The sequence below is a fragment of the Ostrea edulis genome, chromosome 10, assembly GCF_947568905.1.
Source record: "Ostrea edulis chromosome 10, xbOstEdul1.1, whole genome shotgun sequence".
NCBI classification, from domain to species: domain Eukaryota; kingdom Metazoa; phylum Mollusca; class Bivalvia; order Ostreida; family Ostreidae; genus Ostrea; species Ostrea edulis.
The window spans coordinates 24,844,683-25,047,573 of record NC_079173.1 but is presented as its reverse complement, the minus strand read 5'-3'; the positions used below and the strand labels follow the sequence as shown (position 1 = coordinate 25,047,573).

The following is a 202,891-nucleotide window of genomic DNA, read 5'->3' as shown; positions in this document are numbered from 1 at the left end:
CATTTTTTCTTTAAGTGTACCTATTACAGTCATTTAAGAATCATTTTTGAAAAAGTATTATTATATCAGACCCTCTGTCAACTTTTATCGACACAGATAGTCGGTTAAAAAGCTCTACAGAGCTTGTGTTTGACATGTTGAATGTATATAGTGCCGACTTTAAATAAAATTTACTTTACTTTACTTTACAGAATATAAAGGAATTATGTAACTTGGGTAAATTTATTAAGAATTCCAATACCAAAGTATAAGCACAATTTCTATTCTTTCTTGACCTTTATGTGATTTTTGATTTATTACATTGTACACTATGTCTATAAGCTGTATTTGCTTTTGACTGATAAACAACAACGACAATACTCGAAAAATCTTTAGCTTGTATTCCATTTGAGTTGAGTATAAGAATGATTTTTTAAAGTTTTATAACCTTCACTTTTGATTATGAGTACGATTTAGAGCACGGAGTTTGAGTTTGAGTATGAAAACGTGCTCCAAAAAGGTTTTATAACCTCCAGGCCTGGTCAAGTCGGGTTTGAAGTTTAAAAGATATCATTGTGATTATCTAGTACAGTGTATGCATATTAAATGAGAACTAAACAGGCGTGGATTCTAGTTTTGTTATGGGGGAGGGGAGGGGCAGGAGGGAACTTACAAATTTAACTGAATAATACTCCTCGTTAGAGAAGATTAGGGTTCATAAGAGGAGTCAACAGCTGTATTTTATCGTTCTTGTGTGATTCAAGGTTCAAGGTTGCAGTATTAATCTCTTCATAATTTCAAGGAAATAAAGTTTCGGCATGCATTTTTATCAAATGAAACTGGATGTCAATATAAATTCCAGATTTTATTTAAATTCTTTTTAATTTGTCAAATATAGAGCATGCTACCTGAAAGGAGCATGTGATATTTACATAAAAATCTAAACATTAATGAGGTCAATGACTCAATGTGCACGTGACTGCAGGAAGTCTATTCAAAACAAGACGTACTGTGAGCAATGCTCACTAAGAATACCCCCCGCTAACCTCAATCACCCAAAGGGTGTTGTTATAAATTACCCCTTTCCTGAGTGTAACAAATTAAAGAAGTCATGGCCCTGACACGAATCCATTGTAAAAACCTTTAATTTTGACCTTGAGGTCAAGATCATATGGAGATCATGAAGGTAACCGACACATCGTCTCATGGTGATACACTCATGTGTCAAATATGGTATGCCTATATCAAAGAACAAAGAAGTTATGGACCGGACCCGAATCCATTGTAAAAAAAAAAAAAAAAAAACCCTTTAATTTTGACCTTGAGGTCAAGGGTCAAGGTCATATAGAGGTCATGAAGGTACTCGACACATCGTCTCATGGCGATCCACCTGTGTGCCAAATATGGTATGCCTATGTCAAAGAACAAAGAAGTTATGGCCCGGACACGAATCTGCACCCACATACAGACAGACAGACAGACAGAGTGATTCCTATATACCCCCTGAACTTCGTTCGCGAGGGGTATAAAAATGTAATTAGACCTGTACTGTGTACAATACTCAGACGGACAAATATATTTATCAGGTGCATATGTATTTATCAATATCAAGGTTATATTATCATTAGTGCGACATGAAAAATTGAAATGACCCAAGTTATATAAAAGTTATAAACGTTAGAAATATTAGCAACCCCAATGGGCCCCTAAGAAAGTGGAATATATATCACCGCTGAAAATATTTCAGGCAATCTGTAAATCATGAGGACTCTCGTCGTGTTTCTGTCAGTGGTAAGACTTGCACATTATCGCCAAGCCATCTGATTGGTTCATATTTCATTCTGTTGCATTCATATTTCAAAAGCAGATTACAGTTATAAAATTTATGTAATTGAATTATTCAGATTGAAGATAAATCTGGGAGGGGGGGGGGTAAAGGAGGAGGGGGCTCCGCTTCCATTAGTTGTGTTTTTATTTGATTTTGATTTATTTAAGCAACTTGAAAAAGTGCGGATCATAATTAATATAGATCTGCACAGAAACGACATGTTTTGGTTTGGAAAATGTGTTTTGGACCATCCTTGTTTGATTGGTTTTTTTTGGATGTATTGATATCTTTGTAGGTGGTTTTGGACGATTCTTGTTTGATTGGTTTTTTGGGTTTTTTTGGAAGTATTGATATCCTTGTTTGATTGGTTTTTGGAAGTACATATTGATATCTTTGTTTGATTGGTTTTTGGAAGTACATATTGATATCTTTGTTTGATTGGTGGGAGTATTGATATCCTTGTTTGATTGGTGGAAGTATTGATATCCTTGTTTGATTGGTGGAAGTATTGATAACCTTGTTTGATTGGTGGGAGTATTGATATCTTTGTTTGATTGGTGGACGTATTGATATCTTTGTTTTATTGGTGGGAGTATTGATATCTTTGTTTGATTGGTGGAAGTATTGATATCCTTGTTTGATTGGTGGAAGTATTGATATCTTTGTTTGATCGGTGGGAGTATTGATATCTTTGTTTTATTGGTGGGAGTATTGATATCCTTGATTGATTGGTGGAAGTATTGATATCTTTGTTTGATTGGTGGAAGTATTGATATCTTTGTTTGATTGGCGGAATTATTGATATCTTTGTAGGTAGTTACCTGTGTCGTCGCAGAACAAGTCTTGTATGACTTCAAACACGTAAGTACTGTATATATTCTTACTAGTACTTAAGTACTTTATATATTCTTACTAGTACTTAAGTACTGTATATATTCTTATTAGTACTTAGGTACTGTATATATTGTTACTAGTACTTAAGTACTGTGTATATATTCTTATTAGTACTTAAGTACTGTATATATTCTTACTAGTACTTAAGTACTGTATATATTCTTACTAGTGCTTAAGTACTGCGTATATATTCTTATTAGTACTTAAGTACTGTGTATATATTCTTACTAGTACTTAAGTACTGTATATATTCTTACTAGTACTTAAGTACTGTGTATATATTCTTACTAGTACTTAAGTACTGTATATATTCTTACTAGTACTTAAGTACTGTGTATATATTCTTATTAGTACTTAAGTACTGTATATATTCTTACTAGTACTTAAGCTGATTCCTGTTACAGTTCACTGCATGGTACATTTAAGTGCATACATAGGCTATATGATAATATAAATTGATTGCCAATCAAGGGTCCACAGGGATTGCACTCAGTGTAGAACGAATAGAGAAAGGGATACTGAATGATAAATGCATATATGAGATGTTACTTTGTAATTTAGTTTTTTCTTGGATTTTTATTTTGATATTTTGGTTTGAACTTATGACATTATGATAAAAAAGGAAATCTATTTTGACTGATTGTTTCGGTTAATTTATTTCGACTTGTTTCCTTTTTAATTCTATTCACACCCATCCCTTTCCGCATTTAACATTATATGCCGACGGTGCTACATTTGAGCGCAGCTACCAATCGGAACATCACTCGGCGTATTCCGGAGAATAAACGTTAATTCTCCGGAATAGGCCGAGTGATGTTCCGATTGCGCAGCTACATATATATGACGTAAAGTTCAGGGTTTGATCAGGTTCAATTTAAACAATATTTATTTACCACTGAAATACTCCGTACATGAGTGGGATTGGACAGCAGAGACAGCCTATGTTAACCCTCAAGAGTTCTATGTTAGATCATGAAAAATATTTGAAATGTAATTGAAATTACACGACACATAGGTAATATCAATGATAAATTACAATTGCTTTTTTTTTTTTTTTAGACAAAATCTTGCAAATTATATGAAATTTTAGAAATTGACATTACTCCTAATATGTCCTTTTAAACTCTCAAATTTAATATCATGAATTTTTTCGTATACTAGTATCAAGTGCAAAAAGGTCATTATTTATTTCCATTACTAGTATCAAACTTACATGATTATGTATCTATTCTATGTAATGATTAATTTTTGTTGCTTATGTTGTGTTGACACCAACAGACAAATCAAGTTTAATTGAATAAATCTTGAGTGAATTTTAAGTGCAAAAAGGTCATGCTTAGAACATTGCACATAGCTCACAAGCATTGCAACCCCAGTTTTTCTTTTTGATTTCCTAATTGTCCGTCAATGTAGAAATTAAAAATACACTTCCCCAAAAATTAACATTACTTCAAATCTCAGGTACAAACCTCTGTAATTGACATTACTTCAAATCTCAGGTGCGAACCTCTTTAACTGAAAAAAAGAAGCTCAATTATACATGTACATTGAGATAATTACATGAAAATTTGTAATTAGTTACAAACATCCCTATCCCCTACAGTGCGTCTTCACTGCGGCTTGCTTAATCTTTTAATCGTTGACGACTTGATCTAAACTGTATGCTCTAGACTGCCCCCGCTTTCTTTATTTTCTGTGATCAAAATGCCTCAAAATGTCGTAAGCCTTTCACGTTTGTATAACCGTGTGAACAGCACTGTTTGTGGACTTTTCTAAATAATAGTCATTCCAATACTTTTCAGTTATAAAACATTAGATATACATTCCTGTAGATGAAATATTAATTAGATAAATTGATAAATTCAACTTTATTGCACATACATGGACGGATCCAGAATTTTTTCTCTCTTTTTTTTAGCCCCCCCCCCCCTTTCGTACGCACCTATCTAATTCAAAACTGAAAGATAAACGGGGAATATATTTAGTGTAATGAAAATGACACAATAGGATGATAAAATCTTTCTATCTGATGGTAATTCAGATTAATTCTCTTCAGATCTGAATGTTTATGACATTCGCTCAAGTCTACCTGAATTTTTCTCTTTATGCAGCGATGTTCTGCAAAATATACCTCGTACAGAACAAGATATTTTCGACATTATTTCCATTTTACAGTTAACAATATTAGTCATAAAATGTGAAAGAGTATTACTCAAACAATTGTTAACCCTCCTTGTTTCAGTATATAGGAGATCCTTCAATGATTGTACTTATCCAAACTGACGATAAACTGTTCAGGTTTTCGCATTGCATTTTTAAATTGTCAATAATCATTGATAAGGAGTTACTTTCTTCTTCAAATTAAAGCACATTGCTGTGATCGTGAGACCAGGTGTTGGATGTTATGAATACCATATGAACCACCAAGAAACGAGCGACGCACAGGATGACGCCCTCCGTCCCGGCCTGGAGGTAAGATAGTCTCCCTTGATTGCCCTATTTATTATGTCACAGGAATCTGAAGTTTTATCAATTAAAAATAAAAATAAAAATCCGGGTGGGGGGTGGAATCCAATCCGGAAAAAAATATCCTTAGAAGACGGTGGATATTTTTTGACAAAAACTTCAGACTCCTGTGATGATATACACATTAACAGTTTGTCTTTAATGGGTGTTGGGTAAAAAAAAAAAACCACCGGGACGGAACTTTAATTTAAGAATGTAGCCATGATAAGACCATAAAAAATCGGGTTAATTTGCTTTATTTTGATTGAATTCAAATGATTAGGAATTAGTTTACAAACGGTAAAATAATTCTATTTTAAAATTCTGCTCCATAATTTGATTAAGGTACAATGTAAGTTTAATGTTTGTATAAAAGTTCACAAAGCGTTTTACAAGAAGTTTGCAGTTTTGGCTTTGGCAGATGTGTGAACACCTGTGGGTAGAGAATGTTTATCTGAGTCGTTTAGAGATGTTTTATTAGATATTCATATTATGCATCAAATCACGGCGAAATTTGGACTCTAGAGCATCTTATTTGCAAACAAAGTACCTTTTTTATCATTCCGGGATAAATCACAAAAAATTCATATAAAATACTTGAGAGCTTGTATCACTTTTTCGATGGTGAAATGATACTTCAAAAGTCCCTAGTAGAATACACCACTACAGGGTTCTCATAAGAACTGCAGATTGGCGATTTCTGCCCCTCTACCCTTACTTTGTGCAGAAACGCCACCTACTTTCTATAGCAAATCTCAAAAGAGATCGATTTCCGGTTATGCAATCGATACCCAAATTGCACATGCATAGATGGTAAATTGTCTAAATGCAAGCATTTGTTGAGATTTTAATTAAAATTTAAGAATGTGATTCGATGAGTAATTTTATTTTCTATTGTTTTACACTCATAAAAAGCAAGGGTCATCGATTAGCAACGATTTTTATTCTGAAGCTAGGGTCGGTGGAGTGAAAACGCTGTCAGAAAATCGTATTTACCAACAGGAATTTGTGTTTATTTCATTTTAAACATAGTTGTCAATACTTACCATTAGTTCACAATATTTGCGACCTTTACAGCAAAATTTGGACTAATGACGTCGCCTATGCAAGCGATCCAAAAGTTTTGAGGGAGAATTTAGGTTATGCATGAGAGTAAGAAAAAAAAAGTTTCAAAAGTCATAATTCAAGTTATTTAAAGGTAACTGTTAATGTTTTTATGAACTAACCTACAAGGTTTTTTTAATCAAAGTACAAGAGATTGATATGCGATTTGAATGTGTGAAAAATTGAAAGAAAAAGAAGATTCATCAATTATTGAAGTAATTCCGCTTTTATTGTGTGTACTTTTTCAGTCCATCGGTTCAAAGTATACTGTGAACAATAGAAGCAACATACATGTACTTTATTCATTTACTTCATAAACTGTATTTATGTTTGGTAAAGAACCCTATGAAATTAAATGTGTATTATGTAGACTCGGGCATGGTATGCAGTTAGTCTTAGCCTTTAACCTCTCTGATCATCATTAACGGCCCAGGTAGTATTAGCATGTCAAAGAAAAATAGATCGCGATCACGATGCACATAAAAAGTGAAAAAACTTCGATTATATGATAATCGTTGGTTTTTTTGTTTTTGTTTTTGATTTTGTTTTTTAACCTTTAGTGTTAAGATGTGAATCTACTAATTTATAAGCAATACAAAATCCTTTTGCGGTTTCTACATGTTGGGCTGGGAAGATCAACTCTAAACAATTGTACTGTTAAATTTTGTTACATGAAAAGTTTAGAATTAAAGAAATGTAGACTTTCTATAATAATATAGATTATTATAAAGTTTAAAATTCTTAATTTTAGCAGTATGATTTAGCCCCCCCCCCCCCCCCATCTTAGCACTAGTGTTACAGCTACAAAAGAAACCTGCTTTTTAGGAAATTTAAAATAGTAACACATAAATACTCGTGCCGAAGAAATGAAATGATTTTTCATTGTTCGAGTTTTTTTTTTTTTTCAGAACAGAAAAAAAAGATATGAGAGTCTTTAAAGGGAAACGGAGTCGAGGCTTGAGGTTAGCCTTGTCGAAACGATACTAGAAAAAAGTTATTGCCAAGAGTTAGATAGTCTCGTAGATGTATATGGCATAAAACTTTTTATTTCTTACTCTCATGCATAACCTAAATTCTCCTTCACAACGTTTGGATCACTTGCATAGGCAACGTCATTTACCTCGTATATTTTTTTTTTGCTAAATAATACAGAAATCAAAGTCCAAATTTTGCTGCAAATTCGCAAATATTGTGAACTAATGGTAAGTATTGACAATTATGTTTAAAATGGAATAAACACAAATTTCTGTCGGTAAATACGATTTTCTGACAGCGTTTTCGCTCCACCGACCCTCGCTTCAGAACAAAAATCGTTGCTAATCGATGACCCTTGCTTTTTATAAAAGTGTAAAACAATAGAAAATAGAATTACTCATCGAATCACATTCTTACATTTTAATTAAAATCTCAATAATTGCTTGCATTTAAACAATTTACCATCTATGCTTGTGAAATTTGGGTATCGATTGCATAACCGGAAATCAATCTCTTTTGATTTCCATACATAACCTCTTGTTATGCAATTGATCGATTAGCAGGCGTGATATCGGATTTATTGAATTTGTGACAGTTCATACATTACACATTTTGACACCACCCCTGGAATATTATGCAATGACTCAGTGTTTACATATGATTGGTGAACTTTTTCCTAATCCATATGATTATTAAGGATAAAGGAAAAGTATGAAACTACAAGTAAAAAACCTATCCATTTCTTATTTAATGCCATTTCCCATGAAAACTGGCCAAAAATCGTCCTTTGACATGCTCCCCTGAAAAAGAATTGCCGATGACCCATACTTTTTTCCCTTTTAATTAGTAAGCTTATTGTCTTTTTAAAATCATTCTTTAATTTGGTATAAAACTCTACTGTAGAATTTTTTAAATTTCAACTTTTATATTGCACATTGGAAATTTCCCTATATTTCCTTTACGACTACTTCATAGCCAAACATGTGTAAACATTTGAATAACACCCTTTTAATAATGCTATTGATACAAAATTGAAACTAAATAGAGAGAACAAGGAGCAGGCAGTCCTTTACCAAAATTGTAAATTTCATGATCCTTGGGGGTAAGGGTTTAGTTCTAGGGTTGAGCCAAAATCATTACAGTGATTATAATTTCTTTATCATTTGAAATACATGCACTTCTTAAAGTTTTGCTGATATGGTATAAAAACTAAATGCATATTTAGGAAAAGTAGGAAAGGATGTGCCAAAGTCGTGAATTTTGCACCCCCAGGGTATTGACTTTAGGTTGGGTCCTTGTTGTATTGTGTTAAGGTTACGTCTGTTGCATCATGTAAACCCTTTCATCACTATAGGCACTTTCGAAGGCATTTAAAAGAAAGATGTGATCTTTTAAATCTTTTTCTTATATATAGTATTCAAAACAGGATATTTTTTTTCTAGATTTCATTGTCCTTGCCAGGGACTAGTAATACTTATAACTAATACTCAGGTAACCGATAAGGTCTGTGGTCCTTAATTCAATTCAAACATGAATTCTCTGTTAGCCTTTTAATCATTTCATATATTAAATTAAATCTGTTAATTCCTCTTACTAGGGATACAAACGTTTCACCTTGCTTTATATTACTTCTGTTTCAATCGTGTTTTCGTCCGCTGTATCTCTTCGGGTTCAACTCGCATCCACAGGATACCTGTCAATCTCTCATACAGAGTTGTCGATCCTTACAGTGCTCTGTAAGGATCGACAACTCTGTATGAGAGATTGGATACCTGTATGCCAACTTTCACTTTCACTTTGATTACATCAAATGAGGCAAAGTGGTCATACTAGGTGTAGTTCAAGTTCAATTATTTTAAGAATTTCTAATTCGATTAAAATCAAGTTCAATTTAAAAAGGAGAAAATTGTTGAGAAAAAAGACATTGTATCATGTTTATATCGTGATCCTAAGGGGCTAGGTTTAAGGCCATAATATGGGGTCAAATATTTTCATGGGAGTAAAGATTGCAAAAAAATCTTTTAAAATCACAATAGCCGAACAACAAGTGAGCGATGTGGTCCATAGGCCTCTTGTTCAATGTTCTTTTCGGGGAGATGAGAACCTGTCATTCATTGGAGAGGTTCTTTAAATCGGTTCTTAAGGTAACACCTTTAAATTATAGTTTATTTGTGAAATAACATACTGTCACAATCGTTAGTAGAGGGAGATCTGAAAATGACAAGGACAGGGAAAAAGGGGGCGTGGTACCCAAAGGCGTCTGCTTAATATTTTTCATAGTATGTTATAATAGTTTTAAAATACATAATTATGCCTTAGCATGAAGATTATAAAAAGATGGATGTTTAGGATGACTTCCCGCTCTCTCTATCATTTCTGCTTCCTTGTTCATAATATAAGCCTTTTGATTTTACAATATGCTGACCGCCTCGAATTATTTTCCGTTCCGCGTTTTAGCAATACCCGTCAATAACACACACAATTTCCCCCTCTCCACGTCTAAATCTCATTATTGTTGTGTCGCCTGCGTTACGTAGTGGCGACATATAGGGATCACTATCCGTCGTCTTGCGTCGTCCTGCGTCGTCGTCTGGCGTCGTCGTCGTCACAAAAAATTTCTGTCACAGTTTTCTCAAGAACCACATGGGGCAACTCCCTGATATTTGGCACAGAGCATCAGTGTGGCCAACTGTATTGTGTAAGACATTTTCGAATCTGTCGCTTATCAACTTCCTGTTTGCCGGGACTTAGAATTTTTTACAGCAAAAAATTTTCTGTCACAGTTTTCTCAAGAAGCACATGGGGCAACTCCCTGATATTTGGCACAGAGCATCAGTGTGGCCAACTGTATTGGCCAACTGTATTGTGTAAGACATTTTCGAATCTGTCGCTTATCAACTTCTTCTTTGCCGGGACTTAGAATTTTTTACAGCAAAAAAATTTCTGTCACAGTTTTCTCAAGAACCACATGGGACAACTCCCTGATATTTGGCACAGAGCATCAGTGTGGCCAACTGTATTGTGTAAGACATTTTCGAATCTGTCGCTTATCAACTTCTTCTTTGCCGGGACTTAGAATTTTTTTACAGCAAAAAATTTTTTGCTGAAGATTTTATTTTATGATTAACTGAAGGACAGTATTTTTATGTACAAAAGGACAGTATTTGTAATTCCCATACTGAAGGACAGTATATGTGATTTCAGAACAGCACTAGTTATGATTTTTCTTGAGAAACAGTAAATTGGATATATAAAAAGACAACAAGACTAAGCAGTAAACCCACCAGATAATTACTTATGGTTATTACCATTGTCTTGAAGAGCACAGTAACAGGTTGATACATATTTTCAAACATATGTTTTCATTCAGTCTACATTTAATAAATGTCTTAATTTCAAACAGATTCTCCCACAAATTGCATTGCATAATAATGTCTCATCTTTCAATTTCAATTAAGTTATCGTTAAAGAATGTTTAGTAATTCTCAAAACCTTTAAAAGGAGTATTAAACTGATAAAAACCATTTGAAAAATTTACTTTTTCAACATTATACGTGATATATTACATATAGAATGAACTAGCAGGCGACACATGTCTTCCGGGGAAGACTTAATACTGCGTTATTCAATTTCAGACTAAAATGCTGGCAAAACTGAACTGCAGTTCTACAGTTACCGAGCAGGGTCACCACAGTGTTGACCACTTGTCCTCGGAGATCAGACAAGCCTGCACTGGAATTCCCATTTACGGATTCGAATCCCATCAAGATTGTCTGACTTCCACTTCCGCCACACCATGACGGAAATAAATTTCTACAAAAATTATGTATACTAGTGTTGTGCTCTGTACTACATGTCTCTAGATCCATGTTTAAACTTTATATTTAAAGCAGAGAGAGAGAGAGAGAGAGAGAGAGAGAGAGAGAGAGGGGGGGTAGAGAGAGAGAGTACATGTAAGTGCATATTAAGCTAGACATCTAGGTCTATTGAACGCACTATATATGGATTTTAAGTTAGCCCTACGTAGGGCTAGTCTAGATGTTCAGTCAACTTCGTAATGGTACATAGTTGAATTGAAATAACAATCGCAACTTCTCGGATCTTTCCAGCAAGCTGAAATTCGTACAAAATGTAAGTTTTCAACCACTGTGTAAGTTGAGCACTAATTAGTAATATTATCTAAAACATGTTTTAAACTTATAATATGGAGATCTCTTCGTTTCCAGCAAAAATACAATCGATATCTTGTATTGTCGTATTTTGATTTGATATAAAAATGGAGGTTATCGTAAGGCGTTAGAAGTTGTCTTTCAGTTGGTTGGAAAGGTCCAAGAATCATGCGATTGGAAATACCAACCCCTTTCCAATTAACCATTGATATGACAGGAGAAGATTCACGATTAAAGATTCCATTGTATCGGCAACCAACTGTTATCATGAAAACTGCCGTCTGTCAAGGATCTGAAGCATATCTTTATAGAGTTGGTGTTGTGACAACCAAAGAGCTAACTGGTTCGCCTTTCTCCTGATCGGATATTTGTTCCTCTTGGTAGAAATATTGCCTGGTGAAGGCATGGCAGACGACTATAACGAACAATTATCATCTCGTAACTCTTATATTAAACTGAGGAATACAAAATAAAGAGTCAGGCATGATCTTAATGAAAGCTGAAGATAACGAACAGTGATCAATCTCAAAAAGAATTTTTACATGTAAAAAGAAGAAACAAGGAAAGATTTAAAATAGAAGGTGGGGAGGGGACCAGGCCCTCCCTTACCCCCCTCCCTGTTGTGATGTCCTTGACGAGTATCCGCTGCCGACCCTCCCTTTAGGCCTATATTTATATACCTACATGTATCTAAAGAACTCTCTATAAAGACGACGAAAATGTTACTTAAAGGTTGCTAATTGTTCGGGAAAAAAATTACTTATTTGTTCGAATGAATTTCTATTTCGTCCGAACGAATTATACTAATTTGTCCTAACAATTTGTTAATTCGTCCGAACAAATCGCCAATTCGTCCAAAAGAATTACTAGTTTATCCGAACAATTTGCTAATTCTTCCGAACAAATCGCTCCGAACGAATATTATATATTTTTTTTATTTGGCCTCTCTATGCCACCGTAATCATGGTATAAAAGAAACATTTTTTTTCGCTCTCAAATAAATAAATGGCGAGATCTTTTGGATTTATTGTTACTATTATTGTAAGAACTTATATTATTTTTGAAATATCTGTCATGATCTTAATGAAAGGTGAAGATAACGAACAGTGATCAATCTCGTAACTCCTACACTGAAAGAAATTCGTAGTCAACTTGACAAGGTAAAATTGTCAGGTTGACTGTCCACTCAATAACTATGCAGTGCAGTACTTTCGGGATATGCCGTAACGACCGATTATATTTGACGTTTATACACCACGGTCACGTGATAATAATTAATTGTAGGGCAAAGTTGACATCGATACATATGGTGTTTCGCTAACAGACGGTCCGTAAAGAGCTATGCACAGTCCCACGATGACGATCCAAGTCATTATTGGTGCTTAGTACTTGGGTGTAAATTAGATGGAAGGGAAAAGGCGCATTTAGACGCGTACCATTGGATGCAAGGCGTGAAGTTTTACCGATATCCTCAAGATATTCCCTAGATTTATTTCCCGCGCCGACTCGCATAATATTATCAATTGTTTTATCTTATAAAATGGTTGTAGTGATTGCTTTCTTTCAAAGATAGCATTTAAATGCAGGAAATTGATAGCAATTGAAATATTTCATGTTTGTTTACGTTGTTGTTATTGTAATCCGGAAGTGACATGCCCTACGCGCGATAAAAGTCAGAGTGGATCCGTATCTCGAAAGTCCCGTATTGGACTAGAATTCTTTGTCAATGGTACTGACTGGCTTAATGAAATTGACTTTATCTGATATCAATATATGAACTTTGTATATTGTCAAGTTGACTCTAATAAATAGTAAATTTGATGCACGTCGTCGTTTCAAGGACTAACGATCTTAGTCAAACTTAGTGATTTACTCGTGACATTGACTATTCCAGATTCGTCAAGTGCACTAATGGTATCGTCAATTTGATGTAACACTGTGTTCTTGAGAAGATTTTTAAATGATCCCACCCAATTATTAGATTTTCATGATTATCTCCCCTTTAAAGGCGGCCTGGTCTATTATTTGAGCAGGAATGAAAGCCATTCACCAAAGGATGCGTTGTGTTAAGTTTGGTTGAAATTGAAGAAGTCGTAAATATAAAAAAAAAATAATGGACGGACAGATAGACAGACACTGGACAAAAGTGATCAGAAAAGCTCACTTGAACTTTCAGCTTCATCATAGACACCAACAAAAGGTCAAACTATTCCAATTTTAACAAGATCCTACCATCTGCTATCAATTTATCTATACATACATGTACATGTTGTGAAGTTAGATACTACATGTGTACCTCTAAATAGCTATTTTTCAAGTGAAACCCATACACAATAGATAATGTGTACATTTAACATTTCTCTACAGTTAAAATTCAAAATAATTTTCATTTACTTAAAATAAAGCATAAATCTCCATTTCTAACTTTTCTCTAAAAAGAATGATTGGGGCTCGGGGGGGGGGGGGGGGGGGGGGGGGGTCCTACATTTAAAAAAAAAATCAGTCCAAATTAGGTAAGCTTTTTATATATATATATATATATATATATATATATATATATATATATATGTAAGCGCCCCCCCCCCAATGAACACCCTTGAAGACCATAAGCATCATAATTCTATCAATATACAATCTCAAAAACTGTTTGGATGCAATTTCTTCTCATTAAAATGACAGAGAGTGGTAAAAATAGGACAGTGACATATTTCAAGCCTTATAAGATTTATATAAAATATAGAAGCTTCCGAGGGCTTTCATCCCATGGGACCCCAGACCCCTGTTTCATCAAGTTACACCCTTTACTTTTTACTGGATCCGCCCCCTGGTTACTGGACGTGATACATATTCCGGAAATAAAATCCGATTACGGTTTTAACAATATTCATTCCAAGGGGAAAAAAAACCGAAATCGAGGCTCGTGACTGCGACAGAAGACAGGACTGTGAGGACAGGTAAATATCTTTATTAATGTTTGTAAAAATTGCGATTTTTTTAAACGAAGTGATAAGAGTCATACAACATATCGATGGCATGAAAAAAGAACTTTCCCAACTTTCTTTTAAGTCTGGAAATTACAAACCGGTCCCACAATTCGAATTTCCTCCATCAACATGATTCTTTAAAGAAATCACATCGCATATTGGTTACCTTCAGTATATTTCATTGCTTATTAGAGACATGAAATGGTGTTGTGTATCTGATATAAAGAAAATTCACGTCATGTTGTAATTTATACATTGAGATTTTATGATTTACGTGTATACAGGAAATGGTCCGTTCGAATTTTCTCTCATCTTAATTTTGGCCATTTGGATGTGTTAATAGTTATATCCTTTGTCTTGTGTAAACTTCTAAGTAAGCAAGATGCGACATGGTATCCACATTCTACACAGGCAAAACAGCCTCGAGTCTGTTTTGATTCAAAAAGCTGAAATTCAGAAAGTGTTGCACTTTCTATAATATGAAATGTCTGTCACTTTTTCAAAATTTCTGTTGCAAGTTTTTACAACCCCCCCCCCCCAAAAAAAAAACAAAAAAAACTTACAAAAAGCAGTAAATGCAATTGTCAGTGCAAGCCCTGCTACACCAATGTACAGCAGAGATAGACATTAACTTTTGTCTTAGTCTTAGTTCCCCACTCAAACTTTCACATGTCCGAATGAAAAACTTTGCTGTCCAAAATATTTTTACTCTAATACACCTTTCAACCAATAATTTTGATTATCTCCTTTTATGGGTCAAACCACAATTGGTGAAAAGCCCAGTTTTCTTTCTTTATGCTACCAAATCAGTCTATGCGAAAGACATCGGACAGTCGGACCAGACCGATGTGCAGTGTCTCAGGTCCGATGCATCATTTTTTACACCGGACCGGAATGTCCGATGTCTCAGTGTCCGGTTTTGAGCTTTACTATTTTGATGTGGAGTCATTAAAATGTAAATATTGCACAAATCCAAATACGTAAATGAATGTGATTAAAACCACATGGACTGTCTAAAGTATTATGTGGGAGCGATCCTGGTAAAAGAAATCAATAGTATTACTAATATAATAAATAAAATTTCCTTGATTTTGCATTTTCACGTGTTTCACTTTTTTACATTAGATTTTTCAGTCTGACAAAATTTGATTCGGTCCTGTGTGTTCATCGATTACACAGGACCGACTGTCCTGTGTGGTCCAAAAAACTTTCGCATAAACTGCCAAATGCAAGAGCTGGATAAGCATTTGTGCCCACCGCATGTGGACAAAAATATGTTTTGCGTCTCACTGTGCGCACGACTTTCACATAGGTAAAGAACTATTGGACAACTCTGAAATTGCATATTACAGGAAACTCCTAGTCGTCCGTACAAATCATTATGGAGCTATAGTTCTCGGGCTATTGTGCGAGTTGAAAGTTATGATTAATCAATATCCTTAAAACAAGATGGCTGTACATTGGCTTCCTCTCCTTATCTGTGTAACAGGAAGGAAGAAAATGCAACGGACCAGGACGGGATACGAACCCGGGGCCCTGAATCTCTAGTCAGGTGCTCTACCAACTGAGCTATCTGGCCACCGGCGATCGAACCCGGCTGACCACTACATTTGTATAAACATGATAAATGGATACAAACTCAGATAGTCTCAAGAGTAAATGACCATATGTTTTATATCTAGCTATCAATGTTGAATGATGCTGAAAATAAGTAAAGTATACATGTAGCTGATAAGTGAAAAAATTTATTGTTGTCATACTTGAGATCGATGCAACTATAATGAGAACAATAGTCTAGAATATGCTTCAAATGGACTTCTATCATGCATATATTGTTCTTCGCATTAGATTGGATACTAAGAGATCAATGTAAGGAGACAGGTGTAATGGTTTGACTTTTCGTCTCCTTTTGCAGGTGATGAAGTCGTGGATTTTTTTCTGTTTGTTGTTCTGGTTGTCACCATTAACTGCGAAACAACAGGATGTTGAAAAGGAAGACAACGATTTTGCAGAATTTGAAGATGAAGGTTAGTGATGGAGTGGAAGAAATGTCGATCATAAATTAGTTGTCTTCGTGGAAGAATGGGATTATAAAGGGATATATGGAAGGTCATTTTTGTTTTTTAAAAAATTAAAGAATTAAGAGAAGCTGTCAGTAACCATTGAGAATTTTCTTTAAAAAAGTGGAAAGTGCAAAAATCACAAATCTGAATGAAACTCTCACACTTTTGTGTATGGTGATAATCAATGTTAAAAAAGTGAAAATTACTGGAACCATGCATCGTGTTTCCATGGCAACGGACCATACCCACAGTTAAATCATGAGATGTTGAGTTTTTAATCTTTTCACAAATATTTCTAATAAAACAATTTCCCAGCAATGTACAGTGAATAGAAATTCAAGAAGGCACTTAGATTATTGTACTTCTGATTGAAAAAATGTGTATTTTCTTGCTTATTCTTAAGAATAAGTCATAAATTAAGGTAAAAAAGAGCATTTATGACTTCTTTTCAGACACTATTTTCTCTGAAACGCAGCAGGGCTGACATTAATTCTACATGCCGTTTTTAAGACAGTTATTTTTACTACAAATATAGTAAATAAAAACAGTTAAACAATTTACCCTTTTTTGTAAAACCCCTCAAAACTCTACATTAGGGCCTACTATTTTACACAATTATTACCCCCCTTGATGTGAACTCTCTAGAATTAAAGGAAGAAATGAATGAATATCACTTTGCAGACAACATAACAAATTCTGGATGGTCAGTAAGAAATTCATTTAACAGGAAACTTGAAAGGTGGTGTAGAGATTAGCCTATTTTTCTGTAAATTAAATTTGATATGTTAGTTAATAGCAGAGTTAGAGTCCATTTAATCATTCCAAATTCATACAAACTGTCCCCAATGACAGATAGATCTAGTAAATTAATAGTGAACACCGGTAAATAAGATTCCAAGTATGTCTAGTGTAGAACACTTGTTTCTCATTAAAAAAAACCCAAAGAATATCTAAATCGTGTTCTACACTCAATCAGTATCAATGCTGATGTCACACTTTCACCTCATATTGCGTCATACTCAACATGCATTGTGACGCACTTTTTGTGTATTCAAAGTATTTCCTTCTCACTGAAATAATTTATCTTCTATCAAATGGTTAATGTAATTTCCAGTCTTCACGAAAAACTTTGTGAAGCACAGGCCCTTCGGGCCTCCCAGTATAATAATTTTGCAAGCCCGAACAATATTTTAATGGCCCAAAATGTTTTTTTCTAATTTGATTACTTGTCATTTGCAAGGTGTTGCATGCTGATTCTACACTATAGATACATGTAATATGTATGTTCTGACTGTAGGGAAATACATATCAAGATGATCATAGTTAGAGAACAACTGACATCAAAAGGATTATCTTATTTTATTTTTCAACATATTAATCTCGAAGATATGTACTTCAGTAGCTCATGTTCTACATTGTTTTGTAAACACCACATAGAAAACATTTTGTTTTCTCCAGAATTAAATCTTAGCAAAGGACCACCCTCGGTTCAGTGGGGCATAAATTTTGGATCTGATGGTTGTGATTGCGAAATACGCTTGTGAGGTCTGGAATTTCATGGACACCAGCCCCCTCCCTACACGGACTCTGGAAGTTAATCTAAATATATAGTATGTGTATTTTTTATACATGCACATACTATATATTTACATTAACTTCCAGTGCCCTTGCCTCCCTATATACTTCAGAAAAGGCAGCATGGTTGATCGTTTTTCGATGCGAATCCTGACAAAGTCTGAGTCAATCTCACGCTTTATTTGTAATATATACAAAACATCCAATAAAACATTTAAAGGCCCGCCGGACTCCTGGGTTAAATATTTTTAGAAGCCCGATCCCGATTTTACTGGCCTCGGGCATCGGGCCACCGGTTAACGTCGAAGACTGAATTTCTATTATAATGCAATTCATATTTCAAAATATTGTATACGTAACGATGTGGATTGTTGTTCTGATGAGAAGGGGGAAGGGGGGGGGGGTATTTTGTTGGTAGATCCTCTAACAAATATCCCATCCCTATATCATTACGCTATGGGTATAGCACACACGTTTTCCAATTACAAATTCTGTAATTCATGTACTTTAGACCACATCCATATTTTAAATGTAATAAAACAATACACTTCATAGAGATTTCGATATAGAAATACTTGAGGCCTACTTATTCCAACATCTTACATGTAGCCTATGTATCAAAAAATCAATTTCTCTATTTTCAGTGAGTATTTGTTTTCGATATCATAATCAATGTTTCCTAAATTATACTCTTAAAACCAGGCATGTAGAACCAGGATGGCGGTGGTGAGGGGAAGGTGTCCTATTTTTGATAAGTTAATTTTTTCTTTGTTTTTACCCCCCCCCCCCTAGAATTTGCATTCGAAGTTAGGAAATGATAACACTATTTAGGTTTCAATTCTTATAGCCATGCATTTGGGGTGGGGTTTTTTTTTGGATTGCTTGTCAATAATTATTTGAAATTCCTCTGCGTTTTTTAAATTTCTTTTTATCCCAAACATCCCCTCCAGCTGCCCCCCCCCCTCCCCCTGGAAAATTATAGGCCTAATATGTGTCAGAAACTCTCAAATTTAGACCAATGACTGTAAATGTGTTAATAACTTATTCATCTTCCGAAGACCCCTAATGTCGGCTTCAAATGAATTTATAAAACCGGAAAACGATATAAATCCTACATATCATGTTACGAAGATTGCACAATTTGACTTCAAATCTGCTGCCTAATGTGATATATTTGCATCTGGTAATAATTGTTTAATAAACATGTGAATAGCAAGTGAACTTTTCATATTTGGTTAAATTAACACATCAATTCAGTGTCCGGGGGTCCGTGTTTGACCAACTATCTATTTAATTGCTTACGGGATTTAGGAGAATGATCACTGTTCGATGTTCGTTATCTTCACCTTTCATTTTCCTTTGGGGTACCTCAGTAACTAAGTTATTGTCTCAGAGTTATCTCTCTTGGATTTATAAATAGGATTACCAGACGCACAGATTTTTCATACAGAATCTACTAAACCCAAAAATACTCAAGTTTTTCATGACTGTTTACTAGTCTGTAAATTATGTATAATGAATTATGATGGGGTATAACCTAATAAATTGGGGGATGTATCACAAATCTTCTGTTTAACATCGACTTGACAGTGTAAATATTGCAGCTGAGGCGGATCATGAATTTTTTAGAAAGTGGATTCAACTTTTGTATTGAAAATTATGATTTTTTTTTTTTACCTCAGATTCATTCAGGATTAATTGTTCAAAGAAATAACAATCTTAGATGAACCTTCATGGATTTGCGCTGCTATATCTGCTGTTACCTACATGTTTTACTTTTGCCGGTCCGCTGCCGAAAGAAACTGACGCGGAACATCCAGATTCTTAAATATCGCAAATTCTATAAATATTTTATCCAAACCTGTGTATTGTTTCCAAATTGTCTTTTTGGTTTGGTTTAAAGCGTGCATACTAGCCTAAATCTAACACGTGGTTTTGAATCATGTGCGTGTACATAGGGATATATGCATCTTTACGTATGGCGCTAGGCCTACGTAACATCAAATCTTTGTGACGTTATTTCTTTGTTCTCTTGAATATGCCATAAAGACCTTTTGTCATGGGCGCAATCATATATAAACTATAATATATATAAACCACAGCAATATGTGATTTTAAAAAAAAATACACAGGTTCGTTAGTAGTATACAAGTTTAAATTAAATCCAAATGCAGTTTAGGTCAACTGATTAAATATGAAGGTCATTGGTTAATGTATGTGACCTTGAGATTGTAGGACAAGGTCATTTACAAGGTTCAATAGAATTTAGCATGTCATTAGAAAGTAATTGATGCACCCAGAAGGCAAATGTTCTTGACCTAAATTAGATCATTAGCCTAGTAATTAGATAGATTTTCGAAAATGTAGCTGAACATGAAAAAAAATTGGAGTTTTTGGTAAGGTCAGTAACAAAAAACTAAAAGTTGTTTAACTGATTTTATTTTTTTGAATAAAAATCTAACATTTGTTATTTAATTCTATATGAAAGACCTTGCATGATTGTGTTGCGTTTTTGAAAAAAGTTAGCTCAAAAATCTATTGTTTTATTGAATTTTTGACTGTTTACAATGCAAGGTATGTTGGTTGCCATGGAAACCATTTTTTGCTGAGATATTTAAATTTCTTATTTCAACAAAATTTTATATAAGCCTTTTCCATTTACCTTAAACTAAAAAAAATATGCATATTATTATCTTAATTGTATTTATTTTGGACTTTAAAGAGGTATATTTCACTGTTTTTTTCAAGAACTTTGTCCTTGTTACCATGGTAACAACAAAGTGATCAATAACTCTGTGTTATTTGAGTTTAAGTGACTCACACATGCGTTTTGAATGATTTTATCAATAACGCTGCATAAAATTATAGAATTTTTCAATAATTTTTTTTTTGCACTTTCCAAAAAATTCTCCATGATTACTGACAGCTTCTCTTAAAATTTACTCATACAAGTCATTTCCTGTAAATAATATCAATTTTAATATGCATTCATTTCAAATTTTTAAATCAATTCCTAATATTTTCTTCAAATTACGTCCCTTGAATTTTTGCTGTGTGGACAAAAAATTCAATCTTTTATATAAGTTATCTCCTTTTGACAAACATGCGATCATTTCAAAGTTGATAAATATCATTCATGTGTCCCCAAAAAATCCCCAAAATGAGCTATACTATCTATATAAAGTTATGGAGTATGTGTTGGGAATTATCTCCCCTTTATTCAGGCATTCTTGATACTGACTTGCAACAAATCCCTTAATGCACTCTATGTTACTGACTTATGAACATATATAATGGCTTATAACTTAAAATTATGTAAAACATTTACACAGACGAAAGGTCAAGGTTGCTGTGGGTTGCATCATGCAAGGTCAGGCTCAGATAAACAAAATACATGTAGGTCTAAGCCTGACTTTTACACAAATTGTTACACATTTTGTTCAATGTATATCAAGTGATTAATATATAGACACCAGAGTTATATCAACATTAAGCTATATATGCATTGGGATAAATATTAGTTGACTCATTACCACTATATCACAAATGTACATGTAATATTAAAGAATTCATAATGGAGTGAGCTATTCAAAAAAAAAATTGAATAAAATAAAATTAGAAATTAGTCAACATCTAACGGGGTTTTATTGATGACCAGTCATTGATATAATTACAGTACAGCATTGTAGTAGTAGCTAGATTACGGGGGTTTTGTTTGGTCATCAGTTTGCTTTCTCTAAGATCTAGATCATATTCAGCGTACTGTTTCTTTTCAGAGGAGTTTGTTGTAGAACCCAGTAGTGAGAAATCGAGGTCTGCCGATGGCGATAATGATAAACAGACTAACAAAGAAGGGGCGGAGCCTGTAACGGAAGATGTAGAGGAGGACGAATCTACAGTGGAAGTAAGTTCATCACATTGATCAGCGCTCCTGGTTGCGAGTAAAACAGTCGCATTTGCAATCTGAAAATTGATTTTGCCAATAGAGATTATATTCAAGTCACATTTTTGCAAGTGAAGAAAATTTGGGCATCCAGTTAAAATTTATAATCGGGATTGGAGGTTTGAATAAATGTTTTTTCAGTCTCGGTCAAAACAATGTTTGAAAGCAATCAAGATGGTGGAAAATCAAGGTTTAGCACAAACACGTACATTGTGTATTGGTGCTAATTTTTTTAATGAAAGATATTCAAATTAAAAAAAACAACTTGTAAGTCTTATTTACGATTTCTTTTACCATGGCGAGTAGAAATTTTGTAAATGGCAACTAGAAATTTTGAAATGACGACCAGAAATATTTCTAGGTCTCCATTTAGCGACCTGATAGGAAATGTGACTTGGAGCCCTGATTTATTATTCTCAGTGCTTATATTTATAAGCAAGTGTCTAAGTTTGTGATAACAGCAGAGAGTGGCTGTCTGTGTGTGTAATTGTTGTGGAAGCAATGCTGGAAAGATACTGTATATTGTTTTAATATGATTATAAGTTGTAGAAAATAGCAAATACTATACATGGTAAGCAGAAAAATTGTTTTCATACAGCTTACTCCACTTATATTGAAATTGGTCTGTGTGAAATATAAATAATTGCCCTTTTTCTCTTTGTATCAAGGTATTGCTTAATTTAAGGTCAGGATCAAAGTCTAAATACTGATATTTCAAAAATGGACCCCCCCCCCCCAATTTTTTTTAATTTTTTTTTATCAAACTTCACTTATTTTGAAAACAAGCAGTTGGTGGTAGACCATATTTAATTTGTATTATTAAGCAGAAATAAACATGATGAATATACTTTGTTAAGTTGATACACAGAAAGTACTGTAAAGGTAGTGTTAAATTATTAATCAGAAAGTACTGTAAAGGTAGTGTTAAATTATTAATCAGAAAGTACTGTAAAGGTAGTGTTAAATTATTAATCAGGAAGTACTATAAAGGTAGGTTTAAATTATTAATCAGGGAGTACTGTAAAGGTAGGTTTAAATTATTAATCAGGGAGTACTGTAAAGGTAGAGTTAAATTATTAATCAGGGAGTACTGTAAAGGTAGAGATAAATTATTAATCAGGAAGTACTGTAAAGGTAGGTTTAAATTATTAATCAGGGAGTACTGTAAAGGTAGAGTTAAATTATTAATCAGGAAGTACTGTAAAGGTAGAGTTAAATTATTAATCAGGAAGTACTGTAAAGGTAGGGTTAAATTATTAATCAGGGAGTACTGTAAAGGTAGTATTAAATTAATAAGCAGGAGGTACTGTAAAGGTAGTGTTAAATTATTAATCAGGAAGTACTGTAAAGGTAGGTTTAAATTATTAATCAGGGAGTACTGTAAAGGTAGAGTTAAATTATTAATCAGGAAGTACTGTAAAGGTAGGTTTAAATTATTAATCAGGGAGTACTGTAAAGGTAGAGTTAAATTATTAATTAGGAAGTACTGTAAAGGTAGTATTAAATTAATAAGCAGGAGGTACTGTAAAGGTAGAGTTAAATTATTAATCAGGAGGTACTGTAAAGGTAGGGTTTAATTATTAATCAGGAAGTACTGTAAAGGTAGTGTTCGATTATTAAGCAGTACTGATAAATGTTGCAAACATGTGTATTAGATAATCTGAAAATGCTGTAAACACACAGCATTTAGTTGATAAGCAAGGTGTACTTTGAACATAGTGTTAAATCAGTAAAGAAGACTGTGTTTAGTGGATAAGCTGAAAATGCTGTAAATATAGTGTAGAGTAGGAAATGCTGTAAATATAGTGTTGAGGTGGAAATGTCGAAAATATTTAGATGTTGTATAAGATATATTGTAACTAAAAATGCTGAAGATATTCTGCTTGTAATAAAAACTCAAATATGCAGCCCTAAGTTACAGAAATTAACATGGACGATAAGATATTATATTGACATGTTTTTGTTTGTTTGTTCAATGACCTAAACATTGTATAATTTGATTTATCATTATTAGACAGAAGATGAAGAATTTGAACACTTCATTGATGAAGATGAATTTGAAGGTTTTGAAAAAGAGAAGAGTCAGGCTGCCAAGCCAAAGGATGGCCAGCCAGAACTTAAAATGGCAGATGTAAGTTTGCCTTCAGTCGAGATTGGAGATGTTTAGTCTTACCTAAAGAAAATAGAGAATATGCTTATGTTTTTACATTGTAGGTACCAGTGCACCTGAGAACAAACTGGGACAGTTTCTACGTGGAGATTCTGATGCTGGCTGGGTTAGGGGTGTATTTCTTAAATTTCCTGCAAGGCAAGAGTAAGAACCACAAACTAGCTCAGTCATGGTTGAACGCACATCGTGACATTCTGGAACAGAACTTCAGCATTGTGGGTAGGTATCATCCAAAGAAACTGTTTTATCAAGTGATCTATTGAGAAATATGACATTACTAAGTTAATTACAGACCAGCGCTTAATTCTCATTGACTCTGACATAAAATGATACCATGGATTTGTTTTTCATAACTTTCAATTCATGCTGATTACAACTTTATATGGCAATCAAGTGATGATCATCTTTTGATTTGAAGGAGATGACGGCACTTCTAAAGATGCCGCCTCGGGAACGCTTATGAAGGAGTCGGAGAATGTTTATGCCCTGTGGTGCAGCGGTAGAACTTGTGTGGAGGGTATGCTGGTGGAGCTCAAATTCTTGAAGCGACAAGACCTCATCAGCTCTATTTCCAACATGCTCAAACCTTCTTCAGACCAGATTGTAAGTTTGTGCACAATTTAGTAGTTTTATTTAGGTCACCGGGGCTGAACGAATGTTTTTTTTTATCAAAATGTCTAATAATGTGCAAGAAAGTACTGTAGATTTCTAAAAGTATGCTAGGAATTGATTATTGCATAATTTCGTGAGAGGTATCATTCATGAAATAAAATTACTCACTTTCATATTTCTGATGCTGAAATACATGCAAGGACTCTTAATCAACAGACCACACGTGATTTCATGTTCACGCAATTTGACGTACATGTATATATAAGACTATTATTATACAAAGTTTTTTGTACATTTACCTTAACAAATTGACTGGAATTAAGAACCCAATGATATTGCACAATCTAACAATCCTGTCCTTTGTGATAGTGCAGAACCTAACAATCTAACAATCCTGTCCTTTGTGATAGTGCAGAACCTAACAATCTAACAATCCTGTCCTTTGTGATAGTGCAGAACCTAACAATCTAACAATCCTGTCCTTTGTGGTAGTGCAGAATCTAACAATCTTACAATCCTTTACAGGTAATACAGGTAGACCTGGACCAGAAGGTGATGGATAAATTTGTGTTTGCCATTGTCCAGAAGAAGAGCTGTAGTAAACTCCACAAGGAGCTGCTGGATCTGGTATGTAATGATAGTACACAATAATCCGTAATTATCATACACAATGATCCGTAATTATAATACACAATGATCTGTAATGATAATACACAATGATCGGTAATTATAATACACAATGATCGGTAATTATAATACACAATGATCCGTAATGATAATACACAATGATCTGTAATGATAATACACAATGATCTGTAATTATAATACACAATGATCTGTAATTATAATACACAATGATCTGTAATTATAGTACACAATGATCTGTAATTATAGTACACAATGATCTGTAATTATAATACACAATGATCCGTAATGATAATACACAATGATCTGTAATGATAATACACAATGATCTGTAATTATAATACACAATGATCCGTAATGATAATACACAATGATCCGTAATGATAATACACAATGATCTGTAATGATAATACACAATGATCTGTAATGATAATACACAATGATCCGTAATTATAATACACAATGATCTGTATTGATAGTTCACTGGACATTTGGGGATTAATTTCATCCCAACAAATGAAGTTTGGAATGATGGTTTCACCTCATCTGTTTGTTTGTAGATGCATTTTGTCGGGAGATTTTCTTGGAAGCTGTTCATTTCCTTCTCACCAAACTGGAAATGTTGTTTACAATTCGTTAGAAGTAATATGTTAATCGCTTTAAAATCCTACTTTGATAAAGCTATTTTAATCCCTGCAGAATCAGTTCACGGAGAAAAAGAATGTTGATAAGAAGTTGGATATTCCAGGAAGTTTCCAAGTCCTCAGTGAGATCATGGAAGCCACTACAGCTGTTCTGGACAAAAAGGTCAGAGGTCATTCAGGATAAACTTCAAATCTTACAATTACAAGTACACATGGTACATCAGATCTTCTCTACATTCACCTAAAGATACATGTACAAATTAAAGTTTCTACATTCACCTAAAGATACAAATTAAAGTTTCTACATTCACCTAAAGATACAAATTAAAGTTTCTACATTCACCTAAAGATACAAATTAAAGGGACTGGTTCACGATTTTTGATAAAAATATTTTCCATTTTTGATGTTAAACATTAGAAATATAACTGATTTATTGTTGAAAGCCAAAATTTTGACCTTCTGAATGCAAGAATGAGAGCTATATTTTAGCCTTAATATGTGTTATGTAACAAAGACTCGAGTCTTTTTATGTAAACAAACAAACAATTGAAATATTGATTTTGAAATATAATGCATCTTAATTTTGCATGGTCACAAATTTTGACTTGTAGATGACACATTTCACCCCAAAAATGCTTGAAATGTGAAAGATAAAATAATACTTGGATCGATATCCATTCCTTTTGAAAATTTCGTAAACAATAGCATACCGCAATCTTTGTTTACAAAACAAATAATAATCTCTCTATAATGAGCTTCTGTGATGATGTATAACCTTAATTTTCATGTGAAATCTTTCAAACACATTAGACAGTAGATTTTGATCATTAAAAGGGAAAAACAAAATTTTGGGTAAAATCGTGAATCAGTCCCTTTAAAGTTTCTACATTCACCTAAAGATACAAATTAAAGTTTCTACATTCACCTAAAGATACAAATTAAAGTTTCTACATTCACCTAAAGATACAAATTAAAGTTTCTACATTCACCAACAGATGCAAAACAAATTAAAGTTTCTACTTTCACCAACAGATGCACAACAAATTAAAGTTTATACATTCACCAACAGATGCACAACAAATTAAAGTTTCTACATTCTCTCATTGAGACTGACAGGTGTGTTTTAAATTAAAGTTTCTGTATTCGTCAACAGGTGTGTCAGGTTCTTCAGAAGTATGAGTCCAGTGTGGAGTACATTCACTTCTCGGATCAATACGCAGGGATAAAATCTACAGAGTATGTATCTCTCTAATTCTTTGTTATGAATACATTCACTTCTTGGATCAATACGCAGGGATCAAATTTACAGAGTATATAGCCCTCTAGTTGTTTGTTATGAATACATTCACTTTTCGGATCAATACGCAGGGATCAAATCAACAGAGTATGTAACCCTCTAGTTCTTTATTAGGAGTACAGTCTCCTCCAGATAGCTGTTTATTTTCAGTTTAAGGTTGATCGATCCTCATGTGATGTCATTGGTTTTTGCAAAAATCTTTATTGAATTAAACTTTGCGCATGATAGAAATATATCTTTCAAAGGAATTTTATTCGTTGCATAAAATAAAAAATCTGGTAAACTATTGATACTGAAAAAGTTTATATTTTCCAATTATTTATAATTTTAAAAATGCTGTCAAGGGCAATAACTCCTATGCTGGTATTTCTTCTACTACATGTCTAGTATGCATGATTTCCCCAATATCTACTATCAATTTATACATATTTATGCAAAGTTTCTTCAAATTTCCTTTGAAGTGTCGGACAAAATTTTGTCAGTCCAGAAAAAATGCATCGCTTTTGAGGTTTTTATAAATTTTATTATAATCAGCTAATTGTATTCGATCTCCATCTCAGCTATAAGTTCATCAATTCTTCTTTCACCCTTTCTCATCTTCCTCACACTCTGAATCTTACTTTCACTATCTGAGTCACTTTCTTGCTCTACTTCTCTCTCACCCTCCACTTTTCTCTCTATCCTGTCTATTCCTCTCAACTTCTTTCTCATCTTCCTCTGCAATTGTTGTAACTACTTTCTCTCTCACTTTGGCCTGGGTGTAGTTGTTCTTTCAACTTTGAACAGATGGTGTCACCTAGCAGTAGGTAAAACCGCATCAAACACTCTCCCAGCTTGCCAGGCGGGTTGAAACAATAAGTTTCTTTTCTCCTCGTAGTTCCTCACAACAGATTCCTCACATTTACGTTTCAATGCCTTGCCGGATTTAGCATCGGATTGAAAATTCATGGTCCACATGGCCACCATTTTTCCCACTAAAAAACAGACTTCAATCCCAATCTTTTATCGGCCATCAGGACCGACAATTAAGTAACTTGTGTCGGACATTTACTACTTTTATCGGATAATTGGACATTACCAACACTTTTCAAGAACTCTGTTTATGAATTAGCAGAAACTGTTTTAAGACTGTTGACATTTAAAATTTGTCATTGCAACAAGTTTTGATCTATTTCAATTATTCTGTATAATGAAAATGTGTGATTTTCTGATCTTAACATATATACATGTACAGTACTTCTGTTTTTTTTTTTTATCTCTGACATCTTTAAAAATGTGGCAACATACACATTTTCTTTGGTTATTAATTAAATTTAACTACACATTGAGTGGAAATTAACACAGTTCTTCAACTTTCAACCATTGATATTGATGAGTCACATGAGGATTGACCCACCTTAATAAACCTTAGTGATGATCAATGCGAGATTGTAATTTGGTGTTTTGTTGTTTTGTAGTGACGGTCAGCCTTCCAAGATGCCAGATGTGAAACCTGTGCTGATGTTTGTCTTCAACGGTACAATACCCTAACTCATAAAACAAACCCTAACTCATAAAACAAACCCTAACTCATAAAACAAACCCTAACTCATAGAACAAACCCTAACTCATAAAACAAACCCTAACTCATAAAACAAACCCTAACTCATAGAACAAACCCTAACTCATAGAACAAACTCAAACTCATAAAACAAACCCTAACTCATAAAACAAACTCTAACTCATAAAACAAACCCTAACTCATAAAACAAACCCTAACTCATAAAACAAATTCTAACTCATAAAACAAACCCAAACTCATAAAACAAACCCAAACTCATAGAACAAACCCAAACTCATAAAACAAACCCAAACTCATAAAACAAACCTTGTAACACAAAGTCTTATTTTAATCCAGACACATTCAATTTCTCTAAATACATGAATTTTAAAGAGGCTTGGACACGATTTTTGATCGAAATTGACAGTATTCAGTTATAGAATTAAAGATTGGTTATAAATAAGTGGACTGAAAATATTTTTATATAGGATGTACTTTGTATTTACATAAGATTCTGCCCCCAAAGTTGTGTTTGCCGACACGTTTGTCTTAGCTAGGAAACCACTTGAAAACACCAAGATTTCTTTAAAAAAGTATGTCTAGAGCATTCAACATTTTGACATAAGGTACATTAATTATAAATCGATTTAGGGAGCAAACACAAGGAAGAAAGAACAGAAATTTTTGTTTTAAATTTTATTTTCCTTTTCATAAAATTTAAGCCTCAACTTTGTGATGGAGTTCTGTAATGTTTAACATGAACACCAGCTGGTACCTTGTTTTTGGTGGAGTTCTGTAATGTTTAACATGAACACCAGCTCGTGTCATGTTTTTGGTGGAGTTCTGTAATGTTTAACATGAACACCAGCTCGTGTCATGTTTTTGGTAGAGTTCTGTAATGTTTAACATGAACACCAGCTCGTACCTTGTTTTGTGTTGGAGTCTGTTTAACATGAACACCAGCTCGTACCTTGTTTTTGGTGGAGTTCTGTCATGTTTAACATGAACACCAGCTTGTGTCTTGTTTTTGGTGGAGTTCTGTAATGTTTAACATGAACACCAGCTCGTACCTTGTTTTTGGTGGAGTTCTGTAATGTTTAACATGAACACCAGCTGGTACCTTGTTTTTGGTGGAGTTCTGTAATGTTTAACATGAACACCAGCTCGTGTCTTGTTTTTGGTGGAGTTTTGTAATGTTTAACATGAACACCAGCTCGTGCCTTGTTTTGTGGTGGAGTCTGTTTAACATGAACAGGGCTTGTGCCTTGTTTGTGTTGGGGTTTTGTAATGTTAAACATGAACAGGGCTTGTGCCTTGTTTTGTGTTGGGGTTTTGTAATGTTAAACATGAACAGGGCTTGTGCCTTGTTTTGAAAATGAAAAGTTCTGATGCCTCAAATTTATTCTTGCAACAGTTTTTGAAATTAAGGTTTGTTGCTTTGTTTTACACAAATCAAATAATCACATCATTAAATATCTATTAATGACTTTTTGGGTACAAAAATTGTGTCCATGCCCCTTTAATTGATAATGATTTGTTAGTTTATCCCCCCCACCCCCGCCCCACTAGTAGGTTTTGAATTTTAGATCTGACGTTAAGTATAGAATTAATTTCAGGCTGTGATATGTAGACACATTCTCAATGAAGTTCAGATTGTAATCCATTGACATTCTCCCTGTAATCTCGACACATTCTTAATGAAGTTCAGATTGTAATCCAGTGACATTCTCCCTGTAATCTCGACACATTCTTAATGAAGTTCAGATAGTAATCCAGTGACATTCTCCCTGTAATCTCGACACATTCTTAATGAAGTTCAGATTGTAATCCAGCGACATTCTCCCTGTAATCTCGACACATTCTTAATGAAGTTCAGATTGTAATCCAGCGACATTCTCCCTGTAATCTCGACACATTCTTAATGAAGTTCAGATTGTAATCCATTGACATTCTCCCTGTAATCTCGACACATTCTTAATGAAGTTCAGATTGTAATCCAGCGACATTCTCCCTGTAATCTCGACACATTCTTAATGAAGTTCAGATAGTAATCCAGTGACATTCTCCCTGTAATCTCGACACATTCTTAATGAAGTTCAGATTGTAATCCATTGACATTCTCCCTGTAATCTCGACACATTCTTAATGAAGTTCAGATTGTAATCCAGCGACATTCTCCCTTTAATCTCGACACATTCTTAATGAAGTTCAGATTGTAATCCAGTGACATTCTCCCTGTAATCTCGACACATTCTTAATGAAGTTCAGATTGTAATCCAGCGACATTCTCCCTGTAATCTCGACACATTCTTAATGAAGTTCAGATTGTAATCCATTGACATTCTCCCTGTAATCTCGACACATTCTTAATGAAGTTCAGATTGTAATCCAGCGACATTCTCCCTGTAATCTCGACACATTCTTAATGAAGTTCAGATAGTAATCCAGTGACATTCTCCCTTTAATCTCGACACATTCTTAATGAAGTTCAGATAGTAATCCAGCGACATTCTCCCTTTAATCTCGACACATTCTTAATGAAGTTCAGATAGTAATCCAGTGACATTCTCCCTGTAATCTCGACACATTCTTAATGAAGTTCAGATAGTAATCCAGTGACATTCTCCCTGTAATCTCGACACATTCTTAATGAAGTTCAGATAGTAATCCATTGACATTCTCCCTGTAATCTCGACACATTCTTAATGAAGTTCAGATTGTAATCCAGTGACATTCTCCCTGTAATCTCGACACATTCTTAATGAAGTTCAGATAGTAATCCAGTGACATTCTCCCTGTAATCTCGACACATTCTTAATGAAGTTCAGATTGTAATCCAGTGACATTCTCCCTGTAATCTCGACACATTCTTAATGAAGTTCAGATAGTAATCCAGTGACATTCTCCCTGTAATCTCGACACATTCTTAATGAAGTTCAGATAGTAATCCAGTGACATTCTCCCTGTAATCTCGACACATTCTTAATGAAGTTCAGATTGTAATCCAGTGACATTCTCCCTGTAATCTCGACACATTCTTAATGAAGTTCAGATTGTAATCCAGTGACATTCTCCCTTTAATCTCGACACATTCTTAATGAAGTTCAGATAGTAATCCAGTGACATTCTCCCTGTAATCTCGACACATTTCTACTCATTTGTTCTAGAGTTTATTAATCATAAAGTACTGTATCCAATTGCATTGAAGTTGATTCCAGTTGGGTAGCAGGTTTAAGATATGAAGCTGGATTATTAAATGTGGATGAATTTTCAAATTCAGTTCCTGGGAAGGGGAAGAGTAAGCCCTCCGACATGGATTCCATGAAGCCTCTGCTCCAGATGGTCTTCCACTGCATTGATAAGATCAGCCGTCTCCAGCTGAGCAGAGAGGTCAGTTACTTTTCATGATAATACTTTAAATGCTTTAAATGCCAACATTTCTAAGTCTGGAAAGTATTTTGAGCCAATCAGTTCACAAGATTGCCTATTTTCTTGGTTTTAGTTTCATTAAGACAGAGTCCACTTGATACTGCTGTAAGTGGTTATTTACGTGTGGGGGAAATTTACACTAAGTACGCGGTCACGTAATAAGCACGTAAATTTACCCCATGCGCATAGTTATAAATATTTGATGTACATGTTTAGTGAAATATATATTATATTCAGTTACTGCATATTTTTCCCCTACGTGCAATGTTGGAGGTTGAAAAACGCGGACAGTAATTGATCTGTAAACGCACATTATTACGCGTGGTACTTATTTCCGCCATGTCCGCAGTCACATTAAATCCGAGAAATTTCATATTAGTGGATTTGAGGCATGTAAGCTATTTTTATGCAAGCCATATGCCACTCGGCGGAATTTCATACCCATGGGCAAAATAAAAAGATGGTATTCCGTGAAATAATGAATCGCATCCGTGGAATTAGATACGTCTACAGGAATTCCTTTTTATGTGATACTATATCTTATTTATATGAGTATCACTGATCCTGAGAAACAAAAATTATTGTATCGTTATAGGCCAAGCAGAAAGCAGAAAAGAACCGACAGCGAGCGGAGGAAGAATACGAACGTCTAACACACAGTCAGAGACAAGAGGCAGCTCAACTCCGCAGGGAAGAGAAACGCCGCGCCGAGAAAGAGCGGCTTCTGAATGAGGAGGACCCCGATAAGGCACGAAAGCTGGAGGTAGAGTTTCACAGTTATCATCAATAGTAGTGTAATAGTTACCAATAGTTAACACTTATAATGATAAGACGAGAAGGCACGAAAGCTGGAGGTAGAGTTTCACAGTTATCATGTTGTCCTCAGACCTTGTCTATAACTGATTTTTTTGTACACCTTTAATTTTTATTCAGGTTAGTTTTACAGTGGCAGATTTAGGAGGGTTGGGGGTTGGAACCTCCCCCACCACCCACCCCCGCTCTTCTATTTTTTTTATATAGTGATAATTATGCATTAAAGCACGAAGGAACCAGAATTTCAGTCTGAAATGCATTGATAAAATGAATTATTTTGAATCAATACTGTATAGGGGGAAAATAAATCGCAGTGGAAATTTTTGCTATATTCGTGGTGTAAACAAATCCGCGAATTTAAGAAACCATGAATATTTTTATTTCTATTATTATTTAATACACAATGTGTTTTTAAAAAAAGGGAGGGGGCTTATAGTGATTCGAATCCGCGAATTTAAGAACCTGTGAATGTCTCGAGAATGAAAAAACCATGTAAATTACAACCCTTGAAATTATTCCCCTATCCATTACGTCAAGTTTATTCTTTTTGTTTAAATTCTATAAAGGATGTGGTGACTATAAATGAAAGGAAGAAGGAACAAGAATATCAGTCGAAAATGCATTAAAATGCACCATTTTCAATCAATCTTAGTTTAAAAATTTTCCCGGGGGAGGTGAACTCCTTCCCATGCCCTCCCCCTTCGGGCCTCAACCCACCCTCCCCCAGAGTAAGGTCTAGATCCGCCACTGTTTTACAATATGTGCACATGGTTTGTTGACTTTGAAGTTTTAACAGGACTTTGATTGTGTTGGTCTATTCAGCATTTCTTCAGACTTTCCTGTGAAGTCTTGATATAAACCAAAAATAAAGCATCTAGTATACAATGTATATATGGTATGCCCTGGTTTGGATTAGTTGTAAAAGTATCGTAGAATATGAGATATGAAATACATATTTATTATGCATCTGTAGATCATATAATGTGGACAATTTTTTCAGGAGCGAGAAAATCGCAGGGAATTGAAGCGTAAACAGCCCAAGATGAAGATGATGAAAGTACAAGGCTGAGAGGTGATGTTTTTCCCCCACATGCAGAATAGATCCCCTTCTGGCTGGAAGTCTGTTAAAATGGAAAAATATCCAATATTTCCTATGTCTTAGAAGACACCTCATACACCCTATCACAATCCATAACCTATAAATATACAATCATTGTATATTTTCTTTGTTTTCAGTCTGAAAATGTTTTGTGCAATGAAGAAATACAAATATAGTTAATATACAGAGAAAAACTACAGACATTTTTATTGGAAAGGTTTTAAAAGAGTAAGTGTGCAAGTGAAAGCCCTTTCAGTGACCAAATTTTTGTGAGTGAATGAGAGTGAAACCTTTAATCGAACATGTATTGAGTACATCCAGTGTTTATGTATAAATCTTTCAAGATCAATTGTATTCATCGTTTCTTGTAATTTTTGTATGTATTTTAATAAATCACGTACAAAGAAATGAGAAGTTTGTATTGTTTTTCAATGACCTGTGCAGGACTAGTGTGTGTCAAAAAGTTTTTAATAGTAGCCCAAAGCAGACGATTAGGACAATGTGATGTCGTAAATCACTTTTTACTAGCCTCATAATGTGTACAGCCAACCTCGGCTTTTAGTCTGTAGATTTCAGTTGTTATTCAACATGATACACACACCCCTTGAATTCCACATGTATGAATTAAAGATGCACTTGTAACCCCACTGAGCTTCAATATATGGTTTGTGCTTAGCGATAAAATATGTATCTTGCAAACATATAATAGAGTAGTGTTTTTGTTTTAAGAAGTTAACATCTTTACATATGTATATAGTGTAGCAAGCCCTTGACAGTTCACTGTTGCTATAGTTACATTTTCAGACAACGGCATCTGGGAAAAGATTGTAAAAATAGAACAAGTACGTAATATAAGTAAGTAACCACTTACCAGCATATCATTTAAAACGCACACACTCACACAACAAATACACATACAAAATGAACCATTTAAACAAACACTCGCACAACAAATACACATACAAATGTTCATTTACTTTGTATGGCGACCCCGATCCTATAGATTGTCAGAGTTTATAGTATTCTGATTCCGATTGAATTGTTGCTTCAGTACTACGACCTAAAGTTTATTAAGCTTTCTGCTGTCTGTATCCATGATGTCAAACTTGTGACTAACCCCTCTCTGATCTAACACAAAGATTTTCCTGTTGAAGTGCCAAGCACTCTGGATTCTTGCGTCATTGTTCAGTTCTCTTAAAAGTTGCGACTTCATCTGAGTTAGATGTGTACAGCCAGCCATGGCTTCTAGTCTCCATATTTCAGAATTTGTACAGCCATGGCTTCTAGTCTCTATATTTCAGAATGTGTACATGTACAGACATGACTTCTAATCTCTATATTTCAGAATGTGTACATGTACAGACATGGCTTCTAGTCGCTATATTTCAGAATGTGTACATGTACAGCTATGGCTTCTAGTCTCTATATTACCGAATATGTACATCTGCAGTAATCCGTGTCTCTAGATTTTGGAATAGGTCGTGTACTATATACCAGTAGCAGCCATTAAATTCCTTCGTAGATTTACAACAGTGTACAGTTTGTAACAGTTGCATTTATTTGAATAACATGAGATTTAAGGTAAACAACAACAAAATGACACATACGATATACTCGCCATGATAAATTCAATAATAAATTTGTTAAACATGTCTACAAGTAAAAAAGTTATCTACACTGGTTGAAAACTGCGCTGAAGTGAATTTAATCGTCCAATCAGGATCCACCAGAACATGCCCTACATCCGCACACCTCGGGAACGGTGTACGATTTGGTTCTAGTGGAGCCGTCTGTACACGTGAGATTAGTAGTCCTAGTGACAGTTCGAGTTGGCTGGCAACAGTTGCATTTATTGGTGAACCCTTTCATTACTGTGGTGTATGTGGCCTGCGATTCGCAGTGTCCCGAGCACTGCATGAGATCAAGTATAGGTTCTTTGTTTTGACACTTGACATCACCGTCAGTGAGAGTGAAATATCCAATACTTAATGCGTCATTTCCGAACTGACGAACAGGCTGACAGGTTAAGCAACTGTTGGAATGGACAGCAACTAAGTTTGAACTTGTGGCTGGAAAAAAAAGCAACATAACATCATGTACGAGATCATATTATTTATAAAACATCAAAAGACAGGTGAAAGTCTTTGAGGATAATTTCCATAATCAACAAAATGATTTTATAGGATGATGACAAGGCTATTTAACAGACACACTTAGTGATACATGACTCGTAGTTGCTCCATGACTCGTAGTTGCTCCTTGCATTTAATTTTTCTTACAGATGATTGTGGAGTTGAGTAGAGTAGAAGATTTTTGAAAATTGGTCAATTTTTGACAGTTTTTGCCCCACCCCTAAGGAGTCCCAAAATTTACATCCCCCTTGTCCTAAAGTGCTTTATACCAAATTTGAAAAGAATTGGAATAGTATTTATGAATAAGAAATTGAAAATTTTCAATTGTAAATGCATGACGACAGACATATACCAATAGCGAGTGACTTGGGGTAACCTCAAAATACAAAACTTGTGTTTTAGGAAACAGGTGGATTTTTAAAGTATAAAACTTATTTTTAGAACATATAGGTGAATTTAAAAAAATAAATAAAACTTACGTTTAAGAACACAGGTGGGACAGCATCCTGTCTGGTCATACTCTGTTGTGTTCTGTGTGTAAAAAAAAATAATTAAACTAAAACAAAGTTTTGCATTGTACCAAATACTTCAGCAGCTACATGTATTGAACACACACACACACACACAGATATATACAAATATATATACATGTATATACATACATTTGTATATATCAATCAATATATCAAAAAGATTTTTTTGAGAAACACTATACCTCCGACCACAGCCAGATTCAACTGTGTAAAACTTGACCTTTACTTTGATTCATGACCTCTAATGTTTTCTATCACAAAACTTTGACCTTGACCTCTCAGTTTACCAAGTATGAAGTCTTATCTTGCAGAGTCATTACTGTGGAATCATTTCACTGAGAGAGACTAATTTTTGTGGATTGTTGAAGTTGAACAGTTTGGTTGGGATGCAAGTTTGTAAATTGATGGAGACTAATTTTTGTGGATTGTTGAAGTTGAACAGTTTGGTTGGGATGTAAATTCGTATATACGGTTTCTGTACATTGAAACATTATGTAGGTTGTGTATTACACTGTGGTTTGAAATTCGTGGAGTAAGGTTAACCACAAAATCCACAAAAATTGAGCCCCCCTTGAAATCTAACTCCACAGTACATATGTATGGAGTTGAGGACAAAGAGGACAGACAGAAAAAGAAAATCTACCGCACCCACTGTGGGGTGGGGAGGGGGTGGAGGTACAAAAACACTTTGAAGATTGTTAATACAAGATTTTGAATCCAAAATGGCAATGCCTACCCCTTGGCATGCTGGGAGATTGTCCCTAGAACACTGTATCTGTGTCTCCTTTATAAGGAAGCCAAACGCACTAGCTGAACATGTCTTCGTGTAGCATTTCATGGCTCCAGGAATAGACTCTCCGTCCTACAGAAATACAGACATCACATCAGTGCTATACGATACGTCAACAAAAACTCTTATGATATATGTCAAATGCTTAACTAAGATAATGTTGACAAAGAATGTATGTACATGTATAAAAAAAATTTGATTCATAGTTCATTCTTCTTATTACAGATTTACAATTATAAAATTGATTATTTCTCTAATTTTGTACAAACTAAGCTAGTTTCGCTAGGCATGGAGTGATAGTTGTCTGATACATGTCTCTTCATAAAACAGCCTGACCCTTCCATTTTATGTTACATTAGACAATTATTGACATTTTTGTTTAGGTTAACATTGATCCTTTAGATTCCCTAGTAGTTCAATATTCACAAAGGATGAGGTGAATATTGTACCTAGAGGATAGCTAAAGCATTGTAGTGACCAAGAAAATGTAATTGTTTTATCATATGAATAATTGAAAACATTGAAACTACCTAATACACAAAATAATACATGGTTAGCCCTCTTTGTTTTAGCTTAAGATTGCAAGACTTAGTCCTGTGCGTTTTTGTTTACTAAACGACTGAATACTTAAACCATCGAAACCGGGTACTAGCTATAGCTTAAAAAAATGAGATCTAGTCAGCCATCTTTGTTTATACCTAGAGTGCACTTGGCTTAATATTTGAAAGTGATTAAAAACTCAAGTTTTCAATGGATAGTCAAAAATATCAATTTTGGAATTTCCAATTTAGTTTTGGTACAATGTTGGAAAAATCAAATGTTATATTCACATTAAGGGCACATGAAGTTGAATATAATATATTCTATATTGTCTAGTTTATTGGATCTCAGCCAATCAGAAAGCTTGAAATTGTTCAATCATATAATCTGTCCAATCACTACACAGACCAAACCTTCTCCTGTCTTAGGTTACATTGACTGATCTACTCACCCGATACACATGTCCATTCACTACACAGCCTGTTTCTTTACAAGTTCCACAGCAGCTGTTGGGGTCACTGTGGTCTAATGTTGAACCCTATACAAAGAAATAGAATGACATTGTGTATACAAAGAAATAGAATGACATTGTGTGATATCAAACATGCATGATAAACTGTCAGAATCCAAAATTTGTACCACATTTATCCGTTTTCCCCACCAAAGAGAGCTAGCAAGCTTCACATATTTCTGTGTTTTACACTCGCATTTCCCTCCCTTGTATACCACTTCTTTCATTTCTATACCACTCACCAGGTAGCAGGCTTTTGTTTCTATAAACACTCACCAAGTGGCAGGCCTTTCACTTCTCATTCCATTCAACTCTCATACACGTTTATCTCCCTTGTTTAACACTTACCAAAGGGTAATGGTCCCTCCTATTCCACTCGTACATGTTTATCTTTGTTTAATACTCACCAGAGGGCAGGCTTAATTACACCTCTCAGTGTGACGCACACATTCCATAGTTACTTTCGTTCCACTCTCACACATCTCGCTACTCACCAGAGGGCAGTCTTTACACCTTTAGGAGTGGCACACAGTTTCCACGGTTACTCCCGTTCCACTCTCACACATCTCTCTACTTTAATACTCACCAGAGGGCAGTCTTTACACCTCTCGGTGTGACACACAGTTTCCACGGTTACTTCCGTTCGACTCTCACACATACATGATTTGCAGGCTCCCTCATTCCACGTCTCATTCACCTACAAGTAAAATAGTCAGACCATGCAATGTTTTATATCTACAGTAAGATAATCTCACTATAGCTTTAAAACACATCAATGTCAAAGTTCAAGGTCCATGGGGATCCGGGTTAGAATAGGTCCTTAGTCCCTCTTGCTTGTCGTATTGAAGACAATAAAATGGGGCTCGGTGTCACGATAAAGATCCCCCCTGCTCAAAGGCTGTAAGTGCCGAGCATAGGCCAAAATTTGCAGCTCTTCACCAGCAATGGTGATGTCTTCATATGTCATTGAGTGAAAAATTCTTGAGATGGACGTTAAACAATATTCAATCAATCAACCAATGTTCAAGTGTCTGTTGCATATTGTGAAAAGAAATCAACTTTATAAAATCAAATATCCATGTGTGGTTTAACACTGACCCCTACTATATACTTGTAGCGGTCAGATGGGTTTGATCGCTGGTGGCCAGATAGCTCATTTGGTAGAGCACCTGACTGGAGATTCAGGGTGGCCGGATTTGAATCCTGGCCTGGTTCATTGCATTTTCTCCTTTCCTATGTCACATTTGGTGCTGTTGACCACCCCTGGACATGCAGGTGAAAGTCCTTCCAGGGGCAAAAAGAATCTGGGTTGTGTGTCTTTGAGGGCAAAGAAATTTTAAGAATTGGGAAAGCATATAGCAATCACACGTGTTCGATCGCCTGTGGCCAGTTAGCTCAGTTGGTAGAGCACCTGACTAGATTCAGGGGGCCTGGGTTTGAATCCCAGTCTGGTCCATTGCATTTTCTCCCTTCCTATTACATACTGATCAATTACACGTATATACTTACAGTTACTATGCACAGGTCAAAAGTGACCCCTACTATGTAATGTTCAGTCTTAAATACTATTCGGAGTTTTCATTTTTTACTTCAATCTCCTAGTCTTTCTGACCATTTAACTGTAAATCTCTAAACACACACAAATGGTGTACCTTGAAGGATAGGTTGGTGCCATTCGAATGTCGATACCAGCACTTTGGTGGTCCATAGTCCAAGGTGACACGACTCACTGAAAACAAAAACCACAGGTCAATCCACTAATGATATACAGTCAAACCTCGTTATCCCGAACTCGATAAAGCCGAGAAAATACATGGAGATATCCGAGATATCGAGGGTAAAATACTAATAAAGAATAAATGGTTGGGACTTCCGAATCACTTTGACATATCCATGGTATTCGTGCACCTGTTCAGTGTGGGTTTCAATTTACTTGTCTGATACAGACAGGTTTTAATTACTGTACGCACTGACACACAAACATTTCTTTTGATCTCAACTATGGAGAAAATATGAGCCCCTTAAGTTTGACACATTATCAAAATGAACCAATTCATGGACTTTTCATAATATTGTGAATCAAGATTGTTTCATAGATTGAGGTTGTTGAAATTTCTTGCAATGGAGAACTCACCGCACGTGTAACTTGTACAACTGCAAGTGGTATCCACAGCGACCGCAACTTTCCCCTGAAAATCATTTCAATGTTACTTTTAGAAAGTCCTGATCCAAAGAAGACTCAATGAATTACAATGTACTGATAGATGTATACAGTTATTACAGAGTTTATAGAATTCTGTTTTGTCTGATTTTCTACTAATGATTGTTTGTAATAGTATTTCTAAAAGATTTATGATTATACAAAGTCATGCAGTTGAAACTTGAATGAATAATGGAGAAGAATTACTGAACGAGGTGTAAAACTAAAGTCAAAGCTCTCAAGAATGAAAACTATAGGATGTACATGTATGTAATAAAGTGTTAAGGTGTTCGAAATAGAAATTTTTTCCTTTGTCTAGCAAAAAATTGCAATTCTTGAGCAAAACCAAGAAAAAAATTAAACTACGATACTTGAATGAGCAATCTACAGATTACCAGCCTTACACTTTTATACATTGAGGTAACGGAACAGATGATGAAATTTAAAAGAACAAAGAATACATTTCAGATTTAATTTTTGATGGACTTCTCGCTGTTTTGAAAAATTGAGACAATTTGTTGTAACAGTTATTCTACCCTTTAAGGATGGTAAAACATCCTGAATGTTAAATAACACATCGTCATATTGCCCAATTCCTTTTGACAATTACATTAAAATGTTAAAATAAATATCGACAATATGTTTTCATTCTTTTTAAGTGTCACTGCCTAGCAGATTTATCTGAGTGTGTCACCATGTAAACCTGCTAATCTGTAGATTACGAGCGTGAGTCTGCGCTTTTCATTATTTTCCCGTTTAATTTCTACTAAAATGAAAATTTTTGTCTTGGACTAAATAAAGTCAAATTCTAAAGATTTTTATTTCAAATAATTATCCTCCACTTTCCACTCATCACAATTTTTTCCTGTGTGATATACATATCCTTAATAAACGATTAAACTGGTTCCCTTCTGACTCGGTAAACTTACAGCTTCACATGTTGGTTTCACTGGGGTGGGGCAGACAGCTGGGCATTCTAAAAACCAAAATTATAAATCTTATAAGGCACCATATATGAAATATTGACAATATGAATCTTATAAGACACCGTACATGAAATGTTAACAATATGAATCCAAAACATAAAGCAATTAAAAAAACCCATGGCTCTGCATTAATTACGATAAACAAACCTACATGTGTCTAAAAAACAAAATATGACATATCAGAGGTTGGCAATGTACATCAAAAGAGTGAGTTTTTATGATTTCAGAAAGTTTGTGAAATCTTGAATTTCTTGAGGAATAAATGTATCTAAGTTCAAGGATCATTTGCCAAAATCCCGAAAATTTTTGTCTGAAAAACATATTAATTTATTACTACAAACAAGCATAATAAGTTTATCATTCAACAAAAAGAAAATTGAAGCTGTTTGTGGAAATGCTCTAACTAACTCACCCCCACCCTTCCTCTCACTCACCCCCACCCTCTTTCTCACATCCCCATCTTTCTATTATCTTTGCTCCTTCACACTTCCCATCTTCATTTATCCCTACCATCTCTCTCTCTCTCTCTCTGTCTGACCTGAGAGATACCTACCACATCTGAACGTTGGGCAGCACTCCCCTGGGTTGACATTCTTCATTAGCTGGGGCGGAGTACAGGTGTGAGGCTGAATGGTACACGTCTCAGGTTTACACATCACCTCGTACTTATCGCAGCAGCCATCAGCTGTCTTCACGATGCGGGCAACTTCACCGGGCATCATGGGAGGTTTGACCAATGCCTGACAGTGGACTGAATCACAAGCTATAAATAGAAACATATCCTTATAAAATTTGAAAGCTGAAAACTTAGAACTGAAGAAACCAAGGAGATAAGGGAGAATAATTAGGAAGATGAAAAATGCTCACATTCTCATATATTTTTTTTTTAACGTAAAAATTGGAAAATCTTCAAAAACTACACTGTATCAAGCAGACAGTCCTCATCCACCCATACTGGGGTCACCTGTTCTTGTGACCTTCACCTTTGTGTGCTAAATTTTTAGAGTGTCTTCCTCCAACCATCATTCATTTAAATACTCTGCACATAAAGTATGTACCCATGCATATATAGTTATAAAAAAACTTTGATGGCAATGCATATAAAAAAAAAAAAGTTGAAAGATGGATGGACAAACTGATTACAGTACGAGCAGTACCGGTCCCACATTTAGCACGTGGACCTGAATAAATTTGGATAAAATGAAGTTTTGTTTACTTACAAGGCTGTGGAGCTGCTATTGTGGAGACAGGGGAAACAACTGGTGCATTTGCTGAAAGGAAATCATTTAATCAATGGAAAAATTATTACATCACACCAATATTCTGGTCTGGATTTCTCGAAAGAACTCAAATCGAGAGTTGGACTTAAGTCTGAGATTTCGGCTCAAATTTTGATTGCTCAAATAAAAGAAAACAAAAAACTAAATTTTTTGAGATTTTTTTCTAGCAATCCAAGCCTGATCTTTCATCACTATAAAGAACTCTCCAAGATCTAGAACTATACAAAGAATTTACTAATCAAAACATGGTTCATGTCTATATTGATCGTCCATGGATATACATACCACATGCACAATAATATCGGATCTTATAATCGCCACATGGAATGGGGAAGTTGTCAGAATCGTCACACACGAGGCCTCTCTCTGGAGTACAGGTGAGGATTTCCCCGGAGGACTCGGCAGGAGCGTCCATCGACACGGAGTAACACTCGACTTTTGTGACAGTGCCGCCTCTACAGAAGTGGTTGCTCTTCATGAATTCGGCAGCAGTGGGTTCATGATCTCCGCTGCTTCCTGGATCCCCGGGGTGGTGGGTGTTCATCCAGCCCGACCAACGTGCCTGGCAAGCTAAACAACAGATCAAATTCTTGTAGAGCAGATGTGGAATTTCTTATAATGCCCAAACTGTTTGAAAAAATGCCCCCCCCCCCCCCCCCCCCCCCCCCCCACTCTCCATCCATCCCTAGTCTAAGTATTACTCATCAACACAAAGTATACACAACAATTTTTAAATCAAGTTATTCCAGGATTATATGTATTCCCATTTGGGGCCTGAGCTCATGGGCTAATATGCCATTCACAATCTAATTAAAACCAGATCTTCTCTAACCGTTACATTGGAGAAGGTGTAATGGTTAGAGAAGATCTGATTTTAATTAGATTGATTCACTCCACCTTACTTGAGGAAATCACCACTAGAATTTCATTTTCTTGCTCAACATGCAAAATATCAAACAACACACTAGAAAGTATAGAGAAAGGAAATCCAGTTTGATTTATCACCAGATTGTGACATGGATACCCCTGTATACATTTGTATAAAACTATTGGTTTTCTCCCTAAAGGATTCATGATGCAACTTTCATCTCTACAATGACTCCATGAATCATGTCGTTTAAAGACGTATTCCATCTCCATATTGTTTTACTGTTGATTCCTAAATATACGCGAGGAATTTACTACTGCATAATTTTGCGAAAGACATCATATATTTTCGCGTAATTTGACGGGAGATATCACTCGTGAAATAAAAGTACTTGCCTTTAATTTTTCTGTCATTAAAATACATGTAAGAACTCTTGATTAACAGACCAACACGCAAATTTATGTTCACGTGAATTCATGTTTACGCAATTTGACGTATACGAATCATTTTGCCATAGTACTTACTGATTTACATAAAAGGAATTTGCAGCTTGATGATACTACAGAAAAATGAGAAGTGACTGTTTAAGGATAACAGTTTCACTTACTTGGACTTTTGGTGTGCGTCTGATGGCCGTCGTGATAGGGTGTTGACTGGTGGGCGGGCACAGCATGAGAGCCGGGAACTGGTGAGAGGGTGGGAATAATGGGAGGGGTAAAATGGGGCTTTACCACTGAAACAAGGAAAGTCCACTCTTTTCAGATTGTTTACTTGTTTGACATGTCCGTCACATAAACTCAGAACATTGGTACAAAATAACTTACGGCATCCCACTTCATCCGTGTCACAGTCGATGACCCCATCACACTTAGAGGATGCTGGGAGACATTGTCCATTTCCACATTGGAATTCATTGACACCACAAGATTTGCAGGAACAGCTACAGCTTGTCATGTTGACAACTTTTGTTTCACCCTATACATTAAGAAAATTGTAGAGAGCTCTTGCAATGAGGAAAAAGTTTTTAAAGCCCATCATAACAAAGGCATTACAAATCAAGAATCTCATAGCAAAATGCCCATAACTGATCCCATCTTTTTTGTTGCAAATTTGAATTGAAATTCCAGCATCAGCTTTCATGTATTCTTATCCTCAAAAGCACATACACACAGTGCCCCACTAACACGACTAAAATACCTACCTTCTTAGCAGAGATTAGCAGTATGATAATATATTGATCAGAGCCATCTTGCATGTACATGTATATTTGTCTCCCTTTAATAAAGCCTTGATAAGGATCTCATTTTTTATTCCACGGTGTTAGTTCACCTATCTCGGGAATTATCCGATTTTCTGAACATGTTTTCATACTCACACTGGCACAAGCCGGGCAGCCTTTCGGAACACATCGGAGTTCTCCACTGTAACACTGGCAGGTCTCGCACGTATCCGTGGTAACAATGTCAGATTTCTACAACGACATGACACATCTCAGATTTCTACATGACAAATATTGTTGTTTACCTGTGTGTATTGACAATACCTGTTTACAATGACAAATACATCATGGTGAAATTGAGATTGCCAAAAACTGTACAAACTGTAATTTTTAAGTGAATGTGACTCTGCTGTCATTAAAACACATCAATAATCTTGATAAATTATTTTATTCAGATGATATTTTTCTTACTAAATGCGTACTTCTTCACAATCTGCACTTAAATTAGCTAATGCACTACAGTTAGAGGCAGTTAAACAGGCATTAACAAGTTACAAAGTTACCTACAGTGATGTTATCGTACACTGACAAGTGAGTTTTTGGCTTCTACAGAATTCATTTAGTTATTCTATTGTATTGAGATAGATCTACTACCCTGCCAGTTATTCTGTTGTACTCAGAGACCTACCCTGCCAGTCATTCTATTGTACTGAGAGACCTACCCCAATGATTTTGTTCTTGTACTGACAGGTGCAGTCGGCCTTCCTGACACACTGCATTCCATCACAGTACAGTCCCGCGGAACAGTTAGGACAATGGGAGGTGTCCAGTCCTTCAAAACAGGGAACCACGTGGGGATTCTGGGCAGGTGCCACTGTCTTGTGCAGGTGTGTATCCGGAGTTGGTGGGACTGAAAAAATAATCACCATTATATCCACTTTTTAGAATTTCTAGTCACTATGGAGACACAACATATAGAAAACATTCAATAGAGATGGCATGTTTCACAACATTTAATACATACAATATTAGGGCTGAAACGATATGCCCCCTTCACGATATGATACATATTGCAATACTTCAGCCACGATTCAATACAATTTACAGAAGAAACCAATAATAACATTGAAGAAAAAATTAATTATCAAGATTCAAAATCATAATTTTAAAAGCAAAACTGCCAAACGGTGAGAAGCCTGTTCACTGTAGTTTAAAACTGATAATTAGTTTATTATCATTATTTTCGTCAACCTCAAGGCAAACAACAGTTTGAACATTATTCGACACTATTTTGTCCCTCATGCAGGTTGAAATATGTACAGGCCGAGGCTGATGTATTTTACTGAACCCGTTTGTAATAAATGTATCGAACCGAAAATCGAGGCAATGAATCAAATATTGAATCGAGCGTTTATATTGAACAGTATCGATATTTCGGTGAATCGTTTCAGCCCTATACAATATACATGTATACTTAACTGTGTATACTACTGAAATTGTTGTGATGATTTAGTAAATCTGAAATCAACTATTCTAACTGAATCAATTTATGAAAATCTCCCCTATGAGTTGAGCTTAATTTATACATTACATAACTTAAATAATACATCTGATGTAATCTTAGGTAGTTTACATTAAAATTTGTGTTTAAAATCGTATACCACGTCCCATTGGGAATAGGGTGGGTATGGGGGTGAAGACTTTCTCTCTCTCTGTGTGTGTGTGTGTGTGCATAACTACATACCACATTCTGGGGTCTGTTTCAGACATCCAAGTCGGACCCGGTAGTCCATACAGCCGTTGGAATCAAACTGGTCTGCATTGTTACAGGTCAGCCCCTCCCACAGGTTACAGCTGACAATCTGTGAAGTCTGGTCATAGTCAACTCCCCCTACCGTCTGACACTGGATCCTGAGCGGCCGCTGGCAATGGAGGGACAGTTGCTTGACTTTGTCAATGGGTTCTCTGTCACCTGTGCTTCCCGGTGTGTTGTGCCCAACATTCACCCAGGTGTCGTATTCGATGCACGACTCTCCTGCACAAATTCATAATTACATGTAAATTCAGAATTGACATGTTACTCAACAATCTATAGTTAGCTGCTTTCTATTGATTTGAAATGAAATCTTTTAAAAATGCTTTATTTGACTTTAAATTTTTTGGATTCATCTGATGAAATTGCTCAATTTACAATGCAAAAATAAGACAAGCAGGCTGTTGACTTACTGATGGTTGACGTGACTCCTGGTTTCAGGGCAGGCGTTGCTGCCACTGTTGTAGGCTTGGGTGTCGGGAGTGGGGTGGTAGCTACAAGTTAAAGTCGGTCTTTAAATCTATATGTACTTGAGACTTCTATGACTTGTATTTTGTTGTATTTGGATTTGAATTGCCACTTAAGCATGAAATCCTGAAGCACAAACTGGGAGACTTACTGGGATAAATCATGGGACAACCAATGACTTCAACTCTTAGAGCTATTTTCCCTTGCCATGTCTGTGGAAGGATACGTAAGTATTGAGCGTGAAGAGGACCGGTGAAGTAATATGTCACCGGGGTAGTTGAGTCAAAGTTTCCGCTGAAAATCTTCAATATAAAAGATAGTGTTTTACAAAGACGTAAAACCTTCAATACAAAAGATTATAGTGTTTTACAAAGACGTAGAATTTTTAGCAGATATTTTTGCAATTTCAAGTACCTGACATATTATCTAAAAAAAAAAAGTTTTCCTCCATATATACCAAACCAAAAAAACCCATACAACATATTTATAACAAGTTACCGAAAGTATATGTATACAGTCTTTTAAGAAAGATATAGAGAGAGTTGCAAACAGTCATTATCTATCATAAATAAATTAAACATAATTGAAGGAAAAAAACAAACCACTCAATGAAATAATTGATTCATGTAGTCTGTACAAGACATATGATTTTTAATGATTTCTGGCAAACTTCCATGTTTAGAGGTGAAAGGTGCCTTGCAGTGATTGGAAAGTTCCAGACAAAAGATACCTACCGTGCTGTTTCTTTAAAAATTATACATAGCCAACAAATACATCCATAATAATGAAATTCGATATGGATCCCCCATCAATTACCCCCCTCCCTCACCCCCTTCCCACAACACATTCCCAAAAGTCACCATGTAACGTTCTCCAACTACCTTTTCGGCCCCCGATTCCTGGTACGTGTTCCAATTGATTCCATCTGTGGAAAACTGAAGTTTGTAAGAGGTGACGTAGGTCGGGGCATCTGGACGACCCTGAGTCGTGATTCCTGTCAAGTAGGCCTGCTGGAGGAAGTCAATCTGCAGGTACTCCGACTTCCTGTCCATAGCCGGCATCCAGAATCCATTTGTGTTGAGCCGAGCTTTCTCTGGACTGCTGTTGGCATCTCGGAAACTTGAGGCGGTGATCATTTCATCCCTGATCTGTTTGCCCTCCATTCCCATTGGAACTTTACAGGTGGTGGGGATGTGAGTGGCCGGTTCCTTGGTGGTGGGGGACTGGTTGCCACTTGGAGTGGTTCTCCGGTTTCCGCCTGGCACAGGTGCTCCCGCTATCAAATTTGATTTTACATTGATTCAGAATTTTCTTATCAAGCATTTAGACAATCTGAAGTATATTTACCATACATGTAGATGCACATGAAAATTCTGAAGTCAGAAGTGAGATAATGTTTACTGGGTAATCACAGGGAATTTCACGTACAGCTGAACTTCGGTATTTCAAACATCGATATCTCAAATATCATGGATATGTCGAAGTGATTCGAAAGTCCCAACCACTTATTCTTTAAGTATTTTACCCTCAATAATTATCTCAAATTCTTGGATATCTCGAAAAAATTTCTCGGTCCCACTGAGTTCGAGATAAAGAAGTTTGACTGTATTACTAATTGGCACATATGCTGTATTTCCAATGTGACAAAGCTCTAAGTGAGTTAAACACTTGCGGTGCTAGTTCAGAGTAACAATGACAGTGTCCATTCATAAATTATGACAATCCTTCATCTATAAAATAGATTTAAGCCACACACACAAGATTGTTACAACACAAGTTTTCCTGCTACTATGTAGTGAAGTGGGGGTGGGGGGGGGTGGATAATACTTACGACAGTTGCAATGATAACGGATCTTGTAGTTTTGACAGTCTACTGGGAAGTTATCCGCATTTCTACAAACAAGTCCGCTGTCAGCGTAACATGTCAACATCTCCCCTGAGCTGTACGATGGAATGTCACCATCGACAGTGACACACTCGATTTTGTCCACCCGTCCACCTTATATTCAAAATAAAAAAGAATTGCAAAACGAGATATAAAATGTTTGAGGATTTCACTTGATGAAGAAATATTTTCTAAATATCAAATCTTTTTGCATCACTGTACACATTTCAAAATTCTATATTATTTTGTAAACATTTTGTAATTCTTAAACTTAAGTGAGAAATTGTTATTAAAAATGGCAGGGACACACATGACGAAGAAACACCACTATAATGGTGACCATACCGGGACAGAACTGAAGCTTCTGCACGGCTGTCCAGTGTTCATACTCCATTCCATCGGATGTCGGATTATCTGTATTTATCCAAGATGACCATCGTGTCTGACACTGAGCTGGGGCCGTTGTCATGGGGGCAGCAGTTGTCATGGTGACAGGAGCAGCTGTAGAGCCACCACTACCATTGTCTGTAACACATAATGTCGAGCAAATATTTAAAAAAAAAAATCAGACATCACCCATCCATTCCTAACAATTTCATACATCTCACAAGAGTTTGGACAATAACTTTCAACGCACAAGTAACAAATACAAACACCCGACACTTCATATCATACAATCATTGACTTCTGATTTGATTTGGCTACTGACAGGTCAGGTATTGTTTGACTGAGGCTGTAGGCCGAGTCAAAAGTCAACAACTGCTTTATTTAATGATCAGGAATTTTACAACAGGTTTCACAATATATTTTTTCATTTCTTCAACAAATAAACACATGTGCATCATAACACATTATACAATACTTCAACAGTCAAAGTCTAGAAACTGCAAGAGTAAAAAACTGTATTGATCTTTTAATTCTCTTCATTTACCTAAACCACCATTTACTTGTTTACAAATGACACAAACTTAATGATACATGCTTTAAAAAACACAATTTAATTGGTCGATAAAACTGTTGGCAAATCTACACTTTGTGAGGAGGGAATTCTCGAATAAACCTTCTTTAGTTAATATCGAGGTGAATTCACTCGGTCTGCGTGGTACACGCCAGAAAAGAACTTCTGAACCAATCAGAGAGCATCGAAATTCCTGATCATTAAATAAAGTGTTTTATAAACCTGTTTTATTTCAATCTTGTGACACATTGTTACATCAAGTAATTACTGTCACAGTTCAGTGCCTACCCGAGCATTGGCAGTAGTAGCGGATCCTGTAATCTGTGCATGTGATAGGAACATTGTCAGCATTGTTACAGGTCAGCCCTGTAGCCATGTCGCAGGTTAACACTTCTCCAGAGCTGTACGATGGAATGTCGCCAGTCGCCGCGTAACACTCCACTCGAGTCATTGTTCCTCCCGGACAGCGGTCAGCCTTCTCTGTGTCGGTCAAGGCTTCGTGATCTCCATTACCAGTATACGGGTGATCTCTGTTGATCCAATCAGTGAAGCCTGTCTTACAGACCTTGTGTTGCGGTGGTGGCGTGGGGGTTGTGGATGCCACTGGATGACCACTGGAATCTGTTAGAACAGGGTGGGTGGTGCCTTTATGAAGGGCTGCAGTTCCGGTTGGTTTAACTGTTGTCGCTTTAAATGCAAATTTTCATAATCAGAGACAAACAAGGAGAACTTTACCTTGCAGCTATGACCATAATTATGAACAATGCAAGTCCACCAGGCATAAGAAAATCTGCATGCTTTTTTTCTCCTGTCTATGAAATATTGATATGATTGCATAACAAAAACTATATAATTTATTTAGATATGCTTGTGAAACACTATGCATCTGATGGTGGCCAAAGTCAATTATGGCATATCTAAATTGGATAGTTACTACCCTTATTGGTCATATTGCTTTGACCTTGACCTTTATTCGTCAAAGCTTTGACCTTGACCTAAGTGTGAAGTCTCTAAAGTGTAAATTTTAAAGTCGGGCAAAATCAAGTCAAGATAAGCTTAGTTTTAGAGAGACAAACTAAAATTAAGCCCAATTTATTTTTTTGGGGTCCTAGTTCACGATTATAAGGAAGAGCCCCTTGGATAATAATGCTCATCTAAGTCACTTTCTTTCATGCTATTTTAATTAACTGCAGCATTGTAATTTCTGGAGATCAGTTTGTAAAACTCAATTCATTGCCCTTCACTTCCATCAATCATTCCAACAAACTCAGTCTGGATCTTAAGTTTGTTATTTTTCCTTGACAAGAAGATATTTCCTTTATTTTTCTTGCTCCACAATAAAAAATCATTCAAAAATAAACTTTGATATAGAATTTTACAATATGAGAAGGATTGTCTAATCAGTTTGAAAGTTTTATATTTTACATGTCCTTCTGCAAAAGAATACCCTTTCTATATGATATGCATTCTCAACCCCTGTCCTGTCCCGGTCCCTCTGATCTACCCCAAGTCTTTCTGTCCAATTCTTAACCCGTCCTGCCCTGGTCCCTCTGTTCTAACCCAAGTCTTTCTGTCCAATTCTTAATTCGTCCTGCCTCGGTCCCTCTGCCCTGGTCCTTATATTCTACTTCCAACCTCTGTCCTGTCTCAGTATACCCCCCCCCCCTTCCCTGACTGTGTCCCCCCAGCCTTTGTACCTGGACACTGGCAGTAGAATCTGGCCTTGTAGTCTGAGCACGGTATGGGGAAGTTGTCGGCGTTGTTGCATGAGAAGCCTCTGTCTACCGAACACGTGGCCACTTCTCCGGAGCTGTAGCTCGGGATGTCTCCGTCCACAACGTAACATTCCACTTTTGTGAAGTTGCCTCCAGAACAGAGCTGTAGTTTCTCAGCATTAGTCAACTGTTCATAGTCGCCGGTACCACTAGCTGGGTTGTTGTGGTTGATCCAAGCTGACCAGCCGCCCACGCAGGGTGTAATGGGAGGTGGCATGTTAGTGGTGGAGATTTGGGGGTTGTGACCACTGTCAGGATTGGTGGGAACAAGTTTTGTTGTCCTGCTGATGGGGTCAGTGATGGGAGATGCTGCATTAAAGAAAAGAAATTAAAAACGTGGATCTGATGTTTCTCACACTGAATCTGATGACCAATTTTATCAAAATGAAGGTCGAAATTCACATTTCCAGTTACCATAAAGGTTTTTTATGATCTGATAATTTAATTTGGCTCATTTTAGAAGTTTGGTATCATGCCATAAAATTTTCAATACCTAATTTATCACCCATTGTGTATCTGCACATTTTAGCAAGAAAGATAACTCTGTATAACAGTTGCTTTTAAGTCAAATGGGTGGTATATAAATAAACTGTGTTTTTTATGTTAGTTATTTCTGACGATTACTGATAAGTAATTAATGATACATCGGCCGTTTGTCAAATTTTATGTTTTGGAATTAAATCAGTCAGGAGCATAATGCAAACATGTTATTTGAAAAATAACGCACATATGTTATCTTTACACATGTAGTCACATAGTTTTTTTTTGAAAAATAACCAGTCAATATTTTTCGACCACAAACATTAACATTTAGTGATAGATTCGGATTACTGTTATTCTTCAGGTGAAAAGATCACAGTCACTAAATTTGTACCTGGACACTGGCAGTAGAATCTGGCCTTGTAGTCTGAGCACGGTATGGGGAAGTTGTCAGCGTTGTTACAGGTGAAGCCTCTGTCTAACGAACACGTGGCCACTTCTCCGGAGCTGTAGCTCGGGATGTCTCCGTCCACTACGTGACATTCCACGTTTGTGAAGTTGCCTCCTGAACACAGTTGTAGTTTCTCAGCATCAGTCAGCTGTTCATGGTCGCCGGTACCACTAGCTGGGTTGTTGTGGTTGATCCAAGCTGACCAGCCACTCACGCAGCGTGTTTTGGGAGGTGGGGAGTCAGTGGTGGACTGGACATTGTGACCGCTGTCTGGCTTGGTGGGAACATGGTTTGTTGTTTTGCTGTTGGCATCAGTGACTGGTGCTGCAGGAGTAAAGGAAACAATTTAATTAACATGAAATGGCAATTGGATGGTAAATATACAACTGGCTTTCTTTATATTAGTTATTTCTGACAACCTGAGTCAAATGTTTTACAGATAAATAATTAATGTCAAATTTTATGTTTTGGAATTTCATCAAGTTCATATCTGCTGAACTGCAAAATTTGTACACCCAAGAACTAGAAAATCGCTGAAGTTTACACCCACGGAAAAAAAACATGCACTGTACAGTATGTAATATGCTACTGTTGAAACAAAAGTGAGGAAACATTTTGGACATTATCTGTAATCCGTAATTTTAACCTTGGTGAAACATGAAAATTCAGGGGTTGAAATTTTTTTTCACATGCTCAAGTCTGGGACTTGTGGGGCCAATTTTTGCTAGGCCCCACAGAGAAATATCCAAGTCCAGGTTGAATTTAGAATTTTTTATTTATTGTTTTTATATTACACCATCAAATGGTTAAATAAACACCAGTATCTAAAAATTTTCAATTTTTTCATTCAAATTGGCGTCTTGGGCAATCTATCTCGGTGGGTCGCATGCAAGAAAACAAAAAAATTATTGAATTATGAATTTTAACCTGTGAAGATAGTTTATTCTAAAATGCAGCCCTTTTTATTTTCATTCATCAATTACCTATACAATAAAAGGCAAGTCCCTTGGACTTTCGGCATTTCCAATTACTGAGTATGAATACAGAATTTGCTAGTCCAGGTCTTTGGGCTTAAAGAATTTTTAACCCCTGAAAATCATACTGAAGAGTCATTCCACAAGGCATTTGTTGATCCTGACCATTGCTTCCACATTTCATTGGCAAGTCTTTTTGACCTTTACACTATGACCTTTATTTTAGAACCTAATCAACTTAGCCAGCAGCAGATAATACACTAACTTTTGAAGACAATCCAAACAACGGAAACCATCACACTATTTCCACATATCACTGGTCTGTGACCTTGACTTTAATATTACCTAGATCAAAACCTAGAACACACCCTTCAGCCACAGAAAACACAGAATTTTTCAAACGTTGTGACCTTGGTTCAAGATTAAGACACATCTAAGAATGATATACTAATATGTGCACAGTGCAGCTGGAGTACTATTACAATCTGACTGTCCAAGCGACCTTGACAACATGATCCTAATTAGACCATGAAAAAACCTTGTGCAATGGATGACGATACCACAGATTCATCGCATTCCAATAAACGGAGAAAAGTTCACACCTGACTTGGTTTCTGACATTATACTCCACTGAAAATATTTACACTTCATTAAAATGGTCATCACAAACATTTACATTTAGTGATAGATTACTTAAAGAAACACTTCATTATTATTCTTATCGAATTATCTCATACACGATAAATTTCATCACACTTTTGTACCTGGACACTGGCAGTAGAATCTGGCCTTGTAGTCTGAGCACGGTATGGGGAAGTTGTCAGCGTTGTTACAGGAGAAGCCTCTGTCTACCGAACACGTGGCCACTTCTCCGGAGCTATAGCTTGGGATGTCTCCACCCTCAACGTAGCATTCCACTTTTGTGAAGTTGCCTCCAGAACACAGCTGTAGTTTCTCAGCATCAGTCAGCTGTTCATAGTCGCCGGTACCACTAGCTGGGTTGTTGTGGTTAATCCAAGCTGACCAGCCGCCCACACAGGGTGAGGGTGGTGGGGTGTCAGTGGTGGTGGACTGGACATTGTGACCACTGTCTGGCTTGGTGGGAACATGGTTTGTTGTTTTGCTGTTGGCATCAGTGACTGGTGCTGCAGAATTAAACAAAACAATTTAATTAACATGAAATGGCAATTGGGTAGTAAAAATATACAACTGGCTTTCTTTATGTTAGTTATTTCTGACAACAGTCAAATGTTTTACAAATAAATAATGTCAATTTTTATGTTTTGGAATTTCATAAGTTCATATCTGTTGAAATGCAAAATTTGTATAGAAAATCGCTGAAGTTTACACCCATGGAAAAAAACATGCACTGTACAGTATATTATGCTACTGTTGAAACAAAAGTAAGGACATATTTTGGACATTATCTATAATCCGTAAGTTTGACCTTGGAGAAACATGAAAATTCAGGGGTTGAATTTTTTTTCACATGCTCAAGTCTGGGACTTGTGGGGCCAATTTTTGCCAAGTCCCACAGGGAAATATCCAAGTCCAGGTTGAATTTAGCAATTTTTTATTGTTTTTATATTAAACCATCAAATGGCTAAATAAACACCAGCATCTAAAAATTTTCAATTTTTTTATTCAAATTGGCGTCTTGGGCAATCTATCTCGACAGGTCGCATGCAAGAATTTTTTTTTTATTGAATTATGAATTTTAACTTGTGAAGATAGTTTATTCTGAAATGCAGCCATTTTTATTTTCATTCATCAATTATCTACCCGGTAAACAATAATTAATAGGCAAGTCCCTTGGACTTTCGGCATTTCCAATTGCTGAGTATGAATACAGAATTTGCTAGTCCAGGTCTTTGGGCTTAAAGAATCTTTAACCCCTGAAAATCATACTGAAGAGTCATTCCACAAGGCATTTGTTGATCCTGACCATTGCTTCCACATTTCATTGGCAAGTCTTTTTGACCTTTACACTATGACCTTTATTTTAGAACCTAATCAACTTAGCCAGCAGCAGATAATACACTAACTTTTGAAGACAATCCAAACAACGGAAACCATCACACTATTTCCACATATCACTGGTCTGTGACCTTGACTTTAATATTACCTAGATCAAAACCTAGAACACACCCTTCAGTCACAGAAAATACAGAATTTTTCAAACGTTGTGACCTTGGTTCAAGATTAAGACACATTTAAGAATGATATACTAATATGTGCACAGTGCAGCTGGAGTACTATTACAATCTGACTGTCCAAGCGACCTTGACAACATGATCCTAATTAGACCATGAAAAAACCTTGTGCAATGGATGACGATACCACAGATTCATCGCATTCCAATAAACGGAGAAAAGTTCACACCTGACTTGGTTTCTGACATTATACTCCACTGAAAATATTTACACTTCATTAAAATGGTCATCACAAACATTTACATTTAGTGATAGATTACTTAAAGAAACACTTCATTATTATTCTTATCGAATTATCTCATACACGATAAATTTCATCACACTTTTGTACCTGGACACTGGCAGTAGAATCTGGCCTTGTAGTCCGAGCACGGTATGGGGAAGTTGTCAGCGTTGTTACAGGAGAAGCCTCTGTCTACAGAACACGTGGCCACTTCTCCAGAGCTATAGCTCGGGATGTCTCCACCCTCAACGTAGCATTCCACTTTTGTGAAGTTGCCTCCAGAACACAGCTGTAGTTTCTCAGCATCAGTCAGCTGTTCATGGTCGCCGGTACCACTAGCTGGGTTGTTGTGGTTAATCCAAGCTGACCAGCCGCCCACGCAGGGTGGGGGTGGTGGGGTGTCAGTGGTGGTGGACTGGACATTGTGACCACTGTCTGGCTTGGTGGGAACAGGGTTTGTTGTCTTGCTGTTGGCATCAGTGACTGGTGCTGCAGAATTAAACAAAAGAAGTGAATGAGAAATGTTTCAGAAACATGCATGCCCTCACCATGGTGCCTCCCCATGGTGCAAAATTAAAAAGGGTTATAATACACATGTATCATTTGATTGATTTCATTGTGAGGGAATATTAAATGGTTTACAATGATTTTACATGATAAACAATCCAGATTTAAAAATTCTCCATGTAAATCTCCACAATGCATGCATGTCGAATGCACTATAAAGTCAATTTGCAATTTTAGGGTGTATTTGGCAAACTGCACCTATTGATTAAATTTCAACAAGAGGCCCTTGGACCATATGGCTCACCTGAGTCACCTTGGCCCATATTTAAAAATTTCCCCCATACATTCGCATGTAAAACTTTGATCCCCTATTGTGGCCCCATCCTCTTGAATTTGCACTATGTCAGGAAGCTTCCTTGTAAATTTGAACTTTTCTGGCCTAGTGGTTCTTGAGAAGATGATTTTTAAATGACGTCATTCTATTTTGCATTTTTTGATTATCTCCTCTTTTAAGAGAGCACAGCCATTTATTTAAACAAACTTTAATTCCCTTCAACTAAGGATGATTTGTACTAAGTGTAATTGAAATTGGCCTGCTGGATCTGGAGAGGAAGATTTTTAAGATTTGTCAGTGTATTTTCGCTATTATCTTCCCTTGGAGAAAGGTGTTGTCCCTCATTTGAACAAACTTGAATCCCCTTCACCTAAGAATGATTTGTGCGAAGTTTGGTTGAAATTGGTTAAGTGGTTCTAGAGAAGATGAAAATATGAAAAGTTTACAATAACAACACCGACAGACAACAGAAAGTTTTGATCCAAAAAGTTCACATGTGCCTTCGGCTAAAAAGCAATTTTAAAGCCCCCTGCAAAACTATAAAGTGAAAGTTGCTGGGTATTAACCCACACACCTGGACATCCACAGAAGAACCTAGCCTTGTAGTCGGAGCACACCATGGGGTAGTTATCAGCATTGTTACAAACAAGTCCCTGATCTGGGTAACAGGTTAAAATCTCCCCAGAACTGTAGCTGGGAATGTCTCCACTGACGGCGTGACACTCCACCTTCGTGATGTTTCCACCGGGACAAAACAACGCCTTCTCTGTGTCAGTCATTTTCTCGTAGTCTCCCAGGGCACCCTGTCGGATTGGACTGTTTTTGTTGATCCATGTTGACCACTTCTCCACACACTGTGGAGTTGGAGCATTGGTAGGGGTGACAGCTGGGGTCAAGGTGGACTGGCCTGCCACTGTTGGGGCAGCTGTAAATTACGGAAGTGCAAAAATTTAGTGGTAATATTTTGATTTGATTCGTTACATCGAGACCTTTACTTTATTCTGCACATCGCTTTTAAATGCTGAGCATGCAAGACAAATCAAATTCTCCGTCTTAAAATTTCTAGCTATTAGTAATTGAAAAACAGACATTGAGAAAAATATACCTACAATATCTGATCTTTATTAATCACACATGAAAAATCCAACCCACACATTGCTCAAAAATCAACACATTTGAATATTTCATTTCCAAATGTAAAGAATACGATCTAAATTGTAGTTTTTCCCAGCAAACACAAAATTATTTTTTTTTATTATTGTTATTTTCCCACACAAAAATTATACCTCGACATCCAATCAGCTGCCAGCGTAGGCCAATTCCACCATGCCATCTCTCAGGAACAATTCTCACAAATTTAGCAACGAAAGGATTCACTGTGTGAGTCGAGGTGGTGTCCGAGTCGAAATTCCCAGAAAACACCTGTGACAGGAAGTAGTCAAGGGAGATAAAATTATAAAATCTGTGGCAGGGGAGATAAATATGTAATACCTGTAGTATGACTGTACGAGGGGGATATAAATATATAGCTGTTGCGGGGAAACTATTTAAGATAAATATCCAATATTTGCAACTCAGTTACTTTAATAGCGCATGAACTGAATTATTAATTATATTTTGATGTGAACTTTATTTTTTACATATTGAAAAACAAAGCCCAATTTGACCACTGCTTAATAATTCCACTGTACTTTTCTTTGTCCCTCCTCCTGGTAGTAAGTAAAATTAGTCCCATCCATGGAGTACATCAAGTAGTATGATGACACCCACTTCTGTTCCCCTCTCAAACCTTGCGTAGATACGGCGTAGATTATCTGGGGTTGAGAGAAGGTGCCCATCAGCCACTGATTCTTGTCGTTGGATGATGGGACCCATCCACTGTCACTGTCAAGGTGAGACTTCTGAGGTCCAGATTCTGGGCGGACACTGGATGAGGCTGACAGCTGGTTGTCAGCGATACTGATGGGAAGCTGGGCGGAGTTACCGTTAGCACACACTGCAGAGGGAAGGAAGGCATACAATTAGACAAAACTGCAGACACAGGATGTGCTTCATGTTTATAAACTGTAACTCTCCGAGAAAAATTTGAGAAAGATCAAAAAGCTACAGATCCATCCTTCATTAAAACCTTCCATTTTCAGCACAGTTTTCTTCTGTGCACAGTTGAGGCCTTATATTCTTACATTGTCATCTCAAAATTCTGATATATTGAAAAAAAAACTCCTAACATGTTTTCCCTCTACACTTGTGTCCAAACATATCTTTAAACATTCATTAATTAAGCTCCATGTGAACTAAAAATCATAGCTTCTGATAATTTTGTTTACAATGTACATGTATATAATGATCATTTCCATTGATATAAAGATTTTTTGCATCAATTATGTGAAAAGTTTTGCAAATTTGAGAATTTCATATTTGTCATCAGGCTGTAATAAAAATTAAGGAATAAGAAAGTTCTCTTCACCCATTGGTGAGGTAGGTTTGGGAGTGCCTGTTCCCACGGTGATGGAAGTTGATGGAACTGGAGTCACATTGGAGCCAGGTGTCACAGCAGCTACGGAAATCAAAAACACATGATTAAAAATGGAACACAAGATCTACAAGAGAAGAGTTCCCATTATGAAATTGAAATTGATACTTACAACAGATGTCACAGAAGTATCGTATCTTGTAGTCTGTACAAGGCATTGGGAAATTGTCAGCATCATTACATTCCAGTCCAACAGTGGTGTCACAATTTAAGATTTCACCACTAGAGTAAGACGGGGCATTCATACCGACGCTGTAACACTCCACCTTTGTGATGGAGCCACCACGGCAGAATTCGGTCCTGTCTGTATATTCCTTGGGGGTGAGTTCTTTGTCTCCTGGGAAGGTGCCACCGGGATGGTTGACGTTGGACCAGTTGGACCAGAACGTGGCACAAGTGGTGATTACTGTAGCAATGGTGGAAGTGGTTGGTAAGGTTTCCAATACGGTCACCATCTGTGTATTTCCACTGGTGTCTGTGACAGGTATTCCAAAAGTATCGGTCTTGGGCACAAGAACTGGGTTACCAAATTTGTCTGTTTTGGGTACTGCTGTTGGTGCAGCATGGTTGGGTGGTCCTGGAACTAAAACTGTCACCATTTCTGTGTGACCATTCACATCAGTAACTGGCTGTCCATAGGAATCAGTTTTGGGGACCAGAATTGGGTTTCCTTGTTCATCTGTCTTGGGAACCAGCATGGGGGTATCTGTTCCATGTGGAACAGGTTCCAACACAGTCACCATCTGCGTGTTTCCATTGGCATCTGTCATTGGTTTTCCATAGCTATCAGTCTTGGGTACCAACAGTGGGTTTCCAAATTCATCCGTCTTGGGTCTAGCAGTTGGTACACCTTGTGGCTCTGTGACCGGCTCCAACACGGTGACCATAATAGTGTTCTTGTTTTGGTCAGTAACTGGTTGTCCATAGATATCAGTTTTTGGAACCAGAATTGGGTTTCCTTGTTCATCTGTCTTGGGAACCAGCACGGGGGTACCTGTTCCATGTGGAACGGGTTCCAACACGGTCACCATCTGCGTGTTTCCATTGGCATCTGTCACTGGTTTTCCATAGCTATCAGTCTTGGGTACGAGTAATGGATTTCCGAATTTGTCTGTTTTAGGTACTGCAGTTGGCACACCCTCTGGTTTAGTTACTGGCTCCAACACAGTGACCATAACTGGTTTTCCACTGGTATCTGTGACAGGTATTCCAAAAGCATCGGTCTTGGGCACAAGAACTGGGTTACCAAATTTGTCTGTTTTGGGTACTGCTGTTGGTGCAACATGGCTGGGTGGTCCTGGAACTAAAACTGTCACCATTTCTGTGTGACCATTCACATCAGTAACTGGCTGTCCATAGGAATCAGTTTTGGGGACCAGAATTGGGTTTCCTTGTTCATCTGTCTTGGGAACCAGCATGGGGGTATCTGTTCCATGTGGAATAGGTTCCAACACAGTCACCATCTGTGTATTTCCATTGGCATCTGTCATTGGTTTTCCATAGCTATCAGTCTTGGGTACCAACAGTGGGTTTCCAAATTCATCCGTCTTGGGTCTAGCAGTTGGTACACCTTGTGGCTCTGTCACCGGCTCCAGCACGGTGACCATGACTGGGTTTCCACTAGTGTCTGTGACAGGTATTCCAAAAGCATCAGTCTTGGGCACAAGAACTGGGTTACCAAATTTGTCTGTTTTGGGTACTGCTGTTGGTGCAGCATGGCTGGGTGGTCCTGGAACTAAAACTGTCACCATTTTTGTGTGACCATTCACATCAGTAACTGGTTGTCCATAGGAATCAGTTTTGGGGACCAGAATTGGGTTTCCTTGTTCATCTGTCTTGGGAACCAGCATGGGGGTATCTGTTCCGTGTGGAACGGGTTCCAACACGGTCACCATCTGCGTGTTTCCATTGGCATCTGTCATTGGTTTTCCATAGCTATCAGTCTTGGGTACCAACAGTGGGTTTCCAAATTCATCCGTCTTGGGTCTAGCAGTTGGTACACCTTGTGGCTCTGTCACCGGCTCCAGTACGGTGACCATGACTGGTTTTCCACTAGTGTCTGTGACAGGTATTCCAAAAGCATCGGTCTTGGGCACAAGAACTGGGTTACCAAATTTGTCTGTTTTGGGTACTGCTGTTGGTGCAACATGGCTGGGTGGTCCTGGAACTAAAACTGTCACCATTTCTGTGTGACCATTCACATCAGTAACTGGCTGTCCATAGGAATCAGTTTTGGGGACCAGAATTGGGTTTCCTTGTTCATCTGTCTTGGGAACCAGCATGGGGGTATCTGTTCCGTGTGGAATAGGTTCCAACACGGTCACCATCTGTGTATTTCCATTGGCATCTGTCATTGGTTTTCCATAGCTATCAGTCTTGGGTACCAACAGCGGGTTTCCAAATTCATCCGTCTTGGGTCTAGCAGTTGGTACACCTTGTGGCTCTGTCACCGGCTCCAGCACGGTGACCATGACTGGGTTTCCACTAGTGTCTGTGACAGGTATTCCAAAAGCATCGGTCTTGGGTACAAGAACTGGGTTACCAAATTTGTCTGTTTTGGGTACTGCTGTTGGTGCAGCATGGCTGGGTGGTCCTGGAACTAAAACTGTCACCATTTCTGTGTGACCATTCACATCAGTAACTGGTTGTCCATAGGAATCAGTTTTGGGGACCAGAATTGGGTTTCCTTGTTCATCTGTCTTGGGAACCAGCATGGGGGTATCTGTTCCATGTGGAACAGGTTCCAACACGGTCACCATCTGCGTGTTTCCATTGGCATCTGTCACTGGTTTTCCATAGCTATCAGTCTTGGGTACCAACAGTGGGTTTCCAAATTCATCCGTCTTGGGTCTAGCAGTTGGTACACCTTGTGGCTCTGTCACCGGCTCCAGTACGGTGACCATGACTGGTTTTCCACTAGTGTCTGTGACAGGTATTCCAAAAGCATCGGTCTTGGGCACAAGAACTGGGTTACCAAATTTGTCTGTTTTGGGTACTGCTGTTGGTGCAACATGGCTGGGTGGTCCTGGAACTAAAACTGTCACCATTTCTGTGTGACCATTCACATCAGTAACTGGTTGTCCATAGGAATCAGTTTTGGGGACCAGAATTGGGTTTCCTTGTTCATCTGTCTTGGGAACCAGCATGGGGGTATCTGTTCCGTGTGGAACGGGTTCCAACACGGTCACCATCTGCGTGTTTCCATTGGCATCTGTCACTGGTTTTCCATAGCTATCAGTCTTGGGTACCAACAGCGGGTTTCCAAATTCATCTGTCTTGGGTCTAGCAGTTGGTACACCTTGTGGCTCTGTCACCGGCTCCAACACGGTGACCATGACTGGTTTTCCACTAGTGTCCGTCACTGGTTTACCATATACATCAGTCTTGGGGACTAAAACAGGGTTACCAAACTTGTCAGTTTTTGGCACAGCAGTAGGTACACCCTGCGGTCCTTTTATAGGTTCTAGCACAGTCACCATGACTGTTTTACCACTAGTGTCCGTCACTGGCTTACCATATATATCAGTCTTGGGGACTAAAACTGGGTTACCGAACTTGTCAGTGACCGGGACAGCGGTGGGAGTGCCCTGTGTGGCAGTGACAGGAACCATGACTGTGTGACCGTCCTTGTCTGTCACAGGCTTACCGTAAATGTCAGTCAGAGGTACAAGCATCGGTGTGGCATTAGGTTCGGTGGATGGATTACAAGTGACACCCTTAGGTTCACAAAGCACCCTGATTTCATAATCGTAACACTGTCCACCGTGGGCGGTTTGCTTTGTCGCGTCACATTTCAGACCTCCATGATTCACATCGCAGATGACACCGCTCTGACCAGCATCCATGACCGACAGACCAGTGATGCTGTCACGACATTCTATGGCAGTGATTTCATCCGTGTGGCAGAATTTGTAATCCTTCTCCAGTTCTGACAACATTTCCACCTCACCATGATTATCAGGAGCGTGACCATTCATCCAAGTGGTCCAGCCACAAATGTCCACAGTCTTGGTAGTGCTTCCTTCGAAGTGGCCACCCGGTCTAGTGAGACCAGGAGAGGATGTGGTGACATTGCTGCAGTCACAATAAACCCTTACTTCATAGTCCATGCACTTCTTGTCAGCCTGCAGAGCATTCTTACACCTCAATCCACGGATTCTGTCACAAGACAAGGTTTCATTGGTTCTGTCTGATGGAATATGTCCATTTGCAGTGCGACATTCAATCTTTGTCATCATGTTGTATCCGCAAGTTTGTTCCCGTATGGCAGCAATAGATTCGATGTCACCTGCGAATGGCTTGTTAGGTTTCATGACTGATGGATTGTCCTTGTTTAACCAGCCTGACCAACCACACGTGTTGGACTTCACTGTAGGAGGAGTTGTACTGGCTCCAGTGCTTGGTGTGCCTTATCAAAAATGCAACTTTAAAGTTAATCATCAAGAAATCACTGTATAAAAGTTTTCTACTTTTAAACAAATGCTACCATATGGGAATTTCAATCAAATGACAGAGATCACAATGCATGTACTTTATCAATATTTGCTGCTTTACTCACTAGCACATGGGCAGTAAAAGCGGACTTCGTAGTCACGACAATGACCATCGTTCTCCCAGTTGAGACATTTAAATCCAGAGTTGATGTCGCAAGTCACTCTCTGTCCTCCCTGCTGGGCCGCCATCTTTGTCTCGGCATCTCTGCATTCGATTTGGACAGGAGAGGCACAGAATTTATGGAGGGTACGGATCTTGGATATGGTTTCTAGATCCCCATCTCCACTGAGTGGTGTGTCCATGTTTATCCAATAGGTCCACTCACAATCTGGATGGGTCACAGGGTTGGCTGAATAAACAAAAACAATTGTTATCATTAACTATTACTAGATGGATCATGATGATGCATAAACAGTATTTGGCATGTGTAAACAGAAGGTGGAGATGTATGAATTATCAGGTGTGTGGATAAGGAAGGTGGAGATGTATGATTTATCAGGTGCATGTGGATAAGGAAGGTGGAAATTTATGAATTATCAGGTGTGTGGTGGAGATGTATGAATTATCAGGTGTTTGTGGATAAGGAAGGTGGAGATTTATGAATTATCAGGTGTGGGGTGGAGATGTATGAATTATCAGATGTGTGTGGATAAGGAAGGTGGAGATTTTCAAATTATTGTAATCATATTTGTCTGTGACAGTGTATTCTTTTAAGTGATTTTGGCAGGTGATATACAGTCAAACCTCGTTATCTCGAACTTGATGGGGTCGAGAAAAAACTCCGAGATATCCAAGAATTTGAGATTTTGAGGGTAAAATACTTTAATCAATAAGTGGTTGAGACTTCTGAATCACTTCGACATATCCATGGTATTCGAGATATCGGTGTTCAAGATGCTAAAGTTTAACTGTATAAGGTATTTATACTCAGGTGAGATATTTACCTGGAGTGGGAGGAGGGGTGGTCACGCAGCTTTCATCGCGTGCACAGGTAACTGTATTGTTGAAGCAGTGACAAGTGGAACACTCATCATAAGGATTTGTCCAAGTACTCATAGGCTGCAAGAAATCAAACACCATCAAAATCATTAAACCACTGCTCTACTGCTATAGGGACAGTACCTGGTCTGGATTTCTCAAAATAAATTTAAGTCAAAACTTGGATTTAAGTCTGAGATACTCAAATTTTGACTGCTCAAATATAAGAAAACTTAAGTTTGAGATTTTTTTCGAGAAATCCAAGCCCGGACTCCTGTTTCCTATATATATATATATATAAATATAATAATTATATATATATATATATGGTGCTGCATTCCCTATACATATAAGACTCCATTCATCATATTCAGTTCTATTGCTTGCTATCTAAAAAATTCCACATCATTTTCTAAATGTTCCAATACGTGTACATGTACATAATCATGCATGTCTTTGAATGCACATACTTGTCTCTCAATTATACCTTACACTAGAGATCCTTCTGTCACATGCTTAGTGCACTGTAAACACAGTCACATGCTTAGTGCACTGTAAACACAGTCACATGCTTAGTGCACTGTAAACTTCTGTCACATGCTTAGTGCACTGTAAACTTCTGTCACATGCTTAGTGCACTGTAAACTTCTGTCACATGCTTAGTGCACTGTAAACTTCTGTCACATGCTTAGTGCACTGTAAACTGTATCATACCACTCCTGCTATATTTAAGCATGAAAGAATCAGATATACAATAACACTAGTCTTCTTTGCTCATTAGTGTAACAAGATATAATTTCAACGAGATGTAATTTTCGCACATCTAAGGGGCACTGGGCAACATTTCTCCCAAACATTACTTCCGCTACAGGTGCCAGCATTTAACGAGAAATAAATGTTGCAAATTAGTCCACAAGTTCTGACTCAAGCAAATGTCAATAGCGACTTACACTAGCAATGGTTCCGTTCTGCATGCGACAAGGACACTGGGTCTCAGGTACACAGGTGTTCTTGTCCTTCAGCTTCTCGCCTGGACGACAGGTCAGCCCTGGGGGTTTACAATACGGCACACAGGAATCGGAGGAAGGATCTCCGCAGGCTGATGACTGCTGGGATAGGACATCGCAGAGGTTGCTGCATCTGTATGGGCATGCCTGGTAAACCTCGCCTGGGGCACAGATGGCTGGACAAGGAAATATCATTATAATAAATAGTCATGAGTTAAATACTGTGATAGTCAAATCATTCATTTCAGTGTGGGACCAGGTTTTGTGGATGTTTTCCTATATTTTATGAGAACTTCGTTTAGTGGATCTATCAAATCTGATTATCGTTAATTAGATTTGTCTGAATTCAGACACCAGAGTAATTCATTTCACTGTGAAATCTAACATTAATTTCAATTTCCCTAATTTCCTTCTTTTTTTTTTTTTTACACCATGTAATCCAACAACCAGTCTAATCCAATATTTAAAAAATGGTCTCCAAGAACGTAGTCGAATTAGACACGGTTCACTCTACTGGGAAAGCTTAATTTCCCTTAACATATGTTACATAATAATTTGTTGTTGGGGTGAAAAATTGATGGCACTCTCTAAACACAAAATCAACAAAATTTATGCCTACCAATAAACATGGTTCTAATGGTTATGATAATACATTTAACTATGTAAGTATGGCTACTAGTAGATACCGTGAAAGTGGTTATTTACGCTGGGTGTTAAGTATGCGTTTTCCATGTCCAACATAATGCATGGGGAAAAATACTTGGTAACTGAATATAATATCATTATATCAAATATTTATAACTATAGTTAGGGGACATTTAACCACTTATATGATATCGCATAATAGTGTAAATTTCCCCCACACGTAAATAACCACTTTTATAGTACACCCGAATTTAATAGCAAGTTTGTGTTAGAAATTCATATTGAACATTGACTCCGAGACTCACGTGTGGTAGTATGTACTGCAGTTGTTGTGGACGTTGACAGCAAATCAGGGTTACCTTAGAAACAGAAAACAGAGCTCTAAAGTCAACTTCGTCAATTTGTACATATTGTTTGAAACAGCAAAACAGAGAGAAATAATTCAGGTTAATGTTTGCATTACTAAGTGATACACAAAGTATCTAATTTAGCACGACATGTAAATTCCCTCACAGCATTTAAGTCTACGATTTTTATAAAATACCCCAGAATCAGCACTTACAGTTGTCCACCCAGCAGAGCACGCGGACTTCGTAGTCGTAACAACGGCCAGAGATCTGATCCCGGTTGTAGCACCGGAGTCCATTTCTGATGTCGCATGCCACACTCTCCTGGCCAGCGAGGGCAACTGGTGTGTGGCTTCCAGCAATACGGCACTCAATCTGCCGAATTTCTTTACACAACCCGTACTTGGACTTTAAGTCGTAGATGGACTCGAAATCACCAGAGCTCAAGGAGGCAGAGGGACTGTTGGAGTTAAGCCAGGATGACCAGCCACACTGTTTGAAGACTGGGCCCTCAGTTGGCATGGAGACAGGTGGGGTGAGGGTGGAGACTGGAATTTCATAGTCAGTGTCATTATACAGCATAAAAAATAATCTGTATCGCATTAAAAACCTGGCAAATGGAAACAGATTGTCTGGAATCAATGGAGCAGCATGGATTTTTGAATTACTGGACTTGTTAATAAAACCATCATAATCATGGAAAATTTTCAATAAAATTCCAATACTATTGAAATATAAAGTCACACATTCAATATCTACCCCACATACTTGACAATAAAAATCAATTGCTAAAACTACATAAAACAATGCTTACCTTCTTCACACTGACAGTAGTAGCGGATTTTGTAATCCGCGCAGCGCACCGGATAGTTGTCGGCATTCACACAGGAAAAGCCTTTCTCAAGGTTACAGGTCAATATTTCACCAGAGCTGTAGTGCGGAATTCCATCGTAAGTCATACACTCAATCTGAGTGATATTTCCATCTTTGCAGAATTCACTCAGCTCTTCTGGTGTCATTTTTTCAAAGTCACCAGTTCCCAATTCCGGTTTGTCTCGGTTAAGGTATGGTGACCAGTAACTTGCCGTACATCTCTTAAGAACTGTACTTCCAAAAATGGTTGTTTCTGGTTTCAAAGTGGGAGTGGAGTGAGTCGCTGGTAAGGGCACCATTTGTGTGTGTCCATCTATATCGGTATAGGGATGACCATATTCATCTGTCCGAGGTACCAAGATGGGTCTTCCAAATTTATCTGTCATTGGTGCTGGAGTAGGTGTTCCTTGGTATCCTGGCAGAGGCACCATTTCTGTTCTTCCAAACTTGTCTGTGTATGGTTTTCCGTATTCATCAGTTCTTGGCACAAATATTGGATTACCAAATCGATCTGTCATTGGTGAAGGTGTGGGCTTGTTTTGATCGTATGGAAGTGGTACCAAAACCGTTTGACCATTTTTGTCTGTGTATGGTTGTCCATATTCATCTGTCCTAGGAACCAGTATGGGATTACCAAACTTATCAGTCTGAGGGGAAGGTGTTGGCTGTCGTTGCTCGACTGGCAATGGTACCATGATGGTATGCCCCTGAGCATCCGTCATTGGCTTTCCGTAGGAGTCTGTTTTTGGCACCATGATTGGATTACCATGTTCATCAGTCTGAGGAGCCAGTGTCGGGACTCCCTGTGTCTCACGTAGTGGTACCATAATGGTACTGCCACTCGCATCAGTCATGGGTTTATTGTAAGAGTCTGTCTTTGGCACTAAGACAGTGTTACCTGAGGAATCAGTAACTGGTTTAAGAGTTGGCGTTCCCTGAGTGGGTGGCAGTGGTACCATGATGGTATTACCTTGCTTATCTGTCATAGGTTTACCATAGGAATCTGTCTTAGGCACCATGATTGGATTTCCATGTTCATCTGTCTGTGGCGCTGGGGTGGGACTCCCTTGTACATAAGGGACTGGAACCATGACAGTGTTACCATGTTCATCTGTGTACGGATGTCCATATTCATCGGTCTTGGGAACCAGAATGGGATTACCGTATTTGTCTGTTTTGGGGGCAGGAGTTGGTAGGTCTTGTTTTGCCGGTAGAGGAACCATGATAGTGTGACCGTTTTCATCTGTCATTGGATGGCCATAAGAATCTGTCTTTGGCACCATGATGGGATTTCCATGTTCATCGGTTAATGGAGCAGGTGTTGGCTGAGTCTGGCTGTATGGTTTGGGCACCAGTATAGTGTGACCTTGATTGTCTGTCATTGGTTTGCCATATGAATCAGTCTTTGGGACAAGGACAGGATTCCCAAACTTGTCTGTTTCAGGAACTGGTGTTGGCGTTTGTTGTTTCACAGGTGCTGGCACTGTTACCAAAATTGTGTGTCCTTTATCGTCTGTCACTGGTTTGCCATAAGAGTCCGTTTTTGGAACCAAGACTGGATTTCCTTGGGCGTCAGTGAGTGGTGCAGGAGTGGGCGATTGCTGGTTGTATGGTAGGGGAACCATTTCAGTCTGTCCATTCTTGTCTGTGTACGGTTTACCATATTCATCAGTTCTTGGGACTAGAATGGGATTTCCAAACTCATCTGTTTGTGGTGACGGTGTTGGTTTGTCGGTGCCATACTGTAACGGTACCATAACAGTATGGTGATCACTGTCAGTATATGGTCTTCCATATTCATCTGTCTTAGGTACGAGGATGGGGTTTCCAAACTTATCTGTTTGGGGTGCTGGCGTTGGCAATCCCTGTGTTTCTCGCACAGGAACCATGATAGTGTGACCGTTTTCATCTGTCATGGGTTTGCCATAGGAGTCTGTCTTTGGCATCAAGATGGGGTTTCCATGTTCATCAGTTTTTGGGGCTGCTGTTGGTTGTCCCTGGGTGGCTGGTAATGGAACCATAATAGTATTGCCATTCTCATCTGTCATAGGCTTGCCATATGAGTCAGTCTTCGGCACCAAGATGGGATTTCCATGTTCATCTGTCTGTGGGGCTGGTGTTGGAGTACCCTGTTGATAAGGAACAGGCACCATCACTGTGTTTCCTTTAGCATCTGTGTATGGTTTGCCATATTCGTCCGTCTTGGGAACAAGTATAGGATTTCCAAATTCATCGGTCTGTGGCACCACAGTTGGTTTGTCTTGTCCCGCTGGGACAGGCACCCATTGTGTCTGTCCATTCTTGTCTGTATATGGTTTACCATATTCATCAGTCCTAGGCATCAGTATGGGATTACCGAATTTGTCCGTTTTGGGAGCAACAGTGGGCTGACCTTGTTTTACTGGCAGCGGCACCATTTGTGTGTTTCCAAATTCATCAGTAAATGGTCGTCCATACTCATCTGTCCTTGGCACAAGGATGGGATTTCCATATGTATCTGTTTGTGGTTCAGGAGTAGGGACACCCTGTGTTTCAGGAAGAGGCACCATCTGAGTCTTTCCAAATCTGTCCGTATACGGTTTTCCATATTCATCAGTACGTGGAACCAGAATGGGATTTCCAAATGCATCTGTCTGGGGCTTGGGTGTTGGTACTCCCTGGGTTTCATACAGTGGCACCATTTCAGTATTTCCAAATTTATCTGTATAAGGCTTGCCATATTCATCTGTTCTTGGTACAAGGATTGGGTTACCAAACTCGTCTGTCTGAGGTGCTGGAGTGGGCAATCCATGTTTTTCTGGTAGAGGAACCATTTGAGTACTTCCAAACTTATCTGTGAATGGCCTGCCATACTCATCTGTTCTTGGCACCAAAATTGGATTTCCGAACTTGTCTGTCTGTGGGATCACTATAGGAGTACTCTGTTGGACTGGGAGAGGCACCTTTATTATGTGGCCATTCTCGTCAGTCATTGGTTTTCCATAGGAGTCCGTTTTTGGAACCATGATGGGATTTCCAAATTCATCAGTTTGTGGTGAAGGAGTCGGATTTCCTTGAGCGGCTGGTTTCGGCACCAAGATTGTGTGTCCTTGGGCATCAGTCATTGGTTTTCCATAAGAATCTGTTTTAGGCACCATGATAGGGTTACCAAATCGGTCTGTTTCTGGAATGGGAATAGGCGTGCTCTGACCAACAGGAAGAGGAACCCAAGTTGTTTTTCCAAACTTATCTGTCATAGGTTTGCCATATGAGTCTGTCTTTGGTATGAGGATGGGGTTTCCAAACTTATCCGTTTGGGGTGCTGGCGTTGGCAATCCCTGTGTTTCTCGCACAGGAACCATGATAGTGTGACCATTTTCATCTGTCATGGGTTTGCCATAGGAGTCTGTCTTTGGCATCAAGATGGGATTTCCATGTTCATCAGTTTTCGGGGCTGCTGTTGGTTGTCCGTGGGTGGCTGGTAATGGAACCATAATAGTATTGCCATTCTCATCTGTCATAGGCTTGCCATACGAGTCAGTCTTCGGCACCAAGATGGGATTTCCATGTTCATCTGTCTGTGGGGCTGGGGTTGGGGTACCCTGTGTATATGCCAGTGGAACCATTATTGTGCTGCCATGTTCATCTGTCATGGGCTTTCCATAGGAATCTGTCTTTGGCACCAGGATTGGTCGACCTCGAGCATCTGTAGCAGGGGCTGGAGTGGGAGACCCTTGAACGTACGGCACTGGTACCATCACTGTGTTTCCGTGCTCATCAGTGTATGGCTTTCCGTATTCGTCTGTCTTTGGTACTAGGATGGGATTACCATGCTCATCTGTTTGTGGAGATGGAGTGGGCTGACCATAAGTGTACACCAAAGGAACTAGGACTGTACTGCCCTGTTTGTCCGTGTAGGGTCTGCCATATTCATCTGTCTTGGGCACCAGTATAGGGTTTCCATGTTCATCTGTCTGAGGCAGAGCTGTTGGACTCTGCTGTTTTGCTGGAAGTGGTACCATGATGGTGCGTCCCTGGTCATCAGTCATAGGCTTACCATAGGAGTCAGTCCTAGGGACCATGATTGGGTGTCCAAACTCATCGGTCTGTGGAGCTGCAGTTGGCTTATACTGTCCATATGGCACGGGTACCATTATAGTGTGACCTTGATCATCCGTCATAGGTTTCCCATAGGAATCAGTCTTGGGGACCAGGATTGGATTACCATGTTCGTCTGTGGCGGGAGCTGGTGTTGGAGAACTCTGTTTGTACGGTACTGGCACCATGACTGTGTTACCCTGTTCATCTGTGTATGGTTTTCCATACTCGTCAGTCTTCGGTACAAGTATTGGGTTTCCAAATTTGTCTGTTTGCGGGGCAGGGGTGGGAGTGCCTTGTACATATGGTAATGGTACCATCTCAGTGTTTCCCTGATCATCTGTGTATGGTTTACCATACTCATCAGTCCTCGGTACAAGTATGGGGTTACCCTGAGCATCTGTTTGAGGGGATGGAGTTGGATGGCCAGGAGTATAAGGCACTGGTACCATCACTGTGTTTCCATGCTCATCAGTGTATGGTTTACCATATTCATCGGTTTTTGGAACCAGAATTGGATTTCCGAACTTATCTGTTTGTGGTGAAGGAGTTGGCAGACCTTGTGTGACTGGTAGAGGCACCATTATAGTTTTACCATTCTCATCAGTCATCGGTTTCCCATAAGAGTCGGTTTTAGGCACCAAGATTGGGTTTCCATTTTCGTCCGTTTGTGGTGCTGGGGTAGGAGTCCCCTGATATTCTGGTAATGGAACCATTATTGTGTTGCCTTGGTCATCTGTCATTGGTTTACCATAACTGTCAGTCTTTGGTACAAGTATTGGGTTTCCATTCTCGTCTGTTTGAGGAGAAGGAGTAGGGGTATTCTGCTTGTATGGTACGGGAACCATTTCGGTTTCCCCATTTTTGTCGGTATAAGGTTTACCATACTCATCCGTTCTCGGAACCAGAACAGGGTTACCAAATTTGTCAGTGACAGGGACCGGTGTTGGTTTACCCTGGGTTACTGCTGGTACTAGCACCATAACTGTGTGTCCAGCAACATCTGTATAAGGCTTGCCATATTCGTCTGTCTTAGGAACCAGGATCGGCTTTCCAAACTTGTCTGTTTGTGGTGCTGGTGTTGGCAAACCATGAGTGGCTGGCAATGGCACCATAATTGTGTTTCCACTTATATCTGTCATAGGTTTGCCATATGAGTCAGTCTTGGGGACCAGGATTGGTTTTCCACTTTCATCCGTTTGTGGTTCAGGTGTTGGCAATCCGTGTGTGGCAGGCAGAGGAACCATGATGGGGTTACCACTTTCATCAGTCATGGGTTTACCATACGAGTCAGTTTTTGGGACGAAGATGGGTTTTCCATGAGAATCTGTTGCTGGTGCTGGAGTGGGTGTGACTTGTACATACCCCACGGGGACGAGTTCTGTACGTCCGTTCTCATCAGTGTAGGGATGGTGGTAGGAGTCTGTCCTGGGCACCAGAATAGGGTTTCCAAACTTGTCTGTCACTGGAACATAGAGATTGGGGTTTGTGGGTTTGGTTGCTGCAAAAAGAAAACCAAAAAGTCTTGCTGTCATATTGCATAGTCATGCTTTTCCTGCAAGAAATTATAGGTTTCACATATTTCCCTTTATTGTCACTTTCATCACTGAAACTCACTGAAATTTAACTTGGCCAGGGTACATATTCAAATACATATTGACACCTAAGGATTATCTCTACCAAATATTTTATCAATTAATGGTAGATCACAAACTCTTGTTTCATCAATATCTGCTGGCATCAAATTTTGTTTTGTCAACAAAAAATAATTTCATGGGAAGCATAAATTGCACTTCTGAATCATATCCTGGTCTGGCAAAACCAGGAACACAACAAAACTACTGTATGCAACGTGAAATCGCGAAGTCACACCGTATTCTGCTTGTCGTTAAAAAAAATGTCAAGTTGGATCGATTTTAAGGTTTATACAGAATTTTTCTTTACTTAAAAAAAGTGTCAAGTTAGATAGATTTTAAGATTATAGAATTTTTCTTTACTTAAAAAAGATGTCAAGTTAGACAGATTTTGGTTACAGAATCTTCCTTTACTTAAAAAATGTGTCAAGTTAGATAGATTTCAAGGATGCATAGTTTTTCTTTACTTAAAAAAATTTCAAGTTAGATTGATTTTATGGTTAATACAGAATTTTTCTTTACTTAAAAAAAGTGTTAAGTTAGATAGATTTCAAGGATGCATAATTTTTCTTTACTTAAAATAAGTGTCAAGTTAGATTGATTTTAAGATTACAGAATTTTTCTTTACTTAAAAAAAGTGTCAAATTAGATAGATTTTAAGATTACAGAATTTTTCTTTACTTAAAAAAAGTGTCAAGTTAAGATAGAATTTAAGGTTACAGAATTTTTCTTTACTTAAAAAAAGTGTCAAATTAGATAGATTTTAAGATAACAGAATTTTTCTTTACTTAAAAAAAGTGTCAAGTTAAGATAGAATGACCTAGCACATGACTAATTACTTACTGACACAAGTCTGGTGACACACATATCTTATCATGTAGTCTTGGCATTGTACAGGGAAATTGTCGCTGTTGAGGCAGATTGAGCCGAGGTCTTTATCACAGATCATCTTGTCGCCAGTGCTGTAGCTCGGAATCAGTCCATCCACAGCCATGCACTCCACTGCCTTGATGTAGTATCCCAGATTCGAGTCGCAGAACCTTGGTAACAAAAAGTATGTCATCACTGGACAAAATTATTTCTCATATATTTACAAAAAATCTATTTTCTATCTAATTAATCTCTTGGGAAAATAGCATAATTTTATTATTATTATCTATTCCTACAAACCTTGCTAGTTTCACCCTATTCCTACAAATCTTGCTAGTTTCACCCTACCTTGCTAGTTTCACCTTACCTTGCTAATTCGCGCTTGTCTTGGCCTCTTTGTTACCCTACCTTGCTAATTCTGCGCTTGTCATGGCCTCTTTGTCACCATCTCCTACATATGGCTTGTCTCTATTGATCCAAGGAGACACCTTGTCGTGTTCCACACACTGGGTGGTGCTTGGTGGTGTGCTGGTGGTGGACTGTGTGGTGCTGGTGGTGGTGCTTGTTGTGGTGGAGGTGGTACTGGAAGTGGTGCTTGTTGTGGTAGTTGTTTCTGACATATTTTAAAATGTCCATGTTAATTTTTTTCTACTCTATTGTTACATAATATAATTTACACTAAATACAACAGAAGATATTTTGCTATTAACATGGTCTAGGATACAAAAACTATGGTAAAAAGTCTATCAATTTTGGAAAGAGTAAAGCATTATTCCATGTGCTTCAAATTTGTCTGAGTTTATCGTTAATTGGAAAGGGACACGACTCTTGACAATCATATTGAATTTCCTTGGGATTTAGTATTGAACAAAAATAAGGGGGGGGGGGGGGGGGGGGGGGGGTGACATGGAAACCATTTCAAAGTATCCTGCTGCATATAAACATTTTGTTTACTATCTAAGAGTGTCTTAAATCATGTTCCTATTGATATCCTATGAAGTGATCATTTTCGTATTATCACTTTTCCACAATTTTAAATTTATAATTAATTCATTGACAAACAGAGTAAAAACTGGAGACCAACACCTTGAGGTTAAAATTGTGGCAGACTCTCACAAGTGGATACAATGTGGTACTCAATAGGGTCTGCACCCAAAGTATCAATAGATCTGTTTTAATTCTATAAGTTTGTAGTAAATTGTTTAATGGCATCTTTTATTATAATGTCTTAAATTATTTTGCTTTGACAAAGTTTTGAAATTAACACACACATCAAAATCATCAATGGAGACAATTTTTTCTAGTTTTCAAATTCATCCTCTTGCAATGAAAATGTCACAAGACACATGAGTTAAATGTCAATTTTTACAGTCTGACTTGCTTTTAAATTGTCTCAAAATTCTTTAAAATCTTTGTGTAATAACATCACTATACATTTAGTTTTTCTTACACATGACATTGTGCTTGTAAATTAAGGAAGATTTTTGAAAATTTGTTAATTTTTGGCAGTTTTTGCCCTACCCCTCAGGCCCCAGGGATGCAGGAGTCCTGAAATTTACAATTTATGTCCCCCTTGTCTCAAAGACATGCTTCATACAAAATTTGAAAAGAATTGGAATGGTATTTATCAAGAAAAAGTCAAAATTGTTCAATTGTTAACGCAAGATGGACGACTGACAATGGACGACGATGGACACAGAACAATTGCAATAGGTCACCTGAGTTTACTCAGGTGACGTAAAAATCTATGACTGCATTATCTCAACATCTATCACTCATAAAGTCTGTGATATATTTACCATTACATATGACTTGACACTGGTATCGGATTTTGTAGTCTCGGCACATATCTCCAAAATTCAAGCTATTGTCACAGATAAATCCATCCGTGATGTCACAGGTGACAATCTGATTGGTATCAAACCATGGCTGTCCGTCTACGGTCTCGCATTCAACACCATTAATCACACCATCAGGACAGAAGGTCTTTTTCTGGCTAACAGTCATCTTCTCAAACTCTCCCACGCTGGTGCTGCCGGGGGTCTGATTATTGATCCATGGTGACCAGGCCGTCTTGTTTTGACATGGCTCTTTGGTGGGGGGTGTGGTGGACTCTGGGGATGAGGTTTCCTTGTAGTTAGTGGGCGTCGTCACTGGCTGTGATGGACCTGTTGTAGCTGAGAGTCAAAGTGAAATATACAAGTAAATCAACCTTTTATATGTTAGTAATCCTATGTAAATTTTAAAAATCAAAAATATTTTGTACATGTATCGATTTATTAGATTCAAATTGATCACATCATTTTCTATCATTTAATATGTACTTTTATTTTGATTCAAATCGTTCAATCAGGCCTGGAGGTTACAAAACTTTTTTGAGCACGTTTTCATACTCAAACTCTGTGATCTAAATCATACTCATACTCAAAAATGAAGGTTATAAAACTTTTATAAAATCATTCTCATACTCAGTTGGAGTACATTTTTGAGTAAGCTTCGGAGCTCACTCAAAACAAACATGGCTAAGTTTGAGTATGAGTATGGTAAAAGTTTTACAACCTCCAGGCCTACTTCAACAAATATATCATCAAAAGAAATCATAAAAAGTGATTCTGTACAGTTGAATTTCAGTGTCTCAAACATCGATATCTCAAATACCATGGATATTTCGAAGCGAGTCGAAAGTGCTAGAATATTCTCTTTTTTTAACTTTAACCTCAATATCTTGAACCCTGGGATATCTAAAAGTTTTTTCTCAGCCCCATTGGTTTCACAATAACGAGGTTTGACTGTAAATGTTTTCATTCATAATTTCACAAACTGCTGTGGTTTCGTTAATATTCAAAGAACATAGATTTATGTTGTTTTCTTGTCTGAGCAAGTGGCCCATAAAGTATAGAGTAAAATTCTAAAATAGAACTGTCCACGAAATTTTAGAAATCAAATGCAAAGAAACAGAATTTTTTATTGTTTATGCTCAATAAAATTCATGAACCCCCCCGTAGTAACTGCAAAACACTTGATCTACATTATATTTGCCTAAAGTTGCGAGGTTGCCTTGATGCGAAATCAGATTTATGAGAATCATTTTGTACATAAAGATATTGACTGTTCATAAAATTGTTTCTTGTCGACACAGTTAACAAGACAGTTACATCACGAATTCTTACAGCATTGATCTCAAATACTGATCAATCTGGAAGACATTTTTCACGGAAAAATCAGTCGATAAAAGCATGCTTACTTGGACACTCGTCACAGAAGACCCTGATTTCATAATCCTGACACTGTCCACCTCCCTGTACCCGGTTGAAGCAGACCAGACCCTGGGCCCCAAGGTCACATTTCACATCTATATCTCCTGCTTCATCCCACGATTTTCTGGTCCCCACGGCTCGACACTCAATAGCCTTCATGTCCGTCATGTTACAAGATCGTACCAGCGAATTCAGGTGCATGATGGTCTCGTAATCCCCGGTGGTGTCGGGAGTGTTGGTGTTGACCCAGGGTGTCCAATACATGCAAGACGTGGGACCACGGCCGGGAGTGGTGGACGAGGTTGGGGAAACAGAGACAAGGGGAGATGGAGTCAGTTGTTTGCAGCCGATCAGCTCGAACCTCAGGCCAATGGCCTCCCTCCACTTCAGTGGAACGATCCTAAAAGTTGTTAGAAAGAATGATAAGGACATGTTGGCTTATGACAAAAACACTGTCCTAAAAATCTGCATCACTGACAAACAAAAGTGTATATTGATTATGAACTCGACAATGTTTTTTCATGTCCGTGCTGTTTCTGTATGAGTGCACTTGTACTGGAATAAGAAAATAAGCTTCACTTTGAGTAGACAATACTCTCCAACAGTTAAATATGATTTTGCGGTCTGTGCTTGGAGCTCTCACCTGATAAATCTAGCTACAACTTTCTGGTTGAAGACGTTGGTCACTGGGTTGTGGTTGTCCATATTTCCATTGAACGTCTGCGGTGTTTTGTCGGCCAGGCTTGAGGTTACAGGTTGGTATGATCTTCCATCTGTGCTGTAGTAAACTTCATATTCTGTGACCCAGTATGGAAGGTCGGAACGTCCCTGCGTGATCACTCCATAAATCTCTTCATTTGAAAGTAGGTCAACTTGGATCCACTGTCGATTGTTGTTTACACTGCAAAAATTAAGGAACTTTCTCAGCATAAAATCAGCACAAAATTATTTAATTATGAAGGATATTATTAAATATAATAAGTATATATATAAAAAAAAAGTGGAAAATATGCAATTTTGGATTTAAAAAACACAATTTTCAAAAATCTATATATGAACAAAAGCCTCTGGCGGACTTAAACTCAGGATCTGTGCTTTACCAGACCGATGCATTAACTACTGAACTATGATGATATACAACCAAATTGATTAATACAAACAATTTCACAAAACATTTAATTGTCATCTTGTGATGTAGTGTCATAAATAGTTTGAGCCTTGGTGAAGTGAGCTACCTTAAAAACGATCTAGGATATCATATATTCATAAAAAAATTTGTTTCTGAAAACGAAAGGGGATTTACAGTAAAGGCAAATCAAAGCGAATTCCAGTGATTCAGCTTCATTTCAATTTCACCAAATGCCTAATGATTGATTGAATATTGTTTTACGTCCCTCTCGAGAATATTTCACTCATATGGAGACGTCACCACTGCCGGTGAAGAGCTGCAAACTTTCGACCTATGCTGGGCGCTTATGGCCATTGAGCAGGGAGGGATCTTTATCGTGCCACACCTGCTGTGACACGGGACCTCGGTTTTTACGATCTCATCCGAAGGACCGCCCCATTTAATCACCCCTTACGACAAGCAAGGGGGTACTGAGGACTTATTCTAACCCGGATCCCCATAGGATTCAAATGTCTAATGAAAAAGAGAAATGTCCTTTATCAGTAGATCACAGACACTTAAGTTTTGTAATCGTTGATTGAACACCACCACAAAATCAAGCGATCAATGAAGTACATGTAGTTTTTATTCAAGGGAAAGCTGGAACAGAAGTACTCCGTAAAATAGTAAAATACGGTGATAAACAGCGGAACTGTATACAGTACGCGTCACAGAGGCATCTATCACACAGACACAGTGCTATCACAGGTAATTGTCACAGGCTATCAACAGCTGCTATATTTTTACAAGTCTGACCTTGGGGTCCATCCTCCCGTGAAATGTCCATCTCTGTGACTGTATAATCGGCCGCGCTCTGGTCCATGGAAACCATCTAAAATGCTGGAGGCCTTAAACTGGGCATTGGAGACGATCTGCCCGTTAGATAAGCCCATCTTGACATCACAAACTGAAACAAGAAGTCAAACGTGTACCTCATTGGACAACTTTTATTTCACAACTTTAGTCATTTTTCTTTTTACAAATAAATATATCCATAACTTTTTGAACCTGTGCTATTTCAAAGAGTAATGACTTTTACATTGTTGCAGTTTTTTGCTTACAATATCAAGATAAGAAAATAAGTCCAACAAACATTTATACATGACTGTCAGTCTCTCATAGCTTAATCTTCAAAGACCTGTAGAAATTGCACTATACCACTATGTGCAATTTAAATTAAGCTTATAATAGTACCGTATCGTGAAGAGGCTACAATTAATAGTTTGATACAAATTAAGGATGAATAAAACTTGATAATAATGATCAACTTTCTTTCTAGTAACTATATATGGAGGAAAGTCATGATTTTATGTTAGTGTATATGCATACCAATTTAATTAAAATCAAGCCTCGTAGATCCGTTTCACACACGAAGTTTAAGAAGTGGATCAAAAAATATAAAATTAAATTAGATCGAAAGTATACATGTAACATCTTTCAATCTTAAGTATATAATTAAACAGAAACATCATAAACCACAGACCTGGTGTTGCTGTTCCCGAGGGGCTGGGTTTAACTGGAACTGACGGATTGCATCCTAAGATATTCAGCCTGATTGCCGTTCCAGCTGCAGAAGTGGATTGTGGGTAAATCCTGATATATTGGGCGGTGATATTTCTGTTGAACAGATTCCTCATCGGGGTGTCTCCATCCTTGTTGCCAACGAATGATTTAGGAATTCCGGCTCCAGGGAGGTCAGAGTATGGAACAAAGTTCTTGCCATCAATGCTGGTGTAAATCGTGTATGTTTTGACAAACTTCCTGTTGACTGTGCCCCCTTGTGTGATCACACCAGAAATCAAAGACCATTTTCCAAGATCAACCTGAATCCATGGAGATGTGTCATTTGATCTGCAACAAATGAGTTCCTAAGATTAACAAACAATCAAATGAAATTGTTGAGTTTGTGCATCAGCCACGTATTTATCCAATTTTCCTTCCATATTAATAACCTTATTTGACATGAATGAATCTCCAATTAGAGATAAATGTTTATCTACCATATGGTGCATTTTTTTCCCGCGGGTCGAAAATTTGGCAATTTGCTGGATCAAAGGTATGCTAATAAATTTTAATAGCGGAATAAATTTTGGCGGAAAATTGCAAATACTGATGTTGCAATTGGGTGCATATTTGGGAGTGAAATTTTGGCGGAAAGCTATCTAACCACTAAAATAAGCCAAATTTATCACCTGCGGGAAAAAAAAAACGCTTTACAGTATCTTTTCTTTCTTATTAATGTTGGTTGCCAGGAGAAGCCCTATGACATGACCTTCAACTGATCAGCCCAAAGTTTTTATCTAATCTTTTTTCCTTACTAACCTTGGTTGCCATGAGAAATCCCCAAAGAGACGACCTTGACCTGCAGTGTTGGTTCCACTGAAAGAAGAAGCTGACAGCTGGCTGTTTTTGATGACATACTTATCGTCCACTCCCATATTAGACAGACACACTGCAATAATTAATTTCAGATGTAACAAGCAAGATAAAATATATCATTTCAAATTCATTTGGAGATATCAGACAGAGAAAAGAGATACACTCATTGGTAGTTATGGTGATGGTGGGTTAAACATAGCTCTCTTAAGCTTGTTTATTTCGCACATCAAATTAAAATGCGTTAAAAGGTACATGACCAAAAATGAAGGTTTGTTACATTGTACGTTTTAACCTTAAGAATACAGATTTTATTTTCTACTTGTCAATCAAAAGAAAAACTTTAAGAATCATTTGTGTTTTTAATCGATACTGATTATTTGGAAGGGTATCTTACTAAAGCATTGATAAAGGTCAAGAAAAGGTACACGTGTTTGCCCTGATTATGTTTCAAACTATCATGAATTTTTGCTGTGAAAAAAGAGGGCATGCATTGTGTCAAAAAATGAAAGCATTAGATGATTTACTGAAATAAATGAAGTGCTTGATACTAATAATAAATATTTTCTTGTGATATCAAAAATACCCTCAAAAGTCAAAAGAGATATCATTGCATTGACAGAAAGAATAATATTTGAAGATAATGAACATATTGGAATATGTATTGTACAAAAACAGAAGTCAACATCTAATGCATAGTTCATATAATTATCAAGTTTTGAAAGGAGCGACTCATACCTCGTGGTAACTTTGTAGGCACAGCATGGGATACAGGCACCAGTGGAATCATTGTCGTAGAGCCATACTTGTCAGTCAAAGGTCTCCCATATTCATCAGTCTTTGGAACCAGGATTGGCTGTCCGAATTCATCAGTTATTGGTGTCACAGCGGGTGCACCGAAAGTCCCTGGTTTGGGAACCATTTCTGTGTTACCATGCTCATCTGTGTATGGGTGACCATATTCATCCGTTCTCGGAACCAGGATGGGCTGTCCGAACTGATCGGTTTCTGGGGCTGGAGTGGGTGTTCCCTGATAAGCTGGTTTGGGAACCATTTCTGTGTTACCATGCTCATCTGTGTACGGTCTACCATACTCGTCAGTCCTCGGAACTAGAATTGGGTTTCCGAATTTATCCGTTTCGGGGACTGGTGTAGGAAGACCATGAGTGGCAGGTTTGGGAACCCACTGTGTGCGGCCGTACTTATCTGTAAATGGTTTTCCATATTCATCAGTCCTGGGTACCAGAACAGGGTTACCAAATTTGTCTGTCTCTGGTTCAGGGGTGGGTTTCTGTGGTGTAGCTGGTTTAGGAACCAGTTCAGTTTTACCTTGGCTATTGGTGTATGGTTTGCCATATTCATCAGTTCTGGGAACCAGGATAGGATTTCCAAATTCATCCGTCTCTGGGATAATCACAGGGGTGCTGTTATTTGCAGGCAGAGGAACCAGTATGGTGCTTCCTTCAGCATCAGTCATTGGTTTGCCATAGGAATCGGTTCTTGGGACCATGATAGGGTTACCATGCTCATCAGTGGCTGGTACTGGAGTGGGTGTGCTATGTGTGGCCGGTTTTGGAACCATAATAGTACTACCATGCTCATCTGTCATGGGATTACCATAGGAATCTGTCTTTGGAATCAATATGGGGTTATGAAATTTGTCAGTTTCTGGCTCAGGGGTGGGTTGACCGTGTGTGGCAGGAAGTGGAACCATGATAGTGTGACCATTTTCATCTGTCATTGGTTTGCCATAGGAGTCTGTCTTTGGCACCAAGATTGGGTTTCCCTGTTCATCCGTTTGTGGAGCTGGTGTTGGACTTCCGTTATTGGCAGGAACCGGAACCATTACTGTATTACCATTTTCATCGGTCATTGGTTTTCCATAGGAATCGGTTTTTGGCATAAGAACTGGATTTCCAAATTTATCAGTCAGAGGTTCAGGTGTTGGCAATCCAGTAGTGGCTGGCAATGGAACCATGATTGTTCTACCTTGTTCATCTGTCATAGGTTTACCATAAGAGTCTGTCTTTGGCACCAGGATAGGGATTCCATTTTCGTCTGTCTGTGGGGCTGGGGTGGGATTTCCAGTTGGGGCTGGTTTAGGTACCATTATGGGGTTTCCAAGTTCATCTGTCATTGGCTTGCCATAAGAATCCGTCTTGGGCACCATAATTGGCCTTCCTTGCTCATCAGTCAAAGGCACCGGAGTTGGTGAATTCTGGTTTTCTGGCACAGGAACCATTTCTGTGTTTCCAAATATATCTGTATACGGTTTTCCATATTCATCCGTCCTTGGTTCCAGTATCGGGTTACCCTGAGCGTCTGTTTTTGGTTTGGGAGTTGGCTGGCCTTGTGTGTATGGAATTGGTACCATTTCTGTGTTCCCCAACCTATCAGTATATGGTTTTCCGTACTCATCAGTTCTCGGTACCAACACCGGTTTTCCAAATTTATCGGTGACTGGGTTAGGTATTGGTGAACTCTGAGGGTAGGGAACCGGGATCATCACGGTGTTTCCCTGCTTGTCTGTGTAGGGTCTTCCATATTCATCCGTTTTCGGAACCAGAATTGGATTTCCAAACTTGTCTGTCCATGGTGATGGGGTGGGTTTGTCTGTGGTTTCAGGCAGCGGTACCATGACAGTATTACCGAAATCGTCTGTCACCGGTTTGCCATAAGTGTCAGTCTTGGGAACAAGGATGGGCTGCCCAAATACGTCTGTCTGAGGCCGTGGAGTTGGTTGGCCTTGTGTGTAGTAATCAGGTACCATTATAGTCTCCCCAAAGTCATCAGTCATGGGTTTTCCATAGGTGTCGGTCTTTGGGATCATGATCGGATTGCCAAAGTCATCGGTTTTAGGTATTGGGATAGGTGTTTTATGAGACACATAGACTGGAATCATCATGGTGTGTCCCTGTGCATCTGTTACTGGTCTCCCATAGGTATCTGTTCTAGGAATTAACACAGGATTTCCTTGAGTGTCCGTTACTGGCTCTGGTGTTGGTTTTGCTGTTGCAGCTGGGAGTGGCACCATGATGGTCTTTCCACTCTCGTCAGTCATTGGCTTGCCATAGGAATCAGTCTTTGGTACCAAGATTGGATTCCCATTTTCATCTGTCTGTGGCGATGGAGTAGGAGGACCGTGAGTGTAAGGTATAGTCACCATAATAGTGCTTCCCTGTTCATCAGTCATTGGTTTTCCATAGGAGTCCGTTTTGGGCACCAGGATGGGCTGCTTTTGGGAGTCAGTCACAGGCACAACAGAGGGCTTATTAGCAGGTTCAGTCAAGGGCACCATAATTGTATGCCCATTTTCGTCTGTCATAGGTACTCCGTAAGAATCGGTCTTTGGTACCAGTACCGGATTTCCCTGGGCATCTGTTATGGGAATTGCTTTGGGCGTCACCTGGTCATGGGGTAGGGGAACCATTACTGTGTTTCCTTGATCATCTGTAACTAATTTGCCATATGAATCTGTTTTAGGTATCAAGATTGGGCGATGTTGGTCATCTGTTGCTGGAGAAGGTGTTGGGGTACCCTGAGAATAAGGCTTGGGAACCATCACAGTGTTACCATAAAAGTCGGTCATGGGTCTTCCGTACTCATCTGTCTTTGGGATCAGGATAGGATTTCCAAATTCATCCGTTTCTGGGACAACAGGAGATTCTGTGGTTGGCCCAGGCTTCTGGGCAGGGTTACAGCCCAGAACATTGAACTGTAGGGACACTTCACCATTCACTGATTTGGGATTAATACGCACATACTGGGCAAGCACCTGTCTGTTGAAGAAATTTGTCATTGCCGTGGACTTGTCATTGTTGCCATTAAACACTTTTGGCTCCGGAATTCCACCATCACTGTACGGAGAATAATTGGTCCCATCAATACTTGTAGATACAGTAAAAGTTCGCACCCAGTGATCAATCTGTCCATCTCCTCGAGTCACAACACCGGTAATCAGTTTGGGCTCCAAGAAGTTGATCTCGATATAAGGTGTTTGGTCTGTGACCCTACAACATAACAGAGCAAGGAAACTGTTAGTGCTCGTTTCGAATTCATCAACGTAACGACTACTGTACACTACTTACACGAGTACCTAATATCGTGAAATGTGTCATGGACGTCAAATTATGTGATCATAAATTTGTGAATGGTCTATTGATTAAGAATTTTAATGTGTGTTTCAACAATAGAAAAATAAAAGCGAGTAATTTTATTTCGTGAGTGAGGCTTCTCGCAAAATTACACGGTAATAAATTCCTCGCATATATTTGGGAATCTACTGTAGAGCAGCATTCAAACTTGAGACTTCATCAGGTAAAAAAAAAACTTTCCATTGTACATGCATGAAAAAATATTCTGTAATAAAAAATTACAAACTTCCTCTGACAATTGTGTTTCATGTGAAGGACAGTGTCTGCAGGGAAATAAACAGTGAAGAATTGCAGAGTCAATGACCCATCGCAGTAAAGAAACTTACGCTGGTCTCCAGGAGTGACCGCCAGTATTGATACGTCCTTGGGAAGCAGCATATGTTGCGTTTTTCTCGGAGGATGCCGTCATTAGCCTGTCAGGGATTCTCTCCGCTTCTTCTATTCCCATGGACTGACTGCAGACTGAAAGGTATAAGTTTTCTAGTTATGCCACTGTACCCGGGAAAAAACATGCTAATGATTGCTGTACACCAGGAATAAAACGCCGACTTCATTCAGTCTGCATGTAATTGTTTATCACAGTAATCTAAGTCACATAAACTGAACTGTTGGCCTTTTCACAAAATTTTCATGATTATGATGAAAATCTTGAAACACTATAATTCTTTTACAATTCTTCATTCATATATTTCTAAATGAGCAAAAGTTAAGTATATACACAGGAGAAAAATGGAAAATCTTACTTAGGGATAGTTGCACTCCATTAAGTATAAGACCGAGACAATTTTTTTTATTTTAGTCATAAGATTTTTTGTGACAATGGCCACAGAACTTTTGTGAGAATCAAACGTCCCCAAATTACTTCTTTTGTACCAAAATAAACATAATACCTCACATACGGATCATGGGTTACCTCAAGAATTTGAAGTGTGAAAAATGAAATGTGTGAACTTCCATATTTCTAGATTTCTTAACCTGTCTTACTTGGTTCAATTGTTGACACAGGTTGAGGGGTTGCCGTGAGGATCTTGGTGGTCTCCGTGGTGGTGTGTAACGACTCGGAGGAACAGCCCAGCAAATTAAACCGCAGTCCTGGGCCTGACGGGCTGGATTCTATAGGTACAATCCGAACATATCGAGCATAAATTGGAGACGTAAACATATTCTTCACCACTGAATTCTGATCCACATTTCCAGTGAACATGGCCGTCTTGCCATCTGGTCCGTTGACAAGCGAAAATTCCAGGCCGTCGACACTGTACGACACTGCGAAATTAGTGACCCATCGTTCCTCACGGGGACTGCCCTGCGTGAGGATACCGGAGATGGTTCCTGGGGAGCCAAAGTCTACTTGAAGCCAGTTTTTCTGTCCGCCATCCCTACAATTCAGCACATGATAGTGATGAAAAACTCAATGAAAATTAAAATTAGTATTACATGTCCTTGTTCAATAAAATCATTAACAAAATTAGCACGAAATTTCAAAACTATTTTCATACACAATAATTTAATTCAAATAAGATTGTAACCAAAAAAAGTACATAAGCAGTGCAAGAGATAAAATTGGGAGAAATACATTTTGAAATCTTTTTGTAGACAAGTAAGAATCACGGAATGGAATTCATTCAGATAAAAACTAGATATTACTGTGATGGAAAAATTTGTGTAAATTTTCAATTCAGCAGGGATTGTCAAAATAAGTCCAGAAAAGCATTCGCATGGATGTATGAATGCACACAAAGGCTGATCCCTATAGGAGACCTGCCTTTTGCGGAGCCCTAATAATTCACTGACTTACTGAGGGACCCAGGCCCCAAGGTCATTAAATAAACGACCAGCCAAAGCACCAGAAAAGGAATCTCTGCTACTTGAGGCTAAAAGCTGACTGTCCAGAATCTTGGCGCTGTTCTCAATTCCCATTGGATCCAAGCACTCAGCTGTCAAACAACGACAAATTCACACTATTATCATAAATCATGAAGGCCTTATTAATTTTTGTGGACATTAAATTTCAATGAATACAAAATTTCTGGCTAAACAAACATGTCTACATGTACATTAGATTTCTGATACATGTAAGGTACATGTATATACACATGGCATGGACGATGAACATACTCTGATGAAAATACTCTGATGAAAAAACTATTATGAAATATATACACTGATGAACATACACTGATGAAAACACTCTTATGAACACACACTCATGAAAATACTAACTTATGAAAATACTCTGATGAAAATACTCTTATGAACATACCCTGATGAAAATACTCTTAACTTATGAAAATACTCTGATGAAAATACTCTTATGAACACACACTTATGAAAATACTCTTAACTTATGAAAATACTCTGATGAAAATGCTCTTATGAAAACACACTTATGAAAATACTCTTAACTTATGAAAATACTCTTATGAACATATTCTGATGAACATACTCTAGCTGATGAACAAATTTGTTGTAAACTTCACATTGGTAAATATTTTGTGTTTGCAATAATTATATGTGTTATAAACATGTTGAGTAAAATACGAGTTCAGAATTAACAAACATGATTTACCATTGAATTAACTGACCTTTCAACAATATCATTTAATTCCCACAAATTTAAAGTTAACAAGATTCTCACTAACTGAATGTATATCATAAAGTAAAATATTAGGCCATTCCAGGCACTTCAATATCACTGTCTTTGATTGTAGTTGGAAATGTGGTTAAGCAAAGTAATCGTACCTTTTGGTGTCACTTTTGGAGAACTGGTGGACACAGCGGGTGTTTCTGTGAATTCAAAGAAAACAAATTTTTAAGGTGTATGTATAACTGTCAGGATCTCTAGGACTTAACCCTAACCTTTCCTCTGGTGCTCTTATACATCACTAATTTTTGCTGCAGTTTAATTTTGTAATTTCCTTTGTCAACCAAAACTGTGAAATTTAACTGCAGTGAGTCTCATTTGTGATTATAACCATGGAAGCAACATAGTGGAAATTTACCGCTGCCTTCAGTACATTAAGAAATTTTTGTTTACCATTCAATGGTAAAAGTACCATCAGAAAAGTCTGTTTCCACAATACACATTTCAATGATACATTACTTCCAAGTAACCATTTACAAATAAACTACACTAACCCGTTGTCTTGGGACAGTCCAGAACTTCAAACCTCATTGCGATTCGATTGTGCCACTCTTGTGGAATAATGCGTACATATCGAGCCGTGACTTCCCGATCAAAGAACGCTGTTGCTACAGTGTCGCTGTCCATGCTTCCACGGAACATTTTTGGCTCCACTGCGAAACTCTGGTAATACGGGGTCCATCTTTGGCCATCGTTACTGAATTTAACAATGAACTTTGTGACCCAGGACTGGGTTTTGGGGTCCCCTTGAACACGAACACCTGTCATTGTGGTGGGCATTTTAAAGTTCACCTGGATAAACTCATGTTCGTCACTGTACCTGTAACAAAAATAGAAGTGCCCTGAATAAAACTTGTTTAATCCAGATATGGGTGGTACAGTACTGTAAAATTTTGCAGGATTAGACAACATCTGGATTGGCGGATATTATAGAACTACCAATGCCCAGAATCAAACAAATCATTTTTTAAAAATGTGAAGTTCAATTTTGATGAATTAATGATGTCATTATTTCATGGTGAATATTCATAAATAGTTACCATTAGTATCATATACCATAAACCAACTTTTATTTGCATGTGAGAAAATTTTGCAAGATTAGCGAGAACCTCATCATCGCGAATATTTCTCATCATAAACCCGTCCTTGAATAAGGCTGGATCACGAAAATTACTTGCCACAAACCAGTTTACCACAGGTGAATCTTGAAATAATTTGAGTAGCCACGAATAAATGTTGGTTTACAGTAATCATAACTCTATTTGTTTTTCTACTTCTTCATACTTCAATTGTTTGAAACATGTATGTGCAAGTTAAAAGTGTTGGTGCTGAACCTCTAGCTGGCTGGAGTAGTTATCAGATCTACAAACCTACCTCGCTACCCAAGCCGTGGCTTTACGAAGCCGAGCCTTGTCTGCATCGTGGTCCACGTCCAATGATGAAGACGCTAGGAACTGATCAGGAGCAAAGTTAACCACACCCACCTCATGATCACAGTCTGTAAACAATGAAATACCTTACAAAGTTAGCCACACCCACCTCATGATCACAGTCTGTAAATAATGAAATACTTTTACTTTGAATAGCGGCTATAAAGAGGAACCCCTTCATGAATGATGGCGATGTTTGGTATAATCATATAATTTTGTATGATTTGAGAATCATTTAGATAAATAACTTTTAAAGCGATGACTTAACAACGATGCTGATTGGATGAAAAATTTGTTTGATTTCTTAGTCAAAATAAAAATTTGTCCGGAGTTCATCTGCACTAAGCACGCGGGACCACTTTTCTCTGGAATGTGTCTTCCCCGTTCTAATTTTAGCGCTATTTATAGAACGGGAATTTCCACACAAGCATTGAAAACAAAATGTATTCATTTGATGCTACCAAAAATAAACACAACCAAAGATATGAATAAAATACAAATTAATTTAAAATAAAAACACACATAGGCCTAGTGATGACATGGCAGAATAGAGAACTTGATGACGTAGGACACTGACTGGTAGAAGTAGACAGATTGTAAACACGAGTTCCCGGTATGTATCGTCTGCTTTATGAGTTCAATAACATGACGGAGCAAGCAGCGACTTTTGATCTAGGAGATATTAATAAATTGAACTGTATTATATGGGGCTCGATCAGTCAACAAGGGCAATTTTGATGAGGAGATGTTGAGTTTTTTTTTTACTTAATATTGAAATAGAGCTGAGTCGCATTCCATTGTTCCTACGAAGCAACCAGTGTTCAACGTCTCCTTGAACGCAATGCAGCATGTAGTCAGTTTCGTTGTTGTTTTCATTGTTACGTATGGGTATTCCTATGCGCATATTCAAAAATCTTAATTCAAGCTTTTTAATGAGAGAAACAATTTGTTTTTCTATTTTAAAAACATAATTAAATGATAAGAAATAAAACTTATAATTCTTTATTTGATGCATGTATCAAACGAAAAATTGGACGGAAAACTTTTTCATCAATGCACACTGCCACAGTAAGGTTCAGAAAGTACTAACTAATGAGAAGACAAAATAAACCCCTTTTTTTCAAAGATTTTCATTTCAAGTTACAACTGAAACTAGTTGCACAGATGCTGTTGAAAGTATCATCCTTGGAAATTTAAAATCTTATCTAGATATCAAAGATCAATGTACATTTACTATTTCTGAGGGGGTGGAGGTTTAAACATCAAAATCCATCTGTGAATGACTTACTGTCTTTGCCATGAGCAATGGGAGGATTAGTAGGTTCTGGCTGGCTAGGGCTCGGAGAAACGGACACATTTACATCTAGAGAATACAACAACATTAATTGTTAAACAAATGAAATTTCCAGTAGGTATACTAAATTACTCTCTCCAAATGACCCATAATTCATTAATTTTTCAAATAAAATTTCACGCCACACCATACCACCTAGGCAATTTCGTTCTTACCAGGACCTGGTTTGCACTTGCAGTAAAATTGAATGAGATAGTCACGGCATTTTCCGCTGGGTTGATCTTCGTTTAGACAGAGCAGACCATTCTTATCACATGTGACCTTTTGACCCAAGTCAGCAGGAGACATGCCACTCAGCAACTGTAAGCACAAAATTATAATCTTTATTTTTAAAGTCAAACATTACAACAAGGATCATTAGCTAAATACTAGATGGTAAATCCACTTAAGGATGTTTGTGCTAGGGGGTCATTTTGTGGGAGGAAACTGGAGTACCCGCAGGAAACTGGAGTACCCACAGGAAACTCATGTGTCTGAGCGGGCAATCACCTTACCCTCTCTCCGGAAACATTCGTACAAGTCTTTGCTCTTACATACAATTATACTGCTGATCACAGGGATCGAACTCGGGTTGCAGGGATCGAACTTGGGGCACAGCGGTACAAAGCGAATACTTTAACCACTACACTACCCGGACAACCATCAAAATATATGTTTTCAATGTGATGTTAACAATGAAATGTCGTACAGTCAACTCTCAATAACCACCACCTTTTGTTCTTTTGCCAAATTTCAGTAGTGAATTTTGTCTCAATTATTACCCGACATGCTTATACCAGCAGAACAGGAGAAGCAAAATTCAACCAGAAACAATCTGCTATCGTGTTATTGTCTTACCTCGCTACAACGGGCAGCCACAATATCGTCCTCATGGCAGAATGAGAACTTGGTTCGGAGTCTGGCCAGAGTTTCATTGTCCCCGTTTCCAGTACTGGGTGAGTCCACATTCATGGGATAAGTCCAGCCTGGATTACACACAATCCTGCCAGGTTCGGGGGAACCTGACACATGTGGTGTTGTGGTGGGAATGGCATTTGCATCTGGCTTTGGAACCAGAACTGGATTTCCATTTTTGTCTGTAACCGGATGACCATACACATCGGTTTTGGGGACCATTATCGGATTATGGAAGGCATCAGTTTCTGGTTTTGGAGTTGGTTGGGTTGCATTAGCTGGAACCGGAACCATGAAAGTGTGGCCGTCCTTATCAGTGACCGGCTGTCCAAAAGCATCAGTCTTGGGACGCAGTACTGGGAATCCAAAGGAATCCGTTTTAGGAATACGGACAGGAATTCCGAAAATATCGGTCTGTGGGACTGAGGGTTGTGAACCTGAATTCAGAAAATTATGATCAAAATAATTAAAAACACACAAAAATATGTTGGATATACATCCGTAGAAGATTAGCACGACTATCCATACTAGGGAAGAATGAGGGAGTGAAGAAATGGAATGTAAATTAAAATTGAGTCTGAAACATATCAAAGTCCTGAGAAGACTGAAAAATATATATAAACAATAAAAATAGAGCTATTTTCTAATGAATTATGAAGAGCACTTACAATCACAGTAGAACTGGACTTGGTAGTCCTCACAGATCTCCCCGGGTCTGGGGGTGCACTTGAGTCCACCTGTTGTACACATCACATTCTCTCCTTTGCTCTTGTAATCCAACCCAGTTGCAGCCACAGAGCAGCGGACAGCAATGACCTTGTTACAAGTCGTTGGGAATCCTGGGATACTCCTGGGTGTTTCAACATCAGTGGGGGAAACTGTTGATGGGTGGGCCGTGTTAATCCAGTCAGTCCAGCCTTCCTCACAGAAAGATGAGACAGTAGGTTTAATGGTGGTTTTACAGCCATCTGTGCAGTACACTCGAACTTCATAATCACGACAGCCCTCGGCAGAATTTTGGTATATGTCCTCGCAGATCAAGCCACGGTTGATATCGCACGTGACCCCTAGATCGCCAGTCTTGTCGAACATCTGCCCAGTCTCGGCATCACGGCACTCTATTTTTGACGGAAATTCACAGAAGTCATAGTGCATGCGTAATTCAGTTAGCGTCTCAAGTTCGTTAAAGTCACCTGGCGCTCTCTTGTGGCTGTTCATCCAATGTGACCACTCACACGAGGGAACTGGTTGGTGGGGTTCTCCTGGCTGGGGTTTGGGTGTTGTTGCGTCAGGTATTCTTGTTGATTCTGAAAGACAAGATGTGTTTGTGAAACACTGATGCCATCATATGGTAGCAAAGTAATTCTGGTACCAAAAGAAAGGTATTTATTGTCACTAGGATATACAGTGGACTATGTGAAACATGAGAGACCTATTACTCAGTGATTAAAAGTTATGACCTAGGTAAAAGTTTTTCAAAATAAGTTCAAACTCCAAGGTCAAGGTGTCAAAATATTGTGATACCAAATGAAAGGTCTGGTCATAAGGTATACCAATGTGAAATAAGAAGGCCCTAGCACAAACCTTTCAAAATGCATGCCCGAGGTTAAAGGTATTGCAGACAAACAGAAAAACAAAAACTAATTATGCCCAAAATTTCCATTAAAATGGGGCTAAAAATTCCTTTAAAACGTTTCTTATACAATATAGATGAAAAGGTTTAATTTCTCAAAAGATATTCAAGAACCTTTCTGTTAGAACTGACACTACAGTACAAGGAAGTACTTTCACCTGCCTAAAACGGAACTACTGAAACGGGCAATTCAAGGTCATGCAGACCATCTGATTCTTACTTAACTTAAAATATGGTAGTTTGTCAGTTTTCAAACATTTCAGAGCATAATCATACAGTCTAAATGCATTGCTCAATCACATACAATATTCACATACCTCCACATTCACAGAATACGGACACTTCGTAGTCCTCACACAGTCCGCTCATCTGTTTCCTGTTCACACACAGAAGTCCTTTGTCGACATCGCAGACGACATCCTTATCACCGGTCACAGTGTAGGGCACTTTATCTAGGACTGACTGACATTTGATAGAGGTCGGATGTGCACAGAAGCTGAATTTCTGACGGAGTGCACTCAAACTCTCGATATCTCCTGCACCATACAACTCGCCGGAAACTACTGCGTCTTTTGGGGTATCTACATTCATAAATGACGACCAACCCTGGACACATTTATAGGGCTGAGGAATAAGGGTATTGTTAGAAGCATGGGGCTGACCAAACGCATCAGTGACCATGTGGTTTCTGAGTGGAATTCCGAACTCGTCTGTAATGGGGGAGAGAAGGGGATTTCCAAACTTATCTGTAGGTGGTTGGACTGTAGGAATATCCTGTGTCGCATACTCCGGAACAAGAGTGGTCTGACCCGAGGCATCTGTCACTGGGTTTCCCAGGGCATCTGTTTTAGGCACTAAAACTGGATTTTTGAATTCGTCTGTCTTTGGATACCTAATGAAAGGCCTTCCAAAAATATCTGTCGCTGGTGATGGGGTGGGCCTTGCTTGGGTTACATATTGTGGAACCAGAGAAACAGTTTCTCCAAAATCGTCCGTGACTGGTTTGTGGAACTTGTCAGTGAGAGGCACCAAGACAGGGTTACCAAAGTCATCTGTGACAGGGATTTTTCCTGTGAAGAATTCGGTGGTGGATCTAGTGGTGGGCATGGCGGTTGACTTGATATGTAATGCTACAAAAACAGAGGTTGTTGGTGCTTTATTTTGTACATTTGCATATTGTTTATCATATTTGAAATGAAATTTCAAAAACTCAAGAACACAAAAACATCAAAGACGAGTAAGAAGCTTTCCCTTATCGATAGATAATTCTAACAAACTTTGAGATACTACTACTTGTAGTTTGGCACTGTAAAATTCCACATCTTGTAGAATTACAACCAAGCTAGATGCTGTGAAAAAGACGTGTACCGTAATGCCCGCAAACAAGTGTCTGCCTTTATAAATATACTCTATACCTTATTCTTGCTGCATATGTCATAGTGCACTGAGTGTTCTGTTGCCCTATTTCATACTGTTGAATTATATTTAAAACAATTGAGGGGACGTCCTCTAAACCTTATATATTCCTGCCTCACAAGATGTATTAAAAATTCTGATGGGCATTAATGCCCCAGGGTCATCCCAGCCTCCATCATATTTTGATTGTTCAAATATCTCTAAAATGGTTGGGATTCCAACCATTAAAGCAAATATATTTTTCTTGCACATGACATAATGCACTCAGCAATAGGTTTTTGTTCATTGTTTTTCCACCCCATTTTTTGCCCCTCAAGGAAATTCCTAAAACTTGTATATAACAACACAAAAGTAATCAAAAGGATACGGAATCATTATTCTGTTGTTTTCAAATTTAATGTAGGTAGAATTCTACCAACAGTAAATACTAAGTCTTGATAAGTAAACTCAATTATGAACACATGCTGAGAAAATATTAAGTTTTAAGAAAAAGAAAACTCTGTATTGTGAATTGTATTATGTACATGTGTACATTTCAGTGTCTGCATGCATATTCAGAATGAGAACCCCCCCCCCCCCCCCCCTACCCTTCCCTCTCTAAAAAAATCCAATTTGTACAGTTGTAAGCTACATAAAATTTGCCATGTTTTTTGATTTTATGACATTCAATAATGAAATCTTGACAAACCCCATTGGGCTCATATCACCTCCCATGAATAATTATATACTTACAACAGTTGCAGGAAAACCGGACTTCATAATCAAAGCATTTTTTATCACCAGATTGCTCATCGCCTTTGCACCGCAGTCCGTCCTGTAAGTTACAGGTCACAGTCTGCTCAGTAAAGCGCCCCGTCTCTTGACTGCCCACCTTCCGACATTGTATGCTTGTTTGTTGACTGTCGCTACAAAATGTGTATTTTCTTCTCAGAGAGTCTTTAGTTTCCACATCACTGCGATTACTTTCAGTGGGAGTGCTTGAGCTCATCCATGCAGTCCAGCCAGTTGTGTCACATCTAGGTTTCTTGTGATGGGGTGTGAACCCCCCATGACCTGCATGTGGTGTAAATGACGGAATGCCTACAGGGAAAAAAAAAGTTATAACATTACTGTCCGCCGTAAAAACAAAATACATCCAACATCAACGATATGGATAATATGAAATGTTATGGATTTCTTTGTTGGTTTTTTACCTGCATGTCGAGAATGACAATTTGTCATATCCAACAGCATCAAACTTGTAATTATCACAATGCATTCACGTTGATTCATTAGTCTTACATCATGTACATGTACATCTCTAAACTCACTTATCTATCACGCTTTTACTTTACTTAACAGCAAATCAAGCTATGTTAAATGGTGTTAAGCTTCAGAGCAAATAGATAGCATTTTATCGTATTATTTTGAATAAAAATTGAATGGAAGAATAATTTTTTTCACTAAAATGTACAGTTCATAATCATCACTTGGCATCCATTGATAGGAAGACTTCTACCGTCTGCATATTAACATATTTTCTGAGCGCTATCGTGATTGGTACCTTGTGGATAGGTGTTTGGGGCCGTGGTCGTTGTGGTCCTGTAGGTCACGGGTGGAAATCGGGTCACTGGGGCAGTTGTACTCTGACACACACTGTTCCTCATTACAGTACCTCCGGGGCCACAAGTACTGCAATACATCAATACATATCATCACATAGTCTAACGGCCTATTTCATCTCAATAACACATCATCACCTACCGGTAGTCTAACGGCCTATTTAATCTCAACAGCATGTCATCACCTAGTCTAACGGCCTATTTCATCTCAATAGCATGTCATCACCTACCGGTAGTCTAACGGCCTATTTCATCTCAATAGTATAGCATCACTTAGTCTAACGGCCTATTTAATTTAAACAACATTTTATTATGTATGAAACATAAATGGATTAGGCAGCAGGCTTGCAGCCTATATAAGCCTTCTCCAAAAACGGCCTAATTAATGGCCTATTTCATCTCAATAGCATAGCATCACTTAGTCTAATGGCGTATTTCATCTCAATAGCATAACATCACCTTGTCTAAAAAAAAATTGAGTTTTAAATAACCAACAGTGTTGTGGCCTTTTCAGTGTTTACTGACGATGGTGTAGAGAGTTTGTACCATGGTCAGGTCGGGATGAAAATAGAATTATTCTTGAAAATTACAGAAATCAGATAAATTTAGAGGGAAAACGTCCAAAACAATGTGATTATGGAATAAAATGGTGGGAAGATAATGATATGGAGTGATTAAGTTCAAAACAATGGGACTACCAAATATTTTTGTAGATAATTAGTAGAATGTACCTTAATTTACTGTAGATAATTAGTATAATGTACCTTAATTTACTGTAGATAATTAGTATAATGTACCTTAATTTACTGTAGATAATTAGTATAATGTACCTTAATTTACTGTAGAGAATTAGTATAATGAACCTTAATTTACTGTAGATAATTAGTATAATGGACCTTAATTTACTGTAGAGAATTAGTATAATGAACCTTAATTTACTGTAGATAATTAGTATAATGGACGTACCTTAATTTACTGTAGATAATTGATATAAATTAAATGTACCTTAATTTACTATAGATAATTAGCATAACGTACCTTGATTTACTGTAGATAATTAGTATAATGTACCTTAATTTACTGTAGAGAATTAGTATAATGAACCTTAATTTACTGTAGATAATTAGTATAATGGACGGACCTTAATTTACTGTAGATAATTGATATAAATTAAATGTACCTTAATTTACTATAGATAATTAGCATAACGTACCTTGATTTACTGTAGATAATTAGTATAATGTACCTTAATTTAATGTAGATAATTAGTATAATGTACCTTAATTTACTGTAGATAATTAGTATAATGGACCTTAATTTACTGTAGATAATTAGTATAATGGACGTACCTTAATTTACTGTAGATAATTAATATAAATTAAATGTACTTAAGTTAATTTACTGTAAATACTGGGTAATTGATATAAATTAAATGTACCTTAATTTACTATAGATAATTAGCATAACATACCTTGATTTACTGTAGATAATTAGTATAATGTACCTTAATTTACTGTAAATAATTAGTAAAATGTACCTTAATTTACCGTAGATAATTAGTATAATGTACCTTAATTTATTGTAGATAATTAGTATAATGGATGTACCTTAATTTACTGTAGATAATTAATATAATGTACCTTAATTAATTTACTGTAGATAATTAGTATAATGTACCTTGATTTACTGTAGAGAATTAGTAAAATGTACCTTAATTTACTGCAGATGATTTATTTTGCAATTTACCAGAGACAACTGATTCATAGCAACTAATTTTTGCAACCAATATAATCTGAATCAAACATTAAAGGGCTGGTTAGCAGTAAGAATTATTCACATTAAATTAGCTTCTCGTCAGCCTAATGAAAATTTCTCACGTGCAAATATAAGTTGATTTTCAGTAAACATTTTTGCCTAAACCATTGAGTTAGAATGCTTTCAACAAACATACCAGACTTCACAATCCTGTCGGCACACAGAAGGGTCTTTAATCTGTTCGTACAGGCGGTACTGTCTACCATTAACAGTACAGGCTGGAGTGTTGCAGAACGGCTCCGGGATACACTTCATGGGGGATGTATCTCGGTCGTAAACCATGCCGGAGGCACACGACTTGATGTCACACCCCTCTAAACAGCTGTCTTCTTTACATCCCAGGTCCTTTGTCAGCTGGTCATAGGTTAGATGGTTGCTACAAGTCTTCTTGGGACAAGAAGAAATGCAGGGAGTGTAAGTTTCACAATCTTCACATTGGATGGCTGAAAAACAAAGATAGCATAAGGATGAACAATTCTCCTTACCATCAATCTCAGTTAAATAAAGATATTCTCCTTACCATTGATCTCAGTTAAATAAAGATATTCTCCTTACCATTGATCTCAGTTAAATAAAAATATTCTCCTTACCATCAATCTCAGTTAAATAAAATAGTTAAATAAAAATATTCTCCTTACCATCAATCTCAGTTTAAAAAAAATATTCTCCTTACAATCAACCTCTGATAATAATTATATTCTCCTTACCATCAACCTCTGTTAAATAATTATATTCTCAATACCATCAATCTCAGTTAAATAAAGACATTCTCCTTACCATCAATCTCAGTTAAATAATTATATTCTCAATACCATCAATCTCAGTTAAATAAAGACATTCTCCTTACCACCAACCTCATTTAAATATAAAAATACAATATTGGTATATGTAAATATCACAATGTTAGAATATCTGTAAGGGTTACATGATTGTAGCTAACTTCACATCTGAGAAAAAAAATTCAGATATATGTATTAACAAATTATCAGATTGTTAGTTTAACTGACCATGAATTATACGCAGGAAGTAATGCGTAGTTACTATGGATACTTAATTGTGAGTCTATATTATCACTTATTGTAATTACATGTATACCCATGATTGTACTAAACTTCATCGGGTAAAATTAAAACTTCATTGTGTAAAATTAAAATTCATTGTGTAAATTAAACTTTATGGGGTAAATTTTCACTGTTTACTACATGTAGGTTCTAATCAACATTCACTGCATTGGCGTGCTTCATGAAAAGTATGCCGGCATGAAGCAATATTTAATTTCAAAAATGAAATTTATTTCTTTTAAGTGAACCTTCTTTTGATCAATGAATCTGATGAACATATCGAAGAGAAAATAATGATGCACTCTAAAAAAAAAATTCTGATTGAAATTTTATAACATTCCAAAATGTCTACATGTGTGCCTGCATTCAAATCAATGTTGAAAAGTGTGTGAGTGTTTTTATACAATGATTATACAAAATGGCTAAATGTTTTGAAAGACAGATTTTATCAGTCTGACAGATGTGGTAAAAGATTGACAGAATTAATTATGACCTTGACCTTTGACCATGTGCATTTTGTAATGGTAGACATAGCTAACTTTAAATATTAGTTGGTGTTACACACATTGCCAGAAATAACCATGATACTCCTTCTCCACTTACTTCATCATAGAAAATTAAATTACCAAGTTAGTGAAAGGTGATCTCAATGCAGAACTTACGTTCTGATCATCTGAGTCCAAATCATGACAACTTACGACAAAGTGAAGGACTTCTCCAATTAATGGGCACACCCTGGATGGCACATTCATGAGCGAAGGCTGCAATGGCTGTACACAAACACTCGCAATCTCCACCATTATCGCAGGCGCAGGCATCAAAAATACATCTGTGACAACATCAAAAAGGTCAATACATAGTATGGCCTAATTCGACCCCTTAAAAATGACTTTAAATTATAATGAAGCAAAGTTTGTGTTTCGAGCTTGCAGTCACACACTAATGGTTATTCTAAAATGATAACTCCCATCCATTTATCTTCGCTGTATACATTTTTGTAAACATGTCCAGATTTGCTGAGTCATGTACTGATTTCTAAGTTTACAAGGGCTGCGTTCAAGGTCATAGCTGCTAGCCTAGGGGCTAGGTATGGTCACCGTGGCTGATTTGTGCTATTCATACTTTATCATCTTTTTTGTTATTTCGAGGCGAAAAGACAATCAAATGATATTTAGCTACTTTTCCCCTCAAAATAACGAAAACACTACATATTGTAAAATGGCACAAATCAGCCACCATACCTAGCCCCTAGGCAAGCCGCTACGATCTTGAATGTGCCCATGTACACATAGTAATCAATAGTTAATTGAATTAGTAAACCATATTTGAAATTAGAAAAAAGTACAAATCTTATACAGAAGGAAAAATCAGGGGAGAGTAGTGTATATAACAGAGACAACTTACAAAGCACAAACACACCATTTGATTTTCTCTGTCTTGTCTCACCTTGACTGGTAGGCCAGGTAGTCCGGCATCACGCTGCGACAGGGCTCGAACAGGGAACTGCTGATAATGCTGCATTTACTCTTGGCCCACTGTTCTCTCTCTGGGTTCTGCTTACACGTATCGGTCACAGTCTTTGACGGAACACAGAGGTCAGGGTTCACCTGCCAGCTATCTGCAAAGGTTGTAACCTGAACGGCTGGGGGACCACCTTGTGGAGTGGAGAAGTCGTTTCCTTGATCACCATCGAAATTCCCACACAGTCCCTCCACCTGGTGAGAGAAACAAACAACTCAAAACAATGTCAACTGGTCAAATAAAAATGAACTCAAAACAAAGCGGAAGAGAAGGCAAATCTCAGTGTAGTTTAATCTCCACAATATTTTAAACATCTATTGTTAGTAGAAAATTTCACCCACAAAATTTCCAGTAAAATTGTTCTTTTCAAAGTATTTAAATCAGAGTTGCAGTCCAATTTTTCTATAAACTTTAAATTTTGCCTCTGTTGTGCAGTGCTAACGAAAAATAATTTTGACCACTGCATGGCCATTCCGGCCTCTGTATCAGGACTGTTTACTAGACCAAAAAAAACCCCACTAATCCTAATAAAACACAAAGCATTACATATTTTTCATTTATAATTTTAGCTGAAAGTCAGAGATATTAATAATTTAAAAAGCATAGGCCTGACAATCTTGCTTATGTGATAATCTTACAATCCCAACCCCAATTTGACTAGATTTGGTCTTCGGGCCATTGGCTGATTTGGAAGATAGGCTGTGACATAGTCATGTGTCTTTTCTCACTTTTCCCTTATGTTCTGTGCCCAGTTTGAGATACACCCGGGTTCCCTTGTCCCAGGTCAGTGTGATTCCGGTCGGGGCTTTGATGACATAGAAACTCCCTGTATCCTGGATGGAGAATGGTGTGTTGGCATCCACTTGGGGGGACTTCCCTCGAATCAGTGTCAGTTGGAAGAACGTAGCCGTCCCTAAAAAAAAAAGTCAAGACATTTTCATCCCACTGTACAATATTTCATATTGTGGTTGAACTTGTTTTGAGATATGTCATCTTGCAAAGCAATTTCTAAAATCAATAAATTTGCATTGAATGTGTTTCACAAATTGGGGTAAAAATTACTTCTCAAGACAGACAAGAAGTGAAATCAGCCTGCAGTATTTCAGACGGCCTCACCTGGTTCACCAATTTCAAAGTGTATGGCCTTGGTGCATGCTACGCCCGTGCTTCCACAAGGCATGTTCTCCGTGGTGATGATGAACTTGTTGGGGTTGTCCGTGGTAGACTGTGCTAAGACATAACTACAGGTGCCCTGGAACTCATAGTGCTTCCCATCAAATGTGGTATAATGGCTGTCTCCAAATGCACTGCACACCGCTGGGCAATCCTTGTGAGTGCAGACCCAGTTCTGACTGCTACAGGTGCTGTAATTCATAATCATTTAATTTTACTTGTAACATGCAATTTGATTGGCTGAGCAAGCTGAAAAAATAATAAACTTCTGTATTTCAAGGGAATGCATACTGCAAAGGGGCAAAATATTCACTTGGGTTTTATTTTCGCTATATTTGCGATTGTATTAATGATCGCGAAAATAAAACCACCACAAAATGCTGTTCAAAGTTTTAAGGGATACGAGTTCATTCATGATGAGGAGTTTATCCACGAAATTTAAACCATTGTGAAATACAAAACAATAAAAATCGCGAAATTTAAACCCCGTGAAATGAATGCCCTTTATAGTATAACAAATTGGATATCAATAATCAATTCTCTCTTGATTTAACATCTTCAACGTTCAAATATACCAGTCCTGCAGTGTTATTGTTTTTAATTATATGCTCAATGCCGCATTATGGTCAAATTTCCCACTTTCCCTGAAGCGTTTGGGAAACCTATTTTCTAATTTCAAATAAACATCCCCTTTTGTTCCGTTTGTTGACATTTTCCACCAGTGTAAAGAGTTTGGTGTCATTCTCCAACAATGAAGATACTACAGCATTTTTTCCCTTTATATAACTCCAGGTACATTGTATCAATAAATGATACCATTCCCAATGCCAAATACACATGTACTATCAATTTTTCCCAGTTCTGAGGCTAAAAAATGCCCAGTAACAATATGCTAAGTCTGCGCAATTCGAGGCTCGTAACTTATTTTGTAAGTTATGTACAAGTTATCTAATTTCTTCACTCCCTCTCAAAAAGACAGTAGAGGTATATTAAAATGGCGCTCATTTGTAAATTGTAAACAATATTGAATTCCCTGTTTTAATTATTCTTTGAAATATGGTTTAATATTTTGACAAATTAATGTCAATTTTAAAACAATAATTGTCATTTATTGACATGAAAGAAAATTGCCAATTTGTTCTATTTTGATGCTATTTTTCCTAATGGAATGGATATTGGTACGTACCATTTCCATACAAAAAAAACCCACTGATCTAGAATGCCCCAGCTTACCACTCATTACAATCCTGGAAGATCTTCTCTCCCTCTCTATATGGCTTTCCTCCATGGTAGCAGGGGCACTCCAACCTTGGCACACAGTCATTACCATCCCACACATAACCGTCCTTACAGATACACCCAGGGGTGCAGTCATCAGAGGCAGGGGGCAGGCACGTGGGGGGTGCCCCTATGTTCTCGCACGTGACAGGGCAAAGGGAGGTACAATTCGTGTAGAGCTCAGTCTCTTTACAGATATTTGGGATGTCTACTTTGGTTGTATTCGTTATCACGGTGCAGTTCCAATGTGCATTCTCGCAAGTGCTGAAAGATACAAATTTTTTGTGTTTAAACAAAAGATCCTTGAATCGTGAAATGAGTGACACATTCTGACAAGAGTTAACTCAGCTCTGAGGAATTTACTAAGTCAACCCATTTTTATATGTTAGGGAAATTATATCATTACATTAGGCTCTACATATTAATAATAATAATTATGCATTTCAATTCTGACACTATGGATATTTTATTCACATGTATGTGATTTTATACATCTCTTTATTTTAAAGAACTAATGTTGAAAGGGTGCTACCCGCTATATAAATCTTTCAATTACAATTACAATTTTCAATTACTAATGGTAGAACTAGCTGTCATATATTTCTATAACTTCAAATTTTAAACGACTTTGTAAAACCTTCTAAATTAACCTTTGCTTTATGCATTAAGAGTTCAATTTGATGATTTTGTTTCCAAAACATGTGACTAAGTATCGAGATCATTCTTGCATAAAATCAGAGAAAATTTGCGTTTGATGTGTCAAAGCTTAAAATTTAGAACTGTGGACAGAATCATTGGGGACAGCAATGCTATATATCACAGGACTATTAACACACAGCATGTTACCATATAGAATTCTCCATTTTGGTTTGTACCCCTGGTGCGAACTCCTTGCCACCAAACTCGCATGGACATTGACTGATGGGAATACATTGCCCTTCGTTATTGATGGTCTCATTTTCTGCGCATGCACAGCCCTCTGCACATCTGGTCAAGTCCTGGACACATTTCTCATTATTAGCTATGACGTTACATGTCCGAACACACTCATTCGGACAATTCTGGAACGTCATTCCAGGCTTACATGCCTCATCTGTTAACAAGAAAAAATACACTCTGTAGGAAATAAGTATCCTAGCTTAATTCTTGCAAAATTATTTCTCTTTTCATCCATGTTATTCCAAGGGTTTTCTGGCTTATTAGTTTAGAGTCTGGTTACCGGACCCATTCCAAATTAAAAAATTACCAATATTTTCTCAATTTTCAATCTTTTTCTCGAATCAAGTACACTTAAAATTCCAAACACAGAGAGTTAGAAATAATTGATATTAATTTCCTGGGCACAATTATGAAATACAGGTACTGGAAATGGAAAATCGAGGCCAGGAAACTGTGCTACGATATGCACCAGGAGCTAGTGAACTGCCTAATGTTCCAATAAAAATGTTTGATTGTAAAATATCTATGAAGCTTAACTTGTAATAAAAATATTATATGCATAATCAACTCCGAGTCATTAGTATTTCATATAAAATATACATCCACATGCTTTCTATCTTAAATTCATTTTTTGTCGATAAGATGATTTGCTGGGTAGTTCAGAAAATGTAAATTGTATTTTTGGTTACTAAGTTTAATTGTAATCTGCAATAATATTATTATTATTAAGTCATTTTACCATGATTTTTCAGGGACTCAGCAAAATATGTCAATTTACATTTATATAGTGAAAAATCAGTAGACGTATAAGAACTGGTGTTAATATCATTATGGAATCACTAATTAAGATGCTACAAATGAAGGATATTATATAGCGGGTCACTTACGGCACTCCGGGACATGGCTCCGCCAGTGAATGCTCAGGCCCTGAGCAGCACAGTCTTGTGCATATTGTCCCAACATTGGACACAGGCAGGATCCTAAGTTGTCTGTGCAAGCACACATGTCATACATGCAGTTCTCATAAAGTGGCACATAATCCACTAGAGAATGGCAGGCTGTCAAATGAAAAATTAACAAAAGTTCAACCATTTGCATAGCATTTAAACAGAAGAACTTGGGGGACTCTGAAGAGGCGCCATTTAAACAATTAATACTTCTTTTATAAGCATGTCACCATCCCCTTTAAAAACTTAAAGAGTCCTCTTTTAAAAACATCTTGCTTTAAAGCATACCCATTTAATGCAATATCTCATTTAATATCATATTACCTCAGTCCCCTTAAACAATACTAAACAAATACATCTTTTTATAATAATATGATACAGGTATAAAATTCTCACGTTTGAACGCGTCTCCTTTGAGGTAAGCGCAATATTTTTCTGCCTGTGCTTGCCCTTTGGGGTTATTTTCACACGGGTTTGTAGTCGCATTCTCCGGCTCATCTCGACAATTTTTCTGGAGTTTCCAGTGGTTTCCAAAGAGATTAGTGTTGGGTTCAATGTCACCATGTGGAGTGAGATACTCATTCTTCTGATTGTGGTCCCAGGTACCACACATACCTTTGGTGTGGTTGAAGAAGGTCGTTGGCATGGTAATGTATGCCCTTGTTCTCCCATCCCATAGAATCTCAACGCCATTTCCTAAGACAGCCTGACAAAGACAATCAGGTTCAGTATAATGTTGAGTATGTTACATTTCCTAAGACAGCCTAATAAAGACAATCAGGTTCAGATCTGTATAATGTTAAATTTTCTTTATGCACAAGTATATTCAGGTTAATTTGCAAAAAATGTTCTTATGATATGAAATATCACCTGGACTCTTTTTAGCCGAGTTGCAACGAAGTTGAACTCGGCTATTGGTTTTTTTTTTTTACATTCATGGCCTTCAGAGTAAACATGTACATGAATGTGTACACGTGACAGTCATAAATTTATGTTCTCGCAAATTGAAGCTGAAGATCCATTCGACGAAACTAAGATCTCACGTAATATATATATATCTAGTCTAGATCATAATCATGAATTCTTGACAAGGTCAATTCTAAACTCTCCCAAACTATGATCTCACGTAATATATATAATCTAGTCTAGATAATAATAATGAAATCTTGACAAGGTCAATTCTAAACTCTCCCAAACTAAGATCTCACGTAATATATATAAAATCTAGTCTAGATAATAAGAATTAAATCTTGACAAGGTCAATTCTAAACTTTCACAATTGATGCTTATGCCTGTTATTGTTTACTGTTGCCCATTTTCGTTTACTGTCAGACTCAATAATGACAATTCTGTCTTTCATGAATCATGCTCTACTGGGAAATAATCTGTACATGTAGATTTCCACTGTCCATACCTTCATGAATAATGAAGACACCATAAAAATCTGAATTCCATTTTCCTTATATGGCAGCCGGGTTATGTCATGGCCATCGATAGTCAGCACATGATTGTGGTCCATGGTCACAAAATGATTATTGTAGTTGAAGCTGATGGACTTTGTACATGAGGCATGGCCATGACCACAGGCAATATTGTTAGCAATGACATCGAACTCAGGGTCCTGAACCAAATAGTAACTACAAACACCCATAAAATTGTAGCGCATGCCGTCGAAAGTGAGGTAGTGGGGATCTCCCGTTGCAGCACAGGTCCCAGCACAGCGTTTCGTAGTGCACTCCCATTTCCCAGATTTGCACGTGCTGCAAGACGAGACGATAATGAAATTTTAATGTGACATCACAATGTGGAATAATATTTGTGGAAGATAATGCATCAATTACATCATTTACCTCATTTCTTCTCATGTTCTTACTTATTTACATATAGAATAAGGCACTTAGTTTTCCCATTTTCAACTTTATCAATTAGAATAACTATAGGGCTGACCATTTGTTGCAGCTCTTGGGAACCACTGAGCCAGCAGGCAGCATCTTGTCTCCGTGCAAACAGGGACACTGTTCCGGGTAAACACACACGCCCTTGTCCAGAACCATCCCCGGGGGACAGAAACAGCCATCAAAACATGTTGTCTCCCTGCAGCCTGCCACATTCGACCCTGAGCCACACTTCAGCTGACAGTTCCCACACTCCTTGTGGATCAAGTTGTTAGGGCACGACGGAGCAGCTAACAGGAGAAGAAATAAGATTTGCAATTAACCTGGCCAGATCTCTAGGCAACCATAAAATCTTACTAAAATCTGGTCTGAAAATTATTACTTCAAGGATTAAAACAGCTACAGGTATCTAAGTTAAGATAGAAATTTACAGCGAATCCATCGTGTGAACCCTCAACTACATGCTCTCCTTAAGTCAGACCTTTTACTCAAAACAAAAGACTTAGGAAAGAACAGTATGGACTGCCTACTAGTAACTAACTGTCTACACTAGAGGAAATAATTTTTCTCCTATGGAGTTCCAATTTTTGTACAGTTCTAAATATGTATCAATGAAACTACACGATAATAAAATACTGTTTATATTGAACTAATAGTCACTATCCCACTGCACAGTGGAGATAGCCTAAAAATGTATCGCTTACAGTGGGTCATTGTATCACGTGGGGATCAGGGTTAGAATAGGTCCTCAGTACCCCTTGCTTGTTGTAAGGTGACTAAATGGCGTGGTCCTTTGGATGAGACCGGGGTCTTGTGTCATAGCAGGTGTGGCATGTTAATCCTTCCCTGCTCAAAGGCCGTAAGCACAGAGCATAGGCCTAAATTTTGCAGCCCTTCACCGGTAATGGTGACGTCTCCATACGAGTGAAAAATTCTCCAGAGGGACGTTAAACAAGATACAACAAACTATATACACACACACACAGTCTACTTACGACAGAGCTGGGGAGTCCTCCAATCCAAATTTCTAAGTGTTGTTGATGCATCCATACACGCACGTGCGTAGGCTTCAAAGTTCTTACACCCACACGTCGTGGAATCAGTGCCTCCGCAGCAGTCTAACTTACAGGCCTCTTGGTATGGAGTAGGATCTACCTTCTGTTGGAGATGACATAGGGAGGTTAATACAGCACAAGTAAGGCATGTACACGCACTATGCTTTAATGCATTCCTCATTGAATATCAATTCTAATTCTTTCTGTGGTTGTGCCTGACAAATTAATGCTCAATGAAACGCAAATCTAAAATTGCTCATAATAAAGGAATAGTTTACTACCATGACATTTTATTTCAACAAGATTATTTGACGAATCCACAAAATCCGAGACTCACGAAATTTTAAGAAAGCACGATACATATATATCATTACTACAGTAACTTGATCCGAAGAGTCGGATCACGTCGAGTTGACAGGTGCGGATCATCAGATCACACGAGACGCAAAGCATCGAGTTTGATCTGATGATCCGCGCCTGTCAACGAGACGTGATCCAACTCTTTGGATCAAGTTACTGTAGTAATGATAAATTTATTATATACCCCCTATGCATTTTAAATCCACATTTATAAGATACTAAATGTAATCCAAATTATCAAAAATACAGACATACAGTGCAATTATGTTTTGTGTATGCAGTTTTGTTTGTGACACGGCCAATATTTTAAGCAAAAAACGTTGCGTTGATGCATTGTGACGTCATTGTGACGGCATCAGTTTCAGAGGATACTGATACGGAATCAGAAAACCACAGTGTGGTGATCCGGAAAACCGGATCACACGCTATGAAATCCACAGTATCAAAGAACGATACATTGATGGGTATATAATAAATAACAAAGCCGAATTTCATTTATAAATTTGTGTGAATTAAAAGTATCTGTAGGATTGTTGATGCTTTCTGTGTCTGTTACTGACGTTAATATATACTAGAAAACTGAAAAGTCAGATAGGACCCTGCGAAAAAAATGTCAATCAGGTGCTCTACCACTGAATTGCGTGTATCTGGTTGGGTAGTTAAACGAAGATATCACATGCCATAAAAAGTGATGTCATCTAATTCATATTGAAAAAAAATCTAAATTCCATAACACTGGTAAATCTGAAAATTGAAAGGGGTCTTCCTCTTCCTAATCCATGCAATACTTTTAAATTCAATGAAAATCTTCTCAAGTTATTACGTGCCATAAAAATTACTTTTATCTTAGCAATATTAAAAAATTCTAAATCTCTTAACTCCATAACAGCAAAGATGATTAATGTGAAATCGAAAGGGGTCTGCATACCTTATTTAAGTATATATTACCTAATGGAAACTTGAGTTATCATGTTCTATAGAAAGTGCTGCTGAGCAGACAAGATGGATGGCAGGCAGACGGACGGACACACACAGATAAAGAGAATGGTTACTATAGGACAACCGCCATGTGACATTTCAGAAAAATGTATTCCTAATATACAATGCCCAGGCTACTGGGCATTGCATAAAATAGCTCTTTGTCTTGAAAAAACAATACTTGCCAAATGACTATTAGTCAATATTGTATCAAATACAATGTGAACCAAACACTTTCACTGAGAACAATCCTACACAATCCTCTAATTACTATTTCTATCAGTCTACAAGAGTTCCCCTGCACTCACAGAATTACAAGCTTGGAAGCTGCCACTGGTCAGGTGACTACAGATGCTTTGGGCCTGGGAGATGCCGGCAGCACTACAGGTTTTCTGGGTACTGTCAGGACAGGAGTCCGCTACAACAAACACTCGAGATGTAACAGCTATCACTTGCTTGTTTGCTAGTAAGACTGAATTAACATTGCATCAACTGCTTGTTGGTTTCCTACAACATACACTTTACCAAAATTTTCATCTAAATTTACTGCTGGAAAGTTCGTTGTGATATCAATTGAGCTTTCACCAATTCCCCACCGTGAACACTTACTTCCTACGGCTGTTTGCTTCCAGGAGTTGCCGAACGTCGCCTTGTCTGCACTGGTAACTGTGGATCCTTGAGAGGTTTTAAAGTCATTGGTTTTGTCGCCGTCGTTCAGTCCACAGAGACCACACATCTTGCCCTTCAGGTCTGCATTGATGGAGACAAAAATGGATTCTCTCCCATCCCACCTCACCTGAAATATTGTAAATGAATTGTAGCAAGATTTATTTGGGAAATTGTAATTGTAGCAAGTTTTTAATTACCTTTCTAGGAAATCATTGTTGCTAGTTTTTTTTTTTAAGGAAATTATTGCAGCCAATTTTTATTTTTTTATGAAATTATTGTTGGTAGAGAACTACTTTGATGCTTTCAATTTTGGAGAATTTTCCTCAAACCCCCCCCCCCTTTCCAAAACCAAATCAACACTTCCAGCACACCAAGATTACATGTACCTGATATACATAAAAGATTTCCAAATTTTCCAGATATATTACAAACAGTACCTTAAAACCCAGAGTTGAATGCGTAAGGATGGTGTAGTGACCGACTTTGATAATTTCCACTTGGTTTTGATTGGCGGGGATGGGGAGCACAGCTCCATCCCAGTACACCTTCTCTCCGGTAGCTTCCGCTTTTAATTGCACTTTTGTTGAACCAAAATAGATATCTACATTTCTGAAGAAAAAACACACAAAGTAAAATAATAATTTAAAAAGTTTAGTTGATGGAATCGTAAGATCTTTGCCGTGTGGTAGTAATTTTGTATCTCTGTGTGGTGGTGTTAAGTACATGTGTACTACACAGCATTTCAGCTAGTCAGCAATCAATCGTTTGAGTGGAGTACTGAGCTGAAGAACAAGGTTGTCCCTGGTATACATGTACTTCTTTTTTTTTTGGTGGGTGGGCGGGGCGGGGGTGATATGGAAACGCATGCTTCACAGCATTTTCATACCTCAAAGCAAATTGTAGACAAACCAGGCTATGACTAGTGCACATTAAATGAATCTACCCGTGATGAAAATTGAATCTGATTGGTAGGTATCCATTAAAAAGGTACACAGCATGTTTTATATAAATCATATCAGAACAAATCTCGAATATAGGGACATAATTTAGTATATGTATATCCAGTAAAGTGTGTAAACCAGAATGAAAAGTCAATTTGAAACTTCGTTGATGTGATGCCGTCCATTAGAAATCCCATGTCTCTCAGCATGACAAAAAAAGTATTGGAACTCAAGAGGAACAGACAGACTCAGATCCACGTCTGCGTGTTCTAGTGCCCTCTAGTTTTGAATCACTAGAATAGATAACTACTAGTGTACAGCTTACATTTATATGTAAAATACAACCTAAAATAAACAAACACTGTTTTCAAAGAACATGAATAATGTAAAACAATTTTTCATCCTTTGCCTGAGTATCTGAGGACCAGAGGATCACAAATAATAACAAGATATTTCTGTTTCAACAACCGGAGTCTTTTGAAAAATGTTTCAAGCCTCTGCGCAGTAAATAATTCACCAATGAAAGTGTCATAAATGAAAAACATTCATAAACATTTTCTAGTACCTATGACATGGAGCACTTCGGGTGCAGCTTGGATCATTGATGACATGAATATGGAACGTGTTCCCGCTGCATTCTTTGGCGAGGACATATTCACACTGGCCTTGATATGAGTAAACGGTGCCGTCAAATGTCCGATAATGGTCCTGACCCCAGGCCACACACATGGCGTCTCGTACAAATGCTGGTGTGGGCTGAGTCGGGGGACTCACTGTATCAGAGGAAAATTAATTTGTTTTCTTTATGGTTTTTGGTGAAGAAATCTATATGCCACAAATTAATTTTTAAACAAAAGCTGCAAAACACACTTTTAGCATTTCATGTTACATATTTCGTTAAATCGCTCAGCTATAGAGAAAAAATAGTGAATATCTGTAATTTACCTGTAGCTTGTCCCACTGAAAAATATAAATTAAAAAATTGTTAAATTTATTTAAATACACTTCAAAATAGAAAAGAAAAGTTTAATAATTAGTAACAATCATAGAGATATAATACATATATATATCAACAAAAATTTTAACCATAATGACAATGAAATATACCAACAGAAACACAACCTCCTATTCTTAGTGATATTTTCATTACCATATTTCATTCAAATATATCATTTTTACAATATTAAAATAGAAGCTAAATGTCTCCAAAAAAATGTCAAGACTGAAGAGGTGCTGCCCCATTGAAATTATCCTGAAGGATAACAACAGGTCTGAGACACTGTGAGCCCTTTCTCTTGATCAGGTAAACGGAGCAATCTGTAGTCAAAATCAGTGGGCGAAGAAATAAAAACCGGGTCTGAGATGCATGAAATACTGTTGCATTTATATGTGCATGTGCTAATTGGGGTATGTATTGATGTCAGTCATAAGAACGTCTCGTGTGATCAAGTTCAATCTGCCGTCAATTACTTGGTAATGTGACAGTGTATGATGCAATTCAAAATTGCTAATAGCGTTAATAAATCAATCATATAAAAAATTATTGACGTTTACTTGGGGTTGCATTTCTTTTGCATGTCAGTATATCATCAGCTGCTATAATCGGTCACAAAATCTGTAGAGAGCAGTTAGCACGTTTACCTGGGATACACTTGGGGAAGGTAGGGCGTGGACTCCAGCTTCCGTCTCGACAGACATATTCAGTAGGTGGGGCGTACTCGAACTTATAGCCGGTCTGACAGGTGATTGAACACTTCATCGTGGTACCAGAGCTTTGACACTGTACTGCACCATTACTGGGCTTGGCAGGCTGGATGCAGCTGCCATCGGCTACAATGTAAACAGTCACATTTATTTCACTTGTTTGGAAAAGGGTGCGTTAGAAATTTGGAAATATCATGAGAATTAATATTAGATGAAACCAAGAAATTGCATGCATTACAGAAAAGAATACAACAAATTTTGACAATTTTGAAACCCACACATAACATAGGGATGCATCTATAACAATATTACTAAAAAGTCGTGCTCTTTGTTCAGAAGATATTTGAAAAGATTTTTTGTCTATATTCATGTAATATGTCACAATGTAAAAATTGATCCTTGGTTCTAACCCCAATTGTTAATCCCTGGGTCTATGATTAAAAAAAAACAACACCCACCCCAGAAAAAAAATAAAAGACTTGAATCCACACAACTTGGGAATGTTGGCATATCAATATGATAAATGTGGTCCTATAGTCTACAAAAAGAATATTTTGGAATTTCTTGTTTATATTTTCATTCAAAACTTTGAATCCATAATGTAAGCCCCACCCTAGCCACATGCAAATGCCATTATTTGATGAAATATGAATCTGCATTACATATGAAATAATATCATATGAATTAATGATGACAAGTGGTACTTGGGAAGATCCATACAAATTTTTTATATACATTTTTCAGTGTAAAATTTGGATCCCCATTGTGACCCAAACCTACCTCTCCGGGCCATGGTTCTAACAAACTTGAATCTGCACTACCTGAGGATGGTTGACATTTACATACTACTCATCACCCTGTTGTTTTAAAGAAGATTTCCATGTTTTCCCCCTCATATACTCTGATTTGTATTGCGACCCAAACCTACCCCAAGGGCATTGATTTTCAAACTTGAAGAAGCCCTACTTGAAAATACTTGCAGTCATGTTGCTCTTCAGAATAAGATTTTAAAATATTTTCTCCTATATTTGTAATATATATCATGTAAAACTTTGATCCCAATGCGTCATGATTTGAAGAAGGGACTTGTTCTGGAGAAGATGAAAGATGAAATTGTGAAAGGTTTACAAGACCAAGTGTCTGACCGTGATGACTCCATCGACAGACAAATTTTGATCAGAAAAGCTCAATATTGAGCTTTTGTCTCTGGTGAGCTAACAACTATATTGCTAATTTTTCTTCATTTTTTAAAACAGCAGCTTGTGTACATAAAACATGCTTCATAGCAGTGATTTTTTTTCATTTTTTTTACAAGGGTCCTGTGGCTTTCGAATTGGAATTTTTTTTTGACATTTCAGTCATATTGGGAAAAATCAATTTTATCGTAAATAAGTTTTAAAATCATATCAAACATTATGTTATCTTTATTTTACACATCAAATTTTCTTTAACCATTTAAAATTTTCAATTATTCTATCCAAATCATCATTCCCATAACTCTTTGTTAAGTCTTATGCATATAATTCACATCGAATGTTTATTTTTTTGAAATATGTTTTCCTTTCATAATTTTATTATTGGGAAAAATGCAAGCTAAATTGGGGGGAAATTGACAATTTTCAGGAGGGGAAAGTGCCAAAATTCGAACCCAAAATGGGCCTAAAAAAAATCACTGCATAGCGAAATGCTTCATCAATGAAATTCGTTATCCAATAAATTCATAATATGTTTTAAAAGTACAGGGAATTAAAATCATTTCACTGTAAGTGTGAATTCATTATAAGTATGTTCACTGTAACTACGATTTACTATAGAGGATTTGAATGCAAACTTTGGCTAATACATTCAACACAAATGATCAACAGATGGATATATATACACACATAAAAAAAAACTTACGACTTTCACAGAAAGTTCCCCTCCACCCAGGAGCACATGAGCAGACATTAGGTTGAACACAGGTTCCGCCATTTTGACAGGCAGGGCTACAAGTTGCTGAAACACAGAAATAAGAATGGTAACAAAAGCTCCAGCATTTTCTTACTAAGACACAATGACTGCAACATATATGGACAGCCAATGTTTGTGAGACTCTGAAGAGGTACTAAGATAACCCCCCCCCCTCCCCCCCTTTGTAACAGGATAAAAAAAAGATGAAGAAAAAATGTTTTACTTAAAAAAATTATCATTTTTTCTCTGATTAAAATCTTTATCCAACCCCTTCAGCTATATGTATAAAAGGGTATATAAACGCATATCTACTGAAATAGTGAGACACCATGAAGAAACACGTGACTTCTATTTTGTTAACAGGCCTAATTCAGTTTTACTAAATAAACATACAAAATGTATTCAGACAATTTCCTTATACATCTCATACAAAACAACATTTTTCTAAATGTCTATACTTTTACCACTTTTTTGCTGTATTTTTGTGTCTCCATATTAATTATCTAATCACTGTCAGAAAGTAGAATTTCCTATGGTTTATAATGTTTGCACATCTTTATGCAATATTAATGCATCTCATGCATGACACAAAGTTCCTCAAGTCTCTCTGTTCATTTTCATAGTCATAGCCAGGGTATTGCATCCCCTCTTTTTTCAATATCACATTTATTCATTTGATTTCTTTTCTCAGTCTATGATTTCCCCTCCCCCCATTTAAATGAACATATAAAAATAATATCTATATTTTACTTACGTATACACTTTGGAAACGCTGAGCCATCGAAGAATTGCCCAGTCATAGGATCACAATCCTTCTGTATGGTGGTGTCTCCATTGTCAAACTGATACCCTGAATTACATTGTGCTGTACACCGACTGAAATGTAATGAGAATTCTGATTGGGTCAAATCCCATCCACATTCTTGCAATGGCACCACTCACATGATCAGGGCATATTATCTAAAATCATCCACACCCATACGAAATTGAGGGAGGGGGGGGGGAGGGGGCTAAATTTTGCAGCCCTTCAATGGCAATGATTACGTCTCCATATGAGTGAAAAATTCTTGAGGGGGACGTTAAACAATCAATTAATAGTACACATCAATGTCATTTATACATTTTAAACTAATACCTGTAGTACTATAACCTACCATCATGTTTACTTTATAAGATTCGTAATTCAAGTACTATATATTTTGTTTCACAACAGAAATGTCATTTGTTGAAAAGGACTGTTTCAGATAACATTGTACAAAAAGACTATAATTAAAATCATAGTATTTTCATAAAGCTTTTATCTTTTTCTTCAAATTGACCCAAGCCGTCACAAAAAAGAATTCTTAAAATCCTTGGATCCGTAAAACTAACAAATTGAGGTAGAAATGAATCAATATCTACCCAGAGTTATCGTTCCTTACACTCAGTGACATATATACCTCAAGTCTCAAAATTAGCAGTATTCCACTTGTAAATCCACAGTTAATAAAATTAATACAAAGAACTAGTTTAAGAAATATTAGGAAAATGTAGGGCAAGTAACTCATTGTAGTTTATATTTCCCATTACAGTGCGTATCTAGATCTACCTACAGAGTGTAATTGAATATTATCCGCATTTCCACATGATTCAATTGTCACAATAAGACTTGACATTTGCTTTTATAAGCGAGCGCAGCGAGCCAGCGCGGAGCGCTGGCTCGTACTGCAAGCTCTAATGACTAGAGCGCGGGAAATAATCCGAGCTAAATCTCAACCTCTAACAAGAATTTTTTTTGACGCCAATCCCAGAAGTCCCTCGTACAAAATGGTGGATGGTTCGATTCGTAAAATAATAATAAAAAAAAAATCTTTAAAGTATTACAAACCTTTCTTATTTGAAAGGAAAGGATGACAATCATATTCTTCCCCCTTTCTTTTTAAAATATTGTCTAAAGAAATGTAAACAGTCACGTCACAACTACCAGGCTACATCACAACACGCTCGTTGCATTTCCCGCTAAACCGATTCCTACATTGGCGAGAAGAGCAAGACAGTAATCCTACGTATTGACAGTGAACCAGATCAGGTTTCCTTGTTTTCAATATAAATTTTTTGAAAATGTATTCAGATATGCTGCGCTCGCCCCAACGGTCACACCGTAATCATATTATCAATTTACATATATTTCTACTTTATCGATAAATTTGCCGAGTCCTGTGAGTTAATCCGAGATTCCTATGACTCTGGGAGAGCCCCACACATGTGATAATATAAAAGCGGGGGTAAGAGTCAGAGGAATCTCGGATTACCTGCGAGTGTGATCACATATCAACACAGTGATCAATTTATTTGCTAAAATTCAATTTCTTAAAAAAAAAATTATGTCTGCATCAATCTTTACTAAAGCTTATAATTCCTTGATTGATTCGTTTTAGTACTTTTTAAAGATCTCTGGAGGCTTACCTGCTACTTTTTAAAAAATGTTTTCATGTTGTGTTATATTCTTAACCGGACACGTCCGACGAAATCTAAACCAGCATGTAAACGGTGATGTTAAAACTTCCGATTTGAAGAAATATATATTCTGGAGCTTTTTTTTAAAAAAAAATTATTGATATTATAATGAATCGATCTATATTATCATGATTATTTGTGTTTTATATCCATTATATCCATATAAACCCCGCACTAAATTGTATTCTGATAAAGGACACGAAGTTCCCAAACGGAACAAGTACTCGGCCTTTTCCGTCAAGTCGAAAAGTTAACGGAAAAGGCCGAGTGATGATCAGCAATATGACCCTTCATCTGTCATGTCAGTATTGTTATAGGGATATCTACATCATAATGGTACAGATTTGTGATACCGACAGATATTCAGTTACTTACTAAAATATGGTTGAATCCCCACAGTTTATTTGTCCATCCGTTGGTGGAGCTAAAGGCTTGCAAGCCCCTGATGCTGCAAAACACAAGTTGTACATGAAATTAATTATAAAATGCTTAAATTTAAAAAAAAAAAAAAAAAAAAAAAAAAAAAAAAAACAACAACAACAACAACAAAAAACCGCTTCTATATAGTTTAATAAAATTCTCGCCATTTTATCTACCGCTGATAATAAATATCCAGTTCCCCAGCTATAATCATATATTATAATGACTGAATTTATTTACTTTTTTTTCCATTTAGGCCTATATATTTTTGATAACTTACGCATCGGTGTGTAGATATTTTGAAAAGGAAACTATATTATAAGAAACCGAGAAATCAGCTTGCATGTTCTTACACAAAAGTGTGCATTTTCACGGGAGTTTGATGACGCGGCCTTTATCTATGAGTTTCAGTTAGAAACACTTGCCTATAAAGTCCACTACTACAGCCCTTTAATAAGGACAAAGATTTATTTATATATACATATATAATTTATGTATTCTTATATGATAATGTTTGACGAAGAAAGCAAAGAAATTTCAGCATTTATAATGATTGCCTACTTTTTTGTATATTTATTTATTTTTCTAAAAAAAAAAAAAGAACGAGAGAGAGAGAGGGTGGGGGGGGGGGAGATTAAATCTACATCATGTTGAATTCAACAACCATAAAAAATGGGGGATCTTAAATTGAAGACAAGAAGAAGAAGAAAAAAATGAACCCACATTACATCACAAGGGTGACAACTATTGGAAATTAAATAAATACATCAATCATTATGTCGAGATTAATATCGTAGGAGACTCGGATATTCTAGTTTAAAAAAAGATAAGAACAAAAACCGTAATCTTGGTGTGAGAGAAACGTAAAAATTTACAGCATGTATCTGTAACGAATAACGTATGTGTTACATCTCCCGTGCAAAAGGTCGCCGTGATATCGGAATCAAGATTTTGAACTGTCTAGCAAAACAAATATGATTCATCAATTTTGTTATTTTATATAGCAATTTATTTTCAGTTAACAAAAGCTATCTGATATGAAGAACCCCTAGAGGAGATTTGGCACACGGAGGGTATTGAAAATTATGGGTGTTTGGCAAACAGAAGGTGTACAAATATAGACCTGTCGATATGAATGTGTTTATCAGGTATACCTGTAAGATAGGACCATAAGGAAAACAGCTATAGCACTGATTAACTTTTTAAAACACAACCCGTAACTCGGTTAAAAGTGTATTCCATGTATTTATTATTTATTCATTATATAGGCTTTTCATAAATGTTATGAAAAACACATTCATATAATTCTCTCCCCCCCCCCCCCCCCCCCCCCCCCCCCCCCCCCCAATGAAAAATTACGAATATCACAACCTTCTGAAGATATCGAGTTTCTATTTTTAGGTTTAATTCCAATTCTTGCCCCCCCCCCCCCCCCCCAATGAAAAATTACGAATATCACAACCTTCTGAAGATATCGAGTTTCTATTTTTAGGTTTAATTCCAATTCTTCCCCCCCCCCCCCCCCCCCCCCAATGAAAAATTACGAATATCACAACCTTCTGAAGATATCGAGTTTCTATTTTTAGGTTTAATTCCAATGGTTTGATTTTAAACATTTTTCCTTTCTTTTCATTAATAGGCCCTATCTATATATAATATATATGACCCACTTTCAGCATACTAAGACTACCCTCTAAGTCACAAGAACGTTAGAAAAGTATGTCAGAATTAGTAAATATACTTCAGATAATAAAAGCAGGAGAGAAAAAAAAAAAGAATTTGAAACTAAGTTTCAGATTTTGCACGCAATAAAATTTTATCATTCTTTAAAAAATGTTGTACTTTGAAGTACAGCAGTACCTGTTACGTGTAATCCAGAAACTAAAATAGAGAGAGAGAGAGAGAGAGAGAGAGAGAGAGAGAGAGAGAGAGAGAGAGAGACTTACTTCCAGGTCCAAATGGGTTTGAATCTCCGCCACCAACTATAACCGGAAAACAACATGAAATTAACGTTTGAACATTAAACAACTGTTAACATTCTAAAAATTTAATCATTAAAATTTACAATTGATATGAATATAGACTTGGTTATTTTGCAGTGTTTAGGTTTCCTGGCATGTTCAATAAGGGCATGTACTGATACAGAGAAGCGTAGGAAAAAAGAAATATGACGAGTTTAATGGGTGTAGGTATTCTGAGATATATTTTTTTGTACCCCTTTAGTTAAAATGGTGGCAAATTTTCAAAAAGAAATACTGACAACTGAAAGTTAGAAAACCGCAGTTCATCTTATGCACGTGTTGTTTTAAATTCGCTCTAGCCCTATATCATTTTACAACCTTTTAAGGTGCATGACATTGTGTTAAAACTAAGCTAATGATATACGTATATTTCATAAATTAGCCAATTCCTAAATTGCCCGCTGACGAACAGTTCGAAAAGGATAAAATTGGAGCGGAGTTTCGAAATATCCAAATATGTTAAATTCACTATTCCGGGTTATAGCACCATAAAATTATCTTGTATTGATCCCGCATTTTAAATGTCTACATATCACATCTATTACGATAATATTTACTATACTTACATTGTCTTTTATGCCTATTCGCCCTGAAATATAGATAAAATATAGCTAAACTTAAATATAGATAAAATATAGCTAAACTTAAATAGCTGTAGGTGTCAAAATTCAAAATATAGCTAAACTTAAATAGTTGTAGGTGTCAAAATTCAAAATATAGCTAAACTTAAATAGCTAAAGCTGTCATAATTCAAAATATGACTAAAACTTCAATAACTATATAGTTGTCATAATTCAAAATATGACTAAAATTTCAATAACTATAGTTGTCATAATTCAAAATATGGCTACACTTTAAAAATAACTATAGCTGTCATAATTCAAAATATGTCTTAACTTGAGTGGCGTGATTCAATATACTCTAGATCATTACAATGTGTCTCCGCTGACAGATGACCACGATCCGCTCCTCAGATCGCGAAGAATAGCGGATCATGCATTTGTATCCTGGCTAGACTTATGTAAGCTTGGGAGTAAGGTTTCTACTCAAAATGGCATTGACAATCTCTCTATGTAGTATAAGATATTTACTTCTAATATTTCAAAAACATTATTCAATCAAGAAGAAAGATATACGTATCCAATATCAATGCAACCCTGGTATTTCTTCGGAAACACCATGTCACAGATATTCTGGTGAAATTTAATAATGTTTCGTCAAAACTTAATGATATTTTTAAACCTTCATAAAACAATTTATTTACTGATAAGGAAAAATCTCGTTATATTGATTTCATGGATAATATTGAAAGCTTTACCGATTGATAAGCATGAAAACGAATAGGCGAACGCACGCGTTTGTACGACATGATCTGCATTACATGTGTAACATTACCAGTATTAACTCTTTCATGGTCTTTAGAGGTGCAATTAATCAACATGCTATTACACATTCAATCAAAGCGATTTCAAAGATTTTAATACGTTTTAGTCAATGGTGTTCGACTAGTAATCAGGTCAATCGCTCCTCCAATGTTAAGTCCTCCGAGTGTGTTCGAAGGATCAGTTTTGAGAGCAGTGAAGCGAAGTTGTGAGGGCAAAACACCAAGGCGAGGGAGCAAAAACTAATATGGCTTAGAACTTCGACTTCGCTATTTTCCACTCTCTTTCACCGTTTCAGCTTTGCTTTAACATCCTCGCACTTTCGCTCCTTCGCCAGTGAGTAGTTTAATCAAAATATCATAATGTTCAGGAATTTTGAAGTACAGTGTAGTTGTTATTCGGGAGCGTGTGTTCGCGCGGCTTTTATATCGAAACACCACTGACGTCATCATCTTGTCATGTTCTCATTTCTTACTGATTGTGAGTCCCCATAGAAAACAATTTGGAAATTATCAGATTGAAGTTCCGCAATTCAGTAATTCGTTTATCTTTAGTATTCACCTACTACCATAGTACGGAATATACTTAAATATTGGGAGTGTTCGATTAACAACCATTCCTGCTTAAACTTATAAAGAGCTGATATCGATGCCTGCTTCGGAATCCACACTTCGGGGGAAAAAATCTAGATCCGCCCTTAAAAGATTCAACACCCAACAACTGCAAACAAACGGCATTTTTAGAACCACTATTCATCTTAATTAGTTATTTTGTGCAAAACAATCAATTGAATCAACGACATGAAATTTTGCATACATCGATAACCGTTTTCATTGTTTTAAATCCAGTCAAACTCTGTTTAGGATTTCAGTCCAAAACAAAATGCTAAATAATGTAAGCGGAACTGAAAAACACATGTTGTAGATTTAGTTAGAGATATGTTATCCAATCAATGAACAACACACGCAGGTGCCAGTGTAGAACATTTTCAAAAGATTATATGTATGAATATTATTCATTCAAAACACACAATACATTAATGAATTCTTAAATTCTATAATACATACATGTAAAGAATAGCGTTCGGGAAAAACAAAAATTATCGCAATTTTTGCTTTACGCGCAATCGTTCATAATTATTCAAAGTAATATGAAATAAAATAATTTTTAAAAAAAATTATATATTCGGAAGAGTTGCTGATTTAAGATTTCAACCGCTAATGTATTGATGATATTTCAGCCGATTTATAAAGCTATATATCAATGACAATGTCACAATATCGTTACATAGTCTGACCAAAGAAACTTTCAGGCAGATGCCACAAAGATTTTGGGATATATTAAATATTGACAAAAACAGTTTAACTGAATCTATCCCTTTAGACAGCAATATCTAGGCATCAACATACTTTTTTGCAGCATGTGTCCCTTATGATAGATTACACTTCTTTCAAGGCATCGAAAATATAAAACATAATGTAATTCTATACAAGTTTGGCCCTACCTTGACTCAATCTGAGTGACCAAGGCGCCCACCAAAACCGCCCAGGCTAGGGCGCCTAAATTCATGACTCGAAAAATCACTCCTCTGTTAAATTTAAAGTGTGTGGACAATTTCACAGATCAAAATGTTCAATCAAAGGTCCCAGTATTTTTTGCATTCGAAAAACAGTAACAGAGTTCTTACGAAATCTGGTTCTCCGCAGAATTGGTGACAGTATATAAACTCCCCCCAAAACCACGTGACAATATCCCTCCAAATCACAACATAAAGTTTATCATTGGTGGAGAACTTTGTCTAAGTGCTTCCATTTGAGAGTCTTTAGACAAGATTTCATTGATCGTTTACTTTTGGAAACACACGGGTTGAAAAGATTTAGATATCGCCATTCGGAGTGACGTGATTAATCTATTCGATCTCGGATATGACACAGGGTACATGTACCCTGTATGTGAACCGAGTACACGTTTTATAATATGGTTATACAAGGTTTGTAACACATTACAAAACCCCATATTGTGTCTTCAGCCACAGCAATGAAGTGATCGAGAAATTAAAATAAATTTCATTTGTTTAGGAATTTTATTATATCTTCCTGCAATTTATTTTGTTACCAACGACGCATATGTGACTGTTAAGACATTTTGATGACAAGCACGATACAGGTCTATTGTGTTGTAGATGTTAGATTATTGTGGTACCTGGGCGATGACATAGTGTGTATCAAAGAATATAATCTATGTAGGCTCCATATTAAGCATCGAGATATTAATTCACATTAAGACATGCACGGGCATTGTTCAGACTTTCACTTGAAAAAATTACATTAAATTATACATCAATGGGCTGTCCATAAGGTTTGTGGGCAATGGCATTTTCGTCATTTCTAATTGTTTTGATCTACAAATTGAATACCAAAATATTTGTTATGAATTTCCAAGTCAAAATAAGTGTTTCGAATCTTTCCACTTATATTAAAAGGGGGAAAAAAGGTTTTAAAAGGTCGAGGAGGTTGTGGCCCAGGGTGAAAACGTAACAAACTTCATAATTTAATACCAAACAGACACGTAAAAAAAATATTTTTCTCAAATTGAATTTTCTTGAAACTTTAATATTTTGTTCTAAGGAACAAAACTCCTTACTTGTATGGTATAAAAGAAATCTATCCTATCATTTTTCCTCCACATAGTTTCAAACATAGGGTATCAGACCCCAGTTAAATGAGTGTGAAATTAAACTTTCATGATAAGAATGCGCTCTATGTAAAATATATCTATAGAGATTTTACAAAAATTAATAATATTTTTTATAAAGCTGACCTATTTGTTACTAAATCTAAAAAAAATTATCATTGTAATTGATATATTTGTGTAAATAGCGATGTACAATATAACGTGCATGGTTCGTCAACAGCAAATCTTAAACGCAAAATTGCTAAATATATTAAGATCTTTTAAAAAGAAATGTATAGTTCCCATGGAGGAAAAAAAAATCAACATAATGAAGAAAATGATACAGAAATTGGTACATTTTGAAATAAAGAATTTTGGATATTTTGGACTTTTTGTAAAGAAAACATCGCAGAGTAATATACCTTTGAAAACGCCCCCCCCCCCCCCCCCCCCCCCCCCAAGAAACGCCAGCCATTCGAACGGAGCAGCGTGCAATAATAAAATCCTATATTGACCTTTCTTCAAATTTAAAAGGGTAGAAAACTAAGTTTTAAATGGTCACCTAGGTCTATAGCCCGAAAACTACAGAATTACTACCCGAGGTCTATACAGGTAGATGGGATAGAAAGACAGCGTATAGTTTTTGCAGATTTTTATGGTATTCATTTTTATGAATTTCATCACCAGCACAAGATTGTCCAGTCTTGCCTTGTGGATATAATTTTCTTTATTACAAAAAGACTTATTAAAAAAAGAGAAACCTGGACAACCTTGTGCTCGATATAAACAAAAATGTTAAAAACCGGTCATTCGATGGATATCAATAGAGAAAAACAAAAACAGACAAACCCGATTTCCAAAGACGGCATAACTCTTAATGTTAACGAACTTTTCAGTAAAATGAAATGCAAAATCTGTAAGTTAAGGCATTAATGAACATCAGAGTGATCCTGGGACATACTTGTAGATTGCATAATTCAAACTTTGATGTTTTGCTAAATAATCGGGGGTCGTATGTCACAGCAAAAGTGGGGAGGTCCTTTAGACTTGTGCCTAGCGCTCAGGGCCGTAGCAAGGAGGGTTCTTATAACGTGCCAATGCCTGCCGTTATTAAGGTCATATTCGAAAGATGCGCGATCTCACTTCTAAACGCTGAGCGTTTGGTTGGTAAAGGAGCAAGATTCACTGTCTATTTCCTAGGTTTGACTCGGACACGGTACAAGCGGGACTCGAACTCACGATCTCCAAGTCATGAAGCGAACGCTCTTACCACTGGGCTTTCGCGATCTGTCCTAGAATGACAACAAATTCATACTTCATTGTTTTAATAAATCTGTCCAACCCTCCTTTCCACAAAACTAGTTTTTATTTATATATATACATCAATTTGTAACTACAATATCGTAACAGGCAGAGAAAAAATGCAACGGACCAGACTGGGATTCAAACCCAGGTCTCCTGAATCTCTAGTCAGGTGCTCCACTACCTGGACTATCTGGTTACCGATGCTACTGACCGTTTCGGGATGCTGAAGCTATATTCTGGCTGGGTACTTAAAAAAAAAAACGAAGAGAAACAGATAATTTTGTGTTCCCATGTTTTCTTTCGGCAACTCTGACCTGGCCGAAAAAATATTTTTGGGATAAATTATCAACCAACTAGATGCTCTCACAAAACTATACTCTATACCTTATATATTCTTAGTGTATATGTTAAGATGCATTGATATATTCTGTTGGCCTATTTCATAATTGTTGAAAGATATTTAAAACAATTTAGGTGATGATCCCTAAACCATATATATTCCTGCTACATATATCAAGATGCATGGAGTATTCTTATGGGCAAATGCCCCGGGGTCATACCAACCCCTATACTTTTTTAATTGTTCAGATATCTTTAAAATGGTTAAAAGCAAATATATTCTTGTTGCATATGGCACAATGCACCGAGCACCAGGTTTTTGTTTGTCATTTACCACACCATTTGCCCCTCAAGGTGAAAAAGAAAATTCCGAAAACTTATTGCACATCTAAAGGACACAACCAATCATCTCCTAAAATATGATTTGGCTACTGCATAAAATGTAAGAAGAGTTCTGGGAACTAGATTTCTCTTTTGTTGACCCCCCCCCTCCCCCCCCCTCCCCCCCCCTCCCCCCCCCTCCCATTAATTTTTACCCCCATTGGTCCCCAGGAAAAATGAAAATGAAAATTCCAAAAACTTATTACACATCTACAGAACACCAAAAGATGATTTGGTTACAGCTTAAAATAAAAGAGGAATTTGAAGAAAAAGTGTGTGACAGACGGACGGACGGACGGACGGATGAGGGTAACAATGATACACCCGAATTTTCTTTGGAAGTGGTGGTGTAATAAAACGCGGCTTTACTATTATGATCTCCAGGGAGAACACCTACACACACGTTTCAAAACCTGTGTGTATGCTTATGTTTGAAAAGTGGATTAATCATGATGGTGAATATTTTGAGCAATGTTTGAGGTGCTGTTTGTGCAAATTCCTGTTTAAAAGCTGCAATGTACAAAGGGCAATGCTATTTGTGTGGATATGTTCAGACGTTTTTCATATCTAGATATTTGTAAATTTCTAAACTCATCGTACACAATGTATTTAGAACAAAAGTATAAAGGATTTTACTTCACAGAACGTTTGAATTATTTTATGACGTGAAGAATTTATGCACAACGATTTATACCACCGTGTTATAGCGTAATCATATCGTAAGTTGAATCATTGAATGTGGTAAGCGAGCAATGGCATTTAGCGTAATTGTATCGTAAGTTTAAACATTGAATGTGGTAAGCGAGCAGTGTCATTTAGCGTAATTATATCGTAAATTTAAACATTGAATGTGGTAAGCGAGCAGTGTCATTTAGCGTAATTATATCGTAAATTTAAACATTGAATGTGGTAAGCGAGCAGTGTCATTTAGCGTAATTATATCGTAAATTTAAACATTGAATGTGGTAAGCGAGCAGTGTCATTTAGCGTAATTATATCGTAAATTTAAACATTGAATGTGGTAAGCGAGCAGTGTCATTTAGCGTAATTATATCGTAAATTTAAACATTGAATGTGGTAAGCGAGCAGTGTCATTTAGCGTAATTATATCGTACGTGTACGGAGTAGCACATCGGTTTTACAGAATAGGTCACTAAAAGTATGTTTGTATTGTTTGTATTAACTGGAACTCTCATCACTATCTCTTCTTATTTCTTTCTCAATTCATTTCCTTATTAGCGTTGCCAGGTTAGAATAGGTCGTTAGTATCCCCCCCCCCCTCCCCCCTGATCCCAGCTAGGTTAGAATATGTCCTCAGTAGCCCTTGCTTGTCGTAAGAGGCGACTAAACCGAGGCCCCGTGTCACAGCAGTTGTGGCACGATAAATATCCCTCCCTGTTCAAAGGCCGTAAACGCCGAGCATAGGCCTATATTTTGCAGCCCTTCACCGGCAATGGTGAACTCTCCATATTAGTGAAAAATTATCGTTTGGGACGTTAAACAATATTCAACCAACCATCCTTATTAGTGCTGAACATTCAGTTTACCAGTTTATGAATAATATCCATTTAGGATTTCAGTATAAACCTTACAGATTTTTAAAGATCTGAGAAAAAAATTAGGTTTTATAGATTATTCTGTCTTGGAAGCCATAAAATGTGCCCTGTTTCACCCACGCTGTGTGAGAGATTGAGGTCAGTGTTATACGCGGTACTCTTCTGTTAAATTTATCCTAAACGGAACTGAATACATTAAAAATAAAATAAAAAGGATAACAACGATGATAGTTTAAAAAATTCATAGTTCTGTTGTAAACTATCAACCAGAATTACTACACCATGTCAACAAATGAATCAAGGTATTTCAATTCAGTATGGAGATCTGATTTTTTTAAAAAATCGTTGCCACGAAATAAAATTCGTTGCAGCGAAATAGAATTAGTTCCCACGAAATGAAGTGAAACTTTAAAGCTATTTTGCTTTATTATATATTGATCAACATTTGAGACATCATAGGACATATCATTTATATATCAGTAAAAGAAAAACAACTTTGCATGCAGTTTGTCACTATGTACATAATGTATTTGTTGTTTTTTTTTCTATGACTAGGGAATATCCAATATTCTATGTTGTTTGTTTTAGAATCCACTGCGCTTTTTTTTTTTTTTTTTTTTTTACGCTTTATAGATAGCAGTACAGGAGCATTTTAGTTTAAGTTCACCAAGTGCAGCCCCAATATTATATAGACAAATATTTTTTCTGCGTGGATGAAATAAATGAAATAGCTTTTCCCCCTTATTTCTAAGTTTTCTTCATAACAAAATTGAAGCTATTTATTTTTTAACCTCTCAATTTTAAAAAAATTGAGTCGTTGAAAGTGCATAAAAGTCCTATTAAGTTAATGTTCCCAAATGGCAACAATCTCTCTCTCTCTCTCTCTCTCTCTCTCTCTCTCTCTCTCTCTCTCTGTATGTATGTATATGTGACATAAAGTTACTATACTTTCTACAGATTTATTGTGGATTGCAGATGCAAGGCATAACAGGAATAAATTACATTGTATACGGCAAAAGGAATTAATTCTACTTATAAAAATATAAATTAGATTTCTTTTACATCATTTATCAAATCAGGACATGCCACTGTCCGGCCTATCCTTAATATGTTTCACGAGATGTGAAGAAAAATAAACACCATGTCTTGACAATAAGTACACCCTTTTGTTTTATTTTCATATTGATATACAGAGGAATATCCAGACTGTCAAGTTCTAAGTGGGTTTGATTCCTCGGGAGAACTCATGGCATCATCGATCGTAACCCCCCCCTCCCCCTGGACAGTGGTGTCCATAAGCCTCGGTCCAAGGGGAAAACTCGCACATGCCGTTATCATATTGATATACACACGATCAAAGAAACGTCAAATTCCCGTCAATTTAGACAAATTTTTAGCAAGAAACTTACTTCTTTTTACCCCTTTATAACAATAATTATGTTTATTTACCAATCAAGGACCGGGGGGGGGGGGGGGTCATGTACCGTTTAACTAGTAATCAATTATAACAATATAGATAGATAACAATCACTAAGATGTACTACTGGTAGAGTTCACATTTCTGCACTGCACACATCTATAATTATATGTATGAAATACTGATTTCAGACAAAATTTAAATTTACATAATGAAATATACAATAATAAATAACCAAACTGTTCCACACATCTAAATCAGTTTCAGAGACAGTAAATAATGATAATGTTATGTGAATGCATTTATGAATAAAGTAACATGTGTCGATTTCTTTAAAACTTTATCATCTTTATTTATCATTTGTTATTGTTGTCGCTAGCTTGATCAATAGTGCTCTAGAAAACTATCGATCACGACCCCAAGGTCTGACCAGAATTAAAAGACGTATATGGAGAATAACCTAGTTTGGAGCTGATAACGAATGACAGGGTATAGAATATTTATGTGGAAGCACCCGAACACACGCCTACTGCCTGTTCTAGATAGGGACCCAAAAATAACAAAAAATCTATAGTACATTTGATAACAAACCGATTTTGTAGGCAAGATAAATGACATTTTTTTGGTAGAAAATGAATCAGACTTTGCCGTGACCTGTTTTCTTGTCAAGAACCATGTAAATGAACGAACAGTTCTTTTGTTAAAGTTGTATTAATGACACAGTGAGTTCATAAACATTATCTTTTTTCCAGTCAACATAAACAGGTGGCGTAAAGGACCCGGATTTGTATCCATGACGCAAACTTTTCGAACACGATGACCAACTCGGCGCTCTGGTAATGCTTGTGAAGATTTCTGCAACCCTCTGATGCAGCAGATGTTTCTCTTTGAAGATTTCCACAACCTTCTGATGCAGCAGATTTTTCACTGTGAAGATTTCCACAACATTCTGATGCAGCAGATTTCTCCCTGTGAAGATTTCCACAACCTTCTGATGCAGCAGATTTTTCTCTGTGAAGATTTCCACAACCTTCTGATGCATCAGATTTCTCCCTGTGAAGATTTCCACAACCTTCTGATGCAGCAGATTTTTCTCTGTGAAGATTTCCACAACCTTCTGATGCATCAGATTTCTCCCTGTGAAGATTTCCACAACCTTCTGATGCAGCAGATTTTTCTCTGTGAAGATTTCCACAACCTTCTGATGCATCAGATTTCTCCCTGTGAAGATTTCCACAACCTTTTGATGCATCAGATTTCCCACTTAGAAATAATTGAAGAAATGAACATGTATACCGATAATTGACGTGTTTATATTGACATTGGGGTAAACCAGGTACTCGAATTTTATTCAACATTTTCATTATCTATCACCTCGAAAATGTCTCTTATTCTGTCATAGTCTTTTTGGTTTTTCTGATCATGGGCGGATCCAAGAAGTTTTGAAAGGGGTTTCTGGCATTAATTTTGAGTTTCAAAGGTGGGGGTCCACATCAAAATACATTATTTTTTCCTGTTGAAAGCAAATTTTCTGACGAAGGGGGAATTTCAACCCCCAGAACCTCCTTTTTGATACAACACCGCTGATTATATCATTTTTACTTTATCTGAATTTATCTAGGAAATCTGTGGTGAACACACATTTACATGTCGTGCAGTTGTATTTGGTTTCATTTCTAATTATACTGTCGCATATGATTGACGCTGTAGTAACTCCGTCTGTAGTTTGTTAGTAACTCCGTCAGTAGTTTGTTAGTAACTCCGTCAGTAGTTTGTTAATAATTCCGTCAGTAGTTTGTTAGTAACTCCGTCAGTAGTTTGTTAGTAACTCTGTCAGTAGTTTGTTAATAACTCCGTCAGTAGTTTGTTAGTAACTCCGTCAGTAGTTTGTTAGTAACTCCGTCAGTAGTTTGTTAGTAACTTCGTCAGTAGTTTGCTAATAACTCCGTCGGTAGTTTGTTAGTAACTCCGTCAGTAGTTTGTTAGTAACTCCGTCAGTAGTTTGTTAATAACTCCGTCAGTAGTTTGTTAATAACCCCGTCAGTAGTTTGTTAATAACACTGTCAGTAGTTTGTTAGTAACTCCGTTAGTAGTTTGTTAGTAACTCCGTCAGTGGTTTGTTAGTAACTCCGTCAGTAGTTTGTTAATAACTCCGTCAGTAATTTGTTAATAACTCTGTCGGTAGTTTGTTAATAACTCCGTCAGTAATTTGTTAATAACTCCGTCGGTAGTTTGTTAGTAACTCCGTCAGCAGTTTGTTAGTAACTCCGTCAGTAGTTTGTTAGTAACTCCGTCAGTAGTTTGTTAATAACTCCGTCAGTAGTTTGTTAATAAATCTGTCGGTAGTTTGTTAATAACCCCGTCGATAGTTTGTTTCTAACTCCGTCGATATTTTGTTAGTAACTCCGTCAGTAGTTTGTTAGTAACTCCGTCAGTAATTTGTTAGTAACTCCGTCAGTAGTTTGTTAATAACTCCGTCAGTAGTTTGTTAATAAATCCGTCGGTAGTTTGTTAATAACCCCGTCGATAGTTTGTTACTAACTCCGTCGGTAGTTTGTTAGTAACTCCGTCAGTAGTTTGTTAGTAACTCCGTCGGTAGTTTGTTAATAACTCTGTCGGTAGTTTGTTAGTAACTCTGTCAGTAGTTTGTTAGTAACTCCGTCAGTAATTTGTTAATAACTCCTTCAGTAGTTTGTTAGTAACTCCGTCAGTAGTTTGTTTATAACTCCGTCAGTAGTTTGTTAGTAACTCCGTCAGTGGTTTGTTAATAACTCCGTCAGTAGTTTGTTAGTAACTCCGTCAGTGGTTTTTTAGTAACTCCGTCAGTAGTTTGTTATGATCGGCAGGTTGAGGGATCGAACGCAGACAATTCAGAAGTGATCACAAGTCTTAGAAATAGGCAATCTAATTCAAATCAGAACTTCTCTAACCGTTACACTAGAAGGGTAAGAGAAATAGGCCCTGACTAACTGTGTACAAAGGCGCTTACCGTAGTGCATTTATTTATATTACGGTCATAAAATATGGCAGCTGACCTGATCCGTAAAAAGTTACAATCACGATTTCAATTGTGTGTTTATCTGTGTGACTAACAGAGGTGATTAAATGCACAGTGGTGTAATTTCGGCGTCATTCGTTGCTGTTTACTGGAATTCTGGCGATAAAACTAGGGTTGTGACCCTTTAACAAGGGGAGATAATTAGGAAAATGCAAACAAAAGCAGTGGTTGCAAAAAAAATCGTCTTCTCAAAAACCACTGGGCAAATTATCACCAAACTTATGCATAAGGATGAAGATAGGTTGTAGATAAAAAAAAAATTCAAGGCATCATCCTGGGGCAAAGGGTGTGGTCTCAAGGTCACTTCAAAGTTGACCTTAAATTTTGTTTTGTTAAAACTTTGATATTTTGCTTAGTATAAGGACTAGGATCATCAAATTTTGTCAGTTGATGCATCTTAGGACCTAATATCATGTTATCTCAAAAGTAGGTCATGGTGACCTACTTTTTGAAATTTGCAGGTAATTATTATTAAATGGATTTTGATGCATATCTTGATCACTTTTGAGCCTATGATCATCAAACATTGTCAGTTGATGGATCATGGGACCTTGAACTACGTCATGTAAAAAGTATGTCACCATGACCTACTTTTTGAATTTTATGGCTAATTATTTATGAATACATTTTAGATTGTTATTTCAGATACCGAGAGGTTTAGAATCATCAAACCTTGTAAGTTGATGCGTCTAGGGACCTAGAAACATATTTATAAAAAAGTAGGTCACAGTGACCTACTTTTTTAATTTTGCAGACATTTAAATTTCACATTTTCAATTTTAGATGCATATTTTGGACACTATGAAAGCTAGTATCATCAAACTTTGTCAGTTGAAGCATCTTGAGTCTTCATAGTTTGTTGACTAAAAAGTAGGTCACCGTGACCTTCTTTTGGAATTTGACGGCTATATTTTAATATTTCAGATACTATTTGACTTACAATTATCAAATTTTGTCAGTTGATGCATGTTGAGTCTTCTGAGTGTGTTGACTAAAAAGTAGGCCACCGTGACCTATTTTTGGATTTTGACGGCTATATTTGAATATTTCAGGTACTATTTAACTTACAATCATCAAACTTTGTCAGTTGATGGGTCTTGAGTCTTCAGAGAGTGTCGACCAAAAAGTAAGTCACTGTGACCTACTTTTGAAATTTGACATTGATATCTGAATATTTCAGATACTATTTGACTTCAATTATCAAACTTTGTCAGTTGATGCATCTTGAGTCTTTGGAGTGTGTCGACCAAAAAGAAGTAGACAGCCGATCGTTTATCTATAGATACATGATATGTCAATCGGAACATCACTCGGCTTATTCCGATTCTCCGGGATAGGCCGAGTGATGTTCCGATTGCATGATATGGAGCTACGAATTACGTAATCAGTGACCTCACTGTTACGTCATGAGTTTCAGAAACAGACTAGCCCTACACGTTTTTTGCCGACGAAAACGACGAGATGGTAGGGGTATACTAGTATGATGTTGACGGATTATATCAACTGCTTTGAATACACAGTCCAAGAAGACTACATATGCCCGGAAGAGGGTTAATTTGTCTGTGCATCGACGTGTTTGTTTACATGTGTATCGATCTCGAAATAGAGACCATTGATTTATATTGAATGGCAAATGTTCTTCAGTCATTTATCTTGTTTTGCAACCAATGTTGATGAATTTTTATGATTATAAAATTGAGTTACTTGTTATCGCCTTTATTGTTGTATTAGGAAAACACAAAGTATAAACGAGATGTGTATCGATTTTCTTATAATCAATTATTACGTATGGAGGTTTATTGCAGAATAATGATTGCGGCATTTCTTTGATCTTTGCAATAACCGTGGTACTAGAATAAGTTATTATGACCTTATTTTCATTTCTTGGACGCTTGTCCGAAACGATTTTGTTTGGCTAAATTTTCTATCTCCAACTCTAGATGGTGTCATTCATTTTCCCATGTGTCATTCACAATTTATCACGCGAATGATGTTTTATTTTAATATTTGCTGTTGAAAATTATGGGTAGGTGTACAGTACCATGATACTCAATTTCAGAACAATTTCTAGTTTATAAGCATAACACAGATGTTAGAAAAGAAAACTATTTGGATAACCAGAATAACTAGTATTCTCTTTAGAGAAGTCGACAGACATAGCCTACATTCCTTTCTCTTCGCAAATCTCTAGAAAATGTGTAAATACCGGAACCGGTGACGGTTTATACTTCTGTCGAAGTGGCAGCCCAAATATGACTGGATTTACTTAACAGACAAGTTAGTTCCTCAACTTTAACTTTAATTAATGCATGCATCTGTCCCAAGTAAATCAACACTCACTCGCTGTTAATCCATATCCACATATTCGTTGTCCCGAATTTGAATTATGTGTTTATCTCTAAAAACAAAAATCGAAAATAATTTAGAAAACATCAACAAACATTTTGGTTCTCGAAAAGGTTTTTGTGTTAGTTAAAATATCATTCTTGTTGATATCAACACGTTTAAATAAAAATGAAATGTCAAAAAAATTTCTGAGAAGGAAACTGCGTGTTTACTAATTTTTTCATTTTTGTAAAATTTAGTACTCTTCAATATATAGTGTGCAGAATCTCCGCAGAGAGAGAGAGAGAGAGAGAGAGAGAGAGAGAGAGAGAGAGAGAGAGAGAGAGTTGTTCAGTATCTATGAAGTACATTATCATAAAGATTCCAATGGCGCAGTGGTTTCAGCTTTCGATTCATGACTGAAAGGTTATAGTATCGAGACCCATTCGAACCTTGGCAGCACCATTGTTACGACGTAAAAACACGTACCCTCGGTATTTAAAATTGAGACTTGCGGCTGGGTTTGGAGATGAAATTTGTAAGGACATGACACGATATCGAAACTTCACTGCTATGGCATTGAGCACCAAACTGAGCGAAAATTTCTCAAAGGGACGTCAAACGAACAAGTATGCAAACAATTATTCTTGTTCGAAGAATATATAAATATGCATTACGGGATGCAGGGATGCACTAGTACGTTGGGATGAATACTGATAAAAATATATTACAACTGAAAAAAATGCATTTGTTATTTAGGTTTACAAAATGTTGATATAATTTTCAAAGGACACTCGGTGCAAACGATGAATGACGCCTTTGACCACTTAGACTTTACCGATTGATTAACGACCCTGAAAAAATGCCCTCTAGATGTATGTAACACGCGTTATTATTAGAGAATTGGTTGTTTATTTAATGGACAGGGCATAGAGTGTGTAGTGATAAAACTTAAAACAAAACTTAGATATCAAATAACAGGAACTGAATTGACAACACCCTTGATACGAAACTAAATTTAGATAGGTCAACAAGTACCTTTTGAAATATCTCATATCAAACCGGAGGAGGTAATCTTCACATGTATATTTAGAATAACGAGTGCCACAAAACACTGTATCAAGGACCTAAATGTACATCTGACAAAACCTGGTTACATAATATGTGTTCCTACGGTGTCTCTCTGACAGGCTTCGGTCAGGTAACACGGTTCCTTTCTGGCATTGAACAGACCTACCGAATGAAACTCAAAACACGACACCAGTGCATTAAAGCTGGAAAGAAATTCAATCTTCCATCTCCTATCCTTAATTTCAGACGCCATAATTCTTCTGTTTTGTCTGTGTTGTGAATCTTGTTTGATCTCAATATTTGACCCATTTTGCTGAGACAGCTATCATGCAACTATTTCTTATTTAATAAGGGAAAAAGTGTGGAAGGGTGCACTGATGCCTGGTTATAAACACGGACAGAAGAATTCAACGGCTGAAAAATAATGCAAATGTTATATAGTAGGCTTCGTAAAGGTCATTTATCATTGCAGAAGTGGACTCGGTCGCAGACGACGAAAGTCATTGTTAACAATTTGGGCTCAGGGCCGTAAATTACATGGAGGCGGAGGAGGCAGCTGCCTCCTCCAACTTTTGAGCCAAAAAAATTTAAAATTTAAAGTTCATTAGAATTCATGTTGTTTCCAATAACTAAGAACATGATACCTCCCTTAAAAAGCATTCCAAATCTTTCTTTTAGAATGAGTTAGTCAAGTAACATCTTAGAAGGCCCTAGAATCAAGGATTTTGCACGAAACGTGTTCAGTGTGCACAAAATGTGCTCAGCGTCTGGGGGCCTGGGCGGCCCCCAGACCCCCGTCTAATTTCCTGCCTCCTCCAAATTGAAGGTTAATTTACGGTCCTGTTTGGGCTTTGCTATCAAAGAAATTTGCATTTATTATGGAAGGTTCACAAAAGGTTGCTGTAATTTTAGAAGTGGACTCGGTGCAAACGACGAATTACACTGTTGACCAGTTGAACTTTACCATTGATCCGATTGAATGACAATCCAGAAATATGCACTGAGTATGTACTCAACGTGTGTTACGTCCTAAAGAACTTTTTTGTTTACTTAATGGACAGGACATAGAGTGCAGCGATAAAATGAAAATTTAAAAAATAATTCAACTGTCGACATCTTTGATACCACACTAAATTTAGAAAGTTCGTTGAGTACTATTCTATAGTTTGTATAGTGTGTTTCTGACAAACAGTGATCGTATAACATGATATTCTTTATGCACTTAGACAATGTCATGTCATGAAACGGACCCATCTACCGCTTCCTGTAGCATATAATGGTTTCCCGATTCTCGATCCCGACGTCCCGTCAAACCTATGTTAAATATAGGTAGTCACCGATCCTTCGACAAGCGGCCAACATTAAAAGTGATAGTCTATAGTTTTTGAGTTAATTGCCTTAATAACGGAAATCTCATGCCACGTTAGGCATTGCCACGATAAAGAATTGTTACGACCTTCAGAGCCATGCAAAGGTTAAAATTTTTGTGACATTTTTTACCTACCGTTGGTAGAATGAAAAGTTCTGAAATATGATGTTTACAAAAACAAACAAATAAATAACACAACAACAAACAAACGGACACACAAAAAGAAATGCAAGCAGTTAAGACACGAACGCACTAAACGTCGGGACTATGGGGGAGTGCAGACTACTACCTCTTTTGCTTAATTTCAGATATGATTTATTTTAATACTAGAGTTTATTAATTTTTGGGGTGATCTTTTTTTTTGTACATTTTGCTGAGATAGCTATTATGAAAGGCGACAACTCCGACATATTTGATGGACTCACTTCAAGACATTTCTAAATTTCTTAATTACACTGTTTGGTATTATTTACCGATCTACTGTCAGATGTAACGAAACCGCTAATGCAAATACACTCAAGCGAACTCCCAGGTTTATCAACTTACTTAGCTATTTCCAAAAAAGAAAATGTATGGTGAAGAGACACCACCCTTTATTATCATAAGCTTTGTTCACACCTTTTTATTTACATTTTATTGGTGCGACGCTAGATCTTCCACCAGCAGACATTATTCACAAAGCTTAGGCCGTTGGCATATATGTAAGAAGTTCAGAGTCCATTTAGTACTGTTACGTTGTCTGTCGCAATGATTAACAAGACTGGCGACATGAGGCAACCTTGACGCACGCAATTTATTACGTAATTGAAAATTACATCAACTTTAAATTATAGCCGATATGTTATCAAATATCAAATACGTAGAAAGGGAGGGGGGCTGATTTTACTCTTTATAGTGAGTGATTTAGAATTGTATAAGAAAATGATAAGAAAGGTAACTGATACAACAGCTTATACACTTAAATGAATCCTGAGAAACTAAAGGTTGATGGTTTTCTTGGCCTTACACTTTTATGCAAGTCATTATCTGTATTAAAGAGGTTTTACCCTGCTCAAAATGAAATTAAACAAATTAATTTCATCAATTTTGTCTGGACAGTGGAGACCGACAATATTCTTTATAGATAAAGAACTATTTTATGTAACTTTCCACCAAAACCTTTTATCAGAAATTGTCTCTTGCTTAATTTCATATTCCAAAAACATGTTTTCCCGACAGATCCAATATTAAATCAATCGATCGATCAATCAATCAATCAGTATCTATAGATTGCATGACAATTTTAATTTTTTTTTTAAATCTTCATTACCCTGAATCATTTTCTATAATGATGACATTTAATGTACAACCAGGATTTCTAATCTAACTTTCCTCCAACGACACATTTTTGAGCTAACTATGTATCGGGTACCTTGAGGCACGGTGCTAATCCACTGTCTTTCGCTTTGAATTCCCGGAACCTCATTCTAACATTTAGGTTTGCTTTCTGAAATCCATGTTATAAATCATGGTGACTTTCGTTTTGAATTCCCCGAATGACACCAGTTCTTATTTTAAGTTTGTGTCCTTTATCAATTGACCGTTTGTGCTGATTTTGGAATTTGCCTACTGCTTCATGCATGTTTTTTTTTTATATAGTGCAAACATAACATTAGGCTTATTAAACATCTGTCTTACATCTCTTCAAGCACAGTCAGATTGCAGCAATCATTTTTGCATTGTGAATTTCTGATGACACCACTTCTCAAAACAGATTTCCATTTTTATTCAATTGTAGGGACGTTTATTAACACCATGATATACAGCATCAATTACATTACTTTATACCTGGATACCTCTTCTACAGGAAAAAGGTTAGGCCTGCAACTCCTGCTCCAATCCTCTTACATACATGTATGTGTCTCGTCAGATGCTGTTTGTATATGCAACACTTATCAAGTTTAGTCTTAAACTCGTTCAAATCCTTAGCAAACAGGACCCAGTCAGGTACACTGTTCCAATCGTTGACGACTCTTACTGTGAATGAAAGGTGAAGATTACGAACAGTGATCAATATCACAACTCCTATAAGCAATACAAAATACATAGTTGGACAAACACGGACCCCTGGACACACCAGAGGTGGGATCAGGTGCCTAGGAAGAATAACCATCCCCTGTCGACCGGAGTACTTTCTAACGTTCAGGCGGCTGTGTCTTTTTAAAACCTCATACTGTGCCCTCTGGTTCTGTTTGTATTTAACAATGGCAACAGATTCTCTCTGCCGACACGATCTTTCCCAGTCAAGATCTTGTACACTAGGATTATGTAGCCCCGTTTCCTTCTGTAGCATAGTGATGGTAATTTAAGGTGTTGCAGCCTTTCATCATAGGTAAGATTCCTGATGTCGTTGCATAGCTTCGTTGGTCGTCTCTGTACCTTTTCTAACTTGTTGGTATCCTATACAAACTGCTGTATCCGAGATTTGATTGCCATACTCAAGTGTTGGACAGACCATCGTTGTGTTCAATGTTTTGATGGCTGTGCTGGCCCTTGTAGCAAATATCCTTTTGATGACCTCCAATACTCTGTTGGCTTCCCCAACAGCATTGCTGACATGTTGATGAAACGACAGTTTGTTGTCCACCAATACACCAAGGTCTTTTTCCTTCTCTGTTGTTTCCAGTTCTCTCTGCTGACTGTCCTTCATGCTGTAAGGTGTATCACATTACATTTGCATGTGTAGAATTTGAATTGTCACTTGTCTGACCATTCTGACAACCTCTCGATGTCCTCCTATCATTTTCTGCCGCTGTTCTATCATATATCTTCGTGTGATCAGTATACGAGTCACACAACTCACTGCATCCGGAAGGTCATTTATGAAAATGACGTAGAATAAGGGTACAAGAACGCTGCCTTAAGAAATCCCACTTGTCACATCTGACCACTTAGACTTGCTGCCTTGCGGAATCCCTCGAAGTTCTGACGTAGTTTTCTTGTGCAGTTCCTGAGTTTGTTACTTGATATACAGTATTTCTGATAGTCCTCAATATCAGTAATCCCGTGGGGATTCGGGTTAGAATAGGTCCTCAGTACTCCTTGCTTGTCGTAAGAGGCGACTAAATGGGGCGGTCCTTCGGATGAGACCGCAAAAACCCGAGGCCCCGTGTCGCAGCAGGTGTGGCACGATAAAGATCCCTCCCTGATCAATGGCTATAAGCGCCGAACATAGGCCTAAATTTTGCAGCCCTTCACCGGCAGTGGTGACGTCTCCATATGAGTGATATATTCTCGAGAGGGACGTTAAACAATATTCAATCAATCAATCAATCAATCAATATCAGTATAGTGCTTCCATGCTCACTGTTTAGTCTCCACCAACCTCATATCCTGCTTGTCCATATACGACTGTCTCTTCTTGTTTCTCCTCCCACCACTAGTATGAGTCGGAATATGGCTGTGCATCACGAGACATTCTTCAAAATATATACTATTTTTAGCATTTATTCCATCAAAGAAAGGTGAGGATAACGAATAGTTATCAATCTCACAACTCCTCTAAGCAATATAAAATAGAACGTTGGGCAAACACAGACACCTGGACACACCAGAGGTGGGACCAGGTGCCTAGGAGGAGTAAGCATCCCCTGTCGACCGGTCACCCCGCCGTGAGCCCTATATCTTTATCCGTAGTCCAAATCAGTGTGCCAAGAACGGTCTAAGAAGCGGTATGAAACACGTCAGACAGCATTTGATCCAATGATAGGCTGTATTAGCAAACTAGATAGTTATAACGACCATAGAAGTTGCAAAATGCTGACTTTAAACGAGACTGTTGGAATCGCAGTAACATCAACTTATTTGTCAATAACCTGCCTATATTTAAAAACTGATCATAAGTAAAACAAGCTCTTGCATGTCTAATCAGTTGATAATGGAATATTGCTACATAAATATGAGCAATTGACGATAGGGAAGCTGAAATCATCCCGTTTGTCATAATGTTGAATTATTAGATATCTGTTGATATCCATTTTCAATAAAAATATCTACGTACAAGCAGATGTGGAGAACCCTACGGTGTTTTTATTTCGAATTTACAGGGATCTATCGAATCGACATGTGAATGAAAGTGACTATTGTTGATAGATATATCGTCATCGATATATCTAAATGTCAAGTTGAATACCAAAGCAAGAAATGTTTTCTTCTCATGTAGAAGCTTTTACATAAATTCTGCTTTATAAGAATATAATAACAGGTAAGCCAACAAAGGAACACAATTCGTGCCCATGAGAATTCCAACAGACTGTTGGAAGACGCGATCACCAAAGACTACGAAGATATTGTCAATGAGCAACTTCAGCATATGTTTTATTTCAACACCAGAGTACTGTTTCGATTGTCAATGAATTAATACATTGAATTGACTAACTCTTGTGCAGTTTTGGTTTCCCTTCTTATGGTTCGGAGATGTGAATTTGTGACGTCACGACATGGTATTCAGGCCTTGGTGGGAATGTTCTAAATATCGTTAAAATATGTCTGTTGTTGGATTGTTGCAAGGGAGTTTAGACTTCTGAAGTGACGGATGAGAAGGAAAATCATACTTCACCTTAAAGAAGTTCGCACTTGAGATTTGGAGTGATGTCATATTTTTGGGAAGTGTAATTTTGATTTCTACATTGAAGGAGAATTAGAAAAAGAAAACCTGGGGTCGCAACGCTTGTTATTGAACTGTTCAGTGTTGTAAACATGACTTTTTTGCACTTAGAATCTATTCAATTAAACTTGATTGGTCTGTTGGTGTCAACACAACATAAAACAATAAAAATCAATCATTGCACGAAATCGATACATAATCATGATTGTCTTCTAATAGTCCAGATAAAAAAAACGTTTAATACAAGTAATGAAAATAGACAATGACCTTTTTGCACTTGAGATACGAAAAATTTCATAATGTCAAAATTGAGAGTTTAAAAGGACATACAAGGAGTAAGTCAATTTCAACAATTTCATATATTTTTCAATGTCTGGTCTTAGAATTTAAAATGGAACTTCAAAAATAATAAATTACAACATTTGAACTAGTTCTAAGTCTCAACTACCTGTATCATAAATACATATTATAAAACTGAAATACACATATAGGAACATAAAAATAGACGATACATGGCAGGAAACTGAAACTGTAATATCATGCAGATTTAGAACTTTTTGATTAATCAATCCTTCCGCCACAAAATATAGCCCCTGCCAAACCCTTTCAAAATTTTAATTGGCACAAAAATTTTCAACTGGGTAGGGTTTACCAATAGATGTGTAATATGTTTGCACCAATGGGATCAGTATTGAACCAGTAGATACTTAGTTGTAGCATCCTGCGCAGTTGTGCTCAAAAGCTTAGGAGCTAACTTCCTTAACCGCGTCGGAGAATATGTTTGTTTCAGCGAATTTAATCATAAAATCAGACTCGAATCAAGGAGGGGAGCAAAATGTCATTACATACCTGGTGTATTTATATATATAGATAGACCCCCCCCCCTCTTTTTTCTATTTATATATATTTATTAATTAAAATTCAGATACCTGTGATTCATTTTACAGGCATTTTGACAAGCAGATGTCAACATACACAGCTTCATCACTTGAAAGCGGTATACAAAAATGTGTTACGATACAGCTATATAGAGCAGTATGTCGTGACGTACTTTTTCATTGTGACGTCATATAATGTAAAATACACTGAGATACATTTCGTGAATTTCAGACAAGACAACTGTAAGGTAGTTTCACCCTCATATGACGTATCAACATTAATAGTCCAAAGTAGAAAAATTGTATTGATTTCTACTTAATATAAGTCAATTTAACCAGTAACCAAAAGTAATGCATATGTTGCGAACATTTTAAAGATGTCAGACACACAACGACAAACATTTATATCAATATTTTTATGAAACAGCATAATAAATGACAAAATCTTAATTTCAACAGTTTCAAAAAAACTGTTACTTTATAAAAGTATATAAACTAATTGTAGATATCAAAGAAATCATTGTATTATATTTGCATTAAGTTTCTAATTTTGTTAAAGCATTAGAAAGTTATGATGATATTGCCATATAAGTGCTAACGCACGTTATTTAATTTGTATGTACACATCGTTGCAGTTATGAGACAACATCGTTCAATAAAAAAAATAATTATTTGATACAAAAGAGAAATACCAGCATAGGAGTTATCACCCTTGATAACATTTTTGTAGCTTACATAATTGATTTTTTTGTAGAAAATAAACCCTTTCAATATCAAATAGTTCACCACATTTTTTATCATACCCAGTAAATAAAATTCCTCTAACATACAAATTTTGATAAAATAAATATTTGGCAAAATTCCATGACATCACATGAGTATGGGGCTACCTCAGGCCAACGTGGAGGCTTGTCCAATGGGTAACTGTTACACATCCATGGTCAATCACAAGCCTCCTGCAAAATCCTTGATTTAAGATGAATATTCCTGAAATTCAGCGGAGGTCAAATGCAGTATACCATCGTACGAAAACGTCACACGCATCTACAATCGATCCACCTTCTTGTAACATACCAAAGAACAATTTCTGATACTACCACCTATGTATTTGCGTAAACAGATTCTGTGTTGCTATAAACCTCTGTGGACATCCCGGATAACGCATTAAAGGTGGCCTCGTAGCATATCCGATATTCCTCCTTCAATACAAAAAAGAAAATGATAAATTGTCTATTTGTTATTCACATTGCTTCCATCGAATACGATGCTAAGCCTCTTAAAAAGTTTGTAAAGAAGACCATTGGTGATTAATATAGTGATGTTAGAACAGTTTATACAATCTAATAAATGTATAATTGAGAGAAAAAAAATCCATTATCACCACTTAAAAATACTACTTAATTCGCTTACCACAGTAGATATCATTTCTGGTCGCCGTATCTGCAGCTGTCTAACGATGGTTGGCATGTCTACTTCATCATCTCCGTGTAGTTGTTGTAAGGCATTATAAACAGCACAAAACACACCACAGCCAGTTACTCCGTCCCTGAAAGTAGATCCAAAACATTTAAAGCTATTATGCAATGTAGAGTTATGGAAAACCTGTTTATGGCGATTTTATATCGAAGTGGTATTGAGTTTTCTGCCCCTGGAGGAAGTAAAGTCCTGTGTATATTTTTATTCCGCGAATACACTGAAAATTAAATCGCCACGATAATTCATGATTTTACTGTACATTGTATAAGGTTAATGCACATTGCACATGTTGGAAGAAAGTTTCCAACTTGAGGCATAGCTACTGTAAACCAACTTTTGTTCGTGACTTTATTTCGTATTTACCTGTGATAAACTTCTTCATGGCGATTAATTTTCACGACCGACAGTATCTTAAACATACAAGAGACATTAAGTGATTGGTTCGCGGCAAGAAATATTCGCGATGATAAGGTTCTCGCGAACCTTGCAAAAATTTCTCGCACGGGAATAAAAGTTGTACAGTATTTGGTTAGATTGAGGAAATATCCAGTGAAACTGTTGAATGAAAAAGCGAAGATAACAGTCATCAATATCAAAAATCCTATAAAGAATATGAAATTAGCAATAGCTAGGTCAAACATCAGAGGAAAAAAGTAAAACATATATTATGATATGCTAAGAGAAAAATAACTTGTAAAATATGTTCAAATGTAAAACTAAAAGATAAATAATATTTAAACAATAAAATACTTTCTTTGTTATTTGATCAGGTGATAAAGGTAGGTAGCATTGCAGAAAAATTCATAACCCGCATAAGCAATTACAAGCCATTTTATTATTTATATCTATATTTTTCTGTATTTAAAAAAACATGATTTTTAGTACTAAAATATCATATCGTTGACCAATTCGTTAAAAGGAACAGCCAACACACCCGATGACGTTGGCAACGCTCCATATTTGGAAATGATTATGCGGACAGGTAATACTGAAAAACCAGATCGAACTGCAATGTAGCTAGCAACAAACATGCATTCATTGTCTGATGAAAGCAATGCCGATTTCAAAAGAAATATAAGAGAAAATATTAAGTAAATGTAAATGAAAGATGAAGATAACTAACAGTGATCAATCTCAAAACTACTATAAGGAATACAAAATAGAGAGCTAAGTAAATGTAGTATGATAAAGGTGTTCACGGTGTCTAAGGCTAATAAATGAAACATACTTCGATAAAATCGTGATAGGTCTTCTGCTGTTGCGGCTAGCTACTTCCACTCTAATATTCCTGATGACCTCAGAAATACTGTTGACGTCAGAAGGTAATGAAGCATTCATTTCCCAAGACATCATTTCGTAAATATGGACTTTGTGCCAAAACTCTTGCTATAGATAATAAAACATATTAGAAATTAAATAGCTGATCGTAACACTTTGATCACACTATAAGATAAAAATAACATTGAAAAACTCCAAATTTTGGTTTAAGGTAGCTGCACCATCATGGGACTTTTCAAAATTAATGGTTCGAAGTAGAAAAGTTGTATTGATTTCCATTTAAAAGGACCTTAGCTGTCATTTTGTCACCCAAAATTGAATTCAATGAAAATTGCTCTATAACATATATTTCAGTAATAACACCAGTCTTTTATTATTTCAAACACTTTTTAACCTCACAGGAAGCACATGAATATGTAATTTTGGTGATTAAATATTTGCTCTCTTGCAAGACAATAATTGTTTTACATATCTTTGTTTACACTAAAAGCGGTTATCTAACGTAGTTTTATTAGGTTTCTCTTGTTTTTGTGCTAAACAAATGTTTTTATTAATCATTAATATACCTTCCTATATCATAGATTTTGAAAGAAAAATGGTTGCCATCACTTTCACAGCTTATGTCCTTTAAATATAGGTTAATGTAATCAATAACTGAAGAAAATATATATGTTGCCAGATTTTTTAAAGATGTCAGACACACAAAAACAAAAACTTATATCATTAGAATATCGCACATTTTCATTAAATAGCATGATAAAAATAAATAAAACTAGTTAAAATAACAAAATCTTTATTTCAACAGTTTAAAAAATGCTGTTTTATAAATAAATGTAAAACTTATACGGTACCAATTTTGATGCACCAGATGCGCATTTCGACAAATAATGTCTCTTCAGTGATGCTCAAGCCGAAAGTTTGGAAATTCGAAATGACAATAAACTTGTAAGAGCTAAAATGAAAACTAGAGTGCCAAAAACTGGAGCCAAATTCGTCTAAGGATCAGAGCTATGCATGCGGTAGATATAATCCTTAATTTTGAAATGAATTTTTAAATTTTATCCCAGCAATTTTATTATACATCCGTATTTTCAAGCTAGTAACGAAGTACTTAGTTACTGGACTGTAGAGACCCTCGGGGTCTAACAGTCCACCAGCAGAGGCCTCGACCCAGGGGTCGTAATGTAAAATTTATACGGTACCAATTTTGAAGCACCAGATGCGCATTTCGAAAACTAATGTCTCTTCAGTGATGCTTAAGCCGAAATTTTGGAAATTTGAAATAACAATAAACTTGTAAGAGGTAAAAGGAAAACTAGAGTAACAAAAACTGGAGCCAAATTCGTTCAACGATCAGAGATATGCACGACGGGTATGAATCAATTGTGGATATCAAGGAGATCTCTGAATAATAAACATACAATAGAGAAATACCAGCATAGTAGTTATTGCCCTTGACGACATTTTTGTAATATAGAAACCTTTTCGATATCAACTTGTTTACCAAATTTTCTATAACACCAAGTGAATAAATTCCTCCTAAAAATATATTTCTAGCATGCACAAGTTTTAATGAAGTAAAGATTTTATAAAAAAAAAACAACTATGACGTCACATGAGGGTGGAATTACTTTCAGACCAATTGAATCTAAGCAAATACATTCAACAAACATGCTCAATAAAGAATAATAAAATTGACCTGATATTGTTCTGTATGTTTATTTACCTCTACGTGATAAATCCTTATCTCGTGTTGGCTAATGTTGTGAGATTTTGTTGTCTCGTCTACACTTATTTCATACGGAGGTATTGCTGTCTTCTTCTTGTTGATCCACTCACTGGACTAGAAATATATGCACAGTATGCTTGAAAAAGTGAAGATAACGAACAGTGATCAATCTCATAACCCCTGGGAGGAATAAAAATAGAGATCTGAGCAAACACGGCCACCTGGATATACCAGAGGTTGGACCAGGTGCCTAGGATGAGTGAGCATCCTCTGTCGACCGGTCACATCCACCGTAAGCACTATATCTTTCATGAAAGATGAAGATAACCAACAGTGCTCGATATCAACACTCCTATAAGCAATACAAAATAGAAGAATCCCCTGTCGACCGGTCACATCCACCATGGGCCCTATCTTTTATGAAAGATGAAGATAACGAACAGTGATCAATCTCATTACTCCTATAAGCAATACAAAATAAAGAGTTGGGTAAACACGGACCCCTGGATATACCAGAGATGGGATCATGTGCCTAGGAGGAGTAAGCATCCCCTGTCGACCGGTCTCACCCACCGTGATCTCATCCTACTTACCGAGGGTATATCAACCAACCGGTTTACAAACACCACGATATCAGATTCATGATCAAGAAGAAGACGAAATAAGTCGATGGAGTTTCCAGGAAGAGGGTACTGTGCAGCAATCAGCATATCCCGATCCATGAACGTCTGTAATACAAATAGGATAATATAAAGTAATTCGCGTATGTCGATCCCAATTCACAAACGTCTGTAATACAAATAGGATACTATATGCAGAAATAACCATATCCCGATCCACTAACAATTGTAATATAAATAGGACACTATTTAGGAATTAGCATTTCCCGATCTACAAACATCTGTAATATAAATAAGGCACTATACAGAAATAAGCATATCTCAATCCCGATCTACAAACAGTTTTATGATTTATGACACACATGGTTGAGATTTGGAACTAGTTCAAATGTTGTAATTTATCAAATTTGGTTAATGCACATTTCATACCTTTCAAACAGAACACCGACTTTTAAAAAGTAATTTACTCGAATTTTTGTATAAAAAATCAGTTTTTTCACTAATGAAGCCCCACTTTTTTAAAGTTTTAAAGTTTTTTTTAAAGTTGACATTACCCCTTATATGTTCTTCTAAACTCTCAAATTTGATATCATGAATTTTTTCGCATATCAAATGCAAAAAGGTCATTATTTATTTCCATTAATTTGTATTGTTAGAAGACATGATCATGTATTTATTTTATGTAATGATTGATTTGTGTTGCTTATGTTGTGTTGACACCAACAGAGAAATCAAGTTTAATTGCATAAATCATGAGTCGATTTTAAGCGCAAAAAGGTCATGTTTAGAACACTGAAGCTCAATAAAAAGCATTGCGACCCCGGTTTTTTCTGTTAAATTTCCTAATTCTCCTTCAATGTATAAATAAGAAATACACTTTCCAAAAATTTGACATTACTCCAAATCTCAGGTGCAGACCTCTTTAAAAATATCCATATATAAATGAAATCATTAAAATAAAACTGTTATTTGTTTAAAATTTATCAGTTCAAAGGAGCAGAGGCTTGCAAGAGGTTTAATTAGTGGTTGGTTTTAATAAAATGTATTCATTCAAGGGGCGTACAGTGACTCGGCCACTTCATGACAAGGACATAATAATATTCAATGCATACATGTACATTGATACACTTATGGATAAGAATACAGTGTTGTAGTAATTGCTCCTTGAGACTATCATTTTCACCTTTCCTTCCCTCTACCCTATACGTTGATATACTTACCGATAAGAATACAGCATTGTAGTAATTGCTCCTTCCCTCTACCCTTGAAGTAAGGACCGCTCGATATTTATCAACTGAAATTTGAAAAAGAATATAGATTAAAGGAGTTACGAGATTGATCACTGTTCGTTATCTTCACCTTTATAGGAGTTATGAGATTGATCACTGTTCGTTTCCTTCACCTTTATAGGAGTTATGAAATTGATCACTGTTCATTATCTTCACCTTTATAGGAGTTATGAGATTGATCACTGTTCGTTATCTTCACCTTTCGTTGTCACAATTTTAAAAATCATAGATGGGAGGACAGTTACGAATTGATTGTCCTGAAAATGTTCAGTATTGGCAAAATGTCAATGTTTGTTGTTTTCATGGTTGTACAAATACAATATTACCTGATCAATGAAGTAACACTTTTTATTAAAAGGATAAAACATACGGTACAAATGTCCACAATTTTACGTGCCAACGAAATTGTGACATCAATAGACTTTATCCAAGAAATAGTGCAACGAACAGTTATATCAGCGTCACATCTCAAATCAACCAGCTGTAAATTTCAGCTCATGGAACATTTGAACATAAACAGCTTCAATGTAATATCTTTGTTTCACTTGTATAATTTGTTTTATAATATATGTACAGTATCTGAGTAACTGAATCAAACAATCTTCTAAAGTAACTGTTCGCGTATTTACCTGGTAAAATGTTTCTTGTCTTATTGAGTTCTTTATGAATCTTCCCTTCTTTCATATCATCAACACTGGGTATCTTTCTAGTTGTTTGAAGTTCCTTCAGGATGGTACACAATGCATTAAACATGAAAGAGAACTTATTGTAGACAGGGAATAGGCTGGCCAAAATAAATTATATGATTCATTATTTTCTAAAGCAAAGATACATGACAAGGAGAGAAAAATAAAGACATTGTCTAAACACTTGGATAAACTATATCCAGGTATTAATTCATAGTTGGATTGCCCACGGTTGCATGATAACACTCTCCATCACTCTGTGGTCCATTTAGTTTAATTCGCTCGTTCTCATGAATAATGATTTGAATTGATTGTCCAATCAAATTGATCTTTATAGGAATAGAACTCTTCGGTTTTTAAAAGTAGTAAAACCTTCCATTTCTCTATCACAGCATTATTGTGTAACGTAAGAGTGTGGAAAGGGAATTACTGATTAGACAAAATCGCTTTTAGCCTTCCCTGAGCGACCAATAAAATGGCTCATTAATTATTCATGAGCACGAGAGAATTGAGATGAGTGGGCCAATGGGTGATGGAGAGAGGAGATAAACGTAATCAACCGTGGTTATCCGACGACGATATTTAATGCACGTCGAACGACTAAGCAAGAAAAGATGCAGAGTAATCTATACTGACTAAAATGTTTAAACGAAGGAAAATTCAAAGATTTTAAACACTGCCAGTTGGTCACAGATATCAATCTCTTTCACCTTTCATCTCTAGAACTGTTACAGGGCTTTTTATAACATAGATAACTAAATGATATGATGATTGTTTATAGATTTAATTCCTGCGTGGGTTTTTGCAACAACATAGATACATTACTAGTTTTTAATGTTTATGTATATATGTATTGTCAAATCAGACTATCTTAAACATTGGATCTAATGTACAAATCTAGAACGGTTTCTCCGCCATTGCTGTGTAAACCAGTGCAGAAAAGGGGAAACAGAAACAATGATTATAACCAACACCCCTCCCCTCTTCTACAATCCATTCCTTCCAGAACAGGGTTAGTGTTACCTTGAACTGTATCTCTATCCAGTTTGGTAAAGAAGCCTGAGAGTTTTGTAATGTTTGAACATCATTCATAAAAGTGTCCCTGGATACTACCGAACTTCTACTACAGAAGGACTCCAGCAGAGCATTGTAGAGTTCAATATACTGCTCCTGTAAGTGAAATTGTTCTAATGAATAAACAATCATTTTAAACACGTCGCTGCAATGTGAATAAAGCGGGGCGGTCACGTGATGAAATCCTGCGCAATTCGGTCTTCTCAGTAGATTTCAGATACCGCGCCACTTATTTCCCTTACAGTTTGCAAATGGTTATTTATTACTTACTTGTGCATTTAAGACAAACTAGTCATTTTTTTGATACGACACTTACTACCCGCTATACACCACGATAATAGAAGTCGTGTGGTGACACAGAAACACAAGGAGAGTTTCTCGATTATTCAATTTTATTTTATATCAGTAAATACGTAGCTACGTTACTATTTCCTGAGTGAGGAATTTCTGCCAGCATTCTGAGAGTTGAGTTTCGCATCTAAATGTGAACTTGAGATAGTAGTTTGAAAACAAAATAAAATGGTGGCTTCATTTGAAGTTAGCTGACAAACTGTATTTCTATGGAAAATATAGAATTTTGAATATACCAGAGAGCTACAAATTTACTAAAGTTGCACTCTTTGGGAAATCTACAGATTGACCAAAGTTAAACTCGTTGGGAAATCTATAGATTGATTAAAATTACACTCTTTGGGAAATCTGCAGACTGACTAAAGTTACACACTTTGGAAAATCTACAGACTGACTAAAGTTGCACTCCTTGGGAAATCTACATACCGACTAAAGTTACACTCTTTGAGAAATCTACAGATTGACTAAAGTTACACTCTTTGGGAAATATACAGACTGACTAAAGTAACACTCTTTGAGAAATCTGCAGACAGACTAAAGTTGTACTCTTTGGGAAATCTACAGATTGACTAAAGTTGCACTCCTTGGGAAATCTACATACCGACTAAAGTTACACTCTTTGGGAAATCTAAAGATTGACTAAAGTTTCACTCTTTGAGAAATCTAAAGATTAACTAAAGTTGCAATCTTTGGGAAATCTGAAGACTGACTAAAGTTGTACTCTTTGGGAAATCTGCAGACTGACTAAAGTCACACATACCGCATTTTGCACCATGCTCATTCTGTTCTTTCTCATGATTTCGACGTATCTCTTTACATTGACTGTTCCTGTCTCCACTCCGTGCTGATGTAGAGCGTCTAATGCAAGGAATGTTCCCGTCCTGCCGATCCCGGCACTTAAGATGATTAAAAATAACATATGAAAAGTGGAGATAACGAACAGTGATCAATCTCATAACTCCTATCAGGGATACAGAATAGGAAATTGGACAATTACGGACCCTGGACATACCAGGAGTAGGGTATATATATTAGTGGATTTATTATTGTTGTATTTGACCATTTAGTCGCCTCCTCCCACAAGCAAGCAAGGAGTACTGAGGACATATTCAAGAAAATAAAATATTACCTGCAGTGTACAAGAAGCGGACTGTTTTTGTATTTGTCTTGAATCCGTCTCACATGTCTTTGGAATATAACCAGGCTGAATGGATCAGGAACACCGTGGTCAGGCCACTGAGTGTAATGAAACTGGGTCACTGTACGGGTTGTTCTTGTCTGTTAAAGATCCAACTTTAAGTTAACACTCGCAAATTGATAGCCGTCTGTCAATCAAACATTTAACAATAGATCTCAGGCGGAGTGACATCTGTAGAGACTGTGGTCTGGAGGGATCCCAGAGAGGTGTTTTGATAAAAATAACGACCAGTACCTACTGGCATTCTTTAGATCTAAAGGAAGCCCTGTATTCTAGAGTTTTGATAGCATTGACCTGTCCACAACTGCTATTTTCTCGTAATTCTATTGTTTTTAAAAAGACCCCTGAACAACGCAATTATAATATAATTGTAATTTCCCCTCTCGATATACATGTATTATAAATTACACAATCAGAAATCAAACAATAATTTGCCCATTAATTTCTAAAACTTGTAACTTATTGAAATAATTTATATTATCAATTCATGATAGTTCTATATTTATAAAAGAAATTATTCATTGAGCCAATGGCTGAGAGTAAAAGAGAGAAAGAGGGGGTGATGTGGACTGTTTCATCTAGCAATACGTATACAACCAGTATACAAACACTATGACCACAGAAACACTGCAGATGGCCCCGATACCCTTCCTGTGTACATCAAAAGTATACTCAGCACCCTGATCTCTTGGCCAGGTAAATTCCAGGTAAATAACAATGACCATAGATGAGCTCCGCCCACATCCAGTGATCCGTAAAGAAACCTTACGGTATTTTATTTGGGTCTTTAAGGAAAGCATAATTGTAATATATAATGTACAAAACGAACAATCTCATGTTATGGTAAGCATCTAAAGATGCTACTGGCATATATCTCTAATCAAGCCTTTGGAACTTGGCTTTTATTTCTCAATAATTTCAAAAAAATCAATCTAGTCATATCTGAAATACTGTACACAACATTCAATTCTAATGAAGGGTTGTGGTGAAGGTTCAGTCAGTAAGCCGTAAACAGGTGAATGGAAAGTTATGAGGTTAATAGTCGGGAATGTACGTCGCAAAGTGTATGTCATGAAGTGAACTTCACACGACTTTAGGATGAAAAAGTGAAGATAAAGAACACTGATCAACCGTATAGTCCCCCAAAGAATTCCAGATTAAGAGTATGGCAAACACAGATCCCTGGACACACAATAGGTGGGATCAGGTGCCAAGGAGGAGTAAACATTTCCTGTTGACCGTTCACACTCACCGTGAGCTCAATGTTGATCAGGATATTACTTTTAAAAACTGGAGTCTGCTTCGAAGTAATCGCAGATGCGATAAAGAACCCTTACTGCACCAACCTTTCTACACGAAAAAGTGAAAATAATGAACATTCATCAATGTCATAAATATAAAGAATACAAAATTAAAAGCAGGACAAACACGGACATCTGTACACATCAGAGGTGTGATCAATTGCCTAAGAGGAGTAAACATTCCCTGTTGATCGGTCACACCCACCATGAGTCTTATATCTTAATCAGGTAAACGGAGAAATCCGTAGTATTCTGGAGGAGTACATGCAGCACATTGCTGGTATTCACCCGATAAATTCACACAAAAGACATTTGAACATCTACTTGATTCATCTACATTTAAACATATTTGCATAAATTCCATTGGGTGTGTACAGTCGTTAGTATGTCAAATAACAACCAATATCCCGCTTCTTCGCTAAGATACAGACAAATTTCAAATTCCAGTTTTGAAGAAAAAATGAATGCATTTTTAGATCTCTAGGATACATATTAGAATTTTGACATATTACTTTATTCATGTATGTGTTTCAAATAGATATCTTGCTCCAAAATTCACTTTTCTTACTATTTGTAAGTGTACAACTTTGATCCCATAGAAAACAATTGTACCAACTTTAATCTTACAGTTAATAGTACAACCTTTAATATCATGGTTAACAATAGAACTTTAATCCCATAGTGAACAATGACATAAAATTTAATCCCATGCTTAACGATAGAACAAACTTTATTCCCATAGTTAACAATAGAACAAATTTTAATCCCATAGTAAACAATAGTACAAACGTTAATCCCATAGTTAACAATAGTACAAACGTTAATCCCATAGTTAACAATAGTACAGACGTTAATCCCATAGTTAACAATAGTACAGACGTTAATCCCATAGTTAACAATAGTACAGACGTTAATCCCATAGTTAACAATAGTACAGACGTTAATCCCATAGTTAACAATAGTACAGACGTTAATCCCATAGTTAACAATAGTACAAGCGTTAATCCCATAGTTAACAATAGTACAGACGTTAATCCCATAGTTAACAATAGTACAGACGTTAATCCCATAGTTAACAATAGTACAAACGTTAATCCCATAGTTAACAATAGTACAGACGTTAATCCCATAGTTAACAATAGTACAGACGTTAATCCCATAGTAAACAATAGTACAAACGTTAATCCCATAGTTAACAATAGTACAGACGTTAATCCCATAGTTAACAATAGTACAGACGTTAATCCCATAGTTAACAATAGTACAAACGTTAATCCCATACTTAACAATAGTACAAACGTTAATCCCATACTTAACAATAGTACAAACGTTAATCCCATACTTAACAATAGTACAAACGTTAATCCCATACTTAACAATAGTACAGACGTTAATCCCATACTTAACAATAGTACAAACGTTAATCCCATAGTTAACAATAGTACAGACGTTAATCCCATACTTAACAATAGTACAGACGTTAATCCCATACTTAACAATAGTACAGACGTTAATCCCATACTTAACAATAGTACAGACGTTAATCCCATAGTTAACAATAGTACAGACGTTAATCCCATAGTTAACAATAGTACAGACGTTAATCCCATAGTTAACAATATAACAAACTTTAATCCCATACTTAACAATTGTAGAAACTTGGAAATTTCTTTAATCCCATAGTAAACAATAGAACAAACTGTTATCCCATAGTTAACAACAGAACAAACTTTAATCCCATAGTTAACAATAGAACAAACTTTGATCTTTTAACTAATCTTCGTGCAGTCGGGTCTTGAACAGTGATGTAAATGAGATTGTAATTTATTTTACCTTTACCTGTGTATTAGTAATTTTCAACATTCGTACAACATAGAATGCATATTGCTTCTCTTGAAGAAGTTGGATTGTGATCTTCCCGGAAGTCATCTCCAGTTCAAGGTCAGGCCAATACTTTTCACATTTTTTCTGTAATTAAAATATGAATAGGTGAATATAACAAACAATGCTCAATTTCATAAAATGGAAAATTAAGAGACGGGCAAACATGGACTCCTGGGCATATCAGAGGAGGAGTAAGCATCCCCTGTTGAGCTGTCATATCCGCCATGTAATTTTAGTCGTAAAGTTAAAGAACTATTTCAAGTTTTATATTATCAAATTATTTGAAATTTTAAGAGTTCAAAGTGATCTTCATCAAGTGGATTATTTCGGCTGCAAGTCTTACTAACTTTTTTTCTTTTACAAAATTGATGGATGACAAGAATATGTCAGGTATACGTCACATTCAAAGTTGTAAAAACACCAAATATCACACAATCACCATGTTCAATTATAAATGCACTTATTATGCTGTCACATTCTGACACGTGAACTGTGCCTATCTGTTTCTAATAAATGATCGGGCGTGGGATACATTTCCGTCATTGAAAATTGTGGCAGATCAATACAACATAGCTCGCAGACGAAATATTTTCCGGGAACAACTAACTTCCTGAATCTTTGATATAATGTAAAAAGAGGTGCATGGGCTGTAACGGTCACCTGACTATCATATGTCGATCTGCATATATACAGTAAGTAAATTATTTATTGTAAATGATTGCTGAGAAAGACTAATACAACTGGTCTGATAAATACTAATGGTAAAACGATTAAGTTATGATACAAAAATATCTGTCTAATTTGAATATTATTTTTCAGAATGTTGTGAAGGCGAATATCTTAGTACCAAAAACATGAGATTAAAATTCTGATGTTTGACAGTGAAAGGAGATCAAACTAAAGCTTATTCATGGACAGCAATGCCAACTATATTCTGTTTGTTCAGAATATTATTGTAAATCTATTTTCAACAAAACATTACTAGAATTAGCACAAGTCCCCAAATGCACATACTTTACAACTCAACTATTGTGTACAATTTGGGTTATTGCTTTATTTAATTGATTCAGTTAATATCTCCCCGTTTACAGTGGCTACAACTATGGTTATTAAAGTAGTAAATTAATTATTGCTCTCCTATTGAAATAATGATATTTTATTCGCACCAATTTAGCCTTTCTTTATTTAGTTGTTGATATACATAAACGAATTCAATTTATTATACATGTAGTATCACAATGTTATCACTAATGATATCACTAATGATATCACTAATTAAATTATAATAGGATATTCTTACATCAATCATGTCTTTTATTTGGAAGAAGTAGTTACTTTCTACTTTATTATTGAGGTAAACTAATGCATTTTCTGTTTACTTTGTGATGTGCTTCTAGCAATTAGTTGAATTCTTAGAGGGTCCCTATTTCAGACCTACTCTACCCCGGGGGTTGAGGGACATGATTTGAAAAAATCCCATAATTCTACATAATGTCAGGATATTTTGATGCAAGTTTCATCTTCTCTGGCCCACTTGTTCTTAAAAAGATTTTTAAAGAACCCAATTGTATTCTTGACTTTTTAAAAATTATCTCCCCTTGGAAGTGAGTACTGCCTTTCATTTGAACAAACTTTGAATATCCTTTACTCAAGGATGCTTTATGGCAAGTTTGGTTTAAATTATTTCAGTGGTTCTGAAGAGAGAAGTTTGCAAAATTGAAAAGTTTACACACGAAAACGGAATAAGCGGATAGCAATAGGTCGCCTGACCTGAGTGATTTGGGTGACATAATAAAGTGATCAAATTGGAGACAGAAAACTGATCGTGTTACAGATGTTATTGGAGGTCCACCTGACTTGTTGAGTGTAAATGTAAATCCGTTCACATTGGATCTAACCAATAACAGGACTTTCAAACAACATTATCATCATTTGAAATCAAAGAGAAAAATTACTCTCCTGGTCAATAATATAGAGATCGCGTTACTTTCCTAAAGCATTCTGATAATATCTCAAAATAAGAGTCTATACATTCTTTCATACCTTCCAGTAACTGATTTAAAAATCAAAAGTGCAGTTTTATACATTATATTAAGAATTTTTGGAAAGACAAACATTTTCTACGTAGTAAATAATGAATCAGTGGATTTGCGAAAAATATGAAGATCAAAACGGCTTACCTTTATGCCTTCAATTAGGTTAGTTAGCATAACAATGACGGAGACGTTGTCTTGCCAGATCATTACCCAGTGGTCAGGCACCGTGTTGGGTTTAGGTCCTGAATTAGAATTCAAATAATTAACACATTCGTTGACTATTTTACATTGATATCTGAATGTTTGATTTTTTTAAACATACAAATAAATTGAACATTACTAATACTTTCCCTTTTTTAAGAAACTGTGAATGTTTTACATAAATCTTCACCACATAATTCAAAAGGAAATCTGTTGAGTTTATGCAATCGTTATTTGATTTCTACGGGAGAAAATAAACAGAATTGTACCTTGTGAGGCGATGTAAATTTGTTCTCCTTTCATATCCTATAAAATTCATGTATGTACTTTTTAAATCTAAAGAATAATCATGTATCAAATTATTCATTACATATTAACATCTCCAAGTTTTATTCGGCGGTTATTTTATTCACTAAATAGGATTTTGAATTTTGACCTACAACTTTCTAACCTCAAGATTTTAAGACTCTTTCATTGAGTGTGAGGTTAGTACTTGATATGATGCAAACTACAGCTTATGACGTGCAAGCGTGTTAGGAGACTATATAAGAACATACCTGAATGTAGTTGGCGTTGATGTAATCATTCTGTACACCCTTCAGAATTACCCGGGAATGGTCATCTGAGGATATAACAAAACTCTCTGTATATTCATCATAAATGACAATATGGAATATAGACTATGATGGTGTCGTGTACTTAGCGCAGTGAATCACATGATGATAAAATCATAAAGTGTTTGAGAATGATACTCACAAGGAAATGTCGTTTTAAATCTATTCTTTGGTATGTTTCCTGGCAGTTTTCCGATTGTACACGGGATGCCAGGCTCTTCACCATATGAAATAGACTAAGAGATAAAATTATGTCTCACTCTCTGAACATTTCATTTTAATATATCGAATTCTCGAAAAATCATGTAGATATATTTTTGTATAATAACGAGAAAAAAAAATCAAGATAGAGGATCAATAGAGCATGCAGTCCATCAATATATTATCAAGGCAGAGACAGGCATAAAGACATGGTTCAAAATATTTAATTGATTTCTAATTTGAAATGAATGTGGGTAGCATGAACGTTGATAGAAACATCTTTGATCTTCACCAATTTAATCATGACAATAATCAGAAGTATGAAAAGTAAATACAACGAAGAGTGATCAATCGATCTCATAACTCCTATACGTAATGCAAGATATAGAATCTCTGGATACACCAGAGCCGTGAGCCCTATATCTTGATCAGGTAAAAGGGGTGATTCGTAGTCAAAATCAATGTGCCAAGAACGGCCTAACAATCGGTATGAAACACGACAGACAGCAACTGACCTAACGATAGGTTGTATTGGCAAAGTAGATCGGTATAACGACCATAGAATGTGCGAAATGCTGACTTTAAACGAGACTATTGAAACCCCTTCACCATCAACTTGTTTGTCAGCAGCCAGCCTCGATTTGAAAACTGATCATACGTAGAACAAGCTCTTACGTATCGAAGCAGTTGAGAAATATAACCACGATATGCAGGTCATCATGGAATATTTCTACATAAATATGGGAAGTTGACGATGTAGAAGCTGAACTCATCCCGTTTATCATAAAGTTGAGTTGTTTGTTTGCTGTTAATACATATTTTCAATAAAATATCTAAGTATGAAGTAGAAGTGGACGCCTCTGTGGTGTCCTTTATTTCGAGTTCATAGGGATATATATAAGTCGGCATATGAATGAAAATCATTATTGTTAATAAATAAAACATCATCAATATATCTTAATGTCATGTTGAAGGCTACAGCAAGATTACGAACAGTGATCAATCTCATAACTTCTTTAAGGAATACAAATAGAGAGTTGAGCAAACACCGTCCCCTGGATATACCAGAGGTGGGATCATGTGCATAGGAGGAATAAGCATCCCCTTGTTGACCAGTTACACCCGCCCTGCGTCCTACATCTTGATTACGTAACCGGAGTAATCCGTAGTCGAAATCAATGTGTCAAGAATTTGTTTTATCGGTCTAAAATACGAGTTATATTATTTTTTTCTGCAGGTTTGTGGGGCAATATCCTTAAATTCCTTTCTATGTTAACTAAATACAACCAGTGAATCAAGTATAATTGATTTTTCAACTTAAATTATTTATTTAATCATCAGGTAGAATCGATATTTTATCCAATTTTCCAATTTGATGAATTCATCTTTACTTACTCAAAGGACACTAACAAAGTTCACTCTCAACATGACCGACAGGGGTGTCTCTTTAATGAAATGCATGTATTACCCACCTTATATTCTTTGTGAAATTCTTGACAATTATTTTTCCTTTTTGATGCTATTACACTCGCCAGCTCGCCTATTTTGATATCACTGGGGGACTCCACTTTACTGAAGGCGGTGTCACCAACATTGTAATATGTAGACTCCATGTTGTCCACGGTTTCTGGTGAATCTTCTGTTCGATTCAGTGTATCAATGCTAGAGTACACGTGTTTTTGCTCTGAAGATAGATGAAAAAGTGAAGATAAGGAATAGTGATCAATCTCATTTCTCATTTATATCTCGATGGATAATGAAAGTTGAAGATAACGAATAGGGATCAATCTAACTCCTTTATACAAAAAAATGTATTTCGAAGAATAATGAAATGTGAAGATAACGAATAGTGATCAATCTAACTCCTTTATATCTCGGAGAATAATGAAAGGTGAAGATAACGAATAGTGATCAATCCCATAACTCCTATAACCCTTTCTCTACCGTATCGGCCAATATGATTACGATCTGTCTTGAGACTATATTTTCAAAATAATTTGGAATTTGTTGATCATCAGGCTATGTAATACGGAAGTTTCGAGTTCCCCAAAAGTTATTTCCCTTTGTCGAACTCTTCCGTAAATTATGACGTAAAATATGATGACAGTGGGTACATTTGCTAATTACTATCGTTGTATTATTTCTTAAAAGATGATATCCAGAGTTTTTGAGACCATCCTATCTCAGGGGAAAGGCAACTTTAGTGAGTTTATGGGTATTGGATAACAAAATGGCTCAAACAAATACTGTTAATTGCCATCTTTCTTTGATAAAAGCGTTACTCATGTAGAAGAGGAAACGAATAATGATTTAATAGCCAATTTGATGATCTTATTCCAACAGATTATGCTTGATATGGCCAGAATATACATACCAGTGATTTATATAAACAAAAGTTACGCTTTTATTACATTAATCGTACGTAATCGTTATGTACAATGTCAGTCTACGATATAATGTATACATTGTGTATTCACCATATGTCATAAAATGCGAAAGAGTTCGACAAAGGGAAATGATTTTTGTGTAACTCGGAACTTGCGTATTATGTTCAAATTGTGTCGAATAGATTCAGAAAGGCAAATTATGGTCAAAATTGGACTCTTACGTGTTGTTACTTAGCAACCAAAACTATTTATTTGTCAATAAAATTGATTGAATTGATTGTGATGTTTTTGTAGTATTTTAAACGACACATCAGCTCATACATTTAGAATTTCCTATTTTTGACTCTGATCTAGTAAAGGGGGTCGTAATATATAGAAAAAAGATTGAAAAAATATGCACTTATATGACCTTTGACCCCATATACCCTCTTTGAGGTCATGGTATACTATGACAAACTTTGTAAAAATATGTTCCCTGTCAAATTCCTAACAAAATTATATGTCATATGCATACCTTAAATCAGGTCACATACAGATTAAAATCGAATTTTAAATTATTGTAATTTAGTAATTAAAAACGTTTAAAAAGTGCCGGTAGAGAAAGGGTTAAGGAATATAAATAAGAAGTTGGGCATACACGCCCCCCTGGATATACCAGAGGCGGGATCAGGTGCCTATAAGTAAGAATCCCCTGTCGACCGGTCGACTTGGTAATCCGAGAAACATAAGCCATTCTGTTAGAATCTTTACATTTAGTAAACAAACTACGTAAAATTGATGTTTGTTTGTAATGCCACAAGAAATGTGAAAAAATTAAGATTTTTCCAATGAAAAAATTACCTTAATTGAAATAGTTGTTATTTTATTATAACATGTATAAAAACCGAGGGAAAATTGGTAGCGGATATTAATTGTCAAACGTATGAAAATGATTTTTTCCCCAAGTATCATCACCAATAGCTTACAATACATGTATATCTTATAGAGGTAGCATTATTTATTCAGAGTATATTAATTACAACGTATACAATACAATCATAATCAATAGCAACACGTTGTTCTTGAAAAACAGTTGTTAGATGATGAAATCACAAGTCAGCACTTGTTAATGTGAATTTAACGACATATGTGAATTTAACGACAAGTGAATTTAACGACATATGTGAATTTAAATTTAACGACATATGTGAATTTAACATGTCAATTTAACGACATATGTGAATTTAACGACATGTGAATTTAACGACATATGTGAATTTAACGACATGTGAATTTAACGGCATGTGAATTTAACGACATGTGTGAATTTAACAACATGTGAATTTAAATTTAACGACATATGTGAATTTATCGACATATGTGAATTTAACGACATGTGAATTTAACGACATGTGAATTTAACGGCATGTGAATTTAACGACATGTGTGAATTTAAGGACATGTGAATTTAACGACATATGTGAATTTAAATTTAACGACATATGTGAATTTATCGACATATTTGAATTTAACGGCAGCGAATAATGACACGGTGAAATAAAACATTAAAAGACCATATGAATTTGGCATAAAATGACCTATTCAAACCCTAAATATACAGAATTATATAACTGGTCAAAATTTACACCGTGAATTATATTCAGGTATTCATTTTCTTATAAAATGTGTAACCGTGTAGTTACAGCGACACGACACTGTTATTTCAGAGTCGCTCGTTTGAGAATGAATGACTCACCTTTCAGGTCATGGACGTCTTGGCTGTCGTAAGTGGTCTGTACTTTTTTCTGTCGAATCCTGAATAAGAGAATAAATAATTCTAGTTACAAGATGTATGTAGTCTACAATCAAATATTATTTTAAATGAATCTAGAACATATATTGAATTGATTTTCTGCATTTCACTTTCCGAAATTTTACTAAGCTCAGAATAGTTTTATGTTTGTTTTCCAAATCACTGACAGTTTCATAACAAATTCACTGTCAACAGAAGATGAAGGAAATGCTGTTACCTGATCAATAAGAGCAAAACGATTAGCACAACAACCACCAATGCCCCTACTCCAGACCCAACTATCACAGGCATACTCATAGAACTCTCCACGGGGTTTTGCGATATTGAAATCAATGCTAAAATAGATATAAGCAATACTTTGTCCCTGTATAACATCGCATTGTGTGTACAGAAGATATCAAACACATGCGCACTTAATGGTAATCACAAGTCAACATGTTCTTTAAGCGCTAATTAAAAATGTAAATATTTGAAATATGCAAGCACATACATACGTTAAACATAAACCTTACATTATGATGCATTGGCGTTTAAGCTATGCATTATTTTTGTCTTGAAAGACGAAATTTTATTGTTGTTTTGCGTCCCATTTAAAAGTCACATACAAATCGTTACCAGCTTTAGATGAAGTGCAATGAATTTTAACCTATGCATGGCATTTGATATACCCTACCGACCCGTGACTTTCTAAAGACGAGTGTTTTAAGGAATAGCCATTACTGATCTGAAATTTCTCAGCTATGACGCTGTGCTAACATTGAAAATTCAAGGATGTTTGCAGTCAGGGATTTAAGGACCCCTGACTTCCTAACGCTGACTACATGGCAAAGGAACAGCCACTAGTAATGTGAATTGTCTTAGAAGAAAGGTGAAGATAACGAACAGTTATCAATCTCATATATCCTAGAAGGAATACAAAATGAATATCTGTAGGACTAGTGACTTCCTAACGCCGAGTGCTGAGCGAAGGAACAGCTACCACTGACTGATGTGAAATGTCTTATCTATGTCTGGGTTTAGTATCGAACGTCTTCACCACCAGATTACCAAGTAATTTCCAAAATCTTACCCTCCACACAGCCATCACCCTTCCATCCTTCCTTACAAATTCCTTGACAAGATCCAGTCACGTGATGACAAGTATCGTTTTCACAGTTTCCACATTCTTGTGAACAGTTCGATCCAAAGTAGCCGAGAGGACAAACTGTTAATAAATATATTAATGATTATTTACTATGCGACATCCTTTCTCATGATATGCATGTATCTTTGAAAATAGGCGACCGAGAACGCAGAAAATTTACGAGTACGAAATTTAATGGTTAGCAGGTTTTCATGTCTTCTGAAATCTCTTGCTATGGCAAAGAAAAAAGAAGAAATCTCTTGCTCTGGCCTTCAACGCAACAATCAGATTTATCGACGATGTTTTATCTATTAACAATAATCATTTTCATTCACATCTCAATTCGATATATCCCTGTGATCACGAAGTAAAATAAAACAACAAAGTCCTCCACATTTACTTCGTACGTGGGTATTTTATTGAAAATAGATATTAACTGCAACTGACAACTTAACTTTATCACAATTAAACAAGATGATTTCCGTTTCTCCACTGTCAATTTCCCATATTTATGTAGCAATATTCCATTATCACCTGCACATGGTATTTGTACCCCCAACTGATTCGATACTTAAGAGTTTGTTCTTCATATAATCAGTTTTCAAATCGAGACAGGCAACTGACAAACAAGTTGATGTTAAAAGGGTTTCAGCAGTCTCGTTTAAAGTCAGCATTTCGCAAATGCTATGGTTGTTATTACGATCTACATGTACTTTGCCAATACAACCTACCATAGGGTAAAATGCTGTGTGACGTGTTTCATACCAATTGTTAGATTGTTTGTGGCACACTTATTTTGACTACGAATTACTCCGTTTAAGTGATCAAGATACAGGGCTCACTGCGGGTATGTCCAGTCGACAGGGCATACTTACTCCTTCCAGGCACCTGATTCCACTTCTGGTATATCTAGGGGTCCGTTTATGCGAACTCTATTATGTATTCCTTTTGGGAGTTATGAAATTGATCAATGTTCGTTATCTACTTCTTTCATCTACAGAACATTAGCTCGATAAGTAACTGTTTTTCAAAAGCGAGTTTGTGTACCTTGAAACCATTTCCGGTATTATTCGTGTTAAATAAATATGCGCCATCTCCAAACTCCAAATTTTAAATGATTAAAAATAGCCAAGAACATACAATAAAACAGAAAGGTAAAACATGACGTGTATCGTTAATTTTTCATGATGTCGCCGTATGTTGATAAACTTTGTAGCAAATCAATCCTCATATAGAGTCCTATGTTTCCTGAGAAAACGAGCCAGGTATAATATTTCAATGAGAAAATGGGTAACACGAGAGACATATGTAACCTTGTTACATGTATAACGGCGTAATATGTCGTTATAACTATACGTACTCGTTATAACTGCATACTGAATATTTTATTACAGCGATATTTACAGGATGTTTATTTCCTTACGAAGATATAATTAAGACGCCATAACGATTTTACTCGGAGAGATAAATTCGCTTTGATTATCACGATATACAATTTTCTTGTTATCACGAAATGGCGATAAAGCTTTAATGAGATATGAAGTCGATATCTCATAATAACGATTAAGATATAATAGAGTAAAATCAAGTTGTCATTTCTTTTATTATATGATTCTTAACTGGATTGGGGAATTGCTATTGAACTTGAGAACCTCACTGATATGATAAAATTAATTGTACCTAGGTCACACGTGGCTCCAGTCCAACCATCAAGACAGCCGTGGTCACATGACCCAGTGACGTGATTACATGTCATGCCGATACACGTGTTGCAAGTTTTGTTGCACTCGTGGCCATAAGTCCCAAGCGCACAAGCTGAATTGGAAAAAAAAAATATATACTATAACTCAAAATACAACACAAAAATGTAGAAGTTCTTCAGAATGAATTCAAAGTAAAGTATAACTTGTAAACTATGACAATCATCATGAACGTCTGAAGTATAAAAAGACATCTTTTTCAACATGCATTGTTTCACTTCGGAAAAGAAAACAACAACATACTTTCATTGCATCTTGACCGAGACCATCCCACGTCACATCCAGTCGGACACATCCCATCAAACCTATCACACGATACATTCTGATAACAGTGTCCACTGCAATTGTACTTGCAATTATCTCCGTATGCGCCGTCGCTGCAAGCTATGAAGGAAATCATGCATGAAAAAGTGAAGATAAGGACAATGATCATACCTATAAAGAATACAAAATCAAGAGTATGGCAAACATGGACCCCTGAACACACCAGAGGTAGGATCGGGTGCCTAGGAGGAGTAGCATCCCTTAATGATCGGTCACAGCCGCCGTGAGCGCTCGATCTTGATCAGCTAAACGGAGTAATCCGTCGTCAAAATAATTATGAAAAGAAACAGTTGGTATAACACACGTTGGACAGTATTCGACCGAACGGCATGATGCATTTACAAATGGGATCATTATAACGACCATAGAATTTGCGAAATGTTGACGTTAAACGAGACTGTTTATACCCCTACACCATCAACTTGTTTGTCAGTAGCCTGTCTGGATTTCAAAACCGATGATACACATACCATGCTCTTGAGTATCGAAGCAGTTTAAAAACATAAACACCACGAGATTGATCAATGTTCTTTATCTTCGCATTTTATGCAGGTGATAATGGAATATTGCTAAATAAATATGGGAACACTTCTAGTATACACGGTCCTCAAAATATGGCGCTAAAATGCCGAATGCGGTTTAGTATAGATATACGATCTCGTGAACGGTAAAATCGTTAAAACGGCAAAAAATCGCAAAAATACGCCCAAAATTGAATTCCCTTTGTAAAATGCAAAAAGACGTAAAGTTTATGTTTCAAAATAGATAGAATGTGTTGTTTAAGAAATTGTCACGTGTGCGTTATCTCACGTAATTCTCTGGAATATTCTCATCACTGATGTTGATGCACATGTACAAGCAAACGTATTTCCATCTGGGATTGAAAAAGGATATTGATTCTTCCTATTCTACGAAAAATATTTTAGTAAGTACGACATTCGAAAACAAAACCCTTTAAAAACGTTTTAGACCTAATCCACAATTTAACCCACGGACAATTTCGAAATTGGGCTGCCCTCAACATCCTTGCTTATTTTTTTTTTTAAATCTATGTAATAGACTCACATGATCAGCTTGAATTATCGGGAGATGGGTCCCTAAGCCCCCGCTAAATTACGCTCAAATGCCACTGGGCTTTCTAATCAACTTTATTACAGATTTGCGAGTTTCACGTCTCAGCATCCGAGGCGAAAACGCAAATGGCATCGTGTTTACAGTCTGTTAAGCAACGGCAAGGGGAATAACTGCTCATGCACAGTCGCGTAATATTGGGTACCGGTATACTAGAAACTTCCCTAAACATGGAAAGCTGATGATGAAGAAGCTGAAGTCATCCCGTTTGACATAAAGTTGAATTCTTAATTTGCTGTTAGCATCTGTGTTCAATAAAATATCTAGCTATAGTAATGAAGCATATGTTGGAAATTATGTGGTTTCTTTGATTTCAATTTCACTGAATCGAGAAATGAATGAAAATAGGTGTTGTCGATAAATAAACCGTCGTGGATATATCCAAATGTCAAATTCAAGGCCACATCAATTGGTTTCTTTTCATTTAGAAGCTTTTAAATAAAACCCGACTCGTACGAATATAAAAACATGCCAGCTAATGTAGGGGTTCAACTCGTGTCCATGGGAATTCCAACAGACTGTTGGAAGACCTGATCAACAAAGACTACGTAGATATTGTTAAAGAAGAACTTCAGTATCTTTTAAAATCAACTTCAGAGTAATTTTGCATATTATCAGAAGTGGTGTTTAACAAATTAATCACTGATCATCAAATGACAGGCGAAGATAACGAACAGTGATCAATCTCACAACTACCACAAAGAATACAAAATAGAGAGTAGGGCAAACACAGACCCCTGGATACACCACAGATGGGATCGGGTGCATAGGAGAAGTAAGCATCCCCTGTCGACAGGTCACCATGAGCCACATATCCCGATACGAAAAAGCCTGGTTTTTCAATGATTGAAAGTGTTGAAAAGTCACACGTTCTGATATTGTTTTACGATTTCAAACGATTTCTTTAGGATTCGCATTTAATCTACACTACTTCTCGCATACGTTGTGGTACAATACGTGTTTCCTTCACAGCAGCAACAATTTTCGTGAGGAGTAAAGATAAGTGAATGGTACAACATTAATTTATTCAATTCAGTAATGTATCTCTGTCAGCGTTTTTGTGAAGGTTTTGAATCAGTTTTGGTACGGCAGTAAGTTTCACTTATTTGCAGACATTTATGATCAGAATTTTTATCAACGACCTCGCTTGGTTATTTTAAATCCAGAATCAGTGCACCATTGCCCAGATCTTCTTGTTATAATATAATACTAACTTTGAAGCACAAAACTTTAAAATTCGAATTTGGAAAATTTTATACTTCAGCTTCGTTTGGATTCATCCTCTGTAGTGATCTTCAATGTACGAGTACATATAAAATTCTTTTCAATCGAAAGTTTCAATGACGAATCCGTTTGTTTTCTTTATCAGTACTTAAGTATTTCACACCTACCTTTAAAACATAGGGAACCTTCCCAACCTTTTGCGCAACCATCTCGGCATCGTCCATTTGCATTGTCACAAGTCTGGTTCTCGAAGCAGTGCCCACTACACTGGTTTTGACAACTGAGGCCGTACCAACCATACTCGCATACTGTAAACGAAGTTCATTTTACGAATAGACTACTATACTATTGAAAAACAAGCATTCTGAGAGGATTGCATAGTAATACATAATCCCCTACCGGAGGCAAAAATTATTGGACTGCAACAATATTCGAAGTTCATTATGACACTAAGGTTATGTTACAGGAGAAAATTGGGAAACAACTACTATTCAGGTACAAATACTACACCAGGAAACCTTCAGAATTGATCTGTAACTTGTTATGGGAAAGCAATCATCATGATATACTAAATATCAAATGAATATATGTAAGCACAAGAAAAACAATTAGGAAAACTGACAATTCATGCTATTTTTCTACGTCCAAGGGCCATAATTTAGAGAAAAATTAAAGGATGAAACCACATTCGTATTGGATCTGTACACTTGCTATGGCAAAGCAATGTACCAAATATGAAATAATATTTGCAAGCACAGCAAAAAGGGTTCGGAAAACTGATAATTAATTGCTGGTTTTCTAAGTCCAAGGGCCATAACTTTGTGAAAAAGCAACGGAAGAAAACCATATTGTTGAGTGTGGCGGAAAACATCAATCAATCAATCAATCATCTGTAACTTGCCATGGTAAAGCAATGTACCAAATTTGAAATAGATATCTGAAAGAACAGAGAACAAAGTCCGGAAAACTGATTTGCAGAACGGACGGAGAGACAGACAGACAGACGGACGGAGTGCAAATCTAAAGTTTCCTTCACTAAGCCACTAGACGAAGATCTTCAATGTATTTTCTAATTTGGGTTTTTGTTTTTGCTTACCATCCCATTCGAGATTTCTGGGATGTCAAAAGTTAGAGGTGAAGAACCACATATTTTGTAGCAACAAAGAATCTGTGTGTTTGTTGTACTTCCCATAGAGAATTTTTCAATCATATCAAGAGTTTTCAAGACATCACCAGTTGTAGGTGACGTACCACAAATTCAGCTTATGACAGTAGCAGTGAGGGTTCTTTTATGCCTGCCACAACACGAGACCTGCTGTAAGGCGATATCCGAAAGACCCGTGATTCTCACTTTTAAATGCCGAGCTAAACCACAGTCACTGGATGAACACAAAAAGAAAATCGAAATTCATAAGAAAGGAGTCTCAACAGAAATACATGCCAATGTATGGGACAATTTTAAGATGTGACTCCGTTGTTGATGAAAGAAACCAGGATCATTTAGAACAAAGCATAAGCCTGATTATTCCAATTAAGTCTTTTAACTCAATCAGAACAGGTGTTTCTATTGCCCCATATTACACTCGATAATTTCAATATGCAGAATTTTTGTTTGTTATCAGTTTTTGTAGTTTAATTACAGTGCTAGTTTTCTTTTCTGTTTAGTTTTCTTTTCTATGTAAGTATCCTATCGTCCTAAAGAAGGGACAGGTCGTCCCGAAAAATTGAAAATTCAGTGTGTGTGTGTGTGTGTGTGTGTGTGTGTGTGTGTGTGTGTGTGTGTGTGGTATCCACAGAAACTCACATTTAGGTATGGAAAGAACAAAGAAATAGCAAATTACTTTGTGAACAGGAGCTTCCTATGTATCCTGGTTGACAACCGTTGACACAGGCCCCGTCCACGTGGTCACAGTCCTCGTTATTCACACAGTTACCGCTACATTTGAACAAACAGTCGGAACCATACCATCCGCTTGTGCAAGGGGTATCTAAAATGATTATAATTATCTGCATATTACACGTACATTCTACTTCAGTCACATTTATTTTTTCTACGAGTCTGATTCATTCGTAGCTTTATATTTAGAGATACTGCCATGCTACATTTGTTATAGATTTATACTTTTCAAAAAATGAAATCAATATGATTGAAATATGATTTGTATTTTAGAACTGTGCAATAATTATACTTAACATGTCATGAGTATGGTATATTCTATAAAGACGGCAGTGATAAATTTACGAAAGAAACAAGTCCCCGCCATTTTTGGTTTCTATAATAATTGATTACTTATGTTTTAGCAGCCAAAAAAATAAATACATATTTTATGACAGTAACATCACATGATCAGAATAATAACATTCTTGATGCAGAATGCTTGGTTCCTGTCCCTTTCAAAGCACAAGGCCAAGAATTGAGTCATAGATTGTTGTTGGTTACGCAGCACATTATTGATGATCGATGGAGCTGATCATAAAAGAATAACATTGTATTTTTGTTGATATTAAAATCGCCAAGATTAATAGAGTCTGGTGTTTCTGCTGATGGTGCAGCATATGAATTCAGATGCGCTGAATGATGGAGAGCGAAAAACCAAGATAATATTTAGATTGTCGTAACATTAATTTTTCTAAGTTAAAGGAGCACAACACCACCAAAAATCAACGAAATTTAGATTCGATCTGTAACTCATTAATATACACCTGTAAAATCTCAAGGCGGTTTTAAAAAAAAGTCCAGAAAACTGGTCGTAACAGTAAGTTTTTATACGTTAAAGGGACACAACTCCACTAAAAAAATCAACGAACCGAAACAAAACTCAAACACGATATGTAACTCATCAGTACAGAATACCTCGTTTCACCTGCATACAAAAAGTCAATTCAATATCTCAAGGCGTTTAGTTAGACTCAACACCCTACCACATTTGTCCCCGGTATAGCCTGGTACACATTCCTTACAGTCCCGCCCAGTGAATCTTGATTGACACTCGACACATCCATTTACTACGTGACATCTCGCGCAATTTTCTACACATTCCGTGCAGTTCTCACCATATTGGTTAATGCCACAGCCTGAAAGAAATCGAAGTGAAATCCCGATAAGGATGTAAATAGAAGAAATAAATTTCATGTTTGAAAATGAATGGTGAAATATCGCAGTTCATACATGTACATGTAACCTCATGTATTTTCAAAAATGAAATATATATCATAAAAATATATAATGGCTATTCAGCTATTTTGTAAACTTCATAGTCATCCACTTCTGATTCATACTTAGATGTAAAACTTATACGGTACCAATTTTGATGCACCAGATGCGCATTTCGACAAATAATGTCTCTTCAGTGATGCTCAACCGAAATCTTTGAAATCCGAAATAACTTTGAAGTTTTAGATCTAAATATAGCCAAAAACAGCGTGCCAAACAAGTGGAGCCAAATTCGTCCAAGGATAAGAGCTATGCATGAGGGAGATAATCCTTAATTTTGCAATGAATTTCTAAATTTTATAACAGCAATTAAATATACATCCGTATTTTCAAGCTAGTAACGAAGTACTTAGCTACTGGGCTGTAGAGACCCTCGGGGACTAACAGTCCACCAGCAGAGGCCTCGACCCAGGGGTCATAATGTAAAACTTATACGGTACCAATTTTGATGCACCAGATGCGCATTTCGACAAATAATGTCTCTTCAGTGATGCTCAACCGAAATGTTTGAAATCCGAAATAACTATGAAGTTTTAGATCTAAATATAGCATACTTTATTAAAGATAGATATCAACGGCAAACTAACAACTCAACTTTATAATAAACGGGATGATGTCCAGCTTCTCCATCGTCAACTTCCCATATTAATGTACATGTAGCAATATTCCATTATCACCTGCATGTGGTATTTATATCTTTCAACAGAATTGATACACAAGAGCTTGTTCTGCGTTTGGTCAGTTTTTAAATCGAAGCAGGTTACTGACAAACAAGTTGATGGTGCAGGGGTTTCAATAGTCTAATTCAAGTCAGTATTTCACAAATGCTATGATTATTATAACAATCTAGTTTGCTAATACAACCTATCATTGGATAAAATGCTGTCGGACGTGTTTCATACCGATTGTTAGGTCGTTTTTTTTTTTGGCACATTGAGTATGATTACGGATAACTCCATTTACCTGAACAAGATATAGGCTCACGGCGGGTGTGAGTTGTCGATAGGGGTACCTACTCCTCCTAGGCGCCCGATCTCACCTCTGGTATATCCAGGGGTCCGTGTTTGCCCAAGTCTCTATTTTTCATTGCTAATAGGAATTATGAAATTGATCACTGTTCGTTATCTTCACCTTTCATAACTGAATTTGGCTTTCATAAACAAAGTGTTTGATTTGATCTCTCAAAATACGGTAATATGTCATTGAAATTATGATAATTTCTATGCAAAGGTTTGGTGCTAATAGCGAAAAGAAAAAGGCTATAATCTTTAAATACATTACCATAAACTTCCACCTCGCAGATTTCCAAAAAGACTTGAGATTGGTCCCAAGGACTAGGAGAATTTGTGTTAAACGATATATACTGAGTCTGTTGATGGCATTCGATTGAGGAAGGCATAGGTATTGGTTTATTATAAGGAGTAGAATCTGTGTAACATGTCTTCCATTCTTGTCCATTAGAATAACGAAGCAAATATTTATGTAGCCTTATGGTGCTTATCAATCCACTGCCTCCTGCAAAATCATACCGATGAATACATTAAAAAATACACAAGCTTTTAAAATAATGACTATAATATCAAATAAAGGAAGAGGCCTATGGGTCACAACGCTCACCAGAGTCACACTCTTCACAAGACTTTTCGTCTTCTTTATTCTCACACAAAAATTTGACCCCATATTGTAACCCCATCCCAGCCCCAGGCGGTCATGACTTACACCCGATATAGGATGCTTCACTATCTATATTACCAGTTTTTGTGAGGAATTTTTCGATATACTTTTTTTAAAAAATATATTCATGTTGTACATGTAGGTAAAATTTGATCCTGAAATATAACCTTACCCTATCCCCCAAGTCCATGATTTAAAAAAAATGAATAAACACAAAATAGGAATTTTTGCATATTAATATAATATTGATAATATGGCCATCCTACTCTTGAACATGATTTTTAAAAACTTCTCTACACACTTTAAATGACTATTTTAGCCACATCCTTGCTTCCCGGCGCCATGGTTTCTGTACTATATCGGAGCGCCTGAATGTTGATATGACTACTCATGGCCAGATGCTCCCATGTAACATTTTGATATAGTGTGGCCCCCACTCTGCCTTCTGGGACCATGATTCGATCAAATTTGAATCTCCAGTATCTGAGGATGACTGGTTTTGAGACGATTTTCAAATTTTCTTGAGATACATTTCCTAACCTACTCGCGGAAAGAATTGATTTGAAAGAACTCGAATCTGAGAATATTTGCATATTGATATGACTAAGTAATCATGACCCTGTTGCACTTGAGATTAAGATTTTCTTCTTTGATCCCCTCAGGCTATAGCAACATATTTTATTTTTTCAAAAACAAAATCCTTGTAAAGTTATTAAAACTTAACACCTTTGCTTAAAATTCATCCACAAAATATCTAAAAGCGCATTCAGCAAGGGATGAATTGAATCATTGGTAATGAGCAGGTTATAAAAAGCGAAATCCGTACCACGTTGTCGTATAACTCAAAAACATACACGTAACTTGATATCAAATTCATTCCGAAATAATTGATAATTGAATAACGTACCGTGAGCAGACAAACGTGTTGCTGTATTATGAAAAATCATTTGACCTACATTATGTGGTTTTTATATAACTTTAGTTTTTTAAAAAGTCATTTAGCATTGATATTTAGTTTTTGTTTGCACGTGAAGTTTTGAAAGTGTATCTAACAACTTTCCGTACTCGTTCGTCCACAAGATGTAACAGCCTTAGAACATCCACGACTGGTTTACTTAACGGTGATTGGTTACCTTGACATTGTGGTGTAATTGGGTTATTATAGTCTGGATTGATTGGATAGATTGATATTCATATTTAAGAGCTATGAAGGAAGTACGATGAAATGAGAATAATCACAAATATTCACAAAGTTGTATTATTTCATCAGTCCTTTAACACAACAAGAGTATTCCTTAAAAATAAACATGTGCCATGTGTATATATATAAAATGAACTCATACAAGGAACATGAAGTAGAAAAACAAGACAGACGAAGGACAAAAGAAATCCCAGAGTATCAGCGATTTACAAGCAACACAAAAATATGATACATACGATCATTACGATACCAGAACTTGATGGTTTTAATGTTATACACCCTCCGTAAATTAATCTGAAGCCAGGCGCTCCTTCTTCCTCCACCTGTGTGAGAACATGACCCGCTAGACATCGAAAGAAGGGTGGGCTTTCCGTCTATTGTCAGTGACGCATTGTAACTGCCAAATGTTGAACTTTGGCTGGCGACAGTAGTACCAGGAATGATAAGTTGTCCTGAGGAAGATAAAGACAGCAGTAGAAACACCTAGGAAGTCCATTCATTTATTTCCTAACGACATTGTCAGAAAATGTCATACCAATTGTTGGTATCATAAAATAACATTACCTATCAGTCATTATGATCAGATATGAAAAATATCATTATTCCAAAGCTATGGTATTCACATGATTACTTTAAAGATCTTCGGTGTTATTCATGAGTGGTGAAGATAACGAACAGTGATCAATCTCATAACTCCTACAAATACAGTGAGGTTGATTTGGAAATCCCCTGTTTAACATGGTCTATTTGAAAGTAGAGCACGCGATCAATAGAAATTCGTTTTGAATAGAAAATTGTTTTGTTTTACTTTTGATGAAATTTGCATGAATAAATATTATTACATTCTCTGCTCATATTAAAAAGGTTACCCTTGTTACATCATTTCTAAAACACTTTTCTAAAGTTTCATATAAATGAAGTTATGGAGCCACTTCATACCGGCTTATTGTATCAAGTGTATACATGTATACATCTCATATACTTAAAAAAAAACGAAAGACATTTCTTGTGTTTTTCATTTTAATAATTTTAATTGCATTTTGATAATAAACATTGTTTTTTTCTGGATTAGGTCAAGCATATTCATATGCAGGGGTTGACTTATTTCAAGAGTGTATGTGATACATGTAATTATGATAATTAACCTTCAGAATTTTAAGCAAGTCCAGCGAAGAGGACCCTGACAGAACATGTGTTGGAATTAGTCCTTGTATTGTTTATTTTAAAAAGCAGTACTACTCATAGGCTGCAAAAACATGTAAGATATATTATATATTACCGTAATAACATAAGTGAAAAAGATACCAATAAGTTATAAAAACAATTTGAAGCACAAAATAGAGCATGTGTCTCAAATATAAAGGACATGTTTATTGATATGTTGAGGATAAACCTCTTTATGTTGTGACCTCTGACCTCAGTTTACAAGCTTTATCTAAAAAATTCCCAATTTTAAGAATAAACATAGTCAGTTATCATTTATAGGGATATTGAAAACTAGATGCGAGTTGAAATGGATATTGTAACGATAGGCGCTTATATATGTTAGTATGTACTTACGATATCCATCGTTCTCGGTATATAATACTGCTAGACAGAGACCCCTGAGGATCCAATGAAGGATAATCATGTTCTTACTTTCTTCTTGTTTTTCCTTCAGAAGCGGCAAATGTCCACAACTCCCTGAACATGGAAAGAGAATGTGATTATATCTACGTCATCATAGAGAATGTGATTATATCTATGTCATCATATGTTTTCTGAATGGATGTTGTCGTTTTTATGTTTGTTATCGTAATATGATAATTTTGTCATCCCTATTTGACAGTGCAAAACAAAAATGACTGTTTTAAAAGATAGCAACAAGAGGTCTCAGTTTAGTGCTACAAAATTGGAAATATATATATTACAATGACCTTTTTGCTCTCAATTTACTGAAAAATTCAACATTTAGAATTCCATAGCTCAAGTGTTGTTGATTAATAGTGGCTTGCAAAATTTGGGGTAGATTGATCAAGACGCTTTTAAGAATTGGTGTTCTGCTCAGAAAAATATATCAACTAAATCAATGAATTCACAACATTTACTTTACTAATTGTATCATAAATTACTAAATTCAAATAAGCGTCTAGAGGTATAAATAATAACGATATATTACATAAAACAGAAACTGTAAAATTGTGCTGATTTTTTTTTTTACGTTTTAATTAAACAATCCTTCCGCCACAAAATGTAGTCCTTTCCCAACCCTTTCAGAAATTGAATTGACATACTTTTTTCGACTAGATATGTTTAAGTAATGAATGTATAATATGGCTGGACCAATTGAATTAGTATTGAACCAGACCTACACAGATCCTGTGCAGTTGTACTCAAAAGCTGAGGAGCCAACTTCCTTAACACTGCTGAAAATATTTCATTTTTGAAATTAAATCTAGGTATAAACTATGGTATCCTGAATAGAAAATCCATTCTCTGATTCGAAACATCGGTATGGCTCACATTTACGTTTTGTATACAGATACCACATATATCTCGTATAAATATTATTACTGCTCATTAAAAAATTAGTGGGTAGCACAGTTCTGATATCACCATGTATTTGTGTATGGAAAGGAGAGTATAACGAACAGTTATCAATCTCATAACTCACATAAGGAATACAAAATAGAGTGTTTGGCAGACACGGACCCCTGGAAATACCAGAGGTGGTATCAGATGCCTAGGAGGAGTAAGCATCCCTTGTTGACCGGTCACACTCGCCGAAAGCCCTATACCTTAATCAGGTAAATGGAGTTATTCGTAGTCAGAATCACTGTGCCAAGAATGGCGTAACAATCGGTATGAAACATGTCAGACAGCATTTGACCAAATGACACGTTGTATTGGCAAATGAATCGTTATGACGACCTTATAATTTGCGAAATGCTGCCTTTTAAACGAGACTTTTAAACTCCTCTAACATCAACTTGTTTGTCAGTAGCCTGCCTCGATTTAAAAATTGATCACAGGCAGATCAAACTCCTGCATTGCGAATCAGTTGAGGAATATAAACACCACATGCAGGTGATAGTGGAGAATTGCTACATAAATATGGGAAGTTGACGATGAAGAAGCTGATATCATCCCGTTTGCTATGAATATGAGTTGTTAGTTTGCCGATGATAGCAATTTTCATTAAATTATTTAAGTCCGAAACAGATGCGGAGGACCCACGTGGTGTCTTTTATTTCGAGTTCACTGGGATATATCGAATTAATATATGAATGAAAATGATTATTTTTGATAGATAAAACGTCGTCGATAAACCTAAATGTCGAGTTGAGCTGCAGCAAGAGATTTTATCTTCTCATGTTCAAGCTTTTGAATCAATTCTGTCTCACAAGAATATAAAAACAGGTCAGTTGACAATGGAGCACAATTCGTGCCGATGGAAATTCCAACAAACTGTTGGAAAACCTGATCACCAAAGACTACGAAGATATTGTCAATAAGGAACTCCTGCATATTTTTAATTTCAGAGTACATGTGCATGAAATCAGAGTTTTAAAAACAAAGTAATTTTTGGATGACTGATCTCTAGATAGGAATATTTCCTTTTCCCATTTTGTTGAAAAAGCAACTGTTTATGAGGTCAAAAAATCTAGTCTTTAATTCATTGTGGGGAATGGTCGTGTAAAGTGTTGAAGTCAAACATATTGATGCTGTTGATTTGAAAACAGTTTAGCGATTTCAAATCTGCTGATAGTACTTTACGATGCTTTTGTTGGTTCTAATTGATCAAATACAGTCTCAATCCTACAATTGACAAACAATGAAAAGAAGTGTATGACACATCATGAAACAAAGGCCTGGGTTATTTCTCTCTTGAAAACTCTCGTACCCTGAGAGGCACGAATGTATTTACACGCGGAAGTAGGACAAATGAAATATTTCTCATTACAGGTGTGAATCTGTACACACACAGCTTATTAACCTTAAGGCCAGATGATATAAACAAATTTTTCTTCCTTTAGCACTAAAGAGTTCCCATGGTTTTGTTGGTTTTGTTTCCCCATTTATAGTTGTTTGGAACTCTTCTCTGTTTAAAAAGCAGGAAAGGGGGTCAGTAAACAATGTAAACAATTATGGTGTCAGAATCATTCAGGAGGAAAAAAATCAGGAAAAATTATTAGTAAAAAACGTCATCAAAGGTTACAGAATGCTAAGAAAGGTTATGCATTATACCTTGGATGTAAGATAGTGAATGTTGATGCCAATACCAACGTGGTGATCGAGGAGAAGTTAGATGAATCAAGAAAAAAGTGTTCGTCTTGTGATAATTCACAAGAATGCCTAGGAAATGAAGACATGTATCCATCTGATGTATCAGAGAGTGAGGAATCGGAAGAAGAGCATGAGGAGATGATTTGCTGGAGAGGTGGGAGACGAGTTGTGGAACTTGGAATTCTAGTGGACAATTTGGAAAAAGGTTGTGCTGCGTGTGGTAGACCACTAGATTTAACAACGCATAAGACATTGTGAGGACGAAAAACGGTATGGACTTGAATCATTGCTATATATAAGATGTCAGCAGGAAGCATGAAGTCATCTTTCTCCTGTTTCTACTGGGAAACGTCATAATGCAGAAACTAACGTAAAATGGCGCATCAATGAGATCCTGTATTAGGCATTTCTTTATTTTTTCCAGAGATGAATAGCAAAGGAAAACCAAGAGTGACCAAAAAAAAAAAAAAAAAAAGTAAAATCATAAATGCCATTGTAAATTGTTTTCAGAAGTTGTAAAATTTTACTCTTATATTATGGGAGATAACTCTTCTTTGTCTTGAGAAAATCAGCCAATGTGAATTTTAGAATTTTGCTTCTAGTCAGAAAATTCACCCCGTATGGTATATGATTTTTAAGTTTATATTACACTTTAAACATTAAGTCAACATATAATGAAGTTTATTTTAATTTGTAAACCTTTACTGAGGGTGCAATATCCATATATGTAATTTTATTGAAGCAGCAATTGATATTTTCCAAGTGTAAAATTTGTAATGCATTAATATTTTACATGTTATGTTGTAAATCTAATATCAGTACACTCTGTTCTCCCTGACAACCATTCTGCGAGGTATAGAAAAGGTAAACAAATGAAGAATAAACTAATTTACCATGATAACTATTGTTTTGTACTTTTTTGGAAATACGGAAAATATTTCACTCTCCAAGTCAAAGGGGAAAAGAATTCAAGGAATTATCCACTTTTATAAAAGAATGACATCATATAAAGTCTCTTCGAAAGAAAAAGTTTGTTTGTATCATCTGCCCTTAATATGGCTTACACATAAATAATGTAAATTAATCCGGTAAAAAAAAACAAGCATTGAAATATCATTATCAATGCAAATTTTAATATACATGTACATACTTTTCAGAGAGTGTTCAGTTACTGAGCTGTAAAATACCTCAAATGAAATTCATCATAATGGCATAACGTCACATTTTCTTTACTTCTACTACTAATAATAAAGAAATGGTTTTAGAGAATAATTTTCCTCAGTAAATGGCTTACCAAGAATATAATGAAAAGGTGAGGATGATGTATAGCAGTGATTTGTTTGATGAGAAAAGATCATTTTTTAATTTACAAAAATCCCAAGAATAAGTGTAATGTCAAAACCAACTTTGTAGGTTTACAGAAATTAATAACAGATAGCATGAATTGTCAGAGAAGTAAGCCCTATGTCTGTTTATACTAAACTTTATTGATCATCCAAAAGGGCACTAGGGCTATGCATGATACCTTGAACTTGGATGATATCAAAATGGGGTGTATACTTTACTCTATAAGAATTAGAATGGAAACTCATATTTCAGTCACTATTCAATAATACTAAAAGCATCCAACTGCAATGGTTATAGTTTAGAATCAACTATTATATACTAACAACTGATACATTTTCGTATTTAAAAAAAGGGGGGGGGGGTGAAAGAAATTATGCATCTTTTGCAATACATCTGAAGAGAAAAGTCATGCACGTTGAGAGTGTTCAAGACCTATTCGATATATTTTATGAACATTGTCAGATAATGGGAATTATTCCAAGAAATTCATTAACATTTATTCTTGGACTTAATCTCGATCCAAAACCAGCGAAACATACTCTGTCTTATTCTTAGATCATGTATTTATAAGCTTTATCTGAATGAAAAATTATCTCTAGGAGTTATGAGATTGGTCACTGTTCGTAATCTTCACCTTTATAGGAGTTATGAGATCAATGTTCGTTATCTTCACCTTTATAGGTGTTATGAGATCGATCACTGTTCGTTATCTTCACCTTTCATCTATTCATCGATTCCTTGTACTTATATATATATATATATATATATATATATATATATATATATATATATATATAAACACGTGTTTCAACTTAATTTGATATATACAGCTACTATAAGCTGTGAACTGAAGATTTAAAAAACATGGGGAACTTGGATCAATATTTTGAACATGTTGCACTGGCAGTTTTATTTACACATCAAAAAGATTGAGACTCTGATTATTTGAATTCCTGACATTAAGGATATACATGTATTTAGAATACTTCGAACTATGACATATCTCTCTTTCTCTATCTCTCTCATCTATATTGTTTATTTGTATAGTTTTATTTACTGAATTAAAAATAAAAATGATCATATGGCATATGTCGTAATGTAAATGTTATTTATTGAATATCTGGAAACAAGCTCGCCCTTTCCTTCCATTAGCGCACAAAACCCCTCGGCAGGGAATATTCACCAAATATTCAGTTAACAACCAATTTATCATATCACGTAATTTCGTTGGTCGATATTGCCTGCAAACATGACATTGTTTTATCTTTTCATTAAAAACTTATTGTATTTATAGTTTTCAGAGAAACCGCCTTTTATATTTTCATTATTTTATCTTAATAGATGTATATGTTCATTACACTCAGGTGCTTAAAATACCACGAAATGCACCTCCTACACAGAAGAGCTCAAACCCAGACACTTGTGTATTAACACATTAACTAGGGTTGTTAAAATTAGCATATTTAACAATAAGATGATCGAAATGATGTCTATCTCTGGAATTTCTCAAATAAACTTGCTGTATGATTGTTTTGCAAATACGCAATCAAAAAAATTAGCTATCGACAAATACACTGTGAATTACTTTCCGAACATAGATTATGCTTAATTTGCCTGTGTTAATACTTAATTAGAACACATCCTTGTTTGATAATCCTAATGATTAAGAAACTGTACTTAGCATCATAAAATGAATATTTGTACATATGCAAGAGTAGATAAGATTTACCTGTTCCAAAAAAGCACGTTTAAGGTCCATGTATAAATGAAATAAAAGGTGTGTTATTTGAAAACATAAGATGAATTTGTTTTACGAATGATGTCGCGCAGCACTCAAGCGTAACTTATTTTGTACATCCTCGTTCTTGACAATCTACGTTTGTTAAAAGAATAATTGCGGTTTATCATGACAAACGGTGAGGCTAATTTACAGATAAGAGTTTGTTGTCACCGGAAGCGCACATTTATATATTGGGTAAAGCCGATGTACATGTAGTATTTTCTTCCGTAACGCCATTGTATACTCAGTGACCGATCCGGAAAATTTCCAAGCGGGAGGGGTGCAACTCACATAACTCCCTTTCTAGATTCGCTAATTGTATACGTATATCTGGATTCAGTACATGTTTGTGTTAATATTAACTTCCCATTCATTTGATATAATATCTAATAAAACCTGCGAAAAAGAGTTATGTAAATGTTCTAAGTTTTAAAGAAATATCTATGAAAATTATGACGGTTCTTTTGTCAATATTTTCTAAGTCTTCGGCTAAAATCTTTAAAAAAAAAAACGTTATTTGAACAAAAACCCAAATGTATTAATGTATTTCAGAAAGAAATTGAAATGGAAGGACCAAATTGCAGAAATATCGCTATTAAGGTTTGAAGCAAATCAGAGAAAAAAGTACGGATCTTGGTCACAATGATAGAGATTACTAAAATAATCACATTGTTGTTAATTTCATGCACTTTTCATCAAGAATTTAGTTTCCTGTATAAATTGATTTAACTTGAAAACCATTTTACATCAAACGAATGTGGTTTTCTGATTACAGTATTCTCCATGACTACTTTTTTCAATACAAAATTCCGATTCGTGTCGGTTCAAGTCTGATAAATCGCAATACTTCTGAATTTTGGCCATTTCATTTAAATTTCTTTTTAAGATACATTTTCCTGATGTATCTCTTTTCTAACAGACATGCTATCTGAATATTTAGCCTTAGATTTAAAAAAAAAACAAAAAAACCAACAGATTACAATTTCCATCAATATTTTTGATTTAAAAAGTTAGAACGTTTATCTGAATCTTTCAGGCATGATTTATTAGATATTTATATCATGCATGAAAGGTTCAGATAACGAACAGTGATCAATCCCATAACTCCTATTAGCAATACAAAATATATATATGTATAGGCGAACACGGACCATTGGACACACTAGCTGAGGTGGGATCAGGTGCATAGGAGGAGTAAGCATCCCTGTCGACCAGTCACACCCACTTTGAGCCCCATATTTTGATCAGGTAAACCGAGCCATCTGTAGTCAAACTTAGTGTGTTATGAAAGGCCTAACAATCGGTATGAAACAAATCAGACAGCATTTGACCCGATGATAGGTTGTAATGGAAATCAATATTGTTATATCGACCATAGAATTTGCGAAATGCTGACTTTAAACGAGACTGTTGAAACCCCTTCACCATCAACTTGTTTTCATTAGCCTGCCTCGATTTAAAAACTGTTTATACCCAGAACTAGCTCTTGCGTATCGAATCAGTTGAAAGATATAAACACCATATGCAGATGATAATGGAATATTGCTACATAAATATAGGAAGCTGATGATGGAGAACCTGAAATCATCCTGATTGTCAGATACCGTATATACTCGCCTATAAGTCAGATTTTTGGGAGTCAATTTTTGGTCCAAAACTCTATGTCCGACTTATAGGCGCGTTCTAAGAAGATTGGTATTTTTCTGGGCGGCATAATGTAGTGTTTTTAAACAACTTCGACGATTATCATGGACTACCACACAAAATGAATGATTATCTAGACATATTGTATTGTTTATGTATTTTAAAATTATGTATAAATACAAGCATTTGCACTTTCAATATTCAACTAATCTATCGTTTATCGATAAAATTGAATTACGAACCCGATTTAATATTGAAATATTCATACCGGTATGCATATCAGCTGAAATATATTTCATAAAAAATTAAATATTGTTAACAGATAATTTAGATCATCATTCTTGACTCTTAAAATTGTTGATACAATTAATTATACCCGAATCCCACAATAACAGTTTTCGCGAGGTGCGTGCCACTAAGTAAACACAGTGTCAGGTACTGGTAATTAGGAAGGTAAACAAGGGATCATTGCCCATAATAGATCAAGGGTTGCGTTTAAACCCCAAACAGGTATGGCTTGGATATTGAGCACCTTATAATTATTAATTTCTCAAAATATTTTTTGAAACATAGGTAAACACACTACAGCATTGACTTGAAATTGTCGACCGACTCTGACAAAAATTTGTACCGACTTATAAGCGGGTCAATGGCAAATTCCTACAAAATAACCTTAAAAAATACAATCGACTTATAGGCGGACCGACTTATAGGCAAGTATATACGGTAGTTGAGTTGTCAGTTTGCCGTTAATGTCTACTTTCAATAAAATGTCTAAGTATGAAGCACAAGTGGACGACTCTGTGGTGTCCTTTATTTCGAGCTCACAGGGATATATCAAATCGACATATGAATGAAAGCTATCATTGTTAATAGACAAAACGTCATCGATATATCTAAAAGTCGAATTGAAGGTCACAGCGAGAGATTTTTTCTTCTCACGTAGAAGTTTTTGAATAAATTCTGCTTCATATGAATATAAAAACAGGTCAACTAACAAAGGAACACAATTCGTGCCCATGGGAATTCCAACAGACTGTTGGAAGACCTGATCACCAAAGACCACGAAGATATTGTCAATGAGGAACTCTAGGATATTTTTTATTTCAACTTCAGAGTACTTGTGCGTGGAATCAGAGTGGTGTTTAACAAAGTAAGTTTTTGAATGACTGATCACTAGATATGAATATTTCCGTTTTCCGTTTTTGTTGAAGAAGCAACTGTCTATGATGTCAAAAAGTCTAGTCTTTAATGTATCGTGAGGAATGGTCGTGTATAGTGTTGAAAAATCATACATGTAGGTTTTAATGTTATTGATTTGGAGAAAATTCTGCGATTTCAAGTTTACTAAAACTCTCAATGGAATAAGCTAACGTTTTGTGTTTTGTGTCAATATGATGTGGATCTAATTGTCTATTGGTGTAAGGTAGAAGAGAATCAAGCGTGACATTGTGTATAGTTGGTCTTTCATATGACCGATGCCCATGACTGCGTTTACCTCTTTGTGTATTTGGAAAAATTCCCATCACTTCACTTCACGCTATTTCCTAGTGGATTCAAAGTAAGTTGGTTTCGAATCGTTTCACTTAACTATAATTTAAAAAAAAAATGAGTTTAAAGGTTCGCGGACGTGCGCACGGCCCAAGGGAAAAAGTAGCAAACTTCGCTCTTCAAGTCGAATTTTCATAAAATAGATCAACACTACATACAATTTAGCAATACGTTCCAAAAACAACTGACGTCATTTTTTATGTATTTACAGTGTAGTACCTGTTTTGGGTTATAAATAAACGATCCCAAAAATGCTTGAAAAAAAAAACAACGTCAGCTCTTCAAATTGAACAGTGTGTAATATTAGAATTTTACATTGACCTGGGGAAAGCTACAGTCAGTTTTCGTATGATGTGTTCGATTTGGGAGATACAGCAGGAAATGTATACTAAAAATTCAAACTTCAATATTCATGACGTCATTATGGAAGGTTGCAGCGTTTTGGTGCGAGAAATCGCGTGTATTTGTGACTTCAACAAAAACATTATCATAACCGATGACAGTAAATGGCATTATATTGTATTTGACTCATGCTTTGAAAAGGATTTGACTCATGCTTTGAAAAGGAGAAGTGAAATTTGGGCAGTGACTAACGGAAAACAGGATACTGATGATCGCAATTTTACAGAAGCGTCAATGTGGTTTAATGTCCGGCTTGTATATACAAAATATTTATGCTGATAATGCATTTAAAATTGTGTATTGCTCTGATTTTTGTATATTCACATTATCACTGTTCATGGTCTGTATCATCTTACACAATCCCCATATATATATATATATATATATATATATATATATATATATATAAAGCACTAAATAATCACAACTAGGTAGTGAAAATTTTCGCCCCAGCCCGGGGTCAAACCAGCGACGTACGGCACCCACCGCCTAGCAAGATTGTCAAACCAGTGCGTAAGTCCACTCGGCCACAACGACTTATGTATATATATATATATATATATATATATATATATATATATATACTGTATCTGTTTCTGTGTAACATATTCTCAGCCACGCGGATGTTTTTCGTTAGATGTCATTTTTCTCCCGACGAGTGAGGGGAAACCATCCCCTCACGAAACAGCCTGTAGAGAAATAAATGTTATGTGATTGAACTCCATCTGATCGTCAATTTATGTAGCTCCGTGAGGCCACGTCGAGCACTCTAGAAGATTATATCGGAGATTTATCCCAATATATATATATATATATATATATATATATATATATATATATATATATATATGAAAATAAAAAACAAGAAACATGGTGATAATTGACTGTATTTAATGTTAATTTTGCATGAGCACAAGTATCTATCACATGCAGATTGATTTCCTCATATAATGCCATGTAAATGTTTGATCCCCTCTTACCCTCCAGGGCCATGATTTAAATAATTTGGAAATGTATTTCCTGACGATGTTTGTATATATACTAGCGGAAAAAAGAAACTGTGCATTATTTAATATATGAAAAAATAATAAAAAATAACAATGAACAAATTTTATTTTTTGTAATACTGTTAACAAATGTATTCGTTACAACATTTCATAATCTATTAATGTTGACGTCGAATAACGTCAATTTCAGCACACTCGAAAGACACTGGTATTCGAACTTGAATTAACAAAGTTAATAACGCGTGTGATCATCATTTGCATTCACGCATGCTTGACAACGGCGCCTCAATGATGCCACTAAAGTGTTAAAAAATGCTTGAGGGATGTTGTTCCAGATGTTGGTTAAAGCCTGGCCTAAATCAGCCAATGTCACTGACTGATTTGGTAAACGGCGTAGACGTCGTTCCATTTCATCTGAGACGTGCTCGATCAGTGATAAATCGGGGGAAACAGCTGACCAAGGCAAGACATCGACATTCTATTGAACAAAAAAGTCCCTGACTACACGTACAACATGTGACCTTGCGTTGTCTTGCTGCAGAGTGATGTGATTTTGCTGTCTCTGTATGAAGGGTATCACACGGCGCTGAATCATTTCGTCTCGACATTTTGTAGAGGGGTCCTTACACGTGCTGTTATTCCACCCACACTATAACGCTACCTCCACCGAATTGTCGACACTGCACTACACAAACGTCCTGGTACCGCTCCCCAACGCGACGATACACTCTACAACGGCCGTCACTGCTATCCAAATGAAATCTGGATTCATCAGTGAACAGAATATTGGCCCAGTCCTGTATTCTGGATCTCAGATGTCGTCTGCACCACGCTAGTCTGGTGATACGATGATGTTGAAGCAGTGTTGGGCGCACCGCTAGACGTCTTGGTCTGATGTTGTGCTCGCACAGACAATTACGCACAGTTCTTGTATTGATTGGTCGAAGTCCAGGAATGTTACGAGCAGTGAAACTTTCTGTCTGGAAACGATTTCTCGGGTGCACAAGTCTAATGTGGTTGTCCTGTAGACGCGACGTCACACGAGGACATCCAGAACGTGGTTGATCCCGAGTGTTACCAGATTGTTGGAAACGTCTCCAAAATGACTGGATGGTGTTCCGATGAACTCCAAAGTGTCTTGCTACGATATTTTGTGCCATTCCGGCTAGAAGCATCCCAACAGCACGATTACGTTGATTTTCGCTGAGTCGTGGCATGACAGAAGGGTATACTTTGTCAAAACTAAAGTGTCCAAAGAAACCTTTTATACTTCTTACTCCAAACAGTATTGGCTAGTAAAACTCGTGCGTACGAACAATTCAATAAACAACATGCGTTCACTAATCAGGAAAAAGTTCGTGCATCTGAGTCGGGTACTATCCGATATTGTCAAAAAACGTCACCTTTATTGATTGTTTAGATTTTATAAATTTAAACAATAAATATAGAAAAATTATACTAAATTTTATAATGCACAGTTTCTTTTTCCCGTTAGAATATATTGATAAGACCAACCATGTCCTGCTGATCTCGAGAAGACGACACCCATATATTACCGTGTAAAACTTTCATCACCCTACTGAGGCCCCATCCTACACCCCGGGCCATGATTTCTGTACTACCCATGGATGCTTGTATATTGATACGACTAATCTGTTGGAATTCCCATGGACACGAATTGTGCTCCTTTGTTAGCTGACCTGTTTGATATTCTCATGAAGCAGAGGATATTCAAACGCTTCTACATGAGTAGAAAAAATATCTTACATTTAGATGTCTCGACGACGTTTTATCGCTAAAGAGACATTAATTGTCGAAATGCGCATCTGGTGCATACAAATTGATACTATATAAGTTTTTCATTATGACCCCTGGGTCGAGGCCTCTGCTGGTGGACAGTTAGTCCCCCAGGGTCTCTACAGCCCAGTAGCTAAGTACTTCGATACTAGCTTGAAAATACGGATGTATATTTAATTGCTGTGATAAAAGTTAGAAACTCATTTCAAAATTAAGGATGATCTCCCTCATGCATAGCTCTGATCCTTAGACGAATTTGACTCTAGTCTTTGGCACTCTGTTTTCCCTTTTAGTTCTTACAGGTTTATTGTTATTTCGGATTTCCAAAATTTTGTGCATCAAAATTGGTACCGTGTAAGTTTTCCATCTATAAACAATAATCATATTCATTCATATGATGATTTGATGTATCCTTGTAAACTCGAAATAAAACACACAACAGAGTCCTACACATATGCTTCGTACGCTGTACTTAAATATTTTATTGAAAATGAATATTAACGGCAAACTAACAACTCAACTTTATGACAAACGGGATGCTTTCAGCTTCCCCGTCATCAACTTCCTATATTTATGTAGCAGTACTCCATTATCACCTGCATATGGTGGTTATATCTCTCAACTGAGTCGATACGTACGAGCTTGTTCTACGTATGATCAGTTTTTCAAATGGAGACAGGCAACTGACAAACAAATTGAAGCTACAGGAGATTCAACAGTCTCTTTTAAAGTCAGCATAACTCCTATAAGGAGTACAAAATTAAGAGTTGGGCAAACACGGACCCCTGGACATACCAGAGGTGAGAGCATATGCTTAGTATGAGTCAGCATCTCCTGTCAACTGGTCACACCCGCCGGGATCCCTAAATCTTGATCAGGTGAACAAAGTAATCCATAGTCAAAATTAGTGTATTAAGAACGGCCTAACAATTGGTATGAAACATGTCAAACAGCAAAAACCGAGGCCCGATAAAGATCTCTCCCTCCTCAAAGGCCATAAGCCTAAAGAACTACGCACGCTAACTCTGGATTCCCGCCTACATTTTCAACTCGTATATATCAAAAAGCGTTGTAATTTTGCCAATGATATATTTAGATGCAAAGTAGAATCCATTAGTAATTGATTATCAACTTTAATACTAGTATTAATTAATTAATTAATCTTAATTTCAACTCCTTTGGATTAGGGGGTAGACAATCATGTTCCTTGAACCCGGACTTTAAAGCGTCATACTGACAAACTTGTCTTAGCAGCCACTTGAAATCAGGGGCCACTCTCAAACAACGGCCACTCTCAATTCCCCTGATGATTTTTCCTATATATCTGTACTGGAATAAACGGCCGCCCGTGTAACGCTGCCACTCAAATCCTCACCCAACATGTTAATTACACTGTAATAGGCGACCATTTTGTCCAACGACGCGGTTTTATCACATGATATTTAACACGAGTTCATCATCTGTTCAGATTGCTGGATACCCGGTTACATAGACACCAGAGAGTCCTCCACTTCTGCTTCATACTTAGATACTGCTATTGTATTGAAAGTATATATTAACGGCAAACTAACAACTCAAAATGACAAACGGGATGATTTCAGCTTCTCCATCGTCAACTTCCCATGTTTATGTAGCAATATTCCATTATCACCTATAAATGGTGTTTATGTCTCTCAACTGATTCCATACGCAAGAGCTTGTTCTGCTTATGGTCAGTTTTTAAATCGAAGCAGGCTATTGACAAACAAGTTGATAGTGAAGGGGTTCCAGCAATCTCGTTTAACGTCAGTATTTCGCAAATTCTATGGTTGTTATAACAATCTAGTTCGTCAATTCAACCTATTGAACACATTGGGTCAAATGCTGACTGACGTGTTTCATTGATTGATTGAATGTTGTTTTCGAGAATATTTCACTCATATGGAGACGTCACCATTTCCGGCCAAGGGCTGCAAAATTATGCTCGGCGCTTATGGCCATTGAGCAGGGAGGGATCTTTATCGTGCCACACCTGCTGTGACACGGGACCTCGGTTTTTACGGTCTCATCCGAAGGACCGCCCCATTTAGTCGCCTTTTACGACAAGCAAGAGGCACTGAGGACCTATTCTAACCCGGATCCCCACGGAATTCATAACGATTGTTGGCCCCTTTAGTGGCACACCAGCCTGTATTTACATTTACATTCTTGGATTATTAGACAGTACAGATCTATATGATTTCATTCGATATGGTTAATATATCAAACCATGATTTTGTTAAAAACAAAGGCATCCAAATCCAAGCATGGGAAGATGGAGGCAGTCTCAGCAATTGTCGGCGACAACATTCTATGTGTTCAACTAGACCGGAGTTTATGGCAGATTGACTTAACTAATGAAAACAGCAGGCAACACCTTGTTGTACAAGATCATTATTAGTTTAGCACTGCCACTGATTCCACAGATCACTATTAGTTTAGTAGTATGTTCTGCACTTTATAATAGATAAATTTAAATGTATTACACTCATTGCGTAAAAAAAAAAACCCCACTTTATATCAATGGTTAAATGACTGCAATATGGATATATACATGTAGTAATGTTAAAAGAAACTCATTTTTGTGAGGAAAATCTATTCCAATATGATTGGAGATGGCTGGTTCTCTGCATAGTTTTACAGATTCGATTAGTAGATGAGTATCAAAAACTCTTTTATTTAAGGTATTTAATGTTCATAAATCACAAATCACAACAAGATGGTAGGGGAAGCTTAGTGAAAACTCAAATTAACGAAATGATATATATATATATATATATATATATATATATATATATATATATATATATATTCATAGTCAGAATATTTTTTAATAAAGACTACAAAAGTGGATATATCAATATACGCTAAATGATCAAATATATAATTCTAGCGGGAGAGTTTAACACTATTTGATAAGACGATAGACGCTGTTCACAACGAAACGGTAATGACAAAAGTTCTAAACACTTAACAGATTCATTTATACAGAAAAGGAGGACGGAATAAGCGACATGTCACAATTTAAGTGAGAAAAAATTACAACGATAGTTAAATCCTTTTCAATGTATTTTTCGCTACAAAAAAATCTTGAAACAAAACAACGTATTCACCGTTCAATAAAGGAAGAAAGTGAGAAAATAGATCCAATGGATTCAAATGTAATTAATATGTAAGAAAAACACAGTTAGAGAGAGAGAGAGAGAGAGAGAGAGAGAGAGATTGCAGAAGGTAGGTTTGTGCAATCAGAGTTAAATTGGGTCGCAAAAGGCGGGAAAAAATACAGTCACCTTATTTTAAAAAACACAATCATCATACTTACAACAAGAGATACAAACAGTAGAATGAAAATGCCGACATAATATGAATTCTATGTGGAGTGCAAGATTAAGGCAAGAAAGATAACTTTCTGACAAATTCCCATAGTTGTGTGTGTGTGTTGATATATCTCTTATATTTGTGTTCCGCTTAGAACTACAGAGACCGTGCTGTAGGGAGAGGGCTTAAATAGGTCGTACCTGCTGCCCAATCCCAATAAAATATCATTTGCAAAAAAATCAGGGTGTCAAAAGAAAAGACCTAAAGGGGAGAACAATTTTTGGGATAAAATCACGTTTCTTTAGTTTGTTTTGCTGTACATTCATGAAATTGTCATCCTATACATGTATAATTTGTTATCTATAATGTTTGAATTAACCTTCAAAGTTGCAACAGCATTATATTTTCCCTAATTTAAGGATGGATTTTGACATACATTTTGGCTTTGGAGTCCTTCAAGGCAGGCCTGTCATTGGAGACGATTTCCAAAACAAGTTCGCTTTCCTCGAAATGTTTTCTTCTTTAAATCAGTTATTTAGAATATAAAAAAAATCACAAGATGTCACATAAAGCTCTTCTGATCTTTTGGTCTATATATACAAGCGAAATAAATTAAAGATAAATAGATATAACGTTATATGTTGAAAATTGCATTATCAGACCCCCCCCCACCTCTTTCTGTTAGAAAATGTCCAAAGAAAATGGCGGAGCGATATTAAAGAGAGAGAGAGAGAGCTCCCCCTTTTTTGACAAAGATCACTATCTGTTATTTTCATATTCCAATAGATATATTGCAGGGTGACTGGCCTTTCCGCTAGTATTGACAAAAGTAGCACAATGTAATCTTGCAAGGTATCACAGGGGCTAAGCCCGTTTTGGGCCCGAACTCTGTGCCATACCATAAATATATATATACATTCATGGTATCACAGAGTTCGGGCCCAAAACGGGCTTAGCCCCCTGTGTATGATATGAATTGAACCCAAGTATCAAAGGATGACCCCCCCCCCCTCCTGGGGGAAGTTAGGGAGTTGTAGCTAACGAGTCCCCTTCACACCCCTGTTCCGATTTAAGATTTTGAAGAATGGGCGAAGTTATTTTTTTATTTTTGAAGATTTTTTGACAAACTATACAAAAAAGGCAAAAGATCTTTTAAAATTTTATTCTGCTTTTATTGAACCTATCATTTTATATGGTTCTGAAAATTGGAAAATTAGGTTTCTGACTTGAATATTAACATTAAAGGCCGAGGTTTTCAACCGGTCGGTTTTCCTCGGGTAAGTTAAGTTAGGGGCGGAGCTAATTTTAGGCAGGTGTGAAGCCCCGAGCCCAGGGAAACCCTGTTAGCTTGTATATACCGTCCCAAATACACGGAATTTTATCTGTGTTACCTGCAGTACCTGTACATATTTGTATGATTGAAAAATTCATGGTAGTGATTTTTCTTGTGCAGGTTAATCGAAACGTTGATAATTAAATCTAATGAATCAAACGTAAAAAAAATTAAAGCTCGATAAACCTATTTTATATAAATGAGAACGTTAGGCAGAATGTTCTTTATTCAACGTTTTCTTGTATCCATTTGACTGCCTTTTGTTCGTCGGATAACCAGTATCCGACTATGTATGACTGTCATACAGACATACGGTTTCCGACGGGAGTTCCTGTGTATTGCGGTAGATTTTCTGGCTATGTACAGTTGATGCACCGATCATCGTCCCACGCCCCATGGTGCCTAAATATTCCAAAACAGCTTAGAAAGTTTTATTCTCTTTGAATTAGTTTTTCTGGACCGCACACCAGAATTCTCTGCCTACAAAAGTTGTCTGTGTGACTCGACCGTTACACATGGCCTACAAAAACAGGACATTCGTATTTACCCTTAAAAAATACAGTACTTAACATTTTGGGTGTACAGAAGAAAATTTCAAATTTAGCCATGATGATGAAAATAGAATAAAAAATCCAATACTTATGGCTGCTAAATCGGAAGATGATAGCCTTTATGATACTGACACACAGGAAAATTGGCATGAATGGGCAAATAATAAAGTTAAGAAATAAACTAAATCATTCATCATTAGTTATTGATAAAAGCACATTCTACAACTACTTGACGAATTATGCAACTACAAAATACTGAATTCTCTAAACGTGGAAAATTACAATTTGAAAGGAGAATTAGAAAGAACTAGGGGTGGGGGGATGCTCATGAATCTATCTTAGGACTAAGATATGTCTCAGATCACTTTTATCCCCAATAATACCGATAACAGTTTCCCCCGGTCTGCTTTAACTCCCTCTGCTGTTTTGCAGCCTTCTTCTTGTTTAACTTCCCTCTCGAGAATATTTCACTCATATGGAGACGTAACCATTGCCGGTGAAGGGCTGCAAATTTAGGCTTATGCTCGGCGCTTACGGACTTTGAGCAGGATGGGATCTTTATCGTACCACACCTGCTGTGACACGGGACCTCGTTTTTTGCAGTCTCATAATAATAATATTTATTTATATACATGTAGCACCCTATATGACTATAAATAAGCACTCTAAAGCGCTGCAAACAATAAAAATGATACAGCATGTTATAAACGTAGTAAAAGGAAATTATAATAGCATTAAGACAGATAATATCAAAACAATGCTAGCAAAACATCAATAATGTGAAGTAAAATTACTAAAATCTAAAACATGATGTGCATGAAGAAAGTTCATCCCATTTAGTCGACTCTTACGACAAGCAAGGGGAATCGAGTAATTAATATTCATACTAACCTCACTCATGTAAAAAGACAAGTTTCCGCCGCTTTCATTTACCCCATGCGATATTACTGAAGTGCAATCTTTACGATCACACCAGAAATGGTGAGAAATATAAACTTGATTTTATATTATATTACTGGAGTCCTTGTAAGATTTACACTTACTTGTATTATTTTATTCTGTTGATAAACTTGTAATTAATTTCATTGGCAGCGTAACCTATAATATTTAATTGTGTTCTATGTCAGTGCTGTTGTGTGTATGTAATTATGTATGTTTAAATGTGCAGTTGTCTAAATGTCTGTTTAAATGTTGTGCGAGTGTATCTATCTATACAAATCTTTATAATTGATAAGATCAAATAAGAAACTTCTACTAAAAACACATGACAAAACGGTGGCAAGCAGCTTCAATTTCATTTAATTTCCAATTTGATGTAATTAGTATTTTCCCGCCAAAAGTTTGGTGAGCGTTTGACGCCTTTTATAGTCATGTGACTTTAGACCAGGGTTGGATTTTTTCATATTGTCCAGTGGGTTTGAAGTGTTCAGACGCAAATAAGTTTTAGTTATAATTGGAGGTATTTTGCCATCAGTTTGCACCAAAGAAGTTTTGATTTATAGCTTACAACATTACATTTCAGTAATAAACACCAAACCTAAAGTCCCTAACTTTGGTAAGTTATACTATTCAGACTGTTTAAGCAATATAAAAGTCAATTAAAACAATAATATAGATGATTTGTTTTAAAACTTATTTTTCTCATTTATCAAATATAAACAAGTTCGGTGGATCACTTTTATAAAATTGTGATTATTGTATATCATTTGATATACATTTGTACTTTGTGCTAAGTTTGCTATCAATGTGTAGATTATTTGCTGATGACAACTCACCCCAGCAGTCCTCATATAATATGCTAGAAATTGAATACAAGCTTAATTATGATTTACATATACTAGAAAAATGGTCAAATAAGTGGCTACTCAAATTCAATCCATCCAAGACTAAAGCTGTTTATTTTTCGAAAAAAGATAACTCTATTTTACCGAAATTATTTTTCCAAGGTGATAGATTGGAGTGTGTTCCAGTCCATCGTCATCTAGGCTTATTATTGTCACATAACCTCAGTTGGTCTTTATACATTGATTCCATAGTTGATAAATCTTTTAAAAAATTAGGGCTTTTAAAAAGGCTTAAGTTCAAAATTGGTAGAAAACATATGTCAAAATTGTATATAGCTTTTATTTGACCTACTCTTGAATATGCTTCAATTGTTTGGGATGGCTGTTCTGTTCACGATACTGATAAGCTTAAAAAAGTACAATTACGTGCAGCTAGAATTGTTACTGGTCTTCCTATTTTTGCATCTAGAGAATCCCTTTATTTAAAAACAGGCTGGCAAACTTTAAAAAGTAGACGTTATATTGCAAAAATGACTACCATGTTTAAAATTTGCAATGGTAGCGCCCCTGATTATTTAAATGAAATTATTCCACATAAACATGAAAATATATCCTTTTATAATACTAGAAACAATGATAAGTTTTACGATTAGAGTTATTCAAAAAATCATTTGTACCTGACTGTAAAACAGTGGAATTTATTATTACTGTAGAAGCCAGAGAAGCCATCTCAATCAATTCATTCCGCAAATATATAACGGACATTACAAGACCACCATCATATTACTCTTTTGGAAAACGATATATCAACATTATTCATACAAAGCTAAGATACAACTGTATACTTAATTATGATCTTTATAAACGAAATATTACAAATTCTCCGTTTTGTACATGAGTAGTATAACGCCTCCCGATAGGTGGGTCAACTGAGTGCACTTTTTATGCAAATGAGGTCAAGCAAGGGCGGCTTTTGATTGGTCAAGCGGTGTCGGGGTTAACGGAGTGGTTCAATATCTAGGACGGGGTCAACTGGTGCACCCCAGCAGGGGTTGTAGGCCGGGTGTCGGGTGAATAGGCTGGCCTATGGCCGCTGGTCTAATTTTAGCATGCGGTACTTTCGCTTTGAGTTCCTGGAAAAGGAACCTGGAGGTATTTTTCTGAAAATCGGTATAAAATCCTGTGAAATCCTGTGTATTTCTATGTATTCCTGTGTATTAAATCTAAAGAATAACACAAGGTTTTAAGTTGACATGTTTATTAAATAAACAATTTAATTAATTTAGAGTGTTATTGACGTTGTAGAAAAACCTGCTTTTCTATGACGTCACAATAAGTATATAAACGCAATACACAATTCGCGTTTTCACTTTCATCACCATGTCTGAGCGAATACCTAACGACTTACGGAATAGCAGAAATGGGCTCCCACTAAAGAAGAACAGTGGTTGAAAGTTTACACATTTATTAAATGAACACACATTTATCAAATCAACAATTTATAAAGTCCCTAGAAACACAGCACTTTCGTTTTCATTTCTCGGAAACGCGGTTATTTTCTGAAAATCGCTTTGACTTTGTTTTGTAAACAATGAGCTCAGCAATTCGGTAGTTCTATATAACATGCAAAGAGTTTATGCATATGTTCACTAAATTGTGTGGTTTGAGTCAGATCTTTCTGCATTAGGCCTTTATTTTGTATTGAATCTTATGTGATTGATTGATTTTTTATTGTTGAACTGGAGAATGTTTCACTCATAAGGAGACGTCATTACTGCCCGTGAAGGACTTCAAAATTTAGGCCTATGCTCGGCGCTTACGGCCTTTGAGCAGGGAGGGATCTCTATCGTGCCACACCTGCTGTGACACGGGACCTCGGTTTTTGCGATCTCAACCGAAAGACCGCCCCATTTAGTCGCCTCTTACGACAAGCAAGGGGAAGTGGGGACTTATTCGAACCCGGATCCCATATAGTTTTACGCTAAATATTTAAATATAATTCATTTTTACTCTAGAAGTACTTTGGACCTAAACTCTATTATGGATATAGCAGAACAGTTTTATAGTTATGAAAACAACTATCTGTGCACTTCGCACCCTATGAGATTACAACGAAAAAGTACGTCACGACGTACATCTTACAATTCATGTCTATATGTTGTCGTTATATTGACAGGTGTTATCAAGTGATAAGCCGTATACGTGAAAAAAAAATTCTTGTCAAATAATATATTATTTCAATTTCGTATCAAATCGCTCAACATTTTTATATTTGCGCGAAGGTCATAATTCATATTGTGACCTTGAAATCGCCCCTCTATTTTCTCCCGATCATCACTACGTTATGTAAGGAAATCTAATTTACATAATTATTGCGAGCAGTGTGTAAAGGGGTAACGATATACGGTGTATGGTGGTGTATAAAGTGTATATATTTATATTCCTGTTACCAAAGGAAGGGTTAGGCCAAACTTCTGACACCTAAAGAAACCCCCCTTTCCCCATCTGATTATGTCTAACATACTCTTGAAAATGAAAAAGAGTATCCTGCATTAGATGCATTTTAAACTTCCTTTTATCGGAGCACTTGCTCTCTCTATAGATCTGGGTTTTTACTATATCAATTATCTTCTTCTTTTTTTAAATATAGGAAGTCTCATAATTGTTCATGAAAAAGTGAAGATAATGAACAATCTTATAATGATTACACAATTGAGAGTAGGGTAAACACGGATCCTTGTTAAAGTAAATATGAGTGGTGGCAACTGCGGTGCCAGTAGTCGTGTTCATGAGAATGTGAGGGGTGGTATGTGGTACATAATTGGTGGTATATGATGTTAACGAAAATTTGAGTGGTGTTATGGTGGTGAAACATGCAAACTAATAACGCTAAATCAATCTCTAATTAATATTATGGAAAGAAATGCAAAATTAAGGACCTACATAGGTGATAGTGTGAGTAGTGTTAAAGAAACCCTAAGTCATGGGAACTGGTGTGGCAATAGTGGGGAGTAGGTGTTATTTACCGTATAAGTGGTAGTGTGTGGTGTACAAGTGGTGGTATGTGGTGTTAATAAAATGTGGGTGTTAGTATGGTGGTGACACACGCAAACTAATAACGGTAGATCGATCTCTTTCATCAATATTGTTATGCAAAGAAATGCATAACTTTGGACCTATATGGGTAGTGATGTGAGTTATGTTAAAGAAGATGTAAGTGATGGTATCTGGTGTGCCAGTAGTGGTGTACAGTTGGTGGTATGGGGTGTATAGGTGGTGTGTAAGTGGTGAATAGGTGGTGGTATGTGGTGTATAGGTGGTGGTATGTGGTGTTAATGGAAATGTGAGTGATAGTATGGTGGTGATATATGCAAACTAAAAACGGTAGATCAATCTGTCATGCTAAGAAATGCAAAACTATATAGATAGTGTTGTGAGTAATGTTAAAGAAGATGTAAGTGATGGCATCTGGTGTGGCAGTAGTGGTGTACAGGTGGTGGTATGGGGTGTATAGGTGGTGTTTGAGTGGTGTATGGGTGGTGATATGTGGTGTTAATGGAAATGTGAGTGGTAGTATGGTGGTGTTAATGGAAATGTACGTGGTAGTATGATGGTAATACATGCAAACTAACAACGGTATATCTATCTCTTTCGTTGATATTGATATGTTAAACTATCAATTCTCAGACCTGTATAGGTAGTGATGTGAGTAATGTTAAAGAAGATGTAAGTGATGACATCTGATGTGTCAGTAGTGGTGTACAAGTGGTGGTAAGTGGTGGTATGTGGTGTATGAGTGGTGTTAATGGAAATGTGAGTGGTAGTATGGTGGTATTAATGGAAATGTGCGTGGTAGTATGATGGTGATACAATGTACATGCAAACTAATAACGGTAGATCTACCTCTTTCGTTGATATTGATATGTAAAACTATCAATTCTCTAACCTGTATAGGTAGTGGTGTGATTGGTGTAAAAACAAAAACAAAAACAAAAAACCGGTGTTAAAACACATGTGTTAGCATCCGATGTGCCATTAGCTGTGTGTAAATGGTGTTTATGGAAATGTGAATGGTGGTACGTGGTGTATAAATGGTGGTATGTGGTGTTAATGAAAATAAGGGTTGTGGTATGTGGTGTTAACGAACGTGTAGGTAGAGTGTGTGCGATGTTAACGAAAGTATGAATGGTAGTAGTTGGCTGGTTATTTCACAATTTTCACCCTTATTATACACCACTTGTGGATGAAGTACTATGATTAATGGTTATTACCCCCTAGTAGCGAGGGCTCTTTAGCGTGCAAACGCCTACCGCCATAGGGCCTTCCGAAAGACCCGTAAATGCAGTGCATTTGGAGGGCCAATCACAACCAATGTTTACGTCTTAGGTTGGCGATGGCATGAGGAGGATTCGAATTCATGAGCTTCCGGTTAGGAAGCAAACGCTCTACCATTGAGCAATGCGACCGGTAATTGCGTGGTGGTGGTGGTGGTGGAAGTATATAAAGAACCTAAAAGCCAGGAATTATTCGTTTACTTGCATGACAATCTGAGCAGTGTTTATATACTTCCACCTGAAGTGTGTCACAGTCTGTATAATGGAATGATAACGTGTTGTAAAGTTCTAACGAGATACAAATGGAGTTTATCATTTTGGTTCGTGGATTTATCAGAATAAAGAGAATCTTATATTTTCGGTAAGTGCACATCTCCGATACCTGCTGAGTAGACGTCCGTATTTGACACGTTTGTTTTTTTTTGTTTTTGGCGAATATGCCATGTGCATTACATATTATGCATATGCACTGGTCGAGTTCACCTAGAAAAATCACTCAGGTGTGACAATCACATTTGGGGTATACACGGGTAGAGTAAATTAGGCTACCTGAGAGAAATATGGCGGATAAGATGAGAAAGGTATACGTATTTATTAGTTCATGTCAACAGAATGAGAGAGTGGCGTAAAGACACGGCCCCTTGGACATACCAGAGGTGGTATCATGTGTCTAATAGGAGCAAGCATTCCCTGTTGACCCGTTACACCCATCTTCGGCCCTGTAATTTTGATCAGGTAAACAGAGTAATTTGTATTTAAAACCAAATAGCAATTTTAGACAAAGGACTAATACGGAAGTTCCGAGTTCCCCAAGAGTTATTTCCCTTTGTCGAACTCTTCCGTAAATTATGACGTAAAATATGATGACAGTGGGTACATTTGCTAATTACTATCGTTGTATTATTTCTTAAAAGATGTTATCCAGAGTTTCTGAGACCATCCTATCTCAGGGAAAAGGCAACTTTAGTGAGTTTATGAGTATTGGATAACAAAATGGCTCAAACAAATATTGTTAATTGCCATCTTTCTTTGATAAAAGCGTCACTCATGTAGAAGAGGAAACGAATAATGATTTAATAGCCAATTTGATGATCTTATTCAAACAAATTATGCTTGATATGGCCAGAATATGCATACCAGTGATTGATATAAACAAAAGTTACGCTTTTATTACATTAATCGTACGTAATCGTTATGTACAATGCCAGTCTACGATATAATGTATACATTGTGTACCCACCATACGTCATCAAATGCGAAAGAGTTCGCCAAAGGGAAATACTTTTGGGTAACTCGGAACTTGCGTATTGGTATGAAGCATCTCACTTACTGACCTATGTATGGCTAAGGCTGGTAATGCCTTCCCGGATGCGGATGTTTTGTTCTTAAAAGTTTACCAGAATAACCTTTTACTTTATGAAGGAACAATTATCTCCCGTCTTGAATGCCTTAAAGCTGACATGAATTCTGAAATATATACACATTTGTCATCTTACCCACCATCTTTCGTTCAGATAGCCTATTTTATTCTACCCGTATTTACCCAAATGTGATTGTCACACCTGAGTGATTTTGTAGTTAGACTCGACGAGCAGCAATCGCAATTCAACAAACTGGGCGACACTGACACAGGAGGAGAATACCCTGCAGCATTCCAAAAAAAAAAAAAAAAAAAAAAAAAAAAATCACGAAAAAGCAGAACTCGTTTGTTAAATACTTGTAGATCAGAATAGTAGTAGTTCAGTTCCCTTGCAAAGCCGGAAAGTTTAATAAAATTCAGATCAAGCGTTGTTTCTCCTTTGTGTCAACACATCGTTGATGGTCACATGGCTAAAATAAGCAACACTGATTTGTTCCAGACCGAATCTTAGAATAATTTAGAAGTAGTACTTAGAGAACAACATATATAATTGTCGCTGTAAAATAAATTACATGTAGCCATATAGGAATAATTGATCGAAGGAAAATGTATTGTTTCTGTAAAATGAGTAACATACAATTGTACAGAAAACAATCCACAGAAAATATGGCCCTCTAAGTAAAAGAAATCCTATAATATATCATATACTTTGTAACACAAAGGTTACTATTTGTATATAATACGTACATTTACATCTAATATAGGGAAATCTTTAAAACATTTCTTCTCAAAGACAATAGTCAGAAAAGTTCAATCTTACATGAAAGCTTCCTGACTTAGTGCAGATTCAGTTTGTTAGTGGAAACGCGCATCTGGTGCATCAAAATTGGTACCGTATAAGTTTTACATTAAATAGATAGGGATTATGAGATTGATCACTGTTCCTTGCATTAACCGGAACTAGTTATGAATTGTAGTTGTCTTATATTAACCGGAACTCGAAATGAATTGTAGATTCCTTACATTAAACGGAACTAGCAATGCTTTGTAATTTCCTTACATTCGCTGGAACTAGAAATTATTTGAAGTTTCTTTACATACCTTTGCGAATCTTGTTTAGTGCACAACACTATGAAAGGTGAAGATAACGAACAGTGATCAATCTCATAACTCCTACAAGCAATACAAAATAGAGAGTTGGGCAAACACGGACCCCTGGACACACCGGAGGTGGGGTCAGGTGCCTAGGAGAAGTAAGCGTTTGAAATATCAAGGAAATTATTTGACCTCACATTGAAAGCAGCGGGTTAAGTCGAATACTATTTGACCTTTGTCTATGTCACGACAAACGACCTTTTTTTAAACCAAAATGCTTGATTATAAATTGAGAAAAAAAATTAAAAACATTCTATGCATGTTTGAATTATTGAACTGCATTTTTCACAAGGTATATATGAAAACCCTAGGGTAAATTCACAGTGGAAAACTGGCAGAAGAGTTAATTTCCAAATGAAAAAAAAAAACTTGATACATTTCCTTTATTAAAAATGTAGACTTCTCGTCACAACATTTCATTAAATCTAGATAATGATGACTATCAAAATTTTAGGAAGCAATCAACAGTTGTGATCGAGAAGAGAGAAGGAGAAAATTTCAAGTGTGAGATTGTATTTGATGAGACTGATATGACAATGGTACCAGAGCCAACTGTCAAACAGCACTCCAGCCAGCAACATTTTCCTCTTGTATTTTTTGACTTGGAATCAACAGGATTAAGTTTGTTACTTTTTACTACCTGCCCAATATCTAAATTGATTGTTCAGTTGAGAAAAGAAGTTCTTAAATGAATACATGTATTATATTTTGGTGTTAATTCATTTTCCAGCTAGAGATTCTCATATTACACAGCTGTCGTGTGTGGTGAAGAAAAATGTTCCACCTATACCTTTCCAAAAATACCTATCACAGTAAAAGCCTCAGAAATCACAGGAATCGAAATTGTCAATGGAAATATGTTTAACAAAAATATAGAAGTCAAGCCTTTCAGCAGGAATGGATGCTCTGCTTAATTTTGTTTCAAAATTTTAAACTAAAGTAATTCTGCATTTACAATGGCAGTGTATGAATGTCAACAATATACAGAATGTTTATTGTATACTATACCCAATTTAACATTTTCTGTTTATGAGAGAGAGAGAGAGAGAGAGAGAGAGAG

At 36.5% G+C, this 202,891-nt stretch overlaps 5 protein-coding genes across 8 annotated transcripts in view; 3 read left to right on the top strand and 2 right to left on the bottom strand.

Annotated features, from left to right (window-relative positions):
* The first annotated feature begins 1,685 nt into the window (after positions 1-1,685).
* LOC125665613 (uncharacterized) lies at positions 1,686-11,110 on the top strand. The gene is made up of 4 exons (XM_048898351.2): positions 1,686-1,770; positions 2,621-2,668; positions 5,069-5,173; positions 10,921-11,110. The coding sequence occupies exons 1-4, from the start codon at positions 1,741-1,743 to the stop codon at positions 11,083-11,085; spliced, it is 348 nt and encodes a 115-aa protein (XP_048754308.1). The 5' UTR covers positions 1,686-1,740; the 3' UTR covers positions 11,086-11,110.
* Positions 11,111-14,292: 3,182 nt separating this feature from the next.
* Positions 14,293-34,677, top strand: LOC125665611 (PAT complex subunit CCDC47-like). Of its 2 annotated transcripts, XM_048898350.2 has the most exons (14): positions 14,293-14,408; positions 16,354-16,465; positions 21,853-21,980; positions 24,034-24,150; positions 24,234-24,408; positions 24,608-24,792; positions 25,327-25,428; positions 26,146-26,253; positions 27,245-27,327; positions 28,846-28,904; positions 32,209-32,318; positions 32,953-33,120; positions 34,171-34,242; positions 34,407-34,677. In XM_048898350.2, the coding sequence occupies exons 2-13, from the start codon at positions 16,357-16,359 to the stop codon at positions 34,237-34,239; spliced, it is 1,413 nt and encodes a 470-aa protein (XP_048754307.2). In that variant the 5' UTR covers positions 14,293-14,408; positions 16,354-16,356; the 3' UTR covers positions 34,240-34,242; positions 34,407-34,677. The 2 variants fall into 2 exon arrangements, with proteins under 2 accessions (XP_048754307.2, XP_048754306.2); XM_048898349.2 differs by having other exon boundaries at positions 34,171-34,677.
* A 1,131-nt stretch (positions 34,678-35,808) lies between these two features.
* On the bottom strand, positions 35,809-123,088 carry LOC125665609 (uncharacterized). 2 transcript variants are annotated; one of them, XM_048898331.2, is made up of 83 exons: positions 122,904-123,088; positions 120,584-120,606; positions 119,943-119,978; positions 117,952-118,024; positions 115,835-115,956; positions 115,030-115,125; positions 113,068-113,256; positions 112,372-112,386; positions 111,992-112,199; positions 110,923-111,094; positions 110,426-110,612; positions 110,125-110,234; positions 108,419-108,581; positions 107,476-107,713; positions 106,943-107,288; positions 105,925-106,234; positions 105,469-105,639; positions 104,489-104,735; positions 103,598-103,906; positions 102,308-102,555; positions 101,920-102,104; positions 101,117-101,385; positions 100,369-100,499; positions 98,746-99,052; positions 96,737-96,864; positions 95,926-96,273; positions 94,095-94,907; positions 92,813-93,451; positions 92,088-92,581; positions 91,406-91,550; positions 91,185-91,259; positions 89,841-89,964; positions 88,961-89,286; positions 88,565-88,609; positions 87,621-87,759; positions 86,807-87,201; positions 86,149-86,284; positions 82,407-85,678; positions 81,615-81,744; positions 80,776-81,143; positions 80,049-80,199; positions 78,768-79,025; positions 78,112-78,524; positions 76,667-77,044; positions 75,276-75,480; positions 74,841-75,037; positions 68,228-73,864; positions 67,629-67,961; positions 67,372-67,425; positions 66,365-66,597; positions 65,381-65,495; positions 64,501-64,785; positions 60,055-64,350; positions 59,877-59,966; positions 59,101-59,405; positions 58,696-58,831; positions 57,984-58,334; positions 56,677-57,057; positions 54,897-55,277; positions 53,102-53,482; positions 52,150-52,536; positions 50,741-51,139; positions 49,840-50,019; positions 49,441-49,608; positions 48,491-48,885; positions 47,761-47,911; positions 47,555-47,635; positions 47,073-47,363; positions 46,051-46,238; positions 45,485-45,580; positions 44,934-45,084; positions 44,717-44,842; positions 43,527-43,811; positions 43,182-43,232; positions 42,515-42,724; positions 41,905-41,951; positions 40,910-40,964; positions 40,428-40,504; positions 39,362-39,472; positions 38,716-38,802; positions 37,671-37,796; positions 36,881-36,932; positions 35,809-36,338 (listed from the first exon to the last, which is right to left on the bottom strand). In XM_048898331.2, exons 1-83 carry the CDS (start codon positions 122,966-122,968, stop codon positions 35,986-35,988), a joined length of 30,444 nt encoding a protein of 10,147 aa, XP_048754288.2. In that variant the 5' UTR covers positions 122,969-123,088; the 3' UTR covers positions 35,809-35,985. The 2 variants fall into 2 exon arrangements, with proteins under 2 accessions (XP_048754288.2, XP_056008313.1); XM_056152338.1 differs by lacking the exons at positions 52,150-52,536; positions 119,943-119,978; positions 120,584-120,606; positions 122,904-123,088 and having other exon boundaries at positions 117,952-118,088.
* Positions 123,089-142,817: 19,729 nt separating this feature from the next.
* LOC125665608 (receptor-type tyrosine-protein phosphatase epsilon-like) lies at positions 142,818-181,757 on the bottom strand. Its single transcript, XM_056152337.1, has 28 exons — positions 181,527-181,757; positions 175,745-175,867; positions 174,421-174,636; positions 172,591-172,824; positions 171,018-171,170; positions 169,937-170,083; positions 168,263-168,403; positions 165,660-165,800; positions 165,337-165,471; positions 163,603-163,737; positions 162,751-162,868; positions 162,477-162,535; positions 159,827-160,038; positions 158,296-158,389; positions 158,097-158,161; positions 157,809-157,845; positions 157,483-157,580; positions 155,258-155,386; positions 152,049-152,197; positions 151,680-151,815; positions 150,518-150,664; positions 149,438-149,531; positions 148,740-148,813; positions 147,493-147,627; positions 146,897-147,013; positions 145,121-145,278; positions 143,827-143,962; positions 142,818-143,615 (listed from the first exon to the last, which is right to left on the bottom strand). Exons 2-28 carry the CDS (start codon positions 175,812-175,814, stop codon positions 143,517-143,519), a joined length of 3,429 nt encoding a protein of 1,142 aa, XP_056008312.1. The 5' UTR covers positions 175,815-175,867; positions 181,527-181,757; the 3' UTR covers positions 142,818-143,516.
* A 15,105-nt stretch (positions 181,758-196,862) lies between these two features.
* LOC130051056 (uncharacterized) overlaps positions 196,863-202,891 on the top strand; it is a 6,205-nt gene continuing 176 nt past the window's right edge. The window contains exons 1-3 of one of the 2 annotated variants that reach the window (XR_008799465.1): positions 196,863-197,101; positions 202,286-202,452; positions 202,562-202,891. The exon at positions 202,562-202,891 is cut by the window's right edge and continues 176 nt beyond it. Coding sequence is in view for 1 of the 2 variants with exons in the window: in XM_056152336.1 (XP_056008311.1) it covers positions 199,619-199,677; positions 202,286-202,452; positions 202,562-202,647 (312 nt within the window). In the remaining variant the exon portion in view is untranslated. Of the gene's footprint in view, positions 197,102-199,396; positions 199,678-202,285; positions 202,453-202,561 lie in introns of those variants that run through there. The other variant, XM_056152336.1, reaches the window with a different exon arrangement.

Excerpts from the sequence above, each read along its gene's own strand:
- LOC125665613 (XM_048898351.2), top strand. The coding sequence starts at position 1,741 with ATGAGGACTCTCGTCGTGTTTCTGTCAGTG. Across the intron at positions 1,771-2,620 it reads TCGTCGTGTTTCTGTCAGTG|GTAGTTACCTGTGTCGTCGC; the intron begins GTAAGACTTGCA and ends ATATCTTTGTAG. Across the intron at positions 5,174-10,920 it reads CCCTCCGTCCCGGCCTGGAG|ACTAAAATGCTGGCAAAACT; the intron begins GTAAGATAGTCT and ends ATTCAATTTCAG.
- LOC125665611 (XM_048898350.2), top strand. The coding sequence starts at position 16,357 with ATGAAGTCGTGGATTTTTTTCTGTTTGTTGTTCTGGTTGTCACCATTA. Across the intron at positions 21,981-24,033 it reads AGGACGAATCTACAGTGGAA|ACAGAAGATGAAGAATTTGA; the intron begins GTAAGTTCATCA and ends TATCATTATTAG. Across the intron at positions 24,151-24,233 it reads CAGAACTTAAAATGGCAGAT|GTACCAGTGCACCTGAGAAC; the intron begins GTAAGTTTGCCT and ends TTTACATTGTAG.
- LOC125665609 (XM_048898331.2), bottom strand. The coding sequence starts at position 122,968 with ATGAATTTAGGCGCCCTAGCCTGGGCGGTTTTGGTGGGCGCCTTGGTC. Across the intron at positions 107,714-108,418 it reads GAGGACTCCCCAGCTCTGTC|CTGCTCCGTCGTGCCCTAAC; the intron begins GTAAGTAGACTG and ends TTCTCCTGTTAG. Across the intron at positions 55,278-56,676 it reads ATTCTACTGCCAGTGTCCAG|CACCAGTCACTGATGCCAAC; the intron begins GTACAAAAGTGT and ends TTAATTCTGCAG.
- LOC125665608 (XM_056152337.1), bottom strand. The coding sequence starts at position 175,814 with ATGATTATCCTTCATTGGATCCTCAGGGGTCTCTGTCTAGCAGTATTA. Across the intron at positions 152,198-155,257 it reads TGAAAATTACTAATACACAG|ACAAGAACAACCCGTACAGT; the intron begins GTAAAGGTAAAA and ends GATCTTTAACAG. Across the intron at positions 147,628-148,739 it reads ACAATGCTGTATTCTTATCG|ACGTTCATGGATCGGGATAT; the intron begins GTAAGTATATCA and ends TTTGTATTACAG.